General features: G+C 39.7%; 1 protein-coding gene across 3 annotated transcripts; it reads left to right on the top strand.

Moving 5' to 3' along the window:
• Positions 1 to 63,962: 63,962 nt before the first annotated feature.
• LOC133562302 (zinc finger protein 516-like) lies at positions 63,963 to 198,541 on the top strand. Of its 3 annotated transcripts, XM_061916340.1 has the most exons (6): positions 63,963 to 64,203; positions 136,624 to 138,836; positions 143,703 to 144,941; positions 164,634 to 164,738; positions 174,272 to 174,342; positions 190,501 to 198,541. In XM_061916340.1, exons 2-6 carry the CDS (start codon positions 137,093 to 137,095, stop codon positions 190,558 to 190,560), a joined length of 3,219 nt encoding a protein of 1,072 aa, XP_061772324.1. In that variant the 5' UTR covers positions 63,963 to 64,203; positions 136,624 to 137,092; the 3' UTR covers positions 190,561 to 198,541. The 3 variants fall into 3 exon arrangements, with proteins under 3 accessions (XP_061772324.1, XP_061772323.1, XP_061772325.1); XM_061916339.1 differs by lacking the exon at positions 174,272 to 174,342; XM_061916341.1 differs by lacking the exons at positions 174,272 to 174,342; positions 190,501 to 198,541 and adding an exon at positions 171,453 to 172,613.
• Positions 198,542 to 288,358: the final 89,817 nt, after the last annotated feature.

Here is a 288,358-nt window from a genome sequence, read left to right as displayed (position 1 = left end):
TTTTAAAAATCCACAAACGATCACCAGTAAACAGGCACACCGTAGAACAATAAAATGGAATACCTAATTAACCAATAAAAAAATCATTGTTATTAAACCACTATGGCTTTATAAATAAAATCCCTATGTGATAGACTTATTTAAGCGTGCGATTTCAGCAGGTAAAAACGTATTCTTATAGTTCAATTGTGTTCTGTTGTCGGATATATCAGACTCTTAATCCGGGCGTCTGTCTGCTGAGTGATTTAATTTGGTTCCAATAACATGATGAATGTCGAGTTACGTACCTGTTTACACAGAAAATAAATGTGTCGGTTAAATTGAGGAGCTTTTAAGTGCCAAAGTCAAGTTTTACTGATGTGTCTTACTAAAAAAACGCCCATTAGCGCTTTTATTGCTATTTATGTACTCATTAAAGTATGGCTTGAGTAAAAATGTTTATGCCTCTGCATGCAGGGTATTGCTTCTGGAGACTGGAACAAGTAAATTACATTTACTACTGTAATAATTTGATAACCAACAGTAGATTTACAGAGGCAATTCATGATGTACATAATATAATTTCAAAAACAAGCATTTGTTTTGTAGGACGACAGATGTCAGGATTCTGTTCATTCGGTATGCCCAAGACCTGTACGCCTGAAATCATCTTTCACAACCTGCCTTTATCCGACATAACATCAGCAAGTCAATCTAAAATTCAAGTGGTGTTGTGCCATAATGGATTTTCCATTTTCAAAAGTAACCAGGATGTTGTCTGATCAGTATTAAGGGTGTTATTGACATAAGAGGACTATACCTCATAATCAGGGGCCACCATCACAGTGCCCTCTGTCTGAGAAACATTTGTCTTTTGAAATCATTTTCATTTGAGAAAGAGCATGTAAGCAAAGCAAAAGCCTGCCGTGGAAGCTTTTATCTCGCTGCTGTGTTGGATCCGCTTTGGACTGGACTCTCGCGACTGTGTTGGATCCATTATGGATTGAACTTTCACAGTATCATGTTAGACCCGCTCGACATCCATTGCTTTCCTCCTCTCCAAGGTTCTCATAGTCATCATGGTCACCGATGTCCCACTGGGTGTGAGTTTTCCTTGCCCTTATGTGGGCCTACCGAGGATGTCGTAGTGGTTTGTGCAGCCCTTTGAGACACTAGTGATTTAGGGCTATATAAGTAAACATTGATTGATTGATTGATTGATATGTGCTCTATCAATTGTCGTAATGCAGTATCAATTGTCCGTAAACAGTTCATGTTTGTTCGTAGTTAGACTCCACAGCGATATCACAAGGGTTGAACGATATGGGGGAGACTTAGTTAGCCACGTGTGTTTAAAATGCCTACAATTTGACTTTAAAAATTAGTTAAAAATTGGAACAGCATTAATCAGGATCTGTTAAAAGGTTCACTCTATTGTCCTTCCCTGCCTTCTCTGAAAGACCCAATTTCTTCCCTGACTTTAAGTCCCTGTCTACCTTAAGCCGGATAACCCCTTAAACCAGGGTTGCCCATTACGTCGCTCGCGATCGACTGGTCGATCTCGGAGGGTGTGTCAGTCAATCTCAAGCCAGGCATTAAAAAATATACATAAAAATGAGCAATCATCAATCATACCAAGACTTCACTTTCGTCAGTTGTTTGACATTCTCGGCACCCGAGGATCTTGTGAGATGACGCTGGCTGCTGCAAGCTCATATTTAAGAAAAAAATCACTTACAGGGCGGACGCAGAGAAACACATTTTATTTCTAGAGACTCCGTACCTACTGTCAAAACTCTAAAGACCGACTGCACAGTTCCTGTCTTCACCATAAAAGACCTGTTTCATCCTGCCTGTGCTAACAAAATAAGAGTCTCAGAAAGCTAGCGTGCACAAGCTAGCAAGCTACGGAGTTTGATGCCAATGTATTTCTCCCCCGCCCTCAGCGACCGCTTTCTCACTTGCTTGCCCACCCGCACACTCACTGACGTCACTCACCTGCTGCCAGACATTAAAGGGCCACACACATATGCTACTCTCATAACAAAGTGTTTAAAAACGAGTATGCAAGTTGGACAAATGAGATGCCAAATCCAACCACTTTCATGTGGTATTGGACAGAAAGGAGGACTTTTTTTTTCCTGAATTTGAAAATGCGGACGTTATCAGCACCACTGTCTGATTCCAATCAATGCAAGTCATCAGAATCAAATACACCAACTTATATTCTTGTCTTCATGAAAGAAATGAATCTATGTGTGTTAAACATGCTTGTATTATCATTAAACAACATTAACTTGTTAACAAAAATGTCTCTTTCATAAATAAATAAATGTAAATTATGAATAGGAATGAGGTAGATCTCCAAAACTCTCCTCGACCAGAATGGTCGAGGAGAGTTTTGGCTCTCCTCACATCGAGAGGAGCCAGATGAGGTGGTTCGGGCATCTGGTCAGGATGCCACCCGAACGCCTCCCTAGGGAGGTGTTTAGGGCACGTCCAATCGGTAGGAGGCCACGGGGAAGACCCAGGACACGTTGGGAAGACTATGTCTCCCGGCTGGCCTGGGAACGCCTCGGGATCCCCCGGGAAGAGCTAGACGTAGTGGCTGGGGAGAGGGAAGTCTGGGTTTCCCTGCTTAGGCTGTTGCCCCCGCGACCTGACCTCGGATAAGCGGAAGATGATGGATGGATGGATGGATGGATGGATGGATGGATGGATGGATGGATGGATGGATGGATGGATGGATGGATGGATGGATAGATCTCCTCGACTTGGTCAATTGAAAAGTAGCTCGCCTGCAGAAAAAGTGTGAGCACCCCTGCCTTAAACAAATAAGTATTTGGCCTGAGCCCCGTTTCAGCCACACTAAACCATTGTTTAAGGTTCCCCTCCTTGGATAAGTTTTTACACGGGTAAGTGCGCTGTGTATTCCTTGAATCTCAGCTTTTAGCTCTTAGCTTGGTATGGACTCATCGATCGTTTACAAACTACCTCTTCGGAGTTAAGAGAGGAAGTGACAGCAAACACAGGAAGTGACGTCATAAAGAACGGGCTTGTAAAAATCACACATGAATACCTTATAAAAGGAAACGGGCGATCGCAGCTACTTCAGATACAACACATCTCAGACGGCAACAAAGCGATGTTGAGTGACGGTTTTGGATAAGGCCTGGAAAAATAGCAACCTGGTGGTATATGTTTGTCAACGAATGTGTTGTGACGGAGGAACGGCAAAAGAATTTTTAAATGTCTAGGTCAGCTGTGGTTCTACTTAGCAAAAAACTTTGTCCATTTGTCGTAGGGGAGACAGCCAGAAGGCGGGCTAACGTGGACAAGGGACTACTACGGAAAACAGCGAATGCATTTGAACTGGCAAAGCAGACTATCAGTTATCGATTGCGATGTATGTCGAGCGAATACTCAACGTCTAGTTTTTTACTCCATAACTAGTGTGAAGCCATCAAGTGGTTGCAGCCATCAAGTACGACCGCTAATTTCAGCCTACAGGCACAGTGTCCTGACCAGATATCTAGATCCCTAGATTGATTGTTATAAAATGTTCTTTATTACATTGTCTACGTTTACACGTCCATTAAAGATATGATTCATATGATGGCTCAGGTGTGATTCACTACAATGGTCGAACAGCTGCTGATGGTGAGGCAAGCAAGGTTTACTGTTGAAAGAAATGTGGCAATAGTCTACATTGAAACACAGGGTAAAAATACACTTCCAGGTCAGAGGTGACAAAGACGTGCGCATTTTTTGTCGCGCATATGTACTAGGTTACCTTGCGCCGGCGGATGGAGGGAGGAGGGGGTCTTAAACGGTGGCATTGTTTGTGTGTAGACAAGGATAAGGTTAGGTGGGGTATAGCCTGGATAACCTTAGCGGGCTAGTGTAAAAGGGGCCTAAATCAGTGTCTATAGTGTGGTAAAAGGGGGCATTTTCGGCCCACAGCTAGTTTTGTTTTGGCTCTCAATTTTTTCTGAAAATTTAATTAATTAATAATTAATGAGGTGTATTAGATACAACGCCAAAAACTATTTATAAAACTAAGATCATTTTTGTTAAATTTTTTCAATAGTTAAGCATATTCTGATGTATTTTGCATTGATTTTAGCATATTTAATGTACAAAATGTTTCAAAGTTGCCACCCATATTACATACATTTTCAGTGTGTGGCCATTGGTGAAAAAGGTTTGGACATCCCTGCCTTAAATCATAAGGGAATGTTCTTTTTGCCACAAAAAAGCCTGTAATATAAGTAATTGAAGCTAGACTATAAACACTTTTCATTAGGTGGTATTATCAATCAATCAATCAATGTTTACTTATATAGCCCTAAATCACTAGTGTCTCAAAGGGCTGCACAAACCACTACGACATCCTCGGTAAGCCCACTTAAGGGCAAGGAAAACTCACACCCAGTGGGACATCGGTGACAATAATGACTATGAGAACCTTGGAGAGGAGGAAAGCAAAGGATGTCGAGCGGGTCTAACATAATACTGTGAAAGTTCAATCCATAATGGATCCAACACAGTCGCGAGAGTCCAGTCCAAAGCGGATCCAACACAGCAGGGAGAGTCCCGTTCACAGCGGAGCCAGCAGGAAACCATCCCAAGCGGAGGCGGATCAGCAGCGCAGAGATATCCCCAGCTGATACACAGGCAAGCAGTACATGGCCACCGGATCGGACCGGACCCCCTCCACAAGGGAGAGTGGGACATAGGAGAAAAAGAAAAGAAACGGCAGATCAACTGGTCTAAAAAGGGAGTCTATTTAAAGGCTAGAGTATACAAATGAGTTTTAAGGTGAGACTTAAATGCTTCTACTGTGGTGGCATCTCGAACTGTTACTGGGAGGGCATTCCAGAGTATGAAAAAGCTCTATAGCCCGCAGAATTTTTTTGGGCTTTGGGAATCACAAATAAGCCGGAGTCCTTTGAACGCAGATTTCTTGCCGGGACATATGGTGCAATACAATCGGCAAGATAGGATGGAGCTAGACCGTGTAGTATTTTATACGTAAGTAGTAAAACCTTAAAGTCACATCCTAAGTGCACAGGAAGCCAGTGCAGGTGAGCCAGTACAGTTGTTCAGTTCAGTTCAGTTTCAGTTTATTTCGAACATGCATTTGATACAATGTAATGCATCACTTATTTCCACTTGTTTCATTACAGCACGTCCGAAAAGGAGTAAAATAAAATGTGTTATGTAATATTTAAACACATTGTTTCAGATTTCACCTCTTTTTTTGACGTTCCATGTCCCAAGAACCAGATTTGTCTGACAAAGGCCAGGTCGCCCCGGCACCAGCTCCCAACAACCACCCAACACACAATGCACTGGATGTTTACGGTTAATTCCGCAGATGATGGGTCTAGAGGGTGTAGATCCCTGGGTCAGTCCAGGCCTCACTGTTGAAGGCCCGACCATCAGGCCTACGAACCCCTCTCCTGGGCCTGTCTGCAGGGTGAAGCCACTGTGTTCCATGTCCAGTCAAAATGGGGTCTCTCCTCTTGATCTGTTCCATAGGGTCTTCTGAATCTTCTTCGTCTTGCCCGTTTCCTAGGACCGATTTGTCTTGGGAAAATCAAGCAGGGACATACTGTACATCCCCTGACAACATAGGTCCTAGGACTTAAACTCCTGTACCACAATAAGGTGGTGATTCATGGATTAGACCTGCACATATAACTTGTACACTGCTTTTTCCCCCCGAGACAGTAAAAACCAATACTATTCTTTCTAAAGATCAATTTGCGACGGTAATCAATGCCTTTGTCACAACACCACTGCATAACAAATTCATTGTGTGTTGTTGTCAATCAATATGTTTTGTCTCAGCTGCAGAAACACTGCTGCATGCTTTTTTTTTTGTCCTTCAATTTTAGTGTTCATTTAAAACATATGGTCGTCCCCACCACACCTCTAAATTGTTTTACAAGCACTCCCCTGCTCCTAAATGTGCATGAACTCAAAGGGGATAGAGTTTGCAGTTGCATCTCCCAAATTATGGAATGCCCTGACTAGTCGCATGAGACAGAATGACTGTAATGCGATCAGTCCAAGTCTGTATTCTCAATGATAATAACCGACACCATGTTGGTTATCAATTTTTGATCCGTCGTTCAGTTTGACACACTTTTTTTTGTCACGATTACAAGAGGTGGGCCAGGGCACAGCATGCACACAACTAGCAGAGAAACAAAGTACACAGAACAAGAATTATGATGAATAACATGAACCCTTTTTTTCCCCTTTTTTGATTGAGACAAAGATTATTTATGGATTTAATATTTGTTTGCTTACTACGCTATATCATTTATTTATTTTTTCACTCTTCTGTTACATCCATCCATCCATCCATCCATCCATCATCTTCCGCTTATTCGAGGTCGGGTCGCGGGGGTAACAGCCTAAGCAGGGAAACCCAGACTTCCCTCTCCCCAGCCACTTCGTCGAGCTCTTCCCGGGGGATCCCGAGGCGTTCCCAGGCCAGCCGGGAGACATAGTCTTCCCAACGTGTCCTGGGTCTTCCCCGTGGCCTCCTACCGGTTGGACGTGCCCTAAACACCTCCCTAGGGAGGCGTTCGGGTGGCATCCTGACCAGATGCCCGAACCACCTCATCTGGCTCCTCTCGATGTGAAGGAGCAGCGGCTTTACTTTGAGTTCCTCCCGGATGGCAGAGCTTCTCACCCTATCTCTAAGGGAGAGCCCCGCCACACGGCGGAGGAAACTCATTTCGGCCGCTTGTACCCGTGATCTTATCCTTTCGGTCATGACCCAAAGCTCATGACCATAGGTAAGGATGGGAAGGTAGATCGATCGGTAAATTGAGAGCTTTGCCTTCCGGCTCACCTCCTTCTTCACCACAACGGATCGGTACAACGTCCGCATTACTGAAGACGCCGCACCGATCCGCCTGTCGATCTCACGATCCACTCTTCCCTCACTCGTGAACAAGACTCCTAGGTACTTGAACTCCTCCACTTGGGGCAGGGTCTCCTCCCCAACCCGGAGATGGCACTCCACCCTTTTCCGGGCGAGAACCATGGACTCGGACTTGGAGATTTATATCGCGCTTTTCTATTGTTAAATACTCAAAGCGCTCACAGAGAAGTGGGAACCCATCATTCATTCACACCTGGTGGTGGTAAGCTACATCTGTAGCCACAGCTGCCCTGGGGTAGACTGATTGATTTATTTAATGCAATCACTGGTTTGTCAAGTAATTATTAACAGCCGCCACATTGCACGTTAGAAATAAACATAATTACCTAAACTAAGACTGGAAATCATCCTAAAAGTCAAATAAATTGCAGTAATACAGCAAAATAGAAGAGACGGGACAAGCAAACAGACGTAAGCACGAGCGCACAGTTCGAGTTCGGGTCAGCGAGAGCCAACAGAGGGAGGACGAATCATGCCCGAGTCCAGCACAACACAAATGACCTAATGTGACACACTCAGAATTGATCATGAGTATGACACAGACTCTTAAATATACCTTGTTCCTCTTTCACTGTTTCTTTATTTACCTTAAGTTATCATCCTGGAATGCAACGCGCAGTATCAAACATTCTTGTACCTTTTGTGTCACCGAGATCCAACACACAAGCAAATAAATGCTTGATAGCCAATCACATGGTTGCAATACACAGTCATTCTCAGTCCGTGGCAGAAATCTGCCTGTGTGATTAGCGTCGTGGGACAAGAGTCCTTTGTTATAGATTTCAGTCCAACTGCCTCACTGCTCTGAAATCACTTTGCAACCACAAAACTCCTTTCTTAGCAGCTAAAAGAATTACTGAATGTGATCAGCCACATCACAATGCACTGACTCCCACTATTGAAACAGATCACATCATTCTAGACACAAGCAATGGTTAAGACAAAGCGAAGCCATTGTCACTAGTTCCTTTTCACAAGAAAAATGTTATTCACACATCGAGGCTGATTGAGAATGAGCATTTGCAGGAAAATGTAGGTCCAGTTCGTACAATGCAGTTGTGTATTCGAGAAGGGTGTGTGATATTTGGAAATAGTTTCAAGAGGGAGGCGCTGGAACTTCCAGTGCACATTTGTCACGCTTTTAAGTGATTCACAAATGAGTCGAATGGAGGTTTTGTGAAGGAAGTGGGGAAAAACTGTGGGGGCTTCTATGTCCTGAGCCAATCCCGGCATATAGATAGCGGTGGAACTGGTTTTGTGCGTCATCAACGGTTATTAAATCAGAAGATAAACCGCAGGAATGGCAATGCAGGGTGAAAGGTGAAAGTCATGATACATTTGCCTTGCTCTTGTAAGTCAACTCTTTGTTTTATCCATAGGCCATAACATAATTAAAGGCCTACTGAAACCCGCTACTACCAACCACGCAGTCTGATAGTTTATATATCAATGATGAAATATTAACATTGCAACACCTGTTTACTGAATTACAATTTTAAATTTCCCGCGGAGTTTCTTGATGAAAACCTTGCGGAATGATGACGTGTATGATGACTTGTGTTTGTGACGTTATTGGTTGGGGGGGACAAAATAGCTCAGCACCACTTACGGCTAAAAGTAGTCTTTTTTCATCGCATAATTACACAGTAATTTGGACATCTGTGTTGCTGAATCTTTTGCAATTTGTTCAATTAATAATGGAGACTACAAAGAACGATGCTGTTGGTGGAAAGCGGTGTATTGCAGCTGTCTTTAGCACCGAGACACAGCCGGTAGGGGTGGGCAATATCGCAAATTTGGGTATCGATACCGATCTGATCCGATACCGGCCAGTATCCCCAATACCGGTACCGATACCGGAAGTGTCGTCATCTGATGGGGGGGAGTGGGCTTCCGGGTATCGATACTTTTGAAAAACAAATTTGTACTTTTGCCTTTATTAATTGATTATGATAATAATACAACACAGGACAACGATTTAAGTCAAAAAATAAAATATGTATTACAAAAGTAATATCAATAGCAATAAAGTAATGCAAATAAGGTGCAAACAACTACCGAACCTGGCTTGTCGCCTCAAAACACACAAACACTTAAGGTGAATAACAAAACTCTAGTTATTGAACCAAGTTGTAAACCTGAACACAAAACAAAAGAACTGAGAAATTCAAATAAAAAAGTAATAATATCAATTACAATAAAGTAAGTAGTGCAAATAAGGTGAAAACAAATACTGAACTTGGCTAGTCGCCTCACAACACACAAGAACTTAAGTAAAAAAGAAAACACTAGTTATTAAACAGTTGTAAAAATGAACACAAAACAAAAGAACTGAGAAATTCTTATTGTTATTTTAGTGCAATAAAATACTTTACAGTTTACAACCAAGACATTAAGTCGCACTGGAAATGCACGCGTGTGTGTGTGCGTGTCCGAGTGAACCTCGGAGCGAATTATACTGATGTGTGTGCGCGAACGCACCAAGCGTCATGTTAATTGTATTTATTTTATTTTATTTTGGGTTGAAGATGAATTTTTAAAGTGTTTTTAAATCTGGTTCGCTACCCATCACTAGGGAAGAGGGTGGAGTGGTGAGGAGCGCCACGCTGCGCTCACATTTTTTTTTAAATCGGAGTGATTCGCTTAAATTGGTGAAGTATCGATACCATCACGCCAGTATCAATACGATACCGATACTCACCAAGTATCGATACGCCCAGCCCTAACAGCCGGTGTTTCTTTGTTTGTCGTGAAGCTTAAACACAGAGCGGTCAAGCAAACATGTTTCTCCACGTCAACCAGCATGTTTTTGGATGGGAAAATTGTGATATATATTTTACCGGAGACACATCAGTGGATTATGCGTCCTCCTGCAGTAGCTGTCAAAAAAGGCATCGGTGAGCTTGGTTCCTCGGCTTCTCTCTGAGACACTGGCGTGTTCACCGCAGACTTTGAGGTATGTCTTTACAATCTCACTAAAACACTATTAAAAAAATAAGCAGATAAGGGATCTTCCAAAATTATCCTAGTAAAGGTGTCTAATTACATCTGAAACACTCACACTGCCGCCGCCCGGAGCCGTCGCTTTTGATTTTATTTTATTTTTTTATTTTTTTTCTAGTCCTTCACTATCAATATCCTCGCTCAAATTAATGGGGAAATTGTCGCTTTCTCAGTCCGAATTGCTCTTACTGCCGGTGGCTCCCATTATAAACAATGTGAGGATGTGAGGAGCCCTCACACCGGTGACGTCACGCACACATTCCGGTAAAGGCAAGGCCTTTTTATTGGCGACCAAAAGTTGCCAAACTTTATCGTCGATGTTCTCTACTAAATCCTTTCAGCAAAAATATGGCAGTATCGTGAAATGATCAAGTATGACACATAGAATGCACCTGCTATCCCCGTTTAAATAAGAAAATCTCATTTCAGTAGGCCTTTAAACTGATTGTGGTGTTTCAATTAGTCTCTCACCTCATTCACTTATGTTAATTTTACTGCAGCCGACATCCTATCAGACTCACAAAAGTTAAAAGCTTTAAAGGTGAGGTACCAATGATTGTCACACACACTGATTGATTGATTGATTGATTGATTGATTGATTGATTGATTGATTGATTGAAACTTTTATTAGTAGATTGCATGGTTCAGTACATATTCCGTACAATTGACCACTAAATGGTTACACCCGAATAAGTTTTTCAACTCGTTTAAGTCGGGGTCCACGTAAATCAATTCAGGCTATCATGGTACACACACTAGGTGTGGTGAAATTTGTCCTCTGAATTTGACCCATTCCCTTGTTCACCCCCTGGGAGGTGAGGGGAGCAGTGGGCAGCAGCGGTGGCCACGCCCGGGAATCACTTTTGGTGATTTAACCCCCAATTCCAACCCTTGATGCTGAGTGCCAAGCAGGGAGGTAATGGGTCCCATTTTTATAGTCTTTGGTATGACTCTGCCGGGGTTTGAACTCACAACCTAACGATCTCATGGAGGATATGTTAACCACTAGGTCACTGAGTAAATAAATAGCACACTGGTTATAAAAAAAAAAACACTGCTACTTTCTAGTCAGTGACAACAACCTGCTGACAATTTTCCAGCCATTTTCCACTAATCCGTTTGGACTTTTATTTGATGTTTAGTGGTCGCTTATAAATGCCAGGAAGGCATTGAACAAAGATAAGTGGGAAAGGGGGGAAAGGCAGGAGGGAGAATTAAAAAAAATACCCATCCCCCTTTCTGTGGTAGCAACAAAGTCTGGGCCCCCATACACAAGACTCCTAATGGGCCGGCCACCCCAGCCTCCACCCAATGTTGCTGCCCCAATGCCCACACACACACTTGCTATGTTGACATGCTCTAAAAAGCTTGTGTGTTTATTTGAAACATGTAAAAACCTTAATTAGGAGTAGTTTTGTAACTATATCAATATTTTGTTTCCGGTACTAAAATTATTTCGGTACTTTTCGGTACTTTTCTAAGTAAAGGGGAACACAAAAAAAATGCATTATTGGTTTTATTTTAGCAAAAAATGTCAGGGTATATCAAACATCCATCCATCCATCCATCATCTTCCGCTTATCCGAGGTCGGGTCGCGGGGGCAACAGCCTAAGCAGGGAAACCCAGACTTCCCTCTCCCCAGCCACTTCGTCTAGCTCTTCCCGGGGGATCCCGAGGCGTTCCAGGCCAGCCGGGAGACATAGTCTTCCCAACGTGTTCTGGGTCTTCCCCGTGGCCTCCTACCGGTTGGACGTGCCCTAAACACATCCCTAAGGAGGCGTTCGGGTGGCATCCTGACCAGATGCCCGAACCACTTCATCTGGCTCCTCTCGATGTGAAGGAGCAGCAGCTTTACTTTGAGTCCCTCCCGGATGGCAGAGCTTCTCACCCTATCTCTAAGGGAGAGCCCCGCCACACGGCGGAGGAAACTAATTTGGGCCGCTTGTACCCGTGATCTTATCCTTTCGGTCATGACCCAAAGCTCATGACCATAGGTGAGGATGGGAACGTAGATCGACCGGTAAATTGAGAGCTTTGCCTTCCGGCTCAGCTCCTTCTTCACCACAACGGATCGGTACAACGTCCGCATTACTGAAGACGCCGCACCGATCCGCCTGTCGATCTCACGATCCACTCTTCCCCCACTCGTGAACAAGACTCCTAGGTACTTGAACTCCTCCACTTGGGGCAGGGTCTCCTCCCCAACCCGGAGATGGCATTCCACCCTTTTCCGGGCGAGAACCATGGACTCGGACTTGGAGGTGCTGATTCTCATTCCGGCCGCTTCACACTCGGCTGCGAACCGATCCAGTGAGAGCTGAAGATCCCGGTCAGATGAAGCCATCAGGACCACATCATCTGCAAAAAGCAGAGACCTAATCCTGCGGTTACCAAACCGGAACCCCTCAACGCCTTGACTGCGCCTAGAAATTCTGTCCATAAAAGTTATGAACAGAATCGGTGACAAAGGACAGCCTGGGCGGAGTCCAACCCTCACTGGAAATGTGTTCGACTTACTGCCGAATATGTACTTCAAACATATGTTTCTTATTGCAGTTAAGTCCTTAATTAAATAAAATAGTGAACATAGAAGACAACTTGTCTTTTAGTAGCAAGTAAACAAACAAAGGCTCCTAATATAGTCTGCTGACATATGCAGTAATATATTGTAACATCTATCATTCTATTATTTTACAAGCATTTACCAAACCAAGTCTCAGGTAAATGTTACAGCAGGAGTAGGGAACCTATGGCTCGCGAGCCAGATGTGGCTCTTTTGATGACTGCATCTGGCTCTCGGATAAATCTGAGCTGACACTGCTTAACACGATAAGTAATGAATAATTCCACTTGTAATCACGGTGTTAAAAATAACGTTCAAAATATAAAACATTGTCATGCATTTTTATGTTCAAGAAGTTGCGTTAATGGTAAGAAGTAATTTATTTATTATTGGTAAGTGTAGGGCTTGCCCTCCTGGGGGTTCTTCAGACCACCAAACACCGACATGAGAGCCTGTTCCAGGGTTACAATATTGTTAAATTTTTCAATAAGTCTGTCAGTTGCTTTCCAGCAATTGTCTTTTTCTCTTACGTCCTCGCTCGCGCTCTGGCTCCAGCCCCAGCCCCAACCCCGTCTCTCCTCCTGGCTGCTGCTTACAAGCGGAGCGACAGGTGATTAGATAACAAGGCCCAGGTGGGCCATCCACGCACCTGTCGCTGATTTTGAGGCCAGTCCTGGCAACACCCCGCTTCGCTGCAGGCCCGCACGCCACGCCCCCTCCACAGTTAGCTTCAGAATAACAATGTTATTACAAAAAATAAGAGACCTATTATACTCTAGAAATGTTGGTCTTACTTAAAAATGCACACGTTTAGTTGTGTTCAGTGCTAAAAAAAATTATTATATGGCTCTTACAGAAATACATTTTAAAATATTTGGCTTCTTGACCCTCTCAGCCAAAAAGGTTCCCGACCCCTGTGTTACAGCGTTGGTCTCACTCCCGCAAAAAGGTTTTCGATAGCGTACGTAAACATTACAAGTGGGCACCTCTGCAAGAAAGTTTCTGCAAAAGTAAGCCCCATTAAAAAAAAATTCACTCTCTTTATAGCAAAATGTCCATGGTTAACGAGTCCTCATGAAGTTGAAGGCCAATCCAAGACAAAAAAGAGGCATTGAGTGCTTTGTACTGTTCTTCAGTTTTTGAAGACAGCCTGAACTTGAGGTTACTTTCGAAGACATTATCATTTTCAAGGGATTAGGCACACCAAAACACATATCAATGTTTCCAAAAAACAATAGATAGTAATTGGGCAGGCCTGAAAGTCGATGACGCAGTTGCATATTTGTGCAGATCGTGAAGGCCGCCTATAGTCTATAATCCCTGTGACCTCGAAAGGGACAAGCGGTAGAAAAGGGATGGATAGTGGAATTGAAGTGTATATTTGCTATAACATTCTAACAAGTGTTTCTCCTGGGGTTTAATTCTCCTCCTGTCTTTCAAAACTAGTAACGCTTTTGTTTATAACTTTAATTGACAGTCCTTGAACACACCCCAGTTTTGGCCGATGGTATGCAAAAGTGAACCTTTTATAAAACCCAAAACCAGTAAAGTTGGCACATTGTGTAAATCGTAAATAAAAACAGAATACAGTGATTTGCAAATCTTTTTCAACCTATATTCAATTGAATGGACTGCAAAAACAAGATACTGGAAAACATTATTTTTTGCAAATATTAGCTCATTTGGAATTTGATGCCTGCAATGTGTTTCAACATGGCAGAAGTGGTAAAAAAGACTGAGAAAGGTGAGGAATGCTCATCAAACACTTATTTGGAACATCCCACAGGTGAACAGGCTAATTGGGAACAGGTGGGTGCTATTATTGGGTATAAAAGCAGCTTCCATGAAATTCTCAATCATTCAAAAACAAAAATGGGGAGAGAGTCACCACTTTGTGAGCAAATTGTCGAACAGTTTAAGAACAACTTTTCTCAACAAGCTATTGTAAGGAATTTAGGGATTTCACCACCTACGGTCCGTAATACAATCAACAAGTTCAGAGAATTTGGGGAAATCACTGCACGTAAGCCATGATATTATGGACCTTCCATTCCTTTAGGCGGTACTGCATCAAATGGCGACATCATTGTGTAAAGGATATCACCACAGGGCTCAGAAACACTTTAGAAAAACACTTAGTAACTACAGTTTGTCGCTACATCTGTAAGTGCAAGTTTAAACTCTACTATGCAAAGCAAAAGCCATTTATCATCAGCACCCAGAAACGCCGCCGGCTTCGCTGGGCCCGAGCTCATCTAAGATGGACTGATTTAAAGTGGAAAAGTGTTCTGTGGTCTGACGAGTACACATTTCAAACTTTTTTTGGAACCTGTGGGCGTCGTTATTGTTATAGGCGCAGAGTTCAAAAGCCAGTGTATTAGGGGTGGCGTGGCGCAGTGGAAGAGTGGCCGTGCGCAACCCGAGGGTCCCTGGTTCAAATCCCACCTAGTACCAACCTCGTCACGTCCGTTGTGTCCTGAGCAAGACACTTCACCCTTGCTCCTGATGGGTGCTGGTTGGCGCCTTGCATGGCAGCTCCCTCCATCAGTGTGTGAATGTGTGTGTGAATGGGTAAATGTGGAAGTAGTGTCAAAGCGCTTTGAGTACCTTGAAGGTAGAAAAGCGCTATACAAGTACAACCCATTTATCATTTATCATTTATTAGTGCCCAAGGCATGGGTAACTTACACATCTGTGAAGGCACCATTAATGCTAAAAGGTACATGCAGGTTTTGGAGCGACATATTTTGCTATCCAAGCAACGTTATCATGGACACCCATGCTTATTTCAGCAAGACAGTGCCAACCAAAGTGTTACAACAGCGTGGCTTCATGGTAAAAGTAAGCACTAATTGCCTGAAGAGGAGACTGTTTATTTACTTCACAAAAAAAAACCCATTATGAAGTGGTAGAAGAAAATAAAAGAAGGTGGCTAAGGAAATGTAAAATGCCGACTTAATTAGTACTTCCAAATTAAATACAAATGAGATGAAGGATAATGGAGAAGGTATATTAAAGGTGAATAATAAAGCATACGGAAATCTCTTCAAGCTGCATTTGTGCAAGCCAACTGATTATTATCCTGCACAACTGGCAAGATAGTCCAAAACAATAGCAACTTTCCTCTAGATATCAGTCAGGGCACAAACTGTCTTTTTCTTTGGATTTAAAACTCTTTCCATCAATCCACAGAGCCTTTTGGATGAACTTTAAGACATTCAAAAGTTTTGTTTTCCATGATTTTTGTCTGAAAATTCCTTCGAAAATTCTATTTCGTTGCATTTGACCAGCATCTGCCCCGACACATTATAGGTAGTAGTGTCATGCTCGTAGCACAATTCAAAATTATTTATTGATAATGTCTGCTATTTAACATCAGCATAGCCATCAGACACATAGTATTTGTTATATGTGTCAATATTACAGCGGACATCAGTTAAAACAAGTTGTAACGATCCGCAAATGGCCAGGGTGACATCATAGATCAATCGGAAAAGGAATTGATTTAACTACACTAAAAAGAAATAGGGCCCCTCAGTGCACGGGAGGCACATGGCTTATGATGAATAGTCACATTAGAGTGAGTGCATGAATAGTTGGACTTCACATGTAGGTGTGAAAATACAAAAAATGTTACTACCGTATTTTCCGGACTATAAGGCGCACTTAAAATATTTTTTTCCCCTCAAAACTCAACAGTGCGCCTTATAACCCGGTGCGTCTAATGTACGGAATAAATCTGGTTTTGCTTACCGACCTCGAAGCAATTTTATTTGGTAAATGGTGTAATGATAAGTGTGACCATGAGATGGCAGTCAAACATAAGAGATATGTGTAGACTGCGCAATGATGGCAATATAACTCAAGTAAACAACACCAACATTTTATATGTTCCAACATTACACACGGCGCTCAAAAATCTATCACAATGTTTTGGTACGACTTCGGTAAGCTATGAAGCCGTACCGCTTGATGGATTGTACTGTGCTTCAACATAAGAGTATTATTATGGTGTGTGTATATGGGAAGACATTCTCTGGTGTTTTGTTTCGCAATATTATATAAAAGCTACTTTTTTTTACCGTCTGGTACCTGCTGATCTGTATTTGGGATCTGCATAAATCTTGAAAAATTGTGCGCGTTTGCCTTTGTACTTGTCAACATTCCCGATTGTACTGGGAGAGTCCCGAATTTCAGTGCCCCTCCCGAAAATTCTCACAAATCTCTCCCAATTTCCACCCGGACAACAATATTGGGGGCGTGCCTTTAGCGTACTCTCTCAAAAAGTCTGCCGCAGCTGTGATTGGACCTGGATAGCCTCCGGGAAGAAGTAGTGGAGTACCAAGTGCTTGGCAGGGAAGATCTTCCTCAGGAAGCAAGGATTGACCGGTTTTGGGCCATGCCAAGGAGAGATAGAAGATTCCAGACTCTAGTGCATTTGATGAAGGCACTTTTGTGCGTGCCACACAGCAATGCTTTATCAGACAGGGTATTCAGCATATGAATAAAAAAAGAAAGTGACAGACAATAGAACGAAGATGGAAAATTCAACCCTGAACTCACTCCTTTCTTGCAAATTACATTTCACAGGTGCTGTCCATACCTATGCTCCTTCAAGGGCTGTGCTACTGGCTGCGAAGCATTGGACCTTCAAAGACAACCACATGTAGAGGAGTGTTATGTGTGTATATGTATAAATAAATGAACACTGAAACTCAAGTATTTCAAAAAGGGAATAAGCAGTAGAAAATGTATGTGTATATATATATATATATATATATATATATATATATATGTATGTATATATATATGTATGTATATATATATATATATATATATATATATATATATATATATACACAAACCCTGTTTCCATATGAGTTGGGAAATTGTGTTAGATGTAAATATATCAATCAATCAATCAATCAATGTTTGCTTATATAGCCCTAAATCACTAGTGTCTCAAAGGGCTGCACAAACCACCACGACATCCTCGGTAGGCCCACATAAGGGCAAGGAAAACTCACACCCAGTGGGACGTCGGTGACAATGATGACTATGAGAACCTTAGAGAGGAGGAAAGCAATGGATGTCGAGCGGATCTAACATGATACTGTGAAAGTTCAATCCACAATGGATCCAACACAGTCGCGAGAGTCCAGTCCAAAGAGGATCCAAGACACAGCAGCGAGAGTCCCGTTCACAGCGGAGCCAGCAGGAAACCATCCCAAGCGTAGGCGGACTAGCAGCGCAGAGATGTCCCCAGCCGATACACAGGCGAGCAGTACATGGCCACCGGATCGGACCGGACCCCCTCCACACGGGAGAGTGGGACATAGAAGAAAAAGAAAAGAAACGGCAGATCAACTGGTCTAAAAAGGGAGTCTATTTAAAGGCTAGAGTATACAAATGAGTTTTAAGGTGAGACTTAAATGCTTCTACTGAGGTGGCATCGCGAACTGTTACCGGGAGGGCATTCCAGAGTACTGGAGCCCGAACGGAAAATGCTCTATAGCCCGCAGACTTTTTTTGGGCTTTGGGAATCACTAATAAGCCGGAGTCCTTTGAACGCAGATTTCTTGCCGGGACATATGGTACAATACAATCGGCAAGATAAGATGGAGCTAGACCGTGTAGTATTTTATACGTAAGTAGTAAAACCTTAAAGTCACATCTTAAGTGCACAGGAAGCCAGTGCAGGTGAGCCAGTACAGGCGTAATGTGATCAAACTTTCTTGTTCTTGTCAAAAGTCTAGCAGCCGCATTTTGTACCAACTGTAATCTTTTAATGCTAGACATGGGGAGACCCGAAAATAATACGTTACAGTAGTCGAGGCGAGACGTAACAAACGCATGGATAATGATCTCAGCGTCTTTAGTGGACAGAATGGAGCGAATTTTAGCGATATTACGGAGATGAAAGAAGGCCGTTTTAGTAACGCTTTTAATGTGTGCCTCAAAAGAGAGAGTTGGGTCGAAGATAATACCCAGATTCTTTACCGTGTCGCCTTGTTTAATTGTTTGGTTGTCAAATGTTAGAGTTGTATTATTAAATAGAGTTCGGTGTCTAGCAGGACCGATAATCAGCATTTCCGTTTTTTTGGCGTTGAGTTGCAAAAAGTTAGCGGACATCCATTGTTTAATTTCATTAAGACACGCCTCCAGCTGACTACAATCCGGCGTGTTGGTCAGCTTTAGGGGCATGTAGAGTTGGGTGTCATCAGCATAACAGTGAAAGCTAATACCGTATTTGCGTATGATGTCACCTAGCGGCAGCATGTAGATGCTGAAGAGTGCAGGGCCAAGGACCGAACCCTGGGGAACTCCACACGTAACCTTAACGTAGTCCGAGGTCACATTGTTATGGGAGACACACTGCATCCTATCAGTAAGATAAGAGTTAAACCAAGACAGGGCTAAGTCTGACATACCAATTCGTGTTTTGATACGTTCTAATAAAATATTATGATCGACGGTATCGAAAGCAGCGCTAAGATCGAGGAGCAGCAACATAGATGACGCATCAGAATCCATCGTTAGCAATAGATCATTAGTCATTTTTGCGAGGGCTGTCTCCGTGGAGTGATTTGCCCTGAAACCGGATTGAAAGGTTTCACATAGCTTGTTAGACGCTAAGTGTTCATTTAACTGCTCCGCAACAATTTTTTCAAGGATTTTTGAAATAAAGGGAAGGTGAGACACCGGTCGGTAATTTACCATGAGGTCAGGATCGAGGTTAGGTCTTTTAAGAAGTGGATGAATAACCGCTTTTTTGAATGCTAGGGGAACAGTGCCCGAGGAGAGTGATAAGTTTATAATATTTAGCACTGATGGACCTAATAATACAAAGAGCTCCTTGATCAGTTTCCCAGGAAGAGGGTCAAGTAAACATGTTGTCTGTTTTATTCCATTTACACGTTGTAACAATTCCTCTAATGTTATTTCCTCAAAACGAGAGAAACTATTTTGGAGGGCAGTATCCGCCGTATATACAATCGTGTCAGTGTTAATAGAACCCCGTTGTAGCTGGGACGCATTGTCTTTAATCTCCTTTCTAATGACTTCAATTTTCTTACTAAAGAATTGCATAAAGTCATCAGCTGAGTGGGTTGAGCTACTGGAAGGAGTCCCTTGTTGGGTTAGCGATGCTACCGTACTAAACAAAAATTTAGGATCGTTTTTATTACGGTGGATGAGATTTGAGTAATATTTAGCTTTAGCTAAGGTAAGCATGTGTTTATAAGTTATTAAACCATCACTCCATGCTTGATGGTGCACCTCAAGTTTAGTCGTGCGCCATTTGCGTTCCAGCTTTCTACATAATAATTTCTGAGCTCTAGTTTCTTCTGTAAACCACGGGGTGCGCTTTTTTGGAGCCTTTTTTAACTTTAGCGGTGCTATGTTATCAATGGTTTCGCGCAGGGCGTCGTTAAAGTTGTTAGTGAGGTTATCAATAGAGCCCACATACTTTGGGAATGGTGCCATTACCGAGGGCAGTAGGTCAGCAAGAGTTGTCGTTGTAGCTGTATTAATGTTGCGGCTGCTATAGCAGTTATTATTATTATTAGTTTGACGAACATGCGTCTGAACCTCGAATTTTATAAGGTAATGATCAGACAATACTTTAGTATACGGGAGTATCGTAACTTTGGAAACGGTGATGCCCCTGACAAGCACTAGGTCTATCGTATTACCGTTGCGATGCGTGGGTTCATTTATTATTTGTGTGAGACCACAGCTATCAATTACAGTCTGGAGCGCTACGCACGGTGGGTCCGATGGGGTATTCATATGGATATTAAAGTCCCCCATTATGATTATATTATCGGCGTGTGTCACTAGATCAGCAACGAACTCTGAGAATTCATTAATAAAGTCCGAATAGGGCCCTGGGGGGCGGTAGATAACAGCCAGGTGTAGAGGCAGCGTTGTGACAGACCTCATAGTAAGCACCTCAAACGATTTATATTTATTATTTATGTTTGGACTAAGGTTAAAGTTTTCGTTGTATATTAGTGCAACCCCCCCACCCCTTTTGAGCGGACGGGCAATATGCGCATGTGTAAAGTTAGGAGGACATGCCTCATTTAGCGCAAAAAAGTTGTTTGGTTTAAGCCAGGTTTCGCTGAGACCGATGACGTTAAGATTGTTGTCTCTGATAATATCATTAACTAACAACGTTTTGGGAGACAAAGATCTTATGTTTAAAAAACCTATATTATAGGTAGTGGGCTGTTTTAGGGAGTTTTTGATCAAATTATCCGTAGTAGCAATATTAATAATGTTGTGTTTATTATGCCCGGTGCATTTAGTATAGTTACGACCATATCTAGGAATTGATACGACAGGAATTTTCCGATTGTTTGATTGTTGCTTTGATAAACTGCACGCATCATGGTTAGCCACCTCAGTAACGGGGATTTTCCGATTGTTTGTTGGTTGCTTTGATAAACTGCACGCATCATAGTTAGCCACCTCAGTAACGGGGATTTTCCGATTGTTTGTTTGTTGCTTTGATAAACTGCACGCATCATAGTTAGCCACCTCAGTAAAACACATGTCCAACTCTGAAACACTCAAAGCAGAAAAAACTTGTTCTAATTTAACTGACTCCTTACCCAGACCAGTAGTCTCGCATTTTCCATCTAAATCCGTCTTCGGGATGGAGGAAAGTGGTGTTCTGTGGGGATTAGCCTTCTGTTTTGTTTTTAGCCCCGCTCGGCATCCGCGTTTCCGATCACACCGCTGGCGTCTGCTCCGTAGACGGCCCCCGCTGCTACTAGACTCCCCTGCTTCACAGGCCGCTGGATGTAGCCGCCGATGTATTCCCATGCTAGTTAGCAAGTCTAGCACGCAAGTGTCTATCAGTCCAAAACGGCCCGATGTGTCCACATCCAGAAGTGTCTGGCGGTCGTACGTGATCACGAAGTGACCACGATGTGAGCCAGCCATAAAGTTTGTGGAATTGTCCGGTATTTTTGCCAAATGTTCCATCTTTAGCAGCAGCTCCGCAATGTTGCAGCCCGTTCGGGCGCCGCCATCTTGGAATTAGGTTTATGCAAACCTGCAAGGTTTAAAATATAAACTGAATACAATGATTTGCAAATCATTTGGAACCCATATTTAGTTGAATATACTACAAAGACAACATATTTGATGTTCGAACTGATAAAAACATTTTTTTTTGCAAATAATCATTAACTTTATAATTTGATGCCAGCAACACGTGACAAAGAAGTTGGGAAAGGTAGCAATAAATACTGATAAAGTTGAGCAATGCTCATCAAACACTTATTTGGAAACTTCCCACAGGTGTGCAGGCTAATTAGGAACAGGTGGGTGCCATGATTGGGTATAAAAACAGCTTCACAAAAAATGCTCAGTCTTTTACAAGAAAGGATGGGGGGGAGGTACACCCCTTTGTACACAACTGTGTGAGCAAATATTCAAACAGTTTAAGAACAACGTTTCTCAAAGTGCAATTGCAAGACATTTAGGGATTTCAACATCTACGCTCCATAATATCGTCAAAAGGATCAGAGAATCTGGAACAATCACTCCACGTAAGCTGCATGGGCAAAAACCAACATTGAATGACCGTGACCTTCGATCCCTCAGACGGCACTGTATCTAAAACCGACATTAATCTCTAAAGGATATCACCCCATGGGCTCAGGAACACTTCAGAAAACCACTATCACTAAATACAGTTGGTCGCTACATCTGTAAGTGCAAGTTAAAGCTCTACTATGCAAAGCGAAAGCCATTTTCAACAACATCCAGAAACGCCGCCGGCTTCTCTGGGCACGAAATCATCTAAGACGGACTGATGCAAAGTGGAAAAGTGTTCTGTGGTCTGACGAGTCCACATTTCAAATTGTTGTTGGAAATGTTCGACATCGTGAAGCGAACCATCATCCAGACTGTTATCGACGCAAAGTTCAAAAGCCAGCATCTGTGATGGTATGGGGGTGCATTAGTGACCAAGGCATAGGTAACTTACACATCTGTGAAGGCACCATTAATGCTGACCGGCACATACAGGTTTTGGAACAACATATGCTGCCATCTAAGCGCCTTCTTTTTCAGCAAGACAATGCCAAGCCACATTCAGCACGTGTTACTACAGCATGGCTTTGTAAAAAAAGAGTGCGGGTACTTTCCTGGCCCGCATGCAGTCCAGACCTGTCTCCCATCGAAAATGTGTGGATTATTATATATATATATATATATATATATATATATATATATATATATATATATATATATATATATATACATAAACATATATATATATATATATATATATATATATATATATATATATGTATAAATATACATATATATGTATATATATAATATTCACTGAAATTAAAGTATTTATTAAATAAATATATATATATATATATATATATATATATATATATATATATGTATATATTCCTCAAGGTTGGCAAGTATGTTTGTAGTCTGTGTAGTCGATAAGCTTCATCTTTTTATATATATCTTCTTGTTATGGGACATGTTGCCATTTGTAATATAAAGTAGTGTAAAGTTCTTACCTAAATCTGTCAGCAAACTCCCCATGAAAGCGCTAAAACATACCAGTATAGTCACTTTACATTATTCACCCAAAAACTTTAGTTATTAGAGTTCCGGTCGGACGGTTTTTCACGGGACACATTTCTGGTGTTGTTGTTTCCGGATGAGGAGATGCTGCTCCGTTATGGATTCAAGTAAAGTCTGAATTTCATTAAAACACTTATGACACTTCTTCCACTGCCGTCCTTGCACGCTACACCGCTACAACAAAGATGACGGGGAGTAGACGTTGCCAAAGTTGAGCCATGTAAATAAGACCGCCCACAAGACGTGGAAGTGTTTGTCAGAAAGCGGCTTGAAGATGATCTGTAAAACATAATCTGTGCAACATTTTGACCAAATAACCATCATCACATGGAAGTGTTTTCCATTTAGAATAAAATAATAATAAAATGACTCCTTTAATGCGCCCTATAACCCGGTGCGCCTTATACGTGAAAAAAGATATAAAATAGACCATTCATCGGCAGTACGCATTATAATCCAGGTCACCCTATGGTCCAGAAAATAAGTTATTTGAGAAATCAGACTAATTTAGAGCATGGAAACGTACTGACTGTTAATGTGCTTCAGGCAGCCTTATCATTGAACATTCACAGCTATATTAATTAAATAGTAACATTTACGGCACACCTTTGTGGACAGATTTTTTTTACCTGAGGCAACCGGTTTCCCGTCGTATGAGCTGGGATTTGTTTGTTTTTACCATGAATTGATTAATGTGGACCCCGACTTAAACAAGTTGAAAAACTTATTCGGGTGCTACCATTTAGTGGTCAATTGTACGGAATATGTACTGAACTGTGCAATCTACTAATAAAAGTATCAATCAATCAATCAATGTAGGCTAATGGTATAGTACAAACAAAAACAAGCATGCAAGGTCTATTTTGAAAAGGCCACATTTTTCAGTAGAGTCAGCTGTTTTGAACACGCCTTCTGTGATGAGGTTAATGTTCATGCCTGTGAGTGTGTGTATGCGTGTATGTTTAGGAAAAGGTTGGGGGGAGGGCACACCATTGAACAGGGTAAACATGTGATGATGCTAACCCCCATCTTAGATCCTCCTACACACACACACACACACACACGCACGCACGCACGCACGCACGCACACACACACACAGTAGGATACAGTCACTTAGGTAAAGTAAAGGACAGACAGACTAATTACAAAGTAGGGTTGAGCACTCGGGACAATACAAACAACAGCTGTCTGTGGCATGAACATGCACATGCCTCAATTAATGGGAATGCAATGACTAAATATTGTGTAGGATTTGTCTGTTTAACACTCACTTATGAAGTACAGTGGGGCAAAAAAGTATTTAGTCAGCCACCGATTGTGCAAGTTCTCCCACTTAAAATGATGACAGAGGTCTGTAATTTTCATCATAGGTACACTTCAACTGTGAGAGACAGAATGTGAAAAAAAATCCAGAAATTTACATTGTAGGAATTTTAAATAATTAATTTGTAAATTATGGTGGAAAATAAGTATTTGGTCAACCATTCAAAGCACTCACTGATGGAAGGAGGTTTTGGCTCAAAATCTCACGATACATGGCCCCATTCATTCTTTCCTTAACACGGATCAATCGTCCTGTTCCCTTAACAGAAAAACAGCACCAAAGTATGATGTTTCCACCCCCATGCATCACAGTAGGTCTAGTGTTCTTGGGATGCAACTCAGTATTCTTCTTCCTCCAAACACAACGAGTTGAATTTATACCAAAATGGATACATGGATGATACAGCAGAGGATTGGGAGAATGTCATGTGGTCAGATAAAACCAAAATAGAACTTTTTGGTATCAACTCAACTCGTCGTGTTTGGAGGAAGAAGAATACTGAGTTGCATCCCAAGAACACCATAACTACTGTGAAGCATGGGGGTGGAAACATCATGCTTTGGGGCTGTTTTTCTGCTAAGGGGACAGGACGACTAATCCGTGTTAAGGAAAGAATGAATGGGGCCATGTATCGTGAGATTTTGAGCCAAAACCTCCTTCCATCAGTGAGAGCTTTGAATGGTTGACCAAATACTTATTTTCCAGCATAATTTACAAATAAATTCTTTAAAATTCCTACAATGTGAATTCCTGGATTTTTTTTTCCACATTCTGTCTTTCACAGTTGAAGTGTACCTATAATGAAAATTAAAGACCTCTGTCATCATTTTAAGTGGGAGAACTTGCACAATCGTTGGCTGACTAAATACTTTTTTGCCCCACTGTATTTGTTACCAGTAGATATGTATCAGTCCCCAGGAGATGTGTGTATTTACTATACAAGATAGATAGCTGCCTGTATTTATACATACAATAATGTTGGAGTGAGTACAGGGGCATATTTGCCGAGTGACTGCTGACTCCACATTACTGTTTAAAAGTTTGAGATCCCTTGCAAATCAGCTTTCCAAATACTTAGATGACTGTAAAGAATTATTCATATTTTTGCATGGCCGCATATTATCATATTATCCGTAACTGTCAGTCCTTGGCACCAATCTCCTGGCTGCCATTTCTGGTTAATCATTTTATAACAAAATAAAACTCCTTTGCGATACCATAACATTTTACTAATACAGGACTATGCCTTTTTTTTTGGATTAGTAAAATATCTGAAGTGTCAACAGTTGCTTGTTTACAGGGCTGAAAACAGCCTGAGAGAAAGAACTGTCTTTAGAAAATTGTCTATTGCAGTGCTTAGAATGGAAAGCTATTCAATGAGACAAATTGCAAGGAAACTTACTAAGCCGTTTCATGCGGTTAAGGACAGACAAATCAGTAGGAGGCCCTGATGAACAATTGTGGCAGAAGATAAATATCTGAGAATGTGTAGTTTAAGACTGCCTAAATAGTTCTAGTCAAACACCGGTGCCAGCATGAACAGTATTTGCATTCCACAAGAAGATAGACCATTGTGTCTTGGCTTTTGTCATATTTCTGACGGCATTAAAAACTGGCAAAAGGCAGCAGGCAGCATAAACCCAAACAACCGTATTAAAGGCCTACTGAAACCCACTACTACCGACCACGCAGTCTGATAGTTTATATATCAATGATGAAATATTAACATTGCAACACATGCCAATATGGCCGGTTTAGTTTACTAAATTGCCATTTTAAATTTCCCGAAAAGTTTCTTGTTGAAAACGTCGCGGAATGATGACGCGTGCGCGTGACGTCACGGACTGTCAGGAAATATTAGCTCAGCACCAGTTACGGCTAAAAGTCATCTCTTTTCATCACATAATTACACAGTAATTTGGACATCTGTGTTGCTGAATCTTTTGCAATTTGTTCAATTAATAATGGAGACTATAAAGAATCATGCTGTTGGTGGAAAGCGGTGTATTGCAGCTGTCTTTAGCACCGAGACACAGCCGGTGTTTGTTTGTTTTTAACACAGAGCAGTCAAGCAAATATGTTTCTCTACATAAACCAGCATGTTTTTGGATGGGAAAATTGTTATATATCTTACCGGAGACATCATTGGATTACTCGTCCTCCTGTAGTAGCTGTTTAAAAGGCAGGTGTGAGCATGGCTCCTCGGCTTTTCTCTGAGACACTTCGTGTTCACCGCAGCCATCCGACCTCGAGGTATGTCTTTACAATCTCACTAAAACACTATTAAAACAATAAGCAGATAAGGGATCTTCCAGAATTATCCTAGTAAATGTGTCTAATTACATTTGAAACACTCACACTGCCGCCGCCCAGAGCCGTCGCTTTTTATTTTATTTATTTATTTATTTTTTCTAGTCCTTCGCTATCAATATCATCATCCACGAATCTTTCATCTTTGCTCAAATTAAGGGGAAATTGTCGTTTTCTCGGTCCAAATAGCTCTTGCTGCTGGAGGCTCCCTTTAAAAACAATGTGAGGACGTGAGGAGCCCTCACCCTTGTGACGTCATCGTCTGCGACTTCCGGTAAAGGCGAGGCTTTTTTATCAGCACCAAAAGTTGCGAACTTTATCGTTGATGTTTTCTACGAAATCCTTTCAGCAAAAATATGGCAATATCGAGAAATGATCAAGTATGACACATAGAATGGACCTGCTATCCCCGTTTAAATAAGAAAATCTCATTTCAGTAGGCCTTTAAGCACACCTATTAACCTTCGTATTTCAAAATATGAGACATTTCCCAGGGAAAATGTAAATCACGTCCATTGCATTGCTCGAGAGTGTGACTAACCAGTGCCTTGGCCACTTAATTGACACATAACACAGTTAGCAGATTTAATATAAAGTTTCCTCTAGTGAGGAAACCTGTTATTAGGTACGATTGCGTAAGTGAAAATAAAATCCCAATTATGAATTTTTCCTTGTGCTAATGCTTTTTCAAACTGGCTCATCATGTAATTTCCTTCTGGATGTTACAGAAAGTGTGAGGATGTGTGAGAAGCTGCCTGCTCATTGATAGATTTTTAAGGAGACGTATTTTCCAGGACATAGTTGAAAACCTGTGACGTCTTCGAGGCATCGTTATGCGGGTGGAGCTTTTTCAGCATGCAGATCGGACACGGACACAGCGTAAAGGTAAGAAGTATGGTTTTATTAAAACTAAAAACAGACTAAGAAAAGAAACAACTTGCACTTGGCACTAAAAGGCAAAACAAAACGCTAGCATGGGAGCTAGGAAACACAAGAGGCTGAGCACGGAAGCTAGTGAGTCCAAAAAACGGTTAGCCGAGTCGTCACTAGTGAAATACAAACTGTATGCACACTAAACTACGAGGAGAGAACGAGTGAACGAAAAAGGCAGGCTTAAATAGTCTCTGATCAAAAGCAGGTGTGCGAACAAGGCAGGTGAAAAATCAAGTTACCATGGTGACGAAACAAACAAGGAAGTGCACCAACTAAGGATCGGAAGAGTCCAAGAACAAACGAGATACACAAAAGGACTCAAAAACCAAATAATTTATGATCCGGGCGGCGGATCATAACAAAACCATTGCATTAGCAAGTGGTAATTAAACTCAACAATGCATGTTGGACTTCACTGCTAAGAACGAGGGACACAACCGTCTTTTAAATGTGCCTCCAAACTGCGCCAACCTCACTTTATACAAGCATTGGTACTTTAACTTTAACTTTATAGCTGTCAGTCTGGGTCAAATTAAATGTGGTTGCAGGGAGTGTAGGGTGGAAATGATGGAGAGTGGAACTAATTAAGGATAAGGAGTTTTAAGTAAATGGGCGTGTAAGCAGGTTTTAGATTCAAGAACTAAATTGTTTGAAACAAAAAGCATTCAAGGCACCTCACAATCACACCAACATGGAGGGGAAATAAATGAAAACAATGTGTCTTTTTGCAGCTAAAACTTCCTTCTCTGATCAGAAAAGAATGCCAGAAAGAAAAAAAAAATTGTAGATCAGATACTATACAGCAGGGGTCACCAACGCTGTGCCCGCGGGCAACAGGTAGCTCGTAAGGACCAGATGAGTCGCTGGCCTGTTCTAAAAATAGCTCAAATAGCAGCACTTACCAGTGAGCTGCCTCTATTTTTTCAAATTGTATTTATTTACGAGCAAGCTGGTCTCGCCTTGCTTGACATTTTTAATTCTAAGAGAGACAAAACTCAAATGGAATTTGAAAATCCAAGAAAATATTTTAAAGACTTGGTCTTCACTTGTTTAAATTAATTCATTTATTTTTTTACTTTGCTTCTTATTACTTTCAGAAAGACAATTTTAGAGAAAAAATACAACCTTAAAAATTATTTTAGGATTTTTAAAAAGATACCTTTTTACCTTATAAATTCCTTCCTCTTTTTTCCTGACTATTTTAAATCAATGTTCAAGTATTTTTTGTTGTTGTTGTAAAGTATAACAAATACATTTTAATTTAATTCTTCATTTCAGCTTCTGTTTTTTTGACGAAGAAAATTTGTGAAATATTTCTTCAAACTTATGATCAAAATTCAAAAAGATTATTCTGGCAAATCTAGAAAATATGTAGAATCAAATTTAAATCTTATTTCAAAGTCTTTTGAATTTCTTTTAAAAGATAATTTCTGGAAAATCTAGAAGAAATAATGATTTGTCTTTGTTAGACATATAGCTTGGTCCAATTTGTTATATATTGTATCAAAATGCAGATTGGATTTTAACTTATTTAAAACATGTCATCAAAATTCTAAAATTAATCTTAATCAGGAAAAATTACTAATGATGTTCTATAAATTATTTTTTTTATTTTTTCACAAAGATTCGAAATAGATAGTTTTTCTCACATTTTTTTCGGTTAAATTTTGAATTTCAAAGAGTCGAAATTAAAGATAAACTATGTTTCAAGATTTGATTTTCATTTTTTTTTCTTGGTTTCTCCTCTTTTAAACCGTTCAGTTCAATTAAGTGTTTTTTTTTCATCATTTATTCTCTACAAAAAACCTTCCGTAAAAGGAAAAAAAATGTACTACGGAATGACAGACAGAAATACCCATTTTTATATATATAGATTTATTTATCAAAGGTAAATTGAGCAAATTGGCTATTTTCGGCAATTTATTTAAGTGTGTATCAAACTGGTAGCCTTTCGCATTAATCAGTACCCAAGACGTTGCTCTTGGTTTCAAAAAGGTTGGTGACCTCTGCTATACAGTATGCATGGGTTTTCTCCAGGTACTACGGCCTCCCCCCTAAAGTATGCATGGTAGGTTAATTAAGACCGTAAATTTTCAAGTGTAAATGGTTGTCAGTCCTAACATGCCCTGTGATTGGCTAGGGTAGCGTTGTCTCGATACCAATATTTTAATTCCAAAATTTATTTAGATACCTTTTTGGTACTTTTCAATACTTTTCTAACATAAGGGGGACCACAAAAATTGCATTATTGGCTTTAGTTTAACAAAATATCTTACAGTATATTAAACATTTTTTTTGCAAGCTTGTTCTTAATTAAATAGTGAACATACTAGACAACTTGTCTTTTAGTAGTAAGTAAACAAATAAAGGCTCCTAATTTAGTCTGCTGACGTATGCAGTAACATATTGTGTCGATTCTCATTCTATTATTTTGTCAAAATTCAGAGAGACAAGTGGTAGAAAATAAATTATCGAACTATTTGTTCATTTATAATATCTGCTTACTTTCTCTTTTAACATGTTCTGTTAAAGACCTACTGAAATGAGATTTTCTTATTTAAACGGGGATAGCAGGTCCATTCTATGTGTCATACGTGATCATTTCGCGATATTGCCATATTTTTGCTGAAAGGATTTAGTAGAGAACATCGACGATAAAGTTTGTAACTTTTGGTCGCTAATGAAAAAGCCTTGCCTTTACCGGAAGTAGCAAACGATGAGGTCACCCGTGTGAGGGCTCCCCACATCCTCACATTGTTTATAATGGGAGCCTCCAACAAAAAGAGTTATTCGGACCAAGAAAACTAAAATTTCCCCATTAATTTGAGCGAGGATGAAAGATTCGTAGCTGAGGATATTGATAGCGAAGGACTAGAAGAAAAAAAAAGGCGATTGCATTGTTAACGATTCCGATGTTTTTGGACACATTTACTAGGATAATTCTGGGAAATCCCTTATCTTTCTATTGTGTTGCTAGTGTTTTAGTGAGTTAAATAGTACCTGATAATCGGAGGGGTGTGTCCACAGGTGTGTTGACGCCAGTGTCTGAGGGAAGTCACGGCAGATACATGGACGGCGCAAGCTCCGCAGATCTCCGGTAAGAGGCGACTTTTTACCACAATTTTCTCACCGAAAACTGCCGGCTGACAAGGGGTCGGGAACCATGTTCGCTTGACCGCTCTGATCCATAGTAAAGCTTCACCTCCGGGAATTTTAAACAAGGAAATACCGTGTGTTTGTGTGGCTAAAGGCTAAAGCTTCCCACCTCCATCATTCTACTTTGACTTCTCCATTATTAATTGAACAAATTGCAAAAGTTTCAGCAACACGGATGTCCAGAATACTGTTTAATTGCGCAATGAAAAGAGACGACTTTTAGCTGTGTGTTGTGCTGCGCTAATATGTCCCCTCCAACTCGAGACGTCACGTGCACGCGTCATCATATGCGTCATCATTCCGTGACGTTTTCAACAAGAAACTCCGCGGGAAATTTAAAATTGTAATTTAGTAAACTAAACCGACCGTAATGGCATGTGTTGCAATGTTAATATTTCATCATTGATATTTAAACTATCAGACGTGGTGGGTAGTAGTGGGTTTCAGTAGGCCTTTAAAATTTAATAATCACTTATTCTTCTGTTGTTTGGATGCTTTACATTAGCTTTGGATGATAGCACAAATGTAGGTATCAATCCAATAACAAGTCATTAAAGGATCATACATTGGTCATATTCAAAGTCCTCATGTGTCCAGGGACATATTTACTGAGTTTAAAAACATTTTTTTTCTCCATCCATTTTCTACCGCTTATTCCCTTTCGGGGTTGCAGGGGGCGCTGGCGCCTATCTCAGCTACAATCGGGCGGAAGGCGGGGTACACCCTGGACAAGTCGCCACCTCATCACAGGGCCAACACAGATAGACAGACAACATTCACACTCACATTCACACACTAGGGCCAACATGGGGTCGCGGGGGGCGCTGGCGCCTATCTCAGCTACAATCGGGCGGAGGGCGGAGTACACCCTGGACAAGTCGCCACCTCATCACAGGGCCAACACAGATAGACGGACAACATTCACACTCACATTCACACACTAGGGCCAATTTAGTGTTGCCAATCAACCTATCCCCAGGTGCATGTCTTTGGCGGTGGGAGGAAGCCGGAGTACCCGGAGGGAACCCACGCATTCACGGGGAGAACATGCAAACTCCACACAGAAAGATCCTCAGCCTGGAATTGAACCCAGGACTGCAGGACCTTCGTATTGTGAGGCAGACGCACTAACCCCTCTGCCACTGTGAAGCCCGTTTTATATTATATTTAAAAAGATAATATAGTTAAAAAAAAAAAACGAAAAAATATTTTGTGATGCTAAAATTATCGATGTAAGTATCGTCTAGTACTTGGTGTCATTACAGTGGATGTTAAGACCGGTACTTTTTAGAAGCGCTATAGTACCGAATATAATTCATTGGTATCGTGGTACTATACCAATACAGGTATACTGTACAACCCTAGTCTGGGGTGTACCAGGGCTCTTTAATTGGTTGATTGATTGATACTTGTATTAGTAGATTGTGTTGCGTTTGGAATGCATTGTGATGCGCGAGTTGTCCCCCCAGGATGCAGCGGACCAGGACAAGGCAGGATTGCAGCTAGGAGCTTGTTTAATACAAAAAGGTAAAATAACACTGGTACAAAAGGAAAAGAAACGGCGTGCCTATGCACGGGAAGGTAATGCTAAACTTTAGCACGCAGTTACAAGAGTCCAAGAGTTGTGTGCCGAATGCACGGAAGCTAAGGCGGAACTAAGCAAGCAGTTCAAAAGAGCGTGCCGAGCGCACCGTAGCTAAGACGAGACTTAGTAGATAGATACCAGGAAGAGAGGCAAACATGACTGTTGCATGTAGCAAACAAACCATCCGGCCTGAACAAAGGTAGCAGGCAGGTATAAATACTCAAACAAGCAATGAGAAACAGGTGTGCGTAAAAAGCATAGCAGGTGGAACAAATCAAGTAACCATGGTGACAAAAAGAAACAGGAAGTGCACACAAACTCAGCACCAGGAGAGTCCAAACAATCAAAAAAACAAAAATGGCTCAAAAAACAGACTAAGGGTGTGATCCGGGAAGCGGATCACAACAAGATTGCACAGTTCAGTACATATTCCGTACAATTGACCACTAAAAGTAACACCCGAATGTTTTTCAACTTGTTTAAGTCGGGGTCCACCTTAATCAATTCATGGTACAAATATATACTATCAGCATAACACAGTCATCACAAAGGTTAATCATCATAGTATATACATTGAATTATTTACATTATTTACAATCCGTGGGGTGGGATGAGGAGCTTTGGTTGATATCAGTACTTCAGTCATCAACAGAGAAATGGACATTGAAACAGTGTAGGTCTTACTTAGTAGGATATGTACAGCCAGCAGAGAACATAGTGAGTTCACATAGCATAAGAACAAGTAAATACATTAGAAGTACATTTGATTATTTACATTAGGTTATTTACAATCCGGGGAGATGAGAGTGAATGGGGGAGGGTATTAGTAAAGGGTTGATGTTGCCTGGAGGTGTTGTTTTAGAGCGGTTTTGAAGGAATATAGAGATGCACTTACTAGTGCATTCCACATTGATGTGGCATAGACAGAGAATGAGTTAAGACCTGTGTTAGATCGGAATCTGGGTTTAACGTGGTTTGTGGAGCTCCCCCTTCTTGTCAGAAGGGATGGGCTCCCCCTTACCCGCGACCCTGTTGAAGATAAAGAAGAGTAGAAAATGGATGGACGGATGGATAATACATTTTAGCTGTGTCTTAATTTGGGGGCTACGTCCCTCCAAGGACCCAGCTCGTGTGGTCGACAAAGTGTGGGTCCTGGCGAGAGTCCCCGCCCTGACATTTACGTCAGGTATCTGCTGCTCAGTTGCACGAGATTAAATAACGACAAAGTTCAAAGAAGAATGCAGAATAGTTTTTTGTGTTCTCTTGGTCCTTTACCTGGTCATGGGAGATGCTTGTCATGGAGATGTGTCACGTGTTGACGGGCATTCTAAAGCTGCTATTCCTAATTATTGATTAATGATGGATTTATTTTTATGCTTGTGAATGTTTGCTTTAAGTGTCCGCCGTAAGATTGGTAGGTCATGAGTTCAAACCCCGGGCCAAGTCATACCAAAGACTATAAAAATGGGATCCATTACCTTCGTGCTTGGCACTCAGCATCAATGGTTGGAATTGGGGGTTAAATCATCAGAATGATTGCCAAGCTGCTCACTGCTCCCCTCACCTTCCAGGGGGTGTAACAAGGGGATGGGTGAAATGCAGAGGGTAATTTCACCACACCTGGTGTGTGTGTGACTATCAGTGGTACTTTAACTTTTAACTTTAGTGGGACAGGTACCTTCAAAAACATGCAGACAATCCAGAAGATGTCCCAGAAAGAGTCCTCCCGGTCTATCCATCGAGCAACGCCACACAATCCTATTTAGCGGTTTCTTTATTAATATGTGATTCACAATTGATGTACTTTTTCAATCGTGTCAAATTGCTTGCATTATAACAGTAAATACTGGGACAGCATAATAATATTATTGTCATATAATTGTTTGCAATGAACAGTTTCAGAACATTGCTTTATCAATTTATATAGGTGATAAAAATACTTTGTTTTAAGTGATCATCCAAACTGGTATATATGTGTTTTGTGTCATTTCTCTTTGCTCTGTTGTTGTCCAAGTCCTCCTTGGTTATTCTGCACAGCAAAACAAACAAACAAACAAAAAAGAAACCAAAAAGTTGAATGTGAGATCACAGTAATCCGTAATAGAAGTAAACAATTTCAAATAACATGCACACGTGTACAAACCCTGTGTCCGTATGATTTGGGAAATTGTGCTGGATGTAAATATAAACGGATTACAATGATTTGCAAATCATTTCCCACCCATAGTCAGTTGAATATGCTACAAAGACAAGATATTTGATGTTCAAACTGATAAACTTTTTTTATTTATTTTTTTTTGCAAATAATCATCAACTTTAGAATTTGATGCCAGCAACACGTGACAAAAATGTTGGGAAAGGTGGCAATAAATACTGATAAAGTTGAGGAATGCTCATCAAACACTTATTTGGAACATCCCACAGGTGTGCAGGCTAATTGGGAATAGGTGGGTGCCATGATTGGGTATAAAAGCAGCTTCCATAAAATGCTCAGTAATTCACAAACAAGGATGGGGTGAGGGTCACCACTTTGTAAGCAAATTGTCGAACAGTTTTCGAACAACATTTCTCATCGAGCTATTGCAAGGAATTTGGGGATTCTACCATCTATGGTTCGAAAAATTATCAAAAGGTTCAGAGAATCTGACGAAATCACTGCACGTAAGCGATGATATTACAGACCTTTGATCCCTCAGGCGGTAGTGCATCAAAAACCGACATCGGTGTGTAAAGGATATCACCACATGGGCTCAGGAACACTTCATAAAACCACTGTCAGTAACTGCAGTTGGTCACTACATCTGAAAGTGCAAGTTAAAGCTCTACTATGCAAAGCCAAACCCATTTACAACAACAGCCAGAAAAACCGCCGGCTTCGCTGGGCCTGGACTCATCTAAGATGGACTGATGCAAAGTGAAAAAGTGTTCTGTGGTCTGACGAGTCCACATTTCAAATTTTATTTGGAAACTGTGGACATGGTGTCCTCCAGAACAAAGAGGAAAATAACCATCCGGATTGTTATAGGCGCAAAATTCAAAAACCAGCATCTGTGATGGTATGGGGGTGTAATAGTGCCCAAGGCATGGGTAACTTACACATCTGTGAAGGCACCATTAATGCTGAAATGTACATATAGGTTTTGGAACAACATATGTTGTCAATCAAGCAACATTATCATGGAAACCCCTGCTTATTTCAGCAAGAAAATGCCAAGCCACATGATACAACAGCGTGGCTTCGTAGTAAAAGAGTGTGGGTACTTTCCTGGCCCGCCTGCAGTCCAGACCTGTCTCCTATCGAAAATGTGTGGCGCATTATGAAGCGTAAAATACGACTGTTGAAGGACTGAAGTTCTACATAAAACAAGAATGGGAAAGAATTCCACTTCCAAAGCTTCAATAATTAGTTTACTCAGTTCCCAAACGTTTATTGAGTGTTGTAAAAAAAAAAGGATATGTAACACAGTGGTGAACATGCCCTTTGGCACGTGTTGCAGCCAAGAAATTCTAAGTTAATTGTTATTTGCAAACAAAAACAATTTAAGTTTATTAGTTTGAACATCAAATATTTTGTCTTTGTAGTGCATTCAATTGAATATGAGTTGAAAATGATTTGCAAATCATTGTATTCCGTTTATATTTACATCCAACACAATTTCCCAACTCATATGGAAACAGGGTTTGTAGTAGTCACATCAACCAATGCATCTCTTTGCCAGTTAGATGTTTGCACCACACGTGTTGTAATCAAAACCAAGTGAGGAAATGTTTGCCTCTGTTGCTTTATCAGCAGTATTTGGAGAGCCTGGCAAATTGAAGTATTAGGAGCCTCATTCCAGACAATAATACAAGTTAAGTCCTTCGGGGCAAGAAGCTACAGAGATAGCCCAACAAAAGATAATCAATATCATATGGTGTGTGTGGCCTGGAGTCTAGACCAGCCTCTCCAACACACTCATCACATGCCTCTGAGCGAGGTCTATCAGCGCATTCAATGTCAGACACAATGTCAAACAGGCAACACATCCGGTTAATTATGACACCACCATGACAGTTATGGAAACTGTAATATGGCATTTCTAAACAAAATGACTTATTGCAAGAAGAGACTCCATCTAAGTTACTAACAAAAAAATATTCTTTTTTATACATATGTGATGTATAGGGGTGTCCTGATCCATCACTTGGAGCCCACACAAGTTTGCTGAGGACAGCAGAGGAGGACAAGCAAAAATGAAGGTGGAGATAGGGAAGGTGCACGCCACGCTACAGTCGGCGGTGGATTGCAAAATGGCGATTTTGGCACCTCCAAATGTGGTAATGAAACGTCCAATGCATGTTACCATGAAACATCTGGTGTGGCATGAATACAATACTTTCAGTACAAACCCTTTGTAGGGCGCAACAAAATACAAGACTGGCACGTTACCTTAATGGCAAAGACTACTTCCTGCATACAGCGGGGCAAAAAAGTATTTAGTCAGCCATCGATTGTGAAACTTCTCCCACTTAAAATGATAACAGAGGTCTGTAATTTTCATCACAGGCACACTTCAACTGTGAAAGACAGAATGTGAAAAAAATCCAGGAATTTATATTGTAGGAATTTTAAAGAATTTGTAAATTAAGGTGGAAAATACGTATTTGGTCAACCATTCAAAGCTCTCACTGATGGAAGGAGGTTTTGGCTCAAAATCTCACGATACATGGCCCCATTCATTCTTTCCTTAACACGGATCAATCGTCCTGTCCCCTTAGCAGAAAAACAGCCCCAAAGCATGATGTTTCCACCCCCATGCTTCACAGTAGGTGTGGTGTTCTTGGGATGCAAATCAGTATTCTTCTTCCTCCAAACACGACGAGTTGAGTTAATACCAAAAAGTTCTATTTTGGTTTCATCTGACCACATGACTTTCTCCCAATCCTCTGCTGTATCATCCATGTATCCAATTTAGTATAAACTCAACTCGTCGTGTTTGGAGGAAGAAGAATACGGAGTTGCATCCCAAGAACACTATTATGTTAGATCCACTGGACTGGACTTTCACAATATTATGCTAGATCCACTCGACGTCCATTGCACCTATGGGGCTCATCCACATCTGCGGTCCTCTCCAAGGTTTCTCATTGTCATCCCACTGGGTTGAGTTTTTCCTCGCCCTGATGTGGAATCTGAACCGAGGATGTTGTTGTGGCTTGTGCAGCCCTTTGAGACACATGTGATTTAGGGCTACAGAAATAAAAAATGATTGATTGATTGATTGACTTAATGAATTATTGTGACCAGTACGTGTCGGAAAAAACAAGTGACCACCCCAACTTAAACACAGCAGAATTCCATCATGTTAATAATAATGAATAGGTTAATGTTTTCATACCTGTTCTCTGTTTGAATAACTTCACTTAATCCAAACTTTACTAACATTCCACTCTACAAAATATGTAATTTGATTTGTGCTGATATTGTATCAGATGAAAGGCCTACTGAAATGAGATTTTGTTATTTAAACGGGGATAGCAGGTCCATTTTATGTGTCATACTTGATCATTTTGCGATATTGCCATATTTTTGCTGAAATGATTTAGTAGAGAACATCGACGATAAAGTTTGCAACTTTTGGTCGCTAATAAAAAAGCCTTGCCTGTACCGGAAGTAGCAGACGATGTGCGCGTGACGTCACGGGTTGTAGGGCTCCTCACATCCTCACATTGTTGATAATCATAGCCTCCAGCAGCAAGAGCTATTCGGACCGAGAAAGCGACAATTACCCCATTAATTTGAGCGAGGATGAAAGATTTGTGGATGAGGACGTTTAGAGTGAAGTACTAGAAAGAAAAAAAAAAGGTGGCGGCAGGCGGCGTTTCAGATGTAATTAGACACATTTACTAGGTTAATTCGGGAAGATCCCTTATCTGCTTATTGTTTTAATAATGTTTTGGTGGGATTGTAAAGTCATACCTGAAAGTCGGATGGCTGCGGTGAACGCAAGTGTCTCTGAAAGAAGCAGAGGAGCCAAGATCACAGCTGCCTTTTTGAGCTGCAGGAGGAGGTCGTATAATCCACTGAAGTCTCAGGTAAGAGCAGACTTAATATCACAATTTTCCCATCTGGTTGACGTAGAGAAACATGTTCGCTTGACCGCTCTGTGTTAAAGCTTCACAACAAAGAAACACCGGCTGTGTTTCGGTGCTAAAGACAGCTGCAATCCACCGCTTTCCACCAACAGCATTGTTCTTTATAGTCTCCATTATTAATTGAACACTTTGCAAAAGATTCAGCAACACAGCGGTCCAAATTACTGTGTAATTATGCGATGAAAAGAGACGACTTTGAGCCGTGTGTGGTGCTGGGCTAATATGTTCGCTACAACCCAAGAACGTCACAAACACGTGTCATCATTCCGCGACTTTTTTTAACAAGAAACTCTGCGGTAAATTTAAAATTGTAATTTAGTAAACTAAACCGGCCGTATTGGCATGTGTTGCAATGTTGGTCCGGGACCCTTTGGGGCTGTGTGACAAGGGGTGGCACTTTGGTGACCTCTGTGGTGATTTTTTTCTGGACTTCTGGATCTGCCTCCCGGGAGCCTTTTGGCCATGGAGACCAGCTGCTGAGTCTCTGCCACACCGGAGTCGGTTTGGAGGGACTGGAGGAGATGCGGATGAGGGGACAGGGCTGCGGAGCTAGCACTGAGCGCTGGGACGGAGAGGCTTCGTGGTGTCTTGGCTGGGTGAGCAGGTATCGGACACCTCAGTCACCTTGGACGTATACTCGCTCATCCATGCGGACTGGACAATGGCCGAGAGTGGAGTCGGCTGTCTTGGTTGCTTTGTTGGGTCAGCTCCTGTCTCCGGCCATGCTCCCTCCACCCCAGCGGACGATGGCGTGGAACACCGCAGAGGCCACCACAGTGTATATGTTTATTTTACTTTTTATTCATAGCTGTGTGTAGAAGTGGCTGGTTGCATCAGCTCTGCTGCTTTAATGTCTTTAATGTCCTTTGTGTTCTTTGATGTTTGATGTTTTCCTCTTACACACATGTAAGAGGGATGTGTTCTATGGCTATGAGTTGTTTTTTTCCCTTGGCCCCCCAACCCCCCATGTTTACCTGTATCTCATCTTTTTTCTAAGGGGCGCTGGAAGCCGGCAGACCCGTCAGCAATCCTGTTCTGTCTCCCTGTAATATTTGTCTGATCTTGAATGGGATTGTGCTGAAAATTTTAATTTTTCTAAAGGAACTCTCCTGACGGAATAAATAAAGTACTATCTAATCCATCTAATCTAAGTTAAGATTTCATCATTGATATATAAACTATCCGACTGCGTGGTCGGTAGTAATGGGTTTCAGTAGGCCCTTAAACTTATATTGGCCAATACTCCTGACTCCAATATTGTACAAATTTGCATTGGGACGGCCCTTAGTTTTGTGTTAAAAAAAATAAAATACTCTTGTTTTCTCATGGAGTCTAGTCATTTTGAAAAATGCGTCTTGTGTCGTCATGTGAGTAAGTTCCTCATAGATGCCTACTCATTTCAGTCCCACGGCCTACATAAAGTGGAAGTGATGCTAAAAGAAGTCAGTTAAAAGGATGTACAGTAATGCATGAGTAAAATCAGCCCTGTAGGAGAACTCTGGGATTCTTCCCTGCCAAGAAAAATAAGAGGAACAACATTAAACAGTTTTCTGGCATTTGTTTTTAGGTTGGTTAGTATTTGAATGAGTGTCCAATAAAGGTTAATAATAAACCGATTTGCGCACGTACTAAAGTGCCAAAGCAGTTGCATGAAAACTTTGCAAAGAGCGTGAACATGTAGCTATTGATAGAGGTTATAACCCAAGGCATGCAGAGGTCAGATCTGATTAAGCGGTTTCGAAATACAAACCCCGTTTCCATATGAGTTGGGAAATTGTGTTGGATGTAATTATAAACGGAATACAATGATTTGCAAATCCTTTTCAACCCATATTCAATTGAATGCACTACAAAGACAAGATATTTGATGTTCAAACTCATAAACTTTATTTTTTTTTGCAAATAATAATTAACTTAGAAGTTCATGGCTGCAACATGTGCCAAAGAAGTTGGGAAAGGGCATGTTCACCACTGTGAACCGTTTAAGACCCCCTGGCCCCTCCGTCCACCGGCGCAACGTGACCTAGAACGCATGCGCGGAAAAAATGCGCGCGTCATAGTCACCTCTGACCTGGAAGTGTATCCTTACCCTGTGTTTCAATGTAGACTATTGCCACATTTCTTTCAACAGTAAACTTTGCTTGCCTCACCATCAGCAGCTGTTAGACTAGCCCTATTGTAGTGAATCACACCTGAGCCATCATACATGAATTATATCTGAAAGGAAACAATGTGATAAGGAACATTTTACAACAACCAGCAACGGGACACTGTGCTTGTAGGCTGAAATTGGCGGTCGTACTTGACGGCCGCAACCACTTTGTTAGGAACTCGCACGGCTGCCATTTTTCTGACCCCAGGATGCAGGAACCAGGAGAGCGAAGAGGAGGTAAGATGAGTTTTAAATCTCATATAACAGAAAAATGAAGCAGTCTTGCAAACTAAGGTTCCAAACATAGAGTGATATTCGAGCACTGAGGAGTGCTCGAGACAAGGCATGAATAGAACATATGCTGATTGGCAGCAGGTGTGGTGGACCGGCTGCCAATCAACGCCAGGTGAGGAAAAAGCAGTGCTTCGCGGAACAAACAGGACATGGAACAAAATAAGAGCACTGACAGGAAGTAAATACAAAAACAAGGAAACAGAAATGAAGTGACCGATCGTCACACACTTCATGGCTTCACAATAGCTATGGAGTACAAAACTAGACATTGAGTAATCACTCGACATCCATCGCGGACAATAACTGATTGTCTGCTTTGCCCGTCCAAAAGCGTTCGATATTTTTTGTAGTCTACCCATGTCCACAGGAGCCCGCATTGTCGTCTCTCCTTTGACAAATGGACAAAGTTTTTTGCTAAGTTGAATCACAGATGAAAATACTATTTTAATCATAATCCGCAAATAATGTACTGTTGTTGAGTGTCTGTACTGTCTAGAGCAGTGGTTCTCACTCTTTTTTCAGTGATGTACCCCCTGTGAACATTTTTTTAATTCAAGTACCCCCTAATCAGAGCAAAGCATTTTTGGTTGAAAAAAAGAGATAAAGAAGTAAAACACAGCACTATGTCATCAGCTTCTAATTAATTAAATTGTATAACAGTGCAAAATATTGCTCATTTGTAGTGGTCTTTTTTTAACTATTTGGAAAAAAGATATAAAATAACTAAAAACGTGTTGAAAAATAAACAAGTGATTCAATTATAGATAAAGATTTCTACACATAGAAGTAATCATCCACTGAAAGTGCCCTCTTTGGGGATTGTAATAGAGATCCATCTGGATTCATGAACTTAATTCTGAACATTTGTTCACAAAAAAATAAATCCTTAACATTAATATTTATGGAACATGTCCACAAAAAATCTAGCTGTCAACACTGAGTATTGCATTGTCTTAATCAATATCCTCAAACACAAATCTTTTATCCTCGCTCAAATTAATGGGGAAATTATCGTTTTCTCGGTCCGAAGAGCACTTTTTGTTGGAGGCTCCCATTAAAATCAATGTGAATATGTGAGGAGCCCCCACACGTGTGACGTCATCGTCTGCGACTTCCGGTAGAGGCAGGGCTTTTCTCTTAACCGAAAGTTGCGAACTTTATCGTGGATTTTTGCTAAATCATTTCAGCAAAAATATGGCAATATCTCGAAATGATCAAGTATGACATAGAATGAACCTGCTATCCCCGTTTGAATAAGAAAATCTCATTTCAGTAGGCCTTTAAGGTTGGCTATGCAAAAGGAAACTAAAACTGAACTGGCTGCAAAGTAAACAAAAACGGAATGCTGGACGACAGCAAAGACTTACAGCGTGTGGAGCAGAAACCGTCCACAAAGTACATCCGTACATGATAATCAACACCAAAATAGGAGTGCAAGACGAGAACTAAAACACTACACAGCGGAAAACATTAAACAACTCAAAATAAGTCACGGCGTAAAGTGACAGGTCGTGACCTTACACCTACTTTGAGACAAGAGCTACAGTGATGCATGGGTGGTTATTGTTTATAGTCATATCCAACAATTGCGAGAACTACTTTTTATTGTCAATACCGGCTGCTGAGTTTAATTTTTCTACGTTTTCTGCTCGCGGTGTGTCTCGTGATTTTTTTCAATGAAAAAAATGTGCCTTGACTCAGAATAGGTTGAAAAACACTGGCCCAAGGTATATAGGTCCGTGAGTGTAAACCTTATTTACCATAGCTATTAGTACCTTTTTTTACCTACATCATACACACCCTCCCTCCTCTTTTCCTGTGTGGGGACACAGTGCATTCCCTGTGTTTGATATACAAGGCTTCAGCCATGAGTGAATATATTACTTCCTCCTGTTACAGCTGTGTGTGAAAGGGTTACTGTCCCTTGTAAAATGAACCATGCAAGTGACATATACGACACTCTTATATGAAAAAACAAGTAGTGTAACCCATCTATTAGATTGTACGGCATACCGGTATTAGTATAGTACTGAATCCTTTTCGGTACGATACTGCCTCTGAAACGCCCGCGTCGTCATGTCGAGTCATTGCTGATTTTACGAGCAGACGATCATGTTCGGCGGCACATAATCACGGAGTACTTACAAGCAGACCCAGTGTGTGGACAGAAAAGGGAGAACAGACGCATTCAGGCTTAAAAACTAAAGATAAAAGTGAAGTTATGACACAGAAACGCCCTCAGGAAGAGGTGCTTTAAGACATGGCTAGCTAGCTAGTGGCTAACGTCCATCCGCCGTCGGCAGCGTTTTAGCCAATTCTAAATCACTAATCCTCGCCTCCATGACGACAAATAAAGTACGTTTCTTACAAGAATCATCCCTGCAGGACGAGGAATAGCTAAACATGCTTCACTACACACCGTAGCTTACCAGCGTCAAAATGTAAACAAACGTCATTGGTGGATCTACACCTGACATCCACTGTAATGATACCAAGTACAGGCACGTATCTAGTGATTACGTAGATATTTGTTTGGCATCACAACATTTATTTTTATTCATTTTTGTCATAATCCGTGGTTCGGATCATATTTTGGACTCCCTTAGTTCCTGTTTGTGCACCTGTGGGTTTGTTTTAGTTTCCATGGGGATTAGTTAGGTTCACCTGCACCTGGTTGGTGGTCGGCACGCTCAGCTGCTGTCAACCACTAATTAGAGAGCTTTTTATTCACCTTGCTCGCCACGCTCAGTCTGGCTTCCTTGTTTGCTGTATGCAACAATCATGTTGGTATTCCTGCTTTCTGGCTAATGATTCCTGTGCTAAGTTTTGGTTCTTTCAAATAGCCCAAATAGTTCACAGTAGCACTATGCACAATCATAATACCAGGGCGTCCAGTGAGGAGCATTTTGTACTCCCTCGTCCCAGGAAGAATGCTTTGCGGAAATCTTTTATTCATAGATCTGTATCGCTCTTGAATAACCTGCCTCAAATTCTCACCGGCACTGAAAGTAAACAGGACCTATGTAAGCGTCAATATATACCTTGATGGTGCAGAAAAAAACCCATATATTTTTTTAACCGATTTCCGAATTCTAAATGGGTGAATTTTGGCAAATTAAACGCCTTTCTGTTTATCGCTCTGGTGGCGATGACGTCAGAACGTGACGTCACCGAGGTAAAACAGTTGCCATTTTCATTTTCAACACACTGCATATATTGGGTCTCAGTTCTGTTATTTTCCGTTTTTTCGACTATTTTTTAGAACCTTGGAGACACCATGCCTCGTCGGTGTGTTGTCGGAGGGTGTAACAACACTAACAGGGAGGGATTCAAGTTGCACCACTGGCCCGTAGATGCGAAAGGGTCTGCCGCCAGATCCCCATTGAATGTGCGGGAAAGTCTCCACATTTTACCGGCGATGACAGACATGGCACAGAGATGTATGGATAACCTGCAGATGCATTTGCAACAATAAAGTCAACGAAATCACAAAGGTGAGTTTTGTTGATGTTGTTGACTTATGTGCTAATCAGACATATTGGGTTGCGGCGTGACTGCCAGCTAATTGATGCTAATATGCTACGCTAATCGATGCTAACATGCTATTTACCGGCGGTGCTAAAGCAGACATGGCACAGAGATGTATGGATAACCTGCAGATGCATTCGCGACTATATTACGTTTCCGTCCACCCACATTTAATGTGAAAAAAAAACACTTACCAATCGAAGGATTTAAGTTGCTCCAGTGCCACGAAATGCGAAAGTCCTGATCGTTTGGTCCGCACATTTTACCGGCGATGCTAACGCAGATATTCGGCCATGCTATGGCTATGAATAGCGTCAATAGCTATTCGCTCAATAGCTTCAGTTTCTTCTTCAATACTTTCATACTCCAACCATCCGTTTCAATACATGCGTAATCTGTTGAATCGCTTAAACCGCTGAAATCCGAGTCTGAATCCGAGCTAATGTCGCTATATCTTGCTGTGCTATTCGCCATTGTTTGTTTACATTGGCAGCACTGTATGACGTCACAGGAAAATGGACAGTCGCATCGCAAATAGCGAATATCTAGTACTTTAAAGCTTTTTTTTTAGGAATATTCCGGCACCCGTAAAATTTTGAAAAAATTTTCAAAAAATACAACAAGCCACTGGGAACTGTTTTTTATTGTTTTTAACCCTTTTGAAATTGTGATAATGTTCCCCTTTAAAAGTTGTGCTGCCGTGTTCTGGATTAACTGCAACCGGGAGAGAGCTTTTTGGCTAATGCCAGCATAAAGTGCATTGCAGTAGTCCAGGCGACTTGAAATGAAAGCAGGAACAACTTGATACCGAATAGCAGGGGCGTCGCCAGACATATTTCACTGGGGCACGTGCCCCACTGTTGATCTGCAGTGCCCCAGTAAAATTTTCACCAATAAAAAAAAAACGCTTCAGAGTTTTAAGTCTACATAACATAGACAACAGCGCACATAATACTTAGTATGGTAATTGATTGCTACTGTATTCACTCCACTGACGATGAGCACATGGCTAATTAATATGGTAATTTATTCACGTGTGGATCCACTTTTATGTCACGACCCAGCAGTTGGGAACCACTGGTCAACTGTATAACAGTTACTGTAATATTTCCATGTCCGTCCAGAGTGATTGACCACTTTGCAAAAATGAAAAGGAGACGTTACTGTTTACTTCTCAGAAAATGATTCCCTGAACAGACACACAACAGTTGTTCATTTATTCTACTACTGTGGCTTTATTGTTTTGTGTATATTTTATAGTTTTGTGTATCTGAAATAGGATTAGCCACATTGCCATAAATGGAAATTAAAGAATATAAGAGAACCCAGAGGTGTAGGGGTGCTTTATTTTTTGTTTTACTTTTGTAGATGTTAAATTTGCAGATGATTACTGCAATATATATTTCGAAAAGATTCATTGCTCTTCCTTTTTGCTTTTACTATTAGCAGTTTAGAAGTCTGGAGTAAAAAAGTGCACAAGTAGGTCAAATGCATTAGTTAATTTCAGGTGGTTAATCAAAGATCCATACAACATAATCTGATATGATTTCATAGTTTAAAGCACTATTTATGTATTTTTTATGATAAATAAGTGCTAAAAATGTTTTTGCTTGCGCGCTTTGCACGCTCACATGTATTATTTGTGCCCCAGGTGTGCCCCAGTACAGTATTAGGTCTAGTGACGCCCCTGCCGAATAGTATCTAAAGAATTTTAGTACCGGTACCAAAATATTGGTATCGTTACAACACCACCATCTATAGAACGGATCATGCTGACGAGATCCCACTTCTGATTTTATGCATGCAGCCGCACAAGTTGTTTCTCTTTGCAACCTATTTTATCCAAACATGCACGGCGGCCTTTAAATACGCCGGGGAAAAAAAAATAAAATCTGTGTTTGCATTTTCTGCACTTTTACACAAAAGAGTATCATCAATCCTCTTGAACGGCAAATGTGTGCTTTTTCACACTCCCCGTGCATTGAATGTGATTATGCTTGCATATGGCCGCACTTGCTCCTGGTTTTGAGTGTGTGTGTGTGTGTGTGCGTGTGTGTTTTTGTGGTGATTATTCTGCTGCGATGCAGACAGAGAGTAGGGGAGGGCGAAGGAGGAAGAGGAGGACTGAAGACAATGTCAGCGCTGCGGTGTGATCCTGTATCTGCCTCCTGCAGTCACAGCTGTTTAAAATGCACTACCACAGACACACACATGCTCCCTGTCTCTCTTGCTCACGCACACACACGCACACACACACACACACACACAGGAAATGGCCTCAATCACTGTAGAACACAGCCCCAGTTTCTCATTCCAGATGGGATTATGATGTTATTAATGCACGATTACGCCACATAACTATATTAGCAACTGGACACAACCTGGGACATTTCAATCATGCACCTTCCCTTAATACCGGGACTTTTCATCAACCTCCCGGCTTGTCACACACACCATACACACCCCGGAATGATAGCAGAATTAAAACAATTTAATCCTCCCCTGCTGCTGCTGAATTATTATCATCCGCATGGCGTAATTACGTCCGCCCGGTGATACATTGTCATTATGTAAGCGATTGACTTGACGAAGAGTCCGTGGACGCAGTAACTTTGTGGTTGCATTGGATGTTTTTGCAGGTGGCTGTTGTGGCCCAGCTGAGAGCTGAGCGCTGCTAAAATAGCATGAATGATGATCACTCATGTGGGTGGATACACCCTCACTTCCCCTCCCCACCCTATGGAATTTGATAAGATGGGAAAGGAAAGGTGGACAAAGACTGGAGATGGAGGAGGGCGGGGGCTAAAAATAAAAGGGATGTGAACATTTCAAAAAGATGGGGAGGAGAGTGCCAGGAAATGGATGCATTCCTAAAACTGTCTTGGAACATATCAACAGGACACAGAAAGAGAGTATAAAGAGATATGTTGTCATTCTTCGGGTGGGGGTATTGGCGTAAAGAATGTTCAGTCTGCACTTTACACAACATGCACAATTTTATTTTTTATTTTTTTTCTTGTTTAGCTTCTCAGGCAAATCATATAGTTCAGTGGTCCCCAACCTTTTTGTAGCTGTGGACCGGTCAACACTTGATTATCTTTTTTTTATTTTTTGTTTTTCTTTGTCAGGAAAAAGGGGAGGTTTTTTTGGTTGGTGCACTAATTGTAAGTGCATCTTGTGTTTTTATGTTGATTTAATTTAAAAAAAAAAAAAAAATTAAATTAAAATAAATAAATAAATAAATTAAAAACACAATTTTTTATAAAAAATTCTTCTGCGGCCCGGTGGTTGGGGACCACTGATATAGTTGATGAAGATGCCCATATTTGCTGGACGGATCTACTTTACGAACGAGAAGTGTATGATACTTCTCTTGTTGCCTTATTTGTATTTGACTTTATCTAAATAGATTTATATTAAATTTGGTGTAGCCCAGCCGCAGCAGGAGGGGATGGGAAGAAGAATTAAAAGGAAGACAGAGGGGGAAATCGTGGGAACTAAGGGGGTAAGACAGAGAGACAAAAACAAAAACACAACAATAACAACAACAACAACAATAGAACAACATCAGCAATTACGATATGCACAAATACGATAGTAAAAGTGATAGCAAAGAAGCAGTTAGTGAAATAAATAATAATTTAGAACTGACAAGGAACATTATCACACTACAAATGGGCGGCATAGCTCGGTTGGTAGAGTGGCCGTGCCAGCAACTTGAGAGTTGCAGGTTCGATTCCCGCTTGTGCCATCCTAGTCACTGCCGTTGTGTCCTCGGGCAAGACACTTTACCCACCTGCTCCCAGTGCCACCCACACTGGTTTAAATGTAACTTAGATATTGGGTGTCAATATGTAAAGCGCTTTGAGTCACTTGAGAAAAGCGCTATATAAATATAATTCACACAATTCACTAATAGAAATAGCACTATTGATAATGAATAATAATAATTTACATCTATTAGCAACACATGCAATAATACATATATGTAACGACAACTTGAAATACAAAAGAAAGCAGATAAATGGAGGGGAAGAAAAAGAAGCCAGCTATATTGACCTTGTAGATTGTTATAGTTAAATTAGTTACGCTTTGTCAGTGTGCCATGTGTTTCCCTGTTTCCCTTAGGGCAGTGGTTCTCAAATGGGGGTACTTGAAGGTATGCCAAGGGGTACGTGAGATTTTTTTTAAATATTCTAAAAAAAGCAACAATTGAAAAATCCTTTATAAATATATTTATTAAATAATACTTCAAAAAAATATGAATGTAAGTTAAAAAAACTGTTAAAAGAAATGCAACAATGCAATATTCAGTGTTGACAGCTAGATTTTGTTGTGGACATGTTCCATAAATAATGATGTTAAAGATTTTTTTTTTTTTGTGAAGAAATATTTAGCCTTCCGCCCGATTGTAGCTGAGATAGGCGCCAGCGCCCCCCGCAACCCCGAAAGGGAATAAGCGGAAGAAAATGGATGGATATTTAGAATTAGGGCTTCATGGTGGAAGAGGTGTTAGTGCGTCTGCCTCACAATACGAAGGTCCTGCAGTCCTGGGTTCAAATCCAGGCTCCGGATCTTTCTGTGTGGAGTTTGCATGTTCTCCCCGTGAATGCGTGGGTTCCCTCCGGGTACTCCGGCTTCCTCCCACTTCCAAAGACATGCACCTGGGGTTAGGTTGATTGGCAACACTAAATTGGCCCTAGTGTGTGAATGTGAGTGTGAATGTTGTCTGTCTATCTGTGTTGGCCCTGCGACTTGTCCAGGGTGTACCCCGCCTTCCGCCCGATTGTAGCTGAGATAGGCGCCAGCGCCCCCCGCGACCCCAAAAGGGAATAAGCGGTAGAAAAAGGATGGATGGGATATTTAGAATTAAGTTGATGAATCCAGATGGATCTCTATTACAATCCCCAAAGAGGACACTTTAAGTTGATGATTACTTCTATGTGTAGAAATCTTTATTTATGATTGAATCACTTGTTTATTTTTCAACGAGTTTTTAGTTATTTTTATATCTTTTTTTTCCAAGTAGTTCAAGAAAGACCACAACAAATGAGCAATATTTTGCACTGTTATACAATTTAATAAATCAGAAACTGATGACATAGTGCGGTATTTTACTTCTTTATCTCTTTTTTTCAACCCAAAAAGCTTTGCTCTGATTAGGGGGTACTTGAATTAAAGAAATGTTCACAGGGGAACAACGTTGAGAACCACTGCCTTAGGGCAACAATGTTAATTTATGTTTGATGAAACGTGATTATATGCATGAGTGTATGTATGTATATGTACTTGTACATGTACAGTATGTGTACATGTATGTTTGTACAGTGAATGTATATGTACAGTATGTATGTATGTATGTTTCTACAGTTAATTTTTGTGTGGATGTACGAACTTTGAATATGTAGGTATGTACTGTATTTGTGTATGTATGTGGGAGAGTAGGTACCTATGTATGTATGTATGTATGTATGTATGAATAACTGTGTGTATGTGAGTACAAATGTGTATTTGTATGTACAATACATGCACATTTTTTAAAGAATCCCATTTCTGTCCACCACTCAGTGTGGCAACTTATCCCAGAGGGAGATGTTGTAATTTGCCTTATTCAAACAAGGTAAGGTGATACCCCATGAATATTGAATGTATACGGCATGATGTTGGCAGCCGCCCCGCGCACTCTAGCACGCACGCAAACTGCATGCACGCTCTCATGGTTTTTGGGCTAGCGGCACACCCCCACACTGTTCTGTTTCCACCGTCACCGAGTCTCCCTGCGGTATCAACGTGAGCACTTGTCTTGCACTCCTTTGCCAGCTGACAATTAGCCGGCGATTGCTAATGCACTACAAGCTAATTGAACACAAGGGGGCTGAGGGTGTCAGTCACCGGAGAATGCTTGTCTCAGCGACGTGTCCCATAACTCAACACTTAGAAAGGACGACCTTGGTTGAACCATTTGAAAATCAGTGACATGTTATCAAATTGGAAGGAACATCACTAGATCAGGGGTCACCAACCTTTTTGAAACCAAGAGCTACTTCTTGGGCACTGATTAATGCGAAGGGCTACCAGTTTGATACACACTTAAATAAATTGCCAGAAATAGCCAATTTGCTCAATTTACCTTTAATAAATAAAGCTATCTACCAGTATATATAAAAAAAGGGTATTTTTGTCTGTCATTCCGTCATATATATTTTTTTCCTTTACGAAAGTTTTTTTGTGGAGAATAAATGATGAAAAAAAAACTTGATTGAATGGTTTAAAAGAGGAGAAAAGAGGAAAAAAAAAATGAAAATTTTATTTTGAAACATAGTTTATCTTCAATTTCGATTCTTTAAAATTCAAAATTCAACCGAACAAAAGAAGAGAAAAACTAGCTAATTTGAATCCTTTTGAAAAAATTTAAAAATGAATTTATGGAACATCATTAGTAATTTTTCCTGATTGAGATTAATTTTAGAATTTTGATGACATGTTTTAAATAGGTTAAAATCCAATCTTCATTTTGATAGAATATATAAGAAATTGGACCAAGCTATATTTCTGACAAAGACAATTCATTATTTCTCCTAGATTTTCCAGAACAACATTTTTAAAAGAAATTCAAAAGACTTTGAAATAAGATTTAAATTTAATTCTAAAGATTTTCTAGATTTGCCTGAATATTTTTTTTTAATTTTAATCATAATAAGTTTGAAGAAATATTTCACAAATATTATTTGTCGAAAAAACCGAAGCTAAAATGAAGAATTAAATATAAATGTATTTATTATTTATTACAATAAAAAAATGTATTTACTTGAACATTGATTTAAATTGTCAGGAAAGAAGAGGAAGGAATTTAAAAAGTAAAAAGGTTTATGTGTTTAAAAATCTTAAAATAATTTTTAAGGTTGTATTTTTTCTCTAAAATTGTCTTTCTGAAAGTTATAAGAAGCAAAGTAAAAAAATTAATGAATTTAAACAAGTGAAAACCATGTCTTTAAAATATTTTCTTGGATTTTCAAATTCTATTTGAGTTGTGTCTCTCTTAGAATTAAAAATGTCGAGCAAAGCGAGACCAGCTTGCTAGTAAATAAATAAAATGTAAAAAAGAGAGGCAGCTCGCTGGTAAGTGCTACTATTTGAGCTATTTTTAGAACAGGCCAGCGGCTACTCATCTGGTCCTTACGGGCTACCTGGTGCCCGCGGGCACCGCGTTGGTGAACCCTGCTCTAGATGATGGTAGACAAGTACAGTATTTTAATTTTTTAGTAATGAAGTGCATGACATCTGGTACTATTGGGCTAATTAGAGCAACACATTACAGGGCAAGTTTTTTCTTTAAGTAAACTGATTATTACACAGCAGGGTTGTACAGTATACCTGTATTAGTATAGTACCGCGTTACTAATGAATCATATTCGGTACTATACCCCCTCTGAAAAGTACCGGTCCGAGGAGAGTCAACGAGAATGCGGGCTCCCGTGGATTGTAAAAAAAAAAAGTGTGTGCTTTGTATTACCTGGTCGACGAGTGCAGACTGTATCAGTTATTGCACACTTGCCAACCCTCTCGGATTTTCCGGGAGACTCCCGAAATTCAGTGCCTCTCCCGAAAACCTCCTGGGAAAAATGTTCTCACGAAAATCTCACGAAATTCAGACGGAGCTGGAGGCCACGCCCACTCCAGCTCCATGAGAACCTGACTCAATGTTGTGACCCTCTTAAACAGGACAATACTGCCATCTACTGTACATAGAATAGAATGTCTGTTCTGAAGCCCACAGTAAAGAGACGTAACTTCATCACGTCGCCTGGTCATTGACTCCAACCCAATATATTACACCGTCGACGAGCAAAATGAAGAAATACGCTTACAAGTTCCAGAAGGATTGGAAACAAGAATTTCAGTTTATCCAGGAGAGTTCGAAGGGGAAGGGGTATGTTGCCTGTAAATTTTGTAGAACAGACTTCTCCATTGAACACGGTGAACGGATATACTCAGCCATGAACGGCCAGTCAGCAAAGCACAAAGCCTCCGCAGCGCAGCATCGTTCACAACCCAGTATTATGGCCCACCTTGCAAAATGGAGACCCGATGGTGTATCATATGTTGAGACAAAGATGGCTATGCTGATAGCTGGAAGCAACATCCCGTTCTCATTTGCGGATGTCTACAACAAATCCATGAAGGATGTTCCCGGATTCGGAGATCGCTCGCCAATACGCAAATGGCAGAACAAAGGTTATTCAAATAGTGAAAGGTAAGTGTTGTTGTTGTGTTTTTTTTAGTAACCAGCTAGCACAGTACAGTTAGTAGAACAACTGTGTTTTTATTACTATGTATTTGATAGGTGCCGTCTGAAATTCAACTATTTATTTTATTTATATATATAATAAAATAAATATATATTGCTAGAATTCACTGAAAGTCAAGTATTTCATATATATATATATATATATATATATATATATATATATATATATATATGTATGAAATATATATGAAATACTCGAGTTGGTGAATTATACGCCACCCCTCTTAACCATGCCCCCACCCCAACCACGCCCCCAAGCACGCCTCCACCCCACCCCCGACCACGCCCCCCACCTCCCGAAATCGGAGGTCTCAAGGTTGGCAAGTATGAGTTATTGTCCGCCGTGTATGTCGCGGACTCAACGTCTAAGTCCAGAGTATATAAAGTCACCAAAAAAGGAACGGACAATAAAGGAGAAGACAACAGACTGAGGAGTGTCCTGCCCAGATATCTAGATCCCTAAATTGATTGTTGTCAGATTTTCTTTATCACAGTGTTTACTTTTACATGTGAAGAGTTCATACGCAAAAACCGATAAACGCCATTTTGATAAAGTTTAGCCCAGCCTCGGTAATATATAGTCGCCACTTCTATTGTGGTATACCAAAATCAATTTGTTTGCAAATGCGGACAAATGTCGCTTTTAACGTCATTTAGTTCAGCGATTTATTGCAAAGGCCGATAAGCGCCATGGATCATCTACCACAAAAGCCGATATATCCGTTTGCCCAACCAGCGCTGCATTACGGGATCACGTGACAAACAAATGGCGGCGCGCACGGAGTCACTCAGTGTTGTTATCCACGCATGAATAATTTGGAAGCTTCTCCTGTGAACACTGTTAAGCCAGCGAAAAAAACTGACGTGTTGAAGTTATTTGATGTTGGCGCTAGCACGCGTGTCCGTGAGTTTTACACCGCTGCGTTAAACGATGTTGTCGAGCATGGAGCTAATGTCGATAGCGATGATGAGTGAGATGTTATCTGCACAGGAGTGTTTTTGATAGGCAAACCAAGTTGAGCATTTGTGGTTGTTTTATTAATAAAACATTGTCTTCATTGCAACACTGTTTTTTTGTTTTTTTCATTTTGTGCTGAAAAGCACGAGGTAAATATGTGAGGTCACAGTTCCAAAAAAGCATGTCCGGTTAGCAAGTACGAAAAAACAAAGTTCGCAGGGACAGCTAGATTTATACGTACCAAGGGATCGAAACTGTTAAATAATGAAGTAAATAAATGTGAACAGTTGTTACCTTGAAATGTGGCTTTCGATAAATTTCACGTTCTGTTTTTCTCTCTTTATCTTGAATATTATGCGAAATAACGACCGCAAAGAAGACGATTTTGGAGATATCTGTTTTTGCGACATATCATAATTTGGATATATCTGCTTTTGACGTGAATGCGTGGGTTCCCTCCGGGTACTCCGGCTTCCTCCCACTGCCAAAGACATGCACCTGGGGATAAGTTGATTGGCAACACTAAATGGTCCCTAGTGTGTGAATGTGAGTGTGAATGTTGTCTGTGTTGGCCCTGTGATGAGGTGGCGACTTGTCCAGGGTGTACCCCGCCTTCCGCCCGTTGTAGCTGAGATAGGCGCCAGCGCCCCCCGCGACCCCGAAAGGGAATAAGCGGTAGAAAATGGATGGATGGATGCTTTTGACGTAAAACCACATCAAACACTCTTACTTGAAAGCCATTCATTACATCAGCATTTCTTAAAAGTTTAGGCTTTCATGACTTGCTTATGTTGATATTAAATAAACCATTGTATGCTTGTATATGTACCGGCAACACCAGCAGGCAGAAAATCGTTAATATACAGAATCGGTCAAAATGGATTTATCTGCTTTTGCATATGAACTCTTCATGTCCATTACAGATGTGATTAATTTATGATGGCTCAGGTGTGATTCACTACAATAGGGCCCCACAACACACTGGATTCCAGTTAATTGAAATACCACAACACTGGATATTGTTCAAATAAGTTACATTCAATTTAAAAACTTGCACACAAAGCAACCTATGTCGTGAGCATTTTCCGAGAATGCGTACTAGGTTGCATGGAGGGGGGGAGGGGATCTTAAACGACCTTTTTGTGTGTGTGGACAAGGATAAGGTTAGGTGATTTTACCCTGGATAACCTTAGTGTAGAAGGGCCCTTGCTCTACTCTACTCTTTTTTTTTTTTTTTTACAATGTAGTGGTTTTTCTTTAACAGCAGCCAAAGCTTTTGTTCTGAGGAACTGAACTACTCTTCAAGCGTCTGCCTCGGTCGTGCTATCAGGTGCAAATACATGCATCTTGTGCATGTGCTGCTTGTACAGTGGCAGGTGGTCGGGGAGGATTTTTAAACACCCACTCGCCCCCCCACCCAGAAGGTGAAGGTTCACCGTGGTATGCATTGTAAAATGCTACGGGCGACCTGTACAGAAAAAGGGCATGTGCTAACGACACAGAGGCTTCTTCCCTGATTGATTCAGAAGAAGGGGGAGTGCGCCCACACTGGCGTGTGTTGTGCCTGACATTCATACAACAGGGGAAACGTGTTTAATAAAGACTGCTCTCTTATACCAGGAAGTATCAGAATAGTGACTCACACACTGCAAGGAGAGAGAAGGCGCAGAGAGAGGCTCACTGTTCCAACTATGCAATAGTGAGAGTGTCATCATATTCAAGGGCGTGTGCTTCTCTTTGTTTTGTTTTGAGTCATTAAAATTGGAAGGTGTATTAGCTGTAGCTATGCAGGTCAAAAAAGGATTGTAGTATGTACGCGTGGTAGGAAAAAAATGCCATTAAACAAAAAAATGTGCGTGGGTGGGAATTGTAAGTGTTTGCTGATTATATTATATAATACTTACGTATAAAATCCTATCTTGCCGATTGTATTGTACCATATGTCCCGTCTGCGTTCAAAGGACTCCGGCTTATTAGTGATTCCCAAAGCCCAAAAAAAGTCTGCGGGCTATAGAATGTTTTCCGTTCGGGCTCCAGTACTCTGGACAGTTCGAGATGCTATCTCAGTAGAAGCATTTAAGTCTCACTTTAAAACTCATTTGTATACTCTATCCTTTAAATAGGCCTCCTTTTTAGACCAGTTCATCTGCCGGATCTTTTTTTTCTCTCCTCTGTCCCCCCCTCCCTTGTGGAGGGGGTCTGGTCCGATGACCATGGATGAAGTCGGGACCCAGGATGAACCACTCGCCTGTGTATCGGTTGGGGACATCTCTACGCTGCGGATCCGACTCCGCTTGGGATGGTTACCTGTGGACGGGACTCTCGCTGCTGTCTTGGATCCGCTTTGAACTGAAGTCTCGCGGCTGTGTTGGAGCCACTATGGATTGAACTTTCGCAGTATCATGTTAGACCCGCTCGACATCCATTGCTTTCGGTCCCCTAGATGCAATTGAATTTCCACCTTATTTTTTTGATTATGGTAATTTTTCAACACTCGCTGTCTGCCAGTCTGGGCTACGGCGTAGTTGCATATAACTTATTTGAGTGCCTGTGTTTGGAGGTGTAAAAAAAGCAGAAAAACAAGCCCAAATAAGCAACCACACTTTCATAAACAAGCCCCAAAAAATGCAACTTGTGACTCACAAACTTTTTCAAGCAACTTTAGAAAAAATAGTTTCTAATAATACACGGTATATTGATCACGGAAAGCAATGTGAAAGAAAATAACTTTGGTTAAAAGAAACTTTATTGACTCATTATTATCGAGTGAACTTTGACAGGCCTAGTAATAATATACACACATATTTACCTGTATCGGGGTATGTTTAATTCTGCTTTGGGAGCTGCAAAGCATTATTGAAAGGCTGGTCACTGATAAGACATCTGTCTTCAGTCACTGCATGGAAGCAGCAGTCGAAAAAACATGTCTCTCTCACTGCACTCATGCCGAGTCAACAAGCCCTCTGCAAAACAGCCCAAACCCTGTAGAGTGACAGTTGTTACACATGACTGCAGCACGGACACGCTGCAGCAAGCATTTGCCTTATTATGCCTAAAATACTGTGTACGTGCAAATCATATTTGTCCACGTTCCCTTGCTTAGGCCTTTATCATACTACTCTTCCTTGTTTCTCCAGAAATTCCAGTCTTCCCAGACAGTCAGTTTAACCCTTTTCTGCCCAGCACCTATGAGGCTCCAGGCAAACACGACCTAATTAATTCCCTCACTTTGGTTATTTTTAAGTAAGTTATTGTACAAAACGTATATCTCCAAGGGGAACCCTAAGGTAAAGTGCAGAGCTGCAGAAGGCTTTTTGTCCTTATGTAAGACAAAAAGCTGTCAGTTTGATTTGAACACTCTCTAACCCACTCATTTTAAATTAGTATTTTTTATTTTTTTTACAGACATACATTCTACAGTGTCTACATATAAGGAGGAATACAATTTCCCTTGCACAACAATTCTGAAATAAGATTTTCTGCATGTTTTTTTTCTCAATCTGTTCAATGTTATCTGAACTACAAGGAAAGAAGATACAACTCATTGACACTGATACTCCAATATTTGTATACCTAGTCTCATTGTTCTAGATTTACTTGTTTTTAGTTCTACTGTATTAATTATAGGACTGTCAAAAACAACGAGTTAACTAACATTAATAATCACAAAATATTTCTTGACCGTTTAACTTTTATTTACCTCCACATCCCACCTACCCGGATTGTAAATAATCAAATGCAAATAATCAAGTGTATCCATCCACCTTCTACCGCTTATTCCCTTTGAGGTCTTGGGGGGCGCTGGTGCCTATCTCAGCAACAATCGGGTGGAAGGCGGCGTACACCCTGGACAAGTCACCACTCAACGCAGTAATGTAATGTATATACTTATTATGTTTTCTGATCTCACTATGTCCACTACTTGCTGTACATATCCTACGAACTCAGACCTACACTGTTTCAATGTCCATTTCTCAGATGATGCAATTGTTGATGACTGAAGTGCTGATATGAACCAAACCTACCCCCCGCCCCCCTCCTCCACATCCCACCCCCTGATTGTAAATAATGTAAATAATTAAATGTATGTACTCTGATGATTAAATTGTGTGATGCTGATAGTATATATTTGTACCATGAATTGATTAACGTGGACCCCCGACTTAAACAAGTTGAAAAACTTATTCGGGTGTTACCATTTAGTGGTCAATTGTACGGAATGTGTACTGAACTGGGCAATCTACTAATAAAAGTTACAATCAATCAATCAATCAATCAAATAATTAATCAATCAATCAAAAATGGTTAGTGGTTGTTATATGGTCAGTGTTTAAGTGAATCAAATCCAAATAAACTCCCGCTGAACTTAATATGAAACGGACAGTAAGTTTAAAAAAAAAAAAAATCCTAAATGACATTTTGACAACAAAATAATTAAACATTTGGGTATTTTTTAACGTTAATTCATCTCATCCAAGTGATTATGCATGATTAATTCAAATTCAAAAGGGTAATTAATAGGTGTGTGGAAAAAATGGATTCGAATACGAATCGCGATTCTCACGTTTTGCGATTCAGAATCGATTCTAAAAAAAAAAATTTATAGATTTTTTATTTTTATTTTATCAATCCAACAAACCACTACACAGCAATACCATAACAATGCAATCCAATTCCAAAACCAAACCTGACCCAGCAACACTCAGAACTGCAATAAACAGAGCAATTGAGAGGAGACACAAACACGACACAGAACAAACCAAAAGTAGTGAAACAAAAATGAATATTATCAACAACAGTATCAATATTAGTTATAATTTCAGCATAGCAGTGATTAAAAATCCCTCATTGACATTATCATTATACATTAATAAATATAAAAAAAGAACAATAGTGTCACAGTGTCGCGTCTTATAAGCTTGACAACACACTGTGTCCAATATTTTCACAAAGATAAAACAAGTCATATTTTTGGTTTGTTTAATAGTTAAAACAAATTTACATTATTGCAATCAGTTGATAAAACATTGTCCTTTACAATTATAAAAGCTTTAAAAAAAAATCTACTACTCTGCTAGCATGTCAGCAGACTAGGGTAGATCCTGCTGAAATCCTATGTATTGAATGAATACAGAATCATTTTGAATCGGAAAAATATCGTTTTTGAATCGAGAATCGCGTTGAATCAAAAAATCGATGTATAATCGAATCGCGACCCCAAGAATCGATATTGAATCGAATCGTGGGACATTCAAAGATTCGCAACCCTAGTTATTAATCTTGTAAAAAAAAAAAAATCACAACAAAGAGAAAAAAAACTAAAATATTTAATGGGTGTAATGTATTTTTTTTTTCCCCCTTAAATTTAATGGGCGTAATGTAGATCGGATAAGCGGAAGATGATGGATGATGGATGGGCGTAATGTATTTATACAAACTAAATTTGATGAAATTATGAGTTGGTTTACTATTTAGAGTAAATGTGAATTAAATTAAATCAAATATGATATGAATTGATGTACTTAATACTGTCAAGTTTAAGGTCATTATGTATCGTATTGATGATTAGGGATCAAACACGTCATTTTTTTTCTTTCTTTTAATATTACTATTGTTTACTTCTACAAATGAAGTTATTGTATTAGAGGTGCTTAATTGTTTGAATAGTGTAGATGATTTGTTGCGTTTACAGTAAATTGGTCAATTGAATACTCAAGTTTATTGGGACACCACTAATTAATTGTACTTTTTTTATTTTAAGTCTCTTTTTTTTCTGAATTTTTTATTTATTATTTATCCTTAACACTTCAGAAGCTGTATAAAATACTCTTTTTAAAAAGTATATATTTGCCTATCGATATTTCATCGGCAACACAAAATGGTCCCTAGTGTGTGAATGTGAGTGTGAATGTTGTCTGTCTATTTGTGTTGGCCCCGCTTGTCCAGGGTGTACCCCGCCTTCCGCCCGATTGCAGCTGAGATAAGCTCCAGCATCCCCCCACGACCCCAAAATGGACAAGCGGTAGAAATGGATGGATGGATGGGTTTATTTTCCCACTTTCTTTCACACAGCAGGTGAACAACATTTAAATGACAAAATGTAAACAATGTACATCTCTGAGGACAAGCGGTAGGAAATGGATAGATGGAAGTGTCAACATCAGTAATAATAGATATGACGATGAGGGATAGGAATACATTTAGTCTGCTTTTTCCCACATTTTTCCCGACATGTTGAACCATCCATCCATTTCCTACCACTTGTCCCGTTCGGGGTCGCTGGTGCATTCAGGCGGAAGGCGGAGTCCACCCTGGACAAGTCGCCACCTCATCGCAGGGCCAACACCGATAGACAGACAACATTCACACTCACATTCACATACTAGGGACCATTTAGTTATTAGGTAATATTATTGTTACACAGGCAAAAAAAACAACAGTAAAAATAACATAAAAATACAAAAAAAAATGTAATGAGAAAAATTGGAAATGTTGATACTAATAATAACTAATACTAATACACAATTATTTGTAACACAAAGCTGACCTCAAATTGTGTATCTAAATACTGGATATATGTGTAAGAGTTCAGTAAGAAAGATGAAGTGCTGTATTAATGCACATAATTTTCCAGGCTTTCACGGGCCACATACAACAATGTGAGGGGCCAGATCTGGTCCCTGGGCCTTAATTTGGACACCTCTATCTTCAATCAATCAATGTTTATTTATATAGCCCCAAATCACAAATGTCTCAAAGGACTGCACAAATCATTACGACTACAACATCCTCGGAAGAACCCACAAAAGGGCAAGGAAAACTCACACCCAGTGGGCAGGGAGAATTCACATCCAGTGGGACGCCAGTGACAATGCTGACTATGAGAAACCTTGGAGAGGACCTCAGATGTGGGCAACCCCCGCCCTCTAGGGGACCGAAAGCAATGGATGTCGAGCGGGTCTAACATGATACTGTGAAAGTTCAATCCATAGTGGCTCCAAGACAGCAGCGAGAGTCCCGTCCACAGGAAACCATCTCAAGCGGATCAGCAGCGTAGAGATGTCCCCAACCGATACAGGCGAGCGGTCCATCCTGGGTCCCGACGAGCGGTCCATCCTGGGTCTTGGAGGAAAGAATACATCAATGTGTGGACTTTTACGAAACTATTTCATTTAATCTATTTGAAACATAGAATGTACGTTGTTGTATTGTCGGACTCGTCTGATGGCTTCATCTGGCCAGGGTCTTTAGCTCTCACTGGACTGGTTCACTGAATCAGCACCTCCAAGTCCGAGTCCATGGTTCTCGCCTGGAAAAGGGTGGAGTGCCATCTCCGGGTTGGGGAGGAGATCTTGCCCCAAGTGGAGGAGTTCAACTACCTCGGAGTCTTGTTCACGAGTGAGGGAAGAGTGGATCGTGAGATCAACGGGCGGATCGGTGCGGCGTCTTCAGTATCGTGGACGCTGTATCGATCCGTTGTGGTGAAGAAGGATCTGAGCCGGAAGGCAAAGCTCTCAATTTACCGGTCGGTCTACGTTCCCATCCTTACCTATAGCAATGAGCTTTGGGTGATGACCGAGAAGACAAGATCACGGGTTCAAGCCAGCGGCCGAAATGAGTTTCCTCCGCCGGGTGGCGTGGCTCTCCCTTAGAGATAGGGGGAGAAGCTCTGTCATCCGGGAGCAGCTCATAGTAAAGCCGCTGATCCTCCACATGGAGAGGAGCCAGATGAGGTGGTCCGGGCATCTGGTCAGGATGCCACCCGAACGCCTCCCTAGGGAGGTGTTTAGGGCACGTCCAACCGGTAGGAGGCCACGGGGAAGACCCAGGACACGTTGGGAAGACTATGTCTCCCGGCTAGCCTGGGAACGCCTCGGGATCCCCCGGGAGGAGCTGGACCAAGTGGCTGGGGAGAGGGAAGGCTAGGCTTCCCTGCTTAGGCTGCTGCCCCCGCGACATGACCTCGGTTAAGCGAAAGAAGATGGATGGATGGATGAAAGAAAGGAATCTATATGTGTTAAAGGCCTACTGAAATGAGATTTTCTTATTTAAACGGGGATAGCAGGTCCATTATATGTGTCATACTTGATCATTTCGTGATATTGCCATATTTTTGCTGAAAGGATTTGGTTGAGAACATCCATGATAAAGTTCGCAACTTTCGATGCTAAAAGAAATGCCCTGCCATTACCGGAAGTCGCAGACGATGACGTCACCTGTGTGATGGCTCCTCACATATTCACATTGTTTTTAATGGGAGCCTCCAACAAAAAGTGCTATTCGGACCGAGAAAACAACAATTTCCCCATTAATTTGAGCGAGGATGTAATATTCGTGTTTGAGGATTTTGATAGCGACGGACTAGAAAAAAAAAAAAAAAGTTTAAAAAAAAAACGCGATTGCATTGGGACGGATTCCGATGTTTTTAGACACATTTACTGGGATAATTCTGGGAAATCCCTTATCTTTCTATTGTGTTGCTAGTGTTTTAGTGAGTTAAATAGTACCTGATAGTCGGAAGGGTGTCTCCACGGGTGTCTTGACGCGCAATGTCTCAGGGGAGTCGACGGCAGCTATGGACGGCACAAGCTCAGCTTTTCTCCGGTAAGAACTGACTTTTTAACCACAATTTTCTCACCGAAACCTGCTGGTTGACAAGTGGTCGGGATCCATGTTCTCTTGACCGCGTTCTGATCCATAGGAAAGTTTCCCCTCCAGGAATTTTAAACAAGGAATCACCGTGTGTTTGTGCGGCTAAAGGCTCAAGCTTCCCAACTCCATCTTTCTACTGTGACTTCTCCAAAATTAATTGAACAAATTGCAAAAGACTCAGCAACACAGATGTCCAAAAAACTGTATAATTATGCCGTTAAAGCGGACGACATTTAGCTGTGTATGCGCAGCGCTCATATTTCCTAAAAACCAATGACGTCTTGCGTACACGTCATCATTACACGACGTTTGGAAGACAAATTTAAAATTGTAATTTAGTAAACTAAAAAGGCCGTATTGGCATGTGTTGCAATGTTAATATTTCATCATTGATATATAAACTATCAGACTGCGTGGTCTGTAGTAGTGGGTTTCAGTAGGCCTTTAAACACACTTGTATTATCATCAAACACCTTTAACTTGTTAACAAAAACGTCTATATCATAAATAAATAAATATGATATATATGAATGAGGTAGATCGCCCTCGACTTGGTCAATTGAAAAGTAGCTGGCCTGCAGAAAAAAGTGTGGGGGACCCCTGCTCTAAAGAGTACACATACAGTTCTTTGGACTAGATGTGTGTTGTTTTTGGCTAAGTCTCCTTGCAAACTCATCTACATGCAGCGTGTGTGTGCTTGTGTGCGTGTGATCGTGTGCGTGGGGCGGAAACATGTGGCCATGAAGGAGTAAAGGGAAGGGGGGGTCGATGGCGTGTTTTTGTCCATTGAACTTTTTTTTTTTGTTACCCAAATTATATTTCCCCCTGCATCCCATTGAATGTTTGCCTGCTGCGTTGTCAAGCACGTCCATAACGTTTTCTCTTTGACATATGTGGTAGTTTTTAAATAAGGAAGTGGGGATTTTCGCCACATTCGCAAAAGTCGATTGTTCACGTAAGACCCTCTTAATGGTGCCGCTCAACAGGCAAACTGGGTAATCCCGCTGGGGATGAAATTGAAACAAAAACACACAAAAAAATGCAGCAGTCAGCAACCACTTAGGCTTAATGAATAAACTTTATGATTTGTGTTTCGTTTTGTAGCTGTAATACATTTCGAACTTGTCCTCGATGTTTCGCGCAGTGCTTTCTTTTTTTTATTCGTGATACGTTCACGGACAAACTCCAAGCTCCGACATTAAGTTGCGTGCGGCATTCATGACAAGTTTCACGCGTCCGGCTCTGAGTTACAGTGCGTTCTCCTACGTGCTGAAAGTAGCCACACCGTGTTTCGATTGAAAAAAAAAAAAATCATAATAAACGGCATCGCAGCTCAACGTGTGGTTGTTTTTGCACCGTTCTGTAACCCGCGTGAGATTATATTTTCCGCCGAAAGTATTCGATGGTGGAATAAAGTGTGAAGTTTTCGTAGCGCCTGTGAAGGCAGCACTAACGAAACGACAGAGACAAGAGAAACCCACGGAGAGTGGAGAGAGAGAGAGGAACCTGTACTCTTCCACAGCGTAAGGAGAGAGGAATCCTCATCACATTATAATCACTCGCTCATTTTTTTTATTTTTTTTTTTACAAAGTGAGCAAGTAATGGCCTCTTTGGGAGACACATGATAATATATCTTCGCTAGATCTGGACTCTGTTTTTTTTTTTGTTTTTTTTAAAGGTGCACCTTTCTTTTTTTGCGTTTTGGAGCTCAACGGTATTTCAACTGGTAAGGAAGTGACTAGATCATTATCACTGTTTATTTGTTTCAGGGTGTGTTTACAGCGTCGTGGTCATTAATATACCTCTTTTTCTTCCTTTTAACTATCATCACGTCCTTCAAGAATAGTCAACATAAGTGAATTAGCGAGAGTAAAGATGGTTTTAAGAGCAATAGTCCAGTGGTTCTCAAATGGAGGTACGCGTACCCCTGGGGGTACTTGAAGGTATGCCAAGGAGTACGTGACATTTTTTTTTTAATATTCTAAAAATAGCAACAATTGAAGTAACCTTTATAAATATATTTATTGAACAATACTTCAAAAAATATGAAGGTAAGTTCATAAACTGTGAAAACAAAAGCAACAATGCAATATTCAGTGTTGACAGTTAGATTTTTTTGTGGACATGTTCCATAAATATTGATGTTAAAGATTTATTTTTTTGTGAAGAAATGTTTGGTATTAAAGGCCTACTGAAATTAGATTTTCTTATTTAAACGGGGATAGCAGGTCCATTCTATGTGTCATACTTGACCATTTCGTGATATTGCCATAGTTTTGCTGAAAGGATTAAGTAGAGAACATCCACGATAAAGTTCGCAACTTTCGGTGCCAAGAGAAAAGCCCTGCCTCTACCGGAAGTCGCAGACGATGACGTCACACGTGTGGAGGCTCCTCACATATTCACATTGATTTTAATGGAAGCCTCCAACAAAAAGTGTTATTCGGACCAAGAAAACGACAATTTCCCCATTAATTTAAGCGAGGATGAAAGATTTGTGTTTGAGGATATTCATAGCGACAGACTAGAAAAAAAATAAAATAAAAAAAATAACCCGATTGCATTGATTCCGATGTATTTAGAGACATTTACTAAGATAATTCTGGGAAATCCCTTATCTTTCTATTGTGTTGCGAGTGTTTTAGTGAGTTAAATAGTACTTAATAGTCGGAAGGGTGTCTCCACGGGTGTCTTGAAGCGCAGTGTCTCAAGGGAGTCAACGGCAGCTATGGACGGCACAAGCTCAGCTGATATCCGGTAAGAACTGACTTTTTAACCACAATTTTCTCACCGGAACCTGCTGGTTGACATTTGGTAGGGATCCATGTTGGCTCTGATCCATAGGAAAGTTTCACCTTCAGGAATTTTAAACAAGGAATCACCGTGTGTTTGTGTGGCTAAAGGCTAAAGCTTCCTAACTCCATCTTTCTACTGTGACTTCTCCAATATTAATTGAACAAATTGCAAAAGATTCAGCAACACATATCTCCAAAGTAATGTGTAATTATGCCGTTAAAGCAGACGACTTTTAGCTGTGTGTGTGTGCAGCGCTCATATTCCTAACAGCCCGTGACGTCTTGCGTACACGTCATCATTACACAACGTTTTCAAGATGAAACTCCTGGGAAATTAAAATGGTAATTTAGTAAACTAAAAAGGCCGTATTGGCATGTGTTGCAATGTTAATATTTCATTATTGATATGTAAACTATCAGACTGCGTGGTGGGTAGTAGTGGGTTTCAGTAGGCCTTTAAGTTCATGAATCCAGATGGATCTCTATTACAATCCCCAAAGAGGGCACTTTAAGTTGATGATTTCTTATGTGTAGAAATCTTTATTTATAATTGAATCACTTGTTTATTTTTCAACACGCTTTTAGTTATTTTATATATCTTTTTTTCCAAAGAGTTCAAGAAAGACCACTACAAATGAGCAATATTTTGCACTGTTACACACTTAAAAAAATCAGAAACTGATGACATAGTGCTGTATTTTACTTCTTTATCTCTTTTTTCAACCAAAAATGCTTTGCTCTGATTAGGGGGTACTTGAATTAAAAAAAATGTTCACAGGGGGTACATCACTGAAAAAATGTTGAGAACCACTGCAATAGAGGATGTAATTGTGTTATATGTTAACATTGTTATATGGTTACCAGTGAGCAGACTGTTAAGGCTCAAATGAATTAAGGCTTAATGGTAGTTATTATATGGACAATCTTTGCATAGTCATTCTCCCTCAGGGACAAGATTATCATAGGAGCTAGTTATGTAAAACATTTTTTTTAGGAGAGAGAGAGAGAGAGAGCAAGTTTATGCACAAAATAGTCTCATTGGATGTTGTTTTATAGTTGATCCAACAGGAATGATCAATAATCCCGGGTTGTCCTAATTCCATGTTGATGTTCTTGTTTACAAGTAGCCTTTAATTATGACACACACAATATAATGATGGTTTTATTAAAAGTTTATTTTAAGTACATATTTGTCTGTAACATGATTAAAGGGGAACTGCATTTTTTTGGAGTTTTGCCTACGAGTCACAATCCTTATTTGAGACAACACTTACAGTCGTGGTCAAAAGTTTACATACACTTGTAAAGAACATAATGTCATGGCTGTCTTGAGTTTCCAATAATCTCTACAACTTTTGTTTTTTTTTTGTGATAGAGTGATTAGAACTCATACTTGTTTGTCAGAAAAAATCATTCATGAAGTTTGTTTCTTTTATGAACTTATGAAAATGTGACCAAATCTGCTGGGTCAAAAGTGTTATGATCTGCTGCCCGGATCATATTTTGATTAGATTTTTGAGTCTTTTGTGTTTTCTGTTGTTTTTGGATTCCTTCGGTTCCTGTTTGTGCGCTTCTCAGTTGGTTACCATAGTTACGTATTATTTTCACCTGCCGCTTGTTCCGGATGCACACCTGTTTTTGTAATCACTGACATTATTTAAGCCTGCCTTCTCCCGTCAGTCAGTCTGGCTTCCTAGTTTGGCGCAGTGGGGGAGTGGCCGTGCACAACCCGAAGGGTCCCTGGTTTAATCCCCACCTAGTACCAACCTCGTCACTTCTGTTGTGTTCTTGAGCAAGACACTTCAACCTTGCTCCTGATGGGTGCTGGTTAGCGCCTTGCATGGCAGCTCCCTCCATCAGTGTGTGAATGTGTGTGTGAATGGGTAAATGTGGAAGAAGTGTAAAAGCGCTTTGAGTACCTTGAAGGTAGAAAAGCTCTATACAAGTACAACCCATTTATCATTATTTATTAAACAAGTAATGACGTTCTGTTTCCTGCTTGCTACCTGCTAGCTTCCACGCTAGGCTCTTTATTTTTTAGCTCCCATGCTAGCTCTCCTAGTTGTTTGCCTTAAGTGCTGTGAGCACCTTTTTCTTTGTTCTATCTTATTTATTTCTTAAATAAATATTTTTTCCTACCTGCACGCTGTGTCCGAAACCCGTCTGCATTCCTGGGAGAACAAAATCCGCATCACCATGCGCCCGGGTCGTTACAAAAAGTATACATACAGCAATGTTAATATTTGGTTACATGTCCTTTGGCAAGTTTCACTGCAACAAGGCGCTTTTGGTAGCCATTCACAAGCTTTCTGTTTAATTTTTTACCACTCCTCTTAACAAAATTGGTGCAGTTTAGCTAAATTTGTTGGTTTTCTGACATGGACTTATTTCTTCAGCAGTGTCTATTCATTTAAGTTAGGACTTTGGGAAGGCCTTTCTAAAACCTTGATTCTAGCCTGATTTAGCCATTCCTTTACCACTTTTGATGTGTCTTTTGGGGTCATTGTCCTTTTGGAACACCCAACTGCACCCAAGACCCAACTTCCAGGCTGATGATTTTAGGTTGTCCTGAAGAATTTGGAGGTAATCCTCCTTTTTCATTGTCCCATTTAAAGCACAAGTTCCATTGGCCGCAAAACAGGCCCAGAGCATAACACTAACACGAGCATGCTTGACAGTAGGTATGGTGTTCCTTGTATTAAAGGCCTCACCTTTTCCCTTCCAAACATATTGCTGGGTATTGTGGCCAAAAAGCTAATTTTTTGTTTCATCTGACACCACATGTACAAAGACAAGACCAACAATACTCCATGTACATGCGGTGAACTGCATATTAACTAAGTATTAGCGACATTGGTATAAGTGTTAACGCTTTAGGAACTATTTTTAGTAACACAGCAACCTTGATCACAAAAATAACACAGCTACCGTAGTTATTGACATTTTGAGTCGATGATCTGCTGCATTGCCTCTTGAGTTAATAAAGTTTCATGCTAGATTATACATCATGCCTCACATTTCTATAGTAGAAGGTTGTGGTCATAAACTGAGAAGTTGGTCAAATTTGAAATTCAACTTAGACCCGAAGACATCACTAGGACATCACCAGATGCTTGTTTACCACCCAGTATTTTTTACCTGAGGAGTGAGGATTATGATTAATTCACCATCTAAATGGGGTACACAAGTATAGTACTGAAAGATATAAACATCCCATAAGTCAGCATCCCAGTGAGAAATAACATTGTACAGTAAGTAGGGGTGTAATGGTAGAGTAGATACCGCTGTATTGCGGTTTGAAAGTCTCCACAAAAATGCAGTGATGACTGATGGTATCAAACCAAAACAAAATGTGGAATTTTTTTTCCTGGCGATTTAGCATTGGCCAGGTCTGAAAAAAAAATATATCTCCCAGAATTCTCTGCGCAGCGTGGGGCTGAGAAGGTGGGGGCTTGGAACTCCGTAAACAGGAAGTGACGTTTGTTCGTAGGAGATGAGAGGAATTTTATATTTTTGGATATTTCCTGAAAATATCATCAAAATCTATCCATAACTGTTTGAGTTATGTTGCTTACAAACACACGAACAAACAAACAAACCTTGGCGAAAACTTACCTCTTTGGCAGAGGTAAGAAAGTCTGCGTTCTGCAAAGCAAAGCGTACCACTTTCGTCTCGATCGTTTCCAAGGCGTCACAGCTAGCTAGTCACGTCGCAGCACATGGAGGGAAAAAAGTGTATATCAGGGTAAATACGAGTAAACTGGAAAGCTACTTGATAAGTCCTCAATCCATTCCAACATGTTGTACCGCAAAGATATTTGGAGCCAGTGAGGCTAAAAATCAGTGTGTGAGGTAATTACATGATTCAAAGTTATGTAGTTAGTTGATTTTTTCTGATAAACAGCATTTTCAAAATGATAAAAAATTTCCACAGTGAAGGACACTGCTTGTCAGAAAGAAAAAGTTAGAAGACACTAAAGTGAACATTATTGTTTTACACTGGATGTTTACATTGTCACTTTAAAGCTGGATTTACTCTCTATTTTATGCTGCAGCTGTCACATATACTGTAATATCGTACATGGTAATTGTTATATATTGTATATATGATATAGACATAATATAATATAATATATATATATATATATATATATATATATATATATATATGTATATGTATATATTATATACTGTACATATATCATGTAAATATTACGCATCCATCCATCCATTTTCTACCTATCTCAGCTGCATTCGGGCGGAAGGCGGCGTACACCCTGGACAAGCCGCTATCTCATCACAGGGCCAACACAGATAGACAGACAATGTTATTTTTTATATTGCTATATTTAGTCCATTTATACCTGCATTGTCTTTTCCATCCTTAGACTTTCCATCATTGTAACTGAGCTACAGTGTGGAACAATTTCCCTTGTGGATCATTAAAGTTTGTCTAAATGTAAGTCTAAAAACACTCAACTGTAAGATTATTTAAAAGTTTTCCTGAAAAAATGGATGTTCCAGCCCCTAAAATATATGTTTGTAGTAATAAATATGATCAGAACATTTCGGCAAAATGTTAAATTCCGGCAAGTGTGTTTATCCTCAACATTCCTGCCATTTCATTTTACACACTATAGAATTTTTAAGTCTTTTTTTTTTTGGTTGATGTATCGTACCAAAATATTTTGATACCGTTACATCCTAACAGTAAGTGATAGTATTACGTTCGTAGTTTGTATTTCTCGTTTAGCACTTAACAATATTGCTACATGATGCTTAGTGTTTCACTAGAGCTGCATGTGCTTATTACTGAGCTTGTAAAACTTCCAGCTCATTCTCCATATATTTAGGCTCCAAAAAGAAAGATTCTGAATTATGTTTGTCCTAAGGTAGTCATCGTTGGCTTTACCGTGATTGCAATGCGTTCTGTGAAATGAGCTGTAAAATATAAATATAAAATATAAAATAATAAAATATAAAACACTGTAAATATTACATGGTATTATGAATGTGCGTGCCTCGTCATGAAGGTTTTTGGAGATTTTTTTTAGAGGGTTTGATGGGTGGATCAGATCAAATCCCCATTGGCAGCTTTGTTAGCCGTATCTTGCTAGTGTATTTTTATTTATTTAGAATGCACATAAAAAGAGAAAGACGTGTTGTCTCACACACGGATTGTGAATGATAGGCAAAATAAAATGAAAAAAACTGGGAAAAAAACTGCACATGCATGTTTATCTTCTTTGCACACTTGCTGTGAGAAGAGGTATTTATTTCCTTCACTGCCAGGTCATATCGAGGAAGAGAAAGAAGGGAGGGAACAAGAGGAAGGAGGACAGAGTGTTGTTTTGCAGGCAGGATTACATTGTCTCCCTCCATGTACTGTCGATCTCAGACACTATTTGATGTTATGTTTTTTTTTTTTCTTCCCTCCCATCTACTGCCAGCTGCTCTCAATGCATGATCACATAACAACCAGCAACAGCAGTAATTTATGATGTATCTTAGGCAAGGTGACTGAGTCAATGACAGTCAGCTATTCTTTCATGGTGATGTTTAGTCACCAAACGTTTGTGGAACATGTGAATACGCATGAGGATCTGGCTATTTAAAAAAAAAAAAAAACGAAGAAAAAAAAAACAATAGACTTGTAGGCAGTTATTCTGAAGTGTGGGAGTATTTTCCTAGGTGTTTCTAGAACAGAGTGGTTGAGCTTTGTGGACAGAAAGTCACCCATGTTTGACTGAATCTTTTTGTGGTTACAAGCAGACAGATGATTAAAATGCAAAACCGCAGTTGCTCTTTGGATAGAATAACTTAACTTTTTTTTTTTTTTTTACAACTCAACCTTGCTTAAAAAAGTTCCAAATAACTTGAGTGAAGCATGTTACTTTGCTTTAGTCAGTGGGTCTGTTTGCCTTTTGTATGCACTCTTGTGTGCTTTACATCCCTGTGCTTATCTTGATCATACTTTCAACTTTACCATGACTTTTTATCTTTTCCAAAGACCTGACTTTTGTAGGGTAACCCCAAACCCCCACAGCAACCTTCCCCCACTCACCCACACATCTGTAGACATTACTTTATCCTTTATACGGACACATTTAAAATTACATTAATTTTTTTTGTTTACTGTCAGCAAAATGCCCAAGAAAGCGTTATATCGATGTGTCAAGACACAATAAGAACAAGGCCATGCTTTGTGATGTTAGAAATCCATGTTTAACCCATGTGAATGAATGGAGCCTCACATTCCACAGCGACAGGGCCTTTACTGAATGGCAGTACTAACGCGGCTGTTTTCATTACTCATTACTGACTTGTGCCTTTTTCAACATGGACATAATCATCTACCTTCACCACAGCGAAGGATGGATGTTGTCATCAACACCAGTGTGATTATCATATTACCCATTCACATACTGCACTTACACTACAACCTTGACTCTTTTGTGTCACTCAAAGTTCAAGTTTTTGTTTGCCTCATCACCCCCACCAACTTGACATCACATGCCGCCCACCTATTTCCATGACTTGCATGATGTGTTTAAAAACAACCTGATTAATCTTACTTAATCACAATTAATAGCAGGATATAACTTGCTTGCATAGTTTAAATTTCTTTAAAAAAGATCCCAGAATGTGATGTTTTACTCGAATATACATCATTTATCTGCGCAAAACTTGATAACAGTATTATCTAAAGTCCCGTTGGGGCGTATTTTGAGACACAATTTGACACCGAGCACTGATTTATTCATTGACCTGATCACTGACCGTATTGCAGCCATTCAAGTTTCCAGCCACACATGGTCAAAATAAATTATGTGTTTAATCTGGTGATTAATATGACTATTTTTTGTAATTAATAGCATGTGTTAACATTGACATCCGTGATATAAAAAGCACTTAAAAAGGCATTTCTTAATACTATGCTGAGTTATATTTACAGTATAACAAACCGTAGGCTGTTTCTACACGTGTATTTGTACAACTGGGGCTGCAACGATTAATTAATTAAACTTACTCATTCGAGTAGAAAAATTCTCTCTCTCGCTAAATATATATATATATAAAACTGTTTTATATATATATATATATATATATATATATATATATATATATATATAAAACGTATATATAACGGTTAATTAATTAAACTGACTCATTCGAGTAGAAAAATTCAATATATATTATGTTACTTTGATAATCGTTTAAACGAGTGTAAGGTTGTACGGTATACCGGTATTGGTATAGTAATGCGATAATAATAAATCATATTCGGTACGATACTGCCTCTGAAAAGTACCGGTTCTGCCACCCCCCCGTTCCCCTGTCCTCGTCACGTCGTGTCATTGCTGGTTTTATGAGCAGAGGAGCATGTTCGGTAGCGCACAATCACGGAGTACTTACTATAATACTGAAACGACCTCAGGAAGAGGTGCTTTAAGACATGGCTAGCTAGTTAGCGACGAACGTCCATCCGCCGTCGGCAGTGTTTTAGCTACTTCTAAATCACTAATCCTCGCCTACATGGCGACAAATAAAGTACGTTTCTTACAAGTATCATCCCTGCAGGATGAGGAAAAGCTAAACTTGTTTCACTACAGACCGTAGCTCAGCGGCGTCAAAATTTGTGATATCATCCAAAACTAATGTAAAGCATCCAAATAACAGAAGAATACATGATTTTAACAGAAGTGTCATGTTAAAAGAGAAAGTAAGCAGATAATAACAGATAATAACAGTAAATGAACACATAGATTAATAATTCATTTTCTACCACTTTTCCTACTCAGTGGCTTAGTGGTTAGAGTGTCTGCCCTGAGATCGGTGGGTTGGGAGTTCAAATCCGCTGAATCATACCAAAGACTATAAAAAAAATGGGACCCTTCGCCTCCCTGCTTGGCACTCAGCATTAAGGGTTGGAATTGGGGGTTAAATCACCATAAATGATTCCCGGGCGCGGCACCGCTGCTGCCCACTGCTCCCCTCACTTCCCAGGGGGTGATCAAGGGAATGGGTCAAATGCAGAGGACACATTTCACTACACCTAGTGTGTTTGTGACAATCATTGATACTTTAACTTTAACTTTAAAGCAACTTTATGGATTATTACACTATCTTAATTTTTCACTTTTTTGAGAAATTGGCCTGTGGATTAATGGATTGCCCGGAGATCGGTTGAAAAAATGCGGTCGTGACTCGTCATCTGTGAGGTGCGTTTACTTCAAACTGACACAGCGTGCGTGACTTTGAGGAACTTTTGAGGAGGAAATTTTGTGTTACAAACTTTTGTGTGGTGTTGCTTCCTTATTTTTCACTATTCAAAGCTGATTTTAATGTGTAACAATGGCAGCTGAACTGAATCTGACAGTGTGTCATAATTACGTCGGTCAGCTGAAAGAAAAAATACCCATAGCAGTATCGTTAGGTTAGAATCTTCACGGTCCTCATGGACCGACCTAATTAGGAACCGGTGCCAAAAAATACCGGTACTTGGTATACGTCTCTAGCAATAACACATTTAGGCATCTGAAAAAACAATTTGTGCCACACATGTATTTTTCACTATGGCTTTGGTGTCCTTATCTTGCTGTTCTTATTCTCATTTTCTTCTAATGACCCGTTTATAGTATAGTTTGAAATTAATGCGCTACACTGAAGAAAATTATTATTTTGTGAAAGAATACAAGCAAATAAATAAATATATATATATATATATATATATATATATATATTTTTCCCACACCTACATATTGCGCTCTACCACGGTATCGAGCACTATTCTCCGGATAATCCAATCAAGACATATTCCGCTCCAAATTCACATTTGTTGAGCACTGTACGACGATCCGAAATGGAAAGAGATGAAGTAGTCTTGTGATTTTTTTCCCACACCTACATATATATATATATATATATATATATATATATATATATATATATACATAGGCATCCATCCATCCATCTTCTTCCACTTATCCTAAGTCGGGTCGCGGGGGCAGCATCCTAATTATACACACACATATATATATATATATATATATATATATATATATATATATATATATATATATATAATGTAGCGATCAAAAATGTACATAAACTTGTAAAGAACATAATGTCATGGCTGTCTTAAGTTTCCAATAATTTCTACAACTCTTCTTTTTTTGTTCACAGAAAACATTCATGAAGTTTGGTTCGTTTATGAATTATTATGGGTCTACTGAAAATGTGACTAAATCTGCTTGGTCAAAAGTATACATACAGCAATGTTAATATTTGGTTACATGTCCCTTGGCAAGTTTCACTGTAATAATGCCCTTTTGGTAGTCATTCACGACCTTCTGTTGGATTTTTGACCACTTCTCTTAACAAAACTGGTGTAGTACAGCTAAATTTGTTGGTTTTCTGACATTGACTTGTTTCTTCAGCATTGTCCACACGTTTAAGTCAGGACTTTGGGAATGCCATTCTAATGGCTACCAAAAGTGCTTTACAGCAGTGAAACTTGCCGAGGGACATGTAACCAAAAATTAACATTGCTGTATGTATACTTTTCACCCAGCAGATTTTGTCACATTTTCAGTAGACCCATAATAAATTCATTAAAAAAACTAACTTCATGAATGTTTTTTGTGACCGAACAAGTGTGTGCTCCAATCACTCTATCACAAACAAATAGGAGTTGTAGAAAGTATTGGAAACTCAAGACAGCCATGACATTATGTTCTTTGCACGTCTATGTAAAGTTTTGTTCGCGACTGTATATGTATATATATATATATATATATATATATATATATATGTATATATATATATATATATATATATATATATACATATATACATATACATATACATATATACATATACATATATATACATATATATATATATATACATACATATACATATACATATATACATATACATATATATGCATATACATATATATATATATATTACACAGCTCTCACTAGTACTACACAGTCTTGGGTTTGCTGTCTATTCAGTAGTGACAACATTGATTCTGTGCTGCATGGTGGGGGTTTCCACTCCTAAAGGGCAATCTCTCTGTGTTAGCCTCGAAACACCAAGCCCTTGGATTAAATTATAAATGAGCCCTCTATGGGAAACATTGCATTCTGCCATGGAATCTAAACTTGATGCAGCTACCAACTGTAGACTATTTTTTTACTAGGGCATCCTTGGTTGACACATTTCTTGAAGCTTTACTAACAGGTGGGTATATATTCTCTTTATTTAGGTCACATCTGCACACCTCCCTTCCCGTAAGGATCAATAGAGACTATGCTAAGCAAATCAGGTAGTCAGGTAATATACACTATCAAGCCCAGATAGCTATCCAAATTAAGAGTCCAAGAAATGATTTAGTAATCAGAAGCTTAAGATAGCAGAAGGGCTGGAGCTGGTGGGGGGTAGGGAAGGTGCTGCTGTGGGGATTTAGGCACAGGCACAATTTAGTATATACTCTTGCTGGCAGCGAGCTGAGGGAGGAATGTGTTGCGTTGTGCTCAACTTGAGAATATCACTATTGTTTAGTCAAAGCTGACAAAAGTTTAAACATTTGTGGTAGAAATCCACAAAGATGAATCATAAACAAATGGGGAATAAGACATGGCTTATTTAGTCACGCGGAGGGAGGAACAAAGTGGACATTTTATTTTGTCATATTCTCGTCACATAGTGGCTTGTTATATTTATCAGCAAAAGCAGTATAACATGTAGAAGCTAGGGGCATACTTACTAAAATAGGGCGTGCTTTTCTCTCCCTTTCCTGACCCCCGCTGCAGGCCTGCACTCACACTGAGCATTCTTGCTTTAGTCCGTTTGCTGATGCCATCATTCCTACTGCTGTATCACTGCAATATCCCTGACTATGTGAATTATTTTCAGTTTTATTTGAAGTCGTTGTATTTATTTCTATTGTGTCAGGTGGCAGCTGTCATTACTTGCATGTGCGAAGAATAGGGCTCTGTAAAATTATCTGGTTGATTGATTGTGGATTGATTTATCTTAATTTCTACTAATTCGCAAGGCGTAACACCAATTATTATCAATTGCTGTGCATAACATCCAGTCTGACTGTGCTAACAAAATAAGAGACCCAGAATACTTACATACACTATTATTTTGAACTTTTGAAAAAAAACAATACCTTATTGTAATTTGCATTGATGGAATGTTGCAATACAATTAAAATTTCACATGCAATTAATTTCTTATTTCAAAATTGCATTTTTGAGACTTTGGCAGAACTGTCAAAAGTTTTTTTTTAATGGTGAAAAGGAAAAAACAGGTTGAGGGATTGCAATCACATGACCTAGAGGCGTTGGTCTAGAGCAGTGTTTCTCAACCTTTTTTCAGTGATGTACCCCCTGTGAACATTTTTTATATTCAAGTAACCCAGGGGTCGGGAACCTTTTTGGCTGAGAGAGCCATGAAAGCTAAATATTTTAAAATGTATTTCCGTGAGAGCCAAATCATATTTTTTAACACAGAATACAACTAAATGCGTGCATTTTTTAAGTAAAACCAACATTTTTAGAGAATAACAAGTCTCTAATTCTTTTTAATAACATTGTTATTTCTTGAACAGGTGCGGTAGAGAACGGATGGATGGATTAAAATGCATGTATTTTGAATGTTATTTTTAAGATTTTGATTACCAGCGGAATTATTCATTACTTATCGTGTTGAGTAATGTCAGCTAAGATTTATCTGAGAGCCAGATGCAGTCATGAAAAGAGCCACATCTGGCTCTAGAGCCATAGGTTCCCTACCCCTGAAGTAACCCCTAATCAGAGCAAAGCATTTTTGGTTGAAAAAAAGAGATAAAGAAGTAAATTATAGCATTATGTCATCAGTTTCTGATTTATTAAATTGTATAACAGTGCAAATTATTGCTCATTTGTAGTGGTCTTTCTTGAACTATTAGGAAAAAAAGACATAAAAATAACTAAAAACTTGTTGAAAAATAAACAAGTCATTCAATCATAAATAAAGATTTCTACAAATGGAAGTAATCATCAATTTAAAGTGCCTTCTTTGGGGATTGTAATGGAGATCCATATGTATTCATGAACTTACTTCTAAAAATTTCTTTACAAAAAAATAAATCTTTAACATCAATATTTATGGAACATGTCCACAAAAAAATCCAGCTGTCAACACTGAATATTGCATTGTTGCATTTCTTTTTATAGTTTATGATCTCACATTAATATTTTCTTGAAGTATTATTCAATAAATATATTTATAAAGGATTTTTGAATTGCTGTTATTTTTAGAATGTTTAAAAAAAATCTCACGTACCCCTTGGCATACCTTCAAGTACCCCCAGGGGTACGCGTACCCCCATTTGAGAACCACTGGTCTAGAGCCCCATTAGGCAACTGTTTATTTACCTGCATCACTGCAAATTTGGGTGTATTTTGAAACATATTTATCTATCAATCTATCTATCTACAGTATATATATATATATATATATATATATATATAGATCAATCATGAAAAAATATTTAAAAAAATGGATGGAGAGGATTTAAGGCAAATATATAAAATATAACATTTTTTGAAAGATATAATCCATTCATCCCTGCTGGGTGGATGGATAGATAAACCATTCATCATCACCAAGACGTTACTACTTGCCTCGACCTTCTTTCCTTGGATTCTCACAAGGATTTAAAGTAGAAAAGATTTGAGGCACATTACATCTTTACATCTGGAGGGGTCCACAAATGAAGCATTAATCCGTGAAAGACAACGTTGGACTTAGTTGTGCATTGCTAAATACCGTATTTTGATTGACATAACGAGTGTCGTGCTGCTGTGATCGTGACGCTAATGAGAAAAAGGATATGTTTGCTTGCTGTTGATTTCCTGCTACAAATATTAGTCTCGTCTATAATTCATGTCTGCTGTTTTTTTTATGGTGTGACGTTCATATTTTGTCTCATTATTTAGTTATAGATATCCCTGTTGTTCAGTTTGCTAGCGACATCAAGATTCAGTATACAGTATGCTGGTGAGCCTACGAGAGATGTATTCATCTTGTTTATTATCAATATTAAAGATATTTTCGTGATGATAATGAATTGCCCCAAAAACGCTGTAATGTGGTCATCCATGTCGAATAAAGCACTTATATTTCCTACACAAGAACAACTAAGCTTTTAAAAGTTTCTAAAATGAAAATGGACAATGACAATATGGTAGATTGCATTAACAATGTCAATGTTTATCACTAGGCCTTAACATGACATTTGTTTATTTGTTATATTTAGGTGTAGCAACCACAAATGAACACAAACTAATGCGATCTCTTGGCCTTTCCTTACGTTTAACTCTGCTCTCAAACACTACTAATATAGTGGAGAATAAACTTAATTACATCATAGAAAGCTTCTCAAACAAATCAAACATTCCAACAAACATTTTACAAAGTGACACAGGCATGGTCCGATTGTATTCCACAAGATGATGAAAGTGATCATTTTTAAAAGCCATTTCCTGTGACGCAATTTCGTTTTTCTCCCTAACTATTACCTATGACCGATTTCTTTTGGGACTCTATGAAAGGTTTTTCTTATCTCTATCTGAATGATCGGCACACCCAAGAACAGGACACCAATGCGGCATTTTCTGCACAAACGCTACACTCACTCTCGCTTGTTTTGATGCTACGCTCAAGCTGATTTGACCATCATGTGAATTAAGCCGCAAAGAAGAAAAACGGATGTGACGTTAAATGCAACACAGCATGGAACCGACATATTGAGACATATTAAATATTGACATGGAGATTGAATGGAGTTGTATCGGGATTAATCGATTTAAAACTTTATGAATAAAAATTTAATCAATTTAGGAAATTGGCTATGATACCCAGTCCGAGGGAAGAGCGATAGCATTAATCAAATGAGACATTTTTATTACAAGATTGAAGCCGCATGTGAGCAAGCGTACTGCGGTTTATAACATTTGAGTTATTTGTACTATGGAATTAGTCTTTTGTCATTAAGAACTTGCATTGCAGTCATTCTGTGAATCGTCTATGTTGTGTGTGCATGCAATTGGGTCGTGCCTGGGCCCAGCTATTCCAGTTGTGCCTGAAGAGGGTGAGAGTACCAAACTTGAGCGTGGATCAGCACACTCACACTAGCAAAATGAGCAGGCCTTTAGGTGTGAACCAGGGCCTATGCATAGTACAATTGAACTAGTGTAAAGAAACCCTAAAACAGTAGACTCTTCCCTGAGGGGTATGATGGAAAAGCAATAACAGAACTAAAGGAAACAGAATAATTGCATTCGTCAGTCAGACAGAAAAATATCAAATTAATAATAATGTTTCTCATCTGGAGGTACAGTTAACTTAAAGTAAATGACAGACAACAAAATTATTTCCAGTTAATTTTAAGTACCGGTAAAACAAGCCACTAATGTTATGTTTAACTGTTTGTAAAATGGAAGGAATCGTTATGATTTCCTTTTATTTACTGCAGTTATTCAGTATTGCTTTTCACAGATCTCTCAATGGAGTAACCAATAAAAATAGAGAGTGGTTTTATTTACACATCACCAAGCATGGCTGCAGCTTAGTGTGGGTGTTTTGTCAAAACATATCTGGCAATTACATTTTTTAAACAATGTACAAAAGGCTATAGCCAATTTATACACATTCCCTGTTGTCCAACATTACGGTACCAGCAAATGCAAAACAATGAATCAGAGCATCAATTAAGAAACAGGACATGATTATCAAAATGTGGCTTTGCTTTGTGAGTTAATGTTTGAGTAATTACCGAATGCATGTTTACAGCAAAGTCACACAGTGTTGGCATCAGTCTGGTAAAGAGCACAATTGTATTAATATATGAACAATGCTTTTGAAAAAGTTTTGCTATTGCATTAATTTATTTAATCAACTTGCATCCAGTGCAATGAATGTGACTCGGACATCTATTTGATATTTTCTTTATGAATAGTGATACTTTTAAAATCCCTTTAACACCTCTGAAGGCAGAGAGGTGTGTTTTAAGGGCGGAATGCTTGTTAGACCAGTGCTGATGTTTTCCACAATCATCTGCACCTCAGTGTGGGTGTGAATTTGAAATATTTGGTGTTTGAACACTTCTCTACTTACACAAATTTCCTCAATGGAATAACTCACCTTGTTAGCACATACTTTCTACTCCAATAACTAAAGCTATTAAGAGTGTGACAATAAAATACTGTATCAAGTTTTGGCAAACTATAAAGATATTTAACCTCACAGTGGATTATCAGGGCATTTTGGTTATTTTTTGTGTACATGTATGTATATATATATATATATATATATATATATATATATATATATATATATATATATATATATATATATATATATATATATATATACATATATATATATAATATATATATATAGTGTGTGTATATATATGTATATATATACACATGTGTATATTTATATGTATATGTATATATATATATAATGAAATGAGTAGAAGTCACAGAAGAGGAAAAGACAAACTAAGATGTCAGATTTGAGCAAAGATGCCAAATTAAAAGAAGCACCGGCATAGTTTAAAACAGAAGTGTGGACTCACCGTGGTCCATAGTATAGATAGGACATAGCTGGATAAGGACTTTGCTGTATTTGAGAAATGGCTCATGAATATACAATACATGGGCACGACAAACATGCACAGTCAGCCACCTCTCTTTTGAGGAAAACTCTCTGGTTAAAGAAATGTTCATTTGTCTACCCAAAAGCTAAACATTTTTTAAATGTTTCTACTTTATCTATTTGAAAGAATAAGTTCTCGCTATTTGTATAGGTTTTTACAATTATGTTGCACTAAAACAGTTTTATTGGTTTCACACTCCAGTTGTCACTCGTTCATTCAATTGTTACCGGATACTCGTCGCTGCGATACACTGATTTCTGCTAAGTATAATTATTATTAATTAATCAAATCCTTCCTAGAGCATAACATATTTTTTCCAAACTTTTAAAGAAGTTTTTAAACATAAAAGCTTTCTAAAAATTACATCCATAAAGTCACTTTGACACTCATTTAACCGACAATAGTAGCCTTGAGTTTGTTCTACTGTAGATTATTGTACCTAATTGTAGCCTGGAAGATCTTCAGTGCGTCATTGTTGTGGTTGTCACCCGGTCACTAAAACATGGCCACGGCGTAGAAATACTTTCTCACATTTTGGGTATTCCTCTAAGTTAGAACTGGGCTTCTTTATTCTGAAACCACAGGCATCTGTTGTTCTACAGCAGGGGTCACCAACGCAGTGCCGGTGGGCACCAAGTTGCCCGTAAGGACCAGATTTGTAGCCCGCTGGCCTGTTCTAAAAATTGCTCAAATTCCTTCCTCTTCTTTCCTGACAATTTAAATCAACGTTCAAGTATTTTTTTAATTTTTATTGTAAAGAATAATAAATACATTTTAATTTAATTCTTCATTTTAGCTTCTGTTTTTTCGACGAAGAATATTTGGGAAATATTTCTTCAAACTTATTTAAATTCAAAAAAATTATTCTGGCAAATCTACAAAATTTGAAGAATCAAATTTAAATCTTATTTCAAAGTCTTTTGGATTTCTCTTAAAAATGTTGTTCTGGAAAATCTAGAATAAATAATAGTTTGTCTTTGTTAGAAATATAGCTTAGTCCAACTTGTTGTATATTCTAACAAAGTGCAGATTGGATTTTTACCAATTTAAAACCTGTCATCAAAATTCTAAAATTAATCTTAATCGGGAAAAAATACTAATGATGTTCCATAAATAATTATTTTTTTATTTTTTCAAAAAGATTCGAATTAGCCAGTTTTCTCTTCTTTTTTTCGGTTGAATTTTGAATTTTAAAGAGTCGAAATTGATGATAAACTATGTGTCAAAATTAAATTTTCATTTTTTTCCTATTTTCTCCTCTTTTAAACCGTTTAATTAAGTGTTTTTTTCATCATTTATTCTCTACAAAAAACCTTCCGTAAAAGGTAAAAAAAATGTACGACGGAATGACAGACAGAAATACCAATTTTTTTATACAAATAGGTCTTTATTGTCATTGCACAAATGAAATATATAGATTTGTTTATTAAAGGTAAATTGAGCAAATTGGCTATTTCTGGCAATTTTTTAAAGTGTGTATCAAACTGGTAGCCCTTCGCATTAATCAGTACCCAAGAAGTAGCTCTTCGTTTCAAAAAGGTTGGTGACCCCTGTTCGACAGAAACGTGATCAAAGGTCACAGTTTTGATAATAAGCTATGTTTGTACTTGTTAGCGTTCTGTCTTATTAGCAATGCGTGACCTGCGTTGTCATTCCACATCACTCACGCCAAAGCTGTGTTATTGATGTCGCTCATCTCCACCTTTCTGTTGAAAGCCGGGAGCTGATAGCAGTCTCAGTTAGCGTGAAGTTCTGCGCCAAATGCCGATGCTACGTCTTGCTGTCGTCTTTTGACATTGCTTGTGCCAAAGGCTCACCAATGCGGTGATGTGTTATTGATGAGGCAGGAGTTGAAGACAAAATCCATCCAAAATCGAGGTTGTGCGCTTGGTGCAATTAACGTAAGGCCATGATTAGTGCCTGTTGTTGTAAGCATGGTTCACCTTTACGAAAGTCCTGCTTGGTGAATATCTTTATCAGTCTAAATAATCTATATAATCTAAATAATAATAGAAAATACGACAAATAATACACTGTAATACATATGAGGCACGAAAAACTTAATTTAACACTCAATTAAGTCCAAACACATACAGAATATGTTTAAAACGTAAAAATCAGCCATGTAGTGAAGCCACGTTATTTGAAGCGCGATGTAGCAATGGAACGACTGTATTTCTGTTTGGACTTTCTAATGTTGCAAGATGTAAACCCATACATTAGTTTTTTTTTCTTCTTCTAGAAGGTTACTAAGAGCCATATAATGGCACTATCACCAAATTGAGATATTCTCGTTATTGAAGCCATGTATCGCGTATCATATCATATCGCTTCATGAGGTACCCTCAGATTTCAAACCCGTAAGGCTATTGTTAACTATATTGCAGTATTGAGTTCTCAGTGGCATGGGCTCCTAAACAAGCATGAAATGGCTTAAACAAAAATCTGATAATAATGGATGAATATCAACCCTATTAAACAGTAATGTTATGTTTGTTGTCATTGGGAACACCTATGGGAGATTAGGATTTGCGTTTTACAACAAGGAGATTCAAATCTTTGTCGCAGCTTTAGTTATAGATTACATAAAATTAAATTTTTAAGAAAGAACAACCTTAATCTACCTCCGGTACCTTCACTTTATTTACAAGCTGCATTTTCTGCACTACAAACACTGTTGATTTCTTATCTTACACATTATTAATGAGCCAATGAAATAGCAATTGTGATCACAGAGCAGCTGGCGGAATGTGCAGGATTAATTAACTGCCCTAATCAGTTTTTGAAGACATAGTGATCATAGTTAATTGATTTCTGCCCGCGTCTATGAACCATTGCATGGCATTGTTGCTGTGGGATTAAAGAAGAGAAATAAGCTCAGCGGGGAGAGAACCACGTGGTTTTGATCAGGGATTGAAAGAGAGAGAGAGAGAGAGAACGGTAAAGCTGCCCAGGGAAAAAACTGCAGTGTTCATCCAGTCCAGATGTCACTGTAGTTGACTAACACAGTTGATCCACAGCTTTTCCACATGCACGCACCCACACACACTTTAATTGATTATTATTAAAATGCTATTACTTCAACCGTTCATCTAAAAATGAACACTTAAGAATCATTTCCATAACAATACATTTCATTTTATTAGCACCCATGATCATACTAATAAATAAGTGGCATTATTATATTCATACTCAAGCAGTCAATAAACAATGTTTTAAGAACTTTTAGCATGTGCATTCTTTATTAGCCACTGAATTACTATTAAGCTTATTTTTACTGTACATCTGTACTACATATGCTCCCCAAAAATGATATTGCCATTATGTGATAAATCAATGCATCATACAGCATTTTTATGCTGGATCCTGCAAACCATTTCCCTGTATTCATATTTGATAGACCGCTAAATATTGAAAAAAATTAGGTTTTCATTATTTAAAAAAATGTACGTGCATATAAGTCTGTATGTTTAGCAAGCATGATGGCGGGTTTTCCTAGGGAGCCATCATAGCACCTACTGTAAACTTAATCCAAAATCACAGCAGCCCAGAGGGCATTAAGTGTGAGTGGGGGTTGATGTTTAAGCAGAGAGTTCCCTCTTTTTTTATGTTTTAGCATCTGCTAGTTTGTTATAGCAGATAAACACAATTTATGTCAATTAAATATTTTATATTTAATAAAATACAAATACTATTGCTGTGAGTTCTCTATAGTTTTGGGACATTATGTGAAGGTGATTTAAGCAATGAAAACATGAAGCATGCATAAATTAGGGTTGTGTCTATGTGGACAAATCCTTTTTTTATCTAAGTTACAGGCGAATAATGTTGTGCTACGTTGTGAATATTGTGCTGGTATTGACGTTGTGTGCACACTACAACTAGAACGCAGAAGCAGCTCATTCAAAATGTTGATGCTATGTTTATGGGTTAAGTAACGGATGTCTGCAAATTTTTGAGGCCGTCCGTTATAATTGATAAAATAATTCAAATTGGTTGAAAGTTGACAGACATACTGGTTGGTTGTCACACTCACTGTATCTAGCCACCAGATGGTCTGTCAGTCTCATTGTGGTCTGGAAATTTACAGAATTAGGATCAGAGTTCACCTATTTCTATTGAGTAAGACGGCTGAATTTGAGGTGAGAAGACTTTTTACGTTTTTTATTTCAAATTGTAAATGAACAGCTCCTCTTCTTCAAGGCTTTCACACAATGAGTTAATGACAAAACAATTGTTACCCTTGAAAAAGTGTGACGCCATAGTTTCAGTTGTTGTTTGCCCGTTAACTAGTTTTTACATAGTCCATAGATTTGATGTAGCAGTAAATTCTATTTGGGGTTTGTTGTCACGGGGGATGCACCAATCGATCGTCCATCGATCATTATCGGCAGATTTAGGTTCTACGGCTGACACCCGAGGAGCTAATCATGTTTCTTCATACACAGTTTGGAGACGCTCTTCTGAGATGATAATAATCACCTCCATTGCGGCATATAAACTTAAGTACATGAAAACTCGGCTAAACATGTTACATACAAAAAGCAAGTCAGGAGTACATATGCAAATAGCTAAGCTAAATGCTCAGCTAGCTTTAAACCACACTAAGAAAACTGACCATAGTAAACTTTAGGCACTGTAGATGTACCCGTCTGAGAGCATAAAGTAAAAAAAACCTTATAAGAACCTCCATATTATCACACATACAGTACATAGATTTGCCTCAAGATGTTTTTTCTGTTAAGGTCCTTTGCTAATTTAGGGTTAAGATGCATTAAGTTATGTACCATATTTTTTTGGACTGTAAAGCTACTGTTTTCCCAAGTTTAGAGCCTTTCGACTTTTACAAATGCGCAGCTAATCCATGAATTTTTTTTCGCTAACAGCTAAATTACAGAAGGGCTTAAGCATTGAAATCACACAATGTACTAAAAAGATTCAGTTAAAAAACTGTTCAAACTCAAACTGTTTACAAAGTATAAGGAAGAAGAATCCTGATAAACATCTTGAACCCTTGATAAAAGAGAAAATCTTAATAATCTCATAAAGGATGAATAAAGACATCACAAACTTTTCTGTTTTGTTTGATTAGCTGTTTTACTGTCATGTTACAGGCACCGAATGGAAACAATCATTGTTTTTAAATAACCGTTTACAAAATCTTTCTATGTAAATATCTCATTTCACAACGCACCGATATATATCTGGGGCTTATAGTCCGGTGCGGCTAATATATGAAAACATTTGTTTTCTTCTTTTAAACATTTTTTGGGTGCGTCTTAAATTCCGGAAGATGTATATTTATCAATTTATCAATGCAATTAAATATTTATATGTATATGTATATGTATATGTATATATATATATATATATATGTATATATATATATATATATATATGTATATATATATATATAATAAAAATGTGTCAAAATGTTTTAGTATGACTTTGGTAAGCTACGAAGCCGCACCGCTTGATGCCTTGTTGACTCACTATGGCTACCGTAGTCAGACGTACCTTGCTTCAACATACGATTATTTTTATGGTGTGTATTAGGACCCAAAATAGGAACCTATTTGGAGACATATTTTCTGGCTTTTTGTTTTACAATATTATGCAAAACCAACTTTTTTTACTCTTTGGTACTTTGGAACCTGGAAATGTGCGTGCATTCACCATTGTAGTCCACGCTGTAGTTAATAAGCTCCTTATTTTTCTATATCCTCATGTTGTGGAGCATTCATCCTCCGCTGTTGACATTTCTAATATAAAATAGCGTACAGTTCTAACCTATATCCGTCAGTTGACTCGCTATGGAAGCGCTAAAAACTGCTGGGACAACAAAGATGACAGGGAGAAGACGCTGTTGAAGTTGAGCCACGTAAATAAGACCACCCCACAAAACCGCTCATGCTGAAGAAATGGTCAGAAAGCGGCTTAAAGATGGTCTGTAAAACATAATCTTTGCAACATTTTGACATAATAACCACTATTACACGTTATGTAGACCAAAGTGGTTAGAGTGTCCGCGGTTTGAAAAATACAATACATTTCAAACACACACTTTAAGCTTCAGTTTAATGGAGGAATTACTATTGAAAGATGTTTTGATGTTAAACAATTCACACAAAAGTTAAACGTGACAACAAACCATACATATTCACCATTTCACACATGATCATTTTTTTGATATAATCAGAAATGTAGACATTTTGACCGGAAAAGGCTCACACGTCTGTCCACGGGTACACAGATGCATTCATGCAGACAGACATAGACACGCTATCTAAAAGGCATCCTGGCAAGGTTAGACTGACATCAGTAGCTAACGATCAGTTCTTCTGTGGACTGAATGATTAGCTGCAGTAGCCCGAAGACATTTCCAGTGTGTTTCCCTAAGTTAGTCAGACATGCAACATCACTGGCCTTCAAGCTTCACTTTATCCACTCTCTTGCTAGACCAAATAAATGACAGTTGATTGAAGGATTATGGGAATATTGTAGACTATGTGAGGTGACTGAGTGAAAAGCAGAACAGAGGTTGTGGTATATAAAGTGCTTTTCATATTCAAATAGTAATGTCATTGTGTATACACACTGATGTGTGGGTGGGTGTGTTTTTGTCAATAGGGGGACATTAACATAAGAAAAAAAACTAAGAATTCTGGACAATGATTATCTGATCTTGAACATTTCTGACAAAGTTGTCTCACATGTGAAGTACACATTTTGTTTGTTGGTTTTTTGTGTCCTCAGATGATACTGTTACAATGAATCAACTAAGTCAGGTGGTAGCTGGCGGTGTTGTGTGATGCAAATTGTACATGACTTAGGGAACTTGTGATTTGAAGTCTTCTGATTAGTCTTAAAATCACATTGTGATTGTTTATTTTTGTATGTGTAAAAAAATACCTGCCATTTTTACTCTGAGATTTGTTCATTACATTAATACTTTGGTAAGAAATCAAAGTACAAGGAGGTAATTTGCTTAAATAGGGCTGGGTAAAGAAACCGATTCAGTTTATGGACCGATATCTTTACAATTTTGCAATATCAATTCACTGGGCATGATATCGATTCCCCCCAACCCGCCCCGTGGTAGTCTTGTGCATGAAGGAGAAAGCAGCATAGGTATCACACTATGATATTGTTGGTTTCCAACAACAAGCCGTCCAGGGCAAAACAAAAGCACCACGAGCCGTAATAATACGTTAGTAGAGGCCATCACAACTATTGTTGGCAAAGATTTACTTTTGCACTCGCTGGCTTCAAGCGGCTTGTTCTGGTGATTGAACCACATTAAGTGCAATGTAAAAATTTGACTGAAACTGTTATTTATTCAAATTTACTATATTTGTTAATGTGCACTAGGGATATAGCAATCAATGGCAAAATGATCAACTGGAAAACAACTCCCAACGGTTAGTATTACCGTTTTAATCTAAAATGATCATATTTCCTTGATTGGTAATACTTTGATACACTCAAATGCTAACACTAATAAAATTTGTTTTTAGGTATTAGACATTAACGTTGTTCTCTATTAAGAAACGACAAACTCTAATATAAACCTGTCTTAACACATAACTGTCTTGACAACTAAAGAAATAATGACAGCAGGAAGTGAACTTGATTGATGTCACATAAACCGGAAGTTGTGTGCCCAAAACCCGTTTTTTTACATGTCATTATAAATACCTTTACAAATTAAAACAGAAGATAAACATAGACGCTCAAATGATAATAATACGCCCCCTAAGAAACCCAGAACAATATTTAATATTTATTCTGCCGATTGAGTGTCAATCTATTTTTTGTTTTACTTTTTAAAAATAAAACATTGTTGAAATATTTTAGTTAAACACTTAGAAGAAATGTTTGTTGAGCACATTCAACAACACCGTGATGAAAATGACAACCATAATGCTAATGTAGGTCATAACCGGGATATGAAGTGTTCATATTGTTACATCTCTAATATGCACAACCTTCAAATATTTTTTTTTTGTCTCCTGTAAGTCGTTGCTTTGAAATAAACCGTGATCAGTGTTGTTTTGATCTGTTAATGTGAATAATGTTGAGAAGTTTAAGAAGTCGTAAAGAGGCAGTGACAGGATCAAGTCAGCTTTGGGTTCAATAAGGACAGAGGTAGTAATAAGGTAAAGGAGAGTGTATGTGGATTATTCACTCCTCATAAAATTAAATGGAACACATTTCCTGCTACTTGTTAGCTTTGTACCGTTAATTGAAGTGTAGGATGTATGTAAAAATACAAAAACAAGATTTACTAAAACACCAGATTGTGGCAGGTCATCTAAATCAGATCTCATCTCACTCCCAGTCAATCTGACACTGGTATTGAGATGAGACCAGCCCATTGTTAACATGTGAAATAGTAATTTGAGATATTTGACTGGAGGCTAGATAAGAATGCAGGTCATGCATGTTGGAAAAATATTTGGAGTCACAGTATCATGTTAGACCCGCTCGACATCCATTGCTTTCCTCCTCTCTAAGGTTCTCATAATCATTATTGTCACAGACGTCCCACTGGATCATTATTGTCACCGATGTCCCACTGGGTGTGAGTTTTCCTTGCCCTTATGTGAGCCTACCGAGGATGTCGTGGTGGTTTGTGCAGCCCTTTGAGACACTAGTGATTTAGGGCTATATAAGTAAACATTGATTGATTGATTGAAAAAGATATGCAAATAGTGAACAATTACCTTTACATTTGGGCTTATTATTTGTCAGAACATAAATCTATTCTGCAGATTTAAATCAAATTTTGTTTATCATTAAAGTATTATTATTTTGTTTATTTCCTGCTATAAAAATAAGCATAGTGGTCTTCTATGGACATACATCTTGGAGCTGCCTATTATGTGTGATGTTTCCCAGGGTGGTACAGGATTGTTTACTTTAGTTGTATTTTACTTTGTGTTTTGGGGTTTGCTCCTCACCTCAGTTCCCAGCTGCCTCTCTGTCTGTAGCTTGGGGGCCTTGCAGTCAACTATATAGAAAAGAAGAGACCAAAGACAGGCAGGTTTTTTAGTATCTCCCCACCTCAACCACAATACACACAAACCCGCGATCCGCACTACCACCTTTTCCACTGGCTCTTAAATCTTTTGTTGAAGAATTCCCCAGCACACTTACACCCTCCCTTTAGCTATCCCCTTGGCCTCAATGCCCCATTCCCACATTGTAACCAGATGTGAAGAATACAGCTGAGGAGAGAAATCCCTAAAGGCAAGCCCTCCTGGTAATGACCTGACATTATATTTTCTATTGTGACTTGTTTGACAATAAGCACATACTGTACTTCTGAATGATGGAAAACATTTTTCATGTCATAATTGCTCTATAAGTGGTCATGTAGAGCAGTATTTAGGGATGTTTTAAAAAATTATTGATTATTAGTGATTTAAAAACAAAACAAAACTGGTTTATAAGAGCCCATTACAAAATATTATGTTTTTGGAGGCGTTCCCTTTAGATTGCAAATTAAGTCCTCCAGGCATCACCTATCTTTTGAAAATGTACACGGTTTAGCTCGGCTGGTAGAGCGGCCGTGCCAGCAACTTGAGGGTTGCAGGTTCGATTCCCGCTTCCGCCATCCTAATCAATGCCGTTGTGTCCTTGGGCAAGACACTTTACCCACCTGCTCCCAGTGCCACCCACACTGGTTTAAAAAATTTAACTTAGATATTGGGTTTTCACTATGTAAAGCGCTTTGAGTAACTAGAGAAAAGCGCCATATAAATATAATTCACTATTTCTTGAAGATTTTACCAGCATTTATGTCACTGTGTGTCATATGTCCGTGTTATTGTATACATGAAACCAAAATATGAAAATAATACTCATCCTAACTTCTTTTTTCCTCCTAAACTAAATAGTTATGTCGTTATGGTGCCGTCTTTTTCCGTCAGAGTTTAGCAGCTAATCCAATTTTTTACTGGGTTACCTTAAAGGGACCTATTACGCAAAACCAACATTTCTTACCTATTGGTAACCGCTGTTGTGTATTTTGGGTCCCGAAAATTTTAAATTGTCAGGACTTGGACTTGGATTTGTTTTGCTTCTTCCACTCAAAGGATGATTTGCACGAGCGAGACGTGAGTGTTGGTACATGATTAATTTATTTACACACTATAATACAAAACAGGAAAACAAAAGGTGCGCACAATGGCGGATAAAAACTAGACTATACTCAAAAACAAAAACAGCACAATGGCATGGCTATATATAAATAAACAAAATATACTATCTATGGGACAAAGCAAACCAAAAACTTGCTCTGAGGCATAAATACTGTACAAAAAGTCTTACGTGGCGCGGTTAAACAATAAACAGCGTGGCAAGGCATGAAGGTCGGCAAGGTAAGTTAGGTGCGTGGTCATGAGGGTAGGTAGAGTTCAATACAATCCAAAACAAAGTTGCCAGGCCGAGGAACAGAAAACAAAAGGCTTAAATACTAGCTGTGATTATTGAAAAAAGGTGAGAGTGCTGAGGCATTATTAGGAGACCAGGTGGAAACTAATGGGATACTATGGAAACAAAACAAAACCAGGAAGTGCAAAACAGGAAACAAGAGTCCAAAAAACAAAACATAACATGATCAAACATAAAACCTGATTCACAGGAGTGACAGAAATCAAACCGTGGAGGCATTGTTGAGATATTTATAAAACAATCTAGATTCATCCTTCTGCCAAACGAGCCTTTTGGAATTTGCACAACCTTTGATGTCAACGGTTGGCAAAAATATCATCAGATTATCCAAACAGTGGTGTACCGTCAGGGCTAACAAGGCCTTTTCTGCATACATAATGATAATAAATTAATAAAAGTTAATGAATTTTTTATTTATTTACTTTCCATGAATATATACATTTTCATCATAATCTCTTCATGTCATATTAGGCTCCATAGTTGCTTGTTTTTACATTAGAGCTTTTATCCAATCAGTATTCAAGTAGCATGTTGCCAGCGCCTTATGAATTTTGCCAGAGGCCTTCTGAATCAACATTCGCGGCGGCAGTGCAGTGTAAACAAACGGAGGACATTGCGTTAATAGACAGTTGCGATAGCCAATCAGATCACGTGTTGTTTCAAATAAGTGTTTAATGAGCATTCCTCAACTTTATCAGAATTTATTGCCACCTTTCCCAACTTCTTTGTCACGTGTTGCTGGCATTAAATTCTAAAGTTAATGATTATTTGCAAAAAAAAACATGTTTATCAGTTTTAACTTCAAATATGTTGTCTTTGTAGCATATTCAATTAAATATGGGTGGAAAACGATTTGCAAATCGTTGTATTCCGTTTATATTTACATCTAACACAATTTCCCAACTCATATGGAAACGGGGTTTGTAGATATCTCGGCAAGAGACTCCTCACTCTTTTTCCTTCACCTTCATTGTCCATTCGTTTTTGTTGACTTCATATACTCTGAACCTAGACGTTGAGTCTGCGACATACATGGCGGACAATAACTGATACAGTCTGCTTTGCCAGTCCAAATGCAAACAATGTTTTCTGTAGTCATCCCTCGTCAACCAGGTAATATAAAGCACACTATACCTTTTTTATCACATCCATGGGAGCCCGCATTCTCGTTGCCTCTCCTTCGACAAATGGACATTGATTTTTGGTAAGTAGAATCACAGCTGACCTCGAAATTCGAAAGTTCTTTTGCCGTCTGAGAAGTGTTGTATCCCAAATAGCTGCAATCGCTTTCGCTTAAGTTATTCATGTGTGATTTCTATAAGCATCCGTACATGTAGAGGAAGGAGAACCACGGGCATGTCTGGATGACTCGCCTCCATCTTTGTAGTGTTTATCCCTAAGTGGAAACAGGTTGTTATGAAGCTGGCTGTGGCGCGTTCTTTCTGACGTCACTTCCTGTGTGGGGCGCGGTCTTTATGGCGTCACCTCCTCAGTGAACACAGTTTATAAACGATCGATGAGTCCATACAAGGCTAAGAACCGGAGATTCAAGAAATACACGGCACACTTTCCCATGTAAAAAATTATCCAAGGAGGGGAACCTTAAATGATGGGTTAGTGTGGCTGAAACAGGGCTTAGGCTAAATAATTATTTGTTTAAGGAGTTATCCGGCTTAATGTAAACAGGGCCTTAGTAAAAAAAATAACATAGCTTTACATTTTGTTATTAGTAATAATATTTTTAAGACTCATACAATTGAAGCATTCAAACCACCACAAAATCGTCATGACTATCTGTTTACATTTCAAATTTTGCTAACATGTATTTTGCTGATAGGTTGATCGACAACATTAAATTGGCCTTAGTGTGTGAATGTGAGTGTGAATGTTGTCTATCTGTCTTGGCCCTGCGACTTGTCCAGGGTGTACCCCACTTACCGCCTGAAAACAGCATCCCCCGCGACTCGATAAGGGACAAGCGGTAGAAAAAGGATGGCTGGATGGATAGATGTATTGTGCTTGTTTCTCAGTATATTGCAGTGCCAAAGTACTGCTTCTTTAAGCCCTCATGTTGGTTGATGCATCTGTGACTGTTGAGGAAGTAGCACATGTCTGGTCAGTGTGCTATTTTAAGGTTTGGACGACTGTTAACATCAGAATAATACATCTTCTATCATCAAGTAATATTACACAGTTTTACATTTATTTATATTGATTGCCATAAATGATATTGCTGCTCCATTAAATCACGTTATCTTAAAGATGTAGCGAGTACACATTAAAAACAACATCTCACACTATCATCCATGCAACTATAAGTAGCTTTACACTAAAACCTGTGATGAAAATCTATTGCTTTTCAGGCTGACTGGCTCTGATCATTTAATCCCTCGTTGCTGAACTCTATTTAAAGAGCATGGCTAGTAATCCCATCAGATTATACCTGACCAACTCCACAGCAAATCAGTCAATTAATAGTCCTAAGGAGGGACACATAAGACAGTCTTCCACAAAACCAACCCCTGTAAATGATATAAAACCACTGACCCATAATAATGCCCTAATCTCATACATTTGGTCTCAGACGTGAACTTTTATCTCAAACCACTACAGACAAAAACAGCAGAATTAGACCTCACAGAACATACTTCCCAGATAGGCACCAGCGTGACTCCAAAGGGAATAAGCAGTAGAAAATGGAATAATTGGTAGGAAATGGATGGATGGATGGAGTATGTCAGGGGTAGGGAACCTATAGCTCTAGAGCCAGAAGTGGCTCTTTTGATGACTACATCTGGCTCTCAGATAAATCTTAGCTGACATTGCTTAACACAATAAGTAATTAATAATTACGATGGTAATCACAGTGTTAAGAATAACGTTCAAATTATAAGACATTTTAATGCATTTTAATCCAACCATCCGTTTTCAATCACACCTGTCCAAGATGTCGCATTAATGGTAAAAAGTAATATATTTATTATTGGTTAAATTTAAAATAACAATGTTATTAAAAATAGTAAGAGACTTATTAAACTCAAAAAATGTTGGTCTTGTCAAGACCTGGACTATGGTGTGGTTTGTTTTCCCGTGGTGCAAAGCGATTGGAACGGACATGGCGTGAAGCTAATGACATCTTTAATCTTAACTCAAAAATATTACAAAAACAAAGGGTATGAAAAAAAGGCGCTCTCAGTGGAGGTTAAAAACTTGGCAATGAAAACTAAAACTCGCACAATGGGAGAACTATGAACATAAAATAAAACTTACAAACTATGGCATGAAAAACTTACTTGGACCGAGAAAGAGCATGGATCATCGGCATGGATAACATAAGTGTGTAGGAGGTGATAGAGGGTGAGTAAAAGGTGATGTCGCCAGGCTGACTGCCTTGCAACTACAGGTTTAAATGGTGACGTGGTGATTGACAACAGGTACATGAGTTCAAGTGAATCAGGTGTGTGAGTCGTGAAAACTGGTGAACTGATTGGTAGTCATGGAAACAAAAACCAAACCAGGGTGCGCAAAAACAGGAACTGATGGAGTCAAAAACAAAACAGAACATAACTAAACAGAACATGATCACAAAGAAATGACGGGCCTTACTTAAAAATGCACGCATTTAGTTGTATTCAGTGTTTAAAAAATATTATACAGCTCTCACGGAAATACATTTTGAAATATTTGGCTTTCATGGCTCTCTCAACCAAAAAGGTTCCCGACCCCTGACCTAAGTGATACTGAATTGAATGTGCAATATGCATGTTGTGTTGGATTCTCAACAGTACAGTATCTGTACACAATTATGCAAATATAATGATAGTTACAAGACACCATTATGGTTGCTCTCTAAAGAAAAGCGTGACCCTTCAAACGTTACAAGCTTTTTAGATTTCTTCCAAAAACAAAGACATTTCTGTTTTTCACATAAAAATAAAACTCATCCAAAGCATCAATGACATTAATTTAAATTTTAGACCTGAAAAATGAGTTCCATAAGCAGCTGGTCGGCCTGAGTTTTAATACTGAGGCAACTGGCTCCACAGGCATCATTGTCCCAGATAGATCTTAGGTGGAGATTTGTGTTGTGATGTTTTTCTGTGTTCAATATTTTTAGGATTTATGGCCAGCTTTTTGTCTCTAGCAGAGACTGTTTTTGTGGCCAAAAGGATTTCCTTTTAAAGTATCATTAGAATGGCAAAACAAGTTGCCTCTATATTGATGCTATGCTCATATATTTGTGATTTATAACACCAAAAGACTTACAAAGTTTGCGAGTAAATACATTCATACTTGCCAACCCTCCCGATTTTTCCGGGAGACTACCGAATCTCAGTGCCCCTCCCGAAAATCTCCCGGGGCAACCATTCTCCCGAATTTCTCCCGATTTCCACCCGGAAAACAATATTGAGGGTGTAAGGCACTGCTTTTAGCGTCCTCTACAACCTGTCGACACGTCTGCTTTTTCTCCGTACATACAGCGTGTCGGCCCAGTCACATAATACATGCGGCTTTAACAGAAACAGGTAAGTGAATGCAAGACATACTTGATCAACAGCCACACAGGTCACACTGAGGGTGGCCGTATAAACAACTTTAACACTGTTACAATTATGCCCCACACTGTGAACCCACACAAAATAAGAGTGACAAACATTTCGGCAGAACATCCGCACCGTAACACAACATAAACACAACAGAACAAATGCCCAGAAACCCTTGCAGCAGTAACTCTTCCGGGACGCTACAATATACACCTCTACTACCACCAGTACCCCCCCCCCCCCCCCCCCCCCCGCCCCCCATCTCCCGAATTAGGATGTCTCAATGTTGGCAAGTATGAATAGATATGATCAAAATATTATCAAGCTCACTGAGATTTCCAAGCCATTTTGAGAGTTAATGAGCAAGCAAGTCACGTGATCTGTGACGTAGAGGTAGGAACCACAGATCCCTTCACCACCAACAATAATGCAAATCATGCAGACTTTGTGTGAGAGACAACGATTACTTAAAAAAAATATGATCCAGAGTCTTATATTTTTTTTAGCCTGAATATAAGGAAGGTGAGCTACAAGTTTTAAAAGCTGTGTGCTAAACAAATCCAGCTTTAATGAAACACTATAGCATCACGTAGCAGTATAGCTAGGTAATAAACAAGAAACCACAAACATAATAAAATGATGCCTTACTATACAATGACTGCTCTCACTGCGATCAGGACTGTCCATATCTTCCTGTTTAGATGAATAATTAATCATAACCCACAAAAAGGTTTAAAAGGAAAAGTTGCTGTCTACAGACACCTTATTTTGTTGTTGTGTCTTTGTATCCATCTATGGGTATACATTGAATGTCACAGATGAACACCTTCTAAATAAATGGCTCAATCCTCCTATTATCCAGATGAGAGGCATGATTTGTAATATAGAATACCTTTGATGAGCCGACACGCGATGTAGCAGCAGCAAGACACTGGCCGAATCACAGTACTGCAGCATATGCTGTAGTTAGTTCTCTCTTATCAATGCGGCGCTGAAAGTAGTCCGTCTGTTTTAGTGCTTATAATAACATTATTGCTAATATTTGGTTAATATCAAGGTCACAACGAGTTTTGGATGGTTATTTAGAGGGTTTTGTGGACAGAATAGAGAGCCCCAATTTACTCAATTGTTAGTAAACTTTGTAAAAATGTATTTGATTATTTTGCATAAACAAAGAAAAGCATATGTGACAACACATTTTTCTTAAATTGTGCATATTTCCAGTATGACTGATTTGCTGACATAGTCACAGTGCAGACGCGTTACCTTCGTGATATCATTCGACTCAGGATCTACGGAAATTGCAGAAGACATTCGGAGCGGAATATTTGAAATGGCCTTTTGAAATAGTGGCATTTTGTGAGGTTTTGACGTTATTTTCAAATACCTTGTGGATTGAAAATGGCTGATGTACAGTAGGTAACTCCCGCAGCGAAAAATTTGAAATGGCCGTCTGAAATTGTGGAATTTTGTGATGTTTGGACGGTATTTTCAAATGCCTTGTGGACTGGAAATACAATTGGGTATGGTTTAATGCAGTGGTTCTCAAATGGGGGTACATTTACCCCTGGGGGTACTTGAAGGTATGCCAAGGGGTACGTGAGATTTGTTTTTTAAATATACTAAAAATAGCAACAATTCAAGACTCCTTTATAAATATATTTATTGAATAATACTTCTACAAAATATGAATGTAAGTTCATAAACTGTGAAAATAAATGCTACAATGCAATATTCAGTGTTGACAGCTAGATTTTTTTGTGGACATGTTCCATAAATATTGATGTTAAAGATTTCTTTTTTTGTGAAGAAATGTTCAGAATTAAGTTCATAAGTTGATGATTACTTCTATGTGCAGATATATTTATTTATAATTGAATCACTTGTTTATTTTTCAACAAGTTTTTAGTTATTTTTATATCTTTTTTTCCAAATAGTTCAAGAAAGACCACTACAAATGAGCAATATTTTGCACTGTTATACTATTTAATAAATCAGAATCTGATGACATAGTGCTGTGTTTTACTTCTTTATCTCTTTTTTTCAACCAAAAATCCTCTGCTCGGATTAGGGGGTACTTGACTTAAAAAAATGTTCACAGGGGGTACATCACTGAAAAAAGGTTGAGAACCACTGGTTTAATGGATACAATGAAACACAATTAAGCATATAAAGTGAACGTGTTTTTCCATTCTACTGGTACTTTAAATCTCACTAGCACTTTCTAAGAGTTGCTATGGATTAGATAATATGAAACTTTTTATAGCAGGAGGAGGCAAAGGTACATCTAAGAGTTACAACCAACGTTCCCCCTAAGGTACGCGCCTGTGCAATTGCACACTGCTCACGCGTCCTCTGCGCACGGCAAATCTGGGCAGCGCACAAAATCGAATAAAAAGATAAGCGCATAACAGTGTGCACGTCTGCCGTCGCTCACATGTGTGCCACTGAATGCTCAAGGGGTTTTGGCGTTTGCTCACACATATGTAAAATTGGAGGGAAAATTGGTTACAACAATGTATTAATGTCACATTGATGTTCAAATACAGCTGGTCTATTATCCTGAGTCCTTTCTTTTTTCACTTAACAACATTTAATTTTCTTTTACTTTCTAATTGTTCTGAAGGAACTCTCCTGAAGGAATCAAAGTACTATCTATCTATCTATCTATCTATCTATCTATCTATCTATCATTTATATTTATATATTTATGAAAGAGACGTTTTTGTTAACAAATTAAATGTGTTTAATGATAATACAAGCATGTGTAACACATATAGTGAAGTGAAGTGAATGATATTTATATAGCGCTTTTTCTCTAGTGACTCAAAGCGCTTTACATAGTGAAACCCAATATCTAAGTTATATTTAAACCAGTGTGGGTGGCACTGGGAGCAGGTGAGTAAAGTGTCTAGCCCAAGGACACAAAGACAGTGACTAGGATGGTGGAAGCGGGGATCGAACCTGCAACCCTCAATTTGCTGGCACGGCCGCTCTACCAACCGAGCTATACCGCCCCATATAGATGTCTTTATTTCATTAAGACAAGAATATAAGTTGGTGTATTACCTGATTCTGATGACTTGCATTGATTGGAATTAGACCGTAGTGATGATAACATACACATTTTTGAATGGAGGAGAAAAAAAGTCGTCCTTTCTGTACAATACCACATGAAAGTGGTTGGTTTTTATCTATCCATCTATCTATCTATCCATCCATCCATCCATCCATTTAAAACATGCCCAGCCTATCTGTCACCCAATAAACAAAAGTATCCCTAAAGTCTATGGTTTGCGTACCTGTTTTATAGTATATATTTGTAGAAGAGTATTTAAACTATGACATCAGTACAGGTACGTCTAAGATATACTCACTCCAGCATCCTACCTAATACAACATTTACTGTGATACTTTATGTGCATCACAGCAGTTAAATCAGATTGAGATATTGCATACTTGACCTACATTAAAAGTTCATGGTCATCTTATTGTTGCCATTTCATTATTAATGTGACAGGTGTACTGTATGACATTGGAGTAGCGACCATCTCACTACATTTTACTGCTTTGTAGTATTATATTTTATTAGAGATTATTTTTGTTTTCATGTTTTCTCCTTAACTGTTTTTCATTTTGCTCATCTCATGATCATAGATCAGGGGTGTCCAAACTTCTTAACAGACTGAAAAATCAAAGGTTTGTTATTGTATTTTTGCACAAGCTTGTGTGCTGTTATCTACATTAGTAACCCTTCTTACAGTTTGTGTGTTGTGAAGAGCTGTCCACTGAAGTGATATGGAGAGAATGATAGCACTTTTTTCTTGTATAACAGAGCCTGCCATTTTTTTTGTGGTGGCTGACTGGCTGTTTGGCATAGTTAATGACTGTTTTGCTGCTTGGCTGATACAGTAGGTAACTCCCGTTGGAACAGTGTGATTCCACCAGGGAAGTCATAACATAAACATGACTGCTTGATGCAACATTTTCCGTCCACTCAAAAATTCTAAATTTGCAGTTTAAAATCCAACAGAAACCCAAACACAGCTTATATTTATTTTACTGTGATTCCCACTAGGGCTGCACGATTTTGAGAACAAATGGGGAAAGAACTACAAAAGTACACTTCACTCGCTAACTGTGTTGCAAAAAAGATCAGTTAGAATATATGTTGGATATAGAGAACATTTAAATCCTTTTTTTATTGAACGCAAAATATTTTAAATTCAATGACTTGGTGAATTTGCAAACAGCCAAAAATACAAACCCTGTTTCCATATGAGTTGGGAAATTGTATTAGATGTAAATATAAAAGAAATACAATGGTTTACAAATCATTTTCAACCCTTATTCAGTTGAATATGCTACAAAAACAACATATTTGATGCTCAAACTGATAAAAAATTCTTTTTTTGCAAATAATCATTAACTTTAGAATTTGATGCCAACAACACGTGACAAAGAAGTTGGGAAAGGTGGCAATAAATACTGATAAAGTTGAGGAATGCTCATCAAACACTTATTTGGAACATCCCGCAGGTGTGCAGGCTAATTGGGAACAGGTGGGTGCCATGATTGGGTATAAAAATAGCTTCCCAAAAAATGTGCACCCCTTTGTCCACAACTGCGTGAGCAAATAGTCAAACAGTTTAAGAACAACGTTTATCAAAGTGCAATTGCAAGAAATTTAGGGATTTCAAAATCCACAGTCCATAATATCATCAAAAGGTTCAGAGAATATGGAGAAATCACTCCACGTAATGGCCATGGCCGGAATCCAATATTGAATGTTTGTGACCGTTGATCGCTCAGACGGCACTGTATCAAAAACCGACATCAATCTCTAAAGGATATCACCACATGGACTCAGGAAGACTTCAGAAAACCACTGTCACTAAATAAAGTTTGTCCTTACATCTGTAAGTGCAAGTTAAAGCTATACTACGCAAAGCAAAAGCCATTTATCAACAACATCCAGAAATGCCGCTGGCTTCTCTGGGCCCGAGATCATCTAAGATGGACTGATGCAAAGTGGAAAAGTGTTCTGTGGTCTGACGAGTACACATTTCAAATTTTTTGGGAATTTATGGACTTTTGTGTATTCTGGAACAAAGAGGAAAAGAACCATCCGGATTGTTATAGGCGCAAAGTTCAAAAGGCAGCATCTGTGATGGTATGGGGGTGAATTAGTTCCCAAGGCATGGGTAACTTACACATCTGTGAGGGCACCATTAATGCTGAAAGGTACATACAAGTTTTGGAGCAACATATATTGCCATTCAAGCAACGTTATCATGGATGCCCCTGCTTATTTCAGCAAGACAATGCCACACCACGTGTTACAACAGCGTGGCTTCATAATAAAAGAGTCTGGGTACTATACTGGCCTGCTTGTAGTCCAGACCTGTCTCCCACTGAAAATTTTGAAGCCTAAAATACGACAACAAAGACCCCGGACTGTTAAACAACTTAAGCTGTACATCAAGCAAGAATGGGAAAGCTTCAAAAATGTGTCTCCTCAGTTCCCAAACGTTTATTTAGTGTTGTTAAAAGAAAAGTTGATGTAACACAGTGGTGAACATGCCCTTTCCCATTTACTTTGGCACGCGTTGCAGCCATGAAATTTTAAGTTAATCATTATTTGCAAAAAAAAATACAGTTTATGAGTTTGAACATCAAATATGTTGTCTTTGTAGTGCATTCAACTGAATATGGGTTGAAAAGGATTTGCAAATCATTGTATTCCGTTTATATTTTACATATAACACAATTTCCAACTCATATGGAAACAGGGTTTGTATGTTCAAAGCAAACTATAACTTTTTACCCAATAATGTACAACAATTCTTCTCAACAAAAAAGGAGAAATATTGCCTCAGAGAAAAATCAAATTTATAACATTTGTATGCAGGTCGAGACACTTAAAACATTAAGTATGTGGAATTAAATTGTGCAATGGATTAGGAAAAAAAGGTAAACAATGTATTAATATGGTCCAGTTCAAGAGACTGTTCAAAATAAAAGTGTTTCTAAAGTACAAGGAAGAATAATTTTGTTGAACATCTTGAACTTGATATTATTCATCTCATACAGTATGTGAATCATAACTTACTTAACTCTTATTCAGAGATCTGTTGTATCTCATTGTTGTAAATTCTGTTACAAAATGAGGACATGAAGTGAACGTGTGTGCCAGTAATTGCAATGAAATGGAAAAAGGTTGGGGACAAATAAGCTTTGCTTCCCTTTTACTCCTTTCCCAACATGTTATAAAGAGAAATGTAAATATGTAAATTATGTGATGTATCACTTTAATTGCATACATGTTTGGAATAAATTAATTGTTTTTATAATTATACATAAAAATGCATTCATCTGCTATAAATCAGCATATTCTTATCTCTAGGTGCCACACATTAGACCAATATGCAATTATTTACTTTCAAAAATATGTCCCTTTATGCCAAATAATAGTAGTAATGCAAATCACCATTTAAAAGGATGTATATGAATGTTCTCATTTATCCAGGTCATTGTCATCTCAGAACATTCAATCGATCATTTAAAAGGATATAAACTTTTACTTTGCTGAACTTCTCACTAGTGAGTTGTGAGGCTCTTTGTCCTGCTTCCTGTGTGTGTAAGCAAGCGGTTTTGCTCTCTGTCCACTGAGACAAAGATTGTGAATGAATGAAAAGAGGGCTCACTCTGTTCAGTTATTACTACTTTTAAATAGACATGTTTGAGTGGTGAGGGCGATGCAGCGAGTGAGACTTCCTTCTAAGAAAACTAACACACATGGACATGGCAAAGTATTTCGACTTTATTTTTATTTTTTGTTCGATTGATTGTATTATTGGCTACCGACCCAGGCCAAGTCACCATTAATACCTTTCCCAAGAAGCAAAATGTTTTTGTTATTAATACAGCACAAACTTGCTGTATTGGCCAGGAAGCAATTAACAATACTGATTGGCCAACACGTCTGTCACTCAAAATTGGATAACAAAACCCCATCTGCCACATGTGGTTATTTATCGCGCTAATTAAAACGTTGTGACGATTCGATGTCGATTAACCGTGCAGCCCTAGTTTCCAGTATTGTTTTTTTAAGAAATATTAATAGCTTTGCGTAGTTCTATTCAAAATACAAGAGAAAAGCACTGCATTTACAAATTGAGAGTGCAACTTTGACACAAACCATGTTTAATGAGTGGTTATTACAATTTAGCTTTAGGGAAGTGAATGGATTTGGGACGTTCCGATCAGAGTTAAAGTTAAAGGTTAAAGTACCAATGATTGTCACACACATACTAGACGTGGCGAAATTATTCCCTGCATTTGACCCATCACCCTTGATCACCCCCTGGGGGGTGAGGGGAGCAGTGGGCAGCAGCAGTGCCGCGCTCGGGAATCATTTTTGGTGATTTAACACACAATTCCAACCCTTAATGCTGAGTGCCAAGCAGGGAAGCAACGGGTCCCAATTTGTTTTTAATAGTCTTTGGTATGACTCGGACGGGGTTTGAACTCACGACCTACCGATCTCAGGGTGGACACTCTAACCACTAGTCCACTGAGTAGGTCACTAGGCCACTGAGTACCACCTACCTAGTTCTATGCTGACCTACTAGTGGTTCTATGCTGTCGATTCTGATCATCTGTGGTTTTGTATTATTCACTCTCTGGACTCTCATGAATATACTTGTTAATTTTCCCTTCATAGCTGGTTACTTTCTGCTGTAACGCAGGTCTATCCAGGCTTCTTAAAATTTACGAAGCACTTATTTTTTTATGTTGTTCAAGCTATCTTATCTGCCTTCTTGTTTGCACCTGCTTGCATTTACTCGTTGTGTAACATATTTCACCTTGTCCCAATCTCAGTGCATTGTTGATAACTAATAGCTATCGTCTACATATACTGTCAATTAAGTCTATAAGTGTTGTTCTGTCTTCTAGCCGTCCATAGTTTTCTGCTCATATGGATTCTTTATTCATCACTCTAAGCAACGTTTGTAAGTTACTAAACGGTCCCATGTGTGATGTCTGTATGAGTGTTTTCATGCATATTTATACGTGCTATTGTAATGTAATCCAGCTAATGCTAACACATTTACAAGTGTCTGTGTTAGAATGATTATTTTGGCATTCTGTTTCGTTTTTTTCCAGTTTTGGAAATACACCAAAACATCCCAGTGGATTTATTGAGTCTTTTAGCTGATTGGAGAGCTAGCTTTCGCAGCTAATGGGTCTTGTTTAATCATCGGTTTTACTGCCTTGTTACAGGCACCGTTTGGAAACAATTAAAGTATCTTTCTATGTAAATAGCTAATTTCACAAGGTATATATCTGAAACTTATAGTTCGCTGTCTAGTAGTAGTAGGCAGGTCTTGTGGACCAGTGGCAGGGATTAGATGTCCCTACCAACACGAGTCTCCACTGTCAAAGTTGCATGCTACTTAGTTAATTGGTAAATTAGGGGTTGCCTACCCAAGGCATGTAGAAACTGGACGACGTGAACTCTGCGGAGAAAAACCAAAATGTCTCCTAAATATCTACTAAAAGCAGCAGCGGAGGATTTCGGCAGCCGTCTGAGAAACTAAGCAGCTCTCTTCAGGACCGCACTGCTCAGCTCCATGGCATAAGAAAAGGGCCAGAAAAGGTGCAATAAATATTGTCTGCTCCAAGTCCCAGCTTACTGTGGCTGGCGGGGACCCTACACATGCGGTCGACGAACAAGAAAAACAAAACAAAAAAAACCAACAAGGATACCTCTGAATCTTGCCACATGGAACGTACGCACACTCCTTGACAGGAACAACTGCCCCCACCCTGTTCAGTCTCAGGTTTTCAGCAATGCTGACAGACATTTCAGAGATTCGGATGTAAGCATTTGCATCAGGTACTGTACATGTATGATGGGTCACTCTTCAACCTTGGGAGGCTTCAAGCAAAAACCCAAGTTTCAACAGATACCGTCAACGATTTCCGGTTTGCTTATATTTGCGCCCTGAATGCTACTTCTGACACAGACATGCAACGCAGGGTTGACAAGTTGTCTAAAGCTTGCAACAACTTTAGGCTCACAATGAGCATCAAGAAGACCGAGGAGATGCACCAACCTGCTCCAGAGAGGCTCTACATTGAACCCAACATCTCTGTTAGTGGACAAAGACTCAACGTAGCGGACAAGTTCCCTAATTTTGGTAGTACTCTTTACTGCACAGTTGTCATCGATAACGAGGTCAACACCAGACTCACCAAGCCAAGTGCTTCCTTTGGCATACTACTCAAGAATGTGTGGGACAGATGGTGTAGTACTGCTTACTATCGTACTCTATGGCTGTGAGTTGTGGACAGTCTACCAACGCCACGAAGCTTAACCACTTCCACACCACCTGCCTGAGAAAACTACTTTGCATAAAATGGAAAGACAAGATCCCAGACACAGAGGTGCCCACCCAAGCCAATCTGCCCCGAAACCATACTATCCTGATGCAGACCCAGCTAGGCTGGGCAGGCCATGTAATTTACATTCAGGACCATCAGCTCCTCAAGAAACTCCTGTTCGGCGAACTCCAACATGCTAAACGCTCCCTTGGAGGCCAAAAGAAGAGTTTCAAAAGACAATCTCAAACCTTCACTGAAAGCCTTCAGCACCACCCACAACTCGTGGGAGCAAGCAGCTACGGGGAGACTAAAGTGGCAGGAAGCCAAGTCCCATGAAGCAGGATTGCTGTAGCTGACCAACGCAGGCAAAGTTTCCGGAAGCAGCCACCATTCCCTGTCCAAACGGCACAAGAACTTTCAGAGCGCGGATTAGCCTGATCAGTCATCTTCGCACCCACAGTGACAGACTCTCCCATCTCCAGGAAGATGAGACAGTCCTCATTGATTTGACGGACAAGATAAATAGTCCAGTGCGGCTAATATACGGAAAAAACATTTTTTTGTTTTAAAATGTAGTGGGTGTGGCTTATATACCGGTGCACTTTATAGTCTGGAAAATACGGTGTACTGTCAGTCATTGTGGCGTGACACAATGTCAAGTTAGCACCACAGAGCCAGCTAATGTGAAGTGAAGTGAATTATATTTATATAGCGCTTTTTCTCAAGTGACTCAAAGCGCTTTACATAGTGAAACCCAATATCTAAGTTACATTCAAACCAGTGTGGGTGGCACTGGGAGCAGGTGGGTAAAGTGTCTTGCCCAAGGACACAACGGCAGTGACTAGGATGGCAGAAGCGGGAATCGAACCTGCAACCCTCACGTTGCTGGCACAGCCACTCTACCAACCGAGCTTGTGGGCGGTCTTGAAGAAAACAGACTTGGTACGAGTGGTTGACTCGTCTCTATTTAAATGATAAATGGGTTGTACTTGTATAGCGCTTTTCTACCTTCAAGGTACTCAAAGCGCTTTGACACTACTTCCACATTTACCCATTCACACACACATTCACACACTGATGGAGGGAGCTGCCATGCAAGGCGCCAACCAGCACCCATCAGGAGCAAGGGTGAAGTGTCTTGCTCAGGACACAACGGACGTGACGAGGTTGGTACTAGGTGGGAATTGAACCAGGGACGCTCGGGTTGCGCACGGCCACTCTCCCCACTGCGCCACGCCGTCCCTATTTAATATTTTTATTTTTGTATTTTTTTTTTTTACTACATTTAATGTAACGTAACATTATTTTTGGACAGTAACAATTGCACTGGACCATAACTGCCTTTTGAAAAAGTATAGGGGACATGTACCCCTCCACTCCCCTTACTTGCGTTCCTACGTACACCATACTAATTCACACCTTTTAAAAGCGATTTCCTTACATTTATTTTCATCTTTAAAATGATACACTGAACCCTGATCGCTATTCAGATGTTGCCTGACAGTCACTGAAGCCAACACTTGTAGTGCTAATGAATATGTGTGTTTTAATGGTCATTCTTTTATAGATTGATAAAGAGAGCACAAGGTTTTGAGTCAAATCTCTCATGTGTCTCATTGCCTAGTCTTTATTTAGAATTGTTGAAGATTTACATGTTTTGTTTTCAAGGAAAAACTTCACATGAGAGAAATTGTCCTTTGGTTTTGAAATTAATTAAGATTTTCAAGTCATGAAAGAAAGTAGTGGAAAAGGGCAATTTTTTTTTTTACAGCTGGACCTTCCTATACAGTATAATACACAGATGTTTACTGGGTAGCTTTGGATAGAAACGTGTGTTAGACTGTTGTTAAACTTGTAAAACGTTGAATAAGCGCTATGTTTTTATGATGGCCATTTTCAGCATAGCACAGTCTCTGTCCAAGTTGCTATCTCTCCCACTTGATCTCTCTCTGTCAGCTCTTATTCTACCACTCGATCCCCTGCTGTGACTTTACATCACTACTTAGCACTTATCGTTCCTCTGCTGCCCCTCTCTTCGCCGGCCTTTTCTACTCCCCTTGACATGCACCTCTCTCTTCCTCCCTCACTATTAGTAATGTTTCCTTTCAGGCAGGTTTACACGCTGGCATGATTTCAACAATAAGAATCACAGTCAGATAAGGTGTGATGCAGATAGACTTGCTACCTTTTTGTTTGTAAAACCATCTGTCGCAATTATATTTCCGGCGCCAGAAATGGATGGATGGATAAGCTTTCTGTTTGTCAGATGGAGTATGAACCAAATAGCATGAACTGTAGTTTCACTTCTGTAGGAAAAGTCTTTGTTCTTTGAATATGAAGACTAGTTAATTATTCCCACTCATTCATTTTATTTGGGGCGGTATAGCTCGGTTGGTAGAGTGGCCGTGCCAGCAACTTGAGGGTTCCAGGTTCGATTCCTGCTTCCGCCGTCCTAGTCAATGCTGTTGTATCCTTGGGCAAGACACTTTACCCACCTGCTACCAGTGCCACCCACACTGGTTTAAAATGTAACTTAGATATTGGGTTTCACTATGGAAAACGCTTTGAGTCGCTAGAGAAAAAGCGCTATATAAATATAATTCAAATCACAAATTCACTTCACAAAATTATTTACAATGTTTAATCTACATTGCAAACCCCGTTTCCATATGAGTTGGGAAATTGTGTTGGATGTAAATATAAACGGAATACAATAATCTGCAAATCATTTTCACCCCATATTCAGTTGAATATGCTACAAAGACAACATATTTGATGTTCAAACTGATAAACACTTTTTTTTGTTGCAAATAATCATTAACTTTAGAATTTGATTCCAACAACACGTGACAAAGAAGTTGGGAAATGTGGCAATAAATACTGATATAGGTGAGAAATTCTCTTCAAACACTTATTTGGAACATCCCACAGGTGCGCAGGCTAATTGGGAATAGGTGGGTGTCATGATTGGGTATAAAAGCAGCTTCCGTAAATTGCTCAAACAAGGATTGGGAAACGGTCACCACTTTGTAAACAAATGCGTGAGCAAATTGTCAAACAGTTTAAGAACAACATTTCTCAACGGGCTATTGCAAGAAATTTAGGAATTTCACCATCTATCTACGGTCCATAATACCATCAAAAGGTTCAAAGAATCTGGAGAAATCACTGCACGTAAGCGATGATATAACGGACTTTCGTTCCCTCAGGCGGTACTGCATCAAAAAGCAACATCAGTGTGTAAAGGATATCACCTCATGGGCTCAGGAACAATTCAGAAAACCAATGTCAGTAAGTACAGTTTGTTGCTACATCTGTAAGTGCAAGTTAAAACTACTATGCAAAGCCAAAGCCATGTCTCAACGACACCCAGAAACGCCGCCGGCTTCGCTGGGCCCGAGCTCAGCCAAGATGGACTGATGCAAAGTTGAAATTTGTTCCATGGTCTGACGAGTTTACATTTCAAATTGTTTTTTGGAAATGGTGAACGTCGTGTCCTCCGGACTAAAGAGGAAAAGAACCATCAGGACTGTTCTAGGTGCAAAGTTGAAAAGCCAGCATCTGTGATGGTATGGGGGTGCATTAGTGCCCAAGGCATGGGTAACTTACACATCTCTGAAGGCACCATTAACGCTGAAAGGTCCATACAGGTTTTGGAGCTACATATGTTGCCATCCAAGCAACGTTATCATGGACGCCCTTGCTTATTTCAGCAAAACAATGCCAAGTCACGTGTTACAACAGCGTGGCTTCTTAGTAAAAGAGTGCGGGTACTAGACTGGCTTGCCTGTAGTCCAGACCTGTCTCCCATTGAAAATGTGTGGCGCATTATAAAACCTAAAATACCACAACGGAGACCCCGGACTGTTGAACAACTTAAGCTGTACATAAAGCAAGAATGGGAAAGAATTCTACCTGAAAACCTTCAAAAATGTGTCTCCTTAGTTTAGGTTTATTGAGTGTTGTTAAAAGAAAAGGTGATGAAACACTGTGGTGAACATGCCCTTTCCCAACTACTTTAGCACGTGTTGCAGCCATGAAATTTCAAGTTAATTATTATTTACAAAAAATATATACAATTTATGAGTTTGAACATCAAATATCATGTCTTTGTAGTGCATTCAATTGAATATGGGTTGAAAAGGATTTGCAAATCATTGTATTCCGTTTATATATACATCTAACACAATTTCCCAACTCATATGGAAACGGGGTTTGTAGTTCGATAGTGGCTTGCTGCAACCCCTTAATTCATTCAACCATCCATCCATCCACACATCCATCCCCTAACCCAAGGATCCAGTTGCAGTATCCAAAGCCCTAGCGTTATAAACACAAATTTCATACACATTGCATATTAGCAGTCAACATTTAGGTTAATTATGCCCAGGGCTTTTATTTAATTGTCATCTTAAAAAATCGCTTAATGTTTTTTTTTGCATGGAATCAGTGGTTTTCTGTTATATCACATTGGTAATCCATTAAAGTTATATGGTGCATTAGCAGCACACTTTTTCTGACATGTTAGTACACCTTGCAGCATTGTTTCCTGTTTGAGGCCACACAATATTTTCTTGTCATTGTACAGTATTTGTGTATGTGTGGTTATGTCCATGTGTTTGTGTGTGTGTGCGCGCGCATACACAGCCCATATCTGTTGCCCTATTATGTTATTATATCTAGCCCTGACTACGATCTATGCTCTTAAGCACTGACCCAGTTAGATCACTAGCTATGATCGGAGACTGTTTCCTAATCAAACATTTTAATCTAATTCATTTATGCTGTTCAATTTGGGTTATATCCAAGTAACTCCAAAGACATGCATCTGTGGATAGGCTGAATGGCAACACTAAATTAGACCTAGTGTGTGAAAGTGAGTATAAATTTTATCTGTCGATCTGTGTTGGCCCAGCGAAGAGGTAGCGACTTGTCCAGAATAGGGTTGTACAGTATACCAATATTTGTATAGTACCGCGATACTAATGAATCATTTTCATTACTATACCGCCTCTGAAAAGTACCGGTCACCCAGTCCCCCGGTTCCCCATCGTTGTTACGTCGTGTCATTTTACGTGTCCAAAGACATGCACCTGGGGATAGGTTGATTGGCAACACTAAATTGGCCCTAGTGTGTGAATGTGAGTGTGAAAGTTGTCTGTCTATCTGTGTTGGCCCTGCGATGAGGTGGCGACTTGTCCAGGGTGTACCCCGCCTTCCGCCCGATTGTAGCTGAGATAGGCGCCAGCGCCCCCCGCGACCCCGAAAGGGAATAAGCGGTAGAAAATGGATGGATGGATGGATGGTTTACGAGCAAAGGATCATGTTCGTCACCACACAAATACGGAGTACTTACAAGCAGACAGAGTGTGCAGACAGAAAAAGGAGAACGGACGCATTTTGGCTTAAAAACTAACGATGAAGGTGAAGTCATAACACTGAGGTGTTTTAAGACATGGCTAGCTAGCTTGCGGCTAAAATCCAGCCCCTGTCGGCAGTGTTTTAGCTACTTCTAAATCACTAATCCTCGCCTCCATGGTGACAAATAAAGTACGTTCCTTACAAGTATCATCCCTGCAGGACGAGGAATAGCTAATCATGCTTCACTACACACCGTAGCTCACCGTTGTCAAAATGCCATTTGTGGATCTGCACCTGACATCCACTGTAATAATACCGAGTACAGGAGCGATACGGTATATATATATATATATCTATACATATATATATATATATATATCTATATCTATACATATATATATATCTATACATATATATATATCTATACATATATATATATATATATATATACATATATATATATATCTATACATATATATATATATCTATACATATATATATATATATATATATATACACATATATATATATATACATATATATATGTGTGTATATATATACATATATATGGATAGATACATATATATACATAAATATATTTGTATATATATATATATATATATATATATATATATATATATATATATATATATATATATATATATATATATATAAGGCAGCACGGTGGTAGAGGGGTTAGTGCGTCTGCCTCAGAATACGAAGGTCCTGTTCAATCCCGGGCTCGTGATCTTTCTGTGTGGAGTATGCATGTTCTCCCTGTGACTGCCGTGGATTCCCTCCGGGTACTCCAGCTTCTTCCCACCTCCAAAGACATGCACCTGGGGATAGGTTGATTGGCAACACTAAATTGGCCCTAGTGTGTCAATGTGAGCGTGGATGTTGTCCGTCTATCTGTGTTGGCCCTGCGATGAGGTGACGACTTGTCCAAGGTGTACACCGCCTTCCGCCCAATTGTAGCTGAGATAGGCGCCAGCGACCCCCCGCTACCCCAAAAGGAAGGTGGAGTACACCCTGGACAAGTCGCCACCCCATCGCAGGATAACGCTTATTCCCTTTGGGGTCGCGGGGGGTGCTGGTGCCTATCTCAGCTACAATCGGGCGGAAGGCGGTGTACACCTTGGACAAGTCCTCATCGCTGTGTATATATATATATATATATATATATATATATATATATATATATATATATATATATATATATATATATATTGACATCACAACATCTTCTTTCGTTCTTTAAAAATTCATATTATGTTTATAAATTCAGGAAATATGTCCCTGGACACATCGGGACATTGAATATGACCATTGTATGAGCCTGTAACGACTTGGTATCGGATTGACACCTACATTTGTGGTATCATCCAAAAATAATGTAAAGTATCCAAACAACAGAAGAATAAGTGATTATTACGTTTTAACAGAAGTGTAGATAGAACATGTTGAAAGACAAAATAAGCAGATATTAACAGTAAATGAACAAGTAGACTAAAAATTCATTTTCTACCAATTGTCCTTAACAATTTTGAAAAAAAATTTATAGAATGGAAAGTTACACAATACAGTATGTTACTGCATTTGTCTGCAGACTAAATTTGGAGCCTGTGTTGATTTACTTACTACTAATAGACAATTACTTATTTAAGGACAAACTCGCAATGAGAATAATATTTCGAATGTACCATAAGATGTTTTGTTAAAATAAAGCCAATAATGCAATTTTTGCAGTCCCCTTTATTTAGTAAAGTACCGAAAAGTATCGAAAATAATTTCAGCACTGGTACCAAAATATTGGTATCGTGACAACACTAGTCCAGAGTGTATCCTGCCTTCGTCCTGAGTGCAACTGGGATAGGCTCCTGCCCCGCCGCGACCCCTGAAATGGACACGTGATAGAAAATGGATGGATGGATGGATTTTAAATCCTATGTCCAGTGTTTTCTCATCCAAGCCATATTTTGTTGATTTATGTCTCTGTTAATCTGTTTTGTCTTTGTAAATCGATTACACCATGTTCCATGTATGACATGCTGTATTACTGTTGAACCAGTTGATAATTCCTTTCCATGTAAGGCAATTCGGTTAGTATGTTTTTTCGATTTGCTGGAGGTAGCTACCTAGTGTGTTTGCAGACTAGGTCCGCCTATTGTCCACACACCAACAAAAATTCATTGTTCACAAAACAGCTAAAATGATATAATAGTCACTTTCTTCACTTGATTAGCTTGGTAATAGAAATATAAGGGCGCACACACTCTTGATAGAGGACACTTAGGGACATCGGAATTGTTTCCTGATGTTGTGAAGGACAGGTGGGTGTGTGTGCGTCTGTGTGTGTGTGTGTGTGTGTCCGGGCCATCTTGCTGCAATGATCCACAAAATAAAACGGTTACATCAGTGTGACAGTGTGAAAGACTGGTGTGTAATGTTGAGGTCACCAGTTTAATTACACTTCAGAGAGACTGATTTAGGTCCGCTTGCAGAGGTTGTTTGGGGCTGTGGATGGATGTAGGATAGCAAAGAAGAGGGGGGAGAAGACAAGGAGAGTTCTGAGAGGAGCGGGCATTCTGACAGTGAGAGAAAAGACATACCGTTAAGGAGTTTCAATTTAGATCTAAATTGAGCACTGCTATTACCTGCATGGAATGTCATGAATTTGCTGAAATATTTTATTCACACTTCTGCTCCTACCTACATCATATTACGTTAGGTACATACATTGATGGTATTCATTCTGCAAATGCTGACAGTTGAAAACAAGTGGTTATGGGAACAGAAAACAAAAGGTATTATCTATGTTGAAGCATAATTTGTATTTGTGTGTTTAATATATGCACAAAACATGAATCTTTGGTTGGTCTTTAAATTTTCTTTTTCTAAGGACCCAATACAATTTTTAACATTACACTTCATCTCATAGAACTGTCAGGAAAGAGCAGCGTAATACTACTCAGGGTCAATAGTTCCTATGAAGTTGGCGGGGAAAATTAATTCAATGGTTCAATGAATTTATTGAAAAAATATTTTTAAAAGGATGACAGACTCTTTCTGTGAATGATGTGCTCTTCTTTTGCCATGTCTGTGTCATAATGACCTGAATAATCCTTTCTGATGTGCTGTCATAGTGAAGGTCAGCATGGCAGTAGCTCAGCATCCCATATGGAAGGCCATTTTGCTGAGAATGAACCAACAGTACCTCTGTGAGTTGCAGAAAACGAGTACACTATATTGTGTCTTATTTTCAAGATATTGCTATTCTACCCTTGGCTTTTTACTTTTACTGCTTTGGAACAAGAAACAGGTCCAGTTACCTGAGTGTCAAATATGTAAACCATATAGATACATTAGAGTAATGGCACCTCGAGGAATGTCGATATTCGGTTGAATCCAACCATTTGTTTACATTGTTTACTGCGCCCCTATTCCGTACGGTCTGTAGACATGTTGCACTGGATTAATAATAATTCATCAGTACAGCTGCTTTGGAATATGTGATGGCTAATTGCTTGTCATCATACTGAGTCAGTAATCATCTTGGTCCTCTCCTCCTGCTATCTGACAGATACAAACAACACATTTAGCCCATCTACTGCACGTAGTGACAGGCAGGGGACTTGTCCTGCTTCCTTTTTTTTTTTCATATACTGAAAGACATTGCTTATGTGTCCTTTTCACTCCGCTAATTTATCTAATAGACCCAGACAGGGTTCTAGAAATGAGGAAGCGTAGCATACACATCGTCTGTGTGTGAGAGTGCAAGAAGAATGCTGCTGTGCTGCAGGGGGACATGGAGAAGTGTGTGTATGTGTGTGTTGAGAGGCGGGAGGGGGGATTCAAGCTCCAGCAACCACGGGTTAACAAGTAGTGTGAGAAAAACCGGCAGAATTTGAGGAAAGGGGGAGGGAAGCACACAAGTGGGAACGGAAGACGGTCATAAAAACATTTGCACTCTATTATGATTACTTCACTAAAAAAATTTAATAATACATTATAGTATCTATATTTTGCACTGTAAACTCCAGGTCCGGACCAGTTGCCACAACGGTCAATTTGTCTGATTTAAAAGCTGCATGTATTACATGCACATCAGCAACTAAATGCTGTGTAAGTGCATACATGGCTGAGAACCAATCATTTCCCCCTGTGACCTGTCCAATAATCTTACTAGCATGGATCGGTCACCAAAATGTAAAATGACAGTATTGACCCAAACACCTGCCACTTCCTACACAAACATACACACAGGCCCAGTGGACTCTTTATCTCCGGGCCCTTCTCACGCAAATAAGGTGGGGTGGGTGTTGAGAAGAGGCAGACAGCGCAGACCCCATCTATTGTCCTGATTGGGTTTAAGGCACAGGGGGGTAGGGATGAAACCGGGGATAGGATGGGAATTGGGGAGCCTAACAATGGTGCAAAACCCCCCACTGCTCCTCCTGCTTATGAGCATGACCTGCTGTGACAGTCCAGGGACACACTCTGATGAAATGGAACTACCCTTAATTGTGGTTTCACTTTCTCACTCATGTCATTTTTACATGGTGCTGTTACTGAAAAGTGAAGGATATAATTGTGATGGGAGACCATGCAGAAAGACCGTTTACCTACTTGCGAAGCAACAAGTGGGATTACACCCCTGGTCACCACATTTGACTACATTGGGTACATTAGTTAACCTGACACTCGCCAGATCATTGTAATTTGCTGAGCTCCACACATGGATCTGGGACTGAGGGCAATGCAAACTCCTTCAAGATAGCAATAAATAATATCCCAATCAGGATCGCCGGGTTGGATTTAATAGATGTGACGTAGCGCCGAAGCAACTGTTTGATTCAAATAACATTGGCGGCATGCAGCGAAGAGTCATGTGCTGACATTGATTCTGCTATTGCAACTGTTTTGTCGAATCTATCGAATATTAATTCTTTAAAAGACGAACAGAGAATGGTTTTGAAGGTTTTTATTGGTGGCAAGGATGTTTGACTCTCCTTGTTACCCAATCAAGCGAAAGCACCGTAAGCATATTCGACACGGTCTCTCCTGAATGTTCAACAATTTCAAACCAAGTTCTTTTAGACGTTTGTATATGCTTTTTTCTTTGTGAAATTTTTTTTTGCTTTTCCCAATGAGGCCTTTTATTTGCATTTTTTCTTTGCACAAACAACATTGTTCATCTACTGACATTGCTGCGTTGTTCCGGTAAAAGTTCTCTTAACTTTTCGCTCTGTCGGCTGTTCCGTTTTGGATTTCCCAGCGTCACTCACATCAGTGTCACGGGCTGATTTCGATGTGAGTGGTTGAAGTAGCACCTCATTCAAGATAACGGACAAGTGGTTTATCCATCCAATCACATAAAATATTTTTTTTTTTTTACAAGGCCCCGTCTTCTGAAATACATCTCCCATTGAGAAGTTCCAGATCCTTGTGTCGAGCTCAGCGACCTACCAGGATCTGGCGAAAGTCAGGTTATACATTAGGTGTCCCAGACCCTATTCGAGCACTGTATCAAAACGTGTAAAGATAGGAATGTTCAATTTAATGCAAACATGTGTTCATTATTGTGACTGTAGTTTATGGTTGATTAAATGATAAATGGTAGCTGAGTAACTGGATTTGTTGCTGTACTAATAATAATCAATAGCCATCATCACTGTACACATCATATACAACTATGTAAAGCTCAGCAAAACACATTTTAACAAAAATTTGAACCTCAAGCATTTAAAGTTAAAGTACCACTTATAATCACACACACATTAGTTGTGGTGAAATTACTCTCTGCATTTGACCCATCCCCTTTTTCCACCCCCTGAGAGGTGAGGCGAGCAGTGAGCAGCAGCGGTGGCCGCGCTCGGGAATCATTTTGGTGATTTAATCCCCAATTCCAACCCTTAATGCTGAGTGCCAAGCAGGGAGGCAATGGGTCCCATTTTTATAGTCTTTGGTAAGACTCGGCCGGGGTTTGAACTCACAACCTACCGATCTCAGGGCAGACACTCTACCACAAGGCCGCTGAGCAGTAAATGGACAAGTAGACACTCAACGACAAGAAAAATTCATAAAATCATAAGATTTCCACCACAAACATTGCCTAGCTTGAAGCTAACGTTAGCCGATCTAAACAGGGAAAATATTTCCTTCACCGCTCCAACTCGCATGCCAAAATAGTGCAAAAATATAGGTTTATGAATTTGGTGTTATGTTTGCGGTTTTTTGTTCATGAGTTTGTTTCATATGAATAAAGCACCAGTTTTATGTTAGTCTATTTTTAGTGTTACAATTAAATGATTTTGACCAGAAACAATGACGGTGTCCGTTTGATAGACCCCCAAAAAGAAGAGAATATCCATAACTGTGGTTCCCGAATAGCAGCGAGGAATGGCGTTTTTAAAGCGGATATTCTTAGTTATGCTTTTTCCCACAATCAGAGTGGTGGGGTAGAAGATATTGCCGATAGACCGACTGGAGCCGCTTCAGGTGTGGACAGTAGCGTAGCCAGGGGTTAAGAATCAGCAGGAGGAGGATGTCAGCAACTTCGGCTGGAAGACTTATAATCTGGTTTCAAATGTTTGGAAAACTAAGTAATTTCAATCTCTAGCTTTAAACTAATGCTTGCAAATGAGACCGGATGATTTGGCACAAATCTTAGGGCAGTGGTTCTTAACCTGGGTTCGATCGAACCCTAGGGGTTCGGTCAGTCGGCCTCAGGGGTTTGGCGGATGTTAAAACACACCCGACTCATCGTGTAAATACAAACTTCTCCCTATCGGCATATTACGGATACGGCAACAGCTGACTGATTTGCAGGTGTGTAATTTGTTGTGAGTTTATGCACTGTGTTGGTTTTCTTGTTTGAACAAGGTGATGTTCATGCACAGTTCATTTTGTGCACCAGTAAAAAAAAAAAAAAACATGGTAACACTTTAGTATGGGAAACATATTCACCATTAATTAGTTGCTTATTAACATGCAAATTAGTAACATATTGGCACTTAACTACTCATTATTAAGTACTTATTGATGCCTTATTCAGCATGGCCTTATTATAACTCTAACCCTGACTCTAACCCTAACCAAATAACTCTAAGTTAAGTCTTTATTACTATGTTCCCCTAGTGTCCAAATAACTCAAAATTACATCTGTGTTATTTAAAAATATGTTCCTCATACTAAAGTGTTACCAAAAACATACAACTTTGTCTTGAATGTGAAAAAAAAAACACTTTATTTTTCACTAAAGAAAGGTTCGGTGAAAGCGCATATGAAACTGGTTAAGAACAAGGTTAAGAACCACTGTCTTAGGGGCTTCACTTTTGCATTTGATACGCCAACTGGTGGTGGGGAGGCTCGTAGCTTACCATGAGTTGATTAACGTGGAACCCGACTTAAACAAGTTGAAAAACTTATTTGGGTGTTACCATTTAGTGGTCAATTGTACGGAATATGTACTGTACTGTGCTATCTACTAATAAAAGTCTCAATCCATCAATAATGCTTGCAACTTTAAGCATAACAAAAAGCAGAGAAACCGCTCGTGTCACAAAATACTTGTAAGTTGCAGGTTCTACTGTACATGCGTACAAATCTAGTACTGTGACAACAATGAAGAAAAGAAGGTTTTGGATTGCTATTAGTATCGGCATAAAACAGACATAAAACAGAGTCAGCCCTACTTTCTTGTGTATATTTAGATTTACAGATGTTTTACTTTTCGTCGCAGTTTGAATTTTTGTATTAGAATGTTTAACTGAATCTGCATTATTCATACTCTGTTTAATTTGATCCTTTGACAACTGCACCCCAAATTGTGCTAAATATTCCACATTGTGTATATGTTTTGTAAACAGATCATCGGCGTACTTGTGTGTGTGTGTTTGTGTTTGTGTGTGCGTGTGTGTGTGTGTTTGTGTGTGTGTGTGCATCCAGCTGTGCTTTACCCCTGGCACAGAGCTTCCAGCCGACCCCTTTGTCTGCTAGTTGAGAGTAGGGTGGGAGGTGAGGAGCAGTTTGTTCATAATGGATTATTGATTGGTCTGAGAATACACTGGATCTGCACTGTGCATGTGTGTTTGTGTTTTAGGCAGCCCACCACTTCCTTTGTCCCATTTTAAGCAGACAGTGTCTCTACTTCATGAGCAACTGTGCAGAGGATGACATGGATTTTGCAAAGCCTTCACTGTATGTTCTTCACTGTGACGCAGTGAGTCTGTGAACAGCCCTCTACACAAGCAACTTTCAATGCTGCCTGTATTGAATACTGTTAAAAGCCCACAGTGTGCACATATAGGCTTCTAAAAAAATGTGTGGGCAACATTAAAAGCCCCCTGTTTTGCTTCTTGATTCCACACTTTCTTTGCTTATGTGCGACTGTGTGTTTGTCAGTATTCACACAGAAGTTCCATTCTTCTTTACGCACAGCTGTGTACTTAGCCTCAACTTCAAATCTTTGTCTCCGTGCTTGTTACTTGGAAGTTAACCGCACCCTGTTAATGATGAAAGACGTCCCTTACTAGAAGGACACACATTATCAGTGATAAGGCAAGTGTGTGAGTGAGACACTGCGTTTGGAATGCATAACATTAGTTTTCACACTTACTGTAAGAGCTGTTTTAAAGGGGCCTGCAGGCCAGCAACTTTCTTTAGCTATTGCAGTTTGCAGTGATCCCTCGCCACATTGCGCATAAAAGTGTGAGGCTTCACTGTACCGCTCATTTAATAAAATTAGCCTATTCTACGTATATTTGGCAAAGGTAAAATTTGCTAAATTAACTAGATATATGAATACTACAGAAGTATTGAGTAAACAAGCGTAAAGGTGACTACAAGGGTGTTTTTTCATGTATATAAGGCCCTGACAATGTTTAAACCATATTTACAAGTTTGTAAATAGTATGTTATGCTATAGCTATGATAATATTCAATTTAGAATTAATGATTCCTATTTAGCGGAAATTAATTTACCACGGTCAGGCCCAGAACCAATTAACAGCTATAAACAAGGGATTGCTCGACGCTGTATGTCCATGAATAATCTATGTAATGAGTTCAAATGAACTTGTACATGCACTGCACTTAATGAGTCTTACAAAATAGACACGGTGGCTTTAACACATTTTACAGATTTGTTCTGAATAATTGATTATGAGTGGGTTATCCAACTGGACAGTACTAACTGATTTAATTCCCAAAGACCATTACGTGAAATAAGTCAATTGTTTTCTGTTATTTAGGTCTCCAAATTATTGTCATTTTGACAATAGCAATCAGAAAAAATAGATAGGAAGCACACATTTCTACAGCCCAACAGGGCAAATGTGATAATTAAAAGATTGACAACCTCACACGGCTCTTGAATATTACGAACAAAACACTAGATTTCTCTCCTCTGTATGTGGTTCAAGACGGAGAATGTACAAAATGCAATAATTGGTTAGTTTTTGCATGTATGGCAGAACTATTAATTTCAGTAAAACATATCCATTAACCTTTTCAATTATTGATTAAAATGAGGAACACTTTTCACCACAAAAAAAAAGCAGAATCCGACTCAACCCATAATTATTCCCGTACAATTCCTAGGTGTAATTAATACTAGCGGTGTGACGAGATCTTATATCATGAAATCTTGCCAGAGCAAAACGTGTCCGCACGTCTCGTTTGGAGACAGCAGTTTTTTGAGGAATTGAGTGAGGAATTGTAAAATACCGTATTTCCTTGAATTGCCGCAGGGCATATAGTATGCGCCTGCCTTGAATTACTGCCGGGTCAAACTCGCTTCCTAAAATAATTAGCGCATGCTTAGTATTACCGCCCTCCTCCATTTTGAAAATGGAGGAGGCTGATTTCCATCCATTTTTCCATCCATTTTCTACCGCTTATTCCCTTTTGGGGTCGCGGGGGGCGCTGGCGCCTATCTCAGCTACAATCGGGCGGAAGGCGGGGTACACCCTGGACAAGTCGCCACCTCATCGCAGGGCCAACACAGATAGACAGACAACATTCACACTCACATTCACACACTTGGGCCAATTTAGTGTTGCCAATCAACCTATCCCCAGGTGCATGTCTTTGGAAGTGGGAGGAAGCCGGAGTACCCGGAGGGAACCCACGCATTCACGGGGAGGACATGCAAACTCCACACAGAAAGATCCCGAGCCTGGATTTGAACCCAGGACTGCAGGAACTTTGTATTGTGAGGCAGACGCACTAACCCCTCTGCCACCGTGAAGCCAATACCGGTAATTTGAAATCGCATAAAGGGAAGAAGATTAAGAGCTATTCAGTAGGATTTAAGCTCCAAGCTTACATCACACTCAAATTTTTACTGCATACCTTTGGTAAGTGCCTGAGTGAGAAGAGGTTTTAGAATAATTAGCGCATGCTCACTTTTACTGCATGCCTTTGGTAAGCACAGGAGTGAGAAGAGGTTTTAAATTAATTAGAGCCCCGGCGGCAATTCAAGGAAATACGGGTTTACATTTCTCGTTCTCAAAAATGCAAATCAGAAACGCTAGCGTTTTTGTTTTGTGGGGGGCAGCGGGGATCTTAAGAGCTCCTAAACAACTACTAAAATACCACATTATATTTAACAACCGTTACTGGTTGAAGCCTGCTACTTCTGGAGTGTTTACAATACTTCTTAGAAAACTTTAAACTATGCTTTTTATAAAATTTTAAATTATGACATAAAGGCTGCAAATTTAAACTAAATGTACATTTAACTGGATTTTTTTTTTTTTATCTCAAAACATTGCTTTGACTAATTAAAAACAAACTGTCTGCGGGGCATTATTTCTCAATGACGTCTAAATATTCTTATACAGTACAGACCTGATTTACTACAGGTTTATGTGCACTAAATCACGTGCAAATCGATTAATAGATGGCACACGCAAAGCTGATCTACTAAACGTGTGCAAAGTGGATTGCGTGAGCAGAATAAGGCGTGCAATCCATTTTGCATCTCTGTCTTCATTAATATGCAGAATATTTGCTGATTACCAAACTGCCTACAATACTGGGAGAGGAAGATGCAAATATATTATACAGTACACGCAATGTTATTTATCAACATATTACCATTTTTCCAGCAATATATTCTCTGATTTATTTAGCACCTCTGAAAAGTATGTGCAAACTGACACAGTTACACACACCGCTGCAGGATTCGTGCTTGCGTTGCAAAGACAGCCACGGATCAGAAAATGTGTGTGTATGTGAACATATTTGCATGGTCTGTCACAAATAAACATACAACACTTATGCAGCAACATCCTTTTATAATTCTATAGCTGCATGCTGAGTGAGTTAAAGGGCTTATTAAATCAAATTCAGTTGATGAGCTTCGGTGTCTGATTGTGTCTTTTTTAAAAATACTGTTAGTTTTTTAATTTTGAGTATACATTTACATATCTGCTATATGAAAAATCTCTTTCAAGTAAGCATTTCTTGGGTTGTGAGCACAGTAAGTGCAGCCACTCTTTCTTGAGCGCATCTGCAGTTAACACAAAAAAAGTGTGTTTCATTGTGGAGGCACTGGACTGCTTATACTGTAAAATGGCCATAAAAAGTGGTTCATGTCTAATAAAATCATAAGATGATAACATGAATGTGCAGTAAATGTTTAAGTGTCTCTCTAGTGAAAGTTGCATAGTACATGCAAACATCTCATTTAAGCATGGCGTTCTGCACCAGTTATGAATAGCACATCCAATGTTTTTAGATCACACGCAACACATCCACTTATACCACACACTATTTTATAGATTGCACATGCTGTTTTTGGATCATAGTAAATCAGGACCTATGTGCACTTGGAGGGGAATCGGATATGTTTGCACCAACATGGAGAGAAAATCATGCTACAAAAGCCAAAATATGTCAATATTTGAGTCAATGGACAAAATTAAAAGCCTACTGTAGCGACCCCACTTCCTGGCAGTCGCTGGAGGGATAAGAATGAGTTCTGGGTCTTGACTCAGGCCCGAATTGGGAGTGGGTTTAATTCCATTCATCCATTTTCTACCCTTTTTTCCCTTTGGGGTCGCAGGGGGCGCTGGTGCCTATCTCAGCTATAATTGGGCGGAAGGCGGGTACACCCTGGACAAGTCGCCACCTCATCGCAGGGCCAACACAGATAGACAAACAACATTCACACTCAAATTCACACACTAGGGCCAATTTAGTGTTGCCAATCAACCTATCCCCAGGTGCATGTCTTTGGAAGTGGGAGGAAGCTGGAGTACCCTGAGGGAACCCACGCAGTCACGGGGAGAACATGCAAACTCCACACAGAAAAGATCCCGAGCCCGGGATTGAACCCTGACTACTCAGGACCTTCGTATTGTGAGGCAGACGCACTAACCCCTCTTCCACCGTGAAGTCTGAGTGGCTTTAATTGTTTTACAAAATAAGATGACAAGCGTAAGTGAGAATATGATGACAGACGGAAGTGATAAACAAGATGTTATAACGGCAGAGTAAAGCGTTAAACAAATAGTGCATCACCCAAATATATCATCTGTCCTTCTTTCTCTATCCTCACAGGTGTATGTACTCTCCTTAAATTCCTAATTATGCCTACGCCCACTTGTGCACACACCTACCTATACCCATTTGACCTTTAACTCCCACAGACACACCCCTACACATTGCTCCCCAAACCCCCAATTCTGTGTCCTACGCCTACTACTTAATACATACAGAATATTTGAGAAGAAGCCACTTTTACGTGTCATGACTAAGGTTGTCACGATACCAACATTTAGATATTGGTACGGGTACCAATATCTATTTTGATACTTTTCAAAATTTAGGGTACTACAAAAAAATTTTTATTACTAACTTTATTTTAACAGAAAATCTTATGATATATTAAACATATGTTTCTTATTGCATTCAAATAACAATTTAACAACATTAAAATTAAAATGAATAGGCATTAAACATTTAAGGCTTTTCTTATTGCACTCAAGGAACAATTTACAGTTTGACATATTACATATGGCCTGCCATAATTTAGGATTAGGTTAAAAAATAAAATATACAGCTTTTTTTGACATGGGTAAATGATAGTAAACTTGTTGTGAATATTGACAAAACAAAAAGCATTTTTTTGGGATTCAGGCATATGCTTGTTGAAGACCCTCAGCTTCACATTTCAATGTTAGATATACCTATTGAGCAGGTCAAAAAAGCAAAACTGCTTGGTGTGCTATTAGACAATCAACTGTCATGGTCCGATCATATCAATAGTATTTTAATGAGAATGGGAAGAGTTTTAGCCATGGTCAGAAAGTGCTCCACCTTCTTGACATCCTCAACAATCGGTCAAGTTATACAGTCCTTGGTTTTCTGTCATCTTCATTACTGTCCCATAATATGGTCCGCTACAACTAAGTCTGACCTGAACAAACTTCAAGTTGTTCAAAACCGAGCAGCTAGATTGTTACTTAAATGTTCATTGCGCACTAATATTTCATTTATGCATTCACACCTGTCCTGGTTGTCTGTTGAACAAAAGATGCAGTGTAGTCTCCTTATGTTCTTTAGAACTATCATTTTAGATCAATCACCAGATTACTTTTACAAACAGTTTTTAATGTCAACTAACACACATACTTATGACACTAGGAATGCCAGCAATGGCTATTTGTCACTTCCTGCTCCCAGGACCAATCTCCTTAAACATACAGTCATGTATAGATGTATATCATTCTGTAATATATTGCCATCACACATTAATCTCTCACAAAGTAAATTGTCATTCAAGACAGCTTTGAAGATACACCTATTGCATCTGCCCACATGATGTGAAATTTTAATACTGGTTTTAACTAGCTTTTTTATCTCATGTTGTATTTTTCCATTGTATAATGTTTGGTAATGCATGTATTCTTTGTATTTTAATTTCGTATGCTCTTATATGGACCCCAGGAAGACTAGCAGTCGCCTTGGCGTCAGCTAATGGGGATCCATTCAATAAACAATAAACTCTTGGTCTGTACTTTAAGACAGTAATTCATAAATATTAAAAACGGTAATATCGCTAAAACTTCACAGATTGACATATAGCGGGTATAACACACATTGTTAAAGACAAAACACGAATGGAATTGTTGGAATTTAATACAGAAATGTGTCAAATCACTTGCATTAGTATACGCTACCTGGGCGGTTTTGACATCAGTAATATTTGGCAATGGGCCAACCAGCTGTATGCGCGTCAACTCATCTATATGACCAAAACAATGGGTCTAGTTAACTACATTACCTGTCTGTCTTCAAACACCTTTTGCAAGTCTGAATGCTTGTCCTTTAAATGTTTTTTCAAGTTTGAAGTTTTGCCACCTTTGGCAAGGCATTTTTTTTTAAAGCAGAGCGGCGTTTCTGTGTTTATAGCTTCACTTTTGTCTTTTTTTTGATGCCAAAATACCTCCATATTTCACTTCATGCACCAAGTATTTAATTTTTTTTTGCCATCCCTCCTCTATGTTTCTGTTTGTACGCGATCTCTGTTTGCGTGTTGACTCACTCAACATGCAACATCACCGTGGCATAGCAGCACGCGGATGAAAAGAAAAGTAACAATATTCTTCTAAGGCAGTACAGTACCTTTTTTAATTCATTAGTACCCCGGTACCATACAATGATAGTCATGGCACATTACCACATCCTGTTTGTTTTTAAATTGTCAAAAACAATGTCATGTGACTAGAAAACTGGATTAAAAATGAACATTTTAAAAATGATTTTCATTTTTTTATTGTTTTTGTCTATATTTATTTTATTTAGGTTTTTAAAAAAAATGTTGATTCTGTTTTATGGTTCATTGTTCTGATGTAGATCAAGCATACACACACAAGGTAGTATAGGACAATTTTGTATTTATTACTATTATTGTATTAATTTTTATTCTATCCTAATTTGTATTCTTGTTTTATTTATATTTTTATATACATATATACATTTTGTATTTGTATCTCCAGTATCAAAACAATACAACGTTTTTTAAGTTAGGAAATATATGAAAATAGTGATATCATTATATGGGACCCAAAACGAAACAAGAAAAACACAAGTATTGCCAATATTTCAAAATTATTCTTACCAATACAGTAATATTGATATACATTTGAATGATTCTGATTTGGGCTTCATGGTGGCAGAGGGGTTTGTGCGTCTGCTTCACAATACGAAGGTCCTGAGTAGTCAGGGTTCAATCCTGGGCTCGGGATCTTTCTGTGTGGAGTTTGCATGTCCTCACTGTAAATGCGTGGGTTCAATCCGGGTACTCTGGCTTCCTCCCACTTCCAAAGACATGCACCTGGGGATAAGTTGATTGCAGCAACACTAAATTGGCCCTAGTGTGTGAATGTGAGTGTGAATGTTGTCTGTCTATCTGTGTTGGCCCTGTGATGAGATGGCGACTTGTCCAGGGTGTACCCCGCCTTCCGCCCGATTGTAGCTGAGATAGGCACCAGCGCCTTCAAAGGGAATAAGCAGTAGAAAATGGATGGATGGATGAATGATTCTGATCCACGTGTTATCTTATGACAAATATTGATAATTGTTTTTTCTGGAAAAAACAAATGTTAAGAAAAAATAACTATAATGACAAGCCAGTTTTTTGAACAGCTCTTTTAAAAGGAACGTCGCTCCAAGATCCGGCTTTCTTCAAAAAGCCATAAATCCCATCTCTAGACACGCCAGGAGCAGTCAGTGATTTATTTTAATGCCTTTTAGGAACTCCATAACCACAAGAGCCATAGCAGATGTCATTTATACACAGAATAAAATGTTTAAGACCACACAAAAGATTGGTAGAAGGCTATGTTATTCATTTCACCAGCCACTTGTTACCAATAACAGTTAGCTTTTATCATGTAGCGTTATCTTCTGAGTTACTTACGCAGTTAAACAAGGTGAAATGATGTTTGAAATCGTTTCAGAGGCACACAGTGTTATTGGACGATCAACGTAGAGCAGGGGTCACCAACGCGGTGCCCGCGGGCACCAGGTAGCCCGTAAGGACCAGATGAGTCGCCCGCTTGCCTGTTCTAAAAATAGCTCAAATAGCAGCACTTACCAGTGAGCTGCCTCTATTTTTTAAATTTTATTTATTTACTAGCAAGTTGGTCTCGACTTGTTTGACATTTTTAATTCTAAGAGAGACAAAACTCAAATAGGATTTGAAAATCCAAGAAAATATTTTAAAGACTTGGTCTTAACTCGTTTAAATAAATTCATTTATTTTTTTACTTTGCTTCTTATAACTTTCAGAAAGACAATTTTAGAGAAAAAATACAACCCTAAAAATGATTTTAGGATTTTTAAATACATATACCTTTTTACCTTTTAAATTCCTTCCTCTTCTTTCCTGACAATTTAAATCAATGTTCCCGTAAATTTATTTTTTTGGGTGTTAAGAATAATAAATACATTTTAGTTTAATTCTTAATTTTAGCTTCTGTTTTTTGACGAATAATATCTGTGAAATATTTCTTCAAACTTATTATGATTAAAATTAAAAAAAGATATTTTGGAAAATGTAGAAAATCTGTAGAATCAATCAATCAATCAATGTTTACTTATATAGCCCTAAATCACTAGTGTCTCAAAGGGCTGCACAAACCACTACGACATCCTCGGTAGGCCCACATAAGGGCAAGGAAAACTCACACCCAGTGGGACGTCGGTGACAATGATGACTATGAGCAGTACATGGCCACCGGATTGGACCGGACCCCCTCCACAAGGGAGAGTGGGACATAGGAGAAAAAGAAAAGAAACGGCAGATCAACTGGCCTAAAAAGGGAGTCTATTTAAAGGCTAGAGTATACAAATGAGTTTTAAGGTGAGACTTAAATGCTTCTACTGAGGTGGCATCTCGAACTTTTACCGGGAGGGCATTCCAGAGTACTGGAGCCCGAAATGAAAACGCTCTATAGCCCACAGACTTTTTTTGGATCAAATTTAAATCTTATTTCAAATTCTTTTGAATTTCTTTTAAAAATTTTGTTCTGGAAAATCTAGAAGAAATAATAATTTGTCTTGTTAGAAATATAGCTTGGTCCAATTTGTTATATATTTTAACAAAGTGCAGATTGGATTTTAACCTATTTAAAACATGTCATCAACATTCTAAAATTAATCTTTATCAGGAAAAATTACTAATGATGTTCCATAAATTATTTTCTTATTTTTTTCAAAAAGATTCGAATTAGCTAGTTTTTCTCTTCATTTTTTTCGTTTGCATTTTGAATTTTAAAGAGTCGAATTTGAAGATTAACTATGTTTCAAATTTTTATTTTCATTTTTTTCGTGTTTTCTCCTCTTTTAAACTGTTCAAATAAGTATTTTTTTCATCATTTATTTTCTACAAAAAACCTTCCGTAGAAGGAAATAAAATGTACGACGGAATGACACAGAAATACCCCTTTTTTTATATATACAGATTTATATATTAAAGGTGAATTGGGCGAATTGGCTATTTCTGGCAATTTATTTAAGTGTGTATCAAACTGGTAGCCCTTCGCATTAATCAGTACCCAATAAGTAGTTCTGGGTTTCAAAAAGGTTGGTGAGCCCTGACATAGAGTTAGTAAAAGTACACCTGGACTTTACAGATAAGTGTGAAACATGGAGAGCGTTATTTAGGAAATCCAACAATTTTAGTGCACGCAAATGACGTGATTGTGATTCAAACTTATTCAGCCTGTAAAGCCCTCAGAAAAATCCCCCCAAAAAACCTCCAAAAACATTGATAATACATGCTGTAACCATGCAAGCACATTTATGATAACAGGCAAAGTATTTTGGTCATTTGAGCATTATTGCAACTTCTTTCCTGGGCTTATTGATTTTACCGAGCACACAGCAACAATCGCTACATCTGTCAACAACAACAGTGGCATAGAGAGCCGGGTTTTCTACTAATAATACTTTTGTGAGACAAAATCGTCTAATTTGGCACACACGATGAAACAAGACCTAATCCTTTTGAGCTTTAATATATACAGAGGATGAGCTGCAAGTTTTAGAAGCTGGGTGCGACGCTGGTCCAACTTTATGAAAACAGTAAGTCATACTTGCCAATCTTTTGACCTCCGATTTCGGTTGGTGGGTGGGGGCGTGGTCGGGAGTTGGGTGAGGGGCGTGGTTGGGGGGTGGGGCATTTTGGGGGCGTGGTTAAGAGGGGAGGAGTATATTTACAGCTATCCATCCATCCATTTCCTATCGCTTATTCCCTTTGGGGTCGCGGGGGGCACTGGTGCCTATCTCAGCTACAATCGGGCGGAAGGCGGGGTACACCCTGGACAAGTTGCTACCTCATTGCAGTATGTGTCGAAATATTTATTTATAATTAAATCACTTTATTTATTTTTTAACAAGTTTTTAGTTATTTTTATATCTTTTTTTCCAAATAGTTCAAGAAAGACCACTACAAATGAGCAATATTTTGCACTGTTATACAATTTAATAAATCAGAAACTGATGACATAGTGCTGTATTTTACTTCTTTATCTTTTTTTTTTCAACCAAAAATGCTTTGCTCTGATTAGGGGGTACCTGAATTAAAAAAATGTTCAGAGGGGATACATCTCTGAAAAAAGGTTGAGAACCACTGCTCTAAAAGCCGTAGATGTTATTGTCACATATGCATGCACAGTAGCTGGCAGTATTGTCCTGTTTAAGAGTGTCACAACATTGCTGTTTACGGCAGACAATCTGCTTTACGGTAGACGAAAACGTGACTGCTGTTGTTGTCTGTTGTTGCCGCGCTGGGAGGACGTTAATGAGACTGCCAAACAATAAACCCACATAAGAAACCAAGCACTCGCCCTCGATCATTCTACAGTTATAATGTCATTGGGCAGGCACTCTGTTTGTATTGTGGGAAAGCGGACGAGAAAACAGGCTGTCGACACGTCTCCCGGGAGGTTTTCGGGAGAGACGCTGAATTTCGGGAGCCTAGTGCTTAACGTTCCATGGACAAAATGGAAACATAATAAACAGTCACTTACAATGTCTGCTCTTACTCTTTGGCTGGTGAATTCAGTGTAGTCCTCACTATCCATCAATCTATTTTCTACCGCTTATTCCCTTTGGGGTTGCGGGGGGCGCTGGTGCCTATCTCAGCTCCAATCGGGCGGAAGGCGGGCTACACCCTGGACAAGTCGCCACCTCATCACAGGGCCAACACAGATAGACGTAATCCTCACTCCTCACGTAAAAAAATGGTGGCAGCTAACAAACATCTTGTCGCGTCTTTCTACCGATGTTGATAGATCATCCAAAGCCCTTGACGCAAATCCCTTAGGGGTGATAGACAGCTGGGCAGCGCCTGAAGAGCTGCAGCCTTCCACCTTGGTCCCCACTCCCTCCCCTCTGTTGCCATTCTCGAGATGTATGTTGTAATATGTATATGTGCTTTGCTATGGTGGTTTTTTTCCACTCCAGACTGGGCCCCCTTAGTGTAGATCAGGGGTCACCAACCTTTTTGAAGCCAAGAGCTACTTCTTGGGTACTGATTAATGCAAAGGGCGACCAGTTTGATACACACTTAAATAAATTGCCAGAAATAGCCAATTTGCTCAATTTACCTTTAGTAAATAAATCTATATATATATATATATATATATATGTATATATATATATATATATATATGTATATATATATATATATATATATATATATATATATATATAAAAATGGGTATTTCTGTTATTCATTCCGTCATACATTTTTTTTCCTTTTACGGAAGGTCTTTTGTAGAGAATAAATGATGAAAAAAAACACTTAATTTAACAGTTTAAAAGAGGAGAAAACACGGAAAAAAATAAAACTACATTTTGAAACATAGTTTATCTCCAATTTTGACTCTTTAAAATTCAAAATTCAACTGAAAAAAATGAAGCAAAAAACTAGCTAATTCAAATCTTTTTGAAAAAAACCCAAAAACAATTTATGGAACATCATTAGTAATTTTTTCCGATTAAGATTAATTGTAGAATTTTAATGACATGTTTTAAATAAGTTAAAATCCAATCTGCACTTTGTTAGAATATATAACAAATTGGACCAAGCTATATTTCTAAAAAAGACAAATCATTATTTCTTCTAGATTTTCCAGAACAAAAATTTTAAAAGAAATTAAAAATACTTTGAAATAAGATTTAAATTTGACTCTACAGATTTTCTAGATTTGCCAGAATATTTTTTTTTAATCTTAGTCATAAGTTTGAAGAAATATTTCACAAATATTCTTCATCGAAAAAACAGAAACTAAAATGAAGAATTAAATTAAAATGTATTTATTGTTCTATACAATAAAAAAAAAAACTTGAACATTGATTTAAATTGTCAGGAAAGAAGAGGAAAACATTTAAAAGGTAAAAAGGTATATCTGTTTAAAAATCCTAAAATCATTTTTAAGGTTGTATTTTTTTTCTCTAAAATTGTCTTTCTGAAAGTTATAAGAAGCAAAGTAAAAAAATAAATGAATGTATTTAAACAAGTGAAGACCAAGTCTTTAAAATATTTTCTTGGATTTTCCAATTCTATTTGAGTTTTGTCTCTCTTAGAATTAAAAATGTCGAGCAAAGCGAGACCAGCTTGCTTGTAAATAAATACAATTTTAAAAATTGAGGCAGCTCACTGGTAAGTGCTGCTATTTGAGCTATTTCTACAACAGGCCAGCGGGCGACTCATCTGGTCCTTGCGGGCACCGCGTTGGTGACCCCTGGTCTAGATTGTACTTTTTTTTACTCATCTTTCCCCAGTGTTTACCTTTTTCCCATCTTTTACGGGGCGCCTTGTGGCGACCCATCAGCGTTCATATTCTGTAACCCCGTACACTGTTAGTTTGTCTATTCTTTAATGGGTTTGTGCTGAAAACAAAGTTTTGTTGTACTTGTGCAATGACAATAAAGACCTACCGACCTAAGTTAAGAGGCAGCATCCACTGATTTAGTCGGTCCAGTTTTTTAGTTGGTGGCGTGTTCCGGATTTTTAGCTGGTAGTGTGTGGAAGTTTTAGGTTTCAAACGCTATATTATTACCCCCAAAAAGTTACTCTATATTCGCTTCTACAATAAGGAGGTTGCTGTACCTTTGTTAATGTGCTTGTCACAGCATGTAAATGAAGCTTGTTTGTTGGCATTTTTTTCAATGTATATTTAGAATGCTTAATAGGCGGAACAGTAGAATCCCCACTGTCTACATTGTTAGCCACTTTGTGCTAGCAGTTTTGTAAACAGTTTATCTAGATTGCACAGAAATGGGAAAGACATGTTTTTGTCTCAAACAGGATTGTTTTGTATTGGGTAAAATTCCCAAAAATGTTTTCCTTTGAGACTTCACTGGTTTTAACAGAATACAAGGCCCTTTAATAGGTACTTTAGGACAGTGGTTCTCAAATGGGGGTACGCGTACCCCTGTGGGTACTTGAAGGTATGCCAATGGGTACGTGAGATTTTTTGAAAATATGCTAAAAATAGCAACAATTCAAAAATCCTTTAAACATATATTTATTGAATAATACTTCAAGAAAATATGAATGTAAGTTCATAAACTGTGAAAAGAAATGCAACTATGCAATATTCAGTGTTGACAGCTAGATTTTTTGTGATCATGTTCCATAAATATTGATGTTAAAGATTTATTTTTTTTGTGAACAAATGTTTAGAATTAAGTTCATGAATCCAGATGGATCTCTTTTACAATCCCCAGAGAGGGCACTTTAAGTTGATGATTACTTCTATGTGTAGAAATCTTTATTTATAATTGAATCACTTGTTTATTTTTCAACAAGTTTTTATTTATTTTTATATCTTTTTTTTTCAAATATTTCAAGAAAGACCACTACAAATGAGCAATATTTTTGCACTGTTATACAATTTAATAAATCAGAAACTGATGACATAGTGCTGTATTTTACTTATTTATCTCTTTTTTTTCAACCAAAAATGATTTGCTCTGATTAGGGGGTACTTGAATTAAAAAAATGTTAACAAGTGAGTACATCGCTGAAAAAAGGTTGAGAACCGCTGCTTTAGGATAGATACTGTAGGTGACTTTGGTGCAGAGAATTCATTTTCTCAGTACAAGACAGGTATGATTGTTCTTGTTCTAACGTTTCTACTTCACAACCTTATCCTCTTGTGATTATGATCAATTATCCTCATTTAATTGGAGCTTGGAAACAATTATGCTTTGGTCTCTCTGGCACCTTTTATAATAACCTGTAACAAGGACTCAGTATTAGTCTCATTTTAAACAGTGAACCAATTCATTTTCAGCTTTAGCCTCCTCTTAGAATAATAAGTAGCAGTTTTATTTTAAGAAGTTCCTGAATTTTTACACTGATGTTGTAATGTAGTTGGTGAAGACATGTCTAACTTATTGTAAAGAATTGGCAACGTATATTTAGCCTGTTTTTTTTTTTTTATAACATGGGCATGTATGACTCATGTCTTAAATTTGTTAACTTTAAAGTACCAGTATAACAGAAAAACAAGTTGACCTTATATGCTTAAATGTGTTTCATTATATCCATTAAACCATATACAATTGTATTTACAATCTTCAAAGTATGTGAAAATACCGTCTAAATATCACATAATGCCACAAATTCAGTCAGCCATTTTGAATATTCCGCTCCGAAGATTTTCGGCAATTTCCGTAGATTCAGGGTTGGATGACATCACTGGAGGAACACTTCTTCACTCTTGACAATATCATCAGACCAGCCATACGGAAAAATAGGCAAAAATTGGAAAGAGATGTGTATCCTTATGTAAGACAAGAACACATATGATTGGCTTTATTTTATGCATTTGAAATTGTAAATAGATAGCGAACAAGTGAGTCAACAGATCAAGGGTCCTCTATTGCGCCCATAAAACCCTTAAAAAACATTTCAAAACAGACAACGATACTACATTTATATATCGTGACCTAAACATTTACCAAATATGAGCAATATGGTTATTATTAGCGCTAATTCTAATGGCTTATTTTAACGGCCTATTTTAACGGCACATTGATAGCAGTGAGCTAATGCTTGTTTACGCTGCTATTGTTGACACACTGAGCTGGGGGATGCTTCTGCTCCGTCTCAAACTTGCTGAAAGTTACTTCTAGATTATAATCCATGCATATCTGACCATGTGGCCATGGACTGAGAGGCTGGACACAAGACACACAAAAGGACGCTAGTTGCGGCAAGTTTTTTTAAACAATTCTTGAGAATTGTGATTGATTCTTCATCTAAACGAGATTATGTAAGCGTCCTGTCGGTCAGCTTCCCAGCTTCGAGTGGAATTTGTCAAGTAAGGGTTTGTTTTATTATAATTTGTTATGGTTAATTATTAGTTTGTATGTTTCGCATCTAGCAATTCTGCTGATGCTCCCATTTAGCACTCGGCTTCAAAACTTATTGTTCATCCTCCTGGTGTTCAGGACCAAACATATAAGGTCCGGGATCATACAGTGGGGCAAAAAAGTATTTAGTCAGCCACCGATTGTGCAAGTTCTCCCACTTAAAATGATGACAGAGGTCTGTAATTTTCATCATAGGTACACTTCAACTTTGAGAGACAGAGTGTGAAAAAAAAATCCAGGAATTCACATTGTAGGAATTTTAAAGAATTTATTTGTAAATTATGGTGGAAAATAATTATTTGGTCAACTATTCAAAGCTCTCACTGATGAAAGGAGGTTTTGGCTCAAAATCTCACGATACATGGCCCCATTCATTCTCTCCTTAACATGGATCAATCGTCCTGTCCCCTTAGCAGGAAAACAGCCCCAAAGCATGATGTGTTCATCCCCATGCTTCACAGTAGGTGTGGTGTTCTTGGGATGCAATTCAGTATTCTTCTTCCTCCAAACACGACGAGTTGAGTTTATACCAAAATGGATACATGGATGATAAAGCAGAAGATTGGGAGAATGTCATGTGGTCAGATGAAACCTAAATAGAACTTTTTGGTATAAACTCAACTCGTGTCGTGTTTGGAGGAAGAAGAATACTGAGTTGCATCCCAAGAACACCACACCTACTGTGAAGCATGGGCGTGGAAACATCATTCTTTGTGGCTGTTTTTCTGCTAAGGAGGACAGGACGATTGATCCGTGTTAAGGAAAGAATGAATGGGGCCATGTATCGTGAGATTTTGAGCCAAAACCTCCTTCCATCAGTGAGAGCTTTGAATGGTTGACCAAATACTTATTTTCCACCATAATTTACAAATACATTCTTTAAAATTCCTACAATGTAAATTCCTGGATTTTTTTCACATTCTGTCTCTCACAGTTGAAGTGTACCTATGATGAAAACTACAGACCTCTGTCATCATTTTAAGTGGGAGAACTTGCACAATCGGTGGCTGACTAAATACTTTTTTGCCCCACTGTAACTGTTCCCAAAGTAATCATGTTTGGCTCTCACAAGGTCTGCTTGATTAACAATTTTGTTAATGGGGATGGGATCTTTGGTTCATCCCGTTACGAATCTCCGTGAGATTGGTAGTATTTTGATCATACCTATTTACTCGCAAACTTTGTAAGTCTTTTAGGGTCATAAATAAGATATATATGATAATAGCTTCAACATAGAGGCAACTTGTTTTACTATTATACTCCTATTTTAACCTAAATTAGATAATGTTTTGATTATTTTTGTATAATTTCAAAACAAAAATAGATGAACAATGTGGCATACATGTAGCAAATGAACAATTCAGTAAAATATATACCTGTGTCCTGTTAAAGAGTAAATATATGTGACATCAAACTATTAAACTAATATTTCCAAAGGATTTTATACTCTATTATGCTCTTTCTCTTTGTTAACCTGCTTTGCGACATCATTCGACTCTAGTTTGAGAATAGACGGCAAATTGTCTGAAGAGCCACTTTCTTTTGTGTATTTAAGAACCTTGTCATGCGATAGTGTCAGTGAAAGCCATTATGTGGAGGGAATATAGTGGCCATGCTGATCTTGCTGATGTGAACACGGAACAACCCCTGCCCCTCTCCTCCCCCACCATGATTGTGTAAAGTGTCGACTCAGCAAGTGTGGCGTCAGAGCCCCCGAACCCTGCACAAATCATTGCACAATCATGCAGATTGAAGTTGTGCATTTACGTTTAAAAGCACATATAGTCACAGATAAGTACTACAACGTACAACCACAATTATTAAGATACCACAGTAGAAAATGGATGGATGGATGGATGGATTTGCATTAACGATTCTGAAGGAATTAAAAAATATATAAAGATCAGCTGTAATTGTCTCTTACAAATATTAAATCAACATTATGTAGTGTAAGTTTGCAGTCATTTATAACATTACTATATTAAGAGGTTTTTATTTTATTTTATTTTTTTATTTACACTAACCCTTCTCATGTAAACTAAGGTAACCATAATATTAGGAATTACCATTACAAACTACAACCATGATAAGCACTGTGTAAATTATAGTATCTTAGTGCCATACAAAACTGAGAATTGTTATCCTTTTGAAAGTAGCTGAGTGTTTCATGTTTTGTCTGATTTTTTAAAATGTCTAACTCAGTAAAAATACTCTGATTTACTAAAGGTATCTTTCGACATCGTCACATGTTCTGTTCCAGTTTTACGTTATCTGTTACATAACCATACTTTTATCTATTCTTCTCAGTACTGTTTGCACAAAATGCTTGTGGAAAATGGCTGAAAAATGTGTCTATGAGACAGATTTGCTTGACTAACGTTTTCATTTTCTGTTTTTCCCATCTCCTCCCCCTGCACCCTTTCTTGTCTACCTCAATATCCCACTTTCTTTTTCATTCTCAGGTGGATGATCGAGATGGCCCTAAAGCTGCTGATACGTGTAGAATGTGAAGATGGTAGAGAGAGGCCAGTCATATGAATGAAAAAGAGAGTGTGGGTTTAACGGTCCTGATATGGAGACGTCTTGAAACGATACCTGGACAGATTATGATTTCATCAGAAACAACTTTGAATATATAATTCATTTAGTTTGCTTGTTAATGCAAACCTACCTGTCGTGGTACTATGTTTTTTTATTTTTCATAGTACCACAAATATTGACAGTGATAGACGAACATGGCTGGATGTCACTGTTTTTTGTAGCAGTGCTAAAAGGACTGCTGTGATAACAGCCTTATCTCTTGATGACTGCAAGTAGATGACATTTTAATGAAAACAAAGGCCTTCTAGACGTGCCTAGATGTGGTCGGGCAGATAGCAGTTTGAGATTTTAGTTAAGAGTCGAGCTATACAGGGTAGGTTAAGTCTGACGATGAATCCTAGTGTGGAGGTGATGGACATCCAAACAAGAAGTCAAAAGGAAAAATTGACTCCAATCAGAGCCAATTCCAAAAATGACCTGGAGAGTGAGGATGACAAAATCCCAGGGTCCTATGACTGCAACATTTGTGGACGCAGTTTCCCTTTCATGAGCTCTCTGTCTCAGCATATGAGACGCCATACTGGTGCACGCCCTTATAAATGCCCCTACTGTGACCACAGGGCCTCTCAGAAGGGAAACCTCAAAGTTCACATACGCAGCCACAAACTGGGCACGCTATCTAGCCACCACTCCAATGATGACCAAGAGGGAGGAGCAGAGGAAGAAGAGATGAGTGTTTCAGAGGGTTTTGATGGAGGCACAAGTCCAACCAAAAGCACCTCAGCTTGTAACCGTATGATGAGTGGAGATGGTGCTGAAGATAGTCGCAGGAAAGTGCCTGTGAGGAGCTTGAAAAGAGAGAAATCTGTAAGTGACCAGCAGCCTTACTGCTGTCGTCTTTGTGGCTATGAGGCCCAGCGGGAGGACCAGCTCCTGAGTCACATTGAAAAGGTCCACATTACTGTCGACACAGATGAGCAGACAAGTGTTAAGGAAGAAGCCGTGGTTGAACCCGAAGTTCTCCAGCCTCAGTGCGATGGGACCTTTCCTTGTGAAACCTGTGGCCAGGTCTTCACTCAGGCCTGGTTCTTAAAGTCACATATGAAGAAACATGCAGGAATCCTGGACCATTGCTGTCGCATATGTGGGAGACGATTTCGCGAAGCTTGGTTTCTCAAGTCCCACATGAAAACACACAACACAAGATCACGATCAAGAGCAAAATCTGATTCTACTGAGCATCCAGCCACCATCAACGATGTAGCACAGGATCCTGAATTTGTCAGCTCTGTTGCATCTGTCTATCAAATGTGCTCGAAATGTGGGAACTTGTTTGATAGCCGAGAGAGCTTGAGAGTCCATGATAAAGTCCACAGTCTTAGCTATGGAAAGAAATTGCAGGGCCGATCACGACCCAGTGATGATGAGGACCCCCCAGCAGCAAAAAGAGCTTTACTTGACTACTTATGCCTTCAGCCATTTAGAGAAAAAGCTGAGGATGATGCCAGTAATAGGATACTGGGTCAGAGAATCCCTGAGCTTGATCCAGTTTGCAGCTACCAAGCATGGCAATTAGCTACTAAAGGAAAAGTTGTGGAACCAGTAGAGTGCAACAAGACTTCCAGTGATGGAGGAAGTATTGGAGAAGAAGACCTTGCTGCAGCTGCTGTTGTGTATGAGAAGGAAAGAAGCAGTTATGTCCTTCAAGGTCAGGAAAGACGCAGCTCAGTTCGCCGCAGCAGCTCTGTTTTGGGAAACCATGTTTCATCTGGAGATCAGACACCAGAGAGCCTCAGTGATTCTGAGTACCGACCTTCATCTCGCCAGGAACGGAGACGACCATCACAGGCTCAAGGTCCCGCCAAATCCAATGAGTGCTTTGAATGTGGTAAGAAGTTTCGCAGTCGCCACAAGATGATTGTCCACCAGCGCGTCCATAGAAAGGATGGAGTCAGGACGTCCATCGAAGACAATGTGAGAACTGAGAATAAAGACCAATGGGGCTCAACCAGTGACCAAGAGTCAGGCTCCCCAAGCCGACCTTTCACCCCGGGGTATGGAGACTCTCCACCAGCCTCCACTCTCAGAGACCATGCATCCGAAATGGGAACCGCTAACTCAGGGGAACTTGCAGGTTAGTAACTACTCACCATAACACATTTTTATTCCTGGGCACGGCAACGCTGCTGCCCACTGCTCCCCTCACCTCCCAGGGGGTGAACAAGGGCATGGGTCAAATGCAGAGGACAAATTTCGCCACACCTAGTGTGTGTGTGACAATCATTGGTACTTTAACTTTTTAAAATGTTATCAGCACTTCATTATGTCATGACTACAATCTCCAGCTCTCAGTGTCTCTATACTGTTTGTAGGACAGCTCAGATTATTGTTGGGTTTTGATTGATTTTGCAAAAGCTCAACAAATATACATTTGGAAAGAACTAAAATATTCAGGTTAGCGGTAGGGTACGACTTGGACTGGTTGTAAGCCAACTGCAGGGCACACAAACAATCAACCATTCATATTCACTTGGCAATTTAGACTAGAGTGTCCAAATAATCTTACAAACATTGTTTTGGAATGTGGGAGGAAACTAAAATTCCACACATGAATGGTGAGAACATGAAAATGTCACAAAGTTCTTAAATTTTCGAGCTGACACTGTGGCCATACATACATGTACATATACATATATATATATATATATATACATATATATATATATATATATATATAATATATACATACATACATATATATATATATATATATATATATATATATATATATATATATATATATATATATATATATATATATATATCCGTTTTCTACTGCTTATTCCCTTTGGGGTTGCGGGGGGCACTGGTGCTTATCTCAGCTACAATCCGGCGGAAGGCAGGGTACACCCTGGACAAGTCGCCACCTCATCGCAGTATATATATATATATATATATATATATATATATATATATATATATATATATATATATATATATATATACATACATACACACACACATCCATTTTCTACCGCTTATTCCCTTTGGGGTTGTGGGGGGCGCTGGTGCCTATCTCAGCTACAATCGGGCGGAAGGCGGCGTACACCCTGGACAAGTCGCCACCTCATCGCAGTATATCTATATCTATATATATATATATATCTATATATATATATATATATATATATATATAAAACAATGTTTTTAGATTATTTGGATTCTCTAGTCTAAATTGTCATATATGTACACACATATATATAATATATATATATAATATATATATATATATATATATATATATATATATATATATATATATGAACAATCAACCATTCACATTCACCTGACAATTTAGACTAGAGAGTCCAAATAATCTAAAAACATTGTTTTATATATATATATATATATATATATATATATATATATATATATATATATATATATATATATATATATATATATATATATATATATATATATATATATATATATATATATATTTATATATATATATATATATGTATATACACTGCGATGAGGTGGCGACTTGTCCAGGGTGTACCCGCCTTCCGCCCGATTGTAGCTGAGTTAGGCACCAGCGCCCCCCCGCGACCCCAAAGGGAATAAGCGGTAGAAAATGGATATATATATATATACACACATACACATATGTATAGGTCTGTCAAGTGATAATTTTTAATCAGATTAATCACACTCTTGATCAGTGATTAATCATGAATAATCACAGGTTATTATGTGCTTGCATGAATAAAATTTGCTTCATAAAAAAATACCCCAATATTTGGATACAAATGCAATTTGGTTGTCAGAATGTCATACAGGATTATTTTTTAAATGTTTTACGGAACTTCCAGTCTTTAATTTGCTCAACACGGTAAGTGTAGTGATAATTAAGTGCACATTTTGAAAGTCTTTACAATAATACAGAAACCTAGGTACACATGTACGGCATATTAATTTGTAATAAGGACACCCATTAACAACTTTACATAGTGCACAATTTACATACTCTAGTACTCTTACTTAGTTTAACCAGTTGTGTAAACAAACTCGCTTATTTACCTTTCCAAATGACAGCGCTGATCCTTTTTTTGCACAAACTACCTCTTGACAGTAGTTGGCGACATGAAATCAAATCTTGCAGCACTGTTGTAGGTCTTCACAAATGTTAAGTGTACAACATACAGTGGCAGTCCATTTAAAAAAGGCATATTGTTCAACATATTTGTGCAAAACGCATGTGAACTCTGCCAGCATAGATAGTTTTCCTCTTGTTTGCTGTCAATGTAGCAGTCATGCTGTCCTCACCTTTATGTTTTGCTTTAAAATGCTATTTTAAACTAAATGTGCGTCGATTATGAGAAAGTTTATCGCTGCAATACTAAGTACTTCAGTTTTATCTAAAGTTCCATCGCAGATTGTTTTGAAGGGTGCAGTGCCCATCCCTTTATCATCACACTGGCATATGACATGATCACTGCCCCTGTAATGCGCACCACATGTCAAAACAACCACTGTAATTAATCTTTGTTATTATTCTCATGCTTACATCCCTCATATAAATATGATATATATATATATATATATATATATATATATATATATATATATATATATATATATATATATATATATATATATATATATATACATACAAACACACACACACACACACACACGTCTAGCAATTATGAGGTCATTGATGTTGGCTAAAAGGATCCCTTGGTTGAAGTCAAGGTGTTTGTTATATTGTTCTGTTGTAAACTCATTCAAGCATGCCTTTATGGACAGTACTTTGTGCTGCTTGGCAAAAAGGGTCATGCTGGGCATGAAAAAGGGTTTCCCCTCAAACTAAATAGTGCAGCATGTCTCATTACTTTTGTCTCCAGCATGACATCTTAAGCATGCAATTGTGACTCCTCTTATAGTAAATTTGTTTAAAAAAAAAGGGCTTTTTTTAACTTGCTGAACAGCCTGTGAAAACTGAGCCACCATGTGGCTGATGTCAAAAGTCAAAAAGGCCTTGTTTTTGTTGTGCTGTTAAAACATACTGTACTATAGAATCTGCTCAATAACTGTTCTTGTAAATAGTATTTACGAGTGTACTTAACACCAAGCAATGAAGTAAATTGTACTTAAGACTATCTATTGACTTGTCAGTAGGTTAGAGTGCATTTTTCAAATACCTATCATTTTTGTCACATCCTTAACCAATAAACAGTGCAAAGCAAAAAAGTTAAACTTGTCTATGCAAAGACAAACACTACTATAAAAGACAGACTGTTTCAAGGTAAACCTTTATGTTTATGGTACACAGTTTGTATGAACAGTTGGTCTTTCTTACTTTTGTAAAACATTATTGTTAATAGTAAGATGTCTTTGCATTTAATGCTCAAATCTGCACAACACAGTATAGTATATTTGTTAACAGTGATCGTCCCTAAACTTCCTTGCTCATACTAATGATCAAAAAATAGCAGCAACATCTCTTCAGGCATGATTGAGCTGTGAGCTATTTCAGGTCTTCCTGTCTCAGGAAACCCCCCTGTATCCCTCTGTATGTAAACCTAATTTTCATCAAGTTTTTTTTGGCAATGGAAATCTGTCTGTATGTATTGTTTTTACTGTCATGCCAACTGATTTAGTGTATTTTGCAATATTCTATTAGCATCAAACAAAATGAGTTTGGATTGCTTATGTTTTGGTTTAGCTGTATATACTGCAGAGTGTTCCCTCTCACCTAAACAATGGGAGATGAGGATATGTGTACAGTAGCAAGAACAATATAAAGCTTCCGGAACACATAATCTGTAGCACAATGTATTATTGTCATGTCTTAAAAGATAATATTAAAACTAATTTGTTTGCCAGTGATGATTTAACATTGTTCATTATTGTTTTTTTTATAGTCAGAGGTATATTTAGTTTTATAAGTGTAACAATTTTAAAGGGCCTCAGGCTCAGACCTACACAGTACTGTATGTGCATGGAGTACCGTGTAGGGTTAAGTTTGGGTACTCCAGTTTCTTCCCACTTTTAAAAAACTTGCATTACTTTAACATAATATTCTAACCTAATTCTAAAGTGGTTGTCTCCTTGTGCTTTATGATGGACGGGGCCCCGCCCAGGGTGTTCCCCGCCTTTTGCCCAGAGTCAGCTATGATAAGCTACTGCAGGATAAATGGTAAAACAGTAAATTAATACATTCTCCGACGATGCAGAACAAAATAAATAAATCAACGCCCTGATTAACAATCTTTTTAATCAATATGGCTCCTCTGCTAAACATCCAATTTAGCTGCGGGTTTTATTATTTTGTATTTTATTTTACCGTGTGTGGGTTGCCAATAAGTAAAATAAAAAACAAATGGCAACTTATTAGTGTTGTAGAGAAGAAGGAGCAGAGGAAATTGCTTCTGGGTATCGGAGTTGTACATTGGAACCAGCAAGCGTAAAAGACAATGTCATATTATCATATTATGTCACATTTGTTTTCATTGTTGCTTTTTACATGTAACATACAATGTACTACATGCAACTTCATGTCCATTTGAAATCATTATTGTTATTTTTTCAAGCTCAAATTACCATTAGGATAAAAAGTACTCTTGTACTTTATGGCATTAAGAAGGTAGAGTCAGGTTGCCACCTGGTGGAAAATTTTCAAAGCTGCACATATTTTAATTCCATATTTGCTCAATAAAGGAAACACCCACACAGTCTCAGTGTGCTATAGTATAATAGGTATAATAATACTAAGATCACTAATTATTTTGTGTCAAAATGCTTAATAATGTGTAAGCAATTCAAATATTTGACTCAATTCACATTGTGTTTGAAAAATGGGGAACATACTGGCACTTACTGGTGATTTGATGAATTACAGTTCAAAACTTGAGCTGTTTTTGCTGAGCCAGACAGACTTATTTATGTTGCTTTAAAAAATCTTTTTTTTTTGTCTTTGCTTTTTTTGTAGATGAAAACCCTTACGTCTGTAGCCTGTGTGACTTTGTTACCACCGAGTCAGAAATGTACCTGGCTCATGTGCGTGTCCAACATCCAGCGTCCTCAGAAGAGAAAACCAGCCCTATTCCCAGAGTCTCCCCCAATGGTTATCCCAAGTTGAAGAAAGCCCTTCTGCAGGGGCTGACAATAGCAGAATCCCCTCCAGCTCACCCTTCAACTTGTTCCTCTCCACTTGATCCTGTGGATCTCTGTGTCAGAGCTGGGGGTCACAGGGGCAGAACCCCCGCAAACCTTGACAGAAAAATCCTCCCCAACCACAAGTGTTCCTTCTGCTCCCATTCAACTCTCTATCCCGAGGTCCTGTGGATGCACCAGACTATTGCTCACCGCATGACCAGTAGTAGTTCCAATCTGGCACCGAAATGGGCTCTGAAAAACAGCAACAAGGCGCCCAAAAACCGCTTATCCTCTGTAAGGCGTACTGGTCCCCCACCGGTCATGGAGGGTAAGGAATGTCCACCACTGCCTGCGCTAGCGCGTGTCCAACGCACACGGCCCCCGATGCAGATGAGCGAGGTACGAAAAAAACAAAAAACAAGTTCTCATTCAGGTACAACACAACCATCATCCTCTACCCCCTCGCCGTTGCCGTCGAGAGCCTCCACATCCGCCTCAAAATCTCAAGCTGGGAAAGTCCCTCAGAATCAACCTCCTCGCATCAGACACAAAGTGACCAGCTCCTCTGGAGGAAACTCACAATCTTCCTTCATCTCTGCAGAGAAGAGCCCCAGCACCATTTCACGACCACCAGCCCCATACCCCAATTCTTCCACAGCTTTCAGGAGGGCAGACCATTACGCGGTGCCACAGGAGGGACTGGGCTTCATGCTTTCTAACAAGTATAATGGTCAAGCAGAGTACAACCGAGCTGGAGGCTCCTCTCATCGGCCGCTGGCGAACTACCACAACGAGCAGCGTGCAAATGCTACAAGGCCTAGTACCATCACTCATAGCTCTACGATGGGACACAACTACGGAGCCTCACAGGCACATGGCAGCATGCTGCAGACTTATTTAGGTTCATCCTCCTTTCCCTCAAAACCTAATGAAAATGTGAAGCAGGAGCCATTGACAGAGATTCAAGAAATGCCAAACGACATCCTCAGCTTCCTCAAAAACTACAGCCCCCATGATCTCGCTGCGCTTTACCACCGCTGGGGGACCACTAATGCACTTTTGGATCCTACTGGTAAGGAATCTTTTTTGTAATTATTATTTTGTTCCATCAACATGTGGTGAATAAAATGGTGTATTTCAAGACTTTTAAAACCCATTTTACTGGGATCATATATTCAGTTAGAATTCTTCACAGTGATTCTGTGGTTTGTTACAACCAAATTTTTCGGAGTATAAGTCGCTCCGGAGTATAAGTCGCACCTACCAAAAATGCATAATAAAGAAGGAAAAGAACATATATAAGTCGCACTGGAGTATAAGTCACATTTTTGGGGAAATTTATCTGATAAAACCCAACACCAAGAATAGACATTTGAAAGGCAATTTAAAATAAGTAAAGAATAGTGAACAACAGGTTGAATAAGTGTACGTTATATGATGCATAAATAACCAACTAAGAAGGTGTCTGGTATGTTAATGTAACATATTATGGTAAGTCATTCAAATAACTATAACATATAGAACATGCTATATGTTTACCAAACAATCTGTCACTCCTAATCGATAAATCCCATGAAATCTTAGTCTTAGTCTCTTACGTGAGCTAAATAATATTATTTGATATTTTACGGTAATGTGTTAATAATTTCACACATACTGTAAGTCGCTCCTGAGTATAAGTCGCACCCCCGGCCAAACTATGAAAAAAATTGCGACTTATAGTCCGAAAAATACGGTAAATAATTTGATTACTGTTTTGAACATCTGCATCAGGGTTTGAGTTTTAATCTGAGTTTTGTGGTAGTCTCTACATTTAGTTTGTGGGCGTGTGCATGCACAGGCACCCAAGTGTGTGCATGCACAAAGAAGATCATCACTGCGGGTATAGATCTAAACACTTTGACAAGTGTAATTGACTGCTTGGTGATCAACCAGCTCAGTGGCCGTGTGGTTAGTGTCTGCCCTGAGACTGGGAGGTTGTGAGTTCAAACCCCGGCAAAGTCATACCAAAGACTACAAAAAATGTGACCCGTTGCCTCTCTGCTTGGCACTCAGCATCAAGGGTTGAAATACAGGGTTAAATCACCAAATGATTCATGAGCGTGGCACACGCTGCTGCTCACTGCTCCCCTCACTTCCCAGAGGGTGAACATGGGGATGTGTCAAATGCAGAGGACAGATTTCACCACATCTATTGTGTGTGAGACAATCATTGGAACTTTAACGTTACCTTAAAATTAATCTTTCTGCTTTGAAAATACAACATTGTCAATAAGAATAATTGGGGTCTCAAACCTGATTTACTTGGGGCCGACTGGAGTCGTTGTGGGACTGGGTCCCACAAAGCATTCACCTCAGAATCAAGTTCAGGCACATGACAACATTTGTTTTCTACTTCTACTTTTGTACATGCAGCTATAGTAACCCTAAGCTTTGGCATATTTTAAATCATTATGAATATAATATTGTAAAAATAATACATTTTGACATTGTAAAACTCCCCAGGAGATGGTCAGAGAGACTTCAGCTTGCTGAACAGTTGTTGCTCTTTGTGTTGCCCAATGTGTGTTTGTCTCGCTGTATTGTTTGTGTTTTCACCCTCATTGTAGTTAATGTCTATTGAGAGTCAAGATTGGCGTAGTATAAATATTACAAGGTTTGCTGGTGGCAAACACATTAGACAATGAAGTCAAATAAAGGGGGCACAAAAAATGGGCCTGCGGAGCGCGAGTTTGATACCCCTGTAGAAAACCCATACATATGCATGCATTTATCCATGTTAGAGGAGAGCTGGTGCCTGACTTTCAATAGCTGAAGCAAACTGTAACTCACATGTTAGATGCACTCTTCGTAGCGGTAATTATGACCCCACAATGCAGGTGACAGCAGGCAGCATGGAAGTAAACAAGTATTTAATGTACCAAAGTACAAGAACAAAAATAGAGTGCAGCAGGGAAAATGCACAGCATAGCACAGCATAGCACAGCATAGGGGAAGCTATGCATGAAAAAGTAAGTTTAACAGAGAGCTTACAACAAAAAGGAATATGAAACTAGAATCTCAAATTCTACTGACCATGTACGTACCACCACCAACAATCCAACAATGATTCAACACCATACTTCTTTTTCTTTTTTGTATTTTACAGCGGTTGACATCCAGCTTAATGGTGCATTACTGCCACCTTCTGTTTCGGAGTGTGGGTCAGACACCAACACCAACTAAGCTATGAGACACAGACTCTTAAGTTGCGCCCACAGGGGTGACGACAATGAAAGTGAACTGTGCCTTAAAGACATGCCCACAGTGGCGCCGACAACACGAGAGTGGAAACTTGATTTGTAGCGTGATCAAAAATGGCTAATGCAACGCACCACGGTTGTTATTTCGGTTGTTGAATGTATTGCTTTTTCGGCTGATTATATGCAACCCTACCTCAAACCCTAACCAAAACTTATTTTCAGCAGTATTTGTTTGATTTATTTCTGATTTCCGTGTTACATGTTGTCTCCAGCTTCACTTCCGTTTTGGACACATTTCACTTCCCTTGTCGTAGGCACGTCTTTACTCGGACTTAAAGAGTTCTGGTCGGAATTTCAACTGGAACGGCTCTCAAGGTCGGATTTCTGACTCTGAATGTTGGCGCATTCTCACCAACCCCGAACTTGTTTCAAAGATGGCTGCTCTTGATGTAAAAAATGATATCCACTTCTATAATATCTGTTATTAGCACTTCTGATTAGTTTTTCTTGCAGTAAATCACCCATATATAATGTATTGTTGTACGTACAATATATCTACGGCAGTGGTCACCAACCTTTTTGAAACCAAGAGCTACTTCTTGGGTACTGATTAATGCGAAGGGCTACCAGTTTGATACACACTTAAATAAATTGACAGAAATAGCCAATTTGTTCAATTTACCTTTGATAAATCTATATATATAAAAAAAAATGGGTAATTCTGTCTGTCATTCCGTCGAACATTTTTTTTTACCTTTTACGAAAGGTTTTTTGTAGAGAATAAATGATGAAAAAAACAATTGAACGGTTTAAAAGAGGAGAAAACCAGGAAAAAAAATGAAAATTTAATTTTGAAACATAGTTTATCTTCAATTTCGACTATTTAAAATTCAAAATTCAACCGAAAAATAAAAGTAATTTTTCTTGATTAAGATTAATTTTAGAATTTTGATGACATGTTTTCAATAGGTTAAAATCCAATCTGCATTTTGTTAGATTATACAAGCTATATTTCTAACAAAGACAAATCATTATTTCTTCTAGATTTTCCACAACAAAATTTTTTAAAGAAATTAAAAATACTTTAAAAACAAGATTTAAATTGGATTTTAAACATTTTCTAGATTTGCCAGAATAATTTTTTTGAATTTTAATCTTAATAAGTTTAAAGAAATATTTCACAAATATTCTTTGTCGAAAAAACAGAAGCTAAAATGAATTAAATTAAAATGTATTCATTATTCTTTACAATAAAAAAAAATAAATATACTTGAACATTGATTTAAATTGTCGGTAAAGAAGAGGTAGAAATTTAAAAGATAAAAAGGTAAATGTGTTTAAAAATCCTAAAATCATTTTTATGGTTGTATTTGTTCTCTGAAATGGTCTTTCTGAAAGTTATAAGAAGCAGAGTAAAAAAATAAATTAATTTATTTAAACAAGTGAAGACCAAGTCTTTAAAATATTTTCTTGGATTTTCAAATTCTATTTGAGTTTTGTCTCTCTTAGAATTAAAAATGTGGAGCAAAGCGAGACCAGCTTGCTAGTAAAACAAAATTTAAAAAATAGAAGCAGCTCACTGGTAAGTGCTGCTATTCGAGCTATTTTTAGAACAGGCCAGCGGGCAACTCATCTGGTCCTTACGGGCTACCTGGTGCCTGCGGGCACTGCGTTGGTGACCCCTGATCTACGGTAACGCCACTGTAGTGTAAACTACATTTATTTGATGTGGTATATACGTTTTACATCGCAAGCAATAGTGTCTGTGTTTTCTCTTCATCCACTGTGTTTGAAGGTTGCAGAAAGAATGCATATTTTCCAATAAGTTGTTTATATTCAGACAAGGCAAGCTAAAATATAGCTTTCGTGGATGTGACCATCTTGATTTCCCACATTACAAATGCTCGCAACTTGGGTGTGACGTCATTCCCAGCACCGATTTCCCACTTCCCAGGTTTTTTGATTGATTGATTGAGAAGTTTATTGACATCTTAAAGAATTGAATCTATGTAATGCTTTAAAATGGCAAATGGATGGCACAAAACGCCAAAAGGCTTGTTTCCATTGTGGGCCATTAAATATGCATCACATTTGATACATTCAATAATACAAGATATATAACCTGTAACATGTATTTAAAAATATGTAAAAAAAAAAAAAAAATATGTAGATACAGTGGGGCAAAAAAGTATTTAGTCAGCCACCGATTGTGCAAGTTCTCCTACTTAAAATCATGACAGAGGTCTGTAATTTTCATCATAGGTACACTTCAATGGTGAGAGACAGAATGTGAAAAAAAAAATCCAGGATTTCACATTGTAGAAATTTCAAATAATTTATTTGTAAATTATGGTGGAAAATAAGTATTTGGTCAACCATTCAAAGCTCTCACTGATGGAAGGAGGTTTTGGCTCAAAATCTCACGATACATGGCCCCATTCATTCTTTCCTTAACACGGATCAATCGTCCTGTCCCCTTAGCATAAAAACAGCCCCAAAGCATGATGTTTCCACCCCCATGCTTCACAGTAGGTGTGGTGTTCTTGGGATGCAACTCAGTATTCTTCTTCCTCCAAACACGACGAGTTGAGTTTATACCAAAAAGTTCTGTTTTGGTTTCATCTGACCACATGACATTCTCCCAATCCTCTGCTGTATCATCCATGTAGCCATTTTGGTATAAAATCAACTTGTCGTGTTTGGAGGAAGAAGAATACTGAGTTGCATCCCAAGAACACCATACCTACTCTAAAGCATGGGGGCGGAAACATCATGCTTTGGGGCTGTTTTTCTGCTAAGGGGACAGGACGATTGATCCGTGTTAAGGAAAGAATGAATGGAGCCATGTATCGTGAGATTTTGAGCCAAAACCTCCTTCCATCAGTGAGAGCTTTGAATGGTTGACCAAATACTTATTTTCCACCATAATTTACAAATAAATTCTTTAAAATTCCTACAATGTGAATTTGTGGATTTTTTTTTTTCACATTCTGTCTCCCACTGTTGAAGTGTACCTATGATGAAAATTACAGACCTCTGTCATCATTTTAAGTGGGAGAACTTGCACAATCGGTGGCTGACTAAATACTTTTTTGACCCATTGTATACACAGTATACATGTCAGGTGATTTGAAAAACAATATAAACAAAATACTGGGGCGGGGTTGGTGTTGTATACACTTTGTACATGATGGTAAATGGAATACAGCATTAGACCTAAAGTGGATGCGGTGCGACTTAGGGTATCCGCGGCCAAAGCTACATATACTTGAGATTGGTTTATATATTACTCTGACAGTCATTAGAGGCAAGTGAAAAACATAATCCCTAATCACCTGCAGGTGAACAAAAACAAAAAAAATTGCAAGCAGGGGTGAAGTTACCGCGAGCAGCCAAGGACAAAACAGAATGTGGAAACAAAATAAGAGTGCTAACCATAAGAAAACTATAGCAAAACAAGAAAATGACAAAACAAGAAATGACCCGGCGTAACAAGTCATAACATCAAACCCCCTGATAGGTATAAAAAATACGCTGCCGACAAGATTATTAATAAAACTGTGATCTATTTAAATGCTCCTATCCCTTTTCTCCTTTGATTTACATGAACAATACGTCTATTATTGTGATTGTCAACTACCCTGCAACGTACTTTGTTGTGGGGGGAATATTACTAAAAACCTAATTTAGCGCTACACCAACATCCCAATATCCTCCTCAATAAATACAATGGTAAATTAATATCTATCTGAGAGTCAAATTGAGGGCTTCACGGTGGCAGAGGGGTTAGTGCGTCTGCCTCACAATACGAAGTTCCTGCAGTCCTGGGTTCAAATCCAGGCTCGGGATCTTTCTGTGTGGAGTTTGCATGTTCTCCCCGTGAATGCGTGGGTTCCCTCCGGGTACTCCGGCTTCCTCCCACTTCCAAAGACATGCACCTGGGGATAGGTTGATTGGCAACACTAAATTGGCCCTAGTGTGTGAATGTGAGTGTGAATGTTGTCTGTCTATCTGTGTTGGCCCTGTGATGAGATGGCGACTTGTCCAGGGTGTACCCCGCCTTCCGCCCGATTGTAGCTGAGATTGGCGCCAGCGCCCCCCCGCGACCCCAAAAGGGAATAAGCGGTAGAAAATGGATGGATGGAGTCAAATTGCACATTAACTAATTGATTGTTTGTCCTGTCAAGGGTTTGCACAATTAGGTGTTACATGTGAATATTCACGTGTGCTTGCATGTTTATGCGAAAAAGGCTGCATCTGCGCCAGCATGTGTGTCCATATGTGCTTGTTTTTTCTTCAGATGCAAAATAAGGGTACGTGTGTGTATTTATTTAATTTATTTATTTCTCCGTGAAAGATGTGCGAGAAACCTTTGGCGCAGCTCAGGTCTGTAAGGCATGCCTCGTTTCCAGCTCCATTCTCCCAGAAAGCTGTCACAAACTGTTTAGGTCACGGTTCTGCCTGATGAGAGACTCACACAGATGCGAATGGGAGGCGTGGGGGGCAAAGAGAGAGAGAGAGAGAGATAGAGACAGTGAGATGAAACAGAATAATTATCCCACCAGCTGCTTTGGAAATGGTCATTACCGAACATCAGCATTATTTGCCCATTTTCAGTTGTGTCTCTAAGGTCAAGTGGGGCTGCTTGGAGCTAGGGGTCAAAGACAACAGCCCCCAGAGCAGATGCATGACATCACTGTCACCGGTCCAGGCACATATCGTCACCATCCGCCTTAGCCCTTTGAGTCACATGCTATAAAGTGACCTTTTTTGAGCAGCAGTCTTTCTCCTGTTTTTCCTGTGGAATATTTGTATGTTTGTGTGTGTACGTACGCTTGTGGTTTTCATCCAAATATGTCTTGTCTTTCATTAGTGCATCAGTGAGAAGGGCTGGCAGCACACGCAGAAGTGCAGTAACCAGAGGCCAGCCAGCAGTCGGGGTGCCAAAGATGCTCTCTGTCACCTCTCTCCCTCCCTTAGCTACCTTATCCCTCTTCGTCCTCTTTTCTACATATAAACATCCATCTACTGGCATAACAAGTGGACAGAGGCCAGGGTGTAAAGCACTTCTGATGCTCGGATGGCTGTTGTTGCCCGTGCGGCTTAGAGCTACTGCAGACTCGCCACCAAGCGACCCAGAAATGAACCCTTTAAGCCAGTTATCCATCAGAAAGAAAGGTCACTGAAGGGCATTCAAAGTGTGTGTGTTGTCGAGTAAGTCTGTCATCGTTCCCTCTTTAACGCTGTATTGTCATTGAACAGTTGCCTGTGTAAAGAAAGGAGCAGAGTAAGAGTAAAGTGTCAAGTAATGAAGTAAAACATAAACAAAAAAACAATTGAAATTAAAGCTGCAAGCAGCGTTGGTCGGGCCCGACTTTGGCTGCTGGCCCCGTGACCCAAGCCCTGGTCTAAGTCAGACCTACATAGAGGTTTTTGTTTCATGTCTCTACGACATTCCTAACAGAATTTACAAGCAGTTTTGTCTGGGTTTTTTCCTAGGGGCCGCTAGAGCGCAATTTTGATTTTTGGGGTTTGGTTTTTTATTAGATGGCAATTTTCGCCAGTCCTGGTGTGTGTGTAAAATTTGGTGAGTTTTGAAGCATGTTAAGGGGGTCAAATTACAGCTCGGCGTTTCTGGATGTTGTTGATAAATGTATTTCGCTATGCATAGTAGAGCTTTAACTTGCACTTTGAAGCATTTTAAGGGGGTCAGATTACAGCTCAAAGAGGCAAAAATGACATTTTATAGGAAACTTTGCGCAGGGGTCCTTTGAAAGCGCGTAAAATCAATACCGGACCAGTAATTAAAACTCTGTGAATAACTTTTAATCGCAATTTTGGTTTTTGGGGTTTGGTTGCTTAATAAGTTGGGAAGGTTTGCCATACCGATGTGTGTGTGAAATTTGGTGAGTTTTGAAGCATGTTAAGGGGGTCAAATTATGGCGCGAAGGTGCGGAATACGAAATACAATAGGGTCCTCTGTCCCTATTGTACCGTTAGGGACATTGCAGTCCCTAATCAACAGCTGTGACAGTGATAGCATTTGTAAAGCAATGTCCAGTTTTCACTGCACATTAGTTTGTTTTGGAGTTTGTTTTGGACCTCGGCAGAACCTGTCGCTCCTTTTTACAGCGACCATATGTTTCAGCACACCAGGAGCTAAAGCAAAACTAATAAGTGCTGTCAAAATGACACATTATTTGAAAATAAGATTAATCACACTTTTGATTTTAGATTAATCATGATTATTCTCAAATTATTAGCCCAATATTTGGACACAAATGCAAGTTAATTGTCAGAATGTCATACGGATGTTTTAATTGAATGCACTTAAGTTTGGAGCATTTATTTGCTCAAAACTTCCATCCATCCATCCATTTCCTACCGCTTATTCCCTTTTGGGGTCGCGGGGGGCGCTGGTGCCTATCTCAGCTACAATCGGTCGGAAGGCGGGGTACACCCTGGACAAGTCGCCACCTCATCGCAGGGCCAACACAGATGGACAGACAACATTCACACTCACATTCACACACTAGGGCCAATTTAGTGTTGCCAATCAACCTATCCCCAGGTGCATGTTTTTGGAGGTGGGAGGAAGCCGGAGTACTCGGAGGGAACCCAAGCCCGGGATTGAACCCAGGACTATTCAGGACATTCGTGTTGTGAGGCAGACGCACTAACCCCTGTATCACCGTGCTGCCCGTATATAATAGTGTACACCGTACCTCCATGTATAATAAGCCTTTTATGTAAATATCCGCAAAGGTAATAGAGCATGTATGGTCAAAATAAATTGTGCGATTCATCTGTTTTTAGACTTGATTATTATTTATGATTAATCCCATGAGTTAACTCATAATTTTTTTGACAGCGCTAATATAATGTTATATACAGGGTTCGTACGGGTGCTTAAAAACCTTGAACATGCTTGGATTTTAATGTGTTTTAAAGGTTTGAAAAATGCTTGAATTTTGGGTGAAGTGCTTGTAAATGCTTGGAAATGTTCAACATATTTCTCGACAGTCTCAATAGGCTAATTATAAAGTGGAAAAAAATAAATTAAGTTTCCATAAAAATGAAAGGTCTTGTTATCTGTTGGCTCTGCACGAGTGACGAGCCCTTACATTAGGTTGTTGTCATGCGACTCGGTCCATCCTGCCGGGAGGTTGTCGTTTTAATGAACATTGGATGGAAAACGACAAAAAAAAACTTTGGATAAAACGTGGACCGAATCCAGCTTGAGGGTTTCAGGTTCGATCCCCGCTTCCCCTTTCCTAGTCACTGCCGTTGTGTGCTTGGGCAAGACACCTAACCCACCTGCTCCCAGTGCCACCCACACTGGTTTAAATGTAAAAATTACTGTAGATGTTGGGTTTCAGCGGTTTGAGTCACTAGAGAAAAAGCGCTATATAAATATAATTCACTTCACATGTAGCCTGCTGCAAAGTATGCAAAAAGGACTATCCAACATGGTTCAATGTATTTTTTGCTCTATTGTTTTGGTTGTCTACTTAACTTGTCTGACGATCTCAGTTAAAGCAAACAAGTTACATTTAGTTTTTTAGTTTAATTGCATTGAAATGGTTACATTATTGGACTTGTTTGTACTGTGAAGGTCATGAAATGTATAATTTGTAACATTTTTCACAATTTAGAGCTGAGTATAGGAATAGGAACAATTTCGTAGTTTTTATACAACATATAATTGTTGTGTAAAATATGCATTTCTTGCTCTATTATTTTTGTTGTCTACTTAACTTGTCTGGCTACTCAGTGAAGGCAAAAAAAGTTAACTTTTGTCTTTTTGTTAATTTCTTATCATAGCCACAGTTATAAGGCTAGATATGCTCAATGCCAGGCGACTGAGGTGTTGTGAAACAAACACAATATTTTCTTTTAATATATCATCCCTTATATTAATGTGGAACAGTTTTGTTAATAAATGAGTGAATTCGACATTTTGAGAATGCGTGTATTTATATCACATTAGGCAGTTTGCAAGCACAAATACGGTGTGAATCAATCCGTGCTGTTCGATGTCATTGACTGCTGTAAGTAAGAAAAAGAACAAGACATTTGAAAAACACAAATGCTTCATTTTCTATGCCCCATTCAGTTTATGATAACTGCTGCTTCAATACTAAGCTTAGGTTTTAGCAGATTTTCCATATTTTTCAGACGGACAGCATTTGGTGACCTCAAACAACGAGGCTATGGATTGATTCACACTGGTTTTCACCTTTTGAAGGGTAATGGAAAAACTGGAAAATTGATCTTGAAAGTCCTTATTAAGTGCTTGAATTTGGCCATGGAAAAGATGTACAAACCTTTATATAGTAATATAATATAATGACATTATTATTACTAGAGGGCCGCATGGTGGCCTAGTGGTGAGCATCTAGGCCGCACACATCTGGGTTCAAATGTCTGTTTGAGGATCTCTGTGTGGAGTTTGTATGTTCTTCCCATGCCATCCATTTTTCTACCGCCTGTCCATTTTGGGGTTGCGGGGGGTTGCTGGAGCCTATCTCAGCTGTATTCGGGCGGTAGGCGGGGTACACCCTGGACAAGTCGCCACCTCATCACAGGGCCAACACAGATAAACAGACAACATTTACACACACATTCACACACTAGGGCCAATTTAGTGTTGCCAATCCACTTATCCCCAGGTGCATGTCTTTGGTTCTTCCCATGCGTGCGTGGGAAGAACCATATTCTGGGTATTCTAACCTCCTCTACATTCCAAAAATATGCATGTTATGTTAAAGTTAAAGTACCAATGATTGTCACACACACACACTAGGTGTGGCGAAATTTGTCCTCTGCATTTGACCCATCCCCTTGTTCACCCCCTGGGAGGTGAAGGGAGCAGTGGGCAGCAGCAGTACTGCGCTCGGGAATCATTTGTGGTGATTTAACCCCCCTTTCCAACCCTTGATGCTGAGTGCCAAGCATCAAGGGTAAGGGAGGTAATGGGTCCCATTTTTATAGTCTTTGGTATGACTCGGCCGGGGTTTGAACTCCCAACCTACCGATCTCAGGGCGGACACTCTAACTCAGGGGTAGGGAACCTATGGCTCTAGAGCCAGATGTGGCTCTTTTGATGACTGCATCTGGCTCTCGGATAAATCTGAGCTGACTTTGCTTAACACGATAAGTAATGAATAATTCCACTTCTAATCACAGTGTTGAAAATAACGTTCAACATATAAAACATTCTCATGCATTTTTAATCCATCCATCCGTTTCCTACCGCACCTTTTCAAGAAGTTACGTTAATGGTAAGAAGTTATTTATGTATTTATTGGTTAGTGTGGGGCTTGCCCTCCTGGGGGTTCTTCAGACCACCAAGCACCGACCTGAGAGTCTGTTTCAGGGTTACAATATTGTTTTATTTTTCAATATGTCTCTCAGTTGCTTTCCAGCAATTGTCTTTTTCTCTGTCGTCCTTGCTCGTGCTTTGGCTCCAGCTCCAACCCCATCTCTCCTCCTGGCTGCTGCTTTTAACAGAGCGACAGGTGATTAGATAACAAGGCCCAGGTGGGCCGTCTTCGCACCTATTGCTGATTTCGAGGCTGATTGTGGCAACACCCCGCTTCGCTGCAGGCCCGCAGGCCCGCAGGCCACGCCCCCTCCACAGTTAGCTTCCGAATAACACTGTTATTACAAAGAACAAGAGACCTGTTATACTCTAGAAATGTTGGTCTTACGTAAAAATGCACGCGTTTAGTTGTGTTCAGTGTTGAAAAAATATTATATGGCTGTTACGGAAATACATTTTGAAATATTTGGCTTCTTGGCTCTCTCAGCCAAAAAGGTTCCCGACCCCTGCTCTAACCACTAGGCCACTTTTTTAAATTGTAGATGAATTGTCCGTAGCTATGAATGAGAGTGTGAATTAATGTTTGTCTTTACAGTATGTGCCCTGTGATTGGCTGGGAACCGGTCTAGGGTTTAGAGATTTGCTCCAGTTTACCTGCAACCCTAATTAGGATAAGCAGTATAGAAAATGGGTGGATTATTATTAGGTAATATGACATGCATGAATTGCTGCCCCATTTGAAAACCAGTCAGATGTGCTAGTGGCCTTCTTGTTTTTCAGCGATTTTTAGCAGTTTATGTCATATTTAGTTGGATGAATACATTGCATAGCCCTTTGTAGTTGAGAAAGATATTCAACAAGTTCCATTTGTCCTGTATGTATTGCTACATTGAACTTTAGTATCAGTGTCTAAACGTGGTCAGCAAATTCTCGGTCCTAAAAAAAATGTTTTTTCTTCCGTTAGAGCAGACATACAATGCAACCCCTTTAAATGGATACAACGCACGCAGGCACACACACCTGACATGTGACACACGGGCAGCGGAGCGGGCACATCACAGCCGGGGCGTTTTAATTGCCTGTAATTTATGCGGTGTGTGTGTCTGGCTGTCAGCCTGTGAGATGATGCTGTGTGACAGCTGCAGTCCAGTCCCTGGAGCTAGCAGCTCATAATGACACATTAGACATACTAATGATGCCTGCACTTGTCCACTACTCATGGTGCCTACCTCCACCGCTGCAGCCATGTTTCGGTGAGAATGTACGCTTACTTTGTGCACAGTACTGACCTTTATGACTTAATTTGGCCTCAAACGCAACACACAAGCTTTTGGAATGAACTCATGATGACAATGCCCAGCTTTTTGCATTATATTCACAGAAACAATCCCTGCTAAAAAAAAAAATGGATTAACAAAAAGTTAGGCTAGACAGAAAAGACATAGCGGTACTTTAAACTCAGCGACAACAACATTAAGGGCCTGACCTACTAAGATCCCACTAAAAATGTGCAATCTATAAAGTTGTGAATACTAAAGGGCATGTTGCTACTACTAAGACTGCATTTACAATTGATAACAAGTGCAAAAGTGGTACGTATCGGCCTATATAGAAAGACAATTATTGTGTGTATGCCGGCTGTCAGCATGGAGAAACTCTTTTGCCTCCACATGTCTGGCATCATATGGTCCTACCTGTAGCACAGGGCTAGGGAACCTATGGCTCTAGAGCCAGATGTGGCTCTTTTGATGACTGCATCTGGCTCTCAGATAAATCTTAGCTGACATTGTTTAACACAATAAGTAATGAATAATTCCGCTGGTAATCACAGTGTTAAAAATAACATTCAAAATATAAAACATTTTAATACATCCATCCATTTTCTACCGCACCTGTTCAAGAAGTCGCATTATTGGTAAAAAGTATTTTATTTATTTTTGGTTAGCTTCAGAATAAAAATCATATTAAAAATAATAGGAGACTTAATGTACTCTAAAAATGTTGTTATTAATTAAAAATGCATGCATTTATTTGTATTCAGTGTTTAAAAATATTATATGGCTCTCACGGAAATACATTTTAAAATATTTGGCTTTCATGGCTCTCTCAGCCAAAAAGGTTCCCGGCCCCTGCTGTAGCACATGGGTTCCCACACTACCGGATCTGGCCCGCCAAGCATCGACAATCATGTCATGTGGGACGTTCCAAATTATAAAAATACAAAGTGTTACATTTTTTTGTTAAATATGTCCTTTTCAGCCATTCAGGCAAATCATATTGTTGATGTAAATGCCCAAATCAGCTGTCCATATTTACTTTACAAATGAGAAGTGTGGGATACTTCTCTTGTTGCCTTATTTGTATTTGGCTTTGTTAAAGGCCTACTGAAATGAGATGTTCTTATTTAAACGGGGATAGCAGGTCCATTCCATGTGTCATACTTGATCATTTCGCGATATTGCCATATTTTTGCTGAAAGGATTTAGTAGAGAACATCGACGATAAAGTTTGCAACTTTTGGTGCTGATAAAAAAGCCGTGCCTGTACCGGAAGTCGCAGACGATGACGTCACAAGGGTGAGGGCTCCTCACGTCCTCACATTGTTTTTAATGGGAGCCTCCAGCAGCAAGAGCTATTCGGACTGAGAAAACAACAATTTTCCCATTAATTTGAGCGAGGATGAAAGATTTGTGGATGATGATATTGATAGCGAAGGACTAGAAAAAAAAAAAGATAAAATAAAATAAAAAGCGACAGCTACAGGCGGCGGCAGTGTGAGCATTTCAGATGTAATTAGACACATTTACTGGATAATTCTGGAAGAGCCCTTATCTGCTTATTATTTTAGTAGTGTTTTAGTGAGATTGTAAAGACATACCTCAAGGTCGGAGGGCTGTGGTGAACACGCAGTGTCTCAGAGAGAAGCCGAGGAGCCAAGCTCACAGCTGCCTTTTAAACAGCTACTGCGGGAGGATGAATAATCCAATGATGTCTCCGGTAAGATATATATATCACAATTTTCCCATCCAAAAACATGCTGGTTGACGTATAGAAACATGTTCGCTTGACCGCTCTGTGTTAAAGCTTTACAACAAACAAAGAAACACCGGCTGTGTCTCGGTGCTAAAGACAGCTGCAATACACCGCTTTCCACCAACAGCATTGTTCTTTATAGTCTCCATTATTAATTGAACTGATTGCAAAATATCTAGCAACACAGATGTCCAAATTACTGTGTAATTATGCGATGAAAAGAGACGACTTTCAGCCGTAACTGGTGCTGAGCTAATATTTCCTGACAGTCCGTGACGTCACGCGCGCGTGTCATCATTCCGCGACGTTTTCAACAAGAAAGTCAGCGGGAAATTTAAAATTGCAATTTAGTCAACTAAACCGCCTGTATTGGCATGTGTTGCAATGTTAATATTTCATTAATGATGTATAAATTATCAGACTGCGTGGTCGGTATTAGTGGGTTTCAGTAGGCCTTTAAATGTTTGGATACATTCAGTGTTTGGCGCAGCTGGACCGGAGCCATCGGCGAATAGAAAGAAGAAGACAAGAGACAGAGGGAAAAATAGTGGGGACAAGAGGGGGAAAAGACAACAACAACCTCTCGGGGGCTACAGTGGGTTAAAATAATTTGGCGAGTCCAAAAGTTTGGGGACCCCTACGGTAGCATTTGCCATGTCGTTGACATGCAGCAGACAAATATTATTTGTAACATATTTTCTGGGCTCAATTAAAGCACGATATGGACTCAGAAGACATTTTAATCTCGACAACAGAATTTACTTTTACTGAAGGTGCGCTCTGGGAAGTGCTGCGTTGTTTTGATGGTGCGTCTGGATAATTTTAGAAAATGTATATTGCAATAAGTTTTTTTATATAGTGAATATAATATTACAATAATATACATCCGATAGGAAAACATAATCACAATTACAAAAAAAACATGTTTTAAACACCCCCTAAAGCAGGGGTCACCAACGCGGTGCCTGCGGGCACCAGGTAGCCCGTAAGGACCAGATGAGTCGCCCGCTGGCCTGTTCTAAAAATAGCTCAAATAGCAGCACTTACCAGTGCCTCTATTTTTTTAAATTGTATTTATTTACTAGCAAGCTGTTCTCGCTTTGCTCGACATTTTTAATTCTAAGAGAGACAAAACTCAAATAGAATTTGAAAATCCAAGAAAATATTTTAAAGACTTGGTCTTCACTTGTTTAAATAAATGCATTTATTTTTTTACTTTGCTCCTTATAATTTTCAGAAAGACAATTTTAGAGAAAAAAATACTACCGTAAAAATGATTTTATGATTTTTAAACACATATACCTTTTTACCTTTTAAATTCCTTCCTCTTCTTTCCTGACAATTTAAATCAATGTTCAAGTACATTTATTTTTTTTTATTGTAAAGAATAATAAATACATTTTAATTTAATTCTTCATTTTAGCTTCTGTTTTTTCGACGAAGAATATTTGTGAAATGTTACTTCAAACATATTATGATTAAAATTAAAAAAAAATATTCTGGCAAATCTAGAAAATCTGTAGAATCAAATTTAAATCTTATTTCAAAGTCTTTTGAATTTCTTTTTAAATTTTTGTTCTGGAAAATCTAGAAGAAATAATGATTTGTTTTTGTTAGAAATATAGCTTGGTCCAATTTGTTATATATTATAACAAAGTTCAGATTGGATTTTAACCTATTTAAAACATGTCATCAAAATTCTAAAATTAATCTTAATCAGGAACAATTACTAATGATGTTCCATAAATTATTTTTTTCAAAAAGATTTGAATTAGCTAGTTTTTGTCTTTATTTTTTTGGTTGAATTTTGAATTTTAAAGAGTCAAAATTGAAGATAAACTATGTTTAAAAATTTTATTTTAATTTTTTCCGTGTTTTCTTCTCTTTCAAACCTTTCAAATAAGTGTTTTTTTTTCCGAATTTATTCTCTACAAAAAACCTTCCGTAAAAGGAAAAAAAAATGTACGACGGAATGACAGACAGAAATACCCATTTTTTTACATATATAGATTCATGTATTAAAGGTAAATTGAGCAAATTGGCTATTTCTGGCAATTTATTTAAGTGTGTATCAAACTGGTAGCCCTTCGCATTAATCAGTACCCAAGAAGTAGCTCTTGGTTTCAAAAAGGTTGGTGACCCCTGCCCTAAAGTCATCCAGCTGCTGTAAAATTATAAGATTAACGTTAATTGTTAAATAGATACAGTATGTGTGTCACGACGTGGGGTTTTTTGCAACTTACTGCGAGGATTTTTCTCCCAGGAAGCAAACGGACGATTCCGGACAGGGCTTGAACGTCGGAACATGATTTAATCCTGACTATCAAATAGGTACAAACAAAAAGGCGCACAAGGCTAATGCACCACCTAGCGCAGGAAAGGAAAGCTATCACTTTGAATAAACTATGGACAGGACAAAAACTCTCTAACTGTGGCATGAACAAACAAAAACTTACTTGGCAAGGCATGAAGCAAACAATCGCATGACACAAGCAATGACCCCAGATCGACTGACAGACGAAGACAGGCTTAAATACTGGCTCCTGATTAGAGACAGGTGTGTCCCAAATGCAAGAGGTAGGTGAAAATCATAAGTCGTCATGGGAACTAAAACAAACAAGGGTGCACAAAAACAGCAACTAATGGCGTCTTAAAACAAACAGAAAATAAAAACATGATCAAGAGTACATATCATTACAATGTGTAATATTGTTCTTACTGACAATCCAAATACGTTGACATGCACACATACGGAGGATTGTCTCTCCCTCGTTTGTCTTTGCAGTGTGATCGCCTTCTTTCTCACAGCCATTGGTGCATACAGTTACTGTGCCATTTTGCACAAATATTTTAAGGCGTACTAAATATAAACGCAAAACAGCGGCCGCAAAACAATTTCAGCATTGATAAATCACAGTGCATGTTCTAAATCAGCGGTTCTCAAATGGGGGTACGCGTACCCCTGGGGGTACTTGAAGGTATGCCAAGGGGTACGTGAGATATCTTTTAAATAGTAAAAATAGCAACAATTCAAAAATCCTTTATAAATATATTTATTGAATAATACTTCAACAAAATATGACTATAAGTTCATAAACTGTGAAAATAAAGGCAATATTCAGTGTTGACAGCTAAATTTTTTGTGGACATGTTCCATAAATATTAATGTTAAATTTTTTTGTGAAGAAATGTTTAGAAGTAAGTTCATGAATCCAGATGGATCTCTATTACAATTTCCAAAGAGGGCACTTTAAGTTGATGATTGCTTCTATGTGTAGAAATCTTTATTTATAATTGAATCACTTGCTTATTTTTCAACAAGTTTTTAGTTTTTTATATATCTTTTTTTCCAAATAGTTCAAGAAAGACCACTACAAATGAGCAATATTTTGCACAGTTATACAATTTAATAAATCAGAAACTGATAACATACTTATTTATCTCTTTTTTTCAACCAAAAATGCTTTGTTCTGATTAGGGGGTACTTGAATTAAAAAAATGTTCACAGGGGGTACACCACTTAAAAAAGGTTGAGAACCACTGTTCTAAATGATTATATTTAAATCTCCTCCTCCCAGTATTGTAGGTGTTCTGATAATCATCATCTGCATATAAATCGCTCATTTAACCTTCCTCTTGTGTTAGCTTTCTGTTACCATCTCTTATGTTAACGGGTCGGTTTTGACCCATGTCTTAAATCAGCTGTAAAATACACTAAAAACAATTATTTATCATCCAATTTGTTTCTCATCTCTTGGTTACCTCGTTAGGTTTCCTTATCCATGAAAATATTGGTTTTAATATTTTTGCTGTGGGCCATTGGGCCTTTTTTTGTCAGTATACCCCTCGATTTCAATTGAAAAAAATGGTAAAACGAACCTCAAGAGAATCGTATAAATAAAAAAAAGGTTGTTGTGTTACCTGACCATTACTGAGGGGTATTAGAACACATCTCTTGAATAAATTTGTTTTATTTATTTTTTCATTTTAATAATTTTAACATAGTAACAACTCTATACTGAATTGACCTCAAATGTCTGGACATTTTAGTTTTTAAATGCACAAAAGAACCACATCAATTTTGTTTGTTTTTGTACTGGATAACAAGGTAAAATGAGAATCCACTAAAGCTCACATGATTGGGAGAGGAGCTGGCCGTCAGTGTGTTCAGTTTTGGCTCTACTTAGTGCTTTATAGTCTTATTTTTATAACTGGGTCGAAACCGACCCTAACAACACCAAGGTAATAATTTCAACCAGAGCATTTTATAATTTAGTGAAACAAAAAAAAAAAGTTTTATTTTGTTGAAATAGAGGTTCCTGACAAAGTCAAAAAGCTTTGATTCATAAAAATAAATTTATGTGGTTCTTTTATGCATTTAAAAACTAAAACCCAAACACAAGACGAAGGTTAAGAGACAGGCTTTGTATAACGACTTTGCGCGCGCTATAAAGTTTGCACACTTTTTTTAAGCGCAAACCTTTAGTAGATCAGGCCCTAAGTATCTGGTGAGATCAAATACAGAAGTTGCTCTGACACGTGAAAAAATTTGGCAGAGGGATATTAGCTTGACAAAGTTTGCATGTCTCATGTAGATGTGATCATGCAAATATTAGAAACCCCTCTTAGGAGAAGGCAGTGGTTCCCATGCTTTCACTTTATTTTGAACACCACAAATATATTTGGTGGTACCATTTCGACTTTGCTCATTTACACGTTATTACGCACCATGAGTATAAAACGAATAAGCAGGATGGATCGGTGTTGTCAACTAAGCGATAGATTCTTGTTTTTGTTTCAAAAACAGCAAAAAGTCTAGTGAAAAAACTTCTGCCGACTGACACAATAGAACGTATCGCTCTTAACGAGCAGCGAGTGATGCTCTGCTCCTCTCACCCCTATTCAAAAGCAAATCCGTCTAAGGTAAGGCAGAAGTTAGTTCATCTGTAATTCTGAACATATTTGTTTTGCTTTTGAAGGTTTTTTGTAACTTTTTGCAAATGTCTGATGGCCAATTATGCAAATGTGAGGAAAATATATTGCAGTCCTTTGTATATCATTATTATGTTCCAATAATACAATATTAATAAACTGATGGTTATATTCCCCACAAGAAATACTTTTGATACAACATATATAATGTGCATTATTTGTCTGTCATCAGGGATGCTGAGGTCACTCATGCAGCAGGGACAACATTTCTGCCCCGAGTGCGGAAAGAGTTTCAGTCAACCCAGCCACCTGCGCACACATATGAGGTCCCATACAGGTAAATAACTTGGTACACTACACACTCACACACAACATTGCCGCCAATGTATTGTCATGGTAGGCCATTAGGCTGTAGATTAGATAGACCTATACAAACGTATGTAATCTTGTGCAAGGCTTTTTTAAAGACATCTTAAAAACGTTGGTGTTGGAGTTTGCAGCGTTTTATAATTGGATGGCATACCGTAAATACTGAAAGGGGTTTTTAAAGGCCGACTGAAATGAGATTTTCTTATTCAAACGGGGATAGCAGGTCCATTCTATGTGTCATACTTGATCATTTCGCAATATCGCCATATTTTTGCTGAAAGGATTTAGTAGAGAACATCGACGATAACGTTCGCAACTTTTGGTCGCTAATGAAAAAGCCTTGCCTGTACCGGAAGTAGCAGACGACGTGCGCGTGATGTCACCGGTGTGAGGGCTCCTCACATTCTCACATTGTTTATAATGTGAGCTACCAGCAGTAAGAGCGATTCGGACCGAGAAAGCGACGATTTTCCCATTAATTTGAGCGAGGCTGAAAGATTCGTGGATGAGGAAAGTTAGAGTAAAGCACTAAAAAAAAAAGAAAAAAAAAGAAACGGCGACAGCTCCAGGCGGCGGCAGTGGGAGAGTTTCAGATGTAATTAGACACATTTACTAGGATAATTCTGGAAAATCCCTTATCTGCTTATTGTTTTAATAGTATTTTAATGAGATTATAAAGTTATACCTGAAAGTCGGATGGCTGCGGTGAACGCCAGTGCTCTGAGAGAAGCCGAGGAGCCAATATCACAGCTGCCTTTTTGAGCTGCAGGATGAGGTCGCGTAATCCACTCAAGTCTCCGGTAAGAGCCGACTTAATATCATAATTTTCCCATCCAAAAACTTGCTGGTTGACATAGAGAAACATGTTCGCTTGACCGCTCTGTGTTAAAGCTTCACAACAAACAAAGAAACACCAGCTGTGTTTTGGTGCTAAAGACAGCTGCAATCCACTGCTTTCCACCAACAGCATTGTTCTTTATAGTCTCCATTATTAATTGAATGATGACGCGTCATCATTCTGCGACGTTTTCAACAAGAAACTCTGTCGGAAATTTAAAATTGTAATTTAGTAAACTAAACCGGCCGTATTGGCATGTGTTGCAATGTTAAGATTTCATTATTGATGTATAAATTATCAGACTGCGTGGTCGGTAGTAGTGGGTTTCAGTAGGCCTTTAATTTCGGTCATCAGGAAATATATTACAGAGACCTCAGTATGATGAAGTGAACTACATACCTTATGTCAGTGGTTCTCAACCTTTTTTCAGTGATGTACCCCCTGTGAAAATTTTTTAAATTCAAGTACCCCCTAATCAGAGCAAAGCATTTTTGGTTGAAAAAAAGAAAAGTAAAATACAGCACTATGTCATCAGTTTCTGATTTATTAAATTGTATAGCAAAATAGGGCTCATTTGTAGTGGTCTTTCTTGAACTATTTGGAAAAAAAGATATAAAAATAACTAAAAACTTGTTGAAAAAAAAACCAAGTGATTCAATAATAAATAAAGATTTCTACACATAGAAGTAATCATCAACTTAAAGTGCCCTCTTTGGGGATTGTAATAGAGATCCATTTGGATTCATGAACTTAATTCCAAACATTTCTTCACAAAAAAAGAAATCTTTAACGTCAATATTTATGGATCATGTCCACAAAAAATCTAACTGTCAACACTGAATGTTGCATTGTTGCATTGCTTTTCACAGTTTATGAACTTACATTCATATTTTGTTCAAGTATTGTTCAATAAATATATCTATAAATGATTTTTGAACTGTTGCTATTTTTAGAATATTAAAAAAAAATCTCACGTACCCCTTGGCATACCTTCAAGTACCCCCAGGGGTACGCGTACCCCCATTTGAGAACCACTGCCTTATGTAGTTTGGAATGTAAGTATTATAAAAATCATTTTAATCAAATGCAAAGTCGCAAATTGTGGGCAAGCCAACAAAAAGTAAATTATATATTAACTTGTGAAAAAAATAATTAATGAAATAAGAAAACTATGGTACATGTAAGAATCCAACAACATCATTTTTCAGTTTGTAAAATAATCCCCCAGCTCGTAATCATTCATGTATTAAAACATTTTCTGTCATTCGCATGACACCTGTTCACACACATCATCGCCTTCTCAGCTATTTATCCAGCCGGAGACAACTCATAAGTTAGAGTGAATAAATGCATGCAAGGATTCACACTCAACAATAATTCATTGTCGGACTCTCCGCGACATCCCTGCATGTACCCAAATAAATCAAAACTGATCTTTTTTGTTCGGTTGCGTGTGACAGCCAGTCTGTGAGTCCTACCCCGCCCTGGGCCGGGCAGCTGTCTCTATTTTTTAAACTGAAACATGTTTTTCTCTGGATACTGACCTGTGACAAATGGCATACATTATTAATCACATGTCAATTACAGAGATGGGATTGTGCATTCTAATGAAATAGGATAACATTTGTTCACACCTGTCTCATGAGTCCATAAGCATGCATCTCAGTGATATTTATTTGACGAATTCCACTAAAACAAAGTTCATACTTTATTTGTCCTCTTCTTTGGTCAAAGTTTGTGTGGGTCACAAAACTCTGTCCACATGAAAACACATTTGACTGACATCAAGAGCATGATAAAGCAACAGGTGGCATACTAACCCCCAAATGGAATGCCATTTTGGTCAGTCAGCAGCCTGAAGAAATATATTTTCAGCAATGGTAAATGTCGTAAAAAAGACTAATTATTAATGTACCAACAGAATGATAAAGCAAAAAACTACCACAAACATGACACAAACGTAACTAAATAGTTTTGGAAAGTCTTTACCAGTTCCAAAAAAGTCTTGCAAAGTTTATGTGACAGACTCATGCCGTCGTGTGGGTTCCCAGGACCATCAAGGAAGGACATTGCTTGAGCAGGTGTAGGCTTCTTTATTTTTCAATAAAGTAAATCTTTTTTCTGGTGACTTTTCAGTCGCCCACGTCGTCTGCCTCTTGCTCTCCCTTTTGCTCTCTTCCGCGTTGCATGTGCTGTGTCTTCTGGCTCTCGTGTCTCTCGCTCCTCTCGTTCCTCTTTCCCCTCTCGCGCTGTTGATGCCCTTTTATAGAGCAAGAGGAGATTCATCAATAGTGTACAAGTGCGCGACCCTCGCACCTGATCTCGATTGGGGCGTCGCTCCCGGCACGCCCCGCCTCGCCGCTCGCCGTCCACGCCTCCATCTTGGGCCGGGCTCTGGTGTGCTCTGCCCCGCCGTCGGGCCGCTAGCCCCACCTCTCCACATACCTACATCGCCAGACGCAAGCCCTAACTCGGACCGGCTAAGCCAACTCCCCCCCTCCCCTTTTTGAAGGGGCGGGAAATGAAGACTGCCACCTGTGCCCCCGGTCTTCTCTTCATTTTTCCTTTTCACTTGTTCTTCTTCTCTGTCTTCCTCCTTGTCTTTATCTTCCTCCTTGTCTTTCTCCTTGTCTTTGTTTTCTTCTTCCACCACCACCACTTCTTCTTCTTCTTCTTCTTCTTCTTCCACCACTTTTCTTCTTCTTCCACCGCCACTTCTTCTTCTTCCACCACCACTTCTTCCACCACCACTTCCTCTTCCACCGCTTCTTCTTCCACCACTTCTTTAGGGGGGCATTTGCTGCCATCCACCTGGTCCGCCAGCACCTGCAGGAGTCGCAACTGTTGGCGGGACTCCTCGAACCGCTGCCGGCTGCCTGCCGCCAGCTGCGTGAACACGCCCACGAGATCCCACAGGAGATTGTCCTCCCTCGCCTCCGATGGTCCTTCCAGGTTGGGCGCCAAATGTGACAGACTCATGCCGTCACATGGGTTCCCAGGACTGTCAAGGAAGGACATTGCTTGAGCAGGTGTAGACTTCTTTATTTTTCAATAAAGTAAATCTTTTTCTGGTGACTTTTCAGTCGCCCGCGTCGTCTTACTCTTGATCCCTCTCGCTCTTGGTCTTTTCTGCGTTGCTTGCGCTGTGTCTTCTGGCTCTCGCGTCGCTTGCTCCTCTTGTTCCTCTTTCCCCTCTCGTGCTGCAAATGCCCTTTTACAAAGAGAGAGGAGATTCATCAATAGTGTACAGGTGCGTGACCCCTGCACCTGATCTCGATTGCGGCGTCGCTCCCGGCAGGCCCCGCATCGCCGCTCTCCGTCCACGCCTCCCGAAGACAAGAAGGCAGACAGCGGTGAAGAGGAGGCGCCCCCTGCTGAGGAGACAGATGCACAGCCGGTGGAACGTATAGCTGAAGAGGAAGAAGATTATGATGAAGAAGTTGAAGAAAGGTACATTGAAGAAGAAGTTTACGTTGATGATAATGAAGTTTATGTTAAAGAACAAGATGAAGAAGAAGTTTATTATGAAGAAGTTTACGTTGAAGAAGTATACATTGATGATGAAGTTTACGGTGATGAGGAAGTTTACGTTGCTGATGATGAAGATTATGATGATGATGAAGATTACGATGATGATGAAATTTATGATAAAGAAGAGGAGGAAGAAGTCGAAGAGGACGAAGAAGAAATCAAAGAGGACGAATAAGAAGTCAAAGAGGACGAAGAAGAAGTCACAGAGGACAAAGAAAAAGTCAAATAGGATGAAAAAGAAATGAAAGAGGACGAAGAAGAAGTTGAAGATGAAGAAGTTAAAGATGAAGAAGAAGAAAAAGAAGTTAAAGATTATGAAGTAAAAGAAGTTAAAGATGAAGAAGAAGAAGTCAAAGAATAGAAGTTGAAGTTCAAGAAAATTATAAAGAAAAAGGAAAAGACAAAGAAGATAAAAAAAGGAAAAGACAAAGAAAAAGGAAGTGACAAAGAAAAGGTCAAAGAGGACGAAAAAGAAGAAGACCAAGGAAAAGGTCAAAGCGTATGAAGAAAAGGACAAAGAAGAAGAAGACAAAGAGAAGTTCAAAGAGAACAAAGAAAAGGTCCAAGAGGACGAAGAAGAGAAGGACAGCTGGCCGTGCCAGTTTGTTCCCCCGCCCCTTCAAAAAAAAGGAGTTGTCTCAACCGGATGGAATCCTAGCTTGCGTCTGGCAATGGAGGACTGTGGAGAGGCGAAGCTGACGGCGGGAAAGGACACGCTTTGGCCCTGCTCAAGATGGTGGCCAGGAGGCGGAGAATGCGGCGGAACAAAGAGGCGGGGCGTGCCGGGAGCGACGCCGCAGCAATCGAGATCAGGTGTGTGGCTCACACACCGGCTCACAATCTCCTCGTAGTGTATAAAAGGGGAGAAGGAGGAAAGATCAGGGAAGAAGAGGTGGAGTGTCCGCAGCAGATACAGCAGTGCCGAAAGAAACAAGAACGATCCGTGAATGAGCCCCAGGCGAGGACGACGTTAACGGCAGCTGAAAAGCCGACCCGAACGAGCAGCGGAGAAAGAGCTAAAAAGCGACCTGATCGACACAGAAGCTTTCTTATTTGAAAAAATAAAATAGTCAAACCTGCTCAACCAGATGTCCTTCCTGGGTGGTCCACGCAACTCCCACTACGACGGCAAGAGTCGTTCACAATTCTCAAAACGTACTTTTACACACACTGAAATCTTTTAACCAAGGTTTACCTAAAAATTAAATCAAATACACAGACGCACAGTATACCCTTTTAGCAGAAGAAAAAATAAAAATTCTTATGGGTTCTTCAGAGCAAAATTATTTTATTATTGTATTTAAATGTCTATCTTTTTCTGTTTTAATGTTTTAAGTTTTTATATTGTTTTTTTAATGATAAAAACAAAGCGGGTGTTGTAGGCTTCCTGTTTATGTGATGTCACGCAAGTTCACTTCCTGTTGGAGACACGTTGTTGTCATATTTCTCTAAGTATAGCGCAATCACTTTGTTCTAAGAGAGCGCAGCCTGGTAGGTTCAATGTGCACAAATAAATATCTTAGTTTCTCAAACAGAAATGTGTTTGTACACGTTTTATTTGCAATATGATGTTTCTCAATAGGGAACGACATCAATGTATCTTGTATTCATGTTGTTATTTAAGCTACCTGGCGCATGAGTAAATAAAAGTGCAGTTATCAGTCAAGGTTTTAAAATCATTTTATTTTTAAAACTGTAATACTAATGGTCAGAAGTTTTACCGCAGTTTAATATTAATACTGTTTACTGTTGCATGTTTAATTTAAACTGATCAGAGATCTGATGAGCCAAATGGTTGTATTCTGTATTGTTTGTGAACATTTGTTAAAGCAGTTGTCCTACGCAGATATCAACACATGTTCTGTTTGCAAAGCTGTTACTATATTATTGTGATTTACATATTATTGTGATTTACATATTTTCTGCCATCTATTCCAACCTAATCCTTGCAAAAAATATGTCATTTTGACTGAATTAGTTTTGAAATTACAAACGTACTTTCACAATATTTAGATTTTAATGTATTCACATAATTATGAAGGAGCCTTGTAATTCTTTGTCTTTATTCTTGTAATATTTTTTTTTATATGTGGCTAGGGCTGAGTGATATTGCAAAAAAAATAATGGTACATTTTCTCATATCATCTGATCTTGATTAATGTCACAATTGTTTATATTGTTTTGAGTCTGCCAGTCTTAAAACTTCTGTACTAAAAACCCAAGAAACTAGAGATTAGTTAGGTCCTCGTAACCCTATTTTCTCAGACAAATGTTCTTTATCCATCATTTCAGTCACATTTCGGTTCTCTACAGAAATTCCTCTCTGGTCAACAAAAGCACCATGAAGACTCTAGCCGGAACTCTCATTCAACCCTTTTTTGACTCTGCATGCACCTCCTGGTACCCCAGCACCTCCAAAACCCTCAAATCTAGACCCCAATAATCCCAGAACAAGCTAGTTAGGTTACTTCTAGACCTCCACCCCAGATCACACCTCACTCCTACTCACTTCTCAAAAGTGGGCTGGCTCAGGGTGGAGGACAGAGGACAACAACTTGCACTGAGCCTAGTCTATAAAATTTGCTGATACCAAAGTACATGTCAAACTACTTCCATAACGTAGATGACCGCCATAACCACAACACTAGGGGGAGCTCACTAACCACGTTAAACCCAGATTTTTATCTAATAAAGGTCTTAACTCATTCTCCTTCTGTGTCACATCAATATGGAATGCACTCTCAACAGGTGTAACAGAATGTGCATCTCTATCCTCCTTCAAAACCGCACTAAAAGAACACCTCCAGGCAACTACAACCCTAGACTAACACCCTCCCTCCACCACATCCCACCTCACCGGATTGTAAATTATCAAATACAAATCAAATGTATATACTTGTTCTTATGCTTTCTAAGCTCACTATGTTCACTGCTTGCTGTACATATACTACAAAGTCAGACCTACACTATTACAATGTCCATTTTTCAGATGATATAATCCCACCTCCCGGATTGTAAATAATGTAAATAATTAAATATATATACTCTGATGATTAACTTGTGTGATGACTGTATTATGCTGATTGTATATATTTGTACCATGAATTGATTAACGTGGACCCCGACTTAAACAAGTTGAAAAACTTATCCGGGTGTTACCATTTAGTGGTCAATTGTACGGAATATGTACTGAACTGTGCAATCTACTGATAAAAGTTTCAATCAATCAATCAAACATCACGTAAATTTCCGTCTTTCTACCATTAATAGTAGTTTTAATTGGCCAAATCTGTGATTCCGACCACGGTCTGTTACCTCTGAAATTATAGGGCCCGAAATAACTCCAAGTTACTGTTAACATTTATTTCGCTGCTCTCAGCTGGCGTTTAGCTACAAGTTCAGTCATTCTGTTCATATCCATGTTTTCTGTTTGTAACTGCAAATGGAGCGGGAAAGGTCGACTCTGATTGGCTATTGTCGCACACATCGGCACCATGTTTTAATCAAGTTAATTGATATACAGAGGGGCAACAAAGTATTTAGTCAGCCTCCGATTGTGCAAGTTCTCCCACTTAAAATGATGACAGAGGTCTGTAATTTTCATCATAGGTACACTTCAACTGTGAGAGACAGAATGGGGAAAAAACTCCAGGAATTCACATTGTAGGAATTTTACCAAAAAGTTATATTTTGGTTTCATCTGACCACATGACATTCTCCCGATCCTCGGCTGTATCATCCATTTATCCATTTTGGTATAAACTCAACTCGTCGTGTTTGGAGGAGGAAGAATACTGAGTTGCATCCCAAGAACACCATACCTACTGTGAAGCATGGGGGTGGAAACATCATGCTTTGGGGCAGTTTTTCTGCTAAGGGGACAGGACGATTGATCCGTGTTAAGTAAAGAATGAATGGGGCCATGTATCTTGAGATTTTGAGCCAAAACCTCCTTCCATCAGTGAGAGCTTTGAATGGTTGACCAAATACTTATTTTCCACCATAATTTACAAATAAATTCTTTAAAATTCCTACAATGTGAATTCCTGGATTTTTTCCCCACATTCTGTCTCTCACAGTTGAAGTGTACCTATGATGAAAATTACAGACCTCTGTCATCATTTTAAGTGAGAGAACTTGCACAATCGGTTGCTGACTAAATACTTTTTTGCCCCACTGTATGCTTTCAGCTGAGAACTGTGAGCAATCTGAAATGTATCAATATTATCGATCCATAATCATATACTCGTGGCCCTACTATTCCTTAGTATATGTTTGTTTATATGTTCATTGTATTGTCTTAGACTTTCCCGTTTTACGTACTCTTCCATTTCATAGCTTTCCATTCTGTTTCCACCCCAGCTTCTTCCTTCCACTTGAACTTCCTATCTCACAATTAGATCATCCTTTTCTCCGGCACCTCTTTTAAAAGTTCCTTTTCATTTTGGCCTCGTTATTTTCTTCCCTTCTCTCTGAATTCCTATGCTCACATGCTTCCTCCCCTACTTTGCTTGTCGCCGGCTCATCCCGTGCCTCTCCTGTCCTGTCCCGTCCATCAAGTGAGATTGAAGTGATCATAGCAGACAGTCAGATAAATAGCTTCTTTATGGAGAGTGTGAATGATATGTGGCACCGCCAGTGATTCTAAGTGACAGAGGCCAAATGGTAAGTGATGCAAAGCTCAGCTTCCCCTAAGCCCTATTGTAAACACACACACACACACACAGCACATTAACACACACTCACGCCCATGCACAGGCTCTGTAAACACTCGCCAAGACTGTAATTAATGTTGTCACCGACGATTGTCCTCAGCTTGGACGTGCGCACGCAGAAAAGGCCAGCCACCCTGAGGCCTCTATTAACATGCGTCATATTAAATCACTGACTTGGCTCCACCAAGTTCCATCGCCATCATCATCACCATCATCATCACCTTCACCATTATCATTACTGCCAACCCACCCTCCATTTCAATGGTGGTGAAAGCAAAGCTGCATCGTGTGGCTGGTGGCAGGAGGAGAAAATAAAATGCTTGTGTGAGTCTTGGTAGAGCTTTTAACCGAATGCCCCTTCCTCCCCCTTCCTCTTCCACCTCTCCCACCCCCGTCTTCCTCCTTCTCCCTTCACAGTTGGGTTTGATTTTAATGGACTCCACAGAGGTACTGATGCTCACACCACCGCTTCTGAAGCTCCCAAACAAGTATGTGGCACAATGGTTTATCATTCGGCACCACCATTGCTTCTGCATGTGCGTGTGGTGTTGTTTTTGTTGCACCTGTCTGCATGTTGTGTCACGCTGTCAACTTCCACAGCATTTTCAATCCTGCTTTTGCTGTTTTCTTTTTCACACGACTGCATTGACACATGGCATCCTCAAATAAGATTGTACTTTTAAGCAATCATATCCAACATCAGTAAGTGCACATTTGCACAACAGTAATGAGAATACAGTTGAATCGTTCTATAAACTCTGTTTCCATATGAGTTGGGAAATTGTGTTAGATGTAAATATAAACGGAATACAATGATTTGCAAATCTTTTTCAACCCATATTTAGTTGAATGCACTACAAACCAGTGTTAATTTTGACAGCAAAATTTGATTTAGTTTTAGTCATAGTCTTTTGACTAAAATTACATTTAGTTTTAGTCATAATTTAGTTATTTAAATTGTTTTAGTCTAGTTTTAGGTGACGAAATAGGTTGATTGGCAACACTAAATTGGCCCTAGTGTGTGAATGTGAGTGTGAATGTTGTCTGTCTATCTGTGTTGGCCCTGCGATGAGGTGGCGACTTGTCCAGGGTGTACCCCGCCTTCCGCCCGATTGTAGCTGAGATAGGCGCCAGCGCCCCCCGCGACCCCGAAAGGGAATAAGCGGTAGAAAATGGATGGATGGATGGATGGATAGTTTTAGGTGACGAAATATCATAAGATTATAGTCGACGAAAACTACAGTAGATTTAGTCGACTAAAGGGTAATATGTAAATTTTCCCTTCAATTTATGAAAGTCAAAGCAAAACAGCAATCACCGATACAAGTCGTATTTTGATGAAAATCATGTCTCAAATTTAGTATTTCACGAGTAAGCCGTGTAATAAACGGGATAACGTCGAGTGGGTTGTATGTTGTGGAAAATGGGTACCTGTGTGTGGATTTTGGGGTGATTCAACTGTAAATGTCGCATCAAGTTTGTTGTGTTTTTCACTGCCTCTTGTTATCTTTGACGTCAAATATAAAATTTCCCCATATGTCCTCTCTCCTCTTCCTCCCCGGCGTTGACATGTTGTCTTCTGCAGCGCATTCCCGGGTCAGTCTCAAACGCAAACTACGTTTACGTAACTTCCTTACCACGTCGCTCTGATTGGTTCTCTTCCCAACTCCTCCCGCCTCTTCCTAACCAAATGAGTTCCGATTGGATCTCGTCTCTGGCAGACATTTTCGTCTCGTTTTTATTCGTTGACGAATATGTCAATACACCTCGTCATCGTCTTAGTCCACATAAATTATTTTTTATTTAGTTATTGTCTCGTTTTAGTCAAAAAAAAAGGTTGTTGACGATAACTATGACGAAACTGCTACAAACACAAGATATTTGATGTTCAAACTCATAAATTTTTTTTTTTTTTTGGGAAATAATAAATAACTTAGAATTACATGGCTGCAACACGTGCCAAAGTAGTTGGGAAAGGGCATGTTCACCACTGTGTTACATCACCTTTTCTTTTAACAACATTCAATAAACATTTGGGAACTGAGGAAACTAATTGTTGAAGCTTTGAAAGTGGAATTCTTTCCCATGCTTGTTTTATGTAGAGCTTCAGTCGTTCAACAGTCCGGGGTCTCCGCTGTCGTATTTTACGCTTCATAATGCGCCACACATTTTCGATGGGAGACACGTCTGGACTGCAGGCAGGCCAGGAAAGTACCCACACTCCTTTACTACGAAACCACGCTGTTGTAACACGTGGTTTGGCATTGTCTTGCTGAAATAAGCACAATAACGTTGCTTGGATGACAACATATGTTGCTCCAAAACCTGTATGGACCTTTCAGCATTAATGGTGCCTTCACAGATGTGTAAGTTACCCATGCCTTGGGCACTAATGCACCCCCATACCATCACAGATGCTGGCTTTTGAACTTTGCGCCTATAACAATCCGGATGGTTATTTTCCTCTTTGTTCTGGAGGACACCACGTCCACAGTTTCCAAATATAATTTGAAATGTGGACTCGTCAGACCACAGAACACTTTTCCACTTTGTATCAGTCCATCTTAGATGATCTCGGGCCCAGCGAAGCCAGCGGTGTTCCTTGGTGTTGTTGATAAATGGGTTTTGTTTTGCATAGCAGAGTTTTAACTTGCACTTAGAGATGTAGCAACCAACTGTAGTTACTGACAGTGGTTTTATGAAGTGTTTCTGAGCTCATGTGGTGATATTCTTTACACACTGATGTCGGCTTTTGATGCAGTACCGCCTGAGGGCTCAAAGGTCCGTAATATCATCGCTTATGTGCAGTGATTTCTCCAGATTCTCAGAACCTTTTGATTATTTTACGGACCGTAGATGGTAAAATCCCTAAATTCCTTGCAATAGCTCGTTGAGAAATGTTCTAAAACTGTTCGACAATTTGCTTACAAAGTGGTGACCCTCGCCCTATCCTTGTTTGTGAATTACTTAGCATTTCATGTAAGCTGCTTTTATACCCAATCATGGCACCCACCTGTTCCCAATTAGCCTGCACACCTGTGGAATGTTCCAAATAAGTGTTTGAAGAGAATTTCTCAACTTTATCAGTATTTATTGCCTCCTTTCCCAACCTCTTTGTCACGTGGTGCTGGCATCAAATTCTAAAGTTAATGATTATTTGCAAAAAAAAAAAATGTTTATCAGTTTGAACATCAAATATGTTGTGTTTGTAGCATATTCAACTGAATAAGGGTTGAAAATGATTTGCAAATCATTGTATTCGGTTTATATTTACATCTAACACAATTTCCCAACTCATATGGAAACGGGGTTTGTAATTTTCCGGGCCGGGTGGCTCAGGTGGTAGAGCTTAAGGGTTACAGGTTCGATGACAGATTCCACCATTCCTAGTCAGGGCCGCTCTCACTGTGGCTACAATGTAGCTTACTATGTGAAGTGAATGAATGTTGGGTTCTTAGTTCTCTGTGAAGCGCTTTGATCCATTTATATAATTTTCATTTAAAAACAACGCTATTGGTTTAAAAAAAAAAACAATACAAAACAGGCACATTAAGATTGAAATAAAATGTCCAAGATTTGAGAAATGTTTTTACAGTTAAGCCCAAAATTATTTACACCATAGTCAAACCTGAGTAATGAAGTAGTTCTCATTTAACAACACTCTATGTTATGTGTTCACAAACACAGTTCTATTTAATATTAATATAGTACGTAAAGAAATAGGGAAATAGTTATGTGGACTGGGCAGTAAAATACGTACAGTAGGTGCAGGGATGCATAGTTTCGGGTCTCGGTTTAGTTCAAGGACCCTTAGTGTATAGATGTCTGAAACGTCACTAACACGTTCTCTTCCTGAAAATATACCTAACAATCATTTTCCATTTTATCGGATGGACAGGCATACAAAAAATGTACATTTTAATCACTTATTTTGCATGTTTTGTTGCCCCAGTCCAGGGATTTTCAAACAGTGGTATGTGTACCACGAGTGGTATGCAGGCTTCATTTAGTGGTACGCCAAGTAATCCCTTGATTAAAGTACAGCGTTATATTTTCCTATATTCAAACGCAGTGTTCCTGTTCAAACTGTATGTAATGGTACAGTGACTGAAAATATCAAATTAAATTGTAAAATAAAATGTGTGCATTATTTTTAATGACTACGTTGGCCTTGTAAGCTACTATATTTGAATGTTGGTCATTACGGTGGTGCCTGGAGCGCCAAATTTTCTGAGCTGGTACTTGGTGAAAAAAATTGTTTGAGAACCACTACCTTAGTATTTGATTACTTCAAAACTAATATAGTTAATATTATGAGGAAAATATAAATACATTTCCGGGCTTCCCTGCACTTCCATCCCCTCTTCCATGGACGCCATAGCCTGTTTCCTCATGCTCTTTTAGCATTTCAAGCATCTTGAGGGATATTTTATATGTCCTGCATGTGTTCTTTGCTCAGTGTTAGTGAGTTAAGAGTTAATTTCAGTATAATTTATGTATAAGTTCTGACTTACACTAAATCAGAGTTGTCGGAATGAAACTTCTTCATAACTCGGCTGTGTTGGAGCAACTATTTATTGAACTTTCACAGTATCATGTTTGACCCGCTCGACAGCCATTGCTTTCGGGGGGGGGTTGCCCACATTTGAGGTCCTCTCCAAGGTTTCTCATCGTCATCATTGTCCCTGGCGTCCCACTGGGTGTGAATTGTCCTTGCCCACTGGGTGTGAGTTTTCCTTGCCCTTATGTGGGTTCTTCCGAGGATGTCGTAGTCGTAGTGGTTTGTATAGTCCTTTGAGACATTTGTGATTTAGGGCTATATAAATAAACATTGGTTGATTGATTGATTGAACTCGAGAACCACCTGAATCTTTACGAGGCAAAATGTAATTATTTTAGATGTAATTTTAAATTTAAAGGCCTACTGAAATGAGATTTTCACATTTAAACGGGGATAGCAGGTCCATTCTATGTGTCATACTTGATCATTTTGCAATATTGACATATTTTTGCTGAAAGGATTTAGTAGAGAACATCCACGATAAAGTTCGCAACTTTCGGTGCTAAGAGAAAAGCCCTGCCTCTACCGGAAGTCGCAGACGATGACGTCACAATTGTGATGGCTCCTCACATATTCACATTGTTTTTAATGGGAGGCTCCAACAAAAAGTGCTATTCGGACCGAGAAAACGACAATTTCCCTATTAATTTGAGCCAGGATGAAAGGTCCGTGTTTGAGGATATTGATAGCGACGGACTAGAAAAGAAAAGAAAAAAAACAGTAAAAAAATAAAACGAGATTGCATTGGGCCGGATTCTGATGTTTTTAGAGACATTTTGTTACGCCTGTGTGGCATCGTGGTGCCGGGTTTGATTCCCCTCGTGGATGCGTCAACAAGTGAACACAGCAAAGGTAAGATATGAACAATTTATTTACCGAAAAGGATCTATGAAACAAAACACTGGTGCTAATAAAAGGCAAATCAAAGACGCTAGTATGAAAGCTAGGATATACAACGGTGAGAACTAAACTGGCACGTAGGCACATAAAACAGTAAAACAAAACATACAGCATGAGAGCTGGAATGAACAAATGGCTTAGCGTGAAAAGCTAGCGAGAATATACATACGTGACAGAGTGCAGGCGTAACTCGTTGCGTGGAAGCAAATTATGAACCCGGAAAGAATAATGAAAAGGGACGGGCTTAAATAGGGAAGTAATCAAAAAGTGACAGGTGTGCAGAAACCGGGATTAGCAGGTGGGATCAATGAGCAACCATGGTGACTGACTAAACAGGAAGTAAGAGGGTAGAACGAGGGAGTGATACAACAACTGGAAGTATAAACAATAATATGTGATGATCCCAGTAGCGGATCGCAACACATTTACTAGGATAATTCTGGGAAATCCCTTATCTTTCTATTGTGTTGCTAGTGTTTTAGTGAGTTTAATATTACCTGATAGTCGGAGGGGTGTCTCCACGGGTGTCTTGACGCGCAGTGTCTCAGGAGAGTCGACGGCACAAGCTCAGCTTTTCTCCAGTAAGAAGCGACTTTTTAACCATAATTTTCTCACCGAAACCTGCTGGTTGACATTCCGTCGTGATCCATGTTGGCTTGACTGCGCTCTGATCCATAGTAAAGTTTCACCTCCAGGAATTTTAAACAAGGAATCACCGTGTGTTTGTGTGGCTAAAGGCTAAAGCTTCCCAACTCCATCTTTCTACTGTGACTTCTCCAATATTAATTGAACAAATTGCAAAAGATTCAGCAACACAGATGTCCAAAATACTGTGTAATTATGCTGTTAAAGCAGACGACTTTTAGCTGTGTGTGTGTGCAGTGCTCATACTTCCTAAAAACCTGTGACGTCTTGCGTACACGTCATCATTACACGATGTTTTCAAGACGAAACTCCCGGGAAATTTAAAATTACAATTTAGTAAACTAAAAAGGCCGTATTGGCATGTGTTGCAATGTTAATATTTCATCATTGATATATAAACTATCAGACTGCTTGGTGGGTAGTAGTGGGTTTCAGTAGGCTTTTTCACGGAAAAAAAATATATATTTATAATGCATTACAAATAATACAACTGTTATGTTTTAGCTGTTTTGTTATGTTTTCCCATTTATTTGGGAGCGAAATACCTGTGAAAAAAAGAAAAACATGACTTTGTTATTATATTTACATTCCTCTCATTACCCATATCATGTCACACTGTAATCAATCAAATTGCATTCAACCAAAAGCTTATGTTTGCATTAATAATAAATCAGCCCAAGTGGGCAGCTAATCAAGTTTATTTTTTAACATTTTAAATGACATGTTACACTTTTACATGTGCCGTGTGATAAATCATCAGTGTAGGATTTATTGGGCGCTGCAGTCAAAGGTGGAGACAATAAATAAAAATCCTGTGTATTATCAGAGCATACATATGCAAAATATAGCAGCCTTCCATCCATTAATGCCTGGCCTTAGTTTTCGGAGTCAGTCACAAAGACAAGAATTGAGGCCGAGTCGGGAACAGAAGTAAATCTGCTCTGCTTTGACATTCGCTTGTACACGCTGCACCTTCAACTTTATTAATCACGCCGATACACACACCCCACATGACTGAGATTTACCGCCCGCTATATGAATGATGGGAGCAGGCGTCTGGCGGAGGGGTCCAATTAGATGCAGTGTTGACGCTGCTTTACGGTGACGATAACCTTTAGTATAATGTAGCGCGGCGGTCCCGTCAGCCATGTTTCCTCACCGGGCGACGTCGCCCAGGTTCTCGCTTTGCTCTCACGTCCAATCCTCACCTTCTTTTCCTACTGTTTTATTATATTCCTTTATGATTAATTATACCTATTTTGTTGTTATCGCTCTCTTCCTCAAACACCTCCCCCCCCTCTCTTTCTTTCTCAATGTTGTGCTTCTGATGATGTATGATAACAGCTATATTTCCGTGTGTCTTCTTCGGGGAAAATGGCGGGGGAAGGGCACGGGGACTCATTTGTTTTCCCGCTTTGATATTCTTCCATTTATCAAAATGATAATTAGGTGCAATTAAATGGCAATCTCATTTGTTTTGTTCAGGTGTGAGATGAATATTTTTTATTATTCTTCCCTTCTTTTTTTTTTTTTTGCTGAGGTCTGTTATCTGTCCCATTGTAGGTCAGTCTAATTAGTGTGTGTGTGTGTGTGTGTGTTTGTGTGTGTACACGTGTGTGTGTGTGTGTCAGGGGCACTGAGCGGTCTAGTTGATTGAGTGAAGAGCATGGAGATAAAACTAAGACTGCTTAGACAGAATGCAAGGAAGCAACCAGAAGTGTGTAAAACAATGCCATTGTATTCAGTCCTGAACTATAAGAACATAAGTATTCTGTGACATACCTCTTTAAGGCCTACTGAAATGAGATTTTCTTAATTAAACTGGAATAGCAGGTCCATTCTATGTGTCATACTTGATCATTTCGCGATATTGCCATATTTTTGCTGAAAGGATTTAGTAGAGAACATCCAGGATAAAGTTCGCAACTTTTGGTCGCTAATAGAAAAGCCCTGCCTTTAACGGAAGTATGTGCGTGACGTCACGAGTTGCAGGGCTCCACACATATTCACATTGTTTATAATGGGAGCCACCAGCAGTAAGAGCAATTCAGACCGAGAAAGCGACAATTTCCCAATTAATTTGAGCGAGGATGAAAGATTTGTGAATTAGGATATTGATAGTGAAGGACTAGAAAAAAAAAAAAAAAAGCGACGGCAGTGTGAGCGTTTCAGATGTAATTAGACACATTTACTAGGATAACTCTGGAAGATCCCTTATCTGCTTATTGTTTTAATAGTGTTTTAGTGAGATTCTAAAGATTGTAAAGACATACCTCGAGGTCTTTATGGCTGCGATGAACACAAAGTGTCTCAGAGAGAAGCCGAGGAGCCAAGCTCACAGCTGCCTTTTAAACAGCTGCTGCAGGATGACAAATAATCCAATGATTTCTCCGGTAAGATATGTATCACAATTTCCCCATCCCAAAACATGCTGGTTGACGTAGAGAAAACATGTTCGCTTGACCGCTCTGTTTCACAACAAATAAGAAACACCGGCTGTGTCTCGGTGCTAAAGAAAGCTGCAATCCATTGCTTTCCACCAACAGCATTGTTCTTTATAGTCTCCATTATTAAATGAACAAATTGCAAAAGATTCAGCAACACAGATGTCCAAAATACTGTGTAATTATGCGGTTAAAGCAGACGACGTTTAGCCGGGAGTGGTGCAGCTGCTAATATTTCCTGACAGTCCGTGACGTCACGCGTACGCGTCATCATTCCGCGACGTTTTCAACAAGAAACTCGCGGGAAATTTAAAATTGCAATTTAGTCAACTAAAAAGGCCGTATTGGCATGTGTTGCAATGTTAATATTTCATCATTGATATATAAACCATCAGACTGCGTGGTTGGTGGTAGTGGGTTTCAGTAGGCCTTTAATGATCAGTTTTCAAAATCAGTTCATTATGTATTTCTTTGTTCCAGCATGATGAAAGCAAGGTGCATATACTGCAGGCATGCTTGGATGACTTACCTTGTTAGCACCCCATTGAACACCTTTATGGTGAACCGAACCATAAACTGTGCGACGGCTTTTTTGACCTCACACATGCTTTTCTGGATAGAAAAATTAAAATAAAATCTCATTAACACCAAAATCTTGTAAAAAGTCTTCTCAACAGTGTAGAAGCTATTACACGTGATTCTCGGTTTAGAATGTTTTGTGATACCTACTCCCATGAATTAATTAAAAACTTAATTTTGGACCATAAATTCGAGAACTATGGAGAGAACGCGGTCTTTTTATGAAACCAAAGAAATAAAAATTAAAATAACGATATGAAAAAAATATATATAATTTCCAAAAAAAAGGGTTTTGGTTGCAAATCCTATGGCACAACTTCAATCTCCTTTGAACAATTTGTTAAAAACCTTTTATTGGTCAGTCTCAGATGAAAGCGTGACCATCAACACAAATTGAGGGAGCATAACAAAGCCTTGAGTTAAGGTTAAAGTACCAATGATTGTCACACACACACTAGATGTGGTGAAATGTGTCCTCTGCATTTGACCCATGCCCTTGATCACCCCCTGGGAAGTGAGGGGAGCAGTGGTCAGCATCGGTGCTGCGCCCGGGAATCATTTATGGTGATTTAACCCCCAATTCCAACCCTTGATGCTGAGTGCCAAGCAGGGAGGCAATGGGTCCCATTTTTTTTATAGTTTTTGGTATGACTCGGCTGGGATTTGAACTCCCAACCTACCGATCTAGGGGCGGACACTCTAACCCAGAGGTTGGGAACCTTTTTGGCTGAGAGAGCCAAGAAAGCCCATTATTTTAAAATGTATTTCTGTGAGAGCCATATAATATTTTAACACTGAACACGACTAAACACATGCATTTTTAAGTAGGACCAACATTTCTAGAGTATAATAGGTCTCTTATATTTTGGAATAGCATTGTTATTCTGAAGCTAACTGTGGAGGGGGCGTGGCCTGCGGGCCTGCGGCCCTGCAGCGAAGCAGGGTGTGCCAGGAATGGCCTCGAAGTTAGCGACAGGTGCGTAGACGGGCCATCTGGCCCTTGTTATCTAATCACCTGTCGCTCTTTTATAAGCAGCAGCCAGGAGGAGAGACAGGGTTGGAACTGGAGCCAGAGTGCGAGCAAGAACGAAAGAGAAAAAGACAATTGCTGGAAAGCAACTGAGAGACTTATTGAAAAATAAAACAATATTGTAACCCTGAAACAGGCTCTAATGTTGGTCCTTGGTGGTCTGACAAACCCCAGGAGGGCAAGCCCCACACTAACCAATAATAAATAAATAACTTCTTACCATTAACACAACTTCTTGAACAGGTGCGGTAGAAAACGGATGGATGGATTACAAATGCATGAGAATGTTTTATATTTTGAACGTTATTTTTAACACCGTGATTACAAGTGGAATTATTCATTAGTTATCATGTTAAGCAATGTCAGCTCAGATTTATTCGAGAGCCAGATGCAGTCATCAAAAGAGCCGATGAAAAGGCTTCGAACATATTGTTCGGCGGAGGATCTGCCCACATGATCGAAGTTGCAAATAAAACTTTATTTTTGTTTGAAAATACTTATATTTTTTATTTTCAAACCATTTTTTGTTTGCAATTTTTTTTGGTCATAAAACTCTTTTGTTCAGTTGCATAAAAAGACACATTTCTCTCTATAGAGCTTTAACATGTGTCATGGAAATGCAATACATGGCTCTTACTGCATCAGAATATCATCTTTACTTTAGGTTGAATTCAAGACTCTCCTAAATCTGTGCTTTTTTTTTTTAACAAGTTCCAAAAATGTCGCCTGTGCGGCATCAATAACTGCTTGTTGTTGTAATTGTTCTAGGGGAGAAAACATTTACAAATAATGAGATTTGTCTAATTTTCTGCAACGCCAAGGAAATCGGGTTAGTGAGCTAATAAAGAGACGATGAATAGGATAGCAACTGTGAGATGCTCAAACATGACTTTTAACGCCATCACCTGTTACATGTAGGTGTTTTCATGGCATTTTCACACTAGTAAGTTTGAATCAAAGCCTGTTTTATTCTGTTATACACGTAACATTTAGTAGGGTGTTATCGTTAGCTAAGCTAATCTAAACTAGCTGTGGGTTACGTACAGCGTACAATATTTGGGAAAAAAAGCAATACCCCTATTCATTGATTGATAACTGGGAAGACTTTAAATATTTCCCACAATAATCCACAGTGCATTTCAGACTTGATGTATATTTAGTTTGAAACACATTTCTCCAGGAGACAACACAGTGATTAGTCCTACAGGCTTACCTCTAAAAAGACGACAGCCTTCTCTTTCTGATGTAAACTTCCAAGGTCTTGCATACACCCGAAGTTGGTTTGTCCGTGAGCCTTTACCGACTTGGTATTCCAAAAGGATTGGCTTGAATAAAAATTGACTCCTTTGACGACCAAGATGCAGGACACTTTCGGCAGCTTGCTCAAATCTTGTCAATTGGATGTGGTCATATAGATAAATCCCACCAATTGTACTTATTTTTTAAGGTGGTGAGTCTTTGAAACAGGGTCCAGTTGGTTTCGATACAGTCCCTTGATTTTTGTCTTTTGTGCGATCCATGTTAATCCAGTTTGTTGCTCTCTCTCACAATACGGACGGTTGAGTACATACTTGCCAACCCTCATGGATTTCCCGGGAGACTCCCGAAATTCAGCGCCTCTCCCAAAAAACACCTCCCGGAAGAAATTTTCTCCCGAAATTCAACCGGAGCTGGAGGCCACGCCCCCTCCAGCTCCATGCGGACATGAGTGGGGACAGCCTGTTTTCACGTCCGCTTTCCCACTATATAAACAGCTTACCTGCCCAATCACGTTACAACATCTATGGATTTTATTAAAAACCCCACACACAAGGAGACAAAGCAGAAGAACAAGGAAGTTACAGCCAGGGCGATGCCGCCTGTAATAGAGTGATCTATGTTGTCTGTTGCCATCTCCTGGTAAATGTTGGCTAAAGCGATATCGGGTTGCTTTTTGATTGGCCAACGATTTACGTGGTGTTGGGCACCTGACGCCAAGTGAGGGAGTCTGTTCTGATTCCTGAAGCCCACAGTAAAGAGACGTAACTTCATCACCTCGCCTGGTTATTGACTCCAACCCAATATATTACACAAAATAAAGAAATACGCTTGCAAGTTCCAAAACGAATGGAAACAACAATTTTAGTTTGTCCAGTATAGTTCGAAGGGGAAGGGGTATGTTGCCTGTAAATTTTGTAGAACAGACTTTTCCATTGAACACGGTGGCCGAACGGATATACTCAGTCATGAACGGTCAGCGAAGAACAAAGCGTCCGCAGCGCAGCATTGTTCACCACCCAGTATTATGGGCCACCTCGCAAAATGGAGACCCGATGGTGTAACGTATGCTGAGACAAAGATGGCTATGCTGATAGCTGGAAGCAACATCCCGTTCTCGCTCGCCAGTACGCAAATGGCAGAACACAGGTTACTCAAATAGTGAAAGGTAAGTGTTGTTGTTGTTTTTTTAGTAACCAGCAAGCACAGTACAGTTAGTAAAACAACTGTGTTTTTATTGCTGTATATTTGATTGGTGCCGTCTGAAATTCAAATATTCCTTTTATTTATATACATAATAAATAAATATACATAGCTAGAATTCACTGAAAGTCAAGTATTTCATATATATATATATATATATGAAATATATATGAAATGCTCAAGTTGGTGAATTGGCTGTAAATATACTCCTCCCCTCTTACCCACGCCCCCGCCCCAACCACGCCTCCGCCCCACCCCCGACCACGCCCCCCACCTCCCGAAATCGGAGGTCTCAAGGTTGGCAAGTATGGTTGAGTGCAACCATGTAAACAAAACCTTTGTCCAGCAGCAATGGCGACCCAGCCCCCACAATGCATTGCAAAGTCACATGTACTTTCTCGCCCTCGAGAGACCCAGTTAGAGCATGCGCAGTGGACGTATTGCGTAGCCTGTGATTGTCGTGTGTGTCTTCAACAGCTAAAATAGCAGACGATAACGCTGACAACATTTTGCACATCATTATGTCTCCCAAGCCCGAGGCAGACTCTTCAAGCTGCAGTGCACCAAACAAAAGGAAGGTAAAAGTGGAGCAAAGTTAGACATTATAAAACACTCAGTGAAGAAAATCAATCATTGGTACACGTCCCGTCCAAGTTTGTTGGGTTCAAATCTTTTCCTACGTAATAGATAATGCTAACTGAGCAGTGTAAACCCAAAGAAACTGCTCCCTCCATCTCTTGCAAACCCTCTTCCAGTGGGCACAAAGACCACAGGAATAGAATGAAAGAATTGTTCTCTTTTACCTTAGTAGGTTATCTAATCGTTGTTGTTGGTTTGTTTGACAGTTAGTTAGCTAGTTAGTTATTTAGCAGAATAACTCAAAACGTTACGTAATCTTTGAGAAAATGTCTAAATTGGGATAAGGAAAAACCGATTCGATTTCAAAGCTGAACCAGATCATTTCTACTACGTTACTTTACATTTACGCTTCCCTGTGTTTGTGTGTATGTTAGCAGCCCTGCAAAGACCAAGACATTTTCATTCCGCTAAAGATAGGACAAAAAGTTATGCACAAATTTTCATCTAACGTTCAGGAAATGTCCGAAATGATAAACCGTATTTTATGGACAATAGAGCGCGCCACCGTATAAGTCCCACCCACAAAATTTTAGAAGGAAAAAATATTTTTCATACATTAGCCGCACCGGTAAAATGGTTGATCAACAAAACAGAAGTCATTGTCATGGACCGCGAGGCTGCAAAAACGAGCTCTCCGATCAGCTTAACGGAATTATTAACTGTGAGGTGTGAGGTGAGGTGTTGGTGAATTTACAAAACTGAAAACAATACAAAAAGAATGCCATTGTAAGTTAACAATACTAACACAGACACTCGTAAACATGGTAGCATATTAGCTAATGCTAACGATACTAACACACATTAAAAAAAAAACTCCTACAGACATCAGACATTAGAAGGTTCAGTAAATATAAATTGTTTTAGTTATATTGTAAAACTTACAAATGTTGTTTGGAGTTACGACTGAAAAAACCATGCGAGTAAAACGCTATGGACGACACAAAGACGGAATGGCATATGTACTTCCAGTTCAATGCACCAAAACAGAAGGAACAACTAGAGACGTTCATTGCGGCACTTACAGTGAGCAAATTCATCCAAAACATGGCGCCATAGCACAAACAATAACACACCTTTCCAGTCTCTCTGTTTCTGTTTTATGAAATTTAATTGTAGAATACGAACAACACCACCTGCAGTCAAACTTTGATCGGCCTCAGTCATACAAAAACATTCATCATCTCTCCCAAGTTAATTGGGCATATATGCACTCAACGCCTTCACTACTGCTTAATTCCTCTGGGGCTGTGGATGGCTGAGCAGCGCTATACAGCGGCAGCCAGTCTCCTCAAACCCATCCCCTCCCTCTGTTGCAAGTTGGTGTGATATACGTACCATGTCTAAATGTGTGCCATGCTATGTGAGTTTTTTTTCCTTGGACTCAGTCTGGACCCCTCCTGAGGGTCTAGCCTTGGACTGATATTTTTTTTACTTCCTCCCCTCTCTCCCAATGTCACCCTTTTCTCACCTTTTTAAGGAGCGGCGTAAGTGGCTGATCTGTTGGCGGTCTCGTCTTGTCCTCCCCTGTAACGTATGTCTGCTCTTAGCGGGACTTGTACCAAAAACTCAATCTCGTTGTACTTGTGCAATGACAATAAAGATCAATCAATCAATCAATCAATGTTTATTTATATAGCCCTAAATCACAAATGTCTCAAAGGACTGTACAAACCACTACGACTATGACATCCTCGGAAGAACCCACATAAGGGCAAGGAAAACTCACACCCAGTGGGACGCCAGTGACAATGATGACTATGAGAAACCTTGGAGAGGACCTCAAATGTGGGCAACCCCCTCTAGGGGACCGAAAGCCATGGATGTCGAGCGGGTCTAACATGATACTGTGAAAGTTCAATCCATAGTGGCTCCAACACAGCAGCGAGAGTTCAGTTCAAAGTGGATCCAAGACAGCAGCGAGATCTATTCGATTCTGTTCTAAACATTATGGCCGTTTGCGAAGAAAAATCCACGAATCAGCCGCACCGCTTTATAAGCCGCAGAGTTCAAAGCATAGCAAAAAAGTAGCGTCTTTCAGTCCGGAAAATAAATAATTATATTTTGAGGCTAATCTGGATTATTTTTATTCCTTGCCTTCCATGTACATTTCACGCCTCAACTGCTGTGTGTGTTTGCTGGCGGTCCTGCCTCCACCCGCAGAGACAAAAGACAGTGGATGACTATCAAGTGAAGTGAATTATATTTATATAGCGCTTTTTCTCTAGTGACTCAAAGCGCTTTACATAGTGAAACCCAATATCTAAGTAACATTTAAACCAGTGTGGGTGGCACTGGGAGCAGGTGGGTAAAGTGTCTTGCCCAAGGACACAACGGCATTGACTAGGATGGCAGAAGCGTGAATCGAACCTGCAACCCTCAAGTTGCTGGCACGGCCGCTCTACCAACCGAGCTAAACCGCCTGGCTTTCTTTCATTCCACTATAAATAACTTAAAAAGTCACGGCTGTATTTTCATCTTACTTTCAGGAAATGCCCGAAATTGTATAGGGAAAGAGTAATTACATTTTGGGGCTGATCCGGATCACCGTCTGAAGTCTGGACTTTTTTATTATTGGGAAATAGGGCCTCCATCCATCCCATCCATTTTCTACCGCTTATTCCCTTTCGGGGTCGCGGGGGGCGCTGGCGCCTATCTCAGCTACAATCGGGCGGAAGGCGGGGTACACCCTGGACAAGTCGCCACCTCACCACAGGGCCAACACAGATAGACAGACAACATTCACACTCACATTCACACACTAGGGCCAATTTAGTGTTGCCAATCAACCTATCCCCAGGTGCATGTCTTTGGAAGTGGGAGGAAGCCGGAGTACCCGGAGGGAACCCACGCATTCACGGGGAGAACATGCAAACTCCACACAGAAAGATCCCGAGCCTGGATTTGAACCCAGGACTGCAGGACCTTCGTATTGTGAGGCAGACGCACTAACCCCTCTGCCACCGTGAAGCGCGGGAAATAGGGCCTCGTGGAGTATATTTCTAGTTTATTATTGTTTCATTTAAATATTGTATTAAAACATTTTTCACGGTATTTAATAAGTCCTTTGTGTATATAATTTAGGTATATTATCTACACTGAAACTCAACTTACAACACAGTTACGGAACTCATTGTTAACCTGAAGTCCACTCTATAGCTGCAAAAAAGAAGACCATGTCTGTATTTTTGTCCACTTTAGGTGCAATATCATAATATTTGCCCCCATATTTTGTACATAAGGTGTCCCTTTTCCTTTTAAATAATGTGTTTTGTTCCCCATTTTATTTCTGTTGTACTGTCTCATCTGTGATATACATGCATGATGTCACGTCTCCAAATCCCTTGACGCCGCCACATGACCTTCAAAAATGTTCTCTGTGTGTGTTTAGGGGAGAGGCCTTTCTGCTGCCAGCTCTGCCCATACAGAGCATCCCAGAAAGGGAACCTGAAGACACATGTCCAGAGCGTCCACCACATGCCTTTTGACAACAACCAGTACCCAGACTCAAGGACCTTGTTATCAAGCCCCGAGGAGCTTGTCAGACCACCACTGACGTCACAGGAGCAGCAATAGGTCCTCACGTACAATCCAGGCCAGTCAGGGACTCACACTTCTGAATACACCATCATTACTTCAAAAATATGAGGACTCGAGGAAATTAGCGATTTTCGGGTTACAATTTTAAATATGTTTTTGCTTCGCCTTCCTTTTACCATCCTTTAATGGGGGTTTTCTATATTTTTTGTAGTTTTAAGGAGCTGTTTTAGAATAAATACATAGAAAATACAGTACTAGTACAGTACAGTCCTGTACAAATTAGGGTTTGCACCCATTTCTGTCTTAACGTGCAGTAAAATGAAGTTTGCCAGCTCAACAAACAATATGGGAAAATGAAGACTGTGTTTAATTTATATGTTGTTTTTTTTCTAGGGTCCATGACAAAACCCACTGTCCGAATGGTAGTCCCAACAGATAAAATAGTCCTACGGCTACTACTCGAGCAGCCGCAAACATGCTTAAAAACGACTAGTGATTATTTGATTATCAATGTAGTGGCCGATAAATGTTCTCTGGATTGTATAATTGATTAATCGACTAATCATAGCAGCTATAAAGAGTTTGTCTTCGGGGCTGGAAGCCATTAAAATGTCTGCATGTGTGTGTGTGTGTGTGTGTGTGTGTGTGTCAGCATGCACGAATGTGTTAAAGTCACTTGGCTCCACTCTTTAAGTGCGGTCTTAGGAGTGACCACTCTGAGGGGGAATGATTAGAGGCAGGGAGGTGAGATTAGTGAGGGAGAGAAAGATGTGTCTGCACTAATGCTCATTAAAAAGAGTTGCGTTTTAATAGCCATTATAAATGAGTGTACCGTTTTTATGGTCATACAATTATTGTCAATTGAAGAGGAAGGGGCTGAGTGCCGGCAGTTTCCATCTATATAACTCCTTTATATTACTGAGCCTTTCCCACACTGACACTTTGACTTTGATTTACGCTGCAAACCTGCAGTGGGAGCGGCATGAAGTCTCAGATAGGAATTGCACAAATTACAGTCCGGCTTGTGCACTTTTGGTGGCAAATATAATTCTGTTAATGTGCTAAATGACACTAAGATGTCACAAAGCACTGAGATGTTCGATAGTCAGCATCATTTTAGATGTCCCTTTTTACTCGAAAAAAATGACTGCAACCCCTTTTAATATTTGTGTACCAGACACATTTTAGTTTCTTGGTTACTGTCTTAAAAGGGTACTGCAGTTTTTTTTAAATGTTGGCCTATCTTTCACAATCTTTACATGAGACAAGAAAACATTTGTCTTCCTTTTTTCTTCCATTCTAACTAGTAAAAAGATGTGATCACGAGAGCCAACGAATACAACGAAACATCACTTACTGTACAATGTCTTCTCTCACTGGGATGGCAACTCTCGGGATGCTCAAATATTCCTGTTTAGATGAAGAATGACTCATAATCCTCACAAAGAAAAAAAAGTGGGGTGCAACTAAGCCTCTTTTCATGTTTTTCTCATCATTTCTGGGTCTAAGTTGGATGCCAAAGTCGAACAACTTACCTGATTATGTCCTCATCCTTCTACTATCAAAGTGAGAGACATTATTTATCATCTAGAACAGTGGTTCTCAACCTTTTTTCAGTCATGTACCCCCTGTGAACATTTTTTAAATTCAAGTACCCCCTAATCAGAGCAAAGCATTTTTGGTTGAAAATACATAAAGAAGTAAAATACAGCACTATGTCATCAGTTTCTGATTTATTAAATTGTATAACAGTGCAAAATATTGCTTATTTGTAGTGGTCTTTCTTGAACTATTTGGAAAAAAAGACCAAAATACCTAAAAACTTGTTGAAAAATAAACAAGTGATTCAATTATAAATAAAGATTTCTACACGTAGAAGTAATCATCAACTTAAAGTGCCCTCTTTGGAGATTGTAATAGAGATCCATCTGGATTCATGAACTTAATTCTAAACATTTCTTCACAAAAAAATACATCTTTAACATCAATATTTATGGAACATGTCCACAAAAAATCTAGCTGTCATTGTTGCATTGCTTTTCACAGTTTATGAACTTACAGTCATATTTTCTTGAAGTATTATTCAACAAATATATTTATAAGGGATTTTTGAATTGTTGCTATTTTTTCAAAATCTCACCTACCCCTTGGCATGCCTTCAAGTACCCCCAGGGGTACGCCTACCCCCATTTGAGAACCACTGATCTAGAAGAAACTTTCACAAGCTCCGAGACGAGAAAGCAGCTCACCAGCTGATGATGTATGTCTGTGTTAGTGCTTATAATAATATCACTAATGCTTGGTTAGTATTCAGGTCATTGTTGGCGGTTTTTGGATGGTTATTTAGAAGGTGTAACGAGCAAAGTAGAGGACCTTCCATTCACTCCATTGTCAGTGGACTTTAATATACATCTGTCTTCTTGTCTCTCATAATGATCATGTAAGATAGGCAAAATTTAAAAAAGAAAAGTGCTGTTCTCCTTTAATGTGGTCAACTACTTGATCAGTGTGCACAGCACATTAGCATTGGACTCTGCAACTGATCACCACAATTGAATACGACTCAATACCCAGAACAAAGTTGTTGTCGTTATTGAATGATTTGTAGCTTAGGATGCTAAGAGCTCCAAGAAAGAGTGCAGCCTGTGGTCAAAAAGTAAGGCCTGCAGGCCTTGTTGGTCCCATAGCGGGACATTTAACAAGGCAGCCTCAGGACTTTCCTCGACGATACAACCTAGTATTTTCACACCCGTTCTATCCTTCTAGAGCCATGCCGCTAAATAATGACCTCATAGCTGTTCTAGAGCACATGTGTGCATGTAGTTTTTTTTCAACCTGGAAATACGGTGGTACCTCAATTTACAAGTATTTTAAAAGCTGTCTCCTGCCTTTAAGTTGCGAGTTTTCCTGGCGCTGGTAGTATTTGTCCACAACCAGAGAGCGACACAATCCTGCCCTCCAACCGCCAGAACTGAAAAAGGGAGTGAAAAGGAAAGACACTCATTGAATCATAAAAACAAATCAATTAAAAAACTTGGGATGTACGATATCGTGACAGTTTAAAGGCCAAGGTACGGTATTATTGCGGTATCTTGCAAAAAAAAGAAGAATTGGTATGTGGAAGTTCCGCTGATCACACACGTCACAGGAGACCGGCGTCCAGAGTTGAACAAAGTTTTAATACACAGCAATAGTTTTTCGCTATTTTGACTTTTCAGTCCCTCAAAAGTCTCTCCCACTCTCCAAGTCCTTCCTTCTCCTGCTGTTCCCGACCGCTACTATTAAAGACAACAGGTGATTAGACAACTCGTACCACCTGGGAAATCTAATCACCTGTTCAGCTGTGTTTCGAAGCCGGCCCTGACACACCCCCCTGTCTGTCAGTGCACTGTCCTCAGCATCTTGGACAGGGACGGAGACCCCCGCTCCCGCAGGCAGGGCTGGCCACGCCTCCCTCCACATGGTAGTAATGCCATCGTGAAAATGAAAATGGCAAGATTGTAAATGATAAACACACTCACTGTAATTGAACACAAAAATAATGCTCAAATTATGTAATAATATTTTTTACTATAAACAAGTGAAAAATAGTGCTTTAACATCCATTATGTCAAGTAACAAGCAAATATAAAAATATAGTTTGGTGTTTTTAAACTGACCGTGTGAACATAAAAAATGTTCACCTTTAACTTACTGAGAACCCAAGAATGCTGACAATTTCACTTTTAAAAATTTGAAAACCTCACAAATTTTTGTCTGGCCCCACTGGCTTGCTTAGTTTCACATCAAGGATATTTTCCAGGTGATGGTTAATCAAGTGGCTTCTCATATTTCTAACATTACCCGACTTATGTCTGCAAACTTTTCGTTGCATGTCCGCGCTCCCACGCGATATAACTCAATGTCGACACTCATTTGTCAGATTGAATGTTTCCTCCTTAATCGTTTTTGTTTAGAAACCAAGATGCATCAAAACTTATGATTTAAACTACGAAGGAGGTTTGGACAGTTTTCCGCTTTGCACAGGGGATCATCACAAATTTACTGTGGTTTACTTCTCAGACCAGCCCATTCAACAGCACCAGGAAAAAAAATACACTGAAGGGAGTGCTCCACGTTCTCGTTTGATACTGTCAGATTCCATGGGAATTTTGAAACAGCAACGTACCGCGATACCTACAATACCGTTACATCTCTATTACATCTGTCCTAGCAGGGGGGGCGCCACAACTGCGGTCCCCTCCAAGGTTTCTCATTGTCATCCCATTGGGTTGAGTTTTTTTCTTGCCCTGATGTGGGATCCGAGCCAAGGATGTAGTTGTGGCTTGTGCAGCCCTTTGAGACCTTTGTGATTTAGGGCTATATAAGTAAACTTTGACTGATTGATTGATTGATACAGTGTAGCAGACTCGGCAAGAAAGCCTGACCACAGCACCGCCAGTTTGCACCATTCCGAAAGCAAAAGTCAGCCTGCACATTTATTAAGACATTTATCCATGAGAATATTGAGAAGCTGCTGAGTAGTGTACACGACCCGCTTCAGTTCGTGTTCAATTCAAACCGGACAGTTAAGCAGTAGCTTTACTCACTGGGTCACGTCAAATGCTTTCAACTCTGACCTCTCCAGTCCAACAACAATAACAATTACTATACAGTGGGGCGAAAAAGTATTTAGTCAGCCACCGATTGTGCAAGTTCTCCCACTTAAAATGATGACAGAGGTCTGTAATTTCATCATGGGTACACTTCAACTGTGAGAGACAGAATGTGAAAGTTTATACCAAAATGGATACATGGATGATACAGCAGAGGATTGGGAAAATGCCATGTGGTCAGATGAAACCAAAATAGAACTTTTTGGTATAAACTCAACTCGTCGTGTTTGTAGGAAGAAGAATACCGAGTTGCATCCCAAGAACACCAAACCTACTGTGAAGCATGGGGGTGGAAACATCATGCTTTGGGGATGTTTTTGTACTAAGGGGACAGGACGATTGATCCGTGTTAAGGAAAGAATGAATGGGGCCATGTATCGTGAGATTTTGAGCCAAAACCTCCTTCCATCAGTGAGAGCTTTGAATGGTTGACCAAATACTTTTTTCCACCATAATTTACAAATAAATTCTTTAAAATTCCTACAATGTGAATTCCTGGATTATTTTTTTTCACATTCTGTCTCTCACAGTTGAAGTGTACCTATGATGAAAATTACAGACCTCTGTCATCATTTTAAGTGGGAGAACTTGCACAATCGGTGGCTGACTAAATACTCTTTTGCCCCACTGTATTTACATGACGGAGAAGCAGCCTGAATGACATGCCACAGTAAATACTGTACACTATTACTATTTATTATTATTTCATAAAACTATTGCGCTACTTTCGATTGTAATGTAGCTTGTTTTTCATTTTCAGAATCAGAATCAGGTTTATTTGGCCAAGTATACTTGCATATACAAGGAATTTGTCTTCGGCAGTCGTTAGCTCTCCAAACATACAACAAATAGACAAGTATACATTCACTGAGCAAGCTAGTACTTTTAAAAGGCATGTTCCATTGAAAAATTGTGGTATTGTGAGAGGGTCAAGTACGGTTTAAAGGAATTTAGGTTCATTTCAATGGGAAACATTGCATTTTGAGTCATAGAACCAATCTCGCCCGTAAATTGAGGTACCACTGTACTTAATAGTAATTAGGAAAGGATTACTAACATCCACTCTGCAGCCTTTCTTCAACATGTGTACTGGCTGTATGGGCTGGGCTATATGAAGAGGGTTTTTTTTGTCTCTTTTACTTGGATTTGTTTCCTCAACAACCCCAAATTGAGTAAGCCATGCATCAACCCTTTTTTTGTGGGGGGAAGAGGGGGAAGAGAAAAAATTGTCAGGGAATTAGTTCGCCCGGGATGCTGACGGAACTCCGGACGAAGCGTGCAGGTAGGATTGTAATTTATTGTCCATAATTAATTCAATGACATACAAAAGTACAGGGAACAAACAAAAGTTAAGTGAGACTTGGAACAGGAATCAAAGCAAAAAAAAACAGGAGTCATCAAACGTAACTGTTGCATTGTGCAAACAAGGAAGTCAGGCCGAGCGTGGCGAGAAACGGGAATAAGTAGCTCTCTGATTAGTGCCCGGCAGCAAGTGAGCATCCCGGACACTAATCAGAGGCAGGTGATACTAATTTGCACCCATGGCAAATAAAACAAACCCAGATGTGCACAAAACAGGAACTGAGGGAGTCTAAAACTAAACAGAACATGATCCGGGCAACGGATCATGACATTTATTGACTGCAGCCTAGTGAATATTGTAATACAGTCACTACATCGCACTTCCAAGTTTGCTGATTGTAAAAGTGATTGTGTGGATGTTATTTCACGCCCACAGATCCTTTCTAAACCATACTTAAAAAGTTGATAACAGTTTTTTTCAACTCTAGTTCCAAATACATAGTTCATAACTTTTACTAATTAACACTGAAAACGAGGGTTTACTGTATTACTCTTGACAAGCAGAGGTAGATTTAACTATGGGAGCCTTTTGAGTCATAGAACCAATCTCGCCGTTAAATTGAGGTACCACTGTACTTAATCGTTGGAAAAAAATCGTAATTAGGAAAGGATTACTAACATCCACTCTGCAGCCTTTCTTCAACATGTGTGGGCTGGGCTATATGAAGAGGTTTTTTTTTTGTCTCTTTTACTTGGGTTTGTTTCCTCAACAACCCCAAATTGAGTAAGCCATGCATCAACGCTTTTTTTGGGGGTGGGGGGGAGGGCGAGAAAAAATTGTCAGGGAATTTAAATGTTTTTGCACGGGTGGACGATGCAAAACTGTTAACAGAGAATGAGACTATAAGTCTGTTTTGAAACCTCAGTAGTTTTTAACGACCAAACAGTGGATGTAATACCAGCTCGTCGTTGAGATATGCATACAATATTGTGTGCTTCAATAATGCCTAATGATACACAAACGTGTGTATTGAAGTTGTGCATTGGTGAAAATACTTGAAAATGGATATTCTAGCCTTGTAGTGTAGAGTAGTACTAATACCAACGTTGTACAGAATTCCCTTTAAGATGAATAATAACCTCCTCGGTTAGGAATTTGTACTCCGAAGTGTGACTTGGGAAAAAGTGTGCAGGCGGAGTGCGTGTAATATAAACGATGTACGTGTAATCCAATCCTACCAAACCCTTTATATACAGCGGTAGAAACCAAATGGCATTTTTAGTGCACTTAGAATAGGTTAAGGCGTTTAACTTTGGGTTCATTTCTTGCCAAGGTTACGTTGAGAACGTTTCTTTAACAGTGCGAGCTTCATGTAAATCTGGAAGCGTTTTTTGCATAGATTTTAATGACAGTTTAGTTATGTTTCCTCAAGGAAAGTTTGACAAGTGCTTATTGTTCATGAAGATGTAAGAGCTTGTTTTTAGTCTATTTGCTAAATTGTAGGATTTGTGTCATTAACTCGCCGTGTCTGGCCTCCCACTGGGACTGTTTTTTTTTCTTCCTTCTATTGGGGGTTTATCACTTATTTTAAGTTGTATTTTTTTTCTGTCTGTGAGCTTTTTATTTGTAATCAACTTCATGATTAATGTACCTTAGACGACCTTATTATTCCAAGTGTTTTGGTTGGAATCTGTATTTATTATCACTTCAAAAAGGACTCAAGGACAGAGGCGGTTGTTTGGTAGTTTTGATTTTTCGGGGTTATTATTATTTTTTTGTTTTTTTTTACTGTGTCATTTTAAAGCCAGCAAGCTGAAGTGAAAGCTCTACCTCGTCTGAGCCATTCTCAGTTCTGTTAACACTTTTGTAAATCATTTCAAAAACATGTTATGTCATGTCCACAATAAAGACACACAAAATGGCAAGGTTTGGCACCCCGTCTCCTGGTTGTTTTGCTTCCGCGCCACTGTGACTGAACACATCCACGCTCAGGTTTCAGATCTTACTCACCTATCTGGTGTGAACTTTACCCAGAACCCCGCAGTGCACATCACTGAATGCTCACAAATGACACATTTTGTACTCTGCTTTGTTGCTCACAATTGGCTTCTTGTTTCCATTTCCACTCACTGTCAACAGCTGAACACACGTCAACAAGCCATGACTTCAAAAAAAGAAAAAAGGCATTGAAAGAACAACAACTGCAACCTTTTCTTGTATTGCCCCCCCACACATTTTTTAAGTAGTCTAAAATTGGTATAAGAGCAATGTCAAACTCAGGCTTTTTGTGGCCAGAATTTTTTTTTAGTTTTTTTAGACCAGTTGATGTGCTGTCTCCCTATTCTGCTCTGCCTCCCTCTCCTGCATGCAGAGTAAAGATGCGCGGATAGGCAATTATATCATCCGCAACCGCATCACCAAAGTCGTCATCCACCCGCAATCCACCCGAACCAACATTTCATCAAAGCCACACCCACCCGCCACCCGCCCGTTGTTATATATCTAATATAGACGATGCAAGGCATTAGTGAAGTTAGAAAGTGTAACTCCCTCCAAATAGCACAAACACACAATGGCTTTCGTAAACTCATTTTTTTTTTCTTCTGTTTTTTTGCCCTGTCCAGCTTCTCAGGCAAATCATATAGTTGATGTAGATGCCCATATCGGCTGTTCAGATTTACTTTACAAAAGAGAAGTGTAGGATACTTCTCTTGTTGTCTTATTTGAATGTGACTTTATTAAACTTATTTATATTATCATTTGGTGCAGCCGAGGGGATGGAGAGAGAAAAAAAGGAAGACAGAGGGGGAAATTATGGGGATAAGAGGGGGATTAGACAGAGAGACGAAAACAACAACCGCAAACACAACAATAACAACAACAACAATAGAACAACACCAGCACATACATAATATGTACAAATATGATCGTAAAAGTGATAGCAAATAAGCAGTTAGTGAAATAAATAATATAGTAATGACAATGAGCATTTTTACACTAAAACTGGGGCAATACAAATACAAATAGAAAAAGCGCCATTGATCATGAACAAAACCAATAGTTTACCTCTATTATCAACAATAAAGTTGTTCAAATGCAACGATACGTATACATAATGATAGCTAGAAAGATAATAAAAAAAAAAAATACTCATTTATTTGAAGGCTTACTTTCCCTTCAAATTCACCGTGAAAACTGTAATAAATAAAGCAGGTTACAAACGTAAAAATAACAACATGCACAGCATGTGGATCAAACATTTTACCAAATAAAATACCAACAAATGATAAACAAATACCTCGTTGGCCTGCATGCTTCTTTTAGGAGAAAATTGTGATCTTCTGGCTCTTATAGCCCAAATGTTTAAAGTCCTTGTGACACTTTTTAGTCTTTCGCCCTTCTCATTACATTAAAAAAAAAAGTGTACTCATACCCGGAAGTAGCTTCCTTACATCCGTCGACAGACCAAACGAAACACTTCAAAATAAAAGTATGCCCACATACTGTGTCAAATAGTGCTGCTTGTTTTTCGTATGTGGGTAACAACATTTAACTATTTATAAATGGTAGATTTCTATAGGCTAGTAAGGTAAAGTGTTGTACCTGACAAGTTGGGGCTACCTTGCTTCTGCAGCCTTCATCAGAGGTGTCACGTGATGTTAGCGTCACGTTGTCTGTGATGTGTTATATGGATTGTACCATCAAGAGTTGTCAGGTACAACACTTTACCTACTAGCCTGTATAAATCATCCATCATCCATCCATCATCTTCCGCTTATCCGAGGTCGGGTCGCGGGGGCAACAGCCTAAGCAGGGAAACCCAGACTTCCCTCTCCCCAGCCACTTCGTCTAGCTCTTCCCGGGGGATCCCGAGGCGTTCCCAAGCCAGCCGGGAGACATAGTCTTCTCAACGTGTCCTGGGTCTTCCCCGTGGCCTCCTACCAGTTGGACGTGTCCTAAACACCTCCCTAGGGAGGCGTTCGGGTGGCATCCTGACCAGATGCCCGAACCACCTCATCTGGCTCCTCTCGATGTGAAAGAGCAGCGGCTTTACTTTGAGTTCCTCCCGGATGGCAGAGCTTCTCACCCTATCTCTAAGGGAGAGCCCCGCCACACGGCGGAGGAAACTCATTTCGGCCGCTTGTACCCGTGATCTTATCCTTTCGGTCATGACCCAAAGCTCATGACCATAGGTGAGGATGGGAACGTAGATCGACCGGTAAATTGAGAGCTTTGCCTTCCGGCTCAGCTCCTTCTTCACCACAACGGATCGGTACAACGTCCGCATTACTGAAGACGCCGCACCAATTCGCCTGTCGATCTCACGATCCACTCTTCCCTCACTCGTGAACAAGACTCCTAGGTACTTGAACTCCTCCACTTGGGGCAGGGTCTCCTCCCCAACCCGGAGATGGCATTCCACCCTTTTCCGGGCGAAAACCATGGACTCGGACTTGGAGGTGCTGATTCTCATTCCGGTCGCTTCACACTCGGCTGCGAACCGATCCAGCGAGAGCTGAAGATCCCGGTCAGATGAAGCCATCAGGACCACATCATCTGCAAAAAGCAGAGACCTAATCCTGCGGTTACCAAAGCCTGTATAAATCAACCATTTATAAATACACGTCAGTAGGCTAAATGAACCTCTTCAACATAACATTTAACTATGTATAATGTAGCGGTTGGTTACGGGGTGTTAGCCAATGACTTTGGCTGGGGGGCGGGACTTCCGGGAGAGATAGGGAAGTGACGTTCTCGACAGGAAGTGAGAGTTGGAGTTGTCCCGGGAAAAGTGTCAGAGACATGAGAGCTGTTGTGTGGTTGTATTACATCTTGTGCAATAAAGACAAGACAAACGAAGAAGTTTTATGAGCCTTCATTCCTGGGATTATTACAATATATATTTACCAATTGGTTCAACCGCCACCCGCCTGAATCTATTTAAAATCTATTTTTTCGTCAAGTCACCCGCCCAACCCACGGTTTATCCGCGGACTCCTCGGTTGTGACCGCAAACCGCGCATCTCTAATGTAGAGGTTATCAGGTGACCACGGATCAGCCTCCACGGAGGACGCGCTAGCTGTTCCAAGTCGGGAACTGGGGTGGATCAGTTGGTGACGTCTCTGCGCCCCAACTTGTTTAAATTCAAGATGAACTGTATCCACTCCGCATCCATAGCACCGGCCACCCAAGCCACAACCAGGATGTCGTTGCAGCTTGTGCAGCCCTTTGAGACATTTGTGATTAAGGGTTAAATAAATAAACTTTGGTTGATTGTTTGATAGTTTGAGGCCCCATTTCGGTCCTTTGTATCCAATTAGGTCAATTAGGTCTTCGAAGAATGATGTCATTTTTATTCTTATAGCCAGAACTATAGCCACTAGGCCAGGGGTAGGGAACCTTTGGCTCTCGAGCCAGATGTGGCTCTTTTGATGACTGCATCTGGCTCTCAGATAAATCTTAGATGACGTTGCTTAACACGATAAGTAATTAATAATTCCGCTGGTAATCCCATTGTTAAAAATAATGTTCAAAATATAAAACATTCTCATGCATTTTAATCCATCCATCCGTTTCTACCGCACCTATTCCAAAAATGTTCAAAAGTATTTGATTAAATGTTGGGTAGCTTTGTAATAACAATGTTATTAAAAAGAATAAGGACTTATTATACTCTAAAAATGTTGGCGTTACTTAACAATGCACGCATTTAGTTGCAATCAGGGAAAGTCCAAATATAAGAGGAGGCGTAGAAATCTCTTGTCAGAGCATGGGATGACACTGTACAAGGGTACAAGTCTGCACGTTTCTCCTCATTGAGTTAAATTGAAATCTGTCTCTGTTTAATTCCTTGCTTCTTGTCTGTTTAATAGACGTCATCAGTGTTTGAACCTGACAGTTGTATTCGGCGTTAAAAATATTACACGGCTCTCACTGAATTACACTTTAAAATATTTGGCTTTCATGAATCTCTCAGCCAAAAAGGTTCCCGATCCCTGCACTAGGCCTTCTCAGTGGCCTAGTGGTTAGAGTGTCCGCCCTGAGATCGGTAGGTTGTGAGTTCAAATCTCGGCCGAGTCATACCAAAGACTATAAAAATGAGACCCATTGCCTCTCTGCTTGGCACTCAGCATCAAGGGTTGGAATTGGGGGTTAAATCACCATAAATGATTCCCGGGCGCGGCACTGCTGCTGCTCACTGCTCCCCTCACCTCCCAGGAGTTGATCAAGGGTGATGGGTCGAATGCAGACAATAATTTCGCCACATCTGTAACATTACGTGAGGAAGGCCACTGTTGTAGGCGAAACCGGCAGGTATGAAATCAACACACAGGTCTGGCTGTTAGAATAAAAATTACATTTTCATCAATAACACTCGTAACAGGATAGGCAATTTTACCTCCAATTTTACATATGTGTGAGCAAACGCCAAAACTCCTTGAGCATTTAGCGGCGCACATGTGAGCGACGGCAGACGTGCACACGGTTATGCGATTATCTTTTCATTCAATTTTGTGCGCGGCCTAGATTTGCCGTGCGCAGAGGACGTGTGAGCAGTGTGCAATTGCACAGGCGCGTACCTTAGAGCAGTGGTTCTCAACCTTTTTTAAGTGATGTACCCCCTGTGAACATTTTTTAAATTAAAGTACCCCCTAATCAGAGCAAAGCATTTTTGGTTGAAAAAAAAAGACATAAAGAAGTAAAATACATTGATTGATTGATTGAAACTTGTATTAGTAGATTGCATAGTTCTGTACATTTTCCGTACAATTGACCACTAAATGGTAACAACCCAATAAGTTTTTCAACTTGTTTAAGTCGGGAAATAACGTAAATCAATTTATGTAATCAGTTTCTGTTTTATTAAATTGTATAACAGTGGAAAATATTGCTCATTTGTAGTGGTCTTTCTTGAACTATTTGGAAAAAAAGATATAAAAATAACTAAAAAACTTGTTGAAAAATAAACAAGTGATTCAATTATAAATAAAGATATCTACACATAGAAGTAATCATCAACTTAAAGAGCCCTCTTCTGGGATTGTAATAGAGATCCATCTGGAATCATGAACTTAATTCTAAATATTTCTTCCCAAAAAATAAATCTTTAACATCAATATTTATGGAACATGTCCACAAAAAAATCTAGCTGTCAACACTGAATATTGCATTGTTGTATTTCTTTTCACAGTTTATGAACTTACATTCATATTTTGTTGAAGTATTATTCAATAAATATATTTATAAAGGATTTTTTAATTGTTGCTATTTTTAGAATATTAAAAAAAAAATCTCCCGTACCCCTTGGCATACCTTCAAGTACCCCCAGGGGTACGCGTACCCCCATTTAACAACCACTGCCTTAGAGGAAACGTTGGCTATAAGGCTGACTGTACCGAGCTAAATTAGGGCCAAAAGTTGGTTCATGAAAAAATTTACTTTAAAACCTAAAAATCAAGCTTTGATGTTGAATTTTGAAAAATGCATAATTTTTTTTCTAAATTAAAACAAGTGCTTTTTTTTTTTTTCAAGTGAAAGTTCAGTATAATTCAGTCTGGTATTTGTTTCAAAGAAATGATTCACCTAAGTTTTTCACTCATATATTTTGATATTTTGAGCTTCTGTTTTTTTTTTCCCCCAATAACAAATGTTCTTTACAGGGTTTTTTTTGTTTTGTTTTTCGTTTCATATCTTTTTTTTTTTTTGTAGATTTGGGCCAGAATTCTAAATTTAAAAAATTAAGATTAGTAACTGAAATAAACAATCTCAAATATCAAAATATATTATATGAAAGTGAAAAATCTAAATTAAACAATAATAAGAGTGAATCGCAATCACATTCAAACTGACCTTTTTAATATTTTTTTATTTTAATTTTGAATATATTAACACAATCATTCAGTTCTAAAGTGTGTTTTTTTTTCAAGTGCAAACATTTAATTTCGCTCCAATTGTCACGATTGGGTCGCATCTTACTGTGTGGGTAGTTCGCCCGGGATGCTGACGGAACTCTGGACGAAGCGTGAAGGTAGGAATATGATTTATTGTCCATAATTCATTCAATGACATACAAAAGTACAGGGAACGAACAAAAGTTAAGGGTGCCGATTGCACGGGAAGCTAAGGCGAGACTTGGCACAGGAATCAAAGCATAGAAAACCAGGAGTCATCGAACATAAATGTTGCATACTGGAAACAAGGAGGCCAGGCCGAGCGTGGCGAGAAACGGGAATAAGTAGCTCTCTGATTAGTGCCCGGCAGCAAGTGAGCAGCCCGGACACTAATCAGAGGCAGGTGATACTAATTTGCACCCATGGCAAATAAAACAAACCCAGATGTGCACAAAACAGGAACTGAGGGAGTGCAAAACTAAACAGAACATGGATCATGACACCTATTGACTGCAGCCTAGTGAGTATTGTAATACAGTCACTACATCGCACTTCCAAGTTTGCTGCTTGTAAAAGTGATTGTGTGGATGTTATGTCACGCCTATAGATGCTTTCTAAACCATACTTAAAAAGTTGATAAAAAAAAATTTCAACCCTAGTTCCAAATTTATAGTTCGTAACTTTTACTAATTAACACTGAAAACGAGGGTTTATTTAACCATGGGAGCATAATAGACACAGCCAATAAAAATGCAGTTAAAGCAAGTTCATAATTAGACACAGAAAAATAATGTTTTATCAAAATTTTACAAACTAGTAAATATTCACTTATACTACAAATAATCAGGCATGGACAACAAACAAAAAACTACATTTTTAGTAAATCCAATATGTTCAGTTGCCATGTGTATAGAATATTCCAGGTAATGTCCAAAGTTTTAATGAAAATGTATACAAAAAGGTTGATAGGTCCAAGGAGGAAGAACACTGTTACTTGGGGCGGTACAGCTCGTTTGGTAGAGTGGCCGTGCCAGCAACTTGAAGGTTCCAGGTTCGAGCCATCCTAGTCACTGCCGTTGTGTCCTTGGGCAAGACACGTTACCCACCTGCTTCCCGTTTTAACCACACTAGTTTAAAAATGTCACTTCGATATTGGGTTTCACAATGTAAAGCGCTTTGAGTCACTAGAGAAAAGCGCTATATAAATATAATTGACTTCATTGTCTCCTACTACCATCCATCCATTTTCTACCGCTTGTCAGTTTTGGGGTTAATGCAGCCTATCTCAGCTGCATTGGGCGGAAGGTGGTGTACACCCTGGACAAGTCACCCCCTCATCACAGGGCCAACACAGATAGACAGACAGCATTCACACTCACATTCACACACTAGGGCCAATTTAGTGTTGCCAATCCACCTAACCCCAGGTGCATGTTTTTATAGGTGGGAGGAAGCCGGAGTACCCGGAGGGAACTCACGCAGTCACGGGGAGAACATGCAAACTCTACACAGAAAGATCCCGAGCCTGGATTTGAACCCAGGACTGCAGGACCTTCGTATTGTGAGGCAGACGCACTAACCCCTCTGCCACCGTGAAGCCATCCATCCATTTTCTACCGCTTGTCAGTTTTGGGGTTAATGCAGCCTATCTCAGCTGCATTGGGTCGGAAGGTGGTGTACACCCTGGACAAGTCGCCACCTCATCGCAGGGCCAACACAGAAAGAAAGACAACATTCACACTTACATTCACACACTGAGGAACCATTTAGTGTTGCCAATCAACCTATCCCCAGGTGCATGTTTTTATAGGTGGGAGGAAGCCGGAGTACCCGGAGGGAACTCACGCAGTCACGGGGAGAACATGCAAACTCCACACAGAAAGAGGCACACACACTAACCCCTGTACCACCGTGCTGCCTTACAGTGAAGCTAATTCAAAATTCTATGCCGCTTTGGCATTATTGAAAAAGTGAACAAAACACAATGAATGGGCAAAAACTATGAAAAAAACAAATGTTTTTTAGACACTATACAGTGGTTCTTATCCCTGTTGGAGGTACCGAACTCCATTAGTTTAATACGCACATTCATCGAACCCTTCTTAGTGAAAAATAAAACACATTTTTTTCAAATTCAAGACAAAGTTATGTGTTTTGGTAACACTTTAGTATGGAGAACATATTCTAAGTAACAAAGACTTAATTTAGAGGTTTTTGGACACTAGGGGAAAATTTTCTAAGTAACAAAGACTTAATTTGGAGTTATTTGGTTAGGGTTAGGGTTAAAGGGTTAGGGTTATAATGAGGCCATGCTGAATAAGGCATTAATAAGTACTTAATAATGACTAGTTAAGAGCCAATATGTTACTATTTTGCATGTTAATAAGCCAATAATTAATGGTGAATATATTCCCCGTACTAAAGTGTTACCATGTTTTTTTTACTGGTGCACAAAATGAACCGTGCACGAACATCACCTTGTTCCAAGAACAAAAGCAACACAGTGCATAAACTCACAAGAAATTACTCACCTGCAAATCCGTGTTACTTCTGCTGTTGCCGAGAAGTTTTTATTGAGACGATGAGTCGGGTGTGTTTCTACCTCCGCCGACTCACCGAACCCCTAGAGTTCAATCGAACCCAGGTTAAAAACCACTGCACTATACATTTAAGGAAAAGGTTGGATTACGATATAACATTAAATGGCCCTAAGTCTGTCATGATGACCCCGTTTAAAGTAACTCTAAATTAGCAATTATCTCTATGGGCTTTTGAATAGAGGCTGCAAAACATAACTGCAACTCTTGCAAAGGGAAGTGAGTTATATTTATGTAGCACTTTTCTCTAGTGACTCAAAACACTTTTACATTGTGAAACTCAATATCTAAGTTACATTTTTAAACCAGTCTGGGTGGCCCTGGGAGCAGGTGGGTAAAGTGTCTTGCCCAAGGACACAACGGCAGTGACGAGGATGGCGGAAACGGGGATCTACCAACCGAGTTATACCGCCCCAAAGGAAATGCTGAAAATCACTTTGGCGGAAACAAAGTATTATATATAAATTATATCCACGAGGCAAGTCAGTCCATCAAAGTTGAACAAGCAAACACCTGCAGAGGACGACGACCGTGATGATGCAACAAGTCAATCAATCAATCAATGTTTACTTACAAAGCCCTAAATCACAAGTGTCTCAAAGGGCTGCACAAGCCACATTGACATCCTCAGGTCAGATCCCACATCAGGGCAAGGAAAAACTAAACCCAATGGGACAATGAGAAACCTTACAGTTTTAATGAAAGTCGCCATATACATATCATCTGGTGTAACACCTTCCCTACCTAGCTTCACAAATTAGAATCCATGCAAAAGAAAATCATACGGGCCCTGTCATGGTCCAGGTTTAATGCCCCCACTCGACATCTATTTCATGAATATCATCTCTTAAGACTGACAGAGTTCAATATTGATCAAAAGGCTTGTTTAACCTATCAAGTCATTTACAGGCTGAATCTTAGGCTCTGTAGCTTGGTTCCTATCTACCATCCCCAGCATGCCCACAAGACTCGTAACTTAGACCTGATATCAGGTAAAAATTGTTTACTGGCTTGTACCGCTCGAAGTGTTGTATGCAGGGGATCAAAGATTTGGAACCAGCTTAATGAGAGCCTCAAGATGCTGTATCCATTCTACAACTTCAAAACGAAACTGAAAAATTACCTATTAACCACCTATCTTTAATGCCTCATGTCTCCTGTCCAAAGGCAAAACCCAGTGACTCAATTTTGGTCAAAACTGAGCTGGTAATAATTTCGGAGTTCCTAGGGGATATGCTTTACATTAGTGTATGCGATATTGTAATTTGTTCCGTAAGTAAGCTGTTACGCGCATGGCAGGACCTAGCAACTACCACATAACCGCGTAGATACAACAGAAAAACCTAGTATCTCAAGGGACCAATCGAAGCTTCTTTGTCAGTGGCCTTATTGTCTTTAATGAGACATTTGCACGAATGGGGGCCGACGGTCAACCTGATTATGTGATATTATGGCACCAGGGGATATTTGGAAGATTGGCCCAGGACGTTGCAAGCACCTTCATTAAATGTATTGTTCTTGATTCTTCCCCTTGCATACTCTTTTGGGCAGATAACTGTGGAGGTCAAAATAAAAACTGGACCCTGTACACGGCTCTTCCCCAATGTGCAAACGCAGAATGGGGCCCACCCGAGATTGTGATAAAATATCTGGAGAAAGGGCACACGTTCAGGGGAGCAGATTCAATCCATGGCTCAATCGGCAAGAAAATGAAAGCTCAAGAAAACATCTATACGTTTGATGACTTTGTAGATCTTTGTAAGAAAGCATCAAGATAGATTGGTTTTCCTTTGTTTTCTCAAAATCAGCTAGAAGTGAGTTACTAGGTTTTGCCTTTGGACGAGAGATGTGGGGTAGACTACTGTTGGGTTTTGCATGGTTGAATGAATGTATATATGTATGTGTATGCTTGCTTTAGTACTATTATCTTGTGTTGATCATATAGCATTGTTATTGTTTTTTGTTTTTTGTTGTTGTGCTTGTTACCATGTTTCATCATTCCATGTATATACTGTCCTCTGGACCCCCTGTCAAAAGCTTCTTCCAGCTTATTTGGGGGACCCTTTCCCGTACCAACATCTTTAAATTGACATTCACCACTATTATAATTGTTATATGGTATTGTGAATAAACTTGAAACTTGAAACATGTTGGTCGGGGCGGCCCTAAGCAACCGTATGTGTTGGTTATACTACGCACTTTGAGTACCCAACTCTCCTACTTTTTGCACATGTATTTAAAGGCCTACTGAAATGAGATTGTCTTATTCAAACGGGGATAGCAGGTCCATTCTATGTGTCATACTTGATCATTTTGCGATATTGACATATTTTTGCTGAAAGGATTTAGTAGAGAACATCCACGATAAAGTTCACAACTTTCGGTGCTAAGAGAAAAGCCCTGCCTCTACCGGAAGTCGCAGACGATGACGTCACAAGTGTGGTGGCTCCTCACATATTCACATTGTTTTTAATGGGAGCCTCCAACAAAGAGTGCTATTCGGACCGAGAAAACGACAATTTCCCCATTAATTTGAGCGAGGATGAAAGATTCGTGTTTGAGGATATTGATAGTGACGGACTAGAAAAAAAAAAAAACGCGATTGCATTGGGACTGTTTCCGATGTTTTTAGACACATTTACTAGGTTAATTCTGGGAAATCCCTTATCTTTCTATTGTGTTGTTAGTGTTTTAGTGAGTTTAATAGTACCTGATAGTCGGAGGGGTGTCTCCACGGCTGTCTTGACCCGCAGTGTCTCAGGGGAGTCGACGGCAGCTATGGACGGCACACGCTCAGCTTTTCTCCGGTAAGAACTGACTTTTTAATCACAATTTTCTCACCGAAACCTGCTGATTGACATTCGGTAGCCTCCATAGGAAAGTTTCACCTACAGGAATTTTAAACAAGGAATCACCGTGTGTTTGTGTGGCTAAAGGCTAAAGCTTCCCAACTCCATCTTTCTACCCTGACTTCTCCAATATTAATTGAACAAATTTGCTAAAGATTCAGCAACACAGATGTCCAATATACTGTGTAATTATGCCGTTAAAGCAGACGACTTTTAGCTGTGTGTGTGCACAGCACTCATACTTCCTAAAAACCCTTGACGTCTTGCGTACACGTCAATCATTACACGTTGTTTCAAAAACGAAACTCCCAGGAAATTTAAAATTGTAATTTAGTAAACTAAAAAGGCCGTATTGGCATGTGTTGCAATGTTAATATTTCATCATTGATATATAAACTATCAGACTGCGTGGTGGGTAGTAGTGGGTTTCAGTAGGCCTTTAATGTGTTACCTGCAAAAGGGGGTAAAAGGAATGCAGTAAATATGGCCATGACCGGAGCAGATGAGGTGAAAAGAGGAGACCAAAGCCACACTGCAAGCTGTTCCCTTTCATAGCACGTGACTCAGCTGATGGAAGTGGACTTTGATGTCGACCCCAACCCGTTGGCACCTTGAAGTCCACGTGTGGCCGTGCAGCGGTGATGAGAAAGCCTCAGCCTTCAACTCCGAAGGACCACATAGGGATTTGTTGCCACTCTGCCAGTCTCTTTCATGCACCGTGTCTGTACGCACACCATCTGCCTGTCGGCCTGAGTGACGGCAGAGTGACGGGTTCCCTCTGAGAACATGGCACATAACGTTAATGCCAGGCGGGCCCGCGGGCTGAGAAAAGACTGCAGCTGCCCGTCACTCTCTCCAACCTCATCAGTCACTGTGACGGCCCTGAGCTGCCTGAAACCTGTTGGCTGACAAACCTTCTCTGGGATAGAGTGACTGACTGACATGGAAAATATGCCAAACGTCAGCTGGATAAAGATGTGACAGGTAGAATATAATGTAGTGCTTCATGACCTGCTGTCATAAAGGCAACTCACATAATATAATATGGTTGGGGCCTCACCTATTCCTGCAAAAATATTATTGTAGATTTGTTTTCTTTTTTTAGTTTATTTTAGTGTTGTCCCAATACCAATATTTTGGTACCGGTACCAGAATTATTTCGATACTTTTCGGTACTTTTCAATACTTTTCTAAATAAAGGGCACCACAAAAAATGGCATTATTGGCTTTATTTTTTTACAAAAAACCTTAGGGTGCATTAAACATATGTTTCTTATTGCAGGTTTATTGCAAATAGTGAACATAAAAGACTTAGACTTAGACTTCCTTTTTATTGTCATTCAAATTTGAACTTTACAGCACAGATAAGAACGAAATTTGGTTGCATAAGCTCATGGTAGTGCAGGATAAAAAAAGCAATAAGGTGCATGTATAATTAAATACATATAAATATAAATAATATATATATGTATATATAAAATAAATACATATATATAAATATAAATAAATAGATTACTGTACAGATAAATATATTGCACTTTTTCACATGCGTCCAAGTTTATGGATGTATGTTATATTGTCTTTTTTATTCCAGCAAGTTAATCCATTTTAGGGGGGAGTTGAGGGGAGAATTTAGTTATGAAGCGTTCAAGAGTCTTATGGCCTGAGGTAAGAAGCTGTTACAGAACCTGGAGGTTCTGCTTCGGAGGCTGCGGAACCTCTTTCTAGAGTCCAGCAGTGAAAACAGTCCTTGGTGGGGGTGGGAGGAGTCTTTGCAGATTTTCTGAGTCGTGGTCAGGCAGCGGCTTTTTGCGATCTCCTGGATAGGAGGAAGAGGAGTCCTGATGATCTTTTCCGCCGTCCTCACCACTCTCTGGAGAGACTTCCAGTCTGAGGCATTGGAGGTTCCAGTCCAGACAGAGATGCTGTTTATTCAGCAGGCACTCCATAGTGCCTCTGTAGAATGTGGTAAGAATGGGGGGAGGGATCTGTGTTATTTTCATCCGACGCAAAAAGTGCATGCGCTGCTGAGCTCTTTTTACAATATTATATTGTCAGTTATCTGCACCCCCAGGAATTTGGTGTTACTTACCATATCCAACGCTGTGCCGTTGATGTACAGTGAAAACTTGTCCTTTAGTAGTAAGTAAACAAACAAAGGCTCCTAATTTAGGTCTTCGAAGTATTCCCTCCACCGATCCACAACATTCGCAGTCGAGGTCAGCAGAACACAATCCGCACCATACACGGTGTTGACAGTGCACTGCTTCCCCTTCCTGAGGCGGCGGATGGTGGTCCAGAATCACTTCGAAGCCGTCCGGAACTCGTTTTCCATGGCATCCCCGAACTCCTCCCATGTCCGAGTTTTTGCCTCCGCGACCGCTAAAGCCGCACACTGCTTGGCCTGTCGGTACCTGTCCACTGCCTCCGGAGTCCTATGAGCCACACACATATATATATATATATACATATATACAAATATTTTATTTTATATACATGTATATAAATATATATGTATATACATACACAAATATTTAATTTTATATATATATATATACAAATGTTTTATTTTATATATATATGTATATGTATATACATATACACATACACAAATATTTTATTTTATATATATATATATATATATAAATCATCAGATTTTAAAATCTCCTGATGATTGAGGGAACCCCTCATGAAACAGTTCTGTAGAGATGAAGTAGTCTTGTGATTTTTCCCACACCTACATATTGCGTTCTACCACGGTATCGAGCACTATTCTCTGGATAATCCAATCAAGACACACACACATATATATATATATATATATATATATATATATATATATATATATATATATATATATATATATATATATATATATATATATATATATATATATAAATACTCAGTCGTGGTCAAAAGTTTACATACACTTGTGAAGGACATAATGTCTTGAGTTTTCCAATAATTTCTGCAACTCTTATTTTTTGTGATAGAGTAATTGGAACACATACCTGTTTGTCACAAAAAGATTCATGAACAATTATCTGCACACTTGTACTTGGGACCTTAAGCTGCTTTAAAATGGCTCTGAGTGACTTTCCAGAGTTGTTCAAGTCAATGATTCGATTTTTCAGATCTGTGCTAAGTTCCTTTGACTTTTCCCATTTGTGACCGAGTCTAATGACTGCATCACATGAGCCCTATTTAAATGGCCTCAGAGAAGTCGACATAATCACTCACATGAAGCTAATTTGATTTTCTACATTACCAAAATTGATAATGTATGTTGCTGTATGTATAATTTTGACCCAACAGATTTGGTCACATTTTCAGTAGACCCATAATAAATTCATAAAAGAACAAAACGTCATGAATGTTTTTTTGTGACCAACAAGTATGTGCTCCAATCACTCTATCACAAACAAATAAGAGTTGTAGAAATGATTGGAAACTCACGACAGCCATGACATTATGTTCTTTACAAGTGTATGTAAACTTTTGACCACGACTGTATATGATGATGTCACGTTATCGATGGGAAAATGCATTTTTAGACAACATGTTTTCGCCCGAGCGGCTAGGAGACATCAGGAGTAGCAAGCGGTAGAAAATGGATAAAAAAGGACATATTTAAAATGATAATAATAATTAAAAAAAAATTGTAACACTTTAGTATTGCTAATTAATTGCTTATTAAAGTAACAAAGACTTAATTTGGAGTTATTTGGACACTAGGGGAAAATATAAGGGTAAGGGTTAAGGTTACCAATAAGCAATAATTCTGAGGTTATTGAGGGAAGACTCTTAGTTAATGGCTTACTGGTTGTATAATAAGTCAATGCAAAATAAGGCATTAATAAGTACTTAATAATGACAAATTAAGAACCAATATGTTACTATTTTGCATGTTAATAAGGAACTAATTAATGGTGAATATGTTCCCAAAATGTACACGCGGTAGAAAATGGATGGATGGATGGATGTTCCACAATACTAAACTGTTACCAAAAGAATAATACATTTTTATTATTTTAACTTTGGAACTCCCTCTGGATTTTGGGGACCCCTGTGTTAAACATTTCAGAAAAAAATAACCCACATGTCCTTTGCATAGGACGCTGTGTCTCAAAAGAATATATACAAATAGGGTAACACTTTAGTATGGGGAACATAATCTAAGTAACAAAGACTTAATTTAGAGACACTAGGGGAACATATAAGGGTTAGGGTTACCAATAAGCAATGATTCTGATGTTATTGGGGGAAGACTATTAGTTAATGGCTTACTGTTAAGGCCATGCGGAATAAGGCATTATCCATCCATCCATCCATTTTCCACCGCTTTCTCCTTTACGGAGTCGCGGGGGGCGCTGGCGCCTAAGTACTTAATAATGACTAATTAAGAGCCAATATGTTACTAATTTGCATGTTAATAGGCAACTAATTAATGAATATGTGTTCCCCATACTAAGGTGTTACCAAAAAAATTATATATTGTTATTGTTTTTAACTTGGGATCTCCCGCGGGCCGGATATTAGGGACCCTGTGTTACACATTTCAGCAAAACAAACAAACACATGTCCATTGGATAGGACGCTGGGTCTCAAGAGAATATATAACATAAGGGTAACTGTGGAGAGGTGGAGCCGGCAGTCCAACAGAGAGGCAGGGCACGCCGGAGCCCGGCCCAAGATGGTGGCAAGGAGGCGGGGACGGCGAACAAGCGGCGAGGCAGGGCGCACCGGGAGCGAAGCCACAATCAAGATCAGGTGCGTGGATCGCGCACCTGGGGACAATATAATAATCCTCTCACACCTGGGGATAGGTTAATTGGCAACACTAAATTGGCCCTAGTGTGTGAATGTGAGTGTGAATGTTGTCTGTCTATCTGTGTTGGCCCTGCGATGAGGTGGCGACTTGTCCAGGGTGTACCCTGCCTTCTGCCCGATTGTAGCTGAGATAGGCGCCAGCGCCCCCCGCGACCCCAAAAGGGAATAAGCGGTAGAAAATGGATGGATGGACTGTTTAAAAGGGCCACAGCTGTGAACGTCAGGGAAGGAGGCGGAGCGACTGGAAGGAGCCAGAGTGAAGCGAGCGAGCGAAGAAGAGGAGCTGAAAAGCGACTTGGACTGAGGTTTTTATTTGAGAAAATAAACAAAGTCACAACTCTGCTCAAAGATGTCTCTATTTGGTGGTCCATGGAACCCGCACGACGGCTCAAGACTGTCACAGTAATGTCACGCCTATGCATCATGTTTTGTTTTGGTCATGTTCGGTTTTGTTTTTTGGACACTCAATTCCTGTTTTGCACTTCCTGGTTTGTTTTTGGGGGCTTCCCGGTGGCAGAGGGGTTAGTGCGTCTGCCTCACAATACGAAGGTCCTGCAGTCCTGGGTTCAAATCCAGGCTCGGGATCTTTCTGTGTGGAGTTTGCATGTTCTCCCCGTGAATGCGTGGGCTCCCTCCGGGTACTCCGGCTTCCTCCCACTTCCAAAGACATGCACCTGGGGATAGGTTGATTGGCAACACTAAATTGGCCCTAGTGTGTGAATGTGAGTGTGAATGTTGTCTGTCTATCTGTGTTGGCCCTGCGATGAGGTGGCGACTTGTCCAGGGTGTACCCCGCCTTCCGCCCGATTGTAGCTGAGATAGGCGCCAGCGCCCCCCGCGACCCCGAAAGGGAATAAGCGAATAGAAAATGGATGGATGGATGGATGGGTTTGTTTTTGTTACCATTACTACTCATTACTTTCCACCTTGTCTCCAAGTCACGCCTCGGTCCTCAGTTCTCACACCTGTTAAACATTATCTGAGCTTTTATTTAAGTCACAGCTGCCAAGTGTTCAGTCTGGCAACTTCACTTTACCCATGTATACCTCACCTCCTTCACGCCCTCGATCATCTGATAAGCACCTTCTATGCCTTCCATGCCATTGATCCATGCCCCTTGTCTTTTTCCAAGTATGTTTTTATTATTCATGCCATTGTGCAAGTGTTTTGTTTCGTGTTTATAGATATAGCCTCTGTGCTAGCATTTTGTTTCATAGCCCAGTTTTTGTACTTCCGCCCTCGTGCGCGATTTTTGTTTATTCCTTTTTAGTGTTAAAATAGAGATGTCTTCACCTTCACACAATCGCCGTTTCCACTCCATTCGCTTCACACCTTGGGAAAACAACCCAAGTCCAAGTCCAAGCTTGACAAGTAACAATTTAGTACGAGGAACATATTCTAAGTAACAAATACTTAATTTAGTGTTATTTGGACAGGGTTAGGGTTACAAATAAGCAATAATTCTGAGGTTATTGAGGGAAGACTCTTAGTTAATGACTTACTGGTTGTATAATAAAGCCATGCAGAAAAAGGCATGATTAATTACTTAATAATGACTAATTAAAAGCCATTATGTTACATATTTGAATCTTATTAAGCAACTAATTAATGTTGAATATGTTCCCCATACTAAAGTGTTACCAAAAAAATAAGAAATGTTTATTGTTTTTAACTTGAGACCTCCTTCAAGCCAGATTTTGGTTACCCCTGTGTTACACATTTTAGAAAAAAAAACCCACATGTTGTTAGAATAATTATGTACAAGTTATCATACAATTCTTATGCATAAAGGCTGTTGCCATAGTTATTATCAATTGTGCTGAAGTTTTTTATCTGTAAAGGGAAAACTTGCAATCTCGGATTGCGAGTCATCTCATATCAGTGTTTGTGTCCATAACCGGCCTGCAGACTGCCAAGGGCAAACATCGAGTACCTTGACGCAGACAAAGCAGAGACAGGGTGATATCACAAGTGTCAGCACATTTCCATTTCTGAATAATCCTATATTGTGTCCAACTGAGGCTGCTAAAATGACCCCTCTTCCTTCAGAAGCAGCTTAAGTGATGGAACAAGGGACCTCCCGAACAAATAGTGGAGCACGTGGGGTGTGCCTTAGGGCGTAGGTTGGAACTGTAAGTGAGTGTACAGCCCAATACGTCCCTCCTCATTGAGCAAAAGTGAACTCTGTCTCTGCATGATTCCTTGCTTCTTGTCTGGTTAATAGATGTCATCAGTGTTTGAACCTGACGCTTGGTATCAAGAGAATGTACACGTTAGTATGGGGAACAGATTCAAAGAAACAAAGACTTAATTTAGTGTTATTTGGAAAGGGTTACTTTTACTAATAAGCAATAATTCTGAGTTTATTGAGGGAAGACTCTTAGTTAATGACTTACTGGTTGTATAATAAAGCCATGCAGAATAAGGCATGATTAATTACTTAATAATGACTGATTAAAAGCCATATGTTACTTATTTGCATGTTATTAAGCAACTAATTAATGTTGAATATGTTCCCCATACTAAAGTGTTACCAAAAAAATAATAAATGTTTATTGTTTTTAACTTGGGACCTCTTGCGGGCCATATTTTGGGGACCCCTGTGTTACACACTTCAGGAAAAAAAAAAAACCCACATGTCCATTGCATAGGGCATTGGGTCTCAAGAGGATGTATAAAAAAATATTTTCTTCCCCATCCTTCAGTCAACCGTGTCCTCTTCAGATTCTGATCACTACTCCCATTAATTTCTATTGCATTTATGTAAGAACAAAACAATCTTAACATTTGCATCAGACGTCACACCAATAGTCAGCAAGCGGTGATGTAGCTCAGCCACCAGGGAGCACTATGTCTCCCCGTCTCCTTTCCCCCAGGAGAACAAGGCGACCATCAGAGACCAAATAGCTCTTGCACATGTGCCACGGCTACAGCGCTGCAAATACATCTAAAAAAAAACAAACACAGCAAACAGCCCTGAAAGTGGGACTCTTCTGCATTTTCCCGGCAAAAGGCCAAACACATTTACAAAACTTCAAGTATCTACAACGCACCAAAAAAAAACAACAACAAAAAACCGTCCTCTCTGCTGTGAAATATGTAAATATTGCACTAATCAAAGGGTTGCGGAATCGTCAAATGCCACAGAAAGGTTATGACCCGGAGCCTGTGCTAATAGGGGAGCGAGGGGGGGGGGAAGGGCGGGCGGGCTCGGGGGTTGTGTTGTTGTGTGGGTGGGTGGGAGGGGGGGGAAGATGCAGGGGAGTGACAGCTACCACGGGCATTTCTCCTGCCTGAGGAGGACCTTCACTGGCTGACCTCCGCCGCCTGCACTCCGACGCTCTGACAGTAATGAACAGGAAGGGGCTGTTTATGCATATCAAATGTTATTTACTCTCGCGCAGTGGAGTGGAGCCACGGAGGAAAGAACCAGGACGACACAATCAGCGAACACCGCGGGGCCGCCATTACGACAATATGGACTGCAACATTGGGGTTAATTTATCCATCGCCATGAATCACATGCAAAAATGGATTGTCCGGCTTTTTTTTTGGCCCGATTTTTATCTTTTTTTTTTTCAAAATTCTACATTGGCGTCTGCGAGTATCTCATTCAGGGGTGTCTGAAGTCCATCCATCCATCCATTTTCTACCGCGTGTCCCTTTTCGGGGTCGCGGCGCGTGCTGGAGCCTATCTCAGCTACAAACCCCGTTTCCATATGAGTTGGGAAATTGTTTTAGATGTAAATATAAACAGAATACAATGATTTGCAAATCATTTTCAACCCATATTCAGTTGAATGCACTACAAAGACAAGATATTGGATGTTCAAACTCATAAACTTTATATTTTTGTTTTGCAATTAATAATTAACTTGGAATTTCATGGCTGCAACACGTGCCAAAGTAGTTGGGAAAGGGCATGTTCACCACTGTCATACCTCACCTTTTCTTTTGACAACACTCAATAAACGTTTGGGAACTGAGGAAACTAATTGTTGAAGCTTTGAAAGTGGAATTCTTTCCCATTCTTGTTTAACGTAGCGCTTCAGTCGTTCAACAGTGCGGGGTCTCTGCTGTTGTATTTTACGCTTCATAATGCGCCACACATTTTCGATGGGAGACAGGTCTGGACTGCAGGCGGGCCAGGAAAGTACCCGCACTCTTTTTTTACAAAGCCACGCTGTTGTCACACTTGTCTTGCTGAAATAAGCAGGGGCGTCCATGATAACGTTGCATGGATGACAACATATGTTGCTCCAAAACCTGTATGGACCTTTCAGCATTAATGGTGCCTTCACAGATGTGTAAGTTACCCATGCCTTGGGCACTAATACACCCCCATACCATCACACATGCTGGCTGGGTCAACTTTGCGCCTATAACAATCCGAATGGTTATTTTCCTCTTTGTTCTGGAGGACACCACGTCCTCTGTTTCCAGATATAATTTGAAATGTGGACTCGTCAGACCACAGAACACCTCTCCACTTTGCATCAGTCCATCTTAGGTGAGCTCAGGCCCAAAGCAACAAAGAGAGTTGACTCCATCCTAGACTGCCCACTAGCTCCCTGCTAATGTCCGGTACATGCGGATGAGCGAGAAGCCGTCCAGGGAGACTTTAGTGTCTGACACATGCACATTCAGCCAGGTGTCCGTGCAGCTAATCCATCCCCAAGCAGCCCAGTCTCTCCCTCCGCATCTCCTCAGGTCTCTCCATGAGGACTCCGGCGTGGCAGAGAGCCGGCAGCTAGTCTCCGGCAAAGAAGCATCCAATAACGTCATAAAAGCGCCAGTCCTTGTAGCGCAGTCCCAAAGGGACCTGAACCAGAAGGCGAAAAAACAGGAGAAAACATAATGGAAACATCAAGTTCACGAAGAAGCTATATCCTACACAAGAACAGCGAGCTCCTGCAACCAGCAGCCACTACAGCGGCGCCATTTTTGAAAAAAATCAATAAAAAGGCATTGCCATTATTTTTTTAATTGTTTTTGTCACAAGTTTTAATTTTTAACTTCCCATTTTTCAGTATCACTTCAGTATTTGACATAACAACTTGTGTCTTGACTTCACGTGGAGGGAAGAGGGCAGGTGGGCGGGGCTTATAGTGTGTAAACGCGGATCTACTTTTTACGTAGAGGAGCGAATAATTACTTCGTCACCGCCATTATTGTTCTAGTACATTTTTAGTCTACAATAAACTAATGAAATATTTAATCGCAATATGTTAATAGCAACCTCAAAATGAATAGCAATTAATCGCAGATATGTGTAATTTTTCATCATTAATAAGTAGAGAGATGTCTGATAATATTGGACTGCCGATATTATCGGCCGATAAATTCTTTAAAATGTAATATCGTAAATTATCAGTATCGATTTCTAAAAGTAAAATGTATGACTTTTTAAAACGTTGCCATGTAAACGGAGATACGGAGAAGTGCAGAGCGCCAATAAACCTTAAAGGCACTGCCTTTGCGTGCCCGCCCAGTCACATACAGTAATATCTACGGCTTTTCACACACACAAGTGAATGCAACACATACTTGGTTCCACAGACATACAGGTCACACTGAAAGTGGCCGTATAAAGAACTTCAACACTGTTACAAATATGCGCCACACTGTGAACCCACACCAAACAAGAATGACAAACACATTTCGGGAGAACATCCGCACCGTAACACAAAATAAGCACAACAGAACAAACACCCAGAGTCCCTTGCAGCACTACCTCTTCCGGGACGCTACACTATACACCCCCCCAGCTAACATACCCCCCCACCCAAACCCCGCCCCCCCCAACCCCGCCCACCTCAACCTCCTCATGTTCTCCCAGGGAGTGTGTCACAAATTCCAAGCTGCTGTTTTGAGGCATGTTAAAAAAAATAAAGCACTTTGTGACTTCAATTAATTAAAAACGGCAGTGCCATGTTGGCATTTTTTTTCCATAACTTGAGTTAATTTATTTTGGAAAACCTTGTTACATTGTTCAATTGCATCCAGCGGGGCATCACAACAAAATTAGGCATAATAATGTGTTAATTCCAAGACTGAATATATCGGTATAAGTTGATATTGGAATCGGTAATTAAGAGTTGGACAATATCTGCAAAAAAAGCCATTATTGGACATCTCAATTAATAAGCATACTCCCGTCAGATAATTTTCGTTGGGGTGGTGGGGGCTGGGTGGGGAGTGTGGGGGGGGGGGGGGGGGGTGCTCTCCCAGCTGTGATCGGTGATATTTCTACCTGAATAAATGCATTCTGTACATTTAATGTTCGAAGTCAATGGCCTTCATATTGCTTCATGGCAATGTTTTAACTGTCTCTGTTAATTAATTAAATGTAACATTGAGCCTGCACATCATTCTGTAATTGAAGACTCGAAAATAATTTTCACCATATTTCAGCCAGCCAGAAAAACTTTACTGCGCGGCCCTCGGTGGAAAAAGTTTGGACACCCCTGATCTAATGGAACTCGACAATGAAGCGCTCTTACGTTCTATTTACTTGACGTCTCCAAACAAAGGCTGATATCCGGAGACAGAATCAAGAGGATGCGAACACACACTCCCGCCATGTAATATATTTTAAGAAGGATTAATTCCTCTCCACATTGACATGATTGGTCTTAAATAGCACAAACCTCAAAGCCAGGGGGAGGAAAAGCCTGAGCGGAATTATTCAAGGGAATGACGTCGGACGACAAGCTCAAGAACATAACCTTGAGCGGGAACAATGAAGAATCAGCCGCCAGAAAACGTTTGTGTTTTCCCGAGCCCGGCGTGTCATCGCCGTCGCTTCGCGGCTCAGCTTCGTTTCCCATCAGCCCCTTGTGAGAATTAAGTTGGATCTTAAGTATGCAAATGAGAACCTATTCTACGGCCCGTGCCCTGTCTGTACAGGAATCCCAGGACAGACCGTGACATTTAACATCGCCTCCTCTAATTTGTGCTTAATAGCCAAAAAGTGATTAGAATTAACATTAATGACATTTCATATGTCCCTCCGCCATTCATTAGCTGCCCGTGCTGTCGGTGAGACTTAACACGTTAATGCTGCTTTCCTAAAGCTGACTCTTTCTTGCACTTTCTGCTCCTCAAGAGAACAACAAGCAGGGACACTTAAAAGAGGACGGGGTATGGGGCGGAGGGGGCTGATTGCCACAAAGCTTTTAAATTGAGAATCTATTCAATCGGTCACAGCCTCTTTAGCCACTGACACAAGCGTCGCTGCAGATGAAGAAAAAAAAAAGAGGAGCGGGGGAGACATTTTTATCAAACAAATGCCGTCTAAAATTCTTCATCTCTTCTTGTCCGCCGGCCTCCTTCAATGCGGGCTTTGCTCTGCAAAGGCATATGGAAGCGGATAACACGGTGCAAATCAGAATCAGAATCAGAAATACTTGAATAATCCCCGGGGGTGAAATTAAGATTTTCAGCACAATCCCATTCAAGATTTTTTAGACCAGTTGATCTGTCGTTTCTTTTCTTTTTCTTCTATGTCCCACTCTCCCTTGTGGAGGGGGTCCGGTCCGATCCGGTGGCCATGTACTGCTTGCCTGTGTATCGGCTGGGGACATCTCTGCGCTGCTGATCCGCCTCCGCTTGAGATGGTTTCCTGCTGGCTCCGCTGTGAACGGGACTCTCGCTGCTGTGTTGGATCCGCTTTGGACTGGACTCTCGCGACTGTATTGGATCCATTGTGGATTGAACTTTCACAGTATCATGTTAGACCCGCTCGACATCCATTGCTTTCCTCCTCTCCAAGGTTCTCATAGTCATCATTGTCACCGACGTCCCACTGGGTGTGAGTTTTCCTTGCCCTTATGTGGGCCTACCGAGGATGTCGTGGTGGTTTGTGCAGCCCTTTGAGACACTAGTGATTTAGGGCTATATAAGTAAACATTGATTGATTGATTGAGGATTAGACAAATATTACAGGGAGACAGAACAGGATCGCTGACGGGTCTGCAAACTTCCAGCGCCCCTTGCAAAAAAAGTGAGAAACAGGTAAAGAGTGGAGTGTTTTAAGTCTCGTCTTAAGACCCACTTTTATTCTTTGGCTTTTAACACTACGTGAGTTGTGTGGTCCTCTGTGGGTTTTTTTTAATACATTTTGATTTCTATTTTACTGTTTTAATTGCTTTTACCCTTTAAAATTGTTTTTAATCTTATTTATTTTATATTGTTTTTCTATTGGTTTTATATTTATTTATTTTTTGTTTTTATTCAGTCATTGGTGGAGTATAATATTGTTTTTAACATGGCTGTGCAGCACTTTGGAAACATTATTGTTGTTTAAATGTGCTATATAAATAAAGTGGATTGGATTGGATTGGGGAGTGGGTGCAGACCAAGGAAGGAAAATACAAACCCCGTTTCCATATGAGTTGGGAAATTGTGTTAGATGTAAATATAAGCGGAATATAATGATTTGCAAATCATTTTCAACCCATATTCAGTTGAATGCACTACAAAGACAAGGTATTTGATGTTCAAACTCATAAACTTACATTTTTTTTGGCAAATAATAATTAACTTTGAATTTCATGGCTGCAACATGTGCCAAAGTAGTTGGGAAAGGGCATGTTCACCACTGTGTTTCATCACCTTTTCTTTGCTAAATATTATAAACTTATCACTTTCCTCGGGCACTGTTCCCCTAGCATTCAAAAAAGCGGTTATTCATCTGCTCCTTAAAAGACCTAACCTCGATCCTGACCTCATGGTAAACTATCGACTGGTGTCTCACCTTCCCTTTATTTCGAAAATCCTCGAAAAAATTGTTGCAGAGCAGCTAAATGAACACTTAGCGTCTAACAATCTATGTGAAACCTTTCAATCCAGTTTCAGGGCAAATCACTCTAGGGACACAGCCCTCGCAAAAATGACTAATGATCTATTGCTAACGATGGATTCTGATCCATCATCTATATTGCTGCACCTCGATCTTAGCGCTGCTTTCGATACCGTCGATCATAATATTTTATTAGAGCGTATCAAAACACGAATGACGTCCTCTCCAAGGTTCTCATAGTCATCATTGTCACTGGCGTCCCACTGGGTGTGAGTTCTCCTTGCCCACTGGTTGTGAGTTTTCCTTGCCCTTATGTGGGTTCTTCCGAGGATGTCGTAGTCGTAGTGGTTTGTACAGTCCTTTCAGACATTTGTGATTTAGGGCTATATAAATAAACATTGATTGATTGATTGATTGATTGATCTTAACAACACTCAATAAACCTTTGGGAAAGTGAGGACAGACATTTTTGAAGCTTTTCAGGTGGAATTCTTTCCCATTCTTGTTTTATGTACAGCTTAAGTTGTTCAACAGTCCGGGGTCTCCGTTGTGGTATTTTAGGCTTCATAATGCGCCACACATTCTCAATGGGAGACAGGTCTGAACTACAGGCAAGCCAGTTTAGTACCCACACTCTTTAACTATGAAGCCATGCTGTTGTAACAAGTGACTTGGCATTATCTTGCTGAAATAAGCAGGGGCGTCCATGATAACATTGCTTTGATGGCAACATATGTTGCTCCAAAACCTGTATGGACCATTCAGCATTAATGGTGCCTTCACAAATGTGTAAGTTTCCCATACCTTGGGCACTAATGCACCCCCATACCATCACAGATGCTGGCTTTTAAACTTTGCACCTAGAACAGTCCTGATGGTTTTTTTCCTCTTTGGTCCGGAGGACACGACGTTCACCGTTTCCAAAAAACAATTTAAAATGTGCACTCGTAAGACCACAGAACACTTTTCCACTTTGCATCAGTCCATCTTAGCTGAACTCGGGCCCAGCAAAGCCAGCAGCGTTTCTGGTTATGGTTGATGAATGGCTTTGGCTTTGCATAGCAGAGTTTTAACTTGCACTTACAGATGTAGCGACAAACTGTAGTTACTGACAGTGGTTTCTAAGTGTTCCTGAGCCCATGTGGTGATATCCTTTACACAGTGATGTCGCCTTTTGATGCAGTACCGCCTGAGGGAACGAAGGTCCGTTATATTATCGCTTATGTGCAGTGATTTCTCCAGATTATCTGAATCTTTTGATGGTATTACAGACCATAGATGGTGAAATTCCTAAATTTCTTGCACTAGCCCGTTGAGAAATATTTTTAAACTGTTTAAAAATTTGCTCACGCATTTGTTCACAAAGTGCTGACTGTTTCCCAATCCTTGTTTGTGAATGACTGAGCATTTCACGGAAGCTGCTTTTATACCCAATCTTGGCACCCAACTGTTCCCAATTAGCCTGCACACCTGTGGGATGTTCCAAATAAGTGTTTGATGAGAATTCCTCAACACTATCAGTATTTATTGCCACCTTTCCCAACTCCTTTGTCAAGTGTTGCTGGCATCAAATTCGAAAGTTAATGATTATTTGCACAAAAAAAAAATATCAGTTTGAACATCAAATATGTTGTCTTTGTAGCATATTCAACTGAATATGGGTTGAAAATGATTTGCAAATTATTGTATTCCATTTATATTTACACCTAACACAATTTCCCAACTCATATGGAAACGGGGTTTGTAAAACTCATAGCCATAGCACGCATAAGCATGTGTGGAAGAAGGAAACATCAAACATCTGTCATGATCCGTGGATCGGATCCTGTTTTGTTTAGTTATGTTCTGTTAGTTTTGGACTTCCTTAGTTCCTGTTTTGTGCAACTCTGCATTTGTTTTGGTTACCATGGGTTCTAATTGGTTTCACCTGCCTCTGATTAGTGTTCGGCACGTTCACCTGCCGCCGAGCACTACTATTTATTCACGTTGCTCGCCACACTCGCTCTGGCGTCATTGGTTCCCGGATCACATCTTTAGTCTATGTTTGAGTCCCTTTTTTGTGTTTTCATTATTTCTTGGACTCTTCCAATCCTTTTGTTTGAGCACTTCCGTGTTTGTATTTGTCACCATGGCGACTTCATTTGCTCCACCTGCACTTACTTTCTGACGCACACCTGTTTTTGATTATTGTGTTAGTATTTAAACCAGCCTGCTACCTTAGTTTTGTCTGAATGTTTTGTTTGCTCCATGCAACAGTTACGTTTGGTATTCCTACTTTGTATTTACCTGGCTAAGTCACATCATAGCTTCCCGTGCACTCTGCACGTTGTTTCTCTATTGGACTTTGAACTCTATGCTAGTTTAGCATTAGCTTCCCGTGCGCTCCGGCACGCCTTTCCTTTGCCTTTTGTCAAGTGTTATTTTGTCATTTTTATATTAAAAACAAGCTCCTACTTGCTATCCTGCCTGTCCCAGTCCTGTAGCATCCTGGGGTGGCAACTTCACGCATCAAAATTGTTATATTAAAAACAAGCTCCTACCTGCTATCCTGCCTGTTCGAGTCCTGTGGCATCCTGGGGTGGCAACTTCGCACATCAAAATGCGTCCCAAATGCAACATAAATCATGTTTTCACCTGCACGCCTTGTCCGGAGTAGTCCGTCTGTCTTCCTGGGAGAACGACCCCGCAGTAAGCTGAGCAAAAAAAGGCGAAACAACATCAAAGTACAGAAAGGACATTAAAAACATTAAAAGAGCAGAGCTGATGCAACCAGCCATTTCTACATACAGCTACAAAGGTAAAAAAACAAAAATAAATACATATATATATATATATATATATATATATATATATATATATATATATACATATATATATATATGTATATATATATATATATATATATATATATATATATATATATATATATATATATATATATGTATATATATATATATATATATATACAATGCGGTGGCCTCTGCAGTTTTCCACGCCATCGTCTGCTGGGGCGGGGGGAGGATGGCCAGAGACAGGAGCAGACCCAACAAAGCAACCAAAAGAGCCGACTCCACCCTCAACCGCCCACCAACTCTCGGCCAGTGTCCAGTCCGCAGGGATGAGCGAGGGTGCGTCCAAGGAGACCGAGGTGTCCGATACCTGCTCATTCAGCCAAGATAAATAACTGCATTCTATCATTATTATTATTATTATTATTATTATGGCTGCCTTGCTCGGATCGCTCGGATTATTGTGTAAAAAGTGTGCATAGTGTTGCACGTTCTACAAACTGCAATAATTAGGGATGGTCCTCCACCTCGGTCAAGGACAAGGAGTTTGGCCTTTTTATTATTATTTTCCCTTATTTGGTTGGCTGGAGGTAGGTCACATGGTCATGCCAAGCATGTGACAAAGGTCGCTCAGTAATCAGCCCAACTAACTTTAAAATGACGTTTACTGCTTTTGTAATTTATTCCGTTTATAAAAGGAAGTGAGTGGGATGTGCGGGTGAACCTTGACTAATGCGTGTTGCAGCATAATTACCAGCGTTGTTATGTTTTCGTCATTGTTTCATCAATGCTAATTAGCAGGGTTTTTGTTTACCGCTTTAAAAACCACAATTGTATTAATCTATTAATATTTGATAAGGCATTGCTTGGTCTATATCGCCACACTCATTCTTCTATATCAGGGGTCCCCAAACTTGTTGACTCGGGGGCTGCATTGGGTTAAAAAAATTTGGCCGGGGGCCGGGCTGTGTGTGTGTGTGTGTGTGTGAGTGTGTGTACAGTATATACAGACGTGCTCAAAAGTTTACATATATTTCTAATAATTTCTACAACTCTTATTTTTTTGTGATGGATTGATTGGAGCACATGCTTGTTTGTCACAAAAAATATTCATGAAGTTTGGTTCTTTTATGAATTTTTTATTGGTCTACAATTTTTGTTTCATCTGACATCACATGGACAAAAATAAGATAAGAGTTAAGTTCTGTGATCAGATGAAACAAAAATTGAGCTGTTTGGCCACAATACCCAGCAATATATTTGGAGGGGAAAAGGTGAGGCCTTAAACCCCAGGAACACCAAGCCTACCGTCAAGAATGGTGGTGATAGTATTATGTCCTGGGCCTGTTTTGCTGCCAATGGGACTGGTGTTTTACAGAGAGTAAATGGGTCAATGAAAAAGGAGAATTGCCTCCAAATTCTTTAGGATAACCTAAAATCATCAGCCCAGAGGTTGGGTCTTGGGCGCAGTTGGGTCTTCCAACAGGAAAATGACCCTAAACACACTTCAAAAGTGGTAAAGGAATGGCTAAATCAGGCTGGAATTAAGCTTTCAGAATGGCCTTTCCAAAGTCCTGACTGGACAATGCTGAAGAAACAAGTCCATGTCAGAAAACCACCAAATTCAGCTGAACTTCACCAATTTTGTCAAGAGGAGTGGTCAAAAATTCAACCAGAAGCTTGTGGATGGCTACCATAAAAACACCTTATTGTTGTGAACTTGTAACCAAATAAAAACATTGCTGTTGTCAGAGTATGTTGGTGACGAACCCCAAGATGCAGAGACGGTGGCAGGCATTGAATAGGAAACACAATTTAATTTAAATACTAAAACAAGAACAAAAAAAAGGGTACTAACATAAGGTGCGCACGAGGCGGATAACAAACTAGGCTATGAACAAAACACTTACTGTGACAAGAAGGAACTATGGCAGGAGCACAGTGAACAAAAGTAGACACAGCTACAACGAAGTATTAATGACAATGACAGGTAGTGGTGACAAACAACCGGTAGGAGCGACAATAATCCAGCACTGACTGGAGGACAAAGCAGGTAAAAATAGGACAGGGCTGATTGACACCAGGTGTGGCCAGGTGCCACTCAGCCACAGCTGAGGGGAAACAGCGCTCAGGGAGAAAGACAGAAAACAGACAAAACAAGAGCGCTGATAGGAAACAAAGACAGGAAAAACTAAAACATGGCCACACTGTCAGTGACAAGCCTGACAGTTGTATGTATACTTTTGATCCAGCAGATTTGGTCACATTTGATCCAGCAGATTTGGTCACATTTCCAGTAGAGCCATAATAAATTCACAAAAGTACCAAACTTCATGAATTATTTTTTTGGGACCAACAAGTATGTGCTCCAATCACAAAGATAAGAGTTGTAGAAATGTTTTGAAACTCAAGACAGCCGTGACATTATGTTATTTACAAGTGTATGTAAACATTTCACCACAACTGTATATATTATATAAAAATAATATGAAGTATCAGTATTTATTATATACTGAATATACTATATGTACATATTACATATATGTTATATTGATACTATGGCGCATTTTTAGTCTACTTAATACCTGCATTATCCTTTCCATCCTTACCCTTTTCACCCTTTGTAACTGAGCAACTGTGTGGAACTATTTCTCTTGTGGATCAATAAAGTTTGTCTAAGTCAGGGGTCGGCAACCTAAAATGTTGAAAGAGCCATATTGGACCAAAAATACAAAAACAAATATGTCTGGAGCCGTAAAAAAATAAAAGCCATATTAGATACAGATAGTGTCATGAGATATAAATTGAATTAAGAGGACTTAAAGGAAACCAAATGAGCTCAAATATAGCTACAAAAGAGGCATAATGATGCAATGTGTACATAAAGCTAGCCAAAATAGCATGTTAGCATCGATTAGCTTGCAGTCATGCAGTGACCAAATATGTCTGATTGGCTCTCCACACAAGTCAATAAGGTCCACAAAACTCACCTTTGTGCATTCATGCACAACGCTAAAAGTTTGGTGGACAAAATGAGACGGAAAAAGAAGTGGCATGAAACACGTATTAGAGAGTCGGAGAAAGTTATACATGTAAACAAACTGCGGTGAGTTCAAGGACCGCCAAAATTAGTAGAACAAAACGGCGCTCGCCCAAATACTCTAATCCAGGGGTGCCCACACTTTTTCTGCAGGCGAGCTACTTTTCAATTGACCAACTTTGAGGGGATCTACCTCATTTATATATATCATTTATATTTATTTATTTATGAAAGAGACATTTTTGTAAACAAGTTAAATGTGTTTAATGATAATCCAAGCATGTGTAACACATATAGATGTCTTTCTTTCACAAAGACAAGAATATAAGTTGGTGTATTACCTGATTCTGATGACTTGCATTGATTGGAATCCGACAGTAATGATGATAACGCCCACATTTTCAAATGGAGGAGAAAAAAAGTTGTCCTTTCTGTACAATACCACATGAAAGTGGTTGGTTTTTGGCATCTAATTCATCCAGCTTCCATACACTTTACAAGAAAAACATTGGCGACAAATTCCGTAGCTTGCTTGATTGATATTCACGGCACCCGAGGGTCTTGTGAGATGACGCTGGCTGCTGCCAGTTCATTATTATGAAAAAATGACACAGAGGAAGGCGAGAAACACTTTTTATTTCAACAGACTTTCGCGCCGTCCCTTCCGTCAGAACTCTAAAGGCCGACTGCACATTTCCTATCTTCACAATAAAAGCCCTGCTTCATGCTGCCTGCGCTAACAAAATAAGAGTCTCGGAAAGCTGGCGTGCACAAGTGATGTGCACGCCAGCTTTCTGAGGGATCGCTTGTGCACGCCAGTTTTCCGAGACTCTGTATTTAGTTAGCGCAGGCAGCATGAAGCAGGGCTTTTATTGTGAAGATAGGAAATGTGCAGTCGGCCTTTAGAGTTTTGACGGAAGGTACGGCGCGAGAGTCTGTTGAAATAAAAAGTGTTTCTCGCCTTCCTCTCGGTCATATTTTCATAATAATGATCTTGCAGCAGCCAGCCTCATCTCACAAGACCCTCCGGTACCGTGAATGTAATTTAAGTGACGTCTTGGTGAAGATTAATGATCACTAATTTTTAGGTCTATTTTTTTTAAAAGCCTGGCTGGAGATCGACTGACACACCCCCCGCGGTCGACTGGTAGCTCGCGATCGACGTAATGGGCACCCCTGGTCTAATCAGTGCAGCATGTTTAATACAAACAGTGTGCTTTATAACAATTAGGGAGATTTGTGTCAAGTTTGTCCGACAGAAACAATAATAAAACAACAAATATTTTTAAAATATTTTTTTCCTTATCTTTTTCCATTTTTCATACATTTTTGACAAAGCTCCAGAGAGCCACTAGGGCGGCGAGCCGCGGGTTGCCGACCCCTGGTCTAAGTCTAAGCGTAACTGTACTGGTTTTTAAAAACAACCAACATCTTTATAAAACGTATCTTAATAAAAAAACAGAGCCAGAGAAACACTGGTTTTCTTTCACCGAGTCGGGCATAAAGTAACACTATTTGTGAACCACAATCCACAACTTATTAGTACTTGTTGTTTGAAAGGAACACAGGTGGTGGTTGTTAAACAAGGGAACATAAATAAAGGTGGATAAGACGAGGAGAGCGTTTTACTGGCAAGTGTGTGTGTGTGTGTGTGTATAGCGTGAAAGGCTGTGAAGATGGAGGGTGATCATGGGTAATGGCAGGACCCTCACCGCTGAGAGACAGGCCAATCTAGCGAGGAGACAGACTCAGGAGAGACGTGTCAGTCTCCACCAGCACCTCCAGCCAAGCTGCTGCACCAGCGTGCTAAATGTGTATTGGCAAAGTGTCGTGCCAATGCCATTAGCCGGCAGACCTAAATTCCCCTTGTAATTTTCTTGTTATTGGCACCTCTGATGCGTGCAGTATTTGAATCCTGGTTGAGCTTTAATGGATGACCACCGCTGGGGAGCACAGGGCCCATTTCTTATCGTGAGTACAAGTTCATGACTCCAACACAAACTTGTTCATTAGACAATCCTCATTTAGTCAACACCCGTCTAATTGCCCCATTGTAAAGATGCCCGTCCTGTTGCGATGAGTCTATAGCATCATTGTTTGTGACTTTAATGTCAAAATGTGGTACAGTATACAAACTACAGTGGGGAAAAAAAGTATTTAGTCAGCAACCGATTGTGCAAGTTCTCCCACTTAAAATGATGACAGAGGTCTGTAATTTTCATCATAGGTACACTTCAACTGTGAGAGACAGAATGTGGGAAAAAAAAATCCAGGAATTCACATTGTAGGAATTTTAAATAATTCATTTGTAAATTATGGTGGAAAATAAGTATTTGGTCAACCATTCAAAGCTCTCATTGATGGAAGGAGATTTTGGCTCATAATCTCACGATACATGGCCCCATTCATTCTTTCCTTAACACGGATCAATCGTCCTGTCCCCTTAGCAGAAAAACAGACCCAAAGAATGTTGTTTCCACCCCCATGCTTCACAGTAGGTATGGTGTTCTTGGGATGCAACTCAGTATTTGTCTTCCTCCAAACACGACGAGTTGAGTTTATACCAAAAAGTTCTATTTTGGTTTCATCTGACCACATGACATTCTCCCAATCCTCTGCTGTATCATCCATGTATCCATTTTGGTATAAATTATATATATATATATACCAGAAGCAGCAGATGATGTGCGCGTCACATCACGGGTTGTAGGGCTCCTCACATGCTCACATTGTTTACAATCATAGCCATCAGCAGCAAGAGCGATTCGGACCGAGAAAGCGACAATTTCCCCATTAATTTGAGCGAGGATGAAATATTTGTTAGAGTTAGAGTGAAGCACTAGAAAAAAAAAGGCAACGGCAGTGGGAGCGATTCAGATGTTATTAGACACATTTTCTAGGATAATTCTGGAAAATCCCTTATCTGCTTTTTGTGTTAGTAGTGTTTTAGTGATATTATAAAGTCATACCTGAAAGCCGGAGGGGTGTGGTGACCGCCAGTGTCTCTGATGGAAGCCATGGAGGAGCCAAGAAAGTCGCAGCTGCCTCTTTGACAGCTGCTGCAGGAGGACGCAAGCTCCGCTCATGTCTCCGGTGAGAGACGATTTTTAACCAAAATTTTCTCACCGAAACCTGTCGGTTAACATGTGGTAGAGAAACATGTTCGCTTGACTGCTCTGTTCCATATTAAAGCTTCTCAACAAAAAAAGAAACACCGGCTGTGTTTTGGTTGCTACAGCCGGCTGCAATCCACCGCTTTCCACCAACAGCATTCTTCTTTATAGTCTCCATTATTAATTGAACAAATTGCAAAAGATTCATCAACACGGATGTCCAAAATACTGTGTAATTATGCGATTAAAGCAGACGACCTTTAGCCGTGAGTGGTGCTGGGATAAAATGTCCGCTCCAACTAATAACGTCACAAGGACGAGTCAACATAAGCGTCATCATTCCGCGACGATTTCAACAGGACACATCGCGGGAAATTTAAAATTGCAATTTAGTAAACTAAAAAGGCCGTATTGGCATGTGTTGCAATGTTAATATTTCATCATTGATATATAAACTATCAGACTGCGTGGTGGATAGTAGTGGGTTTCAGTAGGCCTTTAATTGCTGGAGTGCACTCAGATGACTCCGCCTCCAGGAACGCCAAACATGGGCATAGGAAGGAGACACCAGCAACACTTTTGAAGCTTTTAAAAGTCAACAGTCTTTGATATTAAAAGTAATTTCATTCTAAACAGGTATGCAATTAGCACACAATATTTTTATTAGAACTTAGATCATATATTATAGAGGTGTCCCGATAATGGGATCAGATTGCGGTCGATATTTACCTTTTTGAACTCAGCTACGAGCCCCAGTGTTTACATGCTAAAGATTATATTCCCGTGAACAATTTCTTTAAAAAAAGGGATGCACGCTCAGTGAGACACAAACACTTCAAATACCATATTTCTTGTTACACACACGCAGGAGTTGCAAGAATTCCAGAAGGGTGCATGTATTGCCAGAACACCGGCTCGAATTTCAGAGAAACCTGCAGAAAACACGTCATTTAACCACAGTGTGAAGCTGCTTCGAAGACACTAACCCTCACCACATTGCAGAAAATTAATAAAGTTTCTTCCAAGTAGTATTATCACTGAAGGACTGGAGGAAAAGGAATGGGTAAGCATGCCACACACACACACAATAATTCAATGTAAAGTAGGAGTGACAATTATTATTAATAATTACATAATTATATATCGATTTTTTGCTCTTTTTGGTTACATTTTACTATTGTTTTGTCCCATGTAAGAATAGAAAAAAAAATTGCAAAAATACAATTGTTTAACTGCATAACCGAGTGTGTCGAAAATTCTGCCTGTACAAAAATATTATTGTTCAGTTACACATTTAACAGTGTTTACTGTGGTTGTTGTAATTTTTCAAATTATTCATAAGTTAGTAAAACATTTGATTTTTTATCTAACTTATTAAACTTTATTTCCATTTTAAGTATATCTCATTCATATTTTGAAAACTTGTAATATCTTATATTATGGGAGTCTACATTTTTTCTACCAAGGGCTGCAAAGGGAAAAGTCTAGTATGAAGGCTTTTTTTTTAGAAAATGCTAAAAATAAAAACACACATATATATATATATATATATATTTAATGACAAAACGTTGTGTAATAGGTGGCCAAGTACAATATTTTTGAATATTAATAAAACATGTCAGCTTTTTCTTATTACATTCTAACTTTTTCCTCACATTTTTACATGTGTTTTTTAGATAGATATGTTACTTAAAAAATCTATAACCGTTAATATCTTAACAGACACCTTAGGTATATTTGCACAAAGTATCAGTATCTGATCGGTTAACTGCCAATATTTTACTTGCCATCGGGCTTTTTTTCCTCACATTTTTACTGTTGTTTTGTAGATAAATATGTTTTTATTTAAAAAAATAAAAATAAACCTGTTAACATTTTAGCAGACACCTTAAGTATATTTGCACAAAGTATCAGTATCTGATCGGTATAATGCCAATATACTACTTGCTATCGGACTTTTTTCTCACATTTTTACTGTTGTCCATCCATCCATTTTCTACCGCTTATTCGCTTTGTTTCTAAGATAAATGTTATTAAATTTAAAAAATTCATACCATTTAATATCTTAACAGACACCTTAAGTATATCTGCACAAGGTATCAGTATCTGATCGGTATACTGCCAATATTTTACTTGGTATCTGACTTTCGCCCCCACATTATTTACTGCTGTTTTTTCGATAAATATGTTATTATTTAAAAAAATCTATAACCGTTAATATTTTAGCAGACACCTTAGGTATATTTGCACAAAGTATCGGTATCTGGTCGGTATACTGCCAATATTTTACTTGGTATCTGACTTTTTTTTCACACATTTTTATTGTTGTTTTTTAGATAAATATGTTATTATTTAAAAACAATCTATAACTGTTACTTTGGGAAAATATACCCAAGGCGTCTGCTAAAATATTATCAGTATCTGATCGGTATACTGCCAACATTTTACTTGGTATCAGCCTTTTTTTTGTCACATTTTTACTGTTATTTTTAGATAGATATGTTATTATTTTAAAAAATCTATAACCATTAATATTTTAGCAGACACTGCTAATATATATATATGTATATGTATACATATATATATATATATATATATATATATAAATATATATACATATATATGTATATATATATATATATACATGTGTGTGTGTGTATATATATATGTATACATTCATATATATATATACACACACACACACACACATGTATATATATATATATATACACACACACATTATACTGCCAATATATTTATTACTTGGTATCGAATCGCAAAGAAAATCAGTGGTATCACAAATCACTAGGGATTGATACTTTATATAGGATCTAAAATATACAATGAGTCCAAACCTGTTTCATTTTCATTTCCCACCTGTGACCTACACACACACACACACAGACACACACACACACACACACACACACACACACACACACACACACACACGCACACACACGCACACACACACACACACACACACGCACACACGCACACACGCAACACACACAGACGCCACATTTTCATGACGTTTTGCACTCTTCGGGGGGATTTGCAGCTTTGAAAGTTACTTTTATTATTTTACAAATCTTCCCCCTCCCCCCACGCGTATCAGGGGGATACTGCTTCTCATCAGCCCTTTCAAAAAAAAACAAAAAAACTCAAGTGAAAAAAATAAAATTTTGCTCGGCTGTAATTTGTATATCGTGTTTGACAACCTTGCTGGAGAAATTTTCAACCTTGAAATGCTAAGTAGTCCCAGCAGGAGTCAGTCAGGAAAGGAAGAAGGGCTCTTAGCTGTTTAATGTATTCTTAGGCCGTGTGGAGGCCTCCAAAATGCTGCATGTCTTTACAATCCAGCGTACACACACACACACGCACACACACACACACGCACACACACACACAAACACACACACTTACATGTCTGTCGGCAGTCAGGCTCTGAAGGAACACCGCTAATGGGGCTGTTTTTAATGAGGCAGGAAGAGGCGAGTGACCCTTGGAAGGTGAATATCTCCATCGTTGTGTTTTTCGTGGCGTGGATACACAACTGATTCCATGCAAAAATTGTATTTATATTTAATTGTTTTTAAGTGCAGCTCTTGACTCCTGCATTCATCTCATCCTCTCATCACACAGCACAAAGGTGTGTGTTTTTATGGCCGCATGGATTTAAATGGTTTGGAGGGGGGAAAAAAAAGAACGACTAAAAGCCCCTCCAGCAAAGCGGCAGGAGCCATCAAGTGACTTTATTTCACTCGTTTTTACGAGCTGGAGCGGAACTTCCGGTTCCAGGTCACCGTGAGTGACTGCTCGCTGACTGCTAACTATACAAATGCGCATATTGCTCGTCCCCTTAAAAGGGGTGGGAGGTTGCACTAATATACAATGAAAACTTTAACCTTGGTCCTAACTTAAATAATACATTTAAATGGTTTGGAGGGGGGGGGGGGGGGGGGGGGGGGAAGAACGAATAAAAGCTCCTCCAGCAAAGGTGAATATCCCCATCGCATAATAAACGCAACATTATTAATATTGCTACTACGGATAATTTTATCAAAAACTCCTTAAAACAGCCCACTACCTATAATATGGGCTTTCTAAACATAAGATCATAGTCCCCCAAAATGTTATTAGTTAATTAGAGACAACAATCAACGTCATCGGTCTCAGCGAAACCTGGCTTAAACCAGACAATTTTTTGGCGCTAAATGAGGCATCTCCTCCTAACTATACGAATGCGCATGTTGCCCGTCCCCTTAAAAGGGGTGGGGTGTCGCACTAATATACAACGAAATCTTTAACCTTAGTCCTAACTTAAATAATACATTTATATGGTTTGGAGGGGGAAAATAAAGAACGAATAAAAGCCTCTCCAGTAAAGGTGAATATGTTTTTCGCGGCGTGGATACACAACTGATTCCATGCAAAAATTGTATTTATATTTAAATGTTTTTAAGTGCAGCTCTTGACTCCTGCATTCATCTCATCCTCTCATCACACAGCACAAAGGTGTGTGTTTTTATGGCCGATTGGATTTAAATGGTTTGGAGGGGGGGGGGGAAAAGAACAAATAAAAGCCCCTCCAGCAAAGCGACAGGAGCTCGGCTGATTTCCACTTCACGTTGCCGGGCACATATCCATCAAGTGACTTTATTTCACTGGTTTTTACGAGCTGGAGCGGAAATAAAGGAGCGGAGGAAGGGGCCTAGGCAGTTCTTTGAGCCGCCAAAAGATGGCACACTATGTATGGCGGGAGGAAGGCTGGTGTGGTTTGGGGAGGCTTGTGGCAGCTCAGTGGTGTCTGTATTTAACCTGGAACCCAGAGAGCAGAGTGCGTTTCCTCTGCTGGGGAATCGTCTAGTGGCGGGATTGAAAGAGGAGGAGGGCGAAGAAGGAGCGAGGTAGGTGCACGCGGATCATACGGATATGTCATGCCTGCGCTCGTGTTGCTCAACAAGGCCGCCGAAATGAGCCTGAGGATGTACGACTGTGACATTTCATCCGCAGCCTCGGCTTCTTGTTGTCTGCGGCGCAGGTCCACTCAAGTGTCATCTTTGCTGTGCTTCATGTACATAAACTGTCACCGGGCTTGGTTTTGGAAAGATCAAAGTTTTGTGAATGTTCTTTGTAGCCCATCAGTACTTCTAACTTAATGTCTTCAGTATCCGAAACACAAAAATGTTTGTTACTTGGACTCAAGTAACTTTACTTAAACATCATTTGAACATGCAGTGGGGCAAAAAAGTATTTAGTCAGCCACCGATTGTGCAAGTTCTCCCACTTAAAATGATGACAGAGGTCTGTAATTTTCATCATAGGTACACTTCAACTGTGAGAGACAGAATGTGAAAAAAAAATCCAAGAATTCACACTGTAGGAATTTTAAAGAATTTATTTGTAAATTATGGTGGAAAGTAAGTATTTGGTCAACCATTCAAAGCTCTCACTGATGAAAGGAGGTTTTGGCTCAAAATCTCACGATACATGGCCCCATTCATTCTTTCCTCAACACGGATCAATCGTCCTGTCCCCTTAACAGAAAAACAGCCCCAAAGCATGATGTTTCCACCCCCATGCTTCACAGTAGGTATGGTGTTCTTGGGATGCAACTCAGTATTCTTCTTGCTCTAAACACGACGAGTTGAGTTTATACCAAAATGGATACATGGATGATACAGCAGAGGATTGGGAGAATGTCATGTGTTCAGATGAAACCAAAATAGAACTTTTTGGTATGAACTCAACTCGTCGTGCTGAGTCATTCAAATTTGAACTTTACAGTACAGATAAGAACAACATTTTGTTGCATGTGCATCGGTGTTTACGGATGTATGTTATATTGTCTTCATATATAAATTCATATACATGTATAGCTCGGTTGGTAGAGTGGCCGTGCCAGCAACTTGAGGGTTGCAGGTTCGATTCCCACTTCCGCCATCCTAGTCACTGCTGTTGTGTCCTTGAGCAAGACACTTTACCCACCTGCTCCCAGTGCCACCCACACTGGTTTAAATGTAACTTAGATATTGGGTTTCACTATGTAAAGCGCTTTGAGTCACTAGAGAAAAGCGCTATATAAATATCAATCAATCAATGATTATTTATATAGCCCTAAATCACTAGTGTCTCAAAGGGCTGCACAAACCACAACACAAACCACTACGACATCCTCGGTAGGGCCCACATAAGAGCAGGGAAAACGCACACCCGGTGGGACGTCGGTGACAATGATGACTATGAGAAACCTTGGAGAGGACCGCGTATGTGGGCAATCCCCCCCCCCAACCCCCCTCCCTCTAGGGCAGTGGGGGTACTTGAAGGTATGCCAAGGGGTACGTGAGATTTTTTAAAAAATATTCTAAAAATAGTAACGATTCAAAAATCCTTTATAAATATATTTGTTGAATAATACTTCAACAAAATATGAACATAAGTTCATAAACTGTGAAAAGAAATGCAACAATGCAATATTCAGTGTTGACAGCTAGATTTTTTGTGGACATGTTCCATACATATTGATGTTAAAGATTTCTTTTTTTGTGAAGAAATGTTTAGAATTAAGTTGATGAATCCCAATGGATCTCTATTACAATCCCTAAAGAGGGCACTTTAAGTAGATGATTACTTCTATGTGTAGAAATCTTTATTTATAATTGAATCACTTGTTTATTTTTCAACAAGTTTTTAGTTATATTTTGCATATTTTATTCTAAATAGTTAAAGAAAAAACACTTTAAATGAGCAATGTTTTGCACTGTTATACAATTAAAAAAAATCAGAAACTGATGACATAGTGCTGTATTTTACTTCTTTATCTCTTTTTTCAACCAAAAATGCTTTGCTCTGATTAGGGGGTACTTGAATTACAAAAATGTTCACAGGGGGTACATCACTGAAAAAAGGTTGAGAACCACTGCTCTAGGGGACTGAAAGCAATGGATGTCGAGCGGGTCTAACATGATACTGTGAACATATAATTCACTTCACTTCACTATATTCCAGCGAGTTAATCCGTTTTTTTGGGATTTTACATTTTAAAACATTCAGCACTCTTTTTCCGTCCGGCAGCAAAATTGGATAGTTTGTCACGTTTCAAGTATCAGGTAGACCCCGACGAACAGGGCCGTGTAAATCCCCTTCTTACTGTTTAACATTGTGATAAATGTACTTACAGTAGATAAACAATGCACACTAGTCAAAGTTGGTATCGTCATTTTTTTTTTGTACAATATTTGTTGTAGCATTTTATTTCCACAGACCATCAGGTACCAAAAAGTGTGTGAGTGAATCCCGCTGTGTGATTACATTTGTTCTGGTACCACACTCATACTTAACATCATTGCTTTGAACATGGACATCCTCCCTTATGCGACACACACGCACACACACACACACACACACACACACACACACACACACACACTACAAGACCACTGAAAATCAGTGTGACAGGTTTCCGTCGTCCCTCAGTATACACATCCCCTTCTCAGACTCACTCCTGACATCTGCTCGATTACCTCCTACAGCCACACACACACACACACACACACACACACACACACACACACACACACACACACACACACACACACACACACACACACACACACACACACACACACACACTCCCCATGGCCGCTTTAAGCCCCTCTGAGCCATATGAAATGTAGTGCAGGAGAAACCAGATACTGCCGGCTGTGTCACATTGCGTTTGCCGCCACCCGTCAGGAGTGGGTCTGTTTGACTGCCAGACGTTATGACAGCGTCAGTCATCCTCTACCCCAGCAGCAAGCTGCAGGACACAGAAGAAGAAGAGGAGGGAATATAGACCTCCACCATAAGCTGACTATAAGGTGTTGGGGAAAAGCAAGTACACACCAGCATATATAAAATGTAAAAAAAAAAAAAAAAGGAAGCTGAACGCGCCAAAATACTTCATGTTCGTTGAATTTGCAGAAGCCATTTATTTGTAGGCAGGGGCCTAGCAACAAATTCTGGTCCCCCATACACAAGACTCCTAACTCCTAAAGCTCCCCCCATCCCACCCTAAACCGAACGTTGCTGCCCCATAAACATCCATTTGGTATGTTTGCATGCACTAAAAACAAATCAAATTGAATCAACTTTATTTCTAAACCACATTTAAAATTTACCACAGGGGTAGCTGAAGTGCTGTACAATGGGCAGGTTAAAAGATAATACCAGAACCGAACAAACAGCACAACACAAACAGAACATGATAAAAAATAAATAAATACAACATGAAAACAGGTTCACAGCAGGTGTATAATGGGGCGCCATTGCAGGATGGATGTCACTCAGTGTTAAAAGCCAAGGAATAAAAGTATGTACTCGAATCTTCACAGGTTGTTGTTTTGTTTCTCTTTTTGTGTATATTCTCTCCGTATTACTCCTGATTTCCTGTTTTGCTTTGTATCCATGGTTCCTGATTTGTTCCACCTGCTAATCACGGTCTCTGCACACCTGTTTCATGTAATCACCTCCCTTATTTAAGCTCGCCCACTTTTGTTGCTCAGTCTGGGATCCTAATTTGCCTTCAAGCAACATTCACGACTGGCTTCTACACATATGTATATTCTCGCTAGCTTTTCACGCTAAGCCTTTGTTTTATTCCAGCTCTCACGCTGATGAATTGTTTTTCCTTTTTGTGTGCCTTCGTGCCAAGTATAGTTTTTCTGTTTTCTATTCCTAGCTCTTATGCTAGCGCCCTTGGTTTGTTTTGTCTGTTAGCGCCAGTGTTTTTGTTCGTAGCCTGCTTTTGTTAAGTTTAATAAATCATTTAAACTTACCGTTGCTGTGTTCATGTCGACGCATGTGGACGCACCTCCAGGCAACTTCAACACTTTACTAATACCCTCCTCCATTCACACCCCAACTCCCCGGATTATAAACAACTCAAATGTACTTCTAATGTATATACTTGTTCTTATGCTATGTCAACTCACTATGTTCTCTGCTGGCTGTACATATCCTACTAAATAAGACCTACACTGTTTCAATGTCCACATTTCTCTGTTGATGCAATTGTTGATGACTGAAGTTCTGATATCAACCAAAGCTCCTCATCCCACCTCCCGGATTGTAAATAATGTAAGTAATTCAATGTACATACTATGATGATTAACTTGTGTGATGACTGTATTATGTTGATAGTATATATTTGTACCATGAATTGATTAACGTGGACCCCGACTTAAACAAGTTGAAAAACTTATTCGGGTGTTACCATTTAGTGGTCAATTGTACGGAATATGTACTGTACTGTGCAATCTACTAATAAAAGTATCAATCAATCAATCAATCAATCCACGAAGGGACAGATTTGGCATCACTATGCCAACCAGTCGTAATATGTGTTATTGAGAGAGATTTAAAAACAGGATGAGAGGAGGCTTGTCTAACACTCAGAGGTAGGTCGTTCCAGAGCTTGGGAGCAGCAGCGGCGAAAACTCTGTCACCTCTAAGCTTCAGCCTTGTGTCAGGGACCGTCAGTAGCAGCTGATCGGCTGATCTTAGGGATCGGGTGGGGCAGTAAGGCTGAAGGAGGTCGGAGAGATATGTCGGCGCGAGGTTGTTTAGACATTTAAAAACAAATAGGAGTTTAAAATTGATTCGATAAAGCACAGGGAGCCAGTGAAGGGACGCTATAACAATATTACTGCATGACACCGGCTTTTTAAAACATAACAATAATGAGGTCTTTGACTTTTTAAAGGTGGAAATAACATCTCGAGAACATATCAAGATAAACCCCCTAAAACGGGGATGTACAACTCATTTCCATTGTGAACCACTGCGCCACTTCACTTCGGCGTGGCGCAGTGGAAAACTGGCCGTGCGCAACCCGAGGGTCCCTGGTTCAATCCCCACCTAGTACCAACCTCGTCACGTCCGTTGTGTCCTGAGCAAGACACTTCACCCTTGCTCCTGATGGGTGCTGGTTAGCGCCTTGCATGGCAGCTCCCTCCATCAGTGTGTGAATGTGTGTGTGAATGGGTAAATGTGGAAGTAGTGTCAAAGCGCTTTGAGTACCTTGAAGGTAGAAAAGCGCTATACAAGTACAACCCATTTATCATTTACAGTTGTGTTTGACCTCAGAGGGTCGCTTCTAAAAGGGAATTAGACGTAAAAAGATATTTTTACGTCCATTGTATACACAGAACAACAATTATGATGAACATCTTGGACCTTTTTTTTTTAATTGAGAAATGCTTTTTTTTTTTTTTTAAAAAGAACAATTCTGGCAACTGAGCTGCAAATTCTTTTTTTTTAACCATAAAAACAGCAGTAAATTTCTTGGTGTAGTACTGTAAATGCCAGAATTTTATAGTCAAATAATTGTGGTACTGTTTGTTCTATTTACAGTAAAATGCTGTTAAAAACTAATTAAATTTCATAATTTTACCGTAAAATGTATTATAATTGTTTTTATTTGATTTATAACTTAAGACAAGTCAATAAAAAGTTATTTCTTTTTTTTACATAAAATACATGTATGACAATACATTTGTTGTATTATTAGATATATAAGTTTAAAAATATGCGATTGCACGAAGTACATGTTTATTTTTCCATCTAAATTAAAAGAACAAATACATTTAGTAAGAATAGATAAAGTACTTTATAAAAACATATATTTCACGGGTCCTATAAAATAATGTGGGCCAGATGTGTCCTGAGTTTGACAGCTGGCCCTAGAATATTTAGTTTTGTTTTAGAACATTTTTTTAAAAAGTGTAATTTTTTTTTTTTTTTTTTTATAAAAAAGTGCCTACAACTTGAACATAAAATGGCCGGAATATAATTTTGAATAATCATATAACCTATCATCCATGCATCCATTTTCTACCGCTTGTCCCTTTTGGGGTCTATCATTATTCGCTTAAATATTATTATAAACTGTCAAGTTTTCCTTTACTTCAGAGTAAAGAATAGATATTAGCTGCTTCACATAAGATCATCATTATAATCATGGTTGTATTAATATTATTACATCTCATCTTCCTCTGTGAATGCTTAAAGTTGAGCTTTTATGTTAAAACTTAAGTGGTGGGTGGGGGGTTTTACATAGCGTCTGTTCATGTCCATCCTTCCATCTTCTTCCGCTTATCCAAGCTCAGGTCGCGGGCGCAGCAGCCTAAGCAGGGAAGCCCAGACTTCCCTCTCCCCAGCTACTTCGTCTAGCTCTTCCCGGGGGATCCCGAGGCGTTCCCAGGCCAACCGGGAGACATAGTCTTCCCAACGTGTCCTGGGTCTTCCCCGTGGCCTCCTACCGGTTGGACGTGCCCTAAACACCTCCCTAGGGAGGCGTTCGGGTGGCATCCTGACCAGATGCCTGAACCCCTTCATCTGGCTCCTCTCGATGTGGAGGAGCAGCGGCTTTACTTTGAAATCCAGTTTTTCTACTGCTTGGGGGTGGTGTGTGTGTGTGTGTGTGTGGGGGTTACACCCTGGACAAGTCATCTCAGGGCCATCACAGATAGACAAACATCGTTCTCACCAATTTCGGGTTCTAAACGACGGTCAAAGTGTCCCAACTTGTTGGATTACGTACTCAGCCATCGACTTTCCAGGTGAGATGCATGATTTATGATCTACAGCAAAGTTCCAAAGAGCAGGTAAGCGAGGAAACAGCAGACCACTCGATGCTGTAATCAAGGGACACCGTGATAAATAGTTTGTCTGTGTTAGCGCTTATAATAACAATATCACTAATACTTGGTTAATAGTCAAGTTAAGAAATGTAAATTGAGTATTGTTGCCGCTTTTTGAATGGTTGTTTATTGGACTTTATGGGCGGAACAGAGAACTTCCCATTGGCTCCCCTGTACGCAGACTTTTATTTACGTTTATTTACTATTTAGAAGGCATTACAAAAATCCATCCTTTGTCATGTATTTCATAATGATTGTGAACGATAGGAAAAATTACAAAAAAGTGCAGTCCCCCCTTTAAGTGGTGGTAAATAATGTGTGCTGGGGGTCTTTGTATACGTACACGCAGGTATAGCAAATGGGGACGTTGTACAAAGTGTTTGAGCTCAGTTGCACAGCATACACGTGTTCGTTTTGTTTGAGTCTACTGGCAGATTTTGCGTACATTCTGAGGTTTGCGACTTGAGTGTCATTTGAGTATTAAGCTTCCACTGCTTTTGTTTCCGACAGGCCTACAACTGTGAAGCAGCTTTTGTTTGGCTCCAGTCCTCTTGCACTATGATTGCATGTATCTGTGTCTGCTTATCCTCACCTGGCTGCAATACAATGTGTTTTGGATTCAGTTTTTCTTTGATTTTTGGGTTGGAAGCTCCCCATATCTGTTTCTCAGCTGTGCTCCTTATGACTAGCAGCGGTACTCAGTTGTAATATACTTTCCCACCACTTGTGGCAGTATACGGCAAATTATTTGCCACTTGCTAAAAGTTTAAATATAATTTCTGGAAATGTCCATACTTATAAGTGCTATTTACTTATCTTTAGTCATTGACTTATTGTCATGATCTGAATTTTAGCATGGATAATTATATTTTGTTTAATCTACTTTAAAAAATTTTCATATTGAGAACATAACAATAAAAATAAGATAATTTGTTTTTCCCAAACAGAAAATATTATTCACAGAGTCTGCAACATCCCAAAGATGCAATATTTAAGAATTGCAAGTTGAATAATGCTTGTTTTTGGAATAAAATACCTGCTCATTTATAAATACACAAAGCCTAGTTTAGAATGTTCTATCAAATAAAATCATTTAACTAGTTTGTTGTATTTTTTATTATCATCTAATATTTTTTTAATCTTATAAGTTGTCGGCTCTATATTTCTTTCAGAATTCCAGAGCTAAAGTCATAGAGAAGTTTCTCAAGCGCCAAAAATATGACTAAAGTGGTGAAGCTGTATTTTCATTTGCACATTTAGTTTTATTGACAGCTTTGTTAAAAAACATATTCATCATTAATTTAGTTTATCAATATTATCACAATATAATTGTATGTCATTTTCTTTGTGACAATATTTGGACCCTTTTGTCGTGGAAAAGGTGGGCCCTGAGGTCAAAAAGGTTAGGAACCCCTGGTCTCCAGGATGCTACAATAAGTTTGTGCACACAGAATGCAGATAGAAGTGACTGCAGTCAAGGACATAGATCAAAAAAGTAAAAAATAAAAGCACAGGTGTGCACTCAAATAAACCGGACATTTCATACATCCCATGACATGCAGGAGATGTGAAGCAGTCTGGTTTTTCGCCGACATCCGACAGCACAGACAGCCCTGCGAGCGTCCCATGTGGCACGAAGGGTAACCAGACAGCAGGACAGTGAATGCCCCGCCATCAACACCTCCTCCGCCCGAGCCTCACCCACTGCCTCTAAGAGCAACTCTCCGAAGGGCCTGCAGGATGAAAGGTGATGGACAAGGTGGCGAGCAAGCGGTCCTCCCCGGCCCAAGACACACACACACACACACACACACACACACACACACACACCCACACACACACACACACACACACACACACACACACACACACTTTACGGACAGCTCCCTGTGACATAAACACAGTTCTAGTGGTTGTGTCTTTTAATGTTTTGTCTGTGAGCTCATTTTCTTTGTGGTTATTCTTCTTTCTTGTTGTTCAGTCTTTTTAAAGCTTATTTTCATAACTTTCAGTTGATTTTGGGCCCACCTTCAACCCAAAATGGTGCAACTATTTCTCAATAATAACACCCCCATCTCCACAATGACGGATTTGCAGAAAATGTCCCTACGTGCTCTCTCCTAAATTTTGGCCAGGATATGAATAAATATGGGCAAATTGTTGAGATCCGCCGCCAAGAATGAAGGCTATTGGATAGTCGCGGGAACGTTAGCGGCTCCAATTGTCATCATTTCTCTGTGAAACAGGTTTAAATAGCTCTGTGAGTGGTAAAGGCGGCCGACCTCTGATGTATTTCAGCGGGCGGTTGGCGGGCGGGTACGGTCCTGATAAAATGTTGGTTCAAGTGGACGGTGGGCGGATGACGACTTTGGTGATGCGGATGCGGATGATATAATTGCCTATCCGCGCATCTCTACCCTACGCACACCTGTTGCTAATTGTTTACTTCTGAATTTAAGCCCGCCTGCTCCTTTTGTTCGGTCTTGGTCCGTTGTTTGCTTCATGCAACAGTCACGTTTGTTTCTCGGTTTTGTATTTACTCTCTGTGCTAAGTTTCAGCTTGGTTTTCGTTTCTGAGTCCTTTTGTGTTTTGTTGATCGTTTTGGACTCTTCCTGTTCTTAGTTTTTGCACTTCCTGTTTTATCTTGTTTCCATGGTTTTTCATTCGTCCCACCTGCTACTTGTTTCCCTACGCTAGAGATGCGCGGTTTGTGGTCTCATCCGCGGATAAACCGCGGGTCGGGCGGTTGACATGACGAAAAAATAGATTTTAATTAGATTCGTGCAGGCGGCGGTTGAACCATCCGGAAATATTTGATATAGATAGTTCTGTGATCGGTATCCTTTGCCATTCAAAGTGCCATTTAAGACCCGTGTCATAAGGCGAAGAAGACAATAAGAGACGCTATTATTCTAATGAATGACTGCCGGTAGTCACCCAGATAATAAGTATTAGGGCGTGCTATGAAGCCATTGGCTTTGTCGCCTACTACAACATGTACGATCTGCTTGTCAGTCCAGCATCATGTTGTGTGTGCCTTCCGCGGCAACACGCACACGACTGCAAGGCATACTGGGTGACACAGAGTACAATGATGGTTGTGATATAAACAATTTTAACACTCTTAGTAATATGCGCCACGCTGTGAAGCCACACCAATTAAGAACGACAAACACATTTCGGGAGAACATCCTCACAGTAACACAACATAAACGCAACACAACAAATACCCATGATCCTTTGTATTCATGACACCTCCTGACTATTTTATACACCCCGCTAGCAGCAAACCCCGCCACCTCCCCCCGCCGTGCGTCTGTAAGGTGGGCGGGGTTGGGAGCGCGGGGGTGTAAAATATATTCAGGAAGTGTCACGGATGCAAAGGATTATGGGTATTTGTTGTGTTGCGTTTATGTTGTGTTACTGTGAGGATGTTCTCCCGAAATGTGTTTGTCAATCTTGTTGGGTGTGGCTTCACAGCGTGGCGCATATTAGTAAGTGTTAAAGTTGTTTATATCACAACCATCAGTTAACTCTGTCACCCAGTATGCCTTTCAATCTTGAATGTGTAATTGCGTAAGCTGCACACAACATGTTGCCGGACCAACAATCGGTTCGTACATGTTCTTGAAGGTGTCTAAGGCAATGGCTTCACAGCACGCCCATATTTTTGTAATAAGAATGAAGGTTATTGGATAGTCGCGGGAACGTAAGCGGCTCCAATTGTCATCATTACTCTGTGAAACAGGTTTAAATAGCTCTGTGAGTGGTAAAGGCGGCCGACCTCTGATGTATTTCAGCGGGCGGTTGGCGGGCGGGTATGGTCCTGATAAAATGTTGGTTCAAGTGGACGGTGGGCGGATGACGACTTTGATGATGCGGAAGTGGATGATATAATTGCCTATCAGCGCATCTCTACCCTACGCACACATGTTGCTAATTGTTTACTTCTGAATTTAAGCCCGCCTGCTCCTTTTGTTCGGTCTTGGTCCGTTGTTTGCTTCATGCAACAGCCACGTTTGTTTCTCGGTTTTGTATTTACTCTCTGTGCAAAGTTTCAGCTTAGCTTCCGTGCGTCCGGCACACTATTTTGTACTCTGGTGACTACGTGCTAAGTTCCGTCTTAGCTTCCGTGCATTCGGCACACAACCCTTGGACTCTCTGCTTGCTAAGTATTAGCACTAGTTTCCGTGTGTAGGCACGCGCCTTATTTTGCCTTTTTGTCAGTGTTCTTTTATCATTTTTATATTAAACAAGCTCCTATCTGCAATCCTGCCTGTCTGGTCATCGTGCATCCAGCGGTGACATCATCACGCATCAAAATGCGTTCCAAATGTGACACAAACCTTTCAACCATCCATCCATCCATTTCCTACCGCTTATCCCCTTCGGGGTGGCGGGGGGCGCTGGAGCCTGTCTCAGCCACAATCGGGTGGAAGGCGGCGTACACGCTGGACAAGTCGCCATCTCATCGCAGGACCAACACAGATAGAGAGACAACATTCTCACTCACATTCACAAACTAAGGGCAATTTAGTGTTTCCAATTAATGTAGTGTTTCCAGGTGCATGTCTTTGGAGGTGGGAGGAAGCCGGAGTACCCAGAGGGAACCCACGCAGTCACGGGGAGATCATGCAAACTCCACACAGAAAGATCCCGAGCGCAGGATCAAACCCAGGACCTTCGATTTGTGAGGCAGACGCACTAACCCCTCTAAACACCGTGCTGCCTGGGCAAATTTTATCTTTTGGAAAGTAGAGGATAAATGCATGGCACATATATTCCATCATTTTAAAAGTGGGTGAGGTTTTAACAAAAATATATTTTCGCCAAATTAAATGCTAGTAAAGTGTGACCGGAATGCTTGTAAAGCCAGTCCGTGGCACAAATACTCCATATAGTTGTTTAGGGCCACAACCACTAGGGGGTCCACATGATCATGGCTTGGGCTTTTGCCAATATTTGTATTTTTTTTTTTTTTTTTTTTAATTTGAATCTAATATTTGTAAAAGACAACGCCATTACAGTTAAGATAGCATCAATGTTGCTTTAAAAGTGCAAGTCAATCAAATTAGGAATGTGTTACATTACCTACACCCCCTTGTCAAAAGTGTTTTTGTTGTATGTTTTTTAACACACCTCATCAATGCCCACCTTCAAACATTTGGGTAACATGATGCAGCAATGAAAAAATAAAATAGTATATAAGCATCAGACAAAATTATGTTTTAGTTACACTTTAACCTTTCATAGTCCATAATTGGGGTGCGTTCAAGGACTCTTGATTATAGTTAAAAACATAGTTGTCACTAGGTTTTAAAGACAGGGGCGGCTTAACCCCCACTGGATGTTGTAATAACAGTAATTATTATAATAATCCTAATAACGACTAATTATTAAGATGATGATTACTGATAAGGATTTTACATGAATCAGCTTATCTCTACCTAACACTATTAGGTAAAGGGAATCTTGCCATATTCATAATAATATTTAGGTGAATACTGTGAGGATATATGATTTTAAAACTCAAATTCTGGCTCCTTTACATTAAATTTGTCAGTACTTTTTTTGTAAAAGAAAAGAAAAGTAAAGAAAAAAATATCCATCAATCAATTAATGTTTATTTATATAGCCCTAAATCACAAGTGTCTCAAAGGGCTGCACAAGATACAACGAGATCCGCGGTACAGAGCCCACATAAGGGCAAAGAAAAACTCACCCCACTGGGATGTCGATGTGAATGACTTTGAGAAACCTTGGAGAGGACCGCATATGTGGGCACCCCCACCCTCTAGGAGAGACCGAAAGCAATGGACCTAGGGTTGGGTATTGTTTGAATTTGAACGATTCCGATTCCGATTCCGATTCTTTGTTTGGATTCCGATTCCTAACGATTCTCGGGCTCCAGTACTCTGGAATGCCCTCCCGGTAACAGTTCGAGAGGCTACCTCAGTAGAAGCATTTAAGTATCACCTTAAAACTCATCTGTATACTCTAGCCTTTAAATAGACCTCCTTTTTAGACCAGTTGATCTGCCGCTTCTTTTCTTTCTCCTATGTCCCCCCCCCCCCCCTTGTGGAGGGGGTCCGGTCCGATGACCATGGATGAAGTACTGGCTGTCCAGAGTCGAGACCCAGGATGGACCGCTCGCTTGTATTGGTTGGGGACATCTCTACGCTGCTGATCCGCCTCCGCTTGAGATGGTCTCCTGTGGACGGGACTCTCGCTGCTGTCTTGGATCCGCTTGAACTGAACTCTCGCGGCTGTGTTGGAGCCACTATGGATTGAACTTTCACAGTATCATGTTAGACCCGCTCGACATCCATTGCTTTCGGTCCCCTGGGGGGGGGGGGGGGGGGGGGGGGGGGGTGGGGGGGGTTGCCCACATCTGAGGTCCTCTCCAAGGTTTCTCATAGTCAGCATTGTCACTAGCGTCCCACTGGATGTGAATTCTCCCTGCTCACTGGGTGTGAGTTTTCCTTGCCCTTTTGTGGGTTCTTCCGAGGATGTTGTAGTCGTAATGATTTGTGCAGTCCTTTGAGACATTTGTGATTTGGGGCTATATAAATAAACATTGATTGATTGATTGATTCCGATTGTTTCTTTAAAAATAAAAAATAAAAAATAAGGCAGGGTTAAAAAAAAAGTTTAGGATATTTTAAATGAGCTAGCTAACCTACAGTCTTTCTGAATGAAATAGTCTGACATTCTCCATCAATTTTAATTCTATTAACTTTTTATGAACTTTACTACAATTTCCTCACAGAGCTGATTTCACTGAGCTCTGTAATGATGTTACACTTCTCCACCTTGTACCATGGAAGGTGGTACGTATTTTGGGTTGAGAGTTTTCACCATATCCCTGCAAACATAAACAAACATGTAATGTTGCTGTTACTGTTTAGCCCGGTATCAATTAGCTTAGCTCTACCAATTTTGCTTAACTAACCTAAATGTTGGAGATTCCACCTCTGAAAAGGGATGCAGTCTTTTGATTATGTGTGCAGTGACCTTTCTGTGGGACTCTTCCGTCTGTGGCACTGACATCTTCCCCATTGCCGCTATGGTGAACGGAGTACGCTGAGCACATCGCGGAGCCTGGCTAGCAGGTTGTAAATTGTCTATGAAAAATTACGCGGGATGTGAAGTGAATTATATTTATATAGCGCTTTTCTCTAGTGACTCAAAGCGCTTTACATAGTGAAACCCAATACCGAAGTTATATTTGAACCAGTGTGGGTGGCACTGGGACCAGGTGGGTAAAGTGCCTTGGCCAAGGACACAACGGCAGTGACTAGGATGGCGGACGCAGGAATCGAACCTGAAACCCTCAAGTTGCTGGCACGGCCACTCTACCCACTGAGCTATGTCATTTGTTAGCTGCCTCAACGTTGGCGCAAAACACATTATTTATTGCATGTATATTGTTTTACTTACTGGATTCGGACTGCAGTGCAGTCACCAAGGTGCCAGGCTGGGCGTCGGAGCCGGAGCCAGAGGAAGAAGCAGAGGAGGACGGTCGGCGCAGCGCGTCAAAGACGGGACACGCATTTATTAGTACTCCATGAACTCGGAGGTGCTTCATCATGTTCGACGTGCACCCTCCTAAGCACGAAACAGTCCTGTCGCACGTGTTGCATTTCGCCGATATTTCATTTTTTTTTTGTAAAATAAAGCCACACTTTTGACTGCCGATGACCGCTTTCCATGCTTGACTGACACGCTCGGCTACATAGGCTCGGCTATGCTAACACTTCTGGCGGTGGGCGCTTCTTCGCTGGTTTTCAACGGCTTCTTCTTCTTCCGGGTCAGCGGACATTTTTCTTTTTTCCAGTCGGCAGACCGGGTATCGAAACTAGGAATCGGAATTTAAACTTTTAAACGATACCGGGAGAATCGTAAAGTTAGTCCCGGTTCCAATCGATACTCGATACCCAACCCTAAATGGACCTCGAGTGGGTCCAACATAATATTGTGAAAGTTGAGTCCATAGTGGACCTAACATAATAGTGAGAGTCCAGTCCATAGTGTGGCCAGCAGGTGACCATCCCAAGCAAAGACGGGTCAGCAGCGCAGAGATGTCCCCAACCGATGCACAGGCAAGCGGTCCACTCCGGGTGTGCCACCCCTCCCCCGGAAGAAAAGAAAAGATTTAAAGGCTAGAGAATACAAATGAGTTTTAAGATGCGACTTAAATGCTTCTACTGAGGTAGCATCTCTAACTGTTACCGGGAAGGCATTCCAGAGTACTGGAGCCTGAATAGAAAATGCTCTATAGCCCGCAGACTTTTTGTGGGCTCTGGGAATCACTGATAAGCCAGAGTTCTGTGAACACAGATTTCTTGCCGGGACATATGGTACAATACAATCGGTAAGATAGGCTGGAGCTAGACCGTGTAGTATTTTTTACGTAAGTAGTAAAACCTAAAAGTCACATCTTAAGTGATGGATCTATCCATATTCTACCGCATTTCCAATATTTTTGGGAGCTTTCAGCCATTATTGCCCTAATAACTGTTTGTTGCGTTCTGGCATCGTGAAGGTGTTTGTGATTCCAAAACATAAAACCGCAGTGGAAAGCTTACAATGAACTTAACCGTCATGTGTAGCGAACATTGAGACTGCAATGAGTGGCGGGGTGAGACGGGTATATATGGGGAATGATTATCTTTGCAACAGGTGGGAACACTAATCATTAAATGGAGACAGATGTGGAGGACGGCGCTCGGTAAGTGGTCACGTCACAAAGATGACACACACACACACACATACACACACACGAGGGGGAAATGAAAACAGGAGCGCAAGACAAGAACTTAACATGAACATAGGGAAGAATAATGACAAAAACAAGACGAGACCTGTGGCACAGGTCATGACAGTTTGATTATTTTAAAAGTCTAAAACCTAAATAAAGTTTTTACATTTTAAAAGGCTCATTTCAACCAAATTAAGTGAAACATTTTTGGTTCTTTTAAATAAATAAATGATAAAGGGGTTGTATTTCTGTGGGTTCTTCCGAGGATGTCGTAGTCGTATGTAGTCCTTTGAGATATTTGTGATTTAGGGCTATACACATAAACATTGATTGATTGATTTATTACTTGTATAGCGCTTTTCTACCTTCAAGGTACTCAAAGCGCTTTGACACTACTTCCACATTCACCCATTCACACACACATTCACACACTGATGGAGGGAGCTGCCATGCAAGGCCCTAACCCCATCAGGAGCAAGGGTGAAGTGTCTTGCTCAGGACACGACAAGGTTGGTACTAGGTGGGGCTTGAACCAGGGACCCTCGGGTTGCGCACGGCCACTCTCCCACTGCACCAGGCCGTCCCTTTTGAATATACTGAGTTGTGGGGGGAGAGCCCTTCAGGAGTCTAATGATAATAAATAAGTAATATTAAACACTAAAATGGGACCACCAATACAATATTGTTTAGGGCAGTGTTTTTCAACTTTTTTTGAGCCAAGGTGCATTTTTTTCCTTGAAAAAATCCGGAGGCACACCACCAGCAGAAATATTTGAAAATGAAACTCAGTAGACAATAAAAAGTTATTGTGGCAATTGTTGGATATGACTTTAAACCATAACCAACCATGCATCAATATAGCTCTTGTCTCAAAGTAGGTGTACTGTCACCACCTGTCACATCACACCATGACTTATTTTGAGTTTTTTGCTGTAGTGTTTTAGTTCTTGTCTTACGCTCCTATTTTGGTGGCTTTACCTGTTTCGTTGGTATTTTCCTGTTGCAGTTTCATGTCTTCCTTTGAGCGCTATTCCCCGCACCTTCTTTGTTTTAGCAATCAAGACTACTTAAGTTGTTGGCATCTTTTTTGTGTGAACATTGTTGATTGTCATGTCATCAATCAATCAATCAATCAATCAATCAATGTTTATTTATATAGCCCTAAATCACCAGTGTCTCAAAGGGCTGCACAAACCACAACACATCCTCCGTAGAGCCCACATAAGGGCAAGGAAAACTCACCTCAGTGGGACGTCGGTGACAGTGACAATGATGACTATGAGAAACCTTAGAGAAGACCGCATATGTGGGCGGCACCCCCCCGAGCGGGTCTAACATGATGCTGTGAAAGTTCAATCCATAGTGGATCAAACATAACCGTGAAAGTCCTATCCAAAGTTGATCCAACACAGTAGCAAGAGTCCCGTCCATAGTGGAGCCAACAGGAAACCATCCCAAGCGGAGGCGGATCAGCAGCGCAGAGATGTCCCCAGCCGATACACAGGCGAGCGGTCCATCCTGGGTCCCGACTCTGGACAGCCAGTACTTCATCCATGGCCACCGGACAAGACCCCCTCCACAAGGGAGAGTGGGATAGAGGAGAAAAAGAAAAGAAACGGCAGATCAACTGGTCTAAAATGAGGGTCTATTTAAAGGCTAGAGTATACAAATGAGTTTTAAGGTGAGACTTAAATGATTCTACTGAGGTAGCATCTCGAACTGTTACCGGGAGGGCATTCCAGAGTACTGGAGCCCGAACGAAAAAGGCTCTATAGCCCGCAGACTTTTTTTGGGGCTCTGGGAATCACTAATAAGCCGGAGTCCTTTGTACGCAGATTTCTTGCCGGGACATATGGTACAATACAATCGGTAAGATAGGCTGGATCTATACCGTGTAATATTTTATACGTAGGTAGTAAAACCTTAAAGTCACATCTTAAGTGCACAGGAAGTCAGTGCAGGTGAGCCAGTACAGGCGTAATATGATCAAACGTTCTTGTTCTTGTCAAAAGTCTAGCAGCCGCATTTTGAACCAACTGTAATCTTTTAATGCTAGACATGGGGAGACCTGGAAATAATACATTACAGTAATCAAGACGAGACGTAACAAACACATGGATAATGATGTCGGCGTCAGTAATGGACAAAATGTAGCGAATTTTAGCGATATTACAGAGATCAAAGAAGGCCGTTTTAGTAACATTCTTAATTTGTGACTCAAACAAGATAGTTGGGTCTAAGATAACACCCAGATTCTTTACCGAGTCGCCTTCTTTAAATGTTTGGTTGTCAAATGTTAAAGTTGAATTATTAAATAGAGGTCGGTGTCTAGCAGGACCGATAATCAGCTTTTCCGTTTTTTTGGCGTTGAGTTGCAAAAAGTTAGCGGACATCCATTGTTTGATTTCATTAAGACACGCCTCCAGCTGACTACAATCCGGTGTGTTGGTCAGCTTTAGGGGCATGTAGAGTTGGGTGTCATCAGCACAACAGTGAAAGCTTACACCGTATTTGCGTATGTCATGTACAGACATACTTTGTGGATGTCATCTCTGCTCCACACGCTGTAAGTTTTTGCTGTTGTCCAGCATTCTGTTTTTGTTTACTTTGTACCCAGTTTCAGTTTCATTCTACATATCCATCGCTAAGCTTTAATGCCTTTTCTTAGCAGCACTCATCTTTTGTTTGGTTTTTGATTAAGCATTAGATACCTTTTTACCTGCACGCTGCCTCCCGCAGTCACCTGCATATTGTGATCACAACCAACCATTGACGTGTTCCCGACATCTACAAAGCAATTAGCTACCGGCTGCCACCTACTGATATGGTATGGTATAACATGGTTACTCTGCGGAGGTCTAGACAGCACCGACACTCAACAACGGCACATTATTTGCAGATTATAATTACTGGTTTGCAAAAAATATTTTTAACCCAAATAAACTTAGACTTAGACAAACTTTAATGATCCACAAGGGAAATTGTTCCTCACAGTAGCTCAGTTCCAAAGGATGGAAAAGATGGAAAGGACAATGCAGGTATAAAATAGACTAAAAGCAATATAGAATATAACATATATATGTAATATTTATATAATATATGTAAAGTATAGGATATTAACTGATATATTATATTATATGTTTATATTATATATACAATATAAAACAATTACCATGTACACCAGGGGTGTCAAACTCAAATACAGAGTGGGCCAAAATTTTAAACGGAACAAAACCGCGGGCCAAGGTTGAACAAATTAACCTTTTAATAGGGACCCAAACAAGTTTTGCATTAAATATTGAACAAGCAAGGCTTATATAACTTTAGTGACATGCAAAATCCAGTTTCAAATAATAATAATAATAATAATTACAAAAATATCAATGGCATATCAAATAAAATGTAAACAAAAATGTTATGCCTTTTTTTCTATTTGCAATCTTCTGATGTAAATATAAAAAAAATTCCGCAGGCTAATAATACATTTGAAAATAAAATACAAAATAATGAATGAACCAAACATTCAAGCCTTGAAGTAGCAAGAGAAAATGCTTGAATAAAACGTTAATTATTGGTCAGTTTGCAGGAAGTTTCCCGGAAGAGTTAGTGCTGCAAGTGGTTCTGGGCATTTGTTCTGTTGTGTTACGGTGTGGATGTTCACCCGAAATGTGTTTGTCATTCTTGTTTGGTGTGGGTTCACAGTGTGGCGCATATTTGTAACAGTGCTAAAGTTGTTTATGCGGCCACCCTCAGCGTGACCTGTATGGCTGTTGACCAAGTATGCGTTGCATTCACTTGTGCGTGTGTGTGTGTGTGTGTGTGTGTGTGTGTGTGTGTAAAAGCCACAAATATTATGTGACACGCTGTTAGTATGGAGCAAAAGCGGACGTGACGACAGGTTGTAGAGAATGCTAAAGGCAGTGCCTTAAATGCACGCCCCCAATATAGTTGTCCAGGTGGAAATCGGTAGAAATTCGGGAGAATGGTTGCCCCGGGAGATTTTCGGGAGGGGCACTGAACTTCGGGAGTCTACCGGGAAAATTAGGAGGGTTGGCAAGTATGAGTATTAGCGGTGAAAGCGGCACCGACACTGTATAACACCGGTGGGCCAGCTCTAATGCTAAATTGATATTGCCTCAAGGGCCAAATTAAATTACACGGCGGGCCAGATTTGGCCCGCGGGCCAGAGTTTGACACCCATGATGTACACTATTAAAGTATATGTAACAGCTGCAGCATAAAATAGAGAGTAAATCAGCAGAAAATAAACAAAGAGAAGTAGCTAACATAGAAGGTTTCAGGTGATAGGTAAATAGGTAAAACTACATAATCTCCCACGGCACACCAGACTGTATCTCCGGCACGGCACAGAGGTTGAAAAACACTGGTTCAGGGCCGCGTAGTCATTCAAGAATGTCCATCTCCCCTCCTGTGTATGATTGATAAACAACACTATTAACCGTGCAGCAGACATTGCACTAAAGGTTCATTTCCGAAATAAAATCTCCCTTTTGTTAATAATGTCCATTAATCATGCAGGGATGTCACTAAACACAAGGTTAATGAAACACTGCTAATGCACGACTAATCTATTCCCAGTCAGAAAGCTATTGTACGTGCGATTCCCAACCTTCCTAACCATATCCCCCGCGATCCTATGTGAGTGATGGATGGATGCCATGTCCATTATTTGAAAGCGGAACACCGGTGTGGAAAGTGGGGGTCAACTGGGAGCTCAACCCAGAAAGTGTCCAAAGAGCTAATGAAGCACGGACAAGACGTATGGGAACGCCTCGGGTATGAATTGAAGTATGAGATAACAACTTGATGATGGATCCGGTGTGGTCCAAGAAACCATCCATTCACAAGGATGCTAAAGTTGGGTGTTGTTCACTCTCCCTTTTTTTTTTTTTCCCCCAGCTGTCAAAGAGTGAATTATTTTTTCATGTTCTGTGTGCATAGTGTCTGTGTAAGCATGGCGGGGTGTAAGCGCGACATTAGCAGGGATGTTTATTGTAATGCAGTGCCAGCTGAGCAGAGCTGCAAGCTGCTCGGAGCAGCGGATGACTGTTTGATTGTTTGATGACAATGTAAGGCTCACATCTCGCTTCCCTTTGTCGGAGTCTCTGAAGAATGCTGACATTAAATGTTTGATGTTGGCACGGAACAACTGATGTACAAATAAAAAAACTTCACCGTTGAGACGTTTTTTTTTTCCCTTTTTCTTGCTTTCTTGTTGTTTCCATTCGTTTCTCATTCGAAACAACCTTACCTTTTCCCCCATACTTGAAAAGTTTGCATTGATTCATCTATTTTTCTTTCTGAAACAGAGTCGCCAGGAATGAGCGGAAGAAGCAAAACAAAGCTAGAATGCGTAGAGTTGATTTTTTGTCATTAGAGTTCTTGCATCATTTACTAAAAATTCAAGTAACATTTGACAACTATTTCTTATCCCACTTACTGTATGATCCTATACAGAGGTGGGTAGTAATGAGCTTCATTTAAGACGCACCGCCGATGAATGGTCTATTTTTCATCTTTTTTCATATGCTGTATTAGGCGAACCTGATTATATGGCGCATGAAAGGAATCATATTATTACAATTTTTTTCTAAATTTAAAACACTTCTTTGCGGTCTACATAACATGTAATAGTGGTTCTTTGGACCAGTTGATCTGCCGCTTCTTTTCTTTTTCTCCTCTGTCCCCCCCTCCCTTGCGGAGGGGGTCCGGTCAGTTGGCCATTGATGAAGTACTGGCTGTCCAGAGTCGGGACCCAGGATGGACCGCTCGCCTGTGTATCGGTTGGGGACGTCTGTACGCTGCTGATCCGACTCCGCTTGGGATGGTTTCTTGTGGACGGGACTCTCGCTGCTGTCTTGGATCCACTATGGATTGAACTTTCACAGTATCATGTTAGACCCGCTCGACATCCATTGCTTTCGGTCCCCGAGGGAGGGGGGGTTGCCCACATTTGTGGTCCTCTCCAAAGTTCTCATAGTCATCATTGTCACCGACGTCCCACCGGGTGTGAGTTTTCCTTGCCCTAATGTGGGTTCTTCCGAGGATGTCGTAGTCGTAGTGGTTTGTGCAGTCCTTTGAGACATTTGTCATTTAGGGCTATATAAATAAACATTGATTGATTGATTGAAAATGTTGCATAGATTATGTTTACAGACCATTTTCAAGCCACCTTCTGACACTCGCCGTTTTGTGGGCGGTCTTATTTACGTGGCTCACCTTCAGCAGCGTCTTTCCCCTGTCATCTTTGTTATAGCGGTGTAGCGTGCAAGGATGGGAGTGGTAGAAGTGTCAAAAGATGGAGCTAACTGTTATAATGACATTCAGACTTTATTTGAATCAATAACGAAGCAGCATCTCTTCATCCGGAAACAACAACATGTTTCGTGAAAAAACGTCCGACCGGAACTCTTATAACTAAAATTTCTTGGGTGATTAAGTAAACTCACTACACCGGTATGTTTTAGCGCTTCCAAGGCGAGTTTACTGACGGATATAAGTATGATCTTTACATTACTTTATATTACAAATGTCAACAGCGGAAGATGAATGTCCCATAACAAGAAGATAGAGAAAAAGAAGCTTATCGACTACATCGGTGGAAGCGCGTAATTTTTCAGGATATATGGAGATCCAAAAATACAGATCAGCAGGTACCAAAAGGTAAAAAAAGTTGCTTTTGAATAATAGTGCGAAACAAAACGCCTTACCTTGTACACACACCAAAATAATTCTTGTATGTTTAATGCACTGACAATCCTTCAAGCAGTGCGGCTTCACAGCTTACCAAAGACGTACTAAAAAATATAGATTTTTGAGCGACGTGTATAATCTTCAGTATTTTCAATGCAACATTTAAGATGTTGGTGCTGTTTACTTGAGACATATTGCCCTCATAGTGCAGCCTACACTTATTTCTTATGTTTGACTGCCATCCACAGTTCACTCTTATCATTACACCATGTACCAAATAAAATAGCTTCGAGGTGGGTAAGCTCAACCAAACTTATTCCTAACATTAGGCGCACCGGGTTATAAGGCGCACTGTCGAGTTTTGAGAAAAAATATTTGAAGTGCGCCTTATAGTCCAGAAAATACGGTGACTTAAAAAAAAAAAATAAAAATCATTGTCTCATTAGTTTTTATTGTAACATACTTTTTTAACCGTTACTTGAGTATTTTTGGGAAGAAATACTATTTTTAATATCCATCCATCCATTTTCTACCGCTTATTCCCTTTGGGGTCACTTATTTATGTCATAGTTATTTATAATCTTTTAATTAAGACTTCCAAAGACAAATGTGTTTGTCAGTCAGCCTTCTTCCAGCAGGCAGTCACATGACCAATCCAACTTAAGCTTTAGTGACGTTCGACTCCAATCCACCAATCAAATGGGGCCATTTTTCCTGGCTCGGAATAACAAGCCGGTGGTATGATCAAATAGAAACCTACTTGTTTACCGAGTGCCAGAATGTTCCCAAAATAAGATTTTAATTGCATGACATGACGCCAGCACATCCCGGCTGTTTGAGACGAGTGGTGAACAGAAACCTCCTAAAACTGTTGACTCTTTTTGCATGTCTCTGATGATAATAACCACAAGTGTAATTTAAACACATTAAAACATTACCAGTAATACCAAATAGCAGTGGAAACTACTTATCTGTTTGATCCGGAGCTTGAAAGTTAATAGCGCTAACTTATTAGCATGCAGGATTCTCTTCTACTTTATGTACATTCCCACGTAGCTAAACAAGCTGAAGTGACCACAATCGCCCCCTAGCGTTCGAGAGGCACACTGCATATGGCCAACAGTAAAACTTCACATGGAGCTGTGAAAAAGAGAAACTGAATTAATTGACAAATGAGCCTACCGTATTTCCTTGAATGGCCGCCGGGTATATAATATGCGCCTGCCTAGAATTACTGCCCGGTCAAACTTGTTGCGCAAAATAATTAGCACATGCTTAGCATTACTGCCGGCTCAGGATTAACGCCGGGTCAAACGCGTTCCTCAAAGTATTATTTTTATTAGCGCATGTCTAGAATTTCCGCCGGGTCAAACACGTCACGTCACGAGTGACACTTCCCCTGTCATCATTTTCAAAATGGAGGAGGCTGAAATCGCAAAAAGGGAAGAAGATTAAGAGCTATTCAGTAGGATTTACGGTCTAAGCTATTGAATATGCTAAAAAGAACAGTAAGCAGCTATGTTGTATTAATATACCGTAGCTGCGTGTGTCAAATATGAGTCATTAAATGACTCCCGCCTCCTGGTGGTAGAGGGCGCTAGTGATCTTTCTTGCGACTGCTCAGCTGCAGAAGAAGTGACAACAAGCAGCAAGAGTGAGCAGCGTGTTTATTTTTTCCTCTCGCTTGCACTTTTAACATGGAGATTTACATATTTAAAATAAAACATTTTTCTAAACTGGACTTTCAATCAAAGCAGGAGGTAATAAAGGAAGATCTCCATCGAGACAGAGATACTTTTAAAACTGAAGAAAGATAAGGAAGACTTCTTTAAACAAGTTATCGATGCTTTTGATCAGAAGGAGCTGCGAATGGACTTCATTTATAAGTAAAGGTAAGACAATAATAAAGTTTTTTTGTTTTTATTAAATGTGCTTTTCATGATGGTATCCTTACATCACACCAACATTTTTAAGCGCAGGCCTAAATTTACCGCATGTCTTTGGTAAGTGCCGGAGTGAGAAGAGGTTTTAAAATAATTAGCGCATGCTTGCCTTTACCGCATTCCTTTGGTAAGCGCCGGAGTGAGAAGAGGTTTTAAATAAATTAGCGCCCCAGCGGCAATTCAAGGAAATAAGGTAAATTAATGACAAAAGACAAGGTAGCACAAATCTTCAATGATTACTTTCAAAGTAGTAAAAATAACATTTATATCATGTGCTGTAATCTGTGTCAATAAACATTTTGACATTTCAACCTACAATAATTCCTCTTCTAACTAGATAAAACATGTTGCAATAAGTATTTTTTATGATTAAAAATGATGTGAATGAAGCCGTTGTCATGTGATTCATTCAACTAAGAGGCGGACTTTGCCTTGACACCTTTTTTGTTGGCTGTGTAAAAATGGTGGTAAGCGTAATCTGCCCAACACTTGATAATCTCATTAAAAACGGTTAAAATGATAACACTTGTGTAACAAACAGTTCAGGGTATCCCAAGGTCGGCCGTGCTAGAGTCACATGTGTGTCGTCATGGTGATGAACGTGCCTAAGCACGCACAATAGCGTATTCTTCCCGGCTGGATGTGAATAACTGTTTCACTTGTTATCGTGACCCCTCAGATGCCTTTTGTGATGTTAAGAGTTCTGTTATTTTTGTTACGCCGTGACGTGTCAGCAGGGCTCGCAAGGACGACTGTTTGTGTCTCGTTGTTTTTGTGCGTATGTGCAAGTCGTAGAGTTGTTAGTTTAACATTAAAGAGCTCAATCATTTCAGTTGATTACAATTCATTGAATGTTTCAGTTATGTCTTAAAGCACCTCTTCCTGAGGGTGTTTCAGTGTTATAACTTCACCTTTATCTTTAGCTTTTGAGCCAAAATGCGTCCGTTCTCCCTTTTTTGTCTACACACAGTGTCTCCTTGCATTATATGTAATATAATATTAGGGCACGTCCAACCGGTAGGAGGCCACGGGGAAGACCTAGGACACGTTGGGAAGACTATGTCTCCCGGCTGGCCTGGGAATGCCTCGGGATCCCCCGGGAAGAGCTGGACAAGCTGGCTGGGGAGAGAGAAGTCTGGGCTTCCCTTCTTAGGCTGCTTACCCCGTGACCCGACCTCGGATAAGCGGAAGAAGATGGATGGATGATTAATTAGTATCGTGGTACTACTAGTACCGGTACATGAATTTACCATTATTGATTAACGGGGACCCCGACTTAAACAAGTTGAAAAACTTATTCGGGTGTTACCAATTAGTGGTCAATTGTACGGAATATGTACTGAACTGTGCAATCTACTAATAAAAGTATCAGTATCAACACCGCATAACCCGAGTAGGTATCGATCAAAGCTTGTTTAAACAGGGAATCGATCAATTTCTATCGATTGTAGAAAAAGGAAAGCATTGGATTTAAGATCGGCAGACTTTATATGAAGTCCACCACTTTTAAAAATAAGGACGTTAAAGGCCTACTGAAACCCACTACTACCCACCACGCAGTCTAATAGTTTATATATCAATGATAAAATATTAACATTGCAACACATGCTAATACGACCTTTTAGTTTACAAAATTGCAATTGTAAATTTCCCGCGAAGTGTCTTGTGGAAAACGTCGCGGAATGATGACGTGTACGCGTGACGTCACGGACTGTTTGGAAATATGAGCACTGCGCACACACACAGCTAAAAGTCGTCTGCTTTAACCGCATAAATACACAGTATTTCGGACATCTGTGTTGCTGAATCTTTTGCAATTTGTTCAATTAATAATGGAGAAGACAAAGTAGAAAGATGGAGTTGGGAAGCTTTAGCCTTTAGCCACACAAACACACGGTGATCCCTTGTTTAAAATTCCCAGAGGTGAAACTTTCCTATGGATCAGAGCGGTCAAGCGAACATGGATCCCGACCAAATGTCAACCAGCAGTTTTCGGTAAGAAAATTGTGGTAAAAAGTCCCCACTTATCGGAGATCAGCTGAGCTTGTGCCGTCCGTACTGCTGCCGTCGACTTCCATCAGACGCTGGCGTCAACACACCCGTGGATACACCCTTCCGACTATCAGGTACTATTAGACTCACTAAAACACTAGCAACACAATTGAAAGATAAGGGATTTCCCAGAATTATTCTAGTAAATGTGTCTGAAAACATCTGAATGAAATCGCGTTTTTTTTTTTAACTAGTTTTTTTTCTTTTTTTTTCTAGACCGTCGCTATCAATATCCTCAAACAGGAATCTTTCATCCTCGCTCAAAATAATGGGGAAATTCTCGTTTTCTCGGTGCGAATAGCTCTGTTTGTTGGAGGCTCCCATTAAAAACGATGTGAGGATGTGAGGAGCCATCCACGGGTGACGTCATTGTCTGCGACTTCCGGTAAAGGCAGGGCTTTTCTGTTAGCGACCAAAAGTTGCGAACTTTATCGTCGATGTTCTCTACTGAATCCTTTCAGCAAAAATATGGTAATATCGCAAAATGATCAAGTATGACACATAGAATGGACCTGCTATGCCCGTTTAAATAAGAAAATCTCATTTCAGTAGGCCTTTAAATGTCTGTGACATCATCAAAACAAAATGGCGTGTAGCTATGGCCAGCCTTTTCTGTTCACTCATCCTCAGACTCTAATTTGCTCTCATGCAACAGTTGATGTCTTGTGTTTCATTCTATTACTCGCTAGCTCTCGTGCTGCAGTTTATTTCATTCCTAGCTTTCATGCTAGTCATTTTGTTTTCCCTTTTTGTGCCTTTGTGCCAAGTTTAGTTTTTCTATTCATATTCCTAGCTTCCATGCTAGTGGCATTTGTTTGCCTTTCTATTAGCACCAGTGTTTTTGTTGTAGCCTGTTTTGAGTTTAATAAATCTTTATTTCTTACCTCAAGCTGTGTTCTTGCCCGACTCATCCCTGGAGGAACAAATCCGGCATCGTTATGCCACAAAAGCTTCACAGTTTTGTCTGAATATCAAAACAAAAACAATACAAACTAAATGAATTAAAAATAAAAATTGATAAAATAAATAAATAAAACATGTCACTTGTCATTTTGTTTTAGACAAAGTAAAGTGAAAACAGTTTTCCACATTTATTTGGATTTTCACCAACATTTTACAGCATAGAAATGTTGTTTCTTTGTGTAATCCTGTTAACCCAAAAAATGTGCTGGCTTTCAGGTAAAAGCATATTAAATACCAAAACATCCAGCATGCTCGCATGTAAGTAACTTCTGAGGTACATTTCCAGTGCAATGCGGCATGACACTGATGCCAGTGAGTGGAGTTGGTGCAGCAGATGCAGGTCAATATGACTTCTAATAAAGCATGAGTTCATTTTCCCGCTCCGCTCCCCCCTGGCCGCTCCATATACAAGTCAAATCGGCTTTTTGCCTCCCAAAGCCCTGTGATTTATGACCTGGCTCCATTGACCAGACCAGCTAGTTTTCATTTTTGTTAAATCATGCGGCCCCTTAAATGAAACTATTGATTTAAGGTCAGCTTACTGAGCATTTAATTTGTATTTGGAAAATTAAAGCAGGTAACGCTTTATAATTTCACACTACGTTGGAGTGGAACCAGTCATCTCTCCACTCGCTATAGTCCAAGAATAGACGCAAAAAACACCCACCCCCATGAATACCACACACACACACACACTTACACGTACACACACCTTTTCTCCCTCATTTCTCCTTCCATCTGGTTTCGCGGGCCACTTTGTGTGGCCATTAATGAGTTTTGGACAGTGAGAAAAGGGATTTATAATCCTGGGACACCAGCCCGGACTGTCCCATACTTAGTGCCCCCTTTGCTCAGGGCTGCTGCCACAGCACATCACCACTTAGCGGCTGTCTTTACCCTGATTTCCTGTGACCTTCACTGGTACAAAATGTCTCTGTTAGACTTTCCCCAATCGCTCATGTTTTTTTTATTTCATTTACAAAGAACTCTCTATAAACACGACATGGAATACAGTTGAGAGCGGAGGGGTCTAAAGCAACAGCGTGGTCAAAGGAACACAGCACAATCCCCCAAAATAAATAAACTCTACAAAAGGACAAGTAGAAAGAATAGTGAATCTTACGTAAACTCCGATTCGATTCGATTCCGAATTGGGGTGACGAGTCTCGTTTCCAAAGGATTAAAATAAAACTTTTTCAAGAAAGGTTGCAGGTTACAAAAGACCTTTTTGATTGATGATCATACTTGCCAACCCTCCTGGATTTTCCGGGAGACTCCCGAAATTCAGCGCCTGTCCCGAAAACCTCCCGGGACAAATTTTCTCCCGAAAATCTCCCAAAATTCAAGCGAGGCTGGAGGCCACGCACCGTCCAGCTCCAAGCGGGACCTGAGTGACGTGTCGACAGTCTGTTTTCACGCCCGCTTTCCCACAGTATAAAGAGCGTGTCTGCCCAATGACGTTATAACTGTAGAATGATCAAGGGCGAGTTCCTGGTTTCTTATGTGGGTTTATTGTTAGGCAGTTTCATTAAAGTCTTCCCAGCCTGAAGAATAACACACAACAACAGCAGTCATATTTCCGTCTACCGTAAAGCAGTTGGTCTGCCGGAAGCTCCAATGTTGTGAACTTGTGACACTCTTAAACAGGACAACACTGCCATCTACTGTACATAGAATAGAACATAATGTACTTTATTTAATTCAGCACCACTGTTCGCTCACAATTAACATGCTCCACCCCCGATCTTGAAGATAGAAAGTGTAGCCGCCATTATGAGATGTGCAGTGATGTTTTCTAATGACTGTAAGTCTTCAACTATACAAAGTATTTCAATGGTTGGAATCTGTGCTTTTCAATGGTAAACTAGTTACTATGCTAATCTAATTAGTTACGATGGTAATCTAAGTCACAGCAGCTCAGACGAGGCACCAAGCAATGTGGGCGGGGAGCGTTTCCACAGAGTGTTCCCAGAGCGGCCTGAAATGCAAGTGTCAGGGACAGACGCGGAAGGAGATGTTTACAAAAAGTTCTACAAGAAAAGAGATATTATATCAGATTGATGGTGTTTTCTGTTTTTTTTTTACTCTTTGCATTCATATTTCGCCGTGTTTGTTGCATTTTTGTTGTGGTTCGCTTGATTGTAAATAATGTGAATGGAGAGGGGGTGTGACGTTCATATGTTGTCAATATTCAGTGTTTTAACGGTCATAGTTAATATTGTAAATCCCACATTCTTTATATTCATTATATTCTTTCTATATTTTGGGTGTCTCATTCAGTAGAACATGTACAATTCCATTCCGTTTCCTAAGGTGGTCTGTCATTACGTGTTTAGCATTCAATCAGACATTATTGTGAGGGTTTGTATTAGTGTTCCTAAAAACAGGACCCAAACACACACATATTGCAAATCCCGTAGGGGTGATGAATGGATGGTCAGCGCCTGAGAGCTGCGGCCTACCACCATGACCTTGAACTACCTTCCCTCTGTTGCTCGATATCTCGAGATGTATGTCATAATATGTATATGTGCAGTGCTATGGAGGTTTTTTCCCACTCCAGACTGGGCCCCCTTAGGAGCCCAGTCTAGATTGTATTTTTTAACTCATCCTTCCCCAGCGTTTACCTTTTTCCCATCTTTTACGGGGCGCCTCATGGCGACCCATCAGCGTTCTTGTCTGTAACCGTGTACACTGTTTGTTTGTCTAATCTTGAACAGCTTTGTGCTAAAAACAAAGTTTCATTGTACTTGTGCAATGACAATAAAGACCTACTATCCTATCCTATCCTATATTGTACAGCATATTATCACAGTTTATATATGTGTGTGTGTGTGCGTATACGTATATTTATATATACATAGATAGATAGATAGATGGATATACCGGCCCCCCAGACACATTTTTTCTCTAAATGTGGCCCCCGCGTCAAAATAATTGCCCAGGCCTGGGTTAGAAAGTCTGCCCTGAGATCAGTAGGTCGTAAGTTCATACCAAAGACTATAAAAATGGGACCCATTACCTCCCTGCTTGGCACTCAGTATCAGGGGTTGGAATTGGGGGTTAAATCATCAAACATGATTCCTGGGCGCAGCCACCATTGCAGCTCACTGCTCCCCTCACCTCCCAGGGGGTGAATAAGTAGATGGGTCAAATGCAGAGGACAAATTCCACCACACCTAGTGTGTGTTTGACAATTGGGTGTGACAACCTCTTGCCGTCGTCGTGCGGGTTCCACTGACCACCAAGGAAGGACATCTCTTTTGCAGGTTTGACTCTGGTTTATTTTTCAATAACGCTGTCTCCTGCCGGGTTGCTTTTTAGCTCCTCCTCTGCTGATCGCTCTTTGGTCGCGTCCGTCGTCGCCATCTTGCTCTCTCTCGCTCCTTGGTCGGTGCTGCCGGCTCTCCTACTCCTTCTGCCTCGTTCTCCCCTCCTTCTCCCCTTTTATACAGAGTTAGGAGATATATTACTTGTGTCCCGGTGTGCGATCCACGCACCTGAACTTGATTGTGGCGTCGCTCCCGGCATGCCCCGCCTCGCCTCTCGCTCGCATCCTCCGCCTCCTTGCTGCCACCAGCGTAGCCTGCCCATCTGTCTGACCGTCGGCTCCGCCTCTCCACACATGGGTACTTTAAAGGCCTACTGAAACCCACTACTACCCACCACGCAGTCTGATAGTTTATATATCAATGATGGAATATTAACATTGCAACACATGCCATCCATTTTCTACCGCTTATTCCCTTTCGGGGTCGCGGGGGGCGCTGGCGCCTATCTCAGCTACAATCGGGCGGAAGGCGGGGTACACCCTGAACAAGTCGCCACCTCATCGCAGGGCCAACACAGATAGACAGACAACATTCACACTCACATTCACACACTAGGGCCAAATTAGTGTTGCCAATCAACTTATCCCCAGGTGCATGTCTTTGGAAGTGGGAGGAAGCCGGAGTACCCGGAGGGAACCCACGCATTCACGGGGAGAACATGCAAACTCCACACAGAAAGATCCCGAGCCTGGATTTGAACCCAGGACTGCAGGACCTTCGTATTGGGAGGCAGACGCACTAACCCCTCTGCCACCGTGAAGCCCAGTTTACTAAATTGCAATTTTAAATTTCCCGGGACTTTTTTCTTGAAAACGTCGCGTAATGATGACGTGTACGCGTGACGTCACGGGCTGTTATGAATATGAGCGCAGCGCACACACACAGCTAAAAGTTGTCTGCTTTAACCGCTTAATCACACAGTATTTAGGAGATCTGTGTGGCTGAATCTTTTGCAATTTGTTCAATTAATATTGGAGAAGTCAAAGTAGAACAACGGAATTGGGAAGCTTTAGCCTTTAGCCACACAAACACACGATGATTCCTTGTTTAAAATTCACGGAGTTGAAACTTTACTATGGATCACAACAGACATGGATCCCGACCACTTGTCAACCAGCAGGTTTCGGTGAGAAAATTGTGGTTAAAAAGTCGCCACTTACTGGATATCAGCTGAGCTTGTGCCTCCCGTACAGCTGCCGTCGACTTCCCTGAGACACTGCGCGTCAACACCCGGCCTTGGACGTACACTTCCGACTATCAGGTACTGTTAAACTCATTAAAACACTAGCAACACAATAGAATGATAAGGGATTTCCCAGAATTGTCCTAACTGTCTCTAAAAACATATGAATCCGTCTCAATGCAACGCCATTGCAATCGCGTTTTTTTTTGTTTTTTTTTTAGTCCATGGCTATCAATATCCTAAAACACAAATCTTTCATCCTCGCTCAAAACTAATGGGGAAATTGTTTTTTTCTCGGTCCGAATAACTGTTTTTTGTTGGAGGCTCCCATTAAAATCAATGTGAATATATGAGGAGCCATCAACATGTGAGGTCATCTTCTGCGACTTCCGGTAGAGGCAGGGCTTTTCTCCAGTTGTGAATTTTATCATGGATGTACTCTACTAAATCCTTTCAGAAAAAAATATGGCAATATCACGAAATGATCAAGTATGACACATAGAATGGACCTGCTATCCCCGTTTAAATAAGAAAATCTTATTTCAGTAGGCCTTCAACTTTAGTTTAACTTAACTTCCATTTCCAGTCACTTGACGCGGTGTCCCAATAATTTTGCCCGCAGTACATCTTTCCCGTCCAAAGGCAAAACCCAGTAACTCAATTTTGGTCAAAACTGAGCTGATAATAATTTTGGAGTTCCTAGATGATATGCTTTACATTAGTGTATGCGATATTGTAATTTGTTCCGTAAGTAAGCAGTTACGCGCACTAGGACCTAGCAACTACCACATAATCGCGTAGATACAACATAAAAACCTAGTATCTCAAGGGACCAATCGGAGCTTCTTTGTCAGTCGCCTTATTGTCTTTAAAGAGACATTTTCACGAATGGGGGCCGACGGTCAACCTGATTATGTGATATTATGGCACGAGGGGATATTTGGAAGATTGGCCCAGGACGTTGCAAGCACCTTCATTAAATGTATTGTTCTTGATTCTTCCCCTTGCATACTCTTTTGGGCAGATAACTGTGGAGGTCAAAATAAAAACTGGACGCTGTACACGGCTCTTGCCCAATGTGCAAACGCAGAATGGGGCCCACCCGAGATTGTGATAAAATATCTGGAGAAAGGGCACACGTTCATGAGAGCAGATTCAATCCATGGCTCAATCGGCAAGAAAATGAAAGCTCAAGAAAACATCTATACGTTTGATGACTTTGTAAATCTTTGTAAGACAGCATCAAGATAGATTGGTTTTCCTTTGTTTTCTCCAAATCAGCTAGAAGTGAGTTACTAGGTTTTGCCTTTGGACGGGAGATCTGAGAGCCTTGACTTTGTTCACTATTTTGTCAGCAGCTCCAAACTCGTACTTTCCTGAAAAAAAAAAAAAAACTTTGTAAAATGACGAGTTCATGCCAAATCAGGACTGAGAAAACCGCGCCACAACGACGTCTATGGTGTGTGTGTGTGTGTGTGTGTGTGTGTGTGTGCGCGTGTGTGCGTCTGCAAAATAGCAAGGCGAGGACAAAAAGCTACTTTGTTTGTCTTTCCATCACATGACATGTCTCAGACGCCACCGCCTCTCCTTTTGACAAGAAGCGGAGAAATGATGCATCTCTCAAAAATGATACTTCCTGGCCAACATGGAAGCTGCAATTACATCTCATAACAGGATGACATGTTTGTGTATGATTGTTCCTTATTTGTGAGAGGGAGAAGACGCGTTCGCCGCCGCCTCGCCTCGGCTTTATCTCGGATCGTTCCGGGCCCCGCTTCCGTCTCCTCCGCCGATGCCATGGCAGCCAGGGATGCCTCCGCACACCCTCCACCCCGCTCTCGACCCTTCTGCTCTGCCATCAGGCCTCTCATTAACCTCTCCTCGTCCCCGTGGCGTTGAAAAGGAGCTGTCTTTAAAGCGTCCCGCTGTTTTCAGTTTGGCACACATGTTCTCGAATGGGTGGATCACTGACTGTTTTATATTATATTTAGTAAAAATAATCACAGTCATCACAACCTTCTCCTCCTCCTTCCTTTTTGTCTGAACCTGCCGCTCGCCGGGTGGTGGGATGGCATGGCTGTCTCTTTGGCCCGAGCACCTCTCTGAAAGGGCTGAGCACGTCGCTCCCCTTCATAAAGGAGAGGGTGGAACTGCGGGTGGGGGTGGGAAGCTCTAGGGTGTCATTAACTCCTTTCTTCTCACCAGGAGGAAACGGCAGTTTGACTGCCCGTGATCCTTACCCCCCCTCAAGACCCCGGTGCACCCTGTTCGGCATCTCCCTCCGCACCCCTCACGCTTCTTAGCATCCTCCACGAACCCCGCCACCCAGGACGGACATAAGCGTTTATTAACACGTCTCTGACTTCACTAAACGAAGCTCACCCCTCCACCCACCACCTTCACTCACATGTCACTGGAAACCCCTGCTTTCCCTTTCACCAGCAATGACCTGATACTGCTTAGGGTTTCTAACCTTTTTCGCTCCAGTCTGTGTTTATCGTCCACCTCAGGGTTAGGGAACCTATGGCTCTAGAGCCAGTTGTGGCTCTTTTGATGACTGCATCTGGCTCTCAGATAAATCTTAGTTGAAATTACTTAACAGGATAAGTAATTAATAATTCCGCTGGTAATCGCTGTGTTAAAATTAACGTTCAAAATATAAAACATTCTCATGCATTTTAATCCATTTGTCCGTTTTCTACCGCACCACAGTTCAAGAAGTTGCATTAAATGGTAAGATGTGTTTTATTTATTATTGGTTAGCTTCAGAATAACAATGTATTTAAAGGGGAACATTATCACCAGACCTATGTAAGCGTCAATATATACCTTGATGTTGCAGAAAAAAGACCATATATTTTTTTAACCGATTTCCGAACTCTAAATGGGTGAAATTTTGGCAAATTAAACGCCTTTCTGTTTATCGGTCTTTTAGCGATGACGTCAGAACGTGACGTCACCGAGGTAATACACCCGCCATTTTCATTTTAACATTACAAACACCGGGTCTCAGCTCTGTTATTTTCCGTTTTTTCAACTATTTTTTGGAACCTTGGAGACATCATGCCTCGTCGGTGTGTTGTCGGAGGGTTTAACAACACTAACAGGGAGGGATTCAAGTTGCACCACTGGCAAGAAATCTTCCGCCAGACCCCCATTGAATGTGCCGGAGTGTCTGCACATTTTACCGGCGATGCTAAGACAGACATGGCACAGAGATGTATGGATAACCTGCAGATGCATTTGCAACGATTAAGTCAACGAAATCACAAAGGTGAGTTTTGTTGATGTTGTTGACTTACTGTATGTGCTAATCAGACATATTTGGTCACGGCATGACTGCCAGCTAATCGATGCTAACATGGTACGCTAATCGATGCTAACATGCTATTTGCGCTAGCTGTATGTACATTTGAAACTAGATACCCACATTTAATGCGAAACAAACACTTACCAATCGACGGATTTAAGTTGCTCCAGTGTCACAAGATGCGAAAGTCCTGATCGTTTGGTCTGCACATTTTACCGGCGATGCTAATAAGGCAGCCATGCTATGCGCCACTTCATTAGGTACACCCATGCTATGGCCGAATAGCGTCAATAGTTATTCACTCAATAGCTTCAATTTCTTCTTCAATTTCGTTTTCGCTATCTGCCTCCATACTCCGACCATCTGTTTCAATACATGCGTAATCTGTTGAATCGCTTAAGCCGCTGAAATCCGAGTCTGAATCCGAGCTAATGTCGCTATATCTTGCTGTGGTAACTTCCATGCTGTTTGTATTGGACAGTCGCATCGCAAATAGCGCAAATCAAGAACTTTAAAGCTTTTTTTAAGGGATTTTCCGGGAGGTGAAAAATTTTGAAAAAAACTTCGAAAAATAAAACAAGCCACTGGGAACTGATTTTTATTGTTTTTAACCCTTTTGAAATTGTGATAATGTTCCCCTTTAAAAAGAACGAGAGACTTATTATACTCTAAAAATGTTGGTCTTACTTAAAATTGCATGCATTTAGATGTATTCAGTGTTAAAAAATATGATATAGCTCTCACGGAAATTTATTTTAAAATATTTAGCTTTCATGGCTCCTTCAGCCAAAAAGGTTCCCGACCCCTGGTCCACATTCTTTTACTTCTGTTTTTCTTGTCGATGTTTCTAAACTTAAAATTGATGTTTAGTACAATTTATCCAGTGGCGGGCCATGCGTTTCCCACCTAGGCCTCAGTGATGTCCGACTTCAATGATCACCTCTCAAAATACCATCATTTATCTCACCACATGACCATTGCTGGATGAATACTATACAGAAACACATTTACGCACTACTGGGCATTGTACAAAACGGGTTATTTTCTGGCGCATCAGCAATTAAAACATATATTATGTGGTACTGTCAAAATTTAAATTGCAAAAAACATATTAAACCTGAAATAAAGAAATAAAATATCTGAACTCGCATTGCATCGCCGGGACAGCTGAGCTAGAATTACTGCCAAAAGGCCCTGGCAGATTTGGTACAGCATGGCAACACAAGCTAGCTGAATTCTGATTGGATCAAAACTCTATAACCTTAAAAAACAACAGCACTGGAAGGAGCATAATATGACATGAAGAGAATATGAATAATTTCAGATATTATTGGAAAGTAAATAAAAAAAAATACTTTTTTCTTCAATTATAATTAGAAATTGCAGTCAGAGGGGACGACACTGATAATTTTGCTTTCGATCCGATACCAAGTGAATACAAGGCCAGTAGCACTGATAGCGATACTTTTGACATGAAACATCATATTCATTGAATATTTTTTATGGATTTGCCTCTCGTTAGTTGATTGATATGTAGACAAATACACCATTTCATAATTAATCTAGCTTTATTGCAGACTCCAACGTCAAAGTAGACATACGATCACATACAGTACATACAACAAACAAAATACAGTGTAAAAGGCATTATAACATACTATTAAACTTTGCACGCATCCGCCTTTGTATACCGTGCTGACACCATAGTCGATAAGCTTCTTCTATTTCTCTCTTGTTATGGGGCACTCATCCTCCTCCATTTCCATTTCTAATATAAAGTAGCTAAAACATTCTAACTTATATCTGTCAGACGACTCGCTATGGAAGCGCTAAAAATACTGAAGTCGTGGGTTTCTATAGTTCACCCATGGAACTTTAGTTATTATAGAGTTCGGGTGGGACGGTTTTTAACGGGACACATTTCCAGCAGTGTTGTTGCAATAGTGAGCCACGGATGAGGAGATGCTGCTCCGTTATTGAGTCAAGTAAAGCCTGTATGTCAATAAAACAGTTAGCTCCATTTTTTGAGAATTTTTCCTCTCCCATCCTTGCACGCTACCCCGCTACAACAAAGATAACGGGGACAGGACGCTGTCAAAGGTGAGCCACGTAAATAAGACCGCCCACAAAACGGCGCATCCTGAAGCGACTGTCAAAAAGTGGCTTGAAAATGATCTGTAAAACATAATCCATGCAACATTTTGACCAAGGAATTACCTTTACATGTTATATAGACCACAAGGAATTATTTTCAATTTAAAAAAAACCCAACTAATATGACCCCTTTAATGCGCCTTATAATGCGGTGCGCCTTTTGTATGAAAATAGACCTGAATAGATCCGTTCATCAGCGGTGCACCCTTTGGTCCGAAAAAATGGTAAGTATTATCAGATTATGCCACAAGCTATTCCAAGCATCTATTTTTGTCATCAAAAAAATGTGTCAGCTTATATTTAAGATTTCAAGGCAAGTTATCAAAAAAAGTGTGCCTTTTGTATGAAAATAGACCTGAATAGAACCACTACTCGCCAGTGTGCCTTATGGTCCAGAAAAAATGGTATACATAAATAAAAAGACTCAGCGATTATTCAAAATGTTCACTTTTTGAAGTGGATTACTGGATTGTTTGGAGAACGGTCGGTTGATGAAGCACACCGTAGTGGCGGTCGTGAGTTAAGTGGCGTTAGCTTCAAACTGACACTAACTCTTATTTGTTTGACTTTGGGGACAAAGGGGAAATATTGTGTTACAAACTTTTGTGTGGTGTCGCTTCCTTATTTGTGATTTTTGCAGGCTGATAATTGTACCAGTGCGTAGTAGCGGTACCCGTAGTGAATGTGACGTATTTTCATAATGACGACAATCAGCTGGATTTAAAAAAAAAAAATAAGACTGATAGCTGTATCATTAGTCCATAATCTTAACGGTCTTTCTGGACTGACCCAATAAGGAACCGGGACTTAAAAAAAAAAAAAAACGCACGGTATACATCCCTATGTCTATGTAATGTGATTTGCCCTCAAACCTGACTAAATTTTTTTTAAAAAGGTTGTTAGACGCCGTTTGTTCATTTAACTTTTTTGGGGAATATTATTTAGTTAAACGAGAGGTGCGACACAGGCCTAGTAGTTGAAAAGGAGGTCACTGCGTAGGTCAGGTCTTTTAAGCAGAGGATGAACAGCCGATATTTTGAATGCTAGAGGAAAAGTACCCGAGGAGAGTGAAGAGCTACTACAATTTAGCACTGATTGTCCTAATATCGCAAACAGCTCCTTAATGAGTTCCAGTTCTGTAGATGACGTTACGCCAGGAGGGAGTAGCATACCGAGTCTAGTGATGAAAAGGGAATGTTCCAAGTACAGGTAGTTATCTACCGATTACTCAAAATCTAATTCAATCAATCAATCAATGTTTACTTATATAGCCCTAAATCACTAGTGTCTCAAAGGGCTGCACAAACCACTACGACATCCTCGGTAGGCCCACATAAGGGCAAGGAAAACTCACACCCAGTGGGACATCGGTGACAATAATGACCCAGTGGGACGTCGGTGACAATGATGACTATGAGAACCTTGGAGAGGAGGAAAGCAATGGATGTCGAGCGGGTCTAACATGATATTGTGAAAGTTCAATCCCTAATGGATCCAACACAGTCGCGAGAGACCAGTCCAAAGCGGATCCAACACAGCAGCGAGAGTCCCGTTCACAGCGGAGCCAGCAGGAAACCATCCCAAGCGGAGGCGGATCAGCAGCGCAGAGATGTCCCCAGCCGATACACAGGCAAGCAGTACATGGCCACCGGATCGGACTAATTGACGTTATCAGATTTTTCTTCAGGAGTAAAAAACACATGAAGAGAATTTGTTAGGGAAATTTTGGTCGTAAAGCAGTGGTCCCCAACCTTTTTGGGGGGTGAATCTTTTTTTTTTTTTTTTTTTTCTTTGTCATGAGAAAGGGACGTTATTGTCAAGAAAAAGGGAGGTTTTTGTGGTTGGTGCACTAATTGTAATAGTATATTGTGTTTTTTATGTTGATTTAATAAAAAAAAATAAAAAAAATATATTTTATTTTTTTTTAAATAAAAATGAATACAAAAATTATTCTGCGGCCCGGTACCAATCAGGCCCGGTGGTTGGGGACCACTGCTTTAAAGCACTGGTTCCCAACCTTTTTTGCACCACGGACCGGTTTAACCCCTCCCCCCTCCCTGCGTGGTTGAGGTGGGCGGGGTTTGGTGCTCGCGGGGTGTATAACATAGTCAGGTTTTCTCATGGATGCAAAGGATTCTGGGTATTTGTTATGTTGCGTTTATGTTGTGTTACTGTGAGTATTTTCTCCCGGAATGTGTTTGTCAGTCTTCTTTTCTGTGGGTTCACAGTGTGGCGGATATTAGTAGGAGTGTTAAAGTTGTTTATATCGCAACCGTCAGTGTACTCTGTGTCACCCAGTATGCCGTCCAGTCGTGTGCATGCATCTGCGGAAGCCTCTCACAAGATGTTTCTGGACTGGCAAGCAGTTTGTACATGTTGTAGAAGGTGTTTAAGGCAATGGCTTCATAGCATGCCCTTATTCTTGTTATCTGGGTGACCACCAGCAGATATTGGCGAGAATAGTTGCGGCTCCCATTGTCTTCCTCATTTTGTGAAACGGGTCGAAATGGCTCTTTGAGTGGTAAAGGTTGCCGACCCCTGCTATAAGGAGTTCTATTATACATTTATAAACAAGCTTATTTTTGTGTTTAGTAGGACAGGCAAGTGTTAAGTCGGAGAAAATGTAGTTGTTTATAAATTATTTAATGTTTCTCTGGCATAGCTCGGTTGGTTGAGCGGCCGTGTCAGCAACTTGAGGGTTGCAGGTTCAATTCCCGCTTTTGCCACCCTAGTCACTGCCGTTGTGTCCTTGGGCAAGATACTTTACCCACCTGCTCCCAGTGCCACCCACACTGGTTTAAATGTAACTTAGATATTGAGTTTCACTATGTAAAGCGCTTTGAGTCACTAGAGAAAAGCGCTATATAAATATAATTCACTTCACAATTCACTTCACTCTGCAGCCGGGTAGCAAATGCGTCACGGACCGGTACTGGTCCCCGGACCGGTGGTTGGGGACCACTGCTTTAATGTATTCTTTTGAATCAGCATTTGTTTAACCTAACTCAAGTCAGATCCTTGTAGTTGGCTGAGCTCCACACAAGGATCTCAGACTTCTCAATATGAGATGTATTTCAGAAGGCGGGGCTTTGTAAAAAAATCATTGTATTTGATTAAATAAACCACTTGTTCGTTATTTTGAATGACGTGCTACTTCAACCACTCACATCTGAATCATCCCGTGACGCTGATGAGACCAAACCCGGTTGGAAGAAGAGCTAAAACATCCTTGCCACAAAAAAAATGCCTTCAAAACCATTCTCTGTTCATCTTTTAAATAATTAATTTTCGATAGATTCGACAAAACAGTTGTAATAGCAAAATCAATGTAAGCACACGACGCAACGAGGACTGCGTGCCGCCTTTGTTGTTTGACTCAAACAGTCGCTTCGGCGCTACGTCACATTTATGAAATCCCGCTCGGCGATCCTGATTGGTTTATTATTTATTGCTATCTGGAAGGAGTTTGCAATGCCTTCAAGCCCAAACCTTTGTTTGGAGCTCAGCGAACTACAAGGATCTGGCGAGAGTCAGGTTAGCATTTCTTGGCATTCACACGCATTATCTCGGAGGATTGCAAATTCGAGCTCTGCACTTACGATTCTGCCTTGTTAATAAGCCTAAATGATCCTTTAAAAGCTTAAAATCACAGTAGGAAGTCAAACTCATTTCCTGTGGTATAAAGAAAAGACCAGAACACCGAAGAGAATGTGTGTGGAACACTAGTCTTTAAAATGTTTTACAGACATCGTCAATCTCGAGCACGGCCGTCAGTCAGAACCGGCTTTGATTGCCTCTGTCGCCAAATGAGGGGGCGCTATTGTTTTTGAGATGATCCAGGACAGTAGTTGACTGACTGTATGAGTGTCCCCGAAGAGCTTGCACAAGGGTCTTTGGGCTGGGCAAGCCAAGCTCATATCTCTCTTCTCCCATAAACCTCACAGAGCACTGATGTCTTTAAAAGGCCCTGAATGACATCTGGGAGTGGAGGAACACTGTGATTAATCACCACGTTGATTCTCATGGAAATCACCCCGGGTCGATGCGGAGAGAGAGGGGAAGGAGGAGCTGAATACCGTGTGAAACCGACTCTGGCCAAACACACAGATGATTGCTCACAGGGAATTTGTTTTAGGTTATCAAAAAAAAAAAAGGGAATTGTGCTTTGTGCAATTGCCACATTCTTCTTCCAGAGCTTTGTAATGCATTGCTAATCCATACCTTAAAAATCGCCTGCTCAAAACATTTAAAAAAGCATGCCTGAATGTTCCCATAACAAGTCATTTAAATAATCACCTCGCCATGTGCCAGTCACTCTACAAAGACAGTGGGAAGAATAGCAAAAATGGATCATTTGGACACGAGTGATCAGCATTTTGTTTCTGTCAAAAAATGCGCTTAAATAGTGTTTTGTTAAACCCAAAGCAATTACATCAATGATGACATGTGCTAACACCGAGTGCACATACAGCGGTGAATTTAGGGTCATACATGATTTAATGGGGATACTATGGGTACTGAGTCAGGGACTCTAATTTCCCACAGGAGAAAAAAAAAAACATCCATCTATTCTAAATGCTATGCATGTACTGGTCTGGGTAATTCATCTCGAGGATCATTCAAATACAAAGCTCTCAGTGATAAATGCAGGCTTAGAGAGCACAGATAGATGTGCGTGTGCGCTCAAAAAGGTGTGCACTACATTTGAGGGATGGTGATATTCACAGCCCTACCTCTTCATAACAAAGCCCTAAAAAGTGAGCGTGACACCCCTACCCCCCCCAAAAAAAAAAAAAAAAAAATGAATGAAAGGTTAATACGGAATGTTTGTCGGGTTGTGTGTAGTTTACACTGTTTGGCATAACCAGCCTTCCACTGGCTATACGTCTATGCCGGACTTAAAAACAAATGGCTGGACACAGAAAAGCAGGGAAGGAGGAAATTTGCACGAGTGACACATTGATTTTGTCTGGCAAAAGAGAACACTTCATTCTCAGCCATGGCAGAAGTAGTGGCTCCCCGGACGTGTTTACAGGAAAGCATTCAGGGCAAACTCCTCTTTGTTTTTGACCTCCTAAACAGTACTTTACTGTGGCCCCATTTCGGTCTTTGAAGGGGACCTATGGTGATTTTCCTTTTTTCTGATCCTATAATTCAATCAATCAAACTTTGTTTATATAGCCCTAAATCACGTGTCTCAAAGGGCTGCAAAAGCCATGACGACATCCTCAGCTCAGAACCCACTTCAGGGCAAGAAAAAAGTCAACCAATGGGATATAATGAGAAACCTTGGAGGGACCGCAGATGTAGGTACCCCTCACCCATTGGCGGCTGGTGCAATGAACATATACCATACCATACCATACCAACTTTATTTATAAAACCCTTTAAAAACAAACACCGTTGAAGAACAAAGGGCTGTACACCACAAAGAAATACAGGCAAAAACAGACTAAGAAATAACATTTAAAGGGGAACATTATCATCAAACCTATGCAAGCGTCAATATATACCTCGATTGTCCAGATAAAAGACAATGTATTTTTTTAACCAATTTCCGAACTCTAAATGGGTGAATTTTGGCAAATTCAACGCCTTTCTGTTTATCGGTCTTTTAGCGATGACGTCAGAACGTGACGTCACCGAGGTAATACAGCCGCCATTTTCATTTTCACATTACAAACACCGCGTCTCAGCTCTGTTATTTTCCATTTTTTCGACTATTTTTTGGAACCTTGGAGACATCATGCCTCGTCGGTGTGTTGTCGGAGGGTGTAACAACGCTAACAGGGAGGGATTCAAGTTGCACTACTGGCAAGAAATCTGCCGCCAGACCCCCATTGAATTTGCCGTTAGTGTCTGCACATTTTACCGGCGATGCTAAGACAGACATGGCACAGAGATGTATGGATAACCTGCAGATGCATTTGCAACGATTAAGTCAACGAAATCACAAAGGTGAGTTTTGTTGATGTTGTTGACTTATGTGCTAATCAGACATATTTGGTCACGGCGTGACTGCCAGCTAATCGATGCTAACATGCTACGCTAATCGATGCTAACATGCTATTTATGCTAGCTGTATGTACATTTGAAACTAGATACCCACATTTAATGCGAAACAAACACTTACCAATCGACGGATTTAAGTTGCTCCAGTGTCACAAGATGCGAAAGTCCTGATCGTTTGGTCTGCACATTTTACCGCCGATGCTAATACGGCAGCCATACTATGGGCCACTTCATTAGGTACACCCATGCAATGGCCGAATAGCGTCAATAGCTATTCGCTCAATAGCTTCAATTTCTTCTTCATTTCGTTTTCGTTATCTGCCTCCATACTCCGACCATCTGTTTCAATACATGCGTAATCTGTTGAATCGCTTAAACCGCTGAAATCCGAGTCTGAATCCGAGCTAATGTCGCTATATCTTGCTGTGGTAACCGCCATGTTGTTTGTATTGGCAGCCCTGTATGACGTCACAGGGAAATGGACAGTCGCATCGCAAATAGGGAAAATCAAGAACTTTAAAGCTTCTTTTAGGGATATTCCGGGAGGTGTAACATTTTTAAAAAAACTTTGAAAAATAAAACAAGCTACTGGAACTGATTTTTATTGATTTAACCCTTTTGAAATTGTGATAATGTTCCCCTTTAAAACAAAAGTAAAATACACATTGAAAAAGCAAGTACAATTTATCCAAAAAACAATTTGTTACGTAAAAAAACAGTTAAATAGTTAAAAACAGTTAAAAAGGTTAAAAGTTTAAAACAGTTTAAAGTCTCATGCAGGGTTAAAAGCTTACACCACAAAGAAATTCAGGCAAAAGACAACCTAAAAAATAACATTTAAACAGAAGTAAAATACATTGAAAAAGCAAATACTGTACAAATTACCCCAAAAACTATTTGTTAGATAAAAAAAAAACATCTAAAAGTTAAAAAACAGTTAAAAAAGTTAAAAGTTTAAAACAGTTTAAAGTCTCATGCAGGGTTAAAAGCCAGTGAATAAAAATGGGTTTTAAGAAGGGTCTTAAAAATGGCCAAAGAAGGCCATTCCAGAGTTTGGAACCCGCAACAGAGAAGGCTCTGTCCCCTCTGAGCTTGCGCTTTGATTTGGGGACCTCCAGGATCACCTGACCTGAGGGACAGGGTGGGGGCATAGAGGCGGAGTAGCTCAGAGAGGTAAGGTGGGGCAGGACCACGTAAGGATATAAAAACAAGTAAGATCATTTTAAAATGGACTCTAAGAGACACAGGCAGACAGTGGAGGGAGGCTAAAACAGGAGTTTTTGATTGATTGATTGAAACTTTTATTAGTAGATTGAACAGTTCAGTACATATTACGTACAATTGACCACTAAATGGTAACACCCGAATACGTTTTTAAACTCTTTTAAGTCGGGGTCCACGTAAATCAATTCATGGTAATGTGCTCTCTTTTTCTTCTGTTAGTAAAAGTCGGGCAGCTGCATTTGGACCAGCTGCAGACGTGAGAGGGAGGATTGACTTATTCCAAAATACAAAGGGTTACAGTAATCCAGCCAAGATGTGATAAAGGCATGGATTACTGTAATATATATATAACAGTATAAATGTTATTCCAATGTTGGATACTCGTGTTAGGCAATGCCAAAGCATCAAATCATAAGGTTCGTGCATTCCGGCGTGAGTTCACACACAGTTCTGGATGCTTTCTTTTATCATTGGGCCATTTGTGACATCACAAATTCCATCCATACATCCATACATTTTCTACCGGTTGTACCTTTCGTGGTGGTGAGGGGTGACTGGAGCCTATTATTTGGACTTTTCTAGTACATGCTGTGTGGGCCAGCCTCCTCTCTTTCTGCTAAAGGTGGTGAGACTGTTGTTGCATGCCTGCTCTTATGTCTGTAAAGTAAATTGCACCATTACTACTAAGGGAAGGTAGGATAAAGGATTATCACTGATACTGGAAATTGTCACTTGCCAAGATTTTTTCATTTATTATTTTGAGTAAAATTCCTTATAGTTTTAAGAAAGATTTACTTATTGCTAGTAATTAGCTTTGCATCACAATCTTAATTTTAGCATGAATAATTCTATTTTTTCTACTGTAGTTTAAAAATGGTAAAATTGAGAAAATAACTATTGAAATAAAATATTTCGGTCTTCCCTACATAAAAAAAATCTTGTTTAAAGATTCTGTAACATCCTGGAGATGCTTGATTTAAGATTTGCATGTTGAAAAAAGCTTGTTTTTAGATTACAAAAGTTATTTATTCCTTAAAAATCCTGCTAATTTCTAGATGTACACATTTCAATTTAAAATGTCTTATCAAGTAAAAATAACTAGCGCCATGGACAGGTAAATTCACCAAATGTTATTTACTTTTTTCCTAATATCAAGTCTTATTTATAATTTGTAAGCTCGGGTTGAAAAATGCTTGTTTTTAGATTACAAAAGTTATTTATTCCTTAAAAATCCTGCTAATTTCTAGATGTACACATTTCAATTTAAAATGTCTCATTAAGTAAAATAACTAGCGCCATGGACAGGTAAATTCACCAAATGTTATTTACTTTTTTCCTAATATCAAGTCTTATTTTATAATTTGTAAGCTCGGGTTGAAAAATGCTTGTTTTTAGATTACAAAAGTTATTTATTCCTTAAAAATCCTGCTAATTTCTAGATGTACACACTTCAATTTAAAATGTCTTATCAAGTAAAAATAACTAGCGCCATGGACGGGTAAATTCACAAAATTTTATTTACTTTTTTCCTAAAATCAAGTCTTTTTATTTTATAATTTGTAAGGTCGGGTTGAAAAATGCTTGTTTTTAGATTACAAAAGTTATTTAATCCTTAAAAATCCTGCTAATTTCTATATGTACACATTACAATTTAAAATGTCTTATCAAGTAAAAATAACTAGCGCCATGGACGGGTAAATTCACAAAATGTTATTTACTTTTTTCCTAAAATCAAGTCTTTTTATTTTATAATTTGTAAGCTCGGGGCAGCACGGTGGGACAAGGGATAGTGCATCTGCCTCACAATACGAAGGTCCTGAGTAGTCCTGGGTTCAAGCCCGGGCTCGGGATCCTTCTGTGTGGAGTTTGCATGTCTTCCCCGTGACTCTTTTTTTTTATACATTTTGATTTCTATATAACTGTTTAAATTGCTTTTACCCTTTAAAAGTGTTTTTAATCATATTTATTTTTATATTGTTTTTATATTGGTTTTATATTGATTTATTTTTTGTTTTTATTCAGTCATTGGTGGAGCATAATATTGTTTTTAACATGGCTGTGCAGCACTTTGGAAATGTTGTTTAAATGTGCTATATAAATAAAGATTGGATTGGATTTCGTGGGTTCCTCCCACTTTCAAAGACATGCACCTGGGGATAGGTTGATTGGCAACACTAAATTGGCCCTAGTGTGTGAATGTGAGTGTGAATGTTGTCTGTCTATCTGTGTTGGCCCTGCGATGAGGTGGCGACTTGTCCAGGGTGTACTCCGCCTTTCGCCCGATTGTAGCTGGGATAGGCACCAGCGCCTCCTGCCACCCCAAAAGGGAATACGCGGTAGGAAATGGATGGATGGAATTTATAAATTCTTTTTTGCAAGTTTCATGGCATGCGCACAATATACCCAATGTTCAACATGCAGTGACAAACGCTGGTAAGAGCAGCTTGTTTTGATATGGTGAACCTAATTTTGTGACCCGTGAATCTATACATTATTTATTCATTTTAAAGTTTTTTGATCTCGCATGACAGTTTGAACTTTATTAGATTTCTGCATATTGCCTTGTTTTCTATTTATCGCTGTTTTTTTCCCCCTACTTCCTGTTTTTCATCAAATCCAATTTGGTTGATGTGCTCATAGTCCTCACCTGTTTTGTGAGTTTCAATTAGATGACAGCTGTCCCTGGTTGTCAATCAGTAGGCTTAAGCAATCGCTAGGAACACATGTCTCAGACTCAAGGCTTTTCTGGATATTGTTTTTTTTACTGCATCATCATTTATACTGTAACACAATATTTAAAACATTTTATGTTGTTTTTTATGTGTTTCCATCAAAAATACTTGAATATCTGCTCGTCACCTAGACTTATGATTTGAAGGCAAGCCTTCCATCTTTTATTTTGTAAAAATATAATCAAATGCGTGGACAATTATATAATACTATCATGAAGCGATTTTATGTTTATGTTCATATATATTCACTTTTACAAGCATCCCTCACTCATTTATGTCTAAATATTTTAGTCTCCTGTTCAACACAACTCTGGGCTCATTTATTTACTGCACAAAATATGACATGTTCCACAGAGTCCTCCTCCTGACATTCTCACACAGTCCTATTTGATGTTTTTTTTATTGATAAAATTGTGGTTTGTAACATACATTCCCCCATCCTTAGTCGTGTCAGTATAAAGCAGAGTCCAGAGAACAGGGCTGGCATATAAAGCGCCTAATTGGCAACCAGGAACAGGTGTGCCCTGATTGCCAGTTAGGGACAGGTGTGGAAACCAGCACCCAGACTGGAGAATAGTAAAAAAAAAAGAATGAAACAGGAAATGGAAACCAACATAAGCATAGGAAATGAAACAAAACACAGCAATATAAGAAGATAAAGTCCACACCTGTCACCAGTAATTTTATCACTGTTTGAAGATTATTATATTAGTTTTCATTTGGCAGTTTTAGCGCAATCAGAATAAAGGTGCAGTACTGATATATACAGTCGTGGTCAAAAGTTTACATACACTTATTAAAAACATAATGCTGTCTTGAGCTTTTATAATAATTTCTACAACTCTTATTTTTTGTGATAGAGTGATTGGAGCACATACTTGTTGGTCACAAAAAACATTCATGAGGTTTGGTTCTTTTATGAATTAATATGGGTCTACTGAAAATGTGACCAAATCTGCTGGGTTGAAAGTGTACAGCAGGTGATAGCTTGCGTTTTCTTCCTGATCGTGGCAGTGACAAAACTGTGCCATGCACTTTATACTTACAAACAATGGTCTGCACAGTAGCTCTTGGGACCATAAGCTGCTTTCAAATGGCTCCAAGTAACTTTCCTGACTTGTTCAAGTCATTGATTTGTTTTTTTAGATCTGTGCTGAGTTCCTTTGACATTCCCATTGTCGCGTTTGTAACCGAGTCTAATGACTGCATCACATCTGTCCTATTTAAATGGGTTCAGAGAAGTCAATAGGTGTTGTCATTCATAATCACTCAGATGAACTGAAGAGGCCATGCCATGAAGCCAATTTGATTGGATTGTAACTTTTCTACATCACCAAAATTGATCATTTATGTTGCTGTATGTATACTTTTGACCCAGCAGATTTGGTCACATTTTCAGTAGACCCATAATAAATTTATAAAAGAACCAAACTTCATGAATGTTTTTTGCGACAAACAAGTATGTGCTCCAATCCATACTTGCCAACCCTCCCGGATTTTCCGGGAGACTCCCGAAATTCAGCGCCTCTCCTGAAAACCTCCCGGGACAATTTTTTTCCCGAAAATGTCCCGGATTTCAAGCGGAGCTGGAGGCCACGCCCCCTACAGCTCTATGCAGACAGACCTGACTCAATGTTGTGACCCTCTTAAACAGGACAATACTGCCATGTACTGTACACAGAATAGAATGTAAATATATTCTAAATTTAAGTGCAGTCAAGGAACATGCATTAGAGAGTCTGTTCTGAAGCCCACAGTAAAGAGACGTAACTTCATCACGTCGCCTGGTTATTGACTCCAACCCAAAATATTACACCGTCAACGAGCAAAATGAAAAAATATGCTTGCAAGTTCCAGAACGATTGGAATTTCAGTTTATCCAGGAGAGTTCGAAGGGGAAGGGGTATGTTGCCTGTAAATTTTGTAGAACAGACTTCTCCATTGAACACGGCGGCCGAACGGATATTCAGCCATGAACTGTCAGCGAAGCACAAAGCGTCCGCAGCGCAGCATAGTTCACAACCCAGTATTATGGCCCAACTCTCAAAATGGCGACCCGATGTTGTATCTTATGCTGGGACAAAGATGGCTATGCTGATAGCTGGAAGCAACATCCCGTTCTCATTTGCGGATGTCTTCAACAAATTCGTGAAAGATGTTCCTGGATTCGGAGATCGCTCGCCAATACGCAAATGGCAGAACAAAGGTTACTCAAATAGTGAAAGGTAAGTGTTGTTGTTTTTTTAGTAACCAGCAAGCACAGTACAGTTAGTAGAACAACTGTGTATTTGATAGGTGCCGTCGGAAATTCAACTATGTATTTTATTTATATAATAAAATAAATATATATAGCTAGAATTCACTGAAAGTCAAGTATTTCATATATATATATATATATATATATATATATATGAAATACTCGAGTTGGTGAATTATACGCCACCCCTCTTAACCACGCCCCCGACCCAACCACGCCTCCGCCCCACCCCCGACCATGCGCCACCACCCCCCACCCCCTCCCGAAATCGGAGGTCTCAAGGTTGGGAAGTATGCTCCAATCAGGGGCGTCACTAGACCTAATACTGTACTGGGGCACACCTGGGGCACAAATAATTCATGTGAGCGTGCAAAGCGCGCAAACAAAAACATTTTTAGCACTTATTTATCATAAAAAAATACATAAATAGTGCTTTAAACTATGAAATCATATCAGATTATGTTGTATGGATCTTTGATTAACCACCTGAAATTAACTAATGCATTTGACCTACTTGTGCACTTTTTTACTCCAGACTTCTAAACTGCTACTGGTAAAAGCAAAAAGGAAGAGCAATGCATCTTTTTGAAATATTTATTGCAGTAATCATCTGCAAATTTAACATCTACAAAAGTAAAACAAAAAATAAAGAACCCCTACATCTCTGGGTTCTTTTATATTATTTAATTTCCATTTATGGCAATGTGGCTAATCCTATTTCAGATACACAAAACTATAAAATATACACAAAACAATAAAGCCACAGTAGTAGAATAAATGAACAACTGTTGTGTGTCTGTTCAGGGAATAATTTTCTGAGAAATAAACTGTAAAGTCTCGTTTTAATTTTTGCAAAGTGGTCAATCACTCTGGACAGACATGGAAATATTACAGTAACTGTTATACAGTTGACCAGTGGTTCCCAACTGCTGGGTCGTGACATAAAGGTGGATTGTGTGTCATTTTCAGTGAGTCGCAGTCAGATGTGTGCATGGAAAAAAAAAAAGTTTAGGGAGAAAAAAATCAAATTGTGGCAACAAAACCAGATATTTTTAGCCATTTTTCTAGTGACTATTAGTGAGTATTTTAGCAAAAGGCAAACCGACTAACAAGTTGGAGGAGGACTCAGGACAGACATGGAAATATATTTAAAAAAAATCTAAATGGGGCAAAAAAACCCGATATTTTCAGCCATCTTTCTGAAAACAAATACATAAGTGTTACTATTTTTTCTGGAAACAAAACCAGATGCTTTAGCTGTAGCCATTTTTCTGGTGACAAAACAAGATTATTTTACTCAAAGTCACACCGATTAACAAGACAAGTCTACTGTGCTATTTTTCTGTGAAATAAACTTGAATGATTTAAAAATTTGGCTCACGACTTGATCATATGGAAAAATGTTTTTCTTCCTGAAGATAAACCATTTGAGAAGCACTCAACTCACACATGCTTACCCCAAATCATCATTGATGCAGAACCAGCAGACAATAACCAACATTTTGTTTCATGTTC

Source organism: Nerophis ophidion, linkage group LG11 (genome assembly GCF_033978795.1).
Source record: "Nerophis ophidion isolate RoL-2023_Sa linkage group LG11, RoL_Noph_v1.0, whole genome shotgun sequence".
In the NCBI taxonomy this organism is placed as follows: Eukaryota; Metazoa; Chordata; class Actinopteri; order Syngnathiformes; family Syngnathidae; genus Nerophis; species Nerophis ophidion.
The sequence above is the reverse complement of the archived record's forward strand: the minus strand, read 5'-3'. Positions and strand labels throughout refer to the sequence as shown.

What these genes read in the sequence shown, in the direction of transcription:
- LOC133562302 (XM_061916339.1), top strand. Translation starts at nt 137,093, where the DNA reads ATGAATCCTAGTGTGGAGGTGATGGACATCCAAACAAGAAGTCAAAAG. An exon ending in TAACTCAGGGGAACTTGCAG is followed by an intron (nt 138,837 to 143,702) that starts GTTAGTAACTAC and finishes CTTTTTTTGTAG; the next exon opens with ATGAAAACCCTTACGTCTGT. An exon ending in TGCACTTTTGGATCCTACTG is followed by an intron (nt 144,942 to 164,633) that starts GTAAGGAATCTT and finishes GTCTGTCATCAG; the next exon opens with GGATGCTGAGGTCACTCATG.